General features: G+C 41.7%; 6 protein-coding genes across 12 annotated transcripts; 2 read left to right on the forward strand and 4 right to left on the reverse strand.

Annotated features, from left to right (window-relative positions):
- The first annotated feature begins 32,343 nt into the window (after positions 1-32,343).
- On the forward strand, positions 32,344-118,016 carry glra1 (glycine receptor, alpha 1). Of its 6 annotated transcripts, none has more exons than XM_069531536.1 (11): positions 32,344-33,819; positions 53,664-53,788; positions 54,092-54,103; positions 62,244-62,282; positions 79,897-79,964; positions 86,479-86,702; positions 89,391-89,473; positions 90,199-90,336; positions 96,949-97,163; positions 98,808-98,954; positions 112,720-118,016. In XM_069531536.1, exons 1-11 carry the CDS (start codon positions 33,749-33,751, stop codon positions 113,026-113,028), a joined length of 1,431 nt encoding a protein of 476 aa, XP_069387637.1. In that variant the 5' UTR covers positions 32,344-33,748; the 3' UTR covers positions 113,029-118,016. The 6 variants fall into 6 exon arrangements, with proteins under 6 accessions (XP_069387637.1, XP_069387638.1, XP_069387641.1 ...); XM_069531538.1 differs by having other exon boundaries at positions 32,350-33,819; positions 112,744-118,016; XM_069531537.1 differs by lacking the exon at positions 54,092-54,103 and having other exon boundaries at positions 32,345-33,819.
- Positions 118,017-121,960: 3,944 nt separating this feature from the next.
- On the reverse strand, positions 121,961-130,804 carry g3bp1 (GTPase activating protein (SH3 domain) binding protein 1). The gene is made up of 12 exons (XM_020083820.2): positions 130,665-130,804; positions 128,067-128,183; positions 127,834-127,915; positions 127,081-127,254; positions 126,872-126,962; positions 126,143-126,236; positions 125,334-125,580; positions 125,096-125,200; positions 124,225-124,342; positions 123,941-124,066; positions 123,406-123,515; positions 121,961-123,186 (listed from the first exon to the last, which is right to left on the reverse strand). Exons 2-12 carry the CDS (start codon positions 128,159-128,161, stop codon positions 122,938-122,940), a joined length of 1,491 nt encoding a protein of 496 aa, XP_019939379.2. The 5' UTR covers positions 128,162-128,183; positions 130,665-130,804; the 3' UTR covers positions 121,961-122,937.
- A 2,771-nt stretch (positions 130,805-133,575) lies between these two features.
- Positions 133,576-147,626, reverse strand: sparc (secreted protein, acidic, cysteine-rich (osteonectin)). Its single transcript, XM_020085097.2, has 11 exons — positions 147,511-147,626; positions 140,671-140,736; positions 140,248-140,286; positions 139,940-139,984; positions 138,006-138,093; positions 136,957-137,078; positions 136,636-136,756; positions 135,873-136,006; positions 135,112-135,260; positions 134,673-134,821; positions 133,576-134,306 (listed from the first exon to the last, which is right to left on the reverse strand). The coding sequence occupies exons 2-11, from the start codon at positions 140,725-140,727 to the stop codon at positions 134,278-134,280; spliced, it is 933 nt and encodes a 310-aa protein (XP_019940656.1). The 5' UTR covers positions 140,728-140,736; positions 147,511-147,626; the 3' UTR covers positions 133,576-134,277.
- A 9,930-nt stretch (positions 147,627-157,556) lies between these two features.
- atox1 (antioxidant 1 copper chaperone) lies at positions 157,557-160,898 on the reverse strand. 2 transcript variants are annotated; one of them, XM_020079858.2, is made up of 4 exons: positions 160,345-160,898; positions 159,637-159,712; positions 158,677-158,830; positions 157,557-158,459 (listed from the first exon to the last, which is right to left on the reverse strand). In XM_020079858.2, exons 1-3 carry the CDS (start codon positions 160,348-160,350, stop codon positions 158,706-158,708), a joined length of 207 nt encoding a protein of 68 aa, XP_019935417.1. In that variant the 5' UTR covers positions 160,351-160,898; the 3' UTR covers positions 157,557-158,459; positions 158,677-158,705. The 2 variants fall into 2 exon arrangements, with proteins under 2 accessions (XP_019935417.1, XP_069388157.1); XM_069532056.1 differs by lacking the exon at positions 160,345-160,898 and having other exon boundaries at positions 159,637-159,742.
- Positions 160,899-161,461: 563 nt separating this feature from the next.
- On the forward strand, positions 161,462-195,550 carry slc36a1 (solute carrier family 36 member 1). Its single transcript, XM_069532054.1, has 12 exons — positions 161,462-161,654; positions 165,281-165,419; positions 167,417-167,531; positions 167,626-167,716; positions 168,526-168,614; positions 170,284-170,373; positions 170,481-170,565; positions 171,828-172,055; positions 174,213-174,311; positions 174,410-174,576; positions 175,243-175,412; positions 193,015-195,550. Exons 2-12 carry the CDS (start codon positions 165,383-165,385, stop codon positions 193,287-193,289), a joined length of 1,446 nt encoding a protein of 481 aa, XP_069388155.1. The 5' UTR covers positions 161,462-161,654; positions 165,281-165,382; the 3' UTR covers positions 193,290-195,550.
- Positions 195,551-203,158: 7,608 nt separating this feature from the next.
- Positions 203,159-215,765, reverse strand: mtnr1al (melatonin receptor type 1A like). Its single transcript, XM_069532055.1, has 2 exons — positions 215,346-215,765; positions 203,159-204,075 (listed from the first exon to the last, which is right to left on the reverse strand). Exons 1-2 carry the CDS (start codon positions 215,632-215,634, stop codon positions 203,306-203,308), a joined length of 1,059 nt encoding a protein of 352 aa, XP_069388156.1. The 5' UTR covers positions 215,635-215,765; the 3' UTR covers positions 203,159-203,305.
- Positions 215,766-219,025: the final 3,260 nt, after the last annotated feature.

Consider the following 219,025-nt stretch of genomic DNA (forward strand, 5'->3'; position numbering starts at 1 on the left):
GCTTTGCAGCACAGTCTGTTTCACTGTCTGAGTGGGTAAACAGCAGAAAACAGAGACTTACACCCACAGATACGACAACATGAAAGCACTGACATGAACAAATGGAAACATGAAAGCTGCTCTGAGCTGATTATTGACAAATGACAGATTGAGCTGGACGACGTCGAGAACGTGTGAGTGAATGAGCTGAGGTATGACTGATTAAAACAAAGGGAAGCAGGATTGTTCTTAACTCTGGATAAACTGCTACATGAGTCAGTTAATGAACGAATGCAGGATAATGTGACTGTAGTTAAATAAACAGGTTGGAATGTATCCTGCAGTCGCTCTTTAATATGTTCGATTCGAGGAACGAATTAATTAACGAGCGAATAAATTAAAAGACTCAGAAGGGCAAAGTATGACTGAATGGATGTGTCATGATGTGATTAAAGTGATGTATGCATTAATTCAATAATGGATTAATGACAAATGATACAGAGAGCTGCTGCGACAGGTCGACAGCATGCAGGGCGCTGCCATCGAGATGTTTGAACTCACAGATATTTACTGAAAAATGAGAAATACCCTTTAAATTAACAATCATGGATTTCAATCCACTAAATACGTCCAACTTTTCTCATCAAGATCCAGGAATTATTTCATTTTCCTGACGAGATGCATCATTTTGTGGAGAGAAAGTTTTTGCAACGTGTCGTGAGATTGTCTTAGCATCGACCTGCTCTTGTTATTAATCCATAAATCCCTCATTTGCGTTCTTCAAACCACGTTGCAGATAAAGTTGAAACTCGTCCGACCTGACCGATGAGGGTAAAGGGAAGCCGGGTTCTGTGTATCCACTGTCGGAGCAGCCAGACGATGCTTTGTGGCATCGGGCAGGTCTGTTGGGACAGGTGATGTAAGATGGTCGAAATTTCTCCTGTTTAACCTCTCGTTAACTCTACGCAACCTGCCCGTCTGCTTATGTGGGGGCCCACGGCCTCATCTGTAGCCAGCCTGGGGCCTCTGCTCCCCTACATGTATGTATGTCAGCACTTTGCTGTATGTGTCCCCTTCAGGACGTGACCCGGATGAACACTTAATCCGTCATGGACCCATGAGGCTAAAGCATGCTAATGGAGAAGTAATGTTTGAGGTTGTTGGCAGAAATGGGGGCTGTGATTTTCCACTGCTGTAAGTGTAAATTATTCTGTTGTGTTTTAAAGGTAGATGTAGATTTAAACTCTAAAAATGTGGTGAAATATTAACCTGCATGTTCAAGCTTGAAACGGAGAAAGACAAACTGCGGAGAGAAAGTTGAGGCATAGACTCTTGAGGTAAATATGAAGAACTTACTTCCAACAATCTCCTTGGTTCATGTCTTAAATTTCTGTTTTACCACTTAGCATGATGAGTTTCAGCTCCTGGATCGCAAACATTAAAAGGGTCAACGCTCAATGAGAAGTCACAGTTAAATGAAACCGCTCCAGAGAAGACAGCTCAATGCCAACGATCTAAATAAAGATTTAAGATTCAAGGTTCAACACAGATATAATATTTTAACTTCTGAGGTTAAAGATGTAACTGGGGTGGTGATACACAAGGTCCGATGCTGCAGTATTTCATTTGAATGACAGTTAAGTGGTTGAAGGATAAGCTTCAGGATGTTATGATCTCAGGACGGAGATTGAGCTGCAATATTCAAGGTTAAAGCTTAAATTAGATTAAGAGGATTTTTAGCATTAAATTGAAACAACTGTGTACATTTATCAGTGTAACAAATGGAACAGTTTTAAAGTAATATAAAGACATTAATGGGTTTCACCATCGGCTGAAATGAGGACTGTTCTCTCTTTCAATAATACGCCATCAAAACAAATAGCTTTTAAACCAAATTATAGATAATTAAATATGAATTCACATTATGAAAAGAGCTGTTTGTCACTGATGCAGTTTGGATTTGGTGGATTATGATTACAACTAGATATACAACACACCTACTCACACACATTACTGACTATACCTCCATCATTGCTGCTCCCTACATCTCTTCTTATGTACAAGTACTTTAAACAAATACAAATACTTATCCACTCATGTTATAAAATGTATTTTCTCCCTTCCATGTTGTAAATACTGTCATTTTGTAGATGTGCTCTGCTGCATGTGACATCTATTACACTTCTGTCCGTCCTGAGAGGGGGATCCGTCACATGTGGTTTTTCACATGTTTGTTTCCATAGTTAGAAGTTTTGGTAGTTTTACTCTTGTTGAGGGTTCAGAACAGAGGATGTCTCACCTTGTTAAGATCTATGAGACAAACTGTGATTTCTGAACATGGGCTGTAAAAATAAAACCTGATTGAAGGACTGATTTGACCTTTTACTGTCAACTTACTGAAAAACAAGCCAACAAAATAAGTGGAGCTGTATATTGTCTGTGTGTGTTTGAAAGTGAAGAGGTGCTTTGATCAACCCACACATTGTTATAATTTAAACATGGTACTAACAAACCAACCGACTTCCAGTCACCCAACGTGAGCTTCTGATGCTTACAGACACACACTTACACACTCACAGCAGCATTTGTCATTCAGAGCATCTGCTGCAGCCGCTGATTGTTGATCAAGCCTGGAATGATGACAGAATCTATAATGACCTGCAGACATTTAGGGGACAAAAGAGCGTTTGAAAAATGAAGATTGGATTTTACTTACTTTGCCGATCGAGGGACCGGCAGACTGCAATACCGCTCCGCACTTTGTGATGTTTACTCATCCATCCATCCATTTTTATGAGACTTCTCATTTGTAAATAGTTCGAGGAGCAAATCAGGGAGGCTGGATTGAATTATGGCCTCATGCAGAAAACAAGAAACTCACAAACACACAACTCCCTCTCGTTTTAATTACTTATTGATGGGTGTTTGTGTGGATGTTTGAATGTGTGTCTTTGTATTACTGACTGAGTGAACCCTGCGTGCACGGAGCCGTGTGCACATTTATATGTATTTTTCATGCATTCATGTGTCCACGCCTGCATGAATATTTGTGTGTGTGCTCATTTACAATTCAGCCGCCGTCCATGCAGCCAAAGTAAGATTTGGATAAAAAAGAAGAAGAAGTAAGAAAGACCGTGAGAGTATGCTAATAGAAGGGTCTGTTTATGAGGGAAATATGTATTCAGCGAAAGCAGGAAAGACTATATGCATCCATAAATTACTTTGGGGGCTCTGCTGCCTCTCTCAGGGATGCTGATGTATCACACACAGAGAGAGAGAGAGAGAGAGAGAGAGAGAGAGGGAGAGAGAGAGAGAGAGATTTCAGGGTTTCTCCGGAGACGAAACCAGAGACAGTCAAACAGAAAGACAAGAAAAGATAAATGGAGAAAATGAGAAAACAGATGAGAAGAAACTACAAATCCAACTGAAAGCGATGGTTTGATGCCCTTGAACTTTCTTCTACTTCCTGTGGGTGGGTGATGTTTTTGTCGAACCAGGTGAACATTGATGAGTCCCTGGATTCTGTCAGAACTCAGTCTGACTGCATGGATCAATTAGCAATTAGAGACAAATAAACGGGAAGTGTCACACAACTTTAGACCACAGCTTCCTTCACCATCTGTCCCATCAGTATCTGTTACCTCGATGTGAGAAATGTCATCACGTCCTTCTCTGGGAATAAGAATGACGATACTTCAGTGATGAGTGCAGCCAAACCAATATCGATATTTGGGCACCAATGCTGTTACCGATATTAGGGAGTAAAACATTTCTGATACTGATGCTTAACATCTTTGAAATGTTAATTCTGTAAAAATAAAAGTTTTTATATCTGAAATCAGCAATAAACATAAACTTTAATGAAGATATGTCTGTGAAATGCTCCTATTGGCAGATTATTGGTTATATTAGTATATAGCACTTATTGTTTACAGTTTTTTGGAATCAGAACACAGGCATGTACATATTACCCAGCATTCCTCTTGATCAGCATCAGTTTCCAATTTGTGGATAGTGGGAGGAAGTGGAAATTTCGTCAGCCATCTTTATACACAGTCTATAGTATTTAGTACATGTTGTATACAGTTAGTACGTGGTATAGAATCCTAAGTGTTTATGTAACAGCAGTTCTTTCTCTTTAAGATTTGTCCCAGTTGCTCTAACGAAAGCTTGTTTTTCTTGTTCAGAATGTTTCCGAACTCGTTTTCTTTATATATCTGTCTCTCAGTATAAATAAAGTCCTGTCTTCAGCCGGCACTTATTAGATTGTCTATATTACAAAAGGCGTCATAATCTCTTGCCAACACCGGTTGCCTGCCTGTGCCCTGTAATCTATCCTGATTACATTCTAATAATCGTCTGACTGTGTAGCTGGTGATTGTTGGATTAGGTTGCTTGGTCTGACTCTGCATTTTATCGTGCTTCTAGTTTTGAACCTGTTTATTTGATCACCGGTCTTTGTTTCCTTGTTCCTGTTGCTGAAATGGCACACAAGCTCATTTGTTTGCTATTGTTTGTGTAACAGTGTTTGTGTAGTCAGTGTTGGTGTGTGTGAACAGGGATAAACTATGAGAGGAGCGGGGCCTGAATGTGTGTTTGTTGACCGGAGAACTCTCCATCTCTTTTACACTCCGGTTTGTCACCTTCACTCTGTCACATCTTCCAGTAAATTTCACTCTCGTCCTCTTTTCTTTACAGTCTCTTCCTTTTTTGATTTTACTTTATCGCTCACCCATTCCTTTGTTTGGCTCCCGTGAACCTATTCTTTTCTCCGGGTTGATATACTGTATATTTTCCTACTTTGGAGACAATAAAAACCAGACTGGTAGCCTTGACTGGTAAATGTATTTGTGTCTCAGGCTGGTGAAGCAGCGTTGGATATGTTTTATAGGTATGAGCAACAATGAGATATCAAATTAAATAAAGAGGAAACTTTTAAAGGGAAAATCGACTCAACACAACGCTGATCAAGCTTTTTTCTGGCATCTGGGTTAATTGTTTGCAAACTGGCTGTTTTGTTAATTGAGTTCATTGATTGGTTGGTTTGGTGTCACGTTGTCTTGTTTGCTTGTGGGTTGGTCAGTTTATCTGGCAGGTTGATTGGTTTGGTGCCCATTCAGCTGTTTGGTAGAAGGTTATCAGCTCTCTGGTTGGTTGAGTGCTTGATGACATTGATAGGTTTCTTGGCGTCCATGTTTGATTCTTGGTTATTGATCAGCTGACTGCTTGTTGCTATTATTTCCATTCGGCTGGAGTAGTGCTGACAAGACTATCCCAAAACATCTTCATTATCTGCAGCCACCCAGAGGTCTATCTAGAAAAAGGAAACACAACCATACTGTTGTTTAATTGCGTCTGTTTTTAATTTGAGTGTTTGTTTTAATCTGGGTCTTTTGGAGTTGAGAACATTTTTATCCCAGCACATTTTATTTGACTTTATTTAGTTTTATTTTCGTTGGTATTTTCATGTATGACGTGTTGATGTTTACTTGTTGTACATTTTACTTTGTGAAGCCCTTTGGTCAAATAAGTTCTCCACTCACTAACCGCGCTACAAACATGATTTTTCATCATCCTCTCGCGTGAAAGTTTTCAGTCTCGTAAAACCTCTGGGTCTGAAAACCCACAGAATTACATGGACTCTCAGTGAATTTCACCATTATCAGATTTCTTGTTCATTTTGTCTATCTGTCTTCCACTGTCTCTCGTGATCAACCCTTTATGTGCTGACTCTGTGCTGCCGAAAGCCTCAGGAAACAAATCTCGGGGAAACTGACAGCATTTTTTTCACTTGAGAACGAACCAGCCGCAGCGAAGCACAATACCAACCAATACAAGCGGTCTCCAGTCAAACAGACAAGAAGCAATATCGGTTTTGATTTGTCTGAACGTGGCCTTTGGCCTTGTTAGTCTGTATCAGAAACTCTGTGACAGGCTGGTGAAAGCGACGGACATTTTGTGGTATTGTAGCCGAGCACCAGGGACACTGTGACGGAGGACAGCGGACAGGGACGTTCTCTGAAGACACCGCTGATTCGTCCGGTGACATTGGGAATCAGAGAGAAGTTTAACTCGGAATTGTTCAACGACCCTCCGGCCACAACACTGTCTGTCACGATCTCAGGAAGCTAATGATGGATTTGTTCATTTGGAGATGAATCGGATGTCGGATCGATCTGCGGTCGCGTCACATCCACATCATGAAAGACATGTCAGAAGATCTGATTCAATTATTTTTGACTTTCTAACAAAACCCTCTGATGCATCTGTATCACTGCCAACAACACAATCTATGCACTGCTCCACCAACAACTACAACTGCACTATATGACAGACACAAGAAAAAATTATTTATGATTAGTTCAAATGTCCTTTGGCTCTGTCACTTTCTATCAGCAGCTTCATGACACACTTTATTTTCTCCTATTTCCTGCTGGTGCTTCCATTTTATGAAAGTTCAATCTGGCTTGTCCTTGGATTGGTTTAAAATTAAAACAAATATAAAGAACAAATATACAATATTATTACAAAATATACAAGTCTGTGCCAAAGACAAGACATAAGGTTGTTGTTGTTGTTGTGGAAATTACAGCTGTTGGTTTGGAGCGAAGCAGAAACAGTCTGTTGTTGGAGTTAAGTCACAAAGTCCAGGTAACTGATTTGATTTGTTTTTGGGAGCATTGGCAAATTTACAAAAGAGTATAAGAGCCACGTTGAAGAAAAAGAGTCCGACATATCCGACATAGTCTGTCAAAATATTATCACAATCAAAGTCGTAACACACTGATCTTCTAATTCTACCCCCATAAAATGACACTCAAATTGTATCTATATTATATATTTTATTTTATTATTTTATTTTATTTAACTTTATTCTCATAAAACTAAACATTTTTTATTTGTAATATTACGACTTTATGGTGACGGTATAACAAACGGTACACATGCCCATTGGGGCTACATCATAGAAAATGCATCTTTTGTCTCACAGTCACAAATACCACACTCTGTCGTTGTAAGAACTTGTTGACGAAACTTTACAATGCAAGAAAACTTGGTATTTGATATTCAACGTTTCTCTCCAGTGGCATTGTGCCATGCATTCTCCATGACCGGGATCTGAAGGAGGCAGACTGCAGCTGTAATGAAATAAAGTCTCTCCTCCATTATCTGTCCCCCTAAAGTGCACTTGTTTTGCACGAGGTTATTAAACTTACATTGTTTCCTCACTTAGTTCAAAAGGAAGAGAAGTAAAACTGCAGCTCCTGATAATCAGACGTCCTCTTGTTTCTGGCTGAACGCAGCTCCGCACATGAAAAGCTGCAGCTCTGTTACAACTAAGTTCATTTAAATGTTAATACAACATGTAAATATAGCTGAGGCCTGAATGCAGCTCCGCCTCCACGGTAAACATTGCTCATGTTTGAGTCTGGCGCTAACGTGGAGGGGAGAAATTACATGTCAGCCACTGTGTCAGGATGATTAATTTGCCTCTGCATCATGGCATAGTAATCCTCCTCCCAACGATGCGATCAATCACACGCGGCCCGGCGGGTCGCCATGGCGCACACGGCACAGCCCAGCCGAACGCCGAGGTGAGACGGGTTCCTGCCGTAATACAGTCACAACAAACAGCTTGATGGAGTCTGGCTGCTTGACGGGAACAGAGAGGAGAGAAACACAATGAGGGAGAAAAATCATGTTTGTGTTCAGGTGGCTTTTGATTTGTCGGGAAGTAAAGTTCATTTCTGAGGTGAGAATGTGCAAGAAGAGAAAATAAGAGACTTTTTTACAGGTATTTAGAAAGTGGATGAAAAGATGTTTAGATGATATTTCAGGAAGACACAGATAATACTGAATTATAATTTGTTTAAGCAACATTCACAAATTCCTCTCAATGTTATTTAAATTACAAAATGCCGACCTATGAAGACCTTGTGGTCCGAAAGCTCGTAAGTTGTTATTGAGTTAATTTAGTCAAACTGTTTGTTGTATTTATGTTAAGACTGTTTAGTCAAAGCTGAGTGTCTCATGCTAATGGAGACATTCACAGTGATAATATCCTAACGAGGTTCTGCAGTATTGGATTAAAATAAAAACTCTGACCCACGGCTGGTGCTGAGTGAAAAGTGAAAAGGATCCAAATAATTAACAATTGTTCATCACAAATTTGATTCCGTTGAGAAGTTGTTGAAATATTTTAGTAACACCAGTGTAGTGGACTAATGGATGTTTGAATAATTCATTGGCTTTACAGGTTAGTGCCACTACAGCCGGAGATGCTGCATATTTTCTTTTAACTACGTGTGTGCATCATGGCTACCTCACATATCCTACATCTGTTGGCTGAGTAGGTTAAGAACATCCTCACAAATTAACGCTTCGCTTCCTGAAGATGATATTTGCAAATGAACATTTGAGGCGATGAAGGGCCAGATACTCGGCACCAGTGATTTAAGGGCCTCACACACCTTCCACGATGATACTGCGATTACTTTGTCTGCCTTGATCTCAGAAGTAACCATTGGCTAGTGCAATACTCCAATAACATGTGTAGTTAGTAATTCGTTAGTTTTAGTTTATGTTACAGATGGTTTGATTCGTTTTACTGGAATTTCATCAGTGGACCTTGTTGGCACTCATGGATTTGTCATATTGAAAAATGAATTGGAGAAGTTGGGTTGGATTTCATTTTCCACTGAGCGATTCGGAAAAAAAAACAATTCTCAGAACTGTGAATATACAACAAAAACCAAAAGAGTAAATCTGACCTCAGTTCAGGAGTCCTGCCTCTGCAGACTCGCATCACATCCCAATGACCAGGACTACAGGGTGTAACACTGCTAACCAGATCAGTGTGTGTGTGTGTGTGTGTGCGTCTTGTAGTCTCTGATGTCACACAGACAGAGAAACACACAAACCAACATGTAACCAGCCCGAGGCAATGCTCCGCTTTATCGCTGATAAATTACATATTGATTGGAGTGTGGACGGGAGACTGGGGAATAGGCTGAGCTGGTGAATTGACTATTGAGTTTTCTCTGAGAAGCGATGATCGAATTCCTGCAGTTCTTCTCTACGCATGCATCCTCGCCTGGTGGCGTCTTTGGCGATGCAGCAGACTGTGTGTGTGATTAAATATCTGTGGATTCAGGGGAAAGGGATTTTGTAGTTTATTGCAACTTTAGTTGTGCTGAGATTCTGCCATCGTTTTCTTCAGATATAATAAAACTATAGGGTGTGTACAAACATTTTTCATATCTCTATGTTCTGGGTCACGCGTGCAGTCAACATGACAGAAACATCTGCGGCTACAAGTGTGTGTGAGAGCATTTGTGTGTTTATTCTCATACACAACATCTGGAGTTCATTTAAACATGTCTGCTTGAATCTTTATGTTTGGACTGTGTGCAGATATGTGGTGTGTGTGTGTGTGTGTGTGTGTGTGTAGCCTTACATGCTGTGTGTATTATAATGACACACCTCACCGAAGTGTATTTAAGACATCATGCTGCTCACCATGTTCGCAGGGATAATATGATTAAGAGCCACCTATGGCGCCCTGTGAGTGTTTGAGATTGTGTGTGTGTGTGTGTGTGTGTGTGTGTGTGTGTGTGTGTGTGTGTGTGTGTGTGTGTGTGTGTGAGATCTGGTCAGCAGCCAAAAGCACCATCTTAATATGTGCTTCCTTCTCGTCCCCCTGCAGGGCCGGAGCAGCATGGCGCCTGCGCCACGCTGAGCCTCGCCTTCCACCCGAGCCAAATAATCAGCAAACTATCGCCCTGTACAAGGTTACATTAACACTCTGAGGCATCCAGTCACATATTAGACTTCTCACACTCCAGCAGCCAAGACTTTAGCTCTCAAATACAAAGAGAGAGAGTCCCATCCTGTCTGCTGACGCAGTGTTTTGCTCTGTTTTTTTATGTTTACAGCACGAGTATAAATATACATGTACACACACACATATATATATAAATAATTAACATAAACTATTAAAAGTCAGATGCGTTGAATCCACGTAAAAGCCGCCATCCGTTAATGATTTCCTTTAATAAATCTGCTAGGATATAAAATACTGTGATGTTTAAAATGATATACAGCCACATAAAATATTAGAGACACTTAGTTCATTAAGTGCACTGATGAGAAAGATGCAGCTATGAGCCATTATTCTTAATAGATTTCTCTCATTAAACCTGTGATAATTAAACAGGAGGAGATTTGACAAAGTTTGGGCCGGAAACTGTGATCTTAGCAGTCAAGTGTTAGAGTGTGACGTAAACTGGATATGATTGTCAGTTGATGTTAGATGTCTGTGACTCAAGATCCTGAGAGGATGACGCTTTCACAAGGTTAAAGTCACAGACAAACATCACTTTGCTCTATTTATGTCCATGTGGTCAGAGCGGATGAAGTCGTTGTCTCGTTTAATATGAAAAACTGTGAGTCTGAACGACTTCATGTTGTTTTGTCTCTGCTGCAGGCGCCGCTTCTCAGATCGATGGTTTACAGTCGTTCCACTAACAGACCAACGGAGCAATTTGATGTTCAGTTGCTTCATGCTACAACTTTTAGTTTTAGTAAATAATGGGCTCGTTAATTTAAGATATTTAAAAATATTTTCAAAACCTTATTAAGAGAGAATTTAACGGTTTAACCTAAAACAGTCCTTCTCAGTCTGCAATAAACGGGGTCCTGTGCAACGAGCTCGACTAGAAGTGAAAAGAATAATGAGGAGAAAATGGAAATCAGGTGCTGATAATGCACCAGATTCCCTTAAAGCAATTAAAGAAATCAATGTGGTTGAAGTGTTTGCTCTGCAAAATGTATTTTTTTGGAAACTGAGATGATTTCTCCCTAAATTTGGTTTATTGGTTTCATTGCCCCAGCAGCTGTTTTTACAATCCTCCATTGACCTTTGTTTTGTAGTTTTATTTATCATAAAATAAATTAAACAATTTTGTGTCTAACAAATTCCGAATAAGGCAAATCTAAAGCAAGGGACGTTGATGATTAATTTATGTACACGACTCCTAAAACCTATAATTCTTCATCAGGCTGGATGTTTGTACAAAGTTTTGTGATCTCTGGAGGATGTTCGTGACCTCAATGATGTTTTAAAAGACGAAAGAAAAAAAGAAAGGGAACAATAAGGAGCGGGCATCATTCAGCACTCAGGCCCTAATAATGTGGTTCAGCCTGGTCAAGCAGCGTGAATGTGGATCTTCAATCTGAGGTCTCCTTCCCCCTGAGGCCTAAACAGCCACATTACAAATGATTTGTAATAGTTGGTATTTCTGAGATACCTCTACAGTATCTTTATCTCTGTCCACTGTATGAAATTGATGTCTCTCTCTGTATTAGAGTTTCACCCTCGGGGTAACTGATGACTCCTGATGACATAACACAAACCTCTGTGTCCTTCAGGTTCTTTTGTGTTGCTGCATTTTTTTTTTTCAGAATCACAAACATAAATTCATTTGTGTGTGTGTGTCTGTTACATGTGCATTAGTTTCTTTCACGACAGCAGGTGAGCGTGGCGTGAGAAGAGACGCAGAGAAACCGAATTGCTGCTGGAGTCTGGAGACAAATTACAGGGTTGCCATGGAAACAAATTATGTTTTCTTTATTAGCGTTTGAGCACCAAACGAGCGGCTCTCGGTTGGAGGTGATATAATTGCTAAGTAGATATTTCTGTTGTTACTGTCATTAGAACAACCAGTCTGGCACTGCAGCTGTTCCTCACCTCTCTCTCCCCCACCCTCACCTCTCTCTCCCCATCCTCAATAAGAAAATGATTGTTTTGCAGTTTAATAGCTAATCAAACCCTAAGACAAAGAAATGTTATTGAGGCTTCATATTTTACAGTTTAACCATAAACATTATAATAAATAAAATAAGCTACAAATAAAAACAAACCTGAATAAAGGAGGTAAACATACATTTAACATAAAATCTAATATTTCCTGTGCGTTGTTTATTCTGTAAAATAAAAGTTTTCATAATGCACATCAGCAATAATGTCCATCTGTGAAAGGCTCAGATCGGCAGATATTTTCCTCTAAACAATAAATTGTTCTGGCTCAGAAAACTGTGATTTGGTGCTATTCAAATAACATTATGTATAATTGATAGTGACACAGTCAAACACTGTGTGGCTGCCAGAAATACACAAATGTCCTCATGTCCACCACAGTTTGGTGGTTTCACTGGAGGCCAACAAAAAAAGGAAAATACAAAACAATTTCAATTTCAAGCTGTTTTCAATTTGTGTCGAAGAAAATATGAATATTTTGTATTTGCAGACACATTTGAACTGAATCTGTCACATGTTGAGTCTGATGCACTTCTTCAGTTGTTTAGCTTGAAATCGACTTTATTTAAATTGTGGTTGTAATTTGCATGAACGTTCAGAAACGAGTCAGACGGTGTAGAAAGGAGAACAGTTACTGTCGCTGGCAGTGTCGTACAGAAGCAGACCACGAGGAGAAATCTAATTTCTGAGCACAGAATTGCGTCTGTGAGGTCGTCTTTCAGCAGATACTTGGAGAGGGAACGATGAGATGCTGCAGTTCTGTCATTCTCAGGGATTTTCCACAAAACGGCCTCGTGTGCTATCATCTCTCTCCTTCCTCCCCCAGCCTTCCAATCTGCGCTTTATGTCCTTCACCAGGCGAATCCAGCGCCATAAAAGACGCCAGTAACAGCATTTTACGAGGCAGCAGATGTCACCGCGTTTGTGGGATGCGTCCTCATTTGGCAGCTATGACTCTGCATCGTCACTCCGTCTTCACTGGGAAACAAATGAGGAGGCAGATTTCACAGATCCAACACAGTGTGATGGCTCTGTTTTACAAAACTGCTGCTGACACGGAGGTACAATGATGTTCGGCTCCGTGACCACGACAAGTATGAGGATGAGAAAAACAAAGCAGATGATAGGAAGTATTAGCAAAGCAATTCTTAATAGTTTATTTAGGTAAAGAACCTCCAAAAGTATTTTATGCTATGAGAAGTGCTGTATAAACAAAGCAAATTATTATTAATTATAGTATGTTTTAGTAGACATATAGTTTGCATTAATACTTGGTGGATTTATTGCATAAAACCTGGTTATTACATCGGGTATAGTGACGCTATATCTTCTTTAATTGCAACAAATATACATCGCATTAAGTTAATTAGCTTTTTTATGTTAAAACTTTAATTAATTGAGTAAACTTGACATGTTTTCTGTGTAAACATTGGATTTTCTATAGGAAACAGGAAGGCTCAAGAACCTGCAGAACAGAAACTACAAACATGTCCGACCAAAGCTGTGAATATTCTATTTGGGTTATTTTCTCATTTTTATATTGTATCTTTACTTATTTATTACTTGTACTGATGTTCCTGCTTTCACCAGCCCCTTTTCGCTGCTGCTACATGGCAAACTGCCTTTAACTTTTAAACATGCTTTTCTGCGGCAGATCTTCTCAACATGCATATTTCACACTTCCACTATCGTCCTCTCCCGGGTTTTGCAGCGTGGGAACACGTGCCGTCCTTTACATCCCTCCCTGGGTTTAAGAAACCAACTGGATGTCATGGAACGTGGATGTAGACAGCTGCTTGTACCACGTATAATCTCCCAGCAGACAAGTCGCAGCTACAGCGAAGGCTAACGGGGCAGACACTTAGCCGAGCGGATCGCATTGTGATTCAGGGTAAATCTTTATTGATAAGGACAGAACCTGCTCAGGAGATTCAGGCCCTTTCCTCTAAATCTGTTGCTTTGACTTTGGAGGATTATTTTATCTTTTTCAGCAAATGTTACAAAGCATCCAGTGTAACCCACCACTCGTCTGTGCATGCAGGCCAACAGAGAAGTTGCCAGAGTTGTTTTTTTTCCTGAATCCTGTATTTGCTCGTCGTCTCCGTCGGTGTCTCCACCGCTGCCGGCCTCATTCAAATGAACTTGAGCGCTCTTTGCCTTTTCACGCAGGGGTGACACTGTCGGACTGAATGTCACCCAAGAAACAGCAGATATGTATAATGCATCAGGGGCAACACAGAGCGGTGGCATGAAACTCACATCAAAACACCTGCACTCATCGTTTCCTACAGGAGCCTGAACACCGGAGCTTTCATGCATATCATCAACACATCATGATACACCAGTGTCCCATTTCCTGCTGTGCACATGAGGCTCCATAAAAAGCTGGATTTAGTTGAAATTCCACCAGTGTAACACATGGGGTGTGTGCTGCAGGCAGAGAACTGTTACACTTCACAGTTTCTATTGCTCATTCATTTATCATATTTTCATGTTTTCTTTAATATATTTCAAGAGTTAGGATATGTGGCGTTCAGGTGAGTAATTAGAACGTGAAACTATGACGCTCCTCCTTCAAAGTTTTGTGCACTGTTTCACGCTGCTGTCATTTGTTTGATTTCACAAAGTTGCTTAAAACTGGTGCCGCAGATTAATCACATTAAGTTTATTAGGTTTTTTTTTTCAGTCACAATAAAGCTCAGAAAAGCAAATGGATGGAAGTCGTGAAACTACAATACATAAATCTTGAATATTAGGATTAATGTTTTTTTTGACTGCACAAGTGAGAAGTTAACGAAGAGAAGTTTTCATCTGGTTGTGTAACTGTGCTGGGAAATAGGAAATATTTCTGTGGAGAGAAAATCCGGATCTTAACATCATTTCCAGGAGACGGTGTTGAAGTTTGAAACCAGCAGGGACCGAAAACCTGCAAAGTAACGGCTCCGCAGCAGCGAAGTGTATTCATGTAAAACAACTGTTTAAAACGTGCTCACAGAAATGACAGCAAAACTTCTATAGTGTAAACCAACGAGCCGATAAGACCTTTCACACAGAGACATGTGCTCTGCTGGTCACTGACTTCTGATTTTCTTTTGGTGCATTGTTTTGAACAATCTTTCCTTGTGTGTGTTACTTCCTGTCTCTGTGCTGTGATTGTGTGATTTGCTCTAATGTGTTTCACCTGTGCTCACTTCTCCCTGCATCTCTCCTGAGGCTCTACTCTCTCTGCTCTCCTGGCTTCTTTGTTTTGTCACTTGAGTTTTAGTTTCTTGAATTTCCTGCCAAACAGCCTGTAAACCTGTTATTCATTTGGTTAAATATATTTCCTGCACTTCCTATTTTGTCGTATGTAAAATCTCGACATACGTGTAATCTGTTGTCTTATAATACATGAGAAGTACATTTGATTTTATCAGGCTGACGCGTTGCATGTTAGAAACTTTTTCTAGGGCTGTCTCTGCTCTGATTGGCTGAAGGGGCCAACGCTGCAGCGTTAAATGTTAATTCTCAGCGGAGTCACTTCAGATTCATCTCGACTGAGTTTTGACCTTGTGGTTTTTTTATCCGACGCAAAACTTTGACAACAAAGGATGAATTCAAACCAGTGAAATTTATTCTGCTGTTTGTTCTGTCGACATGAATCATTCTGGTGCAATCAGCTAAAGCCTTCAACACAAATTCAACAGTTAGATCTTTCCCCTGATGCACATCGCTCACATGAAGATGAGGCTCTTTGTTTCGAGGTCTCTCTCTCTCCCTCTCTCTCTCTCTCTGGACCGACGTGAAGTTATTACACTGTTGTGATGGAAATAAACAGGAAAAGAAGCTTCATACTCTATGTTTGTTGCTCAAGGGCACCTCAACAGCAACATCTATAATGAGAGTCCACAACATCCGTCATCTGTCATCAGCATCATCACATCGGAAAATCACGCAGCGTTTCTTTACCTTTAGAAATAACTTATCTGCGGCGGATGACAGAGAGAGCGCTCAGTGTTTCAGGTCGAAAGAAAATGTGTGTTTTTCTGTTATTTTTTCTCCTGCAAGAAACCACAGAGTGCATTTCTCTGTAAGCGTGCCTCATGTTTCTCTGAGCAACATATGGCTATTAGTCAAAACCTTCCTCTGCTTAAGCTGAGGAGACAGGCAGAATTACATAACAGGTTTACTCACTGTTTCCCCACGTGTGTGTTTTATTTCATTTTATATCCAAAAAAGCTGGTGACACACACACACACACAGGGCCTTGTTCGTATTTTAAAACGAGATGTATAAGATGCCGGGAAGCCGTGATGTGTCCCAACCTTCGGTCCTGACAGCTGTATTTAACAAGCCGAGTGGATTTAATAATTTGTGCTAACAAATGGCTCGGCCGTCCTGCGCTGGCAGCTCTCCTCTGAAGCACAGCTCAGGGTTTGACTGCAAGATAACAGCTGTTAGACACAGTGTACTCATCTAACTGGACATTAACACAGGACACCCTTCAGACCTCAGTGTGTGTGTCTGTGTGTGTGTGTGTGTCTGTGTGTGTCTGTGTGTGTGTGTGTGTGTGTGTGTCAGTGCTAAGTGGTGAAACTGCCAGACTTCAGGGTTTCACGTAATTACCTCAATAAAGCAGTGACACTGGATGATGACAGAAAAAAGAGCTGCGAAGACCGAACTGAAATGAGACGGTTTGGTCTCAGAGTTTATCACCAGCTAGTCCCCGCCCTTATTGATGTCACCTAGCAACAGAGCTGCAGTTGGTCACGACGAGACCGTTTTAACGCCCCTTGGTTTCTCAACGTGTGAACCGTTGGGTTGAGTTGAAGCCTGATACTAAAGCGTTGCGCGTCTCGTCGCTTGCTCGCACCATTACCTCTTTGAAGAGTGGTTTGTCACTGAAGTGCAATGAATCCTGGGACAGGTTTGCCCGAGAAGGATCCATCTGTTGGAGTCGTGATTTCTCAGGGAGGAAAGGCACCATTTGCAGGAGCTTTTGAAATGATGAAGTGTCTGAATTGAAACACTGAAGGTTCTGAATTTGCTGACAAACATGTAGATTTAGTGAGTGATGAGTTTTATCTGGAATCATCGAACCGATTCACTTAATGTGCTGTTTTATTGCAGGAGACCTTATAAGTCTTATCTAGGTGTAGCCTACCTAATAAACAGAAAACTGACCTTTGCTGACCTTTCAGTTTAGTCTGAACCTAAATATCAAGTGTGAAAGGTTCCTCAGACCAGAAGAGGTGATCTGGGTCGGGTTCAAACTGAACCATTTGTGAAAACACTTTTTTGGGATAGTCTGGACTTTTGGACCAAACTAGTTTGGAGTACTGTAGTACTGTGGAGTACTGTAGTATTGTGGAGTACTGCGCCTGAAGGTGCTGATGCTGGTAGTCAAGAAGCTAAACATGAGTTCAGTCAGGAAGACGATCTGTTCTCTTCCAACCAGATCATTCCCGGGAGCTCAACAAGCCAATCACATTGCTGCCAAACCTTAAATCTGTTCTCTCTCACTGTTAGCAGTTAGCAGTTAGCAGTTGGCTGTCAGTTCATTTGTATCGTATAATTTTCGTCTGGTATATTTCATCATAATAAATGTTCCTCCTGGTAGTAATACCATAATGACGTTACTGTGGCAACCAAACGAGCCGCTCCATAAATTTTCCTCCATTCAAACATTAATTCTCTCCGTCCAACTGACAACACGCTGACGTCAGACACACCCCCGGTCTACAGACCAGTCAGAGTCAAGCGCAGGTAGACGCAGCCCACGTATGACGACGAGGACGTACGTATGTCAGACAACATTCGTTAGTCATTAAATGACAATGTGAAACCAAAAGTAACCGATCATCAGGGTAACTGAATGTGTGTTAATGTGGATTAACTGTTCTCAGTACTCGTTGCTGTTCCGTGTCTGTGATGTTGTGTAGTGTGAGTTTGATTCACACGACAAAACAAAAACACAGACAGAACCTAAGCTGTCCTGTTAAAAGCTGTGGCTGATAAATTGGAGCTGGAACAAACTAAATGATTTGGGTTGCGTAGGGGTGAGAGCAGCTGCACAGAGCGGCCCGAGCTCCTGAATACAGATTCTAAACGATTCAGTAACAGTGAAGCTGCTCAGCAACAACGTGTTTAACCTGTGAGGTGCTGAGTTACTGCACGGTGTGTGTGTCTGTGTGTGTTTTGTGCGTTGACCTGTTTGCTTCAATAGTCATGAGCCGTCCTGTGTAACAGCAGCACTGAATTATAATTCAGAGGGGGTTTGTGTGCTTGTGTGTTTTATGTGTGTGTTTTGTGTGTGTATGCGCGGTACATGTGTTTTCTATTTGTGTACAAATGAGCAAATTGTGTGTTTATTTGTGTGTGAGTGAGCGTGTAACTGTTGCTGAGAGATACAGAATGAGGGATAGAGGATGCACATGTGCAGAGTGCATTTGCAAAAGTGTGTGTGTGTTTGTGACTGTGTGTGTGTGTGTGTGTATGTGTTTGTGTGTTTTGGCATCGCAGTGAAGGGGAATCCATCATCGTCAACCGTCTATTGATGTGAATGTCAGACTCAGTGAGGACCCATCACACTGAGACGCACCAAAAAACACTCACTGTAATTAGACACACACACAAACACACACACCCACACAGTGACATCATTCACGTCAGAGTGACTCAGTTCATCTTTTCAACCAAAAATAAACCAACAGCTGAGTCCAAAGACGCTTCCTGTTCGCTGTCGACAGCAGCAGTGAAGAAAAGCTTCAGCCACCGAACACATTTGTGTCGATCGGTTTCTAAGAAACATCAATGATGCTCATGCATTTTAAATAAACTGGATTATTTTAACCTAACTCTTGTTATTATGCAGAAGTTAATGACAGAATGTTTTGTAATTTCACATATATTCCTTGTTAATTATTTATTTTTTGTATTTACATATGAAACATCAACCAGGATTCAGGTCAGTATTCCATTATACTAACTAACTGTATTAGCAGAGCAAACAATCATCACTCGGTTCAGCTCCACAACACTTACAGCTGACAGTTGCACAGCAGTGATAATAAAAAGAATGAAATTAGCCGGGTTTAATTTTGCGATGTAGTGTAAAATCATCTTAGCTTAAGAAGTCCTCAGAAAGAATTGTGTTTTGAAGTGGATCCAGAATTTAATTTTCACTTTCTATCACATTTTGAGAAATGTGTTGGTGCTTGTAATGTGGTGCAGCTTAATTTATTAGATTAAAAACTGTGTTGTGCTTCCACTGTGGACCTGAAGGTAAAATGTGTAACTTTAAGCATTAAATTGTTAAAACATCTCGACCGATGTGATATATCTTGTTGCTAACTTACATTTTGCAAAATGTTTCCAGCATTTCTAGAGAAATCCATAATTTTAATCAAGGTAACGCTTTTAATTTGGTTGATGGCGTCGTTTCCCTTCAGTTTGTGTTCATCAGCCAGAAGCATCAAAATGTACTCGTTGTCCTGTTTAATCCACATTTTTACAATTCATGTACCAAATTGCTAATTTTCAAATATAAATGCATTTATAACAAGATGCCTGGTCGTAACTAATCACACAAGTCTCCCACATGTAAATACACAGTGTTTACACACCCATGCAAAAGCTGTAGGTGCAACTACATTAAAATGCTATGTGCGCACAGACAGACACACACAATCCTCAGCTGTTTGAAAATGTATTAATGTTTCACACGGCTGTGTCGAATGTGTGTGAATGTGTATTTATTATTTAATAGAATTCCAGCATCTCCATACATTAGAAAGTAAATTCACTCAGGCAGCTGCTTAAAAAACGCCTTCGGTCAAATTAATATTAACATCGCTACATGAAGAGAAACGCTGGAAAATACAAAATACCGTTTTGTATTAACAAGTTCCCTCTCTCCGGAGGAAAAGTGTCTGACAAATATTAACATATGAAAGGAAACATTCAAATATAGACTCAATGTCCTGTGAAGTAGAAAGATGAGGAAGAGGAGGATGAAGAGTCCTGATGACTCATGACGAGCACACAGAGGATTTGTTTTTTCTTGTTTTCATGTTTCCTGAATTTCCTTTTTTTTTTTTCTTCAGTATTTGAGAGTCAGATCTGCTGCATCCGGGTTTCAGTTGCCCATCTCGGCCTCTTCCTCTACGCCAGCTACATCTGTTCACTCTGCCCCAGGGGAATACAGCTGGGCAGGACAATACAGAGGAGACGGGAGAGAGAGCGAGAGTCAGCGAGTGAGCGAGAGACAAAGGGAGGACGAGGAGCTGAGGAGCAGGATGAGGAGAAAAGAATCATTTCTGCTTTCATAAACTCCACATGTCTTGCACACACAGTCCCAGAAGTCAGTGGCCTAATGTTGTAATTTAGCTGAATATACCACGGGGCCCGGACTGATCTGCCGTGCAGATGTTTGCTATGATAAACCCAGAGCGCTGCTGTTATTTTAACCACGAGAAAAACAGGTCTGACCCAGAAAACCAGAAGTAATTGGACAATTATAACCATGCAAAGCAGAATTACAAATGTCCGGTCACATCTGTGGTGCTGTGTAGCAGAGCGGGCAGAACAAAGCTTTAACTCTGACACAGTTAAGGGTCCACAATAGTTTAAAATACCAAAACAAAATGCTTAAAACATTTAGGTCAGGGTATTAATTAAAACAGGATGAGGGGAATACTTGTAGAACAGTTGTAACAGTCGACTTGATGATTTATTCTTTCATTACGGAAGAACAGCAATTAAAGCAAATTTCTAGTATCACCTGCTTCATTGTGACCAATGACTATAAATAAAAATGGACGTCTCTTCCTACTGCACAAAAATGAATCTGAGATGTGGGGAGGAGAGAGGTTGGGTGGGAACCTCAGAATTGCATCCCAGCTTTTGGAGGATAATTTACTGTCTGTTGGCTTCATCAGGCCATGACCTCCAGTGCAGCAGACTGGAGTGGTTTTAAGAGTCTGGAGCGAGGTTGGAACTGCTGCTCCTTCTGGGCATCTCATCAGGAGGTTTACTGGGCACGCCCACCGAGGAGGAGACCCTGGGGAAGACCCAGAACTCCCTGAAGGGACTTCGTATGGTGGTATGGCTGGGGAGAACGATGTCTGGAAATCCCTAATAGGATGACTGCCTCCACGATCCGGGGGAGACCCAGGGGTAGACCCAGAACCCCGGAGGGGTTAGTTATCCCATTCAACCAGGGAACGGCTTGCGATCACTCAGAAGAGCTAGAAAACGTTTCTGGGAAGAGGAATGTCTGGAACACCTCTGTAACCAGAAGACGATGGATGGATGGATAATTAAAACCAAACTTACCAGAAAAATGTGTTATTGGCCTGACATGAATGTCATAAGGCCTAAAAAAGATTTTTTTCTAAATCAAGTTTTTTATTATTATTATAATATTATGATAAAGATAAACATACCTTCCTGTCATATTACATACATATTACACACACACACACACACACACACACCTATCACCCATCAGCTGTGTCAAGCCTGAGGTCAGCAGCTGTGCATATTCCGATCGATATCTGTATCTCACCGGCTGCTTTGCGTCTGACCTCAGCAGTCGTCTGCTGGTTGAAGAAAAACTGAACTGACCTGAGATCAATCTGATCCTCTCATCTGTGGTGGAAAGCATTTCCTTGCTTGACACCTCGTTTCCAACAGGAAGCTTTATCGAACTAATGCTGTGCTGAGTAAAAAGAAAAGAAGAAAGTAAACTTCTGCCTCAAATATAAAATTCTTACTAGTGGGTCACAGGACACACTCTTCAAACTGTTGTCGCTCGGAGCATTCCCGTCACCTTCGGATGGCACAAGTTTCAACAGAGAATTCCATCATCACGTGCACACATCCAGGCTATGTCTTCACTTCTTCTTTAACACACGTAGAAATAACCTTTTTACGGGCCCAGACGTAGCTGCTGTTGATTGGGTGATGTCATGTTTCCCGACACCATCACATCTTTTGTCCAATGCTGCTGCAAATTTGGATTCGTCTCTTGGCTAAGAAATATGCATGAAAGAAAATAAGAAACCTGGAAGACGATGCCGGTCAGTTTCTCCTCCAGTGTGATTTATTTCTGCGGGGAAACAAGCAGAAGTTGGACCAGGTTGATTTGTTAGTAGACGTCAAACAACCAGACGAGTGGCAGCGTCACAGCCTCCTGCAGATTCCTGAAATCTCCATAAAGTTGACTAATAATAAAGTGCATTAGATGAGTAGACTGGTAAATTTACAGAAGTTTGCTTCGTTGTTGAGCTCAGACTCAAACTGTTCACTCCTGAATTTCAGAGCCTTTGTTTCCCCAATGACAAACAACCGATTCTGCAAACTTTACTGTTGATTTGTGAAGGGGACAGACAAACTGACAGAAACCATCCCTGAGAAAAAGTTATTACACGTGTATTCAGCCTTTTAAAGTTTGGTACATGGTCCATCCTCTAACATGGAGGAGGCTAGAGTAACAATAGCAAAACAAAAAAATATACAAAACACTCTTTGACGTTGGGGAGAGACTGTAGATTTTAATTTAGATTGGAATTGGGCCAAATTTGGTGTTTAGATGATCTGGACGTCAAAAGACTAGTTTGATCCTTCAACTATATATATAAATAAAACAAAGTTAGCTTGTTTTAATGTTGGTAGATGAAATCTTTTCTTTCTTCAGTTTTTCTTTTCTGTGCTTTACTTTCTGTTCATTCCACAACGAAGGAAGAGAAACACAATCACTGCCCTGATAATGCACAATATATTCAGTGTTGAGGTGCAGCAGCTGCATCAACAGGTGAAATCCACGGCTCAGCTATAAATCAAGTCTCCATGCTGCAGAAAGCTGAACCCAGTATCACACGATTCATAGGCCGAAATGAACCTTTATCAGAAAGTCACGAGCACAGACATTCATGCTATCATCCCAACATCCACCAGGCCTTATAGCGCAGGCAACAAGAATCCGCACACACTTATCACTATCGTTACGATGCGGCCGAAGCAGATGTTCCCGCGCTCCCTCTCCTCGCTGAACTTTTATCTCGTCTCTGTGCTGCGCGGATGCAGAGAGCAGCTCATTTTGGCTGGACTGGGGCTTCAGCGTCCACAGGATGTGATGTAACTCCTCGCTGTGCTATTTTGGATGAGCCTGAAGGAAGAAAACCTGGCCGGCCCGCTGAAAGAAACAGACAAGTAGAGGAGGACAAGAATGTCACTGGGGATGTGAAGTCATTAGACTTTTTTTCAGAACTGTGGTTTATATTTATTCGCCTTGATGCCACGAGAAAACGAACATTGTTTGCTCTTCTCTCGTGTCACCTTTCATCAACATCGCAGCCAAAGCAAACAACCCAAACAGAGCAATATGATTTTTTTTTAATCTACATCATGTGACTCATAACCTATATTCTGTTTTCTGTACATTTTCATTCGAAGCGCCCATTTGTTACTTTGACCCGCTTCGTGTTTGCAATCACTGGCAGGTTCGCACACAACCCTGGGGCGGAGAGTTAGTGTGTGGAGGGGAAGCCGCTCTCGTCGCTGAGGAGGTCAAAGTTCACTTCACATTGTTCTGTCATTTGTCATTATTTTTCATCCACAGAGTAAAATTACGTTCCTGAGGGTGATTCTCAAATAATTAAATATCAGCTTAAAAATGTCTGTCTTAAATAACTCAAGTGTTGAGGTTTTATATCACATGTCAATAAAGTTTGATCATAATAACATTATAAGCATCTGTAGAGATGAGAATAAAGAAGAGAAAAGATGAATGGAAAGTATATATTTATATCTGAGATACACGCGTCCTGTCCAAGATCAAATTGTGGATCTGTGACTTTATAGAATGTCAGGAATAAATGGATTAACACAGGATATATGAAAATTCTTCTCTCTACTGACTTTGGGTTTTGTGAAAGTTTCTTAGATAATATAAAGTTTGACAGTTTGGGCATTTTTTCACAATAAATGGTTATTTCGATGAATTTGTTTTCACTGTTTTAATTTCCACAAGGTTTGTCCGACCTTTTATCAGCGTTTTATGACATTGGGAATTAATTTCCTTTGTTTCCAGCACAGCTGTTTTAAAAAGAAAGAACATTAGTTCACCTCCTAAGACTTTAGATCTTGAGAAACAGCTTTATGCTGAAAAACATTTTTCTTTCAGTGCATGAAGGAAAAACAAAAAAAATTTCACCTGAAGAAAAGTGAAAACTATTTTAATAGTTTACTGACAGTTGGTGGAAAGATGTTGAATTGGCTGCCAGGTCCATCCATCATCCATCCATCCATCATCATCCACTTATCCAAGCTGAGGTAGCCAGCCAAGTATTCAAGGTATTCCAGACGTCCCTGTCCCCAGCAAGCTGTGGGTCGGCCCCACGGTGTCTTCCAGTTGGCCTTGCCCATTAAACCCACTGATTAGATGCGAGGGAGCATGGGTTCTACTCCAAGCTCCTCCTGGATGTCTGAGCTCCTTATCCTGTTTCTGAGGCTGAGCCCAGACACCTGACGGAGAAAACTCCCTTTGACACCTTTGATTAACTGTAAGACTTCATGTAGTTCACTAGGTGCCCGGATGTTTCACTCAAAATGGTGCAACAAGTGTGAACCTAAACGGTCGCCATCTTGGCCACGAAGCAGAAGAGGAGGACTCAACAACGTATTTAGAAACTAGTGAAAATGGCGACAGAGGAAAAAGGGACACGGCATCAGCATAACATCCTGACACACACACTGCCCTGTTGAAGTCTTTATACTGCACCAGTATACAGTGTACACATGTGTGTATAAGTATAGTGTGTAATAGAATAGCTCCTCTTCCTGCTTGTGGTATATGTGGACATGCAAGATAGCTCACTCCAGATAAAGAAAATAACTACTAATCCAATCTGTAGAGACACAGAACGACTCTTTGCAAAAGTCATCAACTGGTTTAATTCTGAAAACCAACACAGAACAACAACCCCACAAAGTATCCTGGTTATTTTAATTCCAAACCTCCAAAGAAAACATTATTTAATCAGACCGGATTTTGCAGCAAAGCTAAAAAGCCAAACATACATTATCACTGTTTCAAATAAGCACCAAAACATTTAAAGCCATAAAGGTCACAGTAAAAACTTCCAATCTCTTTTTAATTAACTCCTTATCAAGCTGTGCAATAACCTCACTCTGCAGTAAGCAAGAAAACAGCCACACAATTACAGAACCACGTCCAGGTCCGTCCCCCAGTCAGCCACCAAACTTCCAGTACATAATCCCACAAGGTTTGCTTTTATTATTTCTTTTCTTCTCCTTTACTCTCCAGCACTTGAGCACCTGAGGGAAATGTAACTGCATCCTCCTCCTGGCAATAATACAAGCACACCAGCCTCGTGCATTATTCATGCTGTCTAACATGGCGCATTGAATTTTTAAATTAGAGGTCATCTTGTGTTCTGGCTCAGGACGCCATGGGAATTACCTGCTCCACAAGACGCATGTGTGTGAACACTTCCATGCATAGTGTGTGTGTGCACAATCATGTCTGCACAACCAGTGTGCATCTGTACGTGTGTGTGAGTTTACTGTACATGCAGTATATTATTGTTTTATATGGAAGGATATTTATTTCCAAGTGTGTATTTGTGTGTTGAGTTGTGTGTTTGCTCTCTGTTTCCTCCCTTGTGGGATTACGGTTTACCTCCCTGTTCGCTGCATAAAGCCTTAATGATACTTGCACCTATGAGCATATGGCTCTGTGACATGACGGCTGTTAGAGGGCCGCCAGGTCGCTGCCTCGCCAATCTGGACAAACGCACGTTATGTTTTAATCATTAGTTAATCATGTGAAATAAATGACGATGGGAGAGATGGTTGTACCTTCTTCTGTCCTTGTGAACCGTTTCTTTAACTTCTTTTCGAAGCATTCTATCAAATACAGAAACACTAAGCTGATGTGCTTTTAAAGTCGTGGTCCTTTGTTTACTCTGCTTGACCCGGCCGTGTTTTGTATTTACACACATTCACACATAAGAAAAACAGTTATTATTTGGTTGTCTGGCAGATAATGGTGTTTGTCCACTCTGGGTTGGGGATGAGTCACTGAACCATTGTTCGTATAGAACTGCAAGGCAACTTTTCAATTTACCAGTCGATCGAGTCCGACCCTCACTTATCATGTCATGAGCTCTGGGTTGTGTCCAAAATATATTTTTCCAAATGGGAACACAATGTTTGTTTGAACTTGATTTGATGGAGATTACTTTGATATTTGCACTTTATCCCCATTTGTCACAACAGTGGCTGAAGCCAGAAAACCGACTTCAAAGATCTGATTGGACAAACTCTTGATATATAACAGAACAAAAAAAAAAAACAATCAAATAAATTGAAGTTTCATTAATAATAATGAAATTGTCTTCCCCTCATTTGCATTCTCACATGTCTGGATTCTGTCACCGTTCCTCCATCCCTCCCTTCCCTCCCATATTTGGCTCTCTCTCCTCCCTTCGACCTGACAGAGCAGCCGGAGTGTGAAGTGCGGCGTCAGGGCCTCCTGCTGCTCGTTGATCATGATTTTCCTGGTCGAGCTCTCAATAACTCAGCGGGTCCTCATGCACCATCAGAGCGCAATTAGGTCGACTGACAACTGCATTTTTCTCCTCAGGAACAAAGTGGAGCGACCCGTTGGTATTAATCTCAATGGAGAATGTGAGTGCACGGATGGATTCCTGCAGAGAAAGGTGCTGCCTGCATTTCTTTAACCTGAACTGAAGAAGAAGATCTGAGGGGTTGTTTTTTTTATTTCAGGGATGAAACATTTTGAAAGTGGGTCAGTGGCACTTAAAGGTTAGAAGTAAAGGTCACATAGTCTTTTTTTAAACGTCCAACATGTCAACGTTGAAGAAGGAAACATTCTGTGGTGCAGTTAACCCTCTAATGCTCAGAATGCTCTGTTTATCTTCAGGTTTAGTAAATCACATGTCGTTGCAGGTCAACTTAAGCTATTTAAAGTGTGTCGGTATTTCCACAGTTTTTTGGCACAATTGGCACCAAGGTTACCATCAGACCAGGAATGGATCATAACATGTCGGTGTGGATCTGGATCAGGGGCAGATCCAGGGCTTGTTTTGTTTTTTGGACGTTGATTTCTCAGAGAATAATTCATGGACCTTGATGAAGACATATTAATGGGACTAATATTTTTATATATTTATATATATAATATTTACAGCTGGCTCTATTGGGTGACATCCTAGTGTTTGATTGCTGTTCCTTAGTCAGCAGGATTACACAAAATATACGAGCCTGGTTCTATTGAATTCTGGCGGAAGGGTGAGGTGTGGGCCAAGTGTTAGAGGAACTCTTCTGGAGCAGATTTGATTAATCGGGTGGATCCAGGAAGTTTTTCCCCCTTTCTTTAACATTGTGAGATATGGTGTTAACCTTGGTGGAGTTGGGTGCTTTCCCAGTTCACATCTAGTGTAAATAGTAAAAGTACTGAGCACCGCTGGTAGTGTTGCTCTTAAAATGAAGTGTTGTCTCGATGCATTTTCATCTTGAGGCAGCAGAAAGTAATCTTAACTTTGACCAACAAAGTATTTCACTCTCATTTTAAGACTCATCTTAAAGATATTGACATGCACCTGACACACAACATGAGTACACGTCATGAGTCGCATGATCAGATCCGTCTCCTCTGCAGAAATCTGGCAAATCTGCAATTATAACAGAAACCTGCCTCCTGCACATTTGTTTTTTAAAAAGAAATGAGAGATGGCACTTTGATGGGATTATTCCATGTTACACACACAACACGTGCATCTGGTCCAGCACCTCGAGCTTTAGAGCGTTCAAATACAGTTTGGTGTGTTAACAACTTTTAATCCACTCACTGTCGATCTCTGTGAGGTCGTTATAAATTCTCCTTGTGTGTTTGTGCTTCAGGTATTTCTGTCGTCAATGTGACACAGAGGACCTCATTGTCCCGGCGTCCTGAGAGCCAGCCTCTGTTTCCAGTCGGCACCAGAGGACGCTTTGTTTTTGAACAACCTGCGATTCTGTGACTGTCGCTGTTGAACATGTTCTTCCTCAAAGACACACACACACACACACCCGTGTTCTCCTTTTCCTTTTCTCACATTTTTCTTTAAGACCATAATATCCACATCTATTAACAGATTTAGTTTCAATTTTCAAAGAGATTTCACTTGATGAGACATGATGAGCTGCACCTTTGTCTTTCATAACGACAGATTTGGAATTGAAAAGCGACTAAACCGTAAATAATCTGACTTCTGGGTCGCTGGTGCTACTACAGCTGAGTGGGTCGTGACAGAGAGGAGCACGGTGAGCGTGGAGATAAAACCAAACCAAGTTGGATCATTAGAGAAGAGACGGAGAGCAGAGGTGGTTTGTAGCTCATCACTAATTATCAGCTTCAGCTGCAGCTCAGCAGCTTCTGTTCACCACAGAGCAGGAAACCAACGACGAGCGGTTCAGCATCAAACTACAAAACACTGTCAACACTTATTTATCTCAACACATCAACAGGGAATCAAGTGTTGATCTAATCTCATTCTGCTGTGAACAGGGTGAGATGTGAAGTTTCACACTTTATTTTTCAACAAGAGAAGAACAACAGCTGTTGTTTCCACTGCACAAAGGTTTTATTTCATATCTTCCACTGATCTTTTTTCGAGCCTGATGCATTCACACAATTCACAGCACAAGGAGCCAAATATGACTCAGTTCTGTTCTTATTTACTGACACATGGTGTGTGTCAGTACTGAAGTCAGCACCAGAGGATTTGATTTTGTTTTGTACAGTTGACAGCTTTATTACAGGACGACGAACAACAGCTCAGCCGTGTAGAAAACAAACATCCCCCTTCTGAAACTACTCATTTGTAAAAAAAAAATGCAAAAAGTCTGTGTTCAAAAGTTTGTTCTCAATGACGACCTGTATCATCCTGATAACTCTACTTTTTAACCGTTATAAATGAGTCAGTATCTATTCTGATTAATGTTTAATAATAAAAACACTAATATTAATAATGATGCCATTTTATTTCACAGCCTCTTTCCAAACACCCAAAGGCACTTTACAATATTTGATGAATAAACAAATGAATAATTCAACTCAAGCGTTTTTCAGCATTAAACCAGTTTAAATCATTTTTGATCTCACCAGTTTGTAGATTCTTGTTTTTTCTTATAAAACACATTGTTAGACTTGTTTATATGTTTTATATTGAAACCCTCAGGGCTGCCTTTCTCAGGACCTGTGTGTACATGTAAACAAAACTATACAAAAAAGCAGCAGTGCCACATTTCATGCCACTGTCTGGTTTCTTTTTCCAGCACAATAACACCAAGGTAGAACTGACATGTAAAATCAAGCTATGTGAACATGAAACACACAAACAGATGTAGTTATAGATTTGATTTTATGTTGGAAGATGGATTTCTAGAGTGGAAAGTTCCAAAACAGTGCAAATAAAAGATATAAAATGTATAATACCTGCAGCTCGAGTGCTGCATCACAGCATCTTGTATTTGCACGGTGTGAGGTTCCTGCTGCTCGGTGACAGCTTTGGCAGATTCCTCAGAATTTAAATTAACCTGTCTCCATTTTTACTGAGTCTATCAACACCATAACAAAAACTAGCATTGAATTTCAAGCCAACTTTCGGGAGAGGTTGAAAACAACGCTCCACGTGAGTTTTGCCACGGGTTATTGGCTGAATGGTCCCTGTACGTTCAGGGAGTTTAATTTTTTATTTGAAACCAAAAATCAAATGAACGAAACGATATTTCATTCTTTCTTTTTGGCAGCAGAATGCAGGTATAGCTGCAGGTCATTCTGGATGTCTGACATTTAAACCGACCGCGAGGCAGCCAGCCGACCATCTCAAGGACAGCAGGACGTGGGAATAAAAAGATAAAGACGGGGAGGAGGAGATTTGGTGATGGAGAGGGAGAGAGAGAGAGGGTGGAGAGAGGTAGACTGAGAGTGCTCTGGTCCAATGTATCAGTCCGGCTAAATTAGGCAGATTGCTAAATGTGGTCCTGTGAGAATATGAAGGTATCTGCCTCTTAATGTGATTGCCAGTGGCAGGGTTGAGGTTGAAAGTGTGTGTGTGTGTGTGTGTGTGTGTGTGTGTGGTGAAACCTGGTGAGTATCAAGGAGAAAGCATGAGCTCAGGACACTCAGCAGCTTCACATTGTCGGGGACAGATGTACATCAGGTTAACAGCTACAAGCCCTGGACCTCATTTCTGGAGATGTCTCCTGTAGCAGGACACTGAAACAGGCTCAGGCTGGAGATGAAGTAAATTCTCACACTGATTTCCTGTAGACGAACAGCGAGAGACCTGTTTCCTGTTGTGTCGTCTTCTTACTGTAGATTGATCTTTTCTCCGTGTCTCATTTCAGACATCGTCCACTCGTCCTGTGACTGTGACTCTGCCACTGATTGTCTGCTCTGATATGAAACATGCTCAGGTTCAGACGTTTGCTGGAGTCTTCCTCAGAAGACTGTCGGAGTGGACACGACCTTTAGCAGTAGACTAATGTCACCGAGACGCTGTTTTCATTAGGACACTGGAGTCTATTTGTCTGTCCTGCAAACCTGCTGCTGGACGTCGTCATCTTCCAGATACAAACCCAGTCAATTGGATGATTCGTGATAAAAAGTACATGATAATACTACAGGAAATACACACACTGGATGTAAAAATACAATTGAATCCATGAACAAACAGATATAGTACAATTGTACGAGGGAAGGAAAACACTTTCACAGAGATCAACACAGTGTCAAGTTACTAACAATGACAGACGGAAGCTGTTGTGTGTTCACACTCTGAGGGACACAACCAACAAATCAATACAAGTCATCCACGCAGAGAAGTTAGAGCAAAGTTCCTCAGCAGTGAGTCAGTGTGGTTACTGAGGTCTGAGAAGTCTGATTATATCAAGTGACAACTTTTATCTGAAATGAAAACCTGATGAATAAATGAGAGTGGTTGCATCTGTGGACGAAGGAAAGAAAATCGTTTTGATTTTATGATGCAACGAAGCTCAAACCTGTAAGTCGTATTAAACCAGATTTTACTTTATTGCAATCAAACTCTGTTGTGTCTTAGCTGCCATTGATTCCCAGCAACAGTTTCAAACATCAATTTCAATCTAATTGGAGGTTTTCACACAGTCTGAGGGCTCAGACATAAAACGACTGTTGTTTTTCTCATTCACTTTGTACATTGAAATGTTTTCCTCCCTGGGTTTTAAAGTCTGCAGCTGTTTTTTTCTGTTGGAGCTGCTCCTCCTCTTGCCGTCCCACCTCCTCCATGTGCACCACCTCCTGCAGTGCTGGGTCAGCTGGGTGGGTCGACCCACTCCAAACAACAACTGAAGCCAATTACAGCCCGCTGCGACTATAAATAAACACCACAGCACTTTTCTCCACATTTACATAAAGAGCCATAATGGCGATGTAATGGTTTAAATATTCATCATGCTTCTTTTACGTTCCACTTTTCACTCCCCTCGTTCCACTGAATTATAAAAAGAAAACTGTCCCGATGGTAAGTCAGTGTATGTCGCTCCTCTGCTCGTGTTATTGTCACCAAGGAAGAAATTGAATTCCTCCACTATAACGGATATTTTTACAGAATTGAACATAAGAAAATATTTTAAATGACATTTCATAGTATGTATTTTTTAGATATACTAAGTATTAAGGTTTAACTTTAAGAAATTAATTAATATTAAGATCTGACAAATGCAAATTTGTATGATGAAACAAATGTTTATCACATTGAACATTTGTCCAAAATATTGTACTTTGACTTTTTAGTCCCATCTGCTAACATGGAGGGTTTATGACCTATATACCGCGGACAGCCACCAGGGGGTCAAGGAGACAGTTTGGCTTCACTTTGAGGAACTGTAATGTCGTCCATCTTTATACACAAACATTCTATGGTGTCAGTACGACACATCCACTGTTTGTGTTCAGTGTAATGTTGAAACGTCCACTTAAGGTTCATAGATAAACAGGATAAACTTCTGTTTTTAGTGGATACTAGATTCTCGGGTATTTTATGTCACAGACCATAACGATCAGTTAGGACATATTAATTAATTTTATACTCATGTACTCTGAGTACTGTGTGTTCCATTTTTTTTAATTAAACTTCAAGTTCAATTATGATTCTATCAGATCATGAATGAAATGAAAATATCAAATGATTTATTATCTGAAAACTGTCTGAAACAACTTATGACACTTTTCTTATGTTAAAATAATTTTAGCCACTAATCATTGGACTTTGACATGTTATCATTATCATCTGTTGTGATTTTCAAACTTGTTCTGAGATGAAAACTTTGAGTTTTCTGTGTGTTTGTTTATAATAAAACTCATAACTTCTCATCGCACTGACAGTGTTGAGGAATGTGTGCGTAAGGGGCAGAGCTCGTGTCCGGGTAGTGACACCTCCACCGACCAATCAGCGACGGCCCTCAGAGCTACACGGGCCAATGGCAGGCTCCTGTGGGCGTGTGCGTGCGCTGCGAGGTGCGTTTTTTGGAGTTTGCTAAATGACTGCAGCAAGAAAATACAGAGTGTGAGCGCACGGAGCCTGGATCTGCTGTCTGTGCCACCGTGTGTGAGTCCGCGTGTGTGTGTGTGTGTGTGAGCGCGCCGGACAGGGGCCATTGTCGCCGCTTCTCTTTGCCATGGAACAGGCTCTGCCTCGGTCATACGCGCAGCTCTGCTCCGTGTTGTAACACTCGCACCTCTGCTGGGGGGGTTTGATTTATTCCTTTCTTCGTAACGGACGCGGTGCCCGGATGGGAGCGGATGCGGAGCGCAGCAGCGGCCGCCGGAGCGTCTCCAACTTGAGCAGCACCAGACAATGGGAGTAGCTGAGCCTCGCTGCTGCAGCGCCAAGTGCAACTACTACTACTACTACTACTGCGCGCCCCTGGGAGACAAGTGCGAGAGGAAGCAGAAGGAGCAGCAGGAGGAGGTAAAGAAGAAGGAGAGGGAGCGGAAGGAGAGGAGAAAGACTTGTTCCACCTGCAGACATCTCTCTCTGAGCGCCGGGAGTCCCGCAGCAGCCGATACGCACGGATCCAGCGCGGCACCGGGATGCATGTGAGAGAGAAGCTGCGCATCTGAGAACAGATCACTCCTGCGTAGGTCCGCTCCGTGCGTGGAATTGGGGATTATAACACGTGCACAGTTGTGTGCCAGTGCTCCGGAGGCAGTGAGACGCAAAAACCAAAACTGTGCGTGATTCGTTTTCTCTGCGTTTAAGGATTATGTCTGATTTCCCCCCGTCACCGCTGTGGATGGCACAGACTGGACTTCACAGTAATTGGGTGTAATTGAGTGTCTTCTTCACCTCCCCCCCCCCCTCCCCCCCCCCCCAACCCCTCCTGGTCCTCCTCCACCTCCCCCGTCTGTGTGTGTGTCCCCCCCCCCCCCCCAACCCCCGGTGAGACAGAACCAGGACGCGCGTCCTCCCCGCGGCCCCGCCGGTGTCTCCGCCTGCCGCTGTCCGAGGTCCTGAGCTCCATCCCGGCTGGATTTTGTGGATTTTGTTTCTGGCTCCGGAGGTTCGGACACACGCGTGATTCCATGGCCGCTGAGGCCATGAGCTCCCCGCGGCTCAGGACCGGCCACTCCGGGATCTGAAACACACACACACACACACATAGGAAGCGGAACATTTGCGGATCACCTTGGAGGTCCTAAACCATAACCACAAACCCCCCTCCCCTCTCCTCCTCTTCCTCCCCCTCTTCCACCACTAAAGGGATTTCTCTCTCTTTCTTTCTCTCTTTCTTCTTCTCTGGAGAGGAATCATCCCCCTCTCAAGAGTGTGACCCCCTCCCCACCTCCCCCCCCCCCTCCCCCCCCCTCCCACCTTGTCACCCCCCTCTCCAAACAAAATGAGACTGGCAAAAATGTGCCGACTAAACGTGCTGGGGATCTATTTGTGGGAAACGATAGTGTTTTTCAGGTAAGCATCGCAGAGGCATGACATGGACCTCATGAGTGGAGGAGAAAAACTGTTGTGCATGACATTTGGAATTTGCATTTTTATTGCTTTTGCAGCCGTTTGAGAAAAATTACAGCTGTTTTCCTGATGATGAAGTGGGGGGGTGGAGGAGGGGTGGAGGTGAAATCCTGTCAAAGTTGATGTGGGCTGAGTGTCTTATTGCTCACGTGCACGTCTGCCTGCACGGGCTAGTGAGTTGGATTGAGTGGCATTGAATCCAGTGTGTGTGTGTGTGTGTGTGTGTGTGTGTGTGTGTGTGTGTGTGTTTGTTTGTTGGAGCAAACAGCGACTACTAGTGGTCAGGCTGCGGTCATGGCCTCCTTGTGCTGACTGGCAACAGGCGAGTGAAGAGAAAAGTTGATTTGCAGGTTGTGGCCTTTAGATCGAGCTTAGTTATGATGACTTCTTATTTATTATAAATGCACTCTGACACTGAAGCTTGTGTCATATCCGTCAGTTTGCACAGAGTCGATGGGTGATTTATTTTTGTATCCCAAATCAATAGAAATGTGAACAATTTCAATCATCTGAATTTTTCTTGACTGAAAAAGTAAAGTTATTTGCTTCCCTCGATCAATAAGACAATCAGCTGTTGTGAGAATCCAGGCTGTAATTTCTTCTTTCATTACAAAGATCCATTAATCCATTAACAGCAATTCCTGCTGCTGCTGCAGCTGCTGCACTGATCGAACGTTGAGCTAAATCCAAAGAGAACAAAAAGAACAGATGAGTCGAACATTTTCTTACTTTCAGAACCAACCTTAGTTTTTACTCTTGACAGATATTTTTGTATTCTTAATGTTCAAGAGTTGATTTTATTCTCCAGGGCCCTGCTGCTGAAAAGGTTTAATCTTGATCAGAATAATGTGGATTTTAGAAATCCTATGTCTTGCTTTCCAGAATTTGGTGATTTTGACTTTTGTGCTGGGTTTTCATCACCCTGATCCAGATACAAACCTTTCAAGATTACCACATCTGGATTACACTTGCTCTAAAATGGAAGAACATAATGCAATGTGGATTATTGGCTTTGTAAAGAACACACAGAATAACCAACACGGGGTTATTTCGAAGAGTTTTTGATTAATCTGAGGTTTTTTTCCAACCTTATTTTGCAGCAAACACACCTGAGCATGTGCACGTCCACTAACTGCAAAACAAGATGTGAAATGTGTCACATCAACATCACACTTGAAGTTTCATTACATTATATTTCTAGAATCCACAACTCTGCTGGGACGAGTATCACAATCCTGAAAAGGTATCAAACAACATCCAGGTTTGATCCCGATCACACACAAGCCTGGTTTCTAAGATGTAATCTCATCTCTAAACCTTTTTATTGTTTAAAGAAGCCATTTTTAAGATTTGAACCAATCCGATCAGATTACTTCTGAACAACTGGGCCCAGTTTCTTTCTCTGCTGGAAGCAACATTCATTCCTCACTGCTGCCTCCTAAGTTGCCTTTTCATTCTCTTAAATATCCTGCGTGCAAACCACATAGCAACCAAATGCTCGTGTTGATGTTGCCTCAGTGAGCAGGAAATAAGTTAATGTGTGTGTGTTTGTAACTGGACGCTGAAGGAGGAGGATCCCAAATAATGTGTTTTGTTGTTGTCAGCTTGTGTTTGGTTGTTGTTGGTTTAAACTGATGTGAATTTCATGTAAACAAAGAGCAGTGAGTCGAATGGTTTTAGACAGTTGAACAACACGTTACAGTTAAAACACTCACATCAAAATGAGATTAAACAAAGATGATTAGTCGAGAAACAGGAGGTGGTTTTGACATTTGTGCATCATTAGACGACTGTGTTTGTAAAGATGGATGACACGCAGCAGAGGGACAAGTTGATTCTGGACGTTTCTGGCTTCAGGACACTGAAACGACTGATGTTTCCTTAACGAGGTGAAATACAGTTAACAAACGGGAGAAAAGTGTCACCGACCTTCACGGGCTTTGAATTAGTCTCCTGGGATCATACATATTAGCAAGAGATGTTAGAAGGTTCAGCCAACAAGTGATTTACTCTTTCACATGATAAGTCAACACTTTAACTCACTTCTATATTTACACTGTGACTGATTCACAGAAGTTTGACCTTTATTGAAGAAACATTTCCTTAAAACACTGACTCAAAGCACAGAAACAAGAAAAACTCTGCATCATTTTAACCCATTATCACCAGAATCTGCACCAAAACTCTGTCTTCGATTTTTAAAATGATAAAAGATTATTTCCTGAAAAATGGATGAAAACAATCTGTCCCTTTTACTGGACCAGAGTGTACTGGCCTCCTCTCTGGGCCTCATCCCTCCACCACCTTTGGTGTAAATCAGTTCTCTACTTTTCAGCGTTATCCTGCTGACAAATAAACAAACATCACCATCTTGTTGAAGGTAAATATCAATTGTATCCGCTTATTTTTCTATGGGAACAAACTGCAAACTGGGACTTTATCCCCTGCTCCCACTGTTTTTCTCAATTGACACTGAATGCATATCGTATGCAAATGACTCACAACATAATTTGAGAATGTGTTTGGATCCTGCGTCACATTTCAGACCTGCAGGCAGCTTTCAGCTTTATTTAATCACACTTGGATGTTATTTCCCCGCTCGGCCTCTGTTTCATTATGTGAAAGAACAGAAGCGTTTTTTTTTTAACCTGCTGCAGTGATTCGTTCACTTCCATTAAACATGGCGTCCGTTTACAGTTGGGATGGGCGCTGGTTGTTGGGGTTTTTTTCAGGGTGGGTGGCTGCAGGAGTTTTACATTCAGCACACACTGTTTAGTTAATGAACCAGATTGGGGATATTGCCGGCTCAGCTCCTCTGGCCTGGACGCTGCAGTTCCCTCCTTAATTGATATCTCTTTCCCCCCCGTCCCGACCCGGACCCCCCACATCTCATTCCACATTCAGCCTTATTACTAAACATTGATTAGCCTGTCAATGGCCAGGGCCAGACCTGATGAATACACATTTAATGCTCCCACATATCTCTCTCCACCCTCTCGCTGTGTCTCCACGCTGCTATTATTCACCGAGAGGCAGGAGAGGAGAGGAGAGAATCCAGATTGAGATCTGCAGGAAACGTTCATCACCTTTATATGTGTGAATATGTTTTAAAGACCACGCAGGGTGTTGGGATCATTTCCTGTGTTGCAAGTGAATCTCCTTTTAAAATCCTTTAGTGAATGGCTGCAGAGGGAAGTCACATGGATGCAGCTGTGCTCAGTGTGGATAAGCTACTGCAGCTAGCAGGCTAACAAGCTGATTAGGCAAAAAGTAAATCAGTTATATGATTGATGATACAATCAGCTCCCGCTGGTGTGTAGTCAACTCGGGTGACGTCGGTGTATATAAAAATACTTCACTATTTCTCAGACCATATCTGAATAAGAGCAGACTGGAGGTGAACACGACGACATGCTCCTCAGGCCTCGTGCATTTCTATCGACCGCTCAGACAGCAATGATTAATCAAAGCGGTCAGCGTTGCATTTAGAGAATGCCAACGCACAAACCATGACCATCGGCGAATACCAATCAGTCAGTCAGAATGATTGACAGGCCTTTGAACAGCCATCGACAGCTCTGCCTCAGTGCGTTTCGACCACGCAGGAGGTTTCGTTGTTGTTGGAACAGCAGAATTTCTGAGGTGAGAAGCTTTTGGGAACGCTGCAGTTTCATATACGCGTGTGTGGATATCACTAGACGTGCCTGTGTGTGTGTTTGCACTGAATGTGTGAGAGCTTTATGCTGAATCTGGAGCATGTGTACAGTTTAACGCAAATTCCTCTCTGGGGAAATTTAAATTCACTGATTTGGACACAATTACGGACAGGATTTATGTCACCGTTGTTCAGGAGGGTGAAAAAATAGACGCTTTACTGCTTTGTCTCTGTGAGAGAGAAAATCAGGCGCTGGAGGTGATTTGCAGCGAGGCTCCGTGTGGTTTTAAGACTCGGGTTTGTCGCAGTGCAACCGCAACAAATAAAGTATCCACAGGTTTTTCAGGAGCTCGGCTTCTCCAGAGAGACAATCGCTCCTTTCCTCTTTTTAACAGGTGCTCTGCTCATTTCACATCCACCGAACTGTGATAACTCGGATTGATCGCCTCTCTCGTTTCCGGGTGCTTGAACAGATCGTTACGATGCATATAAGCATGCGACGGCCCACGGTTATGCAAAGTATTCATCTTCATGCCAAACGAAATGTGCAGACAGTGACCTTTTCCTCTATGGATTTCTATATTCAATAAAGCACTTAAGTCTCTCAAGTGGAAAAAGCGAGCGGTCCATACAAACATGTCATCTAAACAATTCACCTCTTTGCTGACTTACGCTCGCTGCTCTCACAGATCTTTATGCCCAACACCGTCAAGTAGCTGTTCACGGGGAAAATATATGCAGAATATAAAGGGACAATATAATCTATAATTTATATTTCCAGCACGAACAGTCGGTTTGTGCCTGAAGCTTCTCACCTATATCTGCTCCTGGAAGTTAACCTTGAGCTGGCCTTGAACAAGAAGCTGCGCACGTTCAGGACACACACACACACACACACACACACACACACACACCTCCATCGCATCACAGTGTAAATTCAACCCGACTCCACCTGTGTATGAATTAAACCGATGTTGAAATGCTAAGATTTAAAGAAGGTCTCGTCAACTTTTTCTTAAATTAGCTTAAGTGGAAAAGGCCTGGATGTCAGGAGCTGTTGAGTCGTGATGACAGGGAAGACTCGGAGTTATTATTAGTCATTGTTGAATAAAAGTTCTTCTCCTGAACTGACAGGACAGAAATACAGACTGACTTTAAAAGACTGAAGGTCCCGGCGGTTTGTTCATTAAACGAAAGGTTAGCCTCCTCGTAACGGTGAGATGAAATGCTGTGACACCGTGACTTACTGGAATGTCACATCACCTTGACTGATATTTCATTCAGTGTAACATTTCCAGTTGTGGCATTCATTAGCTGCGCCCATTTTGTGACTCAGCGTTGGCTGTCATGTGTATTTACAGTCATGTTGCAGCTTCGCTCTGTTTCCTACAAGCTGATTGGAAGCTGGAACTAAGAACACAGGAAGAGGAAGGAGCTTCTGTTGTCTGGTTGTTCGTGTGAAGGTCAAAACTTGCAAATAACGCATAGTTTTTCCTCTGCTGTTGTTGCTCACTGGGGAAATTGAATTCCTGCTGCTCATATTGAAGTTACTGTAAAACTGGAGACTCAGAAGTGAAGGAGTTTTATATGAAGCTTCTGCAGGGAATGGAACTTGGCTTCAAGTTTGTCATATTTGAAAGACAAATGTTCAGGTTCCATTTTATTTTATTCGTCTGTATTTTTAATTGAATAATTAGCAATTTGTTAACGAATAGGTCGATGTGGTGGTGCAGTGTTTCGAGTCCGAGTCCGGACGGGGTCTTCCTGTGCAGAGTTTGCATGTTCTGCCTGTATCTGCTTCTTCATGTAGAGAAGACATGTACTTTGATTTGAGACTTTACAATACTACGAAGCTACAATACTAGAAATAATATTACTTATACCTCAAATCTTTGACATGTCACAGTAATTATTCTGTCAGATTTAATTCAGCGTTTATTAATGTTATTAAACACACACTTGACTGCATCATATAAATATGACAAAAGCTGTGTCACGACAGTCAGCGGCCTCAATAGACCAGAATGCATTGCAGCACATCTAGCATTTAAACATGTGATTTCAGTTTCACGGGTGAACAAATAGAATTATCTGATTGTTGCCACTAATTCAGATTGTAATGATCCTGAGAGACGATGCGGTCGTTTGTTTTTCTTGCTGCTCTGAACATGAACAGTCAGAGGTCACAGGTCAGAGACCAGGGTCAGAGACCAGGGTCAGAATCTCTGCAGCGGTCTGGGATTTATTGTCTTGCTCAAGGACACTACAGAAATGTGGTGAGCGCAGCACACGCCCCTGCCAGCCGCTCCTCTCAGAAATCATCCGCTGTCAGTTACCATACTCTCCTGCTTCAGCCAAATTAAAGCGACTGCGTTGTTATTTATGAAGCTGCCCTCGGGCTGTTTCATTTGTTCTGCAGGTGCACGGACGATATTTATCACTCACATATCCCATCATAACAAATCACAACACATCTACATTTCTTTTCCTGTCGTCAATTTCTCAGGTCGTCAAATGAAAAACAACCGAGTGCTCTGGTGGAGTTCGCTACCATCCCCAACACTAATTAACTTCTGGGCAGGTTCATTTCCAAAACTTGATGTATGATAATACATTATTGATTAGCAGACAGAGACAGATTTGCACCATAAATATCAGAGTGTATTATCAATGGCCCCTCGGCTCCGTAACTCTGCTACAGTGAAGGTGAGTTCCTGGAAATGTTGGAGCTACGGTGCATTTCTGTAATGAAAGTGGAGTCGGACAGAAACACAAGACCGATGTGTACATTCTGTTTGTCTGATGTTTCACAGAAGCTGTTTACAATGAGCAGGTTTCATATCGACAACCTCTGCTGAGTGCTCGGCTGTGTTTGTTCCCAGTTACTGAACGTGATCACAGCGGAATATGTTAAGCTTGTTTTTCGACATCTCTTTTTTTTCCTGTTCTTTCCGTGAGATACGATAAAGGGGCTGATAAAAATACACATCAGTAAAAGTAATACATAGGTTAAACATCAGTATTACCAGATATGCACAAAGCAAACCACACAGTCAGGTAGTATTTGCCTGGAAAACTGCACAGCAATGAGAGGAACAGCTCCTTTCTTGTCGCGGTCATTCTGGCCGTGAATGGTGAGGTTTTACTGGAGCTGATCCTTTGGAGCCTGTGTGAATCTTTGTCCGGAGCAGTCCAGGCGAGGAAGCAGATTTTTAACAAGGATCTGAATTTGCAGCAGGTTGAAAATGTAACAGGAGAAGAAAACACGACTCACTGCAGCAGCAGCCACGCTCACAGGCGGAGTTTACCAGATAATCTGCACCGTCGATCTGACTGACGGTCATCTCTTCTCTGAACGGACAGAAATTCGTGACTTTGACTTTTTGCCCTCTGAATGTTGAAATGTGACTGTTTTGGCTGTTGGTTCTGGAGCAGTGGAGTGTGTGATGCGGCTCAGCCATCCGAGTATCAGGCCTTCATTTGTGGTGATGAGTGTTTGCTCTGTGAGCGGAGGCAGCCTATCAGTTAGTGCCAGAGAGGCGAGCGGCCCTTTGCTTTGCTGAGTGTTACTAAATGCCAGGATGAGATCAATTAGGGATTCAGGTCTTCAGAGGCTTTAGTAACATAATGAGCAACACTTAAGGCTAATGATTGGTGCCTCGCATTTGCCCACACCTCTCCCCCGCTCTTCTTTCACCACACCGTGTGCACATTAGAAACAGGCACAGGACGACTCAGCTGTTTTTTTTCCTCCTCTTATTTGCTGCGTCAGCGTTGGCCACAGGTCTCGTCGGCAGCCACGGCCAACATTGATCTGAAATAATTAAAGCAAATCCGAACTTTGATCATGAAAACCCAGAGAACAGGACGCGCAGGGGGAAGGTTATCAACCACAGCAGATGGAAAGGCCTCGGAAGGCTCTCGACAATGTTGTTACATCCATTGATTGTGAAACGCTTTCAATCCACAGTGGATCTATTCCAGTCAATTGAAGTGTGTGTTCACTGGTGGAATAGTAATGAAAGTATCATGGATGACACCTGAGTTTCAGAGCACGTTCGACACTTAAAAATAAGAGAGCGCTTGTGTTGCAGGTTCATGTTGTGCATCAGATAAATCTCCTTTTAAATCATTTCAATCTTTTATATAATAAAAAAACTCTGTAGTGGCAACACATCGCCTGCAGGCTCTGTAATCCCCCAAGCAGCCGATGCTACATTTTTATATTGTTAGAATCAGGACACCATTTACACCACATGATGTTGAAAGATTGGTTTCACTTCAAAAGTTAAAGCATTTCTATTATTATTATTATTACAATGCATTTTCTGACTTGTCATCATTGTGACTTCTTCGTTATTTCCCCTCATCACGAGTTATCACATGAAGGGAAAACGTTTCTGATCAATTCGAGCGTGAGATTGTCTCTTTAGCTCTTTCCACAGAGATGTTGACCCTGACCTTTGACCTCTGACCTGTGACTAATCAGCTCCAAAAGGAAAAATACCCTCTGAAATAGTTTTCCCACCAGGTTTGGAAATCAATCCTCAATTCAACACAGGAACGAAAACAGTATCGTACTTCTGACTACTCCGACAGACAGAGGAAACAGAAACCAGACTAGGTTCAGTTATAAAAACATTATAAATCTTTATCACAATCTGTTTTAAACTAAACAGTTTGTTGGTTTGATTCTTTTGAGACTCACACCTCATTCCACTCAGTGTACTTTGTCATTTGAGTTCATGTATTTTGTTAAATATTGTGGTTCATCGTTCCAGTGCCACTCAGAGAAATCAGGGAATCATCAGTCATGTCGGAAACTCTTCTGTTTTAAGGTGCAGTGTTTTGTCGACCGTCCGTCCGACCCTGACCTCTGCATTAAGTGGACGTGGTCACTCTCACAACGTCACTTACTGTCACGCTCCTGTCAAGGACACTCGAGGGCTTCGTCACTTGTCTGATCTGATGTTGTTTGCTGAAACAACGAATGCTGGGATGTCGTTCTTCTTCAGACGACAGTCTTCGTGACGGCAGTTGGAGAATTTCCTCTGGCTCGAGGAGTTTGTCAAGTCTCGAGAGCAAAAACACTGAAAGTGTAAAGGGAGAAGAAAGTTTCATTGTAAGACGTCATGTTTGTTGCTTTTAGTTTATTTTTATTTTGGAGCAGAAATACAAAAACCTAAATTTAAATGCTCTTTTTGCGTAGAATCATCTCGTCACTCTTTCTTTTCTACACATATAATTAAACCTTGTTTTAGTTTCTGGCATCGACAGCAGGATATTAATATTTAAAGCATCTATTTTAACCTTTCCTCACTACATACGTTTCCATCCTGTCAAACACAGAACTCTGGCTTCATTCCATTTAGCTGTAACAGAGCCAGGACTCAGCGTTGGGCTCCCAGCTCCACGTCCTGGATTCTTAATGGTTCTGAGCCCTCGTCACTGTTATTAGCTCCACCTGAGCTTTTCCTGACACTGAAGTTTTGTCAGCTCATTGCTGCCGGAGTGACGAAGCTGTCACACTGTACCTGCACATGTCCGAGCGCCACACTCAGCATTATGAGGAAAATATCGGAGGAGACGTTTCCTGGTGAGCCACAGCTGGAGACATCGTAAGAAATCTAGTGAAATATCAAATAAAAGTGCAGATTATTTGAATGTATCTGCTGCTTCATGCTTCCCTGACCTGCGTTCCCACAGACGTTGGTATTTACTGCAGCAGCTTTTCTTTCTTTCTTTCTCCTGCAGCAGAGTGAGGTGTGATATTCTGTTGACTTCTCATTCATGGAAACAGATCAGCACATTTACAGTGATGTGAGAGCAGGAGGACGTTTTAAGAGTCTGATCTGTCAGCCAAACATTTATGTAAATGGGGGAGAGAGACCAGTCAGACATTCGAGTCTGTGATCCCGTAAAAATCACATTACTCAAATGCATCTTTCTTCCTTTTGGCTGCTTCTTAAAACGTGTTGGTTTTATCAATGATTTTCCTCTTAAGAGACATGAAAACTAAATGTGGCTGCAGACAACACAATTTAAAGCCAGTCAGTTTATATTATGTTTGTTTTCTGTGGTTTAAATGGATAATTGTACAATTATTATATTAATAATGCAATCAATTTAAATACCTCTGCCATGGACATTATGTCTTCAGTCCTGTTTGTGTGTTAGCAGGATTGTGCAAAAACTACTGACCCGGTTTTCTTGAAGCGTGGTGAAAGGTGGTGGTTGGTTTTAAGAAAGTTTAAGTAAAGAATGCAGAGAGCACTAATATCTGTGAACAGGTGAGTCTGAACGTTGATTATAACTTATAATATAGAAATGGATATTAAATCAGAAACTGTAAAAGAGGCGGAGATGGAGGGGGATGAGAAGGTGATGGTTAAATCCCATTTAGAAAACAAAATCTAAAACCCAAAACACATGAAATTGAAAATTCCTCATACACAACATAACGTACAAAATTTCGGACAGCGCTCAGAGTTCTCCAGTGGGTGTGCGACTTAGTTTCTGAAATGTCACAGTGTCGGTTTGATTCAGTCCAAAGGTTCGTCCCGTGCTACACGTCCAGGGGGAAATGATCTTTGTGTGGAGGACACACTGGTGTAATCCCAGGCTGTGACTAACCTGATTGCACTGTCATCAGCCAGGCAGTGTGTTTGTTCAATGCTAATTTGAAAACCATTTCACACGGGTCTTATGCTTTATTGTATCATCTTGGCAGCGAGAGCTGTGTTCAAACCAGTTTTTTTTTTCCTTTTTTCTGCGAGAGCTTGATCCTATCACACTCGCACTGTAAAGAGGATTTAGCTCGGATTCGTCACGTCGCGGTGGGAATTATTGGCGCCGAGATAATCTCTGATCCACCTAATTTGCTGTCGCAGAGAAAAGAATTGGATGAAGTGTGAGCGACCTCAAAAAAAAAAATCTGATGTCTTCTTATCGATCGGCATCGACTCAGAAAGTGTGAGTGCTGCAGTTTTGGGAGACGCCATCAGAAGTCCATTATCTGATCACTGATGGTTGATGTTGTCCACAGCGACTCCCCTGTGACACCTGAGGTTGTAATCTGTGATAAACTATCGAGAGCTGCAGATCATTATCATCAGCTCGTCCTCATCAGTCACCGCGTGACCTCGGGAGCTTTTCAACAAAGAGCAGTTAGTTAGTGTGATACGTTCAATATCACGCGATTATCACCACACGATAATCGCCTCAGGAAATATGTACCCGATTTGATCTTACAATAAACTTAGATCATTTTCACAGTCGATACAATAACGAGTTTAGTTTTTAATTTGGTTCAAATGGTTTGTTAGAGCTGCTTCATACCAGGATGAATCAGACGGAGCAGTAGGCGTCCTTTCTGTGTCGTCGAGTGTTTGTGATAAACACACAAACACACGCACACACACATACACACACACACACACACACACACACACACACACACACACACACACACACACACACACACACTGAGGCTCTGCTCTCACTTTCCACTCCATTTCCTAAACAACAGAAAATGAGTGTTTTCAATTTTCAAAGTGAGAAATTGGCCTCAAACCGTGACACTTACGTAATCCTCAATAAACTAAAAGACAGAGACATAAAGTTGAAGTGTTTGATCGAGGCCCGTTTCTTTTTGAGCCTCTCCACCTCGGAGCGGTCATGTCAGGACGGAGCTCAGGATCCGCAGGACGCTCCAAAGGAGGTCATGTTTCCGTTAGGGTTTGTTTGTCTTTGAATTTCTAAAAAGACCTCCTGAGATTCGTTCAAAAGAATGACTTGTGGAGGGATGAAGAGTGACCCAAGGTTAAGAAAGAACCCATAACATTCTGAAGGGGAAGTAGGTTCAGGAAATTATTTTCATTTTTGAAAAAATCTATGCAAAGGTGATATTGATCATGTCCACCCACTGTGACGTCATCCGTTGGTTTGTGAGCATCAGCCGTTACTGACGTTATAAATCAAGTGAGAAGTCATTTTACAGAGGATACATGCAACATGGTCGTAAAGTGGCCTTGCAGCCTCGCAGGATAAGTTCTCTAATCACATCAAAGTTCTACTTAAACCTTTAGAGAACGTGTTGTAGTGAAAGTTTTAGTTCTGCTGCTTTTTTCTGCTCAGCCACAGTGAGTTGTGTAATTTACGGCTTGATAAACTTTCGATGATGGAACCATTTGTTCTTTTACAATCCTCAAAATTCATCACAGAGAACTATATTTCCCTGTATATAGCTTAAAGATGATGTTTTGGAATTAAATCATTTGGCACTGATGAAAAGACTCATGGGTCCCACAACACATATTTCCTGTCTGTTCCAAATTGTTGCTAGTGTCTGAAGTTTGAGCTCAGATTTTGACTGATGGTCATTTAAAGTGGAGCCTTCCGGCCAAACTGGGCTCTGAAACCATTCATTTGGCTCAAAACATGATGAAGGAGCTTTTAGAAGTTTCTACATCTGTTATAAGTCTCCTACATTTCTGGAAAATATTGTAATAAATAGATTTTAAAATGCAAAGCTTGTGTTATGAATCATACAGAGATACACTCACTTAAAAAACGAGGGAACGAGTCAAAAGGCGTCTAATTTTGTTTTGAACTGAACATTAATGTGTTATTTATATTTCCTGGCTGTTAGTGTAGTAACAGTACATTTTGGGCACTCAAAATGAAAACTAGAATAACACTCAGACTCAATATCTCTGCCAAGGCTCAACAGTCCTCTGATGAACATTTAAATTCAATAGATCCAGATTTATATTTGCATCTGCACCAAATTACACACACTCATAAATATCAGTCCTGCATCCGCCCCCTGTTTTGTATCCGCAACAAATTTGAACGAGTTCTAACCTGATCCATTTCACATCTGTCCACCAAATTTCGTGGTAATCTGTTCAGTAGTTTTAGCGTGATATTGCTCATAAACAGACAGACAATATGTTACAAATATATTTTATATTGTTGAAGATATTTAGTTTTCTCCAGTTGTGTTTGAGGCTTTGAAAACCACCTCTCAGAATGTGAGGGGGGGTGAATGTGTGAGACTGTGGGGGTGGGTGGTTGATCTCAGTTTTTTATTTTAGTCAAGTGACAACACAAAGTGCAGCGTTGGCCTGCAGACTCACGACCTTCTGTCACCACGACAAGGGCGACCTGGGGGGAGTCTGCTGATGAAAGATGGGAGTCTGAAACAAAAATAGATTCTGCATTCATCAAAAAATCTCAATATATCTTCATGTTATCGTTATTATTATTAGAAGTGTGATTGTTTTAATGATTGAGCTCATCTATATATGTTGTATGTAAAATCACCTCTGAGCCGCAATCACCGACTGAACCGTTCATCAGCCGTCTTTGGATTTTTGTGAATCTTGAGTGCATCTCATTTAAAACGACACAATTTGAAATGGAAAACTCGGAGAGGACATAAATCACAAACTGGATTTTTTCATGTCTGCTCTCTTGGCTCAACATTTGTGTTCCAAGGTGACACCTCAGACACCTCTGGCTTGAATCTGATTTAACTGTGACACGTGTCAGCTCTGTGCGCTGGCATTTAAAGGAATTACAGGGTCTGCAACTGAAAGGTCAAAATTTCAGACGTTAAAAGGTCACAAATGTTCCAAAACCTTGATGCGTCTCGGTCCTGATCGGCCTGAAGCTCTATCGACATGTTCCATTTGCTCCAAATTTAGAATAAAAACATTTGAGTGGACTGAATCAGACTGAATCATGGGGCAGAAAACTGAGTCAGACTGTTTCCCTCAAACTGTCTGCTGCCTCGCTCTGACTCTTACAGATTTAGAACTGGATTCACCAGACCTGACCCCTGTTCTGTCAGGACCGCACCAATATTACATGTTCTTTTTAAATCATGCAGGGAATATTTCATACTATAAAATACACTCAGCTTGTGAACAGGAGCGTTTCAAGGGACTCTGTGGGCTCCTTACATCGAACTGACCCCCTGAAGAGACATGATACAGATCGTTCCCATCGTTACCTATGAAACAACCAATCAATGAGCACATGCCTCTGCCGAGGCTAACGCCCTATCTCACCCTGTTGAAGAAAGTAAAAGAGAGATTCCTGAATCTGCCGGTTCACCTGCATCCACTCAGGAATTGTCCACGTTCCTCCTTTGGTCCTGTCCTTTCACAAAATGTCATGGAAATCAGTTGAGTTGTTTTTGCACGATCCTGCTGAATAACAAACAAACCCCGATGAAAAACTCGTTGACGTAGGTGATTGCGAAGCTTTGGGCAGAAAGTTAGTGACATGGGGTCTTTGCAGGCGGGTTTTGACTTTAACTTAATTAGTCGTTCTCAGCTTGGGGCCAGACTGGCATACTCGGTTGTTATGCCCCTGCTGGTTAAACGCTGACGGTAATTCAGAAAATAACAACTTTAACTGTAGCATAAATCAAAAGCCGTTTGCAATTCGATGTTCACTTAAACTTTTCAGTCCGATTATCAACATCATCAGTCATTATGGTTCTAATGGAATCAGCTGGGATGTGATTTACGATCATCGCAACATGTCAGCATCACTGTCATCTTTTAACAGCACAGACACACAAACACAGAGCAGAACCTCTTTGTTGTGATTCATGTTAATTCAAATACATTATCAGGATATTGTGGTTTTTCATTTAAAGACGCTTTAAAGAAACAGAGTAACTGTAGCTTTTGGAAATTTAAAGAAATTGACATTTTTTCTGTTTTAATCAGTGCTTTTGTTTCAGATCATCAGAAACACTGACGTATTATTTCTCTTTAAATTCATAAGCAGTAAACATTTGGTGCCTTTTGCACAGTTAAGGAGCAACATCATCTTTCATTTGAAGTCGTGTTTGCAGCCACCTGGTCAACACGAGTCCAGTCTCTTTTAGTTCGGATGAATTTTTAACTCTGCTCCTCAGCTGCTCTCTGGCCGTGGCTGTCTGCTGTTTGCTGCTGAACTGGCAGTGGACTGTGGCTTTTTAGAGATTTTCCTCTGAACACATGCTGCCTGCAAACAGCAGCACGAGCTGTTAGAGTGAACTGGGACAGAGCAGACGAAGGCAGACAGAAAAACAATGAAAGCGCAATAAACCTGAGGGGAGCTGAGGATATTCTCTTAAGTATCGTTCCAGATCGACATAATCGAAGCGTTTAGAAATTGTGATGCAGCTCTCAATATTCTCACTTAAAAGTTTCTGCTGGTTATGGTAGATCGACAGTCTCACTGCCTCGCATCCCATGTTGCTAATGATTTAGCAAACTGCAATGCAAATGTGTTTTTAGCTCTGTTTTGGTCTCCACCAGCCCCTGAGATAAAAAGCGCTAACTTTGCCTGTCGGCTGTTTGGTGCTGGGTGGTGTCGAGGACAGTGGGTTTGTTTGATGAAGAAAAGTGAAACGTAAACAGGATTGATTTGGTCCATGATTGATTATTAATATTTAAGGTATAAAGTCTAAATTTCATGCTTTTGAACCTGCTGCATCAGTTTAGGTTAAAGTTTCCTTAAACATCATCTTTATCATTCACGAGATGTTTCACTATTCGACAGCTTTTATTTATGTCATTTATCAAATGTTAACTCACTGTCAGCAGCATCATCAATATCCTCAGTGATGAATATTATCGTCTCATTAACGGTGTGAAGATTTATGATCGTTTAAAACATCGTCAGCGCTGCCATCGTCACTACAGATGAGAGTGTTTGTGTGTGTGTGTGTGTGTGCTGAGCAAATCACGTGACTCTGCAGGCGGCTCGGCCGGTGACCCGACAGGAACTGTGACCTGAGCAGCTGGTAGCAGCGTGGACGGAGACAGCAGCCAAACTTAATTTGCTGCTCTCCTTCACCTCCCTCTTCCTCATGTGCACCCCCCCATCACACACACACACACACAGACACACACAAGCAGACACACACTCATCTCAGAGATGCAGAGTCATCCTCCTTCACCCTCGTCTTTGTGCCTTACCCTGCATGATTTGTTTTACAATGTTTTTCCATGATGAGGGTGAGTCAGTTGAGAGGTCTGTTTGTGTGTTTGTGTGTATATGCGTGTTTTATTTTGTCTGTTTGTGTGTATGTGGGAGGTTTTTGCAGCAGGAAGAACAGCACATTTCTACACAAGTTTGTGTGTGTTTGTGTTTATTTCCTTCAGCGTTGTGTTTGTGTACATGAATACATCCTGAGGCAAACACTAACAAGGGATTTGTCCCTTTTTATTTTGCTTTCCGAGCACGCCCCCCTCCCATAATTCCCATCTCCACCCGGCGGACTGTGATTCTGATCAGCAGTTTCGTGATAAAGCGTCAGTGCTGGCTGCATTACGTGTTTATGAATTGCTAATGGCACTATTTATCACAGCGCGCGTCACTATTTAGCATATTGAAAGTCACATTTAACGGTTCTGCATTTAGAAGGTGAAAATTTAAGCGCAATTGACTGTATCGTCTGTCATTGGGGTTTATGAGAGATTAATGCAGAGGCGGCGCTCTCCTCCCCCGCACTCATCAGGAGTTTCAGGTAATGACTCAACCGTCACTGTTCTCACTTTTACTAGTTCAGACTCTGTTCAGACCTGGTATTGAGTGAACGACAGGAAGTATTTGTGTCCACGTGTGAAATAATCTCTCAGGATGGATGTTGTTACCTCTGAATGGGCCCTGAGGCCACACACCCATGTTCGGAAAATGTCTTAGCCTCAAACTCTTTGTCAGGAAAGGTCAGATACTAGTTTTGTCTGATCCATGGACCTCCTGAACTTTAAAGAAAATCCAAAAACCAAAGCAAACAGAAAAGAAACATCAGATCATGTTGTTAAAGTCTAACCTGGACTCAACTTACTCAGAAAATCATGTTTTCTTCTTTCAATCATTGATGTAACGATCTGGCTGCAGCGTCGCTGGACCTCTGAGTGCTGCAAAGTGAAAATGTTGCAGCAACAAAATGAATAATTCCTCATGTACACAGACTCTAACTTCCCCTCACAGAAAGTGAGGCTCAGTCAGGAGCAAAATAGAAAAACATCCCCATTAGGCTGTGAATAATTTTCTTGTTCTTCTTTTCTCTAATTACAGGCCAGGATCAAATGTCTCTAGAAACATCTTCTAATATTTGAGATGGATCAAAGATTTAATTTCGTCACTTCAAATTTGGAAATTAAGTGTATCCTAGAGGTCGAATAAATTAATCGAAGTGTGAATCAATGAATTTGAGGATGAAAATTTACTTAAAGTCGCTTTCAAATAGTTAAATTTCACAGTAGATACGAGGGGAAGTATCTTTTCCCAGCAGCTGTCATCTCATAATTGCAGTTCTGGTCGCTGTAATTAATTCTGAGACTAAAAGTGTAAAAGGGCTTCAGAGGTCTCACTGTGTCATGTTGGTTAACAAAGCTCATTGTGAAGCTGTAGTCAAATGAAAGGGGTCAGTGCAGCAGCGTATTTTTAGCCCAGATCACACTGCTGTCCACGCTCTTCCTCTGGGCGCCGCGGGAAACGATGCAATCAAATACAAACTGCACTACAAGTGGCCGCTAATGCAGTTCTACTGTAAGGCCACGGGTCACTTCAGTCCTCGTTCAGAACGAAGTCCCTGTCAGTTCCCATCCCATCAAACTCCAGCAGCAAATTCATTTCAAATCCCAGGACGTGTCTCTTTAAATTCATTATACAGCCTCTAAGGCAAGAACTGAAAGTGACATGAATAACTGATAATCAGCTGTTTCACCTGAATAAAAGATTGATTTTAGTCTTTTTCATAAAATAAAAATCAGCTCAGATTGCGTGTTTTTACAAATGTAGGACGTCTTTGAAGGTTTGTAGAAATGTTTGGAAAGTCGGGATGTTAATACATAAGTGCATAAGACGGCTTTTTGAAGAAAGTGAGGCTTTGTTTGGAAAATCAAGTCCTGTAGAAAAGAAAAGTTGGGAATACTCTAGATCTATTTTAGACATTTTTGTTTTTTAATGTGAATTTCTTGAAAGTCAAGACGCTTTTAAAAACAAGGACAATTTCGGTGAGAGTCAGGACAATTGTAACTTCCTCTCTTTATTAAATCGTAGGAACACAAGTCAAATAAACCCTGGTGCAAATTGAGCTAATATCGATATTTACTGTAAACACGATTGTAGTATCCCGGTTGTCTATGGAGCGATTAAGGGTCTTTTCATTGTAATGTATGTTGTAAACTCTTTTTCTTTTTTTATGTCCTCTCAATGCAAACATGTCCAGTAATTGGAAAACACACCGATTTACATCCTGCTGCACTATGTAATGAACACCAGCAGTCTTCACTTCATTAATTCCCTGCAACACAATTCAAATGAACCCTGTTGCGTATGAAGCTAACGTTGATATTTACTGTACACAAGTCAAATATCATTTTACAGCTGTAGTAGCTCGGTTGCCTTGACGATTGTTGTGGCTTTCATGGAGCCAATTAGTGTTTTATTCGTTCGCATGTTTTTTTCCAGATATAGCTGTTTGCTTATTTTATCCATTAGCCGTGTGCGTGTCTGTGTGTGTGTTTGTGTGTGTTAGCTAAAGGCCGTTCTGGGGCTTTGACATTATGCAGAGAGGATGTAATGAGCATGATGGGCTTAATAAGGTAAAGAAGTCAACTGTGCAAATACCACGGCCATATTGTAAAATCAATGTGGCACTCAGCAGGACACGGTGCTGGTTAAGTGAATTAGAGCATTACTTTAAATAACTACCTTAGCAAAAGAAGTGTGTAATAACCATTAATGCATTAATCTCCAGTCAGCACAGACTGTAAAAGTTCACTTTTAATTATTCCGTTTTTAATCAAATTAGATCAAACTAAATGGAATTACCAGTAAATGAGGATAAATTAATCTTACTTGAAGCCCTGATGCGGACGCGTCCTGGCTTTTGCCCAGTGCATGCTGGGATAACCTCCAGGGGAAAAAAACAATGGATGAATTAATACCATTCATGTTTTGATATATGATTTATGTCCATTTGAATTGGGATGTAGGGGGTAATTAAACATTCAGGGATCAGTTTTAAGTGCAAGGCAATGGCAGGAGAAAGGTATTGTGATTGGTCCCTGGAGCAGAGATGTTCCGATAGCAATGCCTTCATCGGAAATACCTCAGATACTGCAAGTATGCAAATCTACGTACAGATCCCGATACTGTGTCTTCAGAGTTAAACTGCAGTATTCTTTAGACGGAAATCACATCTTCTTTCACACTCCAAAACAGCAGTTTAGCTGTACTACCACTGGCAAGTACTGTTTTTAGAGAGGCACAGAAGAAGTGATTTCCGGTAGTGAAGCTAGAATGTCAGCAATTTGGACGTATTTCACACCCGAAGGCCCCAAAAAAAACCAGACGTTCACCATGCAAGATTTACAAAGGGCGGCACTGGTGCTGCCAGTTACAACACAAGCAATCCCATAACACATTAGAAGAAGCATTACACGAAGGAGCAAGATGAGTTCACCGAGGTGAAAGAACCAAGTGCAGCAGCAGAATTCGACAAAGACAAAGCCCCAAAGAAAACCAGCAAACTTGTCGAGTTCATTGTTGTTTATTTCCAGATTTATTTATCAGTGTTCTTTTAGTCGTGACTCTCAAACTAGATTAAAGAAGTTGTTATATAGTTATTATACTTGGGATCGGCTGATATCCAAACTCCAAGTATGGAATCGGTATCTGAATGAAAAATGGTTTCAGAACATCTCTACTCTGGATTAAGTGCAATCACTTCACTGGTTGGATTTTTTTTTTAATCACAGTTAGATCAGCTTCAGGTTTCCAGGGACTCCATAACTTCCAGTGCACATTATGGTAATTTTAGTAAGTGCTGTTGTTGCCAGGAGGGAATCTTCTCTTTTCTTTAAAGTGCTTCTGTTTTTCATTATTGGCCTATTATCAGCTGTGACCTTTGACTCTGGCCTCCTTTCCCTCTCGGGCGCTTGTTCGTTTGATGTGAAACTCAACAACTTTTACAAACAATTCTGATGTATGATGATGAAAGTATAATAATGTGTAAAATCCTCTTTCTAATCCAGCTTCACAGACCTCACCTCTCACTCTTGAACCTTTCTCTCACCATTTTTTTTTTATTTTTTATGTTTCTTTCTTGCAGCTTGGCAGCGTCGAAAGAAGCTGCTGCGAGAAAAGCCGCGTCTCCGATGCCGCCCTCCGAGTTCCTGGACAAACTCATGGGCAAAGTGTCGGGTTACGACGCCAGAATCCGACCAAATTTTAAAGGTAGGAGTTGCCACCAAGACTCAGTCGGATAAAACAGGAATGTAGCCAAACGTTGTCCTGAAAAGACCCGGTAACATGTTGTCTCTGCATTTCATTACCTTCTCTAAATGACTTTTTCAAGGGCTTAGCCAAGATTTTCACCTGTAAAGGTTTGTATTCATTTGTTTTGCGAAGAAGAGACGACGAAAATCGAGTATATTTCCATATTGTTGATATTGCTAAAATTCTGTTGCTGTATGTTTAACCTCACAAATGACTTTGGTTGTTCTCAATTTGTCAATCTTCTTTATTTGCCCTTTGCAGTGTGGAACAAAGGTAATTCTGCCCTTTGCTCAACAAGCTGAAATTAGTCTACTCCAGGTGTTAGACCCTGATACCCCGTTTTCTTTACATAACCCCATCCCTGCACCTTTAGCCCCTTTAAAAATATTGAAGCTGTCTTTAGCAATCTTGGTGCTAGTTGGCTACATTCCTTGGTATCCACACTGTATCCTGAGTGCTTGTTTTGGTGGTCAAGGTAATGTGCCTCTCTCCCACAAGCGTGCTGCTAAATATGATTCCTGATGATGCTGATGATGATGTTGGTTATGATGATAATTTAATATTTAGCGACCTCTCCCTGAATGGACGCCCCCATAAAGACACATGTCATAGGTTTCTGTATTCAACTCTTTAAGAACACTGGGTACTAACAAGTTTAACATTGGAGAACCGGGGCAACCCTCCTTTTTCATTAACGTGTATGAATAACACAGGAAGAAAAAAAATAAAGCATCTTTCCAAAGAGGCAGAAATATCAGCACAGTCACAAATATTTCATTTGAGCCTTGTTGCATGTTAAATTCTGCCGTAACTTAGATGTCAGTAATTTCTGTTGCTGTATAATTACTTCATCGGGTCATTTGTGTATTCTGAGTGTACAAAATATTGATAACCTTGCAGTAATAATAGATTTTTTATTAGCAAGAGCAGCATTGACACACATTTCCTTATTAGTTTTAGTAAAAAGAGGTTTGCAAGTTTATCCAAGTTGCTCTGGATATTAACATTGGTTTTAAACAGTAGGAAGAGGAACAGTACATGTATGATCCCTCTAGGTTTTATTAAAATCAGAACAGTGGTATCTGAGTTCTAATCTAGTGTAAACGATTTAGTTTTAAGGTAGAATTAAAAATTGTAATTGGCTATTACACAATATCATATTTTAGAATTGTGACATTGGTTTGGCTAATTAGATTTTTTAGTGATTGCACTTTTCTCGTGCTCGCTCACATTTTACACTGCTGGTCTGATTTTGGCAAAACCAATGAGGGTCAGAGGTCACAGTGGCCGGACAACCTGTGAACCTCCACCATTGGAAACTGATAAAACCTGGAGGGATAATGTGATTTCATCTTATTACTGATTGGCCCCAGTGGTGCCCCAGTGGGATGTGATGCCCGCATCTCCCCTTCATCTCTAAAGCAGATTTAACAGGTGAAGTTAAAAGGTGTCTTAATATTTTGTACACTGAACACACAGGTAAACAGAAGTGCAGCAGTGAAGCTTATATGTCATGCAGCTTTTCTTTTTTTGTCATTGAGGCCATAATGGTATAAGCCATTATATGGTGATCTTTGTAAGTGGGGTATCTGGGGGGGGGCGGAAGTGTGTTTTATTAAACCTGCCGCAGCTACAAAACCGCTGAAACCGCTCGTTCTTCCTCATGTGGGCAAAATACTTGTTCGGGTGTTTTGTGAGGCATCATCGTTTGCGAGACCATTTTTGAGACCATTTCCATTTTGTTTAAAAAATGCGATCGTTCCTCGGTTCTGGTTGGCAACAAATCTGATTTACTGAGTCGAGTGCTGCATCGACCTTTTCAAATCAGGATTAAAACAGGCTGATGTGACAGTTATTTGAATTTATAACTTTCTGCTTTTTTCTCTTCTCCTAATGTGATGTGGTAAGACAAAGTTGCAGATGAACCTCCTCTCTGGCAGAGAATAAAAACAATCCTCCTGATGACTTCGCTACGTTTTCATGAATTCCCTCAAACACAGACAATTTTACTTTAATGAATAAAAATATGAATATGTTTCAGAGAGGGTCAGTCTGTGATGTAGCTTCATATTCAGGACGATAGTCATTTTTTTATGTAATCAGCCAAGCTAATTGTGTCAGGGCCCTTTGTTAGCAGTGGACAGTGGAGAAGCGTGGGCTCTCCGAGTCGCTCATTCACACAGTTTTTCTCTTTGGTACCAGCTGACGACACCACAGCATTAATCACGTCCATCAAATAAACAGCTTCACAGCTCAAGGAACCAAACACTGAACTTGCAGAGTATGAGCCAGAGCAAAGCAAAGTGAGGGATTACACAGTTCTCCAGTATTACTTAGTCGACCAGTATAATTGTACTGGGTAATACTACTACTACTGATAATTATATTAAGAAGAAGAAGAAGAATGAGACATGTGATTGAGTTTAGGTTTTAATTTAATATTAAGTAAGAAGATGATCCTTAAAATCAATTTAACAATTGTTGTGTTTAATACGTAATCAATCAATTAATTGATCCAAAAAAAAACTTAAGTATCATACTCCTGGGAATTCTCATTTGAGAAGCTGTGGAAGATTAATTAAAAATGATTATTGTCATTAACGATGATAATGAGTGTTGGGTTATTGAACATGACTCGTGAGCTTTAGCGCTTAATCACATGAAACATACTAGACTTTGCTTTATAATCTTATGCAATGATTTGCTGACTTGCAAGATACGTACAACTCAATGACCTACCCACAGCTCACACTGTACCTACAGTGAGATGCATTGAAGCATCACTTAGCCATGTTCACGTGGCATGACATGTCTGAGCAGCGTTGCTCAGAACTGCGCTTCGGAATCAGTATTGAGCGCCCCATCTTAACTCTGGTCTATACATTTCCTCATAGTGATTCTAAGCTTCTGGTACGATGCTTCAACATTTCCCACCTGGCAACGCTGAAGCTGACGCTCTAGTAAGATTTGAGCTGTTGAAGAGCAGCGACATCTTGCTGAATTTAAGTCACATAAAAAGTTTTGACCTGCTAAGTCAAGCTTTCTTTCCTGTTAAAAGAAGATACATGAAAAGATGAAGGCTTCTTGCAAGTAAGCTCTCAGTGATTTAGTTCATTGACAAGTTTGTCAGTAAACCTGTACAATGTGTCTGTGACCCCCCCCCCCCCCCCCCCCCCACCAACTGCTGTCAGTATGAGTTATAACATTACAGAAAAGAACTGGAGGATCAAGTTGAAAATCATGGTAGAACATTCAAAGTGAATTCTAGAACTTCCATTGCAATGTTTCGACTCTCAGGAAGTTTAGGACACAGGATTGTTTGCCTGGATGTGGAATGCTATAGCTACTATAGCTACTTTTAGATTGTTCTTCACTTCCACCTCCATAGTTTACTCCTCATCAAATTAGCACCGCTCCTGCTAATTCCTCCATTCAGCAGCAGCAGCAGCAGTGGATGGAGGGCAGGGAGGGAAAAGAGCAGAGGGAAGAGATGAGATTTGCCCGAAGCTACGAATGTGCTAGCATGAAAAGAAAATTACACTGATCATGACCGGGGGTCCGCTGTGTGGGCAAAAAGCTTCCAATTGATTTAGCAGGTTCCTCCATCAGAGGGAGAGGAGAGCAAACACTCCTGACACATTTAGGACAAGCCATTTATAATCCATGAGTTCATCCGTTCTCTCATTCTCTCATCCTGCTCTCTCATCCTTTTATTAGTAGTTTGTCCCTCATGGTTTCTTAACTTCCTTCACTCTTTTCTTTCCTCCTTCCTACATTGACCCATTCATACTTTCATAATTTTCATAATTCCTTTCCTGTCCCCTATTCTCTACTACCTTTTTCCATTATCTCTGTCTATTTGTTAATCCGTCCTTCATTCTCTTTCTTTCCACCTGCTTTCTTACTTTCCCTCACAGTCCCTCAGTTTTAATTAGACACATAATATTTACCCTGCCACTATTCCTTCAAGGGTTTTTTTGCCATCCAACTAATGTCCATATTCCTCTTGCACATCAAATAGACCCTGTACACACCTGGTATTAACGTCTGGTTTTTGTGATCCGTTCACAAGCAGACAGAATGTGGACACATGTGGCCCAGACCACGCTGGCCACTAGTAATCGTTTTCGCTCAGGACAGATGTTAATACCAAGTGTATATGGGGTCTCCGCCTCGTCTTCCTCATCCCTCCCCGGCCTTGTTTACCCATTCCACTGATTCGTGAAACAAATTGGACTCCTTTGACCTGGATGAGCAGGCGGGCGGCTCACAGAGCAGAACTGACACTGTACAGTTACTCGGCAATGAGAGATGTGGTAGAACAGCAGCACCGGGCCTTTCTGATCTACTAGCTCTGGTAATGACTGGTCACATGGAGATAAATAAGTGTGTATGGGAGAGAGAGAGAGAGGAAGGTGTGTGTGTATGTGTGTGTGAGTGTGCACACTTGATGAATGGCACAGACTACAGCTGCGACTCCCCTCTCTCTCGCCGCCATAACCTTGTCCTTCATCATCACTCAAGCTGAGCGGCACCGAGGACGATGGTTGCAAGTTCAGCTTCTGGTTTTAAGCTCATCCAGAACGAGCCGCTCGCTACTCGGCTATCTAACGTCGTCACTTCTTTACTGCCCTCCCTCCTTCCATCTCCATTTCCCCCTGCGAGACAGGAATAGGTGATAAGACCCTAAATGCATCTGCAACCTCAAATTTTCAGCCGTCTCAACAGCCACAGACGTTGCAGCATCTCGGGTTTACGTCCTTTTTTTTCGCGCTGCTCCCACAGTTGGTTTGGCAAAGCTGGCTCCCTCCTCTTTGCTCTTAAATCCCAGTGATGATCAGTGTAAAAGAAAACCTCAAACACACTCCGTGTTGAAGATCCACAACTACGTCACTTTGCCTCTCGGGCAGACATGAGTGAATATACAACGTACAGCAGTACGTTTAAATGTTTGGTTTCCTCCTCTTTCTCTTTTCCCCACAGCTGGAGTACTTGTTACTACAGAAAGCAACACCTTTTTACACCACACTCTTCCACACCCTCCCTGTTGCTCTCTGCACCTCCCTTTTCTCCTTGCCGGGGTTAAATGTGACGAGGTGGGACTGTAGTTATTAGCTGTCAGAGCTTGATGTTCATTTGGTGTTATCAGCACTTATCTAATGGCTACTTAATGGGATTAATGGGCATATGGTAATGAGCGTGGGATGGAGGAATGGCTGCGGGGTAAAAAAAAAATGGTAGAGGGGGAGTTAAAGGGAGGGAGGGAAGGTAGCATTGCAAGCAGTTAACCAACTTGCAGCGATTTGCTTATGACAGGAGATTGGAAAGAACTGCAGATGGCAAAAGTGCAATCCAGGGTTTCACACTGCTCAGAATGTACTCCACGAGCTTAGCGCCAGTATTTTGATGCTAACGCAGTTCCCAGTGGGCTTGAGTATTGCTCAGTTATTTTTAACATTTGCAGTAGACACGAATAAGCAAACTGTAAAATCTACCCCCTCCGTTCTCTTAATACTTTTCACAAGGATGCAAACACACAAATCTACCGGAGGGAGGGGACATCCTTGCTCGGAGGAAGGTCTTCTAGCTTTTTATGTATTCTAGGTAATGGCCCCATACACTCCAAGCCAGGAAATTTGGATGGGGACTATATTGCACGGAGCGAGGAATTTTAATGTCGTCTCAGAGGTGACTCTCCCCTGAGTTATGACAAAAATATTGATCATGCTTCAACGTCTAGCAAGAGGAGGTAGAGCGGCAAGGGCAGCGAAGAGAGGAATATTGAATCGGGTAATGGTAAAAGGCAGCCAATTGTGCGAGGGCACTCAAGACGAACTGAGAGAGAGACTGATACGAGGGTGGGGGAGTGGAACGGACAAACGAAATGAAACAAGGATGCTTGCTCTGAATTCTGCAGCCAAAAGTAGCAGATGAAGTCTGAAAGTGAAACCATCAAGCTGCAATTGGAGCACTGTCAAATGAGCCGTGTTGTCAAAATGAGTGAACTCCATATCTCTTCAGTCCCCCAGTTTGCTATAAATACCTCACATCGTTATTGTTTCTCCTCAGTCTGAGGATGGCACAAACGTGGAATCCCTTTAGCTCAAGGCGATGTAAAGCTAATGTGGGATCTGTAAGAAGAGTTGACGGTTTCATTACTCCGTCTTCCTCCCTCTGCAGCCCACTGGTCCGTGGCTAATAAGTTTATAAGGAAGGGATTACGGCTTTATAAAAGGCCATTCAGTCCTCCCCTGGAAACCCATCACACCTCTAATTACCAGCTTGGAAAGAAAAGTTAAAGCCAATCGCACGGGTGTAAAAGGCCTGATGGAGAGAAGTGTTTACTGCTGTGACACAATCACGGAGGCGGTAAGCTGCTGTTTTCAGCGTCGACGTATCTAATAATCGACTGATGCACGCAGCCTGTGAGAACTCCAGAGAAAAAAAGACAGTGAGGGAAAATCCCTGCACTCATTTAACAAAGAACCACTTTGTTTTCCAACACAAAATCAGGGTTTTTGTTGTTGTTGTTGTTGTACACCTCTTTCTACAAATCCAAGAGAATTGATTCTGCACAGCGCTAGTAATTAGCCGGCATTATGAGATCCCTGTTGCCAGAGAAGCGCAGCCCAAAAACAAAAGCTACTGTGGGTTTAATGCCAGGATCAGGTGCTCAGATGTTCGACAGACTGCCTGGCCGCGGGGCTAAGCCAAGGCTTAGCCCTGACACAGAGAGATTGCCATGTGCAGAGGAGGGAGGAAAAATTGCCTTTCATGGATTCAGGCAGATTATAGAGTTTAAGTCACCTGTCTACAACAGTTCATGGTCACAACGAATACTTTCCATCTATCTTAGGAGCCATTTCCCTTTTTTTTCATGCTGACAATGACAGATTACAATATCGCTCCCAGACTTCTACCCGGCATGGTCGCCATCCCTCACGATGGCAGTTGTCAAGTACAGCAAAGAAGGCTGGGCCCTGTTTTACTCCGTTCAATGCGGTTCGGAGGCAAAATAGGACATCCATCAACAAATCTGAGCCATGAAAGTAAAAAACTTCTGTATATGTAGTTGAAAGAGAATGAAGCTGTTAATTTCTGATGAAACTCAAAGGCTGCCCTCGTGACATTTCTAACTTTTCTTGAGAAAAGACATACATGTGCTGTCAGAGCCACAGATGTGATCATTACTGAGAAAGCCATTAAAGGCTTGAAGGTCAGATTGAGCTGTACAATGTTTGACCTTTACATAAGGGTATTTGTAGGAAAAACCAATGTAGTCAGTGAATTTTTCATGTCAGTGTATTTTTCGCAACCATGAAGTTTGAAAGGTGAAGAGTTCTGGGTCTTGTAGTTTATCTACTGCTCAAAGAACATTGAACCCTTAGTCTTTGCTTCTTTTACTTCCTGAATGGATCCATCAAACCACAGATTTCCAGACTTTATAGAACAGGCCGTAACTTTCCTGGAGTGAACGAGGAAAAGGCGTTGTCTTCCAGCCTTGAATTCCAATTCCGTGACAGAAATATAAATCAGGCAGGCTCAAAGTTTCTGTGGTATGACTGGAATTATGTGGGCCATTAGGAGGAAGTTGAAGATCTACATATTTTTGGGGGTGTGGGAGTTGAACCCTTTGTCATTCCGATGGGCTCCATTTCAGCCAAATGACTCGAAATGAATGGTGCCCATTTGAAGTAAGGAGCAGAGCTTCATTTCAGATTTGGAGATCATTCATCCATTCATGTGGGGTAACCACAAATAGTTGCGAGGGACAAAGGATCCATTTTGAGGACGTCATTAGTCTGGTTCATTTCATCCGAGAGCCAGTCGAGTCTTTGTGGAATATGCATCTCACTCATCAACCTGTTGCCCAAAAAGAAATAAATAAAAAGTGCAATTTCCTTGAAAGGCCAAATGAGGCTACAAATCAAAAGGAAGCCAGTTTGACATGTAGTCTTTGCATTCTCCCTGCCCTCCTCCTCTTCCTCCTTTTCTCTCTGGCCTCTTGCATCTCCTGTAGTGCATTTTGCTAGTCGTACTTCAGCTCCTGTTGACAGAACTGCATTGCAACCCTCTTCCTTCTCCTCTCCATCTTAGTGCATTGCCTCTGCAGTATGGCTGTAGATTGTTCCTCTACAGACTCATGCATCCCTCCCTCCTGCTATTGCCTTCAGAGTATGTTGCCCCCTCCCCCAACCCTCCTCCCTGCCCTTCCCAAGTCGACCCCACTGCCACACACTCTCCCACGCTGAGCGTTGGCAGCAGTGCGACACCTTAGATAATCCAGCCTTGCTGTCTTGTTCGCTCCTTGGTAGACAAAGCTGTTGTTTTCCTTAACGAGGACAAACAACGTTTAGTTGGTAACGTGTTGTTAGAATTATGCTGTGTTTAATTCTGATCTTTTTTTTATTAGACCCCAAAGGCTCCAAAAATGAAGCTACTCACAAGAAAGGTACTTTCCTTTTCTTTTTCCCTTTTTTCTTTTTTTTTTATTCTTCTCTTCTTCCCTGACCATGGTTTTCTGTTTGTCAATCACACATGCAACAATAAGGCGTTTTCCATGAACGTCAGGAAAATGTCTATTTGGTTTATATATACTTACATATACATATACATATATGTATATTTATGTATATATATATTTAAAGATATAGAGATGATAATGTATTTGTAGTTGTTTAACTGTGATGAAACCTCTCAGGACTTCTGGTGAATTAAGCAATTAAATATCTGTCAATATTTCAGGTAATTTTACTTAACTCGTTGTGTTGACACGTTTTTTCCTTAAAAAGAATTCCATTAGTGGCAAAAGAAGAAATGCTCAGTTTATTCTTCAGAAACAGCAGATTTTCCTGCAGGTTCAGCTGTGCCTGTTTCTGTAAATCTGTCTGACTAAACAAGGTCTTCTCTGAGGATGTGATGGTTTTTCTCTCCTTTATGAAGACAAATGAGACACAGCTTTTTCTTTCATCTCCAAAATCGGTCTGCTGGTCAGAAATATTCCTTGTGCCTTTAGTTATAAACATGAGGTTTTTGACACTGGGGAACTTTCGCACAACGATCGTAGCAAAATCAACGGACAAACGACTTCAATGCCAAATTGAACAAAACCTCTACTTGCTGCCAGATTTTGAGTCATTGGTTATTTTAACTATTTAAAAAGATTGAATTTTGATATACTGAAGTATAACAAATAGTATTAATATCAGCCTGATTACTGGCCAGCCTTAGTGTTAATGTTATATAAGCTGTAATAGGATAGCATGTAGTAAAAAATGTAGTATATTGCTGACTGCTGAGGGATCAACATTACTGCACATCCACACCACAAGATAAATGTTTTACCCAGTCTTGCCTTTTAGTCCTAGTATTGTTCTGCAGAGAGAAAGATAAAGTTAAAATACTATCTTGCAGTAGAATACAGTAGAATAGAGACCAATAAAATATCTTACAGTAAAATGCAGTAGAATACAGTGCAGTATACTATCTTGCAGTAGAATGCCGTAGAATAGAACTCAGTTCTCAGTTTGCAGTAGAATATGTGTCATTAGAGAAATACCTTTGTAAACGCTTCCGTCTATTTGTTCTCTGTTGATCCGTGTTGAAGAATCTCTCTCAGCCCATTTGGCTCGTTAGCTTAACATGCTAACGCTCGTAGCACAGCAGGCCCTTTACACAGTGGCTCCTGTCAGTCGTGACTAATGTGTGCGTGGCCCTAATTTGCATGCACAAAGTGGAGGCCGAGGCAGAAACCCCCACACAGCCCACACACACACACATGCAGACACACATGCACACACACACACACACACACACTTACACATATCCGGTATGCACAGATACACACAATGGTCGCTCCTGCAATTAGTGCTGGAGGAGTTTCCAGACAATTACAGTCAGCGATGGAGCAAACAGCAGAGGTGATGCACTGGGCAATTGTTTGGGGGCAACACTGCCAGTTACAGTCAATGCAGGTTACATTCTATATTATATTATTTCATATTTCCTGGAAACTGAATATTCCTCAGTGATAATGGCGCCAACACAGAGGAGATATCGGAGATTCCATCACTTAAGACGTTGACTCTGCCTCAAGATGATTAAAACACAATAAGATAGTGGTGCAGATGTGGTATCTTTGTGTCTGATTACTCCGGGTGACGGATGCTATTGAGTGAGACTGTTGGTTTGCAGACTAAAGACCCCAATTACCTCCTGAGCTCATACTCTGCTGGCCAATATTGTCAGCTTCACGGGAGACAACGTTTCGTATTAGCAGGCAGCCGCCCGTCTGCCTCGGGGCTGCTGCGATGCATAACTTACCCACCGGCTCAGGAGGAGAGGGAAGAGAGAAAAAAAAACCTGCCGAGCTAATAAGAAACCATTTTTCATTTTAATGTTCAAATATCAAGAGGAGAATTATAGCTTAAGAAGTTCAGAGATGTGTGAGAGAGGCCAGTGATGTCAAACTTCATCTCATAATATAATGACTGGAGGCATTATCAGGAAATGGCACAAATACAAATGTGTGTAATTACCACAATGTCATTTTCATAGTGATTTGTTTTGGTTTGCTGGTTATAATTAAACTACCCAGAGAATTTAAAGTGATTCAAGTGATTATCTGTTGGAAACTCAACAACTTGCAGAATGAAACTATAAAGTCAAAGAAGTCAGGGTGAGGATAAAAATGTTAATTTGGGGATATGTAGAGAAATAAAAGTATATATTTATTCTAATAATATTCAGTCTGCTTAACTATTAATGGTAATTTTACAAATCAATGAAAAGGAAATATTTTATTCCGTGCAATAAAAAATTTGACTTTTGATTTGTTGAGTTAGCCTGAAAAGTTTCAGTCTCGCTACTTGATGCAAAGACTTACATTAGAGCTACTTAAACATTTTCTCATGACACTGTTCCAAAAACTATCATGCAAATCAACCTTTGTGTGTCCTGATCATTTGGTTGAAATAAAGATGTTTTTATTCCAAAGAGAACTTTTGCAATTTGCAACGTCAACGTCCATTCAGTCAGATTTTGTCAGTCAAGTCAAATTATTCACCGAATACTAAAAACTATAAACAATGTTCAAGGCAAAACAATAAAAGAATGGATGAAGGAAATGAGATTTAAAAAAGACAGAAAGATTAAAGATTAAAACTGTAGGATTTTAATTTAGATTTTAATATATATATCCAGAGACTAGGGGCAGCAGGAAGAAAGACCAGTCCCCTTTAGCTTTTAGACAAGAACAGGGGACAGAAGGGGGACAGGAGTCCTAAAGAGGTTGAAGGGACCTTGGTCCAAATCAGTGAGACCATTGAGAACTGGTTCCTACAAGATTTGTCGTCTTCCCAGTGTCCTCACTTGTCTTTCCACTGTCAGTCCACTGATGAAATGATGAACTCCACCAACGTGGTCATCACTAAGGACGTCACCTGCTGGAGATTATCATCGATCAAGTGCTTTACTTCCTTTCAATCCTTTGACTTGATCTCCTTCAGCCTCCTCAGAGGGAACCTCCAACCTTTTTACTGACATTCACACTCTTTATCACCAGAAATCATTTATTTTCCTACACAGTAATGTGCAGGGCTCATCGTTTCACTCTGGATCGGCTTTGGACAAATTTGGTGAAGATGTCTCAGAGTTTAGAAGAGAGAGGAGGAGACATGAGAGAAAAGATTATGAGGTTAATGTGGAGGGAAGAGAGGAAAGATGTAATAGGCTACAGAAGAGGAGAAGAGGGGGATGGGAGACGAGGAAAGCGACGGGAAGGATTTGGCAAATCTGAGGGAAGTAGATATACCAACGAAAATGGTAATGAAGAAAATTAGATTGCGTGTTCAGAAAGGAACAAAGAAAAGAAGACCAATAAAATAAGAGGAAACTAACTAAATTAAAGGACAGGAAAGGAGATGACAGGACGTCAGAGTAAAGATAAGCGATAGAAGACAAAGTGAAAGGACAAGAACATCAAGGAAAAGACAGAAAGAAAAGAAGGAATAAAAAAGAAGGCAAGGACACGACAAGGAGGACAAATGAAAGAGGAAACAATCAAGAAAAAAACCAAGACAGCATGTGAACAGATCAATGTAGAAACTAGAGGCCGAGTGCACGCATGCCAGAGAAAGAAAGCCGTCATCGAGGGAGACGTGGGAGGAAGGGGGGAGAGAGGAGAGAAAAGAAGGGGACACAGAGAAAGAAGAAGGAGGTGGAGGAGGATTGTGGGGGTGAGAGAGGTTTCTCTTCCAGCGTGTTCAGCAGAATCCAGTCGGCAGGTCAGAGCCTGAATCCCGAAGCCTCGGTCGCCGCCGCCATCGTCGTGTTCTCCCTGATTAGAGCCTTTGCTCCTCCTGTTGTGGAACGTTCAGCACATATTACAGACAACTCACCTTCTCACACTCGTGCTTTATGCAGATTAATGTTAGGCCAAGGGATATTTGTACGGATCCCGGGTTCTCCTCTCCCCTCGGCGTCGTGCACCAGGCCTGAGGATTCAATCTGTCTCTGTAGATTTATGCTCATCTGAATGCCCGGCTCCACGGAGGACGGCTTTGTAATATGATTGCATAGTGCTTTAGAGAGGTGACACTTTAATGTGAGGACTGCAGGTTGGAGCATATTGCGGTTATGTTACTTTTTTTTTTTTTATTGAGAATTGCAGCTATGTAGATTTATGCTTATCCAAGTGGCCTGTCTCATGGTGAACACCTTTATAATGTGATTGCACAGGGCTGCAGAAAGCTAACGCTGCAGAATGATTACTGCAGGCTGGAGCACATAGTGTGGTTTTACTGAATGTAAAGCAGAATATCCCCCCACATAGATTAATTCCCATCCAAGTGGCCTATTTTGCAGAGTATAATATGGCGGCGTGATGCTTTAGAGAGGAAACACTCGTGTGTGTTTGCAGGGCTTTCCTTGATTCCCACAAATCCTCAAAGCTACATGACAAAACGATTCAGTTCGCCCCGGAAATGTGTGGCTTTCCCATCTCTCACTCTCCACGGAAACAGTCGAGCAACATTTAGAAACCTAAAACCACGTGGTTGAGATAAAAATAGATGTTTTTTGTGCACGAGTGGAAATATAATCTGAGCCCCAGTTTATTTAAAGCAAGGGTTGGTAATCCTGGAAAAGCGACATCAGACTGCACTTGTGTCAGATATAGTTCTACTTTCTGCCTCCTGTCAGCTGGTTGTCAAGATCACTGCATGTTTTACTTCAGCTGGATTAGTTTGTCGTGAGTTTTCTGAAAAATGTATTTAATTTCTGAAACAGTAAACTAACTTCTGAATTATCTGGAACGTGGAAAAACACTGTGATATAGGTTGAACCTGTTTTATCAGTAAGGTTGCAAGAAGGAGTGCATGTTTTATCTCTCGTGTGTTGAGGGATAAATTGAGGGGGCGGAGTGTGTGTGTGTGTGTGTGTGTGTGTGTGTGCTCATCACTAATCTCACATGACGATCTACCTTCCTCTCAAGATGATTAAAAGCATCGAGCTAACAGCGGAGCATCACGACACAACCTTAAATCACACGCTGATTTATTGAGTAGATGACTTCCACGCACACTCTTACACACACACACACACACACACACACACACACATACAGTACATACTCAAGGTAAACAGCCTATCTACACAATAAGGCAAACAAACAATGCAAATTACAAGCAGCAAAGATAAAGCAGTAAAACACACACTCATGGTCACATGCACAGGAATACAAATATCGTGCAAAAACCACATTGCTCACTGCTTTATTCATTTATTCTTACATAGTTTTAATCACACACACAATCGCACAGTGTGCAGCATCACTTCCTCTCAGTAATCCAGTGGAATAAAGCTCCTGTCATCTCGTCTCTGTCGCCGTGGACCTGCTATTGATTTCTGTTGCTCTGCAGTCAGGCAGCTGCCAGCCTGTCGTGTCCACCCATCATTCAGAACCTGACCTGGAAGAGCCCTGGTTCTCCAAAGACTTCGTTTAATGCTCCTTATTAGACAAAAGTACATTTTATGTTTAGTGGAAAGTAGTTGATTTAACACCTTAATGTTTTAGTAGCGTTATTATTCTCTTTATGATGGAAGAAAAGGTTTGAAATGTCAGGTTTTAGCATCAGTCCCTGAGAATGAGAGGTCGTTTCTTTATGCGACTTTCAGACCGACTGCAGAGCTGCATTTAAATATGTGACCAGAGGGATGTGGCTAGAAAATAAATAAACATGATGCAGCTTTCAGCGACTGTATAAAGATGAAGGATTCATCTCCACCTCCTCCCGCTATTCAGAAATCAAACCAAATATCCAGGATAGGAACCTTCTTACACCGATGATGTATTTGAGAGTCTGTGCAGCAGCGATTGGAGGAGTGAGTCAGTCTCAGCTGTCAATCACAACGTGATCACTCAGCCCATTTTTATGAAATACTGAAAGTAAATAATAATTCATTTATACAAAATATACAAAACACCAACAGTAGAGCTCATCAAATACAACAAGCAAATTAAAACAGGGTCATTTTAAATCAAAGACTGACGATAAGATAATACATCATTTAAAAGTAAAAGCCATTCAGTGAAAGTCTGTTTTGAGAGATGATTTAAAAACAGTTTTAGTTTCAAGGTGGTGTGGCTTGGGCCCGGCCAAATCATCTACGTACATGAGTGCATGAACAACAGCTGAATATTTATCACTTTGATAGACATCAGGACATTTCTCTGCATAAACTCAACCACTGATGGATAGAAAGATAGAAATGTAGAATGATAATAAGAGAGACAGAAGGAAACAAATGTTTTCACTGCAAACACACAGTCACAATCACAACATGCAGAGGAACGGAAATATGCTCCGAGGCACGGATGGCAATTTTAAGTAAATATGCAAAGACAAACACACACTCACACACACACACAGAGACACACAGACACACACACAGCCTCAGGTGCTTTCCTGACCAGGCTGCTATGCATCCATCCGTCTCTCCATCCTCTCCTCTGCTCTCCTGCCTCCCACTTTGAATACATTTCATCTCATAATGAAACTCACACACCCTGTGGCTGAAAGACAGAATACGAATGAGAATGAAAAATGAGGCAGGAAGAGAAAGAGAAAAAGAAACGGATTCATGGAGTGTGGGGGAGATGGAGGAAGAGCAGGTGGAGTAAAACATGTCATAATGCTATTTTCCTCCCTCGCTGGGGAGGAAAATTAAGTTTTTCCCTAAAGTTCACTCGGCGGAAGAGGCGATGATGGATGGTGAAATATGTCGGCAGGAGAAACCGCCATTCCTCATCGCGCCACTCCAATTAAAATGTGACAGGAAGTGGGGTTTTTTTCCCTCGCCACTGATCAACCGCGCTGTTTACTCCCTCGTTTAAAGCTAAAAGGGTTCGGTGTTGGGTAGGAGAAGCCAGGTAGACTCCTTCACATGTGGGAGAGTAATGAGGGCTGTCTGTGTAAATGAAGAGCGATGGAGCACGGGAACGGAGAGCTCTGGCATCTGCATGGGAATGAAAGAAATAAACAGGACGAAGATGCAGGTTCTTTATTTCAGGTGCTGGTGTCGCTTTAGAGGAAGTAGACCTAAGGAAGAGAAGAGAGGGGGAAAAACAAGGCTTGTTTCAATAGAGCTTCATTGTTGTCAGGAGACGGACGTCACTTTATGGTTCAGTTTCTTTCCTCCTGGAGTTTCTCAGCCTTTGTGTTTAACTCCTCTGTTGTCATGTCTGGATGTAATGGAGAAAAGAAGCAGAAACAGCAGGAGGGAGGTGAAGTTATCCTCCTGTTGTTATATAGACTCATGCAGTGTACATATCAAACAAGCCTGTTCTCCTGTGTCGATGCTCCGGAGCCACCTCAGAATTATTACTTGTCATAGAAATAACATCACTTCTTATTGTTTGTGTGCTGGACGTTGTGTGCAGAGTGTTTTTATAAACAGTCCACGGTGCGGAGTGAGGTTAGAAAATGTAACGTTCATCCTACCTGGTTTATCTGCAGTGTTTTGTTTTTAGCTATCAGTGTTTTTCATGAAAAGAAACTGAATTTGCTTCATCACTGTTAAATTTGTGGCTTCTATATAAGTTATAATGATTTAGACCCAAATTCCTAACATTTCAAAATAAAGGCTTGATATAAAGCAGCGCAGCAACAAAACTAATGTTTTTGCTTTTACTTTGAATACAAAGAGGAAGTGATTCAATGAACGCCATGATGGAGATCAGAATCCACGATACGACTACAGATGTAAACTAGCATTATCCCCAGAATCTGGCATGTTGACATGTAGCATTTTTTTTCTACAGATGTTCATTAACATGCTCTGTCCCTCTCAAGTTAATTATAAATACATTTAAAATGCTGGTCGGTCGGTTTTGGTTCACAAATCACTGCTGTAGGTTATTCAAGGATGTAGAAGTAGACGTGCTCAGCTCAGTCCACTGTCCCCAGTGACTGCAAGGCGCTGTTTGACTGTTTATTCAAAATTAATTAATATTGAACGTGTTGTGCTTCCAGATTGCACCAGAATCAACACTGAGCTTCCCTGGACACCAAAGAAGTGTGAAGGCGATAAGATGAATGGTTCTGTCATTATACGTTCCGTACAGAATTCTGGAATTAGTAGATGGATATAATTAGAATTTAAAAGTTGGGGTGTCTGTTTACTTTTGGCCGTGGACAGAAAAGCTCCATTAGTGAACCATTGGCGGTGAAATATGAAATGTGGGTATTTAATGTTCTATAGTCCAGAATCAGTTTTATGACCAAAGTAGCTTTTCTTTCTCTCTGAGTTGAGTTGAGTTGAGTTTAAAGCTCCTGGCGTTTGATAAAATGTTCATTATTTCACTGTTTCACCAGCGAGTCGGGAGATTTATGATCCTCTAATGTTCCCACTTTTATTTTTTTTTTTAAACTCTCGCCAGCATCACTCTCTCGCTGATGTTTATTCATGGAGGATAAGAACAAAATCATCACCTCCTCTGCTGTCGTGTGCGGCCTTAATGGATAAAAAAACAGAACACAATCTGCTTCTCTCTCTCTTTCAAACTCTCCCTCACACAGTCGCAGAACCATGTCCCTCAACTTCCATGAGGATGTGCAAGGGAAATATATTAGCTCAATAAAAAGTAAAACCGCCTTCCTCAGACCGCTCGGCCTACAGACGACGCCCTATAAATATTTAATGTCTCACAGCCATTGTGGTGTTTTTTTGCTGACGGAAGCTCAGTTTCAAAACAGGCGATGCTGCGTAATTCGGACTAGTCTTCGTGTAATTTGTGTTCTGCGACTTTTCTTCCCAGCGGTGGATGAATTCAGCTTCTCTGTCGTGTCACTGGCTCTGAAGCAAACTGAGGGTTAAGTAAAGCCTCGGAGATCAGGGCTCTGACGTTCCTCCTGATTCCTGTTTTACAGCCCTGCTGAGGCCTGATAATGAGAAGCATCCACACTTCACCACCTGTACCTCTTTCCTTCTCGTAAAAGCAGTGGGCTTGATTCGTGCAGCACCATTAGTTTCACTTGGTTGTGCCGGTACGCCACAGTGGTGTGATGCCGGTAATGAGGATGCCAGTAGGGACGGCTGATGACTTGACCAGTTAATTTGTCGCTGTTAATGTGGTGCTGATGGTGGGGGGGTTTCAGGTTGGTTAAGATGAGTCCCCGCAGGCCGACGTGTCGCCTACGATCGTTGGAAAAATAGTTCAGATTTGTCGTTTCAGTCTCCTACTCACACAATGAGGGTGTAGCATCATTAGCTCAGCATCAGTACAGACACAGCCTAAGGAACAAGGCTCAAGAAGAAGTTGGTTCAGTTGTTTTAAACCAAAGTAAACTAAAAGTTTTTCTCAGATTCATTTGTTTGTTTGATTTCATGTTGCAGGTTCTGTCATCTCCTCTCCTTTTGACCTCAGGGCTTTATTTTAATATTTCATTTGAAAAATCTCTTTTGATCAGACTTCAACATTTGGAAGAATTAATTAACATGTCGTTAAACCTTGTGACCGTAATAGTTTGTCTTGTGTTTGAGGTGGAAATCGTTTTGCTGAATTGTTTTAGGTTTTTACTTATTGCCCCAAAACAATGAAGTGGCAAAACACAATTTCGACGAGATAATCTCTTCTGGGCTGATGCTGTTTTCAGTGATGATACAAAGTGCTATTGCATTTTCAGACCTAATACCTGTTCCTACACGTTATGAAGTGAAGTAAAAGAAGTTTATTCTTTTCCGAAAGGTGAAATTGTGGAACACACAGTTCATTCCTGCAGATTCTTAATGAATAAATCCAGACTGCTCTCGCCTATGGATTTAAAACCCTGCTCCCACCAACAACATCTGGCAGTTTGACTTCCTGAGCTCATCAAAACTTAAATCTGTTCCTCAGACACGCACTTCATCCTGAGCGTGAGGTGAACTGAGTGCTTTCAGTGAGTCACGTGAGTTTTGTGTGCGAGGACGACGAGCCATTGTTGTCTGAGTCACTGGTGGCAGATGGAGACGGAGCCTCCTCCAGTTGTTGATGACAGCGGCTGCAGCGAGTCCAGGATTGATGCTGATAAGACCTTTTGTGCCATGTTTGCAAACCAATGTCTGCTCTGCTTTTGTTATTGTGCATTGAAGTGACGTGATAAATAAAATATGTGTTGGTGGAAGTGTGACTCCAACGTGAGGGCAGGAATAGAGATGGAGACTTCGATTGTGCCACAGATTCAGTTCCTGAACGACTTAATAAGTTGTTTTCCTCCATGAGAAATCATTTAAGAACGATGCCTCCTGTCGTCTTTTAGCCGCGGCGTCAGGGAGCAATGATTTCTCCTAGGAATAATTTTATGTTTTGGTAAATCTCTTCAGGCTTCATCAGTGTTCACCAGGATTTTTCTGCAATCAAACATTAATTCAAAAATTGCTTTAATCACAAAAAATAGCTTCCTATCACAATCGGCCGTTGATGTTGGATTGTAGTTTCTCTCCTACACTGGCAGCAGTGATGCTCCCTGCAGTTTCCATGCACCTGCTATATCATCACAACATATGGCATTTAGTGGACGACAACCTGCTGTTTGTTGGACGCTTGAATCCAAAATACATCCAATGAGTGGAGTTATGTGAAATAAAAACCTCTCGGGTGGGAATCAAAAGCTTCAGCAGCGATAGAACCAAAAAATATGACACGATGCCATATTTTCAAGTCCGTTTAAATTTAATTTGGTTTTGGAGACGAAACAGAGACCACACCGAGACGTTCCCACAGGCTGATGTTTGAAATCCACAGCTCAATTTAAAAATCACAACATGGACGAGATGTTGTGTCGACACTACAAAAAAGCAGCAAGGGAGTTAAAAACCCCTCGGAACTATTCATCATTAAAAAGGCAATTAGAGGAATAACTTCCCTGGCAGGTTTAGAAGTGTGTCGTCTTCATACCGGCTGTATTTAGACCTGTCGACTCCCTGGATACCAACCAAACACTTCTCTCTCTGTCAGTTCTGCTGCGAGGTGAAAAATGACCAGCGAAAAAATGTAAAATCTACAGAGGAACCAACATGGTGAATCACTTTGAATGAAGAAATGGAATAATTTCAGATTCTTTCAGAACATATTTCATTTCTAAAGCAATTTGTCCTCATGTTGCTGTGAAATCTCCAGCAGATGCTTCATCTCAGGCTCATTTATTATGTTTGCAAAAGCTTTGTCCAGTTTGTTAAGCACAAATAAAACTTGTTGTGCATGTGAATCAAGGAATATAGACACATTAGTGTTGCCTAAAAAATGTCTTATTTTGAATTTTAGTGCAGCTCTGTGTTGCATGTTTTAGACCTTTTTAGACGTAAACACACATAAGTAATTATAGAAGATATATAAGACAGTAAAAATATGCAGAACAGCTGCTATTTTGATTCACTGATTTTTTGCAGATGAATTGCAGGAATTACAAATTTGGCAATATCCGAACGCTTGAAACCTCCAGAAGCTGATGAAGACAAAATGAATCCATGCAGAAGCCTCTGATACATTTACAGACAAATAATTGTAAACCTCTTGCTGTGTGTGTCACATGGACCCGGGGCTCAGGGACGGAGGTTTGTTCAGTCACAGGCTGCAGTGGCTGCAGTTAGCAGAAGTGCTGAGCGGCCGAGTCGAGCTGTTTGTTTCATCCTGCTTTATTGCTGTTGTCACTTGTTCTTAATGAAAGTGGAGTTCAGCTGAAGAAGGAGGAGGTTATTTGTGCCGATGCGCCTCAGCAGGACTAGAGCAGTGTGTGTGTGTGTGTGTATGTGTGTGTCGTAGTATGTTGATAATTTATAATTATCAATACGCTTCAACGTGAATTGACTTCATCATCATCATCCCAATATCCAGAAATGAAGCCAAAACATTCTGGATACAAACAATGTCATAAGAAACCATATCTGGGGAAAAAAAATGAATTTGACGTGTACTTTGACTTTGTGCCATGTCCCATCTGCCAACATGGAGGAGGCAGGGTTGATGACTTATTCTGCAGCCCGCCACCAGGGGGAAATCAAGAGGATTGGGCTTCACTTTTGGACGGCCGTCATGTCGTCCATCTTTATTTACACTTTGTCCATTAAAGGAACATTGAGGACGACTTCTGATCCCATTTTCCAAACCAGCTGTGGAGGGACATATGTAGCTTCGTCTTCAACCCACGTACGACAGAGTGATTGGGTCTCTGAGTGGACACTGGATATTTTAATACCAGGAGTAAACTGAGAGTTGAACAGTTAAACCAGTGGATCAGTGTTGTACGGTGGCCCACAGGGACAAACTCTGAGTCCAGTTCTGTTCAAGTCCATTTTACTCGTTAAACTTCAAATCGCAAAAGTTTTTACACAGTGAGGTCGAGGAATTTCACTCGTTACTGCACATTAGTCAGAAAGTGAAGTAGATACAGAGAACATGCACCTGTAGACGTACAACCGCGCCGCTCCTAAAAGAAATCAAGTCATTATTTTAAATGTATTATCAAATGTAAACAGTATGAGACACAATCAGTGCTGCTTAAACCTCCTTAATTATAAAACAAATTAATATTAAAAGGATTTAATCAATTTTATTCAAGAGGCGAGGTCGTACATTGTGTCCTTACAAGTAGAAGTATATGAGTGTGTGTGTGTGTGTGTGTGACACACACACACTGATGCAAACTTACAGCTACAGTAACCTGTGAGTCACTCTGCCAGCCTGTCCTCCATGATGGTTAATGAGCTGTCTCTGCATTCTCCTCTCTGTCGTCTTCTGCTGCTGCTGCACCTCCGTCTTCTGTTTTTATTGGAAAGCTATAAAGTAAAACTGTCCTCTCTCTCCTTCTCTCCTTCCCTGGTTGGTTATTAAACCCATTGCTGTAGCAGGGACGAGGGAGAGAAGCATGAGGAGGAGGAGGAGGAGGAGGTTTTCTGTTCGGTATCAGCTTCTCCTCCTCCTCCTCCTCAGTTTTTATTTTGCGCCTCGCGCCTCGAAGGACGTCAAGAAAAGACAAATTATGATATCCCTCCACTCGCCTCGCTCCTGCCAAGCAGCGACTTTGAAGCAGGGATTGTGAACAAAGCCAGGATGCAGAGGAAACGTGTCAGAGCACTTGAGTTAAACCTGAAAAGCCATTCAGAAGGAAAACACAGTGATAATGTAATACCCGCTGGTTCGTGGATAAACCCTCTGATGCACTCAAACATTTAAGAGCTTGTGCTCACTGGGTTTGTTGAGCCTCTATGCATCAGACACAGAGTCCAGGAGAGATGATTATTTACCAAAAGGCCTTTAGAGTCTGTTTATCCGAGAGTGCATTTAAATAAACAGACGAGAAGGTCGGTGGACCGATCCCCAGCTCCTCCAGTCTGCATGTTGAAGTCTCCTTTGGTCAGATACCGAACCCTGACCGAGAGCAAATCAGACTCATGATTTTTTGTGTGATTACAGGCAATGCCCACTTGAAACCAAACCTGGATTTGGTGTCGCACCTTCTCTCGATGCTCGATTTATCAGTTTCTGAAAAGCATAAGAAAACTTGTGGAGGCTGTGGCTCAGGAGGCTGAGTGGGTCACCCCCTCCACTATTTGTCAGCAGTCCAATCCTCAGCTCCTCCAATCTGCATGTCGATGTGTCCTTGGGCAAGACATTGACGCCTAAATTGCTGAGCCTGTGTGAATGATTGAGAAGGCCTATATATATTTATACATTTATAAATATAAAAATGTAGAAGCTGTATGAATGTGTGTGTGAATTGGTGAATTTGATTTGTAGCATCAAGGGCTGTGAGTGCTCAGATTAGAAAAGTGCTACACAAGTGAAATTACTTTACACTTCACACCATCTAGTTATTGAGTATAGTTTCCTGCTCTTTCCTCTGGTCTGTTCAGAACCCAGCAAGTGATAATCGATCCTTTTCTGTACATGAATCATTAATTACATGATTACATTACACTCTCATGCTCAGATAAAACTAAAAAACACAAACTATCTCACAATAAATCCTTGTTTTTGAAAGGTTATAATGTCCAGAGTCTGTTTTACATACACCAAGGAGGTTATGTTTTCAAACCTGGCTGGTTGGTTGGTTGGTTGGTTGGTTGGTTGGTTGGATGGTTGGTTGTTTGGTTGGTTGGATGGCGACTATTAATATGTTGGGATTCAGTGAGGAATCAACAGTTTATGTAGTTTTATGAATAGATTTAAGGGACTGTTGGACCTGTATGCACTAATAGAACTAAGAGTGTATGATAATTTGTTAATTTCCCCCATATGCCCCCTTTTGCTGCCTGTGCACATTACTACATTATTTTCTGTCTTAGGGAAAGTACTGGGACTTTAGCTAATGCAGGACTTTAAGGGACTCTCTTGTCTAATCAGCTCATTTGCGTTTCTCTGCAATTTTCTTCTCAGTGTCTTTGACCAGATTTGTCTTAATTGGTGTCTTCTTGCAGCAGGGGAACCAAATAAGTTTGGTTCGGTTGTTTTTGCTGGAAATCTGTGGAAACTAAAAATATGGAAGCTTCACAAACAGCACCCTGAATATAAATGGAAATGTGTTGATAGGTAGAAGAGAGAGATGTCGTTCATTATGCTTGGAAACCCACACAGAAGAAATTAAGTGATTCACCGTGTTTGTAGATTCATGCATTGAATTAGGCAGCAGAAGATCAGTGTTGTCACATTCAACGAGCTTTTAGACGCTGAAGCAAACAGGAAGCTTCTATAGTTCAAACATATTTCTCTCCACTCTGAAGTGATTCTACCTGCAATACTGCAAGTTTCACACTCTCACTCTTCTCCATCAGCAGCAGTTTGCAGCAATTTTCTCTGGAACAAACTCATTTCGTCCGCAGCCACACTTTCATTTGCTGCACTGGAAACAAACCTGGTTGATTTAATATCTAAAACTTTTATAGTGTCTTTATTGCTTCCTCCCCCTCTCATCACGCAGGCCTGTGAGTAATCGATTGTTTGTTCTAATTAGACTCTGTACATGTAAGTCACGTAGCCGAAGAGGGCCTGCAGCTAACTTTAATGATTTTTACCGTGCATCTCCAACCCTATGATTCTTCTCTATGGCTTAACCACAGTTGCATGCTTGTGTGTGTGTGTGTGTGTGTGTGTGTGTGTGTGTGTGTGTGTGAGAGAGAATGACTCTCAGATGATATTCCTCCCCTGTGGCCTCCAGCTCTCCTCAGACTGTGACAGGGAGAGTAATTGGCCATCAAAATAATCCAGACCCCTTCCTTCATTTGCAGTAGCCGCCAGCTAGTGGAATTATACATTAAGTTTAGCCAGGGACGTTTAAAACAAAGTCTGCATTTGTGTGTGTGTGTGTGTGTGTTTGCATGAGCCACAGTTTAAACTTAAGTCACATCCATATGTTTCAGAATAACAATCAAACCTTTTGTTTTATTGGACGTTTATATTTCGTAACCAAGCAAAGTAATACAAACATTTGTCCTGCTGATCAGGAATGGATTATGTACAATGGGATTAACAGAAATGGAGATTGAATTTGTGCACAATGATCTAATTATTCCCCAGACAATAGACTCATAATGATGCTTTGTCCACAGATTTTATTAATTTCTATGCATGAAAAGTGCAGAGCTGCGTTTTCGGACACAGTCTGGGTGCAGAGGAGCTATTATGGTGAAGTATTAGTTGGTAACAGCGTAATGCCTCTTTAATGATGAATGGAAAAGTACTGAATATACATCATTAGAGAGTATAATCAGGATTTTGTGTATTTTTATCGACTGAGGATTAACAGCAGTTCATTAAGCCGACATTAGTTTTTATCTCCTAAACGATGCAAAGCCCTTCAGGATTCTTAAAGCTGCGTTTCCACCTCGGCATCTTTAATGTTCGAAACAAAGAGCGGAGGATCTCTGCCTCCTGAGGAAAAAAAACACAACGCTCAGACACGCTGAGAGAGTTTCTGAGCAAGGTCAGAGGAAAAAGTCAGAGCGAGATGGTAGGAAAAGACGTTAACAGCTGCAAGGACTTCGAGTTTTAAGCTTCAGTTTAAAAAATGATGTTCAAAACTGTGACTGCTTCACGAAACTTGATTTTTTTCCTTCTTTTCAGCAAAATGGAAATAAAATGGAAATAGCAAAAACCAATCTTTCAACAGGAAAAACAAAACAAATCATAAAAAAGCAACAAAAATAAAAGCTTTTGTCATAATCTCTAAATGGATGCATTCATTGAGCTGATGTAATGAAGTTGTGCACTTCATTGGGCGGATCCACTCTGGGTCAAACCACTCGACTTCTTGGAAAAGGAGATTCAGAGACGTTGATTCAGTTCTGAAGTCCAATGTCATGTCCACCGCCTGTAAGAGGAGAGCGCGCCTGTGGGTTTGGCCGTCCTCCGCGCTCTTCACTGTAACGCCACTCCTGCCGCCAAGTAATCGCATTTGTGTTTGTACAACCTGGTAATACAGCAAATCAATGGAGCCTCCGCAAAAGCCCTGAACGCTATTTACTTTCACCTTCACTGGTTCATCTGAAAACAACCTTGAATGCAGCGTCCCACCTCTGAGAGGAGAAAGGAGGGGTGGCGGTGCTTTTGTCGTGATGGATTTCTCTGAAATGACACTCGGAGTTTGACCGACGGCTCTTTTTTTGAGTCTGGAAAGACGATGTGAAATAGATTTTTCCTCATTTCTAGTTTTCTCAGGTTGTAATGAGATGTTTACACATTTTCCTTCTCAGCGACTCTGTAACAAACTTCCTGCCGCTGTCGAGTCGTTGGACACTGATGAAGCGTTTAAGCGCCGAACACAGACTCATTCATTCGGCCGCCGTTAGAACCCAGACTCTCTGTTTCACTTTGTTTAACTTCCTGTTGTCTTCAGTTTCCTCTGTCGCTTTCATACACAGAAACAAAGTGAATACACTGCATCCATCCTACACAAGGAAATTCACACACGATCACACTCACAGAACAACACAGATTAGAAAACAGAGTCCGACATCCATCACATAATGTTTCATAAGAGACGTATTTGTTGATGGAATGAAATCTTTATTATTTCAACCATAACTCTCCTGCTTCCTGTTGACCTTTGAGAAGAAGACTGAACAATTATCAAATAACACATTTTATCCTTTTGTCACATTTTTTTCAGAACCCTCAGTTGTAGAATGTTTTTCCAAATAAAATCTCTTTCTTGAAACCTGCATCTCGAAGCTTGAGGAAAGAATCTCAGGCCTTTCAGCCAGAATTGCTGATTTGCACGGACTCAAATATTTATTTTGCTCATCAACGAACAAAAAACCAAGGCAACCGAAGCTTTGTTTGTGGGTCTAAGAAGGTGAAAGTCTTTGTCGTGTGCCACAAAATTAGTTTGGACGAAACTAAGGCATCTGTTCAAACCATTTCTTGGATCAAGTGATCGTACGCCTGTCGACATTAGCACAACTCGACCTTTGCGGGAAAATACAATCTCTCTTACTTCCACTTCTCTAAACTTTTACCTCTTCTCTCATTCTGGCTGTTTGGCTGAAATCTAACTTCTCTGTGTGTTTCCCTCTCTTCTCTTTCTCTGCAGGTCCGCCCGTTAACGTAACCTGCAACATTTTTATCAACAGTTTTGGGTCCATCGCTGAAACAACAATGGTAAGCTCAATTATTCTCAATATGACTCTGTAATGCAACCTGATGTGCAGTGTTTGTCGTTATTTATGCATCACTTGTGTGTATGTGTGCGGATGTGGATGATTGGGCGGCTAATAGAAACTGTCACATCTCGTTGCAGCTCCATTTCAGCCCGAGTCATTTTTTTCCCCTGAAAAATGCGATTAATTGAAACAACGCTGATATTCGGCGCATCCAAAGTTTCATTTTTATTTCCTTTCAAACATTAAAAGCCGTCTGCCCTCCGAGTGTTTAGAAATGTCTCCGCCTCATTGAGCCCGTCTCCCATTTCCAGCACTTCATTTGAAAAGAGCGCATCACCATTTGCATAACAACGCATCGGCGGCGACACTGTCGTGAATTTCTGCTCATTCATTACACAGAAAATCCATTAGCGTTAATATAACTGAACCATTAACCTTCAGAGAGCAACAAGGCCCAAAGCAGATATGGCAGCACTGAACCGCAGTGTGTGTGTGTGTGTGTGTGTGTGTGTGTGTCGACAGCATGAGCGACTTCCATGAACGTGGTTAAAAACAAAAAACCCATGAATTGTTTAAAGTCTGGACCCACAGGTCATGTCTGAAAGCAGCTTTAGATTTGTCTCCTGATTTCCTTTTAAATCTGCTGTTTATACAAATAATTGCAAAATAAAAGTAGAGAGGAGTTTATAGCTGCAGCTCCAGAAGGAGGTGACCCTCCCCCCTTGTTTCTCCTCCCTTGAGGTTTCTCCTTTTTTATCCTACTGGATCTTTTCCTTATAAAAATCGATGATGGTCGAAGACGCTGCTGGGTGATGTGAGATGTCAATCATCTGCCTCCGTGGACCTGATATTCCTCTGTAAATAAATGTGATCGAGTGTAGCCCTGCTCACAGAGTGAAGTGAAGTGGTAACGTCTGCGCGCTCACACACTGAGGACCACAGTCAGTGCTGCTCTTATCTCTCAGACACAAAATAAAGTCAGGGACTAATTGGATTTATCAGGTTTTATCAAAGCAGAAAATCAATTTTTAAAGTGGGAGAAGCAGAGCGAGAGGCCGACGACTCCTCCTGGATGCAGTGGTGGTGTTCATTGCAGTGTGTAGCTCTTACTTTAAGCTTGGACTACACACACACACACACACACACACACACTCTGCTGCTGCTGGGGCTGGAGCACAGTGATAGATGGAGCTGGTAGAATGGCGCAGTGCTTGTTCAAGTCCCGGCGGTACACGGCTTTATTCCTGTTTCAGCGCTCGCTTGCTCGCTCTCTGTTTCTTTCCCTCTCTCTCTGTCTCTCTCACAGATGCACACACACACACACACACACACACTCGGATAGATGTGCAACCCCTTCTGTATCTTGCTTTCCCTCCCTCATCTTTCTGAGGACACACAAACCAACCCTGCTCACTTTATGTCTCTTTACCTCTGTGAAACACACACACACACACACACACACACAAGCGTATCTCTCCGCTCATTGATTCCCTCTCTCGCCGTCCATATGAAAAGCTGAAGAGGCTTTACACAGTGTTACTTAAAGTATTACTGTCCGCCTCATCCCTCTCTCTTGTTCTCTCACCTCCTGCTGTGAGCTCAGTTCTGTGCTTTTGTCGATATCAGTGGATGTTCAGGTAAAACTCGCGGGGTGAAGGAATTAGGTTTTTCCTGCAGACGGAGGACGTGTTTAGCAGAAGTATTTATTGTGGACACCGGACTTGAGACCAGGCTGAACAGAGAGTTGACAAGTTAACAGCAAATCTGAGCTGCAAACAGGAGTATAAATTCTATATAATCTATAATTCTATATAAGAAGTATATAGGACGTATATAATCTTTCCTTGTCACAGTGGTCACCATTAGTCTTCAAGTGGAGCTACTGTAATGGACAATAAATCTAAACCTTGTCTCGTCTTCTCTTTCTGTCAGCGTGTCCTCTCTCAGAGTTACTTTCCTCCAGTTGTTATCTATCTGACTTCCAAACTCAACCTTGGATCCTAAAAACTCTGCATTAAAGAAAAGGGGACTCCCCGAAAAAAGTTAGCGAAACAGCCTCTCTGTGACAACCTAATGGCGGCAGGTGAAAAATAATTTATTTTTTAATTTAAGTACTCAACCAAACAGGTAATCATTCACATGTTAAATTGTTTCAACCTAAATCTTAAATAACAAAAGAAAGATAAAGAATATTTTTGCCAAGTGTCTCCTGGAAGTTCCTCCATTTTGCTATTTTCTGCCCCGTTACCTTCAGGAATCGAGATTCAACACTTTACTTCGATTTCAACATAATCCTAAAACCAACGTTAACATAAATAAAACTAAAGTTTTGAGAATTTAATGACACCAGCACCTGTAGGTGTAGATAATGTTCTGAATGAATGAAAAGCCCCATGAACGTTTGTTAAATTGCTGTTTTGCTAATAAGTTGTTTTTAACTACTCATAGACGTCTCACATGTAGATATAATACATCATGTGTTACTTTAATGTAAATCAGACCTTTATATAAATGGTAATTTTACAGGTTTGTGTCCGTGGACTCGACAGCAGGTCACACGTGTTAACTCTGTGACGTGTTTTCCTCCACGTCTTCCATCTGTGGTTTTGTGAATGTTGCAGCATCGCATCAGTAGAACGGTCGAACCGAAGTTTGCTGCTGCAAATTGAACGGACGTCCCACAGTTCAGCTGCTGCTCATGTGGTTTATTCTGAGGTGAAAAACTCACCTTCCTCTCTGTCTGAGAGGAGCAGATGTTGCTGCCATAATGTGTGGGCCTCCGTAACCTCCTCCTCCTCCTCCTCCTACCTGAGCCGCATCCAGCAGCAGCAGGATGTCACGGCAGCGTGGAATGAGAATATGGCGGCTGCTGCTGCGTGTGTCGACGTTGCAGTTGTTGTCGTCGCTGTTAGAGGAGGAAGAGGGAGGAGAGGAAGAGGAGGAGGGCTGCAGTCTTTCATGCTTGGTTTACTGCCTGAGTTTAATACATGCTGAAATCAGTGTGCTATTGTGTAAGTACAGCGTTTCCTCTGCTAATGGTTTCATAGCAGCGAGGCAGCAGTGGATGGCAATTTCTGGGTAGCACTTAGCAGTCCAATGGCCTTATGTCAGGATATTAAACCTCGAGCATGAACCTGCAGTCGTCCTGGGAGACCTGCACATATGCCGACGTCCTGCTGCTGCTTTCCTCCACCCACAGGAGGAGGGAGCACTCAGGCTTTTATTAAAAAAAATCTGAATCAGTTATCTATTCTCCTCAATTCTACATTATTTCCTGGAATCGCTCGTTTTCTCCCTCACATTACTTCTCCCTCATTTGAGTCCGAGAGTGCAGCCACGTCACGTCCGTTCCCCGCTGCTGATTAATGCACTTAATGTTCGTCCATCTGCAGCCTGGAGGAGCCGAGGCTTTATGGACCGAACCACGTCTGCAATCTGACCAGTTTGTCCGGTGAAACAATTCAGTGTTCAGACGATAAATGATTTAATGGGATGTGAAAATAAAACGCAAACAGCCAAAAGTACAAACACGTGAACGGATACAAGTGAATTTCAATAAAACTAAACTAAATGGATAAAGAAAAAACAGTACTTTAAATAAAAAGTCAATCTAAGCTTCACCTACATTAGCTGTTGAACGCTAATACATGTATAATATTTTATAATGTAATAAAAGATCTGATTACAACTGAATCATCACAAGCGCAACTTTAAACCTATATTTTGATTTGTGATGTTCAACATTTGTCTCTAAATACTAAACGTACTTTACAAAAAAGAAACGTATAGTTTGAGCAAATTCAATTAAATTCTGAGTGGATAAATCAAAATAATAATTTTAATGAATACATTAAGGGAAAGATTTACAAATTAAATAAGACACTGAAATCAAGAAAATCAGTGTCTGAAAATAAACAAAGAAAAATTGATATAATAGCTGCCCCCTCTCTTTGTGTTCCTCGCTCTCTCCCTCCATCGACACACTCTCCTCATCTCTGCACCATTTCGGCTTGTTTATCATTTGGAGCAGGAGAGAGAAGGCGAGTCATTCACGAAAGGTCGAGCTCATTTGTTTCATTTGAGATATTCGGTCTAATAAACATTGATAAACGGCGAAGGGCTCTCGCCGACACTGATTGCCATGTGACTGTATTTCTCACGTGGAAAATTTTCAAATGCCACCTGCTGGTGCTGCTGTCGTGGCCGCGCCGCGTCCCTGCGACTCATTTCTGGTAGACCCTCCGGGGCTTAATGACGGCTGCGGCCTGGACCAAGTGTCCGAGCTCTATTTTCTGAGAATAATTGACAATTAGGGGGATGGAGGGCCGAGTTAAATGCCACCCTGTGCTGAACGAGGAGGCTCTTTACAATGGAACTCTGAGCTGATGGACGTCGTGTATGGACAGAGATGAGGGAGGAAAAGAGACAGAAGGAAAAGTAAAATCATAATTATGTGTGAGGAGAATTTTTAGATTATATAAAAAAGAGATGTGTGAACTATATCTGTGTGTGCCTGTGTCAAATCGACGTTTCCTGTTAATTATCCAGACTGTGGCGATGCCATTTTGTAATTTGTCGTGCCATAGTTTCATAACGAACCAAAAATAATTCTTTACACATTCCTCAAATTAACATGAGATCTCTCTCTGGGTGTTTATCTGTGTGCAGACTGAGCTGTGACACTATCGTCCATGAAGTTGTTACCGTGCTCGCAGACAGTCAGATCTCATGGTAACTAACAAAACAAAAACATAACCTCCTTGATGAGGTCATGAGTTACACATGATTCCTGGAATATTTACATTTTCTAAAGTAAAGATATATTGTGAAACTCCAGTTGGGCCTCACAGAGATAGAAGAGGAGATAGAACACACACACACACGCACACACACAGTCCGACTTGTAGGAGACGTATTGATTCTCAGTTAAACTGTGGAGGCTGAAGGTCTGAAATCCTCCTGGTGGAGGTTTGTTTCTGCTGGATTCTGGATTTAACCTCCTCCAGCTGAACGAAACCTTTTGAAACCAGCATCAGAATCTGTGAATCTCTGATTCACTCCGATGAAGCAAAGATCAGCTGAGTCAAAAGTCAAACATCATGTTCAGTGAATCACATGATGGAATCTTCCCTCAGGATTTCTGCCTCCTCATTCAATCATTTAAGATAATGGACCTCATTAAACTTTCATGCTGGACGTTTGGTGGAATTCATTTGTTATTTTCTAAATTTCTTTAGAAAACACTAATTTGTTTGATTTGAGGGGATGAAACAAAATAGATCTGTGTTTCTGGCTCATTTGAAAGCTGCTTTAACAGAAGCATCATTAACGCTCTATCCTTGAGAGAACTGCGAGTTTTGAAAACTATACATCCACGTCAGAGGCTTTGTCTTCGAAACATTCCATCTTCTGTTAATCTCTCCCTGACACTTGTATCTCTCCATCTCCTCGTGTAAGACTAAAGAGGAAGCAGCCGCTCGGTGACCTTCAGCTGCCGCCCGGCTCTGTACCAGGACGTCGCTCCTCACATCCGTCTGCACGTCTATATATAGAACATCTTTTTTAGTCTTGTTAAAATAACTGTATATCGGAAATAAACCTTTAGAAAAAGCCTCCAAGACTCAGGAGAACAATAAAGGACAGAAAGATTAAAATAAAAGAACAGCGGCGTCGTCTGTGGCGTTTGAGGCTGAGGAGGATCTGAAACTGGCTCACAGGCAGAAACAGATCTCAGATGTAGCTTCGAGCCACAACTGGCCGTGATCAGTAAAGTCTCTACATTCACACAAAGCAGAAAACGACATATGGATGAAGACCCATAACCACCTGCTCACCCGACCGTGAAAATCCTGCCCATCATCCATCTCTACATCTGCTGGTGTCTGTCGATCCGTTCCTCCGCCCTGAGTTATAGCGTCTTGAGTCAGCAGTGCAGTGACCCTCGACGAGTCTTTTTTTTTTTTTTCTTCCTCTCATCTCTTTTCTTGCTTTAAAGGAAGCTTCTTCCTGCACATATATTTTACATCCCTCGTTTTTTCCCTGGATTTGTGCTTTACATCGTTTTCTGTTTTTGTTTTGATTAAATCTCTCTGGTGGATCTGTTTCCCTCTCGTCTGTCTCGTCTGCATCAGAGAGATTCTGGACCTCTGGAGCAGCTGTGGTCGTGGGGGGGGAGGGGGGGGGCAGTGGTTGATGAACATGAGACCTGTCATGTCGTCCATCTTTATTTACAATCAACGGCCACAACATTTTAAGGACTGTCTAATTTCTGATATAAAGCAAACTGCGTTTTAAGTCACATTAGTTGCACTAACTAACTATTTTAGCCGTCCTCGCATTATTGATAAATATGACGCCTGGTCAATATCATCAGTGGACACTTAACTTAATATACTATTGATTAATAAACTACATGTAATAATGACAGGTCAACCTCCACTGAACTTCGGTTTAGTTGTTGTTCTCTCTCCCCTCTAACAACATGTTTTCCTCCCTCCCTGTTTTTTTCTCAGGACTACAGAGTGAACATCTTCCTGAGGCAGCAGTGGAACGACCCCCGGCTGGCGTACAGCGAGTACCCCGACGACTCGCTGGACCTCGACCCCTCCATGTTGGACTCCATCTGGAAACCTGATTTGTTCTTTGCCAACGAGAAGGGGGCCAACTTCCACGAGGTCACCACCGACAACAAGCTGCTGCGCATCTCGAAAAACGGCAACGTGCTCTACAGCATACGGTGAGTGGAGGTTTGATTCCGCTATTTTGCGGTTTCACGTGACATCGCGACGCCCTAACATTTGCTTAATGCGCGGCTAGGCTAGTCACGCCCACTGAACAAAGCAGGTTTCAGACAGAGGCTGAAAAGAGGAGCTGCAGCAATGGACAGTCTGAGGAAAGTGATGTGTTTTCAACTGATAACACAGATTATAATGATCAACCTGAATGTGAGCATAATATGTCTCCTTTATAAAAACACATTACAGAAATAGATGAACAGATGAAGGAGGGATGTTTGGAACAACCTTCATCCTCTGCTGCAGAGGTTTTTATTTCCTCCTCGGCTCCACTTCCTCCCTCTGTTTCTCTTTGTATCTAAAAAACATCCCCTTCAAGGCTCTCAGAGTTATGGCCACCTTCAGCCGACAAACCTTTTAGCCCGCCGCTGCCTCCTCGCTGTTATTGCCTCTGCTCAGGGGCGAATGAGAAGCCGCCGCCGCAGCAGCAGCGGCAGCAGCAGCAGCAGCCGGGGTAATCTACTCAGCCTCTTAGTATTCCAGCAGCGAGTCTGATCCGTTATCAACCTCAGTGTTCACCTTCATGTCCAGCAGGAGGAGGAGTGAGATTGGCCCTTAACAAATATCATCAGGATGAAGGGATGAATGCTGCACTTTGATTTTTTTAACCTGACAACATCAGAAGGAGCCTTTATTTGCTCCCATGTGGGTTTGATCATCATGTATTTATGAAAGAAACACAGAATTTAAGATTTCTATAAAACAAATAAAATATCTGGCACCTTTATCGAAACGTCTTTAGTGAATTTAACCAAACTTATTGGAAACATGAGCAAAAAGGTTATTTGACGAGTTCTTTGAGTTTCTTAGTTGACTTATACAGCAGCCAGCCACCAGGGGGCGATCAAGATGTTTTAGCTTAACATTTCAGAGCTGTCTTGTCGTCCATCTTTATTTACAATCAACGGTCTCCTATCCTGCAACAGATATGTAGGATTTTTATTGTAACCCCGTCACAGCACCTGCAGGGTTTGAGGTTCAACTCCCTCTGGGGAACAAAGCAAGGCATTAACTTTAGCAGCATATGGCGAGTACAGTCCCGATGCAGCCAAACGAAACCCCGGCGCTGAATCTTACTCTGTGAGAAAGTGGGACATCTGCAAAGACGACACCATGTGTGTAATACACATTCAGCATTCTGTCAGGGATTTGTTACGATGTGCCGACGCAGCAAAGTTTATTTGGTACATGAGGCCGACCGGACGAGCGTGTTGTAACAGCGTGTGTCGTGTTGGAGCAGGTTGGAGCAGGACGGAGCGTGTGCAGTGAAATCACCTGCTGACAGCTTCGACTCCGCACGAACCAAACGGGAGTTTGCTTCGTATCAGTGAAATTAGTTTGTGACTTTAATTACTCTTAAATAACAGTTTGTGATTTAGAGATTTTCAGTTGTGGTGATTTATGGTGTTGGAACTTTGTCGGAGAATTAACTTTAACAAACTCCCTGATTACCACAATTTATCAGTAAGGAATGAAACCAAACGTGATGCTAATTGGTATTAAAGGACATATTTAAGATGCACAGTCCTGAATATAATGTGATATTAATTGTTTAGTTTAGAGTATGGTAGAATCCAGGCGTATATGAAAACCACACCCAAATATAACAAGAAGATAAAATACATTACATAAAAATCTGAAATACAGGTTATATATTGGTGTATAAGAGAAAAATGGACATTTAACAGAGAAAAGATTAATTTCCTTTATCTTCAGTATGAATACCAGAAACTTTGAAGAAACCTGAGGTTCAAGGTTTATTATCATTGACCATAAGGCAAATTCAAGCACATGTGATTCAATGGAAAGCTCAAGAAAAGCCAATAAATGGACTTTAATGGAGATAAGAGATCAGTGTTTTTCCATTTAATTCCTGTTTTTATACCGAATTTAAAATATTGTTGATGACTGTGTAATTATAAGATAGAAAAGCTAACTTCTGTCAGATGGTGACAGCATAAAAAACAACAAATCTCTTTTTAATTTCTGACAGAACAGTAGATAAAAGCTTGATTCATATTGTAATAAATCATGGATTGATGTATATTTCCAGCAGTGTCCCTGATTTGAAATAATCTGCCCCAACTAGTTTTGTAAATCAAAATTATCTAATGTGCGGCGTGGAGCAGTAATAATTTCTGTTATGTTTTAATTGCTGAATATCTCATTTCAAAAATGAAAGTCTTTCATTTCGACAATGCATCATATCAGTTGCAAAAATGGTTTTCCCATTAATTTCTGGGGAGAAGAATGTCGACGGAGATACATTCCCTCTGTGTGACAGCGGAAATTCATTCTGGTGCCTGAGACTCAGAAATCGAATCTGTCACTACGACGCCGCAGCGACTTCTCCTCAAACGTTTTCATTTTCAGAGTTTCACTGATCAGCTTCGCGTGAGATGGATTCATTCTCCCTGAGCCACAGGTTGTCGTCCAGCAGAGACGACGACGCTGTGAAACTGTGACTCCAACGTCGACGTGTTTTCTGTAGGTTTCCCAAACACGATCGTCAGTGTCGGGGATGTTGCTCAGATTATTTAATCGATTACGTACGTAGGAAACTTCTTTGAGTTTCAGGTTTGAAATGTTCAGCCAGTGCAATATTTTGAAGTGTGTGTGTGTTTCTGCAGAATAACACTGATCTTGGCCTGTCCCATGGATTTGAAGAACTTCCCTATGGACGTCCAGACGTGCATCATGCAGCTGGAGAGCTGTGAGTAAACACACACACACACACACACACACACACACAGAGGCTGTGTGGAAGCATCCGTCACTGAGCAGCTGGCAGTGTGAGAGATATGATATAGATTTCTCGTGGCCTTTTCATTCTCTGCTCAGACGTGAGAGGAATCAGAGCAGCTGATTTTCAAACAGTTCTGTTCTTTCACTGTCGGGTCACTGAGCACCAAACAAAGACAGAACCGTACATGGCTCACTGGTGTTGCACTCATACTTGATTATAAAGCTTCAAAAGGAAGCGGCCGGGTACTGGATGGACGGACGACGTCGCTGTCACCGTCCGACTCGGAGACGGTTTTAACCTGGCGCCCATTTCCTCATGTGAACAGCTCAGGCAGGAAATTTAAATTCTGTCGTCACATGTTCATGTCTGAGTCGTTCAGAGCAGCACAGAGGTTCGAACACGAACGTCTGTGTGTGTACAGCAAAGAAAAATAAGTATTTTTTTATGTATTGGATAAAATTTCATGGATTTGAATTTGCATCGTTGTTTTGGGTGATCAGACAGATCTGGTAAACAAACCAAGACGTATTAAGCACAAGTACTGATGAGCCAAACCACCTACAGAGGTGATCGTGAAGGAATGCCCCGGTTTTCCACCGGCACTTAAACGCAGCTCGATCATCCTCCTGTTCAGAGGAGAAAAGAACAGACTGAAAACTGTCCAACTTCCTGTTTCCTGCTCTCTCCTACAGTCGGCTACACCATGAACGACCTCATATTCGAGTGGGATGAGAAGGGAGCCGTGCAGGTGGCCGACGGGCTGACGCTACCTCAGTTCATACTCAAAGAGGAGAAGGACCTGCGCTACTGCACCAAGCACTACAACACAGGTGAGAGGTTCAACACTGATCACATGGTTTTATTCTTTATTCGTTCATTCTTATTTTTGACAAATGTTGCAGATACAGATGTGATAGTGATATTAGAGAGCAGTTGGTTTGTTATAACCCAGCAACATAATGGTTTAACCCAGTTTAACAGTTTCACCCAGTAGCCATGGATACGACCCTCGGAGCTTCACGTGTTTGTTCCACAGCTGATTAGTTTTGGGTTCACCGCAGTACTCCACAGTACTACAGTACTACAGTACTCCAAACTAGTTCAAATGCACCAAATGAACGTCTGCAGTCCTGCAGCTGCTTCCTCTTCTTCTATTGTTTAATGCTGTCTCTGTTTCCTGTGATTGGTCCAAAAGTCCAAAAAAAGAGTTTTCGCTCTGGAAACCAACAGAACCATGGCTCAGTTTGATCCAGACCCAGAACACCTCCTCTGGTCTGAGGAACCTTCACACCTGTTTTTTTCATCTATCCATCAGGCCTCGTTTTTATTTTACCTCCGATTCTCCAGATTTAGTTAAAGAGAGGGAAATGGAGCGAAGGATGTGACTCTGTCTAATGAAGGGAGCATTTTATCTAAATTCAGACTAGGTGATCACGTCCTCTTTGAAATGAAGAGAAGTATGTTTTCCTGGAGACGCTGCTGAAATCCTGTGTGAGTCAGAGACGGGATTTCGTTTTCATTTGAACGTGTGTACAATTTGGAAATAACAGGGATACGACACTGAGATGAAAATACATATTCCTCCAAATGTTGTTTTATTTTCCTTCCAGTGTCATGAAACTTTCAGTGCGACTCAGTGACGAGGAAAAACATGGTGTTCAGAGAAGTTATAAATAACTGCCTTTTTTTAACTTTAACTTTATATTTATTTAACGTTTGTTTTCAGGGGAGATACGGAATCAGCATAAAGAAATGAAGGATCTGAGGTAATAGAGGGGAAGAGAAAAAACATTGGTCAAAGATAAAGTGGACAAGAAGGAAAAGGTGAGAAAGAAAAGGAAAGAAAAGAAAAGAGCAGTTAAACAGAGAAAACTGCAGAGGAGAAGAGGTGAGAAAAGCAGAAGGGAATAGAAGAAAAGATGGGGGGGATTAAGAGAAAGTACTAGAAAGTAAAAACAGAGGGGAAGTATAAGCTGCCTCATGTGAATAAATCTGAGCAGCAGCAGAAATAAGCGAGCAGCAGAAAAAGAGACGAGCGAGGAGAATGTATCCGAGGACGGGGGCGGCCGCCACGCTCTGTTTCTCCCTCCAGGTCGTCCAAGTGTGTCTGGAACCATCTGTGCGGGTTCACCTCGCCAGTCCACAATTCTCGCTCCAGAGAAAACACACAATATATATATATATATATATATATATATATATATATATATATATATATATATACAATAAATACACAGTCTGGGTATAGGGGGCTGTCTGAAAGTATAGAGCTGGAGATGTTTAGGAGAAACAGTTTAAGTTTGAGAAGTAGAATCTTTGGTGTGAAGTTAAAGTGACGTGAAACGTTTTTGTTAAATGTAATTTTTTTTACATCACATGCTTCAACTAAAATGCATTTTCACAAAATAGTTTAATTCTCAAGACCTCAGATTTGCTTTACTTCACCCGTGACTCGGCTGTTTGTCCACTTTTGTACTTTTTTTGGTTCGTCCTCAGATTCGGTCCAATCCAAACAAAACCACAGTTTCTCAGTTTGACTTTGATTCACTACAGAAAGTCATGATCAGATGCATTGTGGGTATTTGTTGTCTTTATTTTGTCTGGTGAAGCTCAGACAGTTGGTATTCTAAACAACACAAACAAAAGTGAAGCACAACAAACTCTGTAGGACATTATCAAGCTGCTGGTCATCGTGTGTGTGCGTGCATGCGTGCGTGCGTGTGTGCCTGTGTGTGTGTGTGTGTGTGCGTGTTTGTGTGTGTGTGTGTGCGTGTGTGTGTGCTTGTGCAGCTGGCTGATTAGTTCAGATTCAGAGCCATCACTCACACTGAGGTCGTCGTCTCCTGTCGCCACTGAGGAGATGAACGATCCACCTCCAGACAAGAAGCTTTGACACGACTCTGCACCCACCCACACACACACACACACACACACACACACACACACACACACAGTTTAAATGCACACATAATCCATACCATCATGCAAACACACATCTGCACGCAAAATGAAGAGATAATCCTCAGCTTTGTTATAAATGCATTTAAAATGTTTCCATAGAGTCAATCTTACACCATGTTTCATGCCTTTTATGGTGTTTCCTGTTTGAAAACAAAATGAAACAGGAATCTACAGGAAAACAATTTAATCCACGATAAACTGACCCAGTGAATTTTATTACATGATTTTATTTGAATGAAATCAGAGAATTTGCGAAAGTGTAATATTGACTCAGGCAGATTCTGCATTATTTGCTGAATTCTGAGGTTTATTTGTTTTGTTGAATTATTACACAGTTGAAGATCACACAGGGTAAAATAAATAAATGAGTAACGGCACAAACATAAACGACTGTTACATGGGCTCCATGTTCTGCTGCTGCGTCAGCTAACGTCCCGTTAAACCAAGAAGCTGCACGAGGCGGAAAGTCTCTGTAGAGATTCTGCGTCTTTTCTGTCAAATCTGACTTTAACAAGTTCAAACCTCTTTCCTGTGAATTCTTCAAGGACAATTTTCTCTCCTCTCTCTCCTCCCCTCTTTCCATATTTCTGTTTCTCCCCCCTTTCTCGTCTCATCTCTGGCCCATTACTCTCCAGCCACGCTGCTCCTCTGTGACTGTGCACGTACATTCCCCTGCGATGGTGTGCTTTGTGTGTGTGTGTGTGTGCCTGTGTGTGTGTGTGTGTGTGTGTGTGTGTGTGTGTGTGTGTGTGTGTGTGTGTGTGTGTGTGTTGGCGTGCACACGCCCCGCTGCCTCCCAATCAAACTTTAAAAGGGAATTAAGGTGTCGTTTTCCCTCAGATTTATTAGCTGCAGTCTATTGTGACTCTAGAGAGAGAGAGAGAGTAATTCTCTTTATCTCGTCTTCTCTCTCTTCCACTCTTACTGTTTTATTTCTTTCCATCCCTCCATCCACCGGCACACACACACACACACACACACACACACACAGAAAAAGTCATGTTTGAAATACTAATCACTGTTTCTTCTGCATTGCGGGGCACTTTTGTTTTCTGGCTGATATGTTTGTAGTGTGTTTGGGTGCAGGAGGTGTTTACCCACACACACTAATGCATGTACCTGCACCTGCACCCAAACCTTAACTAACACTGACATCAATCCCTTAACTTTAATTTAACTCTTAGTCTCACTCTAACCCTACACCATTATCATGGGCTACACGCAGCTCGACTATATGCTAACAATTCTACCAGCTGGTGCTGTGCTGCAACATCTAGTAACGGTGAATATTCTACATATAACCTTTAATTATTTTTAAGTGTCGATACATGCACATAAAAACATGCATACTGGAGCAAAGTGTGTGTACATACATCAGAGTATGGAGCGCGCACACACACACACACACACACACACACACACACACACAGTGAGATAGGGGCCCGGCTGAATAATTTCAATCTTCTTATCAGATGGAAAATATGGACAGCACTTAAAAGCTCTGAAGTGTATCACAGCTATAAATCAAGTGCAACCTCATCGACTCTCCTCCTCCTTCTCTTCCTTTCTCCCTCTCTTCATCCTCCTCGAGCCGCTGTCATTTTCTCCTTCTCTCTCTCTCTCTCTCTCTCTCCCTCTCCCCCCGTCCTCTCACATCTTCCTCCCCTCTTCATTCCTCTCGCTGCAACATCACATTTCCTCTCCCCCTCTCTCCTCCTCTTTTCTTTCAGTCTTTCAGGGTTAACTCTAATTGATGAGGCTGCCTCTCTATTGATCCTCTTTGATTAAATGGATTGTCGGCCATCTCGCTCTCTGGCTCCTCTGTGGTTTATTATGAGACCCAGCGCGCTCATTACATTACAGCAGGAGAAAGAGGGACATTTGTTACTGTACTGAGATGTAAATAAACCCACTGCAGCTTGACTTAATTTAATTATCTCTGGTGCAGACTTTCTTTTCATTTTTTACATAGCATCTGTATTTTCTCTTAAAAAATGTACAAACTAAATTAGTATTTGTTGCTTTAAGCAGTGAAATGCATCAAAAACCTACAACCACAGAAACTGTTTTCACATGGTTTGATTGGCACAAATAAAAAAAACATAAAGTCGTGGAGTGCTGAGCACCACTCGTGCTGTTCTTCTTCTTCTTTTGCATATTAGCGTCTCGTAGTAAAACAGGAGCAGAGAGATTAACAGAAGGAGGTGAAGCTCAATCCCTCCTTATCTCTCGACTCCCCCTTTTTTACGACAACACGCTGCGAGCGTAAACACCCACTGTGAGTCTCCCTTCACAGCTTCACAAGGACGAACGCAGCTGCTGGCAGACTGCAGCCCGACACTGAACACAGCGTGTGCAGTTTAACTGCTGAATGCAACAAAGGTCACGTTAGGGTGCCATGAAAAACTAAAGATGACAGCAGGAGGGATCAAATTATTCACGCGTTTGTCTCGGGAAATAGGCTGATATCGTTTTTTAAGAAACACAGAAACAGCAAACTGACAAAAAAAATACTGATATCACAGGTGTTTGGAGGCTCTGGCGAACGACTCCTCCCTCCGCATGTCTGTAAAACTGTCAAAGCTTCTTGTAGGAGTCTGGAAATCTCATCCTTGACGTCCTGCCTGCGAGGAACCAACAGAACAGAGAGACTAGTTGCTGTTGTGTCGTCACTCCTCCTACAGGGGGCGACAAGCTGTGAACCACCATTCAGACGCTCTGTCGACTGTGGGTGTAAACTTGTCATTGGCGGCGAGTCTCACGTGACAACACACCTACACGCTGGAAATGTTTTTTATGGTGCGATCACGCAGTCGATGGGATCCACCATCACAGTCACGATGTGCCGTCAAAACAGGTTAAGACACTTATAGAGAAATGGAGCAACTGTGGCTCAGGAGGTAGAGCGGGTCGTCCACAAACTAGGAGGTTGTGGATCACTCCGTCTCCCACTATATGAATGTGTGTGTGAACAGGTGAATGGTTAAAGACTGGAAAAGATTTATTGAAATGAGGGTGAGTAAATCAGAATCAGCATAAATCCAAATCCACCTCCTGCGTCTGTTTTCAAATATTCCACATCTCCAGGTTCTTTAACTTTTCAGCAGACCTCGGCATTTACGTCCGTCAGATTTCCTGTGTTACACTCTGGCTCAGTGTTCACGCTGAAGAAAGACGACATTTAGCCTCTGAGTTTGTCTTCAGTCCCTCTCTCCCCACCCTGGCTCATCCTCCTTTCCACCGCCTCTCCATCAGCTCCTCCTCTCTGATCCCCCTCTCTCTCTCTCTCTCTCTTCCTCCTTCTTTTTCTCTCTCGGCCTTCCCCACCAGTTTTTCCCGGGGACTGTGTCAGTGTTTAGAGAATGTGGCCTTTCACAGGACGATATCAGGGAACTCACGAACACTAATGGAGCTGCACCGCCTCGGGGGAAACTGATGAAAGAGCATTTTTGCCTTTGAGTGAAGTTTAAACATCGACACCAGCATTATTATTTCTTTTGTGTTCCTCGTGTACTGCAAATTTTTATTTTTTTTATTTTTTATATTTGCAAACGAGAGATCCGTGTTGAGAAGAGGACACCCACCGAGACAGAGAAGTGTCTCCATGAATATAAATCTGACGCGAGTCGTCCCATTACAATGATAAAAGTTTTTTGGGAGGATGCATGTTTAAAGTCTATAAAAATTCAATGCACATCAGAACAGATCTAACCTGGAATATCACTCATTTCTCCACTAAGGCCTCATAGTCGCTTAAATCCAGCCTCAAATCCATCGTGTCAGTTTGGACGTTGTTCTAAAACTGTAAGATTCATATTAAACCGTTGATTCTCTTGTGAATTCACATTTTCTCAGCTACACATTCGTGGTTACAGGTTTGTGGCTTCGTTTGATACAGTTAAATAAATCCTACTTTCCCATGAAGCCACATTTGAATCTGCTAGATCAGAATTCTTATTTGGATCCGCAATTCTCTGGTTTCCTCTTCCAGGTAACATTGATGTTTGTTCGTTTGTTATATCGAACTGTCCAAGGCGTACGACACATCTCACCCAGGATCAACTGGGATTAACCTGGTGCAGCCTTGAAATGAGAAGTGCAGCAGCTCAAATATTTAAAATAGAAGGAGAATCCTCCAGCAAATGTTCAGTGCAATAGATACTCACATATCTTACAATACGGACAGAAGAAATCTGAATTAGTTTCAGCTCTTGAAAGGATAAAGGAATCTAACCTCAGTCCGTTCATCTGGTTCATTTCTTAACAGAGATCAATGTGACTCTGATGGTTTTTTTAGAGGTTAAATTGACAGAGTGACATTAAAATAATGATCCTTCTTTTTTCTTTGTTTCTTTTCTTCGTCCTGGACTCAATAACTTCAATCAAATCACTCAACTCTTTTCTCTTCCTCTCTCCTCCTTCCCAAACTCCTCTCCCTGTCATCCAGCTCTCAGTAACAATCCTCTTTCTTCCTCCTGCAGGAAAATTCACCTGCATCGAGGCTCGTTTCCACCTGGAGCGTCAGATGGGCTACTACCTGATCCAGATGTACATCCCCTCGCTGCTCATCGTCATCCTGTCCTGGGTTTCCTTCTGGATCAACATGGACGCCGCGCCCGCCCGGGTGGGTCTGGGCATCACCACCGTGCTGACCATGACCACGCAGAGCTCCGGCTCCAGAGCCTCCCTGCCCAAGGTGAGCTTTGTCGATAAAGTTTCTCCAGGAACATTTCCTGAATCCCAGAAGAGGAGAGGATACGAGGGAAATGATGAATAAATAGACAAATCTTTTCCTGTGAGATATTTTCAGATTCAGGAGAAACACATGATGTGTGTTTGCGTGAGGTGGAAGGATTGTATAATTATATCCAGGGAGTATGTAATCCCCCAACACACACACACACACACACACTCATCACTCACTCGTGTTTGTTGACATTAGGTGCTTCATGCGCTCTGAAAATTAAACAAGTGAACCGTGATTCCTCTGCAGTTCAGCTGTCACAATAATGATCACAGCTGAGCTTAGGTAGACACAGACGGAGAGGTAGAGGAGACGTGAGGAGAGGACGAAGGAAACACGGATATAGGAGAGATGAAGGGGGGGAGGGAGAGTAGGCAGGAAAGAAGGGGTGAGGAAGGAGGAGAGTCAGTTGTTATGTTGTTCTGTTTTTTGATATTTCACAGTGACCTTGTGCTGATTTTAGTTAAGTTACATGTTAAGAAGTTCAAGATGACACAATGAAGCAGCACAAACAAAATTCAGAAGTAAATATTTTGTGAACCTCCTTGTGCACCTCAAAATCAGATGTCTCCAAACTATTTTTCTCTTAAAGTGTAATTTGAACTCGGCTGAAGTTTCTCACCCTGGAAATTCAAAAGACGCAGAGCAGGGAGGACACACGCTTCTGCTAAATGTCTTATGAAGTAGTTGTAGTAGTGGAGTTTGCTGATAGTATGTATATATATATATATATATATATATATATATATATATATATATATATATATTTATATGATGATAAATGTAGGAACGCTTGTATTCCTTTTCTTCTGCCTTTTATTCTCTCTCTCTGCCTGGATGACCATCAAACCATGTGTGTGTGTGTGTGTGTGTGTGTGTGTGTGTGTGTGTGTGTGTGTGTGTGTGTGTGTGTGTGTGTGTAACGTGATCTAAAGTCATAGTTTAATTGGATTTTAAACGTCTGATTGTTGGGTTTATTCTCTGTGAAACAGATCAGGGAATCTCCCTCTCTGGCTGCTCGCTGTAATTGCTTAGAGGAGACGAGGAGGAGACTCGCACTGACAGACTGAATTCACTTGAATAATGGTGCTTGGTGCGCTGATAGCAATCAGACAATGATCTTCATTTAGCCCTGATTATCTGCACAGGACTCACCTTGTCCACTTCACACCAAACTCCTGATGACGTTAAACTGATCTTTTGCAGCTGATCATGTGTCCTTTAGTCCTGCTGGTTCATTGGATGTAAATTTATTATTACAACATGGACCACTGTGAAACTTCATCTCACCTCGGAGCCTGGTGAGAGTCTGTAGGTTTTCACTCTACAACATAGACTGAACATACAAATAGACGTTGAGTCCTGGTGCCAATGCAGAAGAGCCTGTAACCTGACCAGCAGGGGGCGACTCCACCGGTTGTTTCTATAAAGAGTATATTTGTCCCACACTGGACGAACCTTCTCATTCTGCACTTTTTATGTCGCAAAGGTAAAAATAAATCGGGTCTCAAATCGGACAATGTTCGGGGAGAAATTTGTGATGTAACCACGAAACCTTTAACTCAACAAACGTTCCTCTGTGTTCCCTGCCCGCAGGTGTCGTATGTAAAAGCCATCGATATCTGGATGGCCGTGTGTCTGCTCTTCGTGTTCTCGGCCCTGCTGGAGTACGCCGCTGTCAACTTCATCGCTCGCCAACACAAAGAGCTGCTGCGCTTCAGACGGAGGCGACGACACATGAAGGTGAATACATGTCTCACACGTGTGGGACGCCGTCGCACATTTTTCATTCGCGTTTCATTTTGCTTTTCCATCAATTTTGTCTTTTGTGCAAAGAGATAAGTTACATTTTTGGAGTTGTATTCAAAAGCGAGTTATTACACATGAGTCACACTTCAGTTTTTGTACTTTTTTAAGAATAACACTCAACTTCAAGTGAATTTAGATGCTAAAAATCAAATAATATGACAATTGTGAGTCCATAATCCTCCATATCTGCCCTTCACATTCTGTCCTTTACAAATAAAAATGTAAAGGACATAAGAGGAAAGTAAGTTGTTGTTTTGAAAAGGAATATTTAAGGAGAGAGGATCTTTGAGACGAAGACGTAACATGAGAAGCTCTGTTTTCCAGTGGTCGAACACAAACAGCTCACGAATTGTTCCCTCAGATTTGTCCAAACCTTTGTTTTTGTCTCTAATTCCCCGAACAGAAGAGAAACAAACAGGTTGGAACCACAAATGTGTTGTTTTTTAAAGGATGATCGCTGCGGTTAAAACCCACAGAATCCCTGCTCTGCTCCGTCTGCTTCCTGAAAAATTCACTCCGTGTTTGATCTTAGCTTTTGCGCGATGCTCGTCACCCGGCAGAAACAGGGGGGCATCAATGTTTCATGGGCGGAGTGTTGAGCATGATTAAAGGCTGAGCCGCGGAGCAAACAGAGACCAGGCTCATAACTGATTCACGATGCAGAGGAGAGAGAAAAAAACAAATAACCACAGGAAACTTTTCCCTCTGACCTGAAACTTTTGTTTGTGAAAATGCATCATTTAAGAGAAACAGGGCAGTGTTTTTTTATGTGTTTCTGAGGGATGTGTAGTTCTGACTCTGCATCTCTGTGAGAACGTGTTTGTCTGCGTCCTGATGGGATCCTGCTTTTTAGTTCTGAATGAATTAACAGGCGAAGCAGCGGAGCCGCAGAGGAGGAGGCTGTGGTGGAGGGTGACTGGGGTTAGATCAAGGCAACAAAAGTGTGGAGGAATTATGGCTTTGGTGGTTTTCAGGCATTTGGTGTGAGAAAGATTATTTTGTGGTTAAATACAGAAAAGGTTGACTGCGATCTAAAAAACAGAATATGGTCTCATCCCATAATCAGACGAGGGGTTTGCAGTCCGGAGCGTTCATCGACTCTTAATGCAGCAGAGAATCCGTCTTGATGTTGAACAGAGTTCTGACATCACTGTGAAATCAAAACAAATATATATCTGCTTCAAAACCACTTTCAATTTTTTCATCAGCTGTCTCCAACTGTCTAAGAAGATCACTTACAATTAAATTAAGATTAAGTGGAGACTTGAAAAATGTGTCACTTTACGTCGTTTCTTAGAACCGCTCCGGATATATTTAGTAAAAACTGTCAGTGTCGATTTTTTCTCCCTGTTGAGACGTATGAGGGTTGTTTTTTCTTCTGCTTTCTTTAGTTGTCTCTTTCTTTGAAGCATTTAATCAATCAATGCAATCTGTCCGACCGAATCCATCAGTCCGGGGCTGCAGTAACTGAACGAGGAGTGAAGTCTGCGTCAGGCCTGTGGGGAACAAGTGCTGGTTGATTGTGAAACTGGTGGTTTGTGTTTATGTGGGTGGAGGGCAAACAAAAAAATAATGCAAACACCCACAAGAAACACTTGAAGAGCAGTAAGCAGTCTGCACAGGGTGTGTGTGTGTGTGTGTCAGAGAGAGAGGGGGATTGTATCTATACATGATGAACATGCATGACTGCACCCACGAGTGCTGTCGTGCGTTGTGGTGTTGTAGGGCATGTGTTCGTGCCTGCCATGACTAGGGCTGCTTGATTGGGTTTGACACGTTTCAGTGTGTGTGAGCATGTCCGTGTGTTGCAGTTTTTATGAGGACCCCTGTGTCCTCGCAAGGCTGGTGAGAAAACCAAGGTGCAGCGAAGTGAGGACGTTTTCTCAGTTTAATATTCGATTTTAAAGTTCAGGTTGGAATTAGAGCTAAAGGTCGTATTTATTTACAGTCAATATTATAATAATAATTATTAGAGTTTGCTATTGTCATTTAGATGTGAATTCAGACATTATTTTCAGTGACTGACTCGTGTTTTACAATTTCCCATAACCCCCGGAGTTGATATATTAAACAACTTGGACTTTGAGGTGAGATTGTTTTCCTCACCTGCTGTTTCAGGGGGAACAGTTAATATGATAATAAACTTTATTTCATGAACTGTGCAGATTTTAAGCAAACGTGAAACATGAAATCCTTGTGGAAAAGTAGAGAAATTCAAGTATTCACAACATCCTGACGACTGGGTGATCGAAAGCTGCAGCTACAAAACTGATTTTTGCATTTATATTGGTTTTTCCAAAAGTCAAAAAAAAAAAAAATCAAAGATAGATTTTTCATTTACAATTGAGACACGAGTATTAAATATTTTATTTCTTCAAATGCAGCTTTAAGCAGCATCATTAAACTCCTTCAAACAAACTAATCACCAGTGTGTGAGTGTAATCTCTGTGCACTTCAGTCTCAGTCAATAAAAGCAAAGTGAGGGAGAGAAGCGACAGAGTTGAGGCAGAAAATATATATATATATTAAAAAAAAACTATAAACCCTAAATCCTATTGTTGTAATCCCCAATCCCCTGAGCTGTGATGCTGGGTGAAGAGGTAGATTAGTGGTCCGGCTGCCGCTGCACTTTCAGGTGAATCAGACTCAAACCCAGACCACCTCGCTCGCTCGCTCGCTCCCTTTCTGTATTTCAATCTGTGTCTCTTGACCCTCTCTCACCCCAGGAGCAGGGAGAGAGAGGGAGTGAGGACCGTGGGCTCAGGACTGACCCACATCTGGCACACTGAACCGTTTGCGTGCACACAGTTTATTTCTGCTCGTATGATGAAAGCAGGAGGTGAATTTGGGCCGTCGCTGTGTTGTGTAATCGTTGTTGTGTTGTTAATGAGGAAGCTCGTCCGTTCAGGTGAGGTCACCACGCTCACTTTAAAGAAAACAGCGTCTTTGTTCGAATAAAAAAAAAAAAAACAGGTGGATTCAGGTTCTTTTACGTCATCGGATTTGTTTCCCGGCTGCAGTGTTGCTTATGATCAGACGGTTCGGCGTTATATTACGTTTACCACAGAGCGACCACGTGTGCCGGTCAGTGAGAGCCATCCTTGCAATGGTTTGCTGGATGTGTTTCAACTTTAAAAAGTGCTCATTGCTACACTACACTTCTTACTTCCTGTTCGTGTCTGATGCTCGAGGTGAATTCAGGTAAATGTGGAGTCTACTTCTCTCACTGCACCATCTGTACTTCAGGGAGTTTCTTTCCATAACATGAAGTGTAAAGTGAACACACACTTAACCAGTTAGTTCTGCCCATTCACACACCGACATGAAAAATAAATGTACTTATGGAAGTGTGGAGCAGATTTAATAAAAGCATCAGCCAAATGACGGAGATGTTACTGGAGGTGGAAGCTGCAGCTCATTGGGTTCGATGAACATTTTATGGAAAGAGACCGATGAATGAGATGAGATGGATTAATACAGTGATCAAACAGAAAACATAGGAAACAATTCACTAAGTAATAAATTATATATACTGTCAAAGCAGCGCATTAGAATAAAGTAGCATTAAATGCAGTACATGTACCTCAATGTTTACTTAAGTACTGCACTTAAATGTATTTATTTTCACCACTGATGCAGAAACTACCTTATCTTACAACATGCAGCTCGATAGTTGTTCACGTTAAGCAGCTTTCCTGTTTTCAAGTCCGAACCTCTGAGAAAATAAAAGGACTTCTGAGGACACAGAAAACACTGAGTGGAATTTGAGGTATTTGCATGTGAAATAGGATTTTGCCGAGAGGCTTGTATGATGTGGTCCAAATGAAGGAATCACTCAGAGTGTAGAACACTTCAGTCTGAAGTTCAGCTCCTCAGGTCTTTTGACTTTATTTAAAGCAACATAATAAAAAAACTGGAGAATAAAAATCATTATGAAGAGTAGGAGTGCACCCCCCCCCCTCTCCCATAAGATCATCAGCATTAATCCGAGCAGTGAAATAAATCCAGCGACTAACACACAGTGAGGGAGAGAGAGAGAGAGAGACAGTCCTTGGGCCTCACTCGTCCTTAATTAACCTCTCGGGCCAGTCGCTCTAATGTGACTCTAATGTGATCCACGGTCCTCCATTACGGCTCCGAGAGGACGATCAGTCAGGTCTCTGCTCGCTGCAGAGAGACCGTCCCTGCTGGCCTCCGATAAACCAGGGGACCAGAATCCTCTGCTCGGCCGCTGGAACCTGATGAAATGATACCACCTGCATTTAAGTGGGTTTTAGGTGAGGGTAGTTTTATGATGGACCTTGACCACAAGTCACTGTGTTGTCAATCCACCTACAACAACTTTATGGGTGGAAATAATAATTGCTCCAAACCGTAGATTATAAATAAAGACGGACTTAACAGATATGACGCTAAAAATATCCTGGATACGACTACTGCCATCTTGTGCATTTAGAGCCGGAGTGTGAACAACAAGCAATCGGGGTAATGGAGACGAGCGCTTGACCTCTAAACTTGTTTTCACATGAATTAACTAATTACAACCAAATGTATCAGAAACGTGAAACTTGAACCAACATCAGTGTGATAAGAACTTTCTAAAGTCAAACTAGAACATTTTTCATCATTTTCTCTGTTTTGCCAGAGAATTATTCATGGATATTGATTCTAAAATATTAGGTATGTTTAGAGATGTAGTCTGGACTGTGTGTGAAATTGTCTGCAGCTCGATTGAACGGTAGAGAATTGTTGGGCCTCTAATTTTATCCATATGCATTTGCCAACTTTCAACTTTATCTGTCCCCAAAGAGCGATTTGTGTTTTCAGCCAAAAAAAAGACTATGAACATATTGTACAATAAAGAAAGTGGGAGGAGAAGAACACGAGTCGAAGGTGTAGTTCAACATCGTTAACAACTAAAGTTTCAAGACAATTTGCGGTAAAGTAAAACCACATAAATTATGGCATAAACAAGACGGACAAAATAAAAGAATAAATCAAATCAAAAGTCAGGCAGATATAAAGTAAATCTTCAATAAGACGGTGTTTTGAACCTCGGCACAAAGGCTGCGACCTCCAGGCAGAATGACTGATCCAGGTGATCGTTGGTCGAGCGGCTACAGTATGAGAACAAAACGCAGATTTCACCCTCCGTTGAATTTTCAGCTCGACTCATCTTCTTCGCTCGCTGTGCAAACTTTGAGAGCAACATCCTGCTGTCGGCGTCGGGGAGAACATTCACACTGAGTGACACAAATGTTACACTGCAGCAATTCACTGTTCATCAACAATGACTTAACAGCGAAACTGACAATCTCACACACAGGCAGCCTGACTGTATACACTCTGATAATAGGCCACAGTCACAATAGCGAGGCTCAAACACCATGTGTAACATAATAACTGTCATGGTTCTGTCCAAATTGATTTTCTCATTCAGTCGGGATCCACGTCTCGGAAGTTGCTGCGAGGTTAATACCAGACTCTGTGGTTCTTTGTTGCTGTGTTGAATGTGTGAAAATTGTGTCAGGGACGTGTTTGATTCCAGCTCTAATGCCCTGAATTCCCTCTCTCTGTCGCTACAAACACAAACACTGACACCCTTCAAGGAGATTATGTTAATTCTTATTATGGAGCGATCACCACGAGAAAAAGTTTCCTGCGACGAGGAAGGGAAACACAAGCGGGACAAACCAAACAATGTGTGGCGGCACGAGCAAGGACACTCTGTGTTTTATGGGAATTAGCAGCATGGTTAGCACACGTAATTTTGTTAGGATGTATTGGATTAGCACAATATTTCCCCAGAGGGATTTGTTTACTGTGATTATGGCGACCACGCTCACAGTGATGAAAAGCCACGAGGTGCAGCTGAGTACAGTGGGAAGTCTCTATAATCTGACTGGAGAATGTCCTGGAGCGTTTTATGGCTTTGTTCGCAGAAGCGTTTGTGTTGTTCGTTTAAAGAGCAAGTGCACGTAAAGTAAATAATGTGGTTCTGTGGTTTCTGGAAGCAACAGTCGAGCGTTTCCGGGTAATTGTCCACGAAGTGTCTGATCAATCAGATTGTGAGGGTGGACGGCACCATCTCCCCTCTGACACGAACGCTGTGCTTCAGCTCGTCTTTCAGCGTCAGACATGGAGCCGTCGGTGCAGCAGGAGGCAGCAGCAGCAGCTGGAGTCCCAGTTGTGCTGATTTCTGTGGTTTCTGCCCTTATTGATTCGTTAGTGACACTGATAGTCCAGAGAGAGAGAGAGAACGAGTGAGTGCAATCGGACTGAGGCTACCTGCCTCGGAAGTCTGTCTAATTAGGAAGACGGAGCGAGACGGCATCCGGCACATGGATACCGCAGCCCGGAGAGAGAAGGCAGAGTGGCACCCCCCCCTGCTGGGCGGCTGAGGAGACTGCAAGAGGATGAGATCAATAGCGCCACTCATCCTTGAAGGATCGGCCCGCCTGGCAGCAGCTCACTTGTTTAACGCAGACATGCTCTGAACAGACAGACGAGGCTGAGGGAGAAAGAGGCCCTTTAGGAATCAAAGGGACGTCAAACAGCTCTGCCTTGCACCTCCATTTCAATCAGGGCCGGCTCCGGCGCCATTTACAGCAGCGAATGCAAATCAGCCACTGAACATCAAGACATGCTTTCATTTAAATAAATTAATTGCGAGGAATTATCCCGTCTGGAGTGTAACCGCTGCATCACAAGGAAAAAGAACTACACTATAAATACCAGATACCGTCCAGTATCATAGTGAAAAAAGAGAGAAAGTACGTGAATCCATGTTTCATTTAGCCTCAGGGCAGAAAGCTGCTAACGACTGTTCTCTTCCACTCGGCGTTCACCTCGACAACACGAGGAGAGAAAGCCGAGCGGCCTCCAGAAGCTTCCCCCTGCAGCTGCCTCTGTTTTTGTCTCCCTCAGTGATCTGGGAGAAGAGACGTACATTTAGAGCGTGTCCCCGTCCTCCCCTCGCTGCAGACGCCGTCCTGCTGTTCCACTATGACAGCGCCTTATGAGGGAAACCCACTTTGTGATTGATCAGCTATAATCAGCTTGTTAGTCGTGATTAGGCGTTTTCAGCAGGGGGTGGGGGGTGGGGGGGCTTGACATGCTGTTTTCCTCTTAACGTCTTGATCTCACAGGAAATGTCCAGATCATATTCAAATATTCAAACAGAGTTCATATCTGAAAACAATTTAAGATACATTACCTCATTACAACCACGTTGTTTTATTGCTATTCAGAATTTCATGGCTGGGGAGTGAAGTTCTTTGAGCTCTTGCTGCTTTTTAAAAGCCACAGAGTCGGTGAACACATTCATTTTCAATAGGTTTGTCATGTTTTCACAAGACCATCGATGATACTGTGAAATCAAGCTGATTTTACCAATAGACACATGAAGGTAAAGCCGATTTACAAGCACGCAGTAATAAATATTTCCTTTTAGTTTGTTTCGTGATATCCCTGAGATCCAAAGGCAGAATTTAACCCCACATTCATCCGAAGTCAGCAGGAGACTGACTTCAGCTGACATCAGATTAAATGCTTGAAGCTGAAGGTGTCCTGACTGCTCATAAATGTTACTCAGATCAAACTCTGAAGCAGAGAGAGAGAGAGAGAGAGAGAGAGCAGAGAGAGAAAAGAACAATGCAGCAGATCATGTGGATAATCATTCCAGGTCAGCAGCGTGATGAGCGAGAGACATTAACACACCATGCTTTAATGTAAGCAGGGACTCCAGTGGAGACAAGTGGAGGAGAGAGAGAGAAAAACGGGGATGGATGTGTGGATCACTGGAGGAAGACAAGTTTAAAGAATTTGACTTTCAGGGGGTTTGAAATCAAACTGTTAACGAAACACACAACTCAGTCACAGCAGCCGATGTAGTGGAAGGAAATAGAGACAGGTCATTGGTAACCGTAGTATCAGTGAAGTACGACATGCTCCAAGAGTTTGTAGATCACCTCCTCAGTCGTCCCCGGGATTCTTGGACACGAGTAGGTTTTCCTGCAGCTCTCACCTTTGTCTCACAGATAAAATCAGATGCAGAGTCTAATCTGAGGTGGTCACTCCAGATGGATTCTGGATGCATCCTCAGGTGTGAAGTACAGACCACCTCAGTCCAATCCAGAGGTTTAACATCTGCACACTGTAATATAAGCAGTGCCATTAGAAACATTAGTCTGTCTTTGAATGTCTTAATAAACAGATGCCCAGACTTTTAAACCCACATCCTCTTAGACATTCCTCTCAGCTCCACAGAATCCACTCACCACTGACAGATTGATACTGAAACGTCCTAAAAAGACTCAAATGGCCTGAGTCGCAGAGGGAGACAGGAAGGGGGAGGGCGGAGGAGGACGGTCTAAGATGAATCCAGAAAATGGATCAGCAAAGGCAAATGTATAATATATTTCCTCTCCCTGTGCTGGGCCGCAATTGCTTCTGGGGGGAAATCATAAAGCGGGACGCAAGCCGAGGAATTCCTCCTCTGGCCTGTTCCAGGGTAGACGGATGCCGCCGTTAGTTGGGGCTGACACGTCTCCCAATCGTGTCCTATGTAAATGCGGGTCCCTAAACACGAGTATGAAAGGGTAATATTTGCAGAGGAGATGGCGGAGGATAGCGCCTGACGCACTTTGCTTGCTGCTTCCTGCTAATCTGCTCGATTAATCACATCAACAGAGGCAAAGATATAAATGCTTCAGTCGAGAGAGGGAAGCGTGATGGATGAGCGAGCTGAGAGGTCCTCGTGCTCCTCTCCTCCCTCTCTTCTCTCCCCTCCCTCCATCGCTCTGGCTCCTTTCTGCAGATGATTTTTTTTTCCTCAACTTCTCTCTTATCCTGGCTTCTTGTCTTCCCTGTTTTTTTCATCCTCTGACTCTCACCTCTCTTTCATCCGTTTCTAATATCATCCGTTCTTCTCTTTTCTTTCTCCTCCATCACTCGAGGTACTTAAGCTGGAGGGCAACAGGCATAGAAACGGATTGAAATCACCCACGATGCAGTGCTCTTACTGTAGAGAACACAACGAAAATGTACCAGTTTGAATGTGTCTTGACGATGTGCAGTTTGTCGCAGGCACAGGAGGAGAAACCAGCACAGATACAGAGATCATGCAGACATCAAACTCTCTGGATCTTCATCATGTACATTTCTAAAAATGCTTAGAGCTGCTTAATTAATATTTATCATCTTTATAAATCAAGTAGATCTCATTCATTGCTGACCGTGGCTCGTTTTAACGACTGTTCTCTGCAAACTGGACATAAATGGACAAGTTGTAAAATTCTCAACAAACCACAATGACTCTCAGTAGAGTTCATTCCTCCATCAAGAGCCAACAGCTCCTTAAATTCTGCACCAAATCTGTCATGTTTGTTTGGACATAGTTCTGAAACTAGATAGATTAAGGTAAGACAATCTTTTATTCATCCCACAGTGGGGACATTTGCTGGGGAAAAAAGTCTGGGTTCAGTCAGTGTCAACGTGTTGTGTTGACTCAACACTTTGAAATCCACTGACTCCACATTAATCAAGTTGGCGTTTAAAAATCAAACCCTCCTTGGTGGAGGTCATTAAAGCCAACTGTTAAATATACATACATCAATATAAAACATAACATTTTCAGCAGTGTAGTCTCCTGCAACTACAGCAGCTACACCGGTAGAGCTGCTGAGTCCAATGAGGATTAGAGTTTGTGTCAGTGACATGTCTCCTGTTCTGCGTCTCCATGTTGGAAGATTCTGCAGAACGTTTGTTCAGAGTTTGCTGCTGTGAGACTTGAGCAGTAAAGTGATGTCACTGTTATGGTGCCGTGTCACCGTCGTCATGTGTGATGTTGCGTCTCATCGGCTAAAGCTTCCGTTCCATTCACATCCGTGATGTGATTTTTTAAAAAGCTGTGCAAGTTAATCGCTGTAGAAATTGAGATCCATGTGGTTTTCCTCGTGCCGAAGGAGGGAGGAGGAGGAGAAAGAGGAGGAGGAGGTAAAAAATGAAGGGGAGAAAGGAATGACAGGGAGGGAAAGATGGCAGGTGAGCTCTCAACTTAAAAAAAGCAAGACAATAAAGTACCTCTCTAGTCCAACCCGAAGGGCAAAGTTTCCTCCATCCATCCCTCCATCCATCCCTCCATCCATCCATCCCTCCCTCCCTCCCTCCCTCCCTCCATCCATCCCTCCCTCCCTCCCTCCATCCATCCCTCCATTCATCCATCCATTCTTCCAAAGGTTTCACAACCTCACTCCTTGCTGTGCTAATGGATGATTTTTCTAATCAGGTATGAATGTGACAAATGTCTCAGGGTGTTGGTTTGTCAAGGGGTCTTCCTCCCTGAGATCCGTCTACAGGCTGCAAACCTTTCCTCCTCCTCCCTCATCATCTCTTCCTCCTCCTCCTCCCTCGTCCTCCTCATTGCGGCTCCTCCTCACGTCCCTCCACTCTCCACATTAATCACATGGCAGAGAGAATAAAGCAGAGCATCTGTAATAGTTAAGCAGCGTCGCTCAAGGACAGGCAGAGGTCGTCAGCTAGCATCGCGGCTAATGTGTACATACCCGCTTTCTGTGTGTGCGTGTGTGTGTGTGTGTGTGTACATGTATTAACAGTAATAAATGGGTTGGTGTGGCTGCAAGGACAGAACGGGGACATGTGGTGCTAAAAATGGACCACTACCTGGTGGTCTAACACATGCACGCATGCACACACACACACACACACACACACACACACACACACACACACACACTTATAGTTTGCTTTCTCAGTGATTCTCTCACATGTGTGAACACACGTCCCCCCCCACATAAACTAACACACTGCAGTAGGAACAATGCCAGAAGTGTCAAGATGATGGACCAACTTATAACCCTCTCATATACGAGCTGCTGTGTCCCACAATGCACTGCAGCGAGTCTATGAACCACCGTTGTAAAGTTGTCTGGAAAATCTCACCAAGCTCTGCTTCCAAACATCTGGAGGTCATTATTCAGTCGTGGCCACAGCGGACCATCGTTCACATGGCAACAACACTTCAACATCAAAATCATTGAATTAATCCTTAAAAAATTTATTTTAATAATCAAGTTGTTGTTAATGAAGAAACCTTTCAAGAGTAAAGTTCATTTTAGAGGCTTGATATGTTGATGGAACCTTAAGTTAAAGAATCATTCTGAATCAACATCTGGACTCAATTTCATAACGATCTACATCCAATGCTTTTCACTCTGGATCAAAGTTTTCCTGCCATGATTAGATCCATGCTGCTACTGAACCAACTCAATGTTTTACCAGTGTCAGAAGATGACAAATGTGGAGAACTGCACTACCATCGTGAAATGAGACGGTCTTCCTATTGCGTCACCAGCTTATCCTGCTACAGCTGTTGCCAAGCAACAAGGCTTTGCGTTTGTATGTGTTGGTAATCTCTAGATACCTCACGATTCGGTTCAGATAATTTTTTATAGTTTAAACAATTAGTTGGTATAGGTTTATATTATTTCTCTGGCAGAGAGTGAATGAAACTGACTGGTATAAATACACAGATGAACTAATGAGGGAATGGGGAGCAGGTGAGTGTGTGTGTGTGTGTGGGAATGAGGTTATTCCTTGTCCTATTCCGTGTTTTTATTTTATTTTTTTCTTCATACCTACAGCATCTTATTCTATTGTATTTTTATTGAATCCAAATACCGAACTGCTATGACGACCTAATTTCCCTTTGGGGATGAATAAAGTGATCTATCTATCTATCATTAGCCACTTGTGAGGGTGACTGGATCTGAAATGACAGAGAGAGATGATAAGAAATAAGGCATTGTTAAATAGTTGTGACACAGTCTAAGGAGTTCTTTTGGGTTCTGAGGACGCATCCTATCTTGAGTCCACAGTTTTTCTCAGCAAGAGACAAATCCTGCATGACGTCGTTTCCTTCTTGGAAAGATCATCAATGGTTTTATACCAGGAGTCCATCAGCACCTATTCTTCTGTCACAATGGAATACGTCATGTTTAAAAACTTTATCTATAACAGAAGATACACACAGACATTACAGTACTCTGTGCAGTCACAGTAAAGTTTTCTGTCCAAAACAAAATGTTTTCAGTTCAAACAGAGGAAACATTTAACCATCTCACTGACAATCACAGCAAAACAGATTCATTTGAAAATGAAAATAAGACAAACAGAACTGACATGTTGAAATCATATAAAAATATGAGGTACACAGACAGAGGTACACACATGCTCTTATCGATTGTCTTATACATTAACATACATGCATTCACACACAACTCCTGTTGCCGTTGTCCCATCTGAGGCATTTTTATCCACTTTCCCGTCATTCTACTGGTGGTAATTGGTGATTATTGGTTACCGATTGATTTACTTTGCCTCTCTGCTGCTGCTGGAATCGGTCGCTGGTCTAACTGCAGAGTGTTGAGCCTCCTTGTTTTATTGGCTGGTTGATTTGTGTTTGCTGCAGAGGTTGTGCATGGTGATTAAGTTCTCCTGACGCCAACTGTTCCTCCTGCTTCAGCCTGCATTCACAACAAAATGCTTCCTTTTTCTTACCCAGAATGCACTGGAAGAGATGTGCTGCTGACAGGCTGCCACATGTTCTCCCACAGGAAACACAAGTCACACTCGTCTATTAACAAGAATTTGAGTCCAGACAAACATGGCAGATAATCATTCGAGGGATTTTTCTCTGCTAATTTTTATTTTCATGGCTGTTGTTTTAAATCTGAAGGGAACAGAAGCACCTGATATTTAATTTCCACTAACTCACACACACAGACACACACAGACACACACTCTCCTCAGTGTTTGCTTTGGAGTCTCTGAATCAGATAAGGAAGTCATTGTGTCTCCTGTAATGAAAAGCCAGGGTGACGGGGCAGATAGGATTTTCAATATCTCACCGTGCTCTGGTGAAAACAATGTAACCTTGAGGTGCAGCTCGTGTCAATCAATTCAATCCATTGGACCAACCCCTCACTGCCCTTGACGGGTCAGATAAATTTGCTCGTTTTTGTGTTCAGCTCATATCGATGACTTTTGCAGACGGGAGATACGGCTCGGCCTCGGTGTAGTGTGATCGATGATAAACTCATAATGATGATGATTATGCTCCTGTGTGGAGTTTGCATGTTCTCATGTCTGCAATGGTGCAAATAACGACTCTGAAGAATCAGTGACTCTAAACTGGTGATTTCCATCTGTCCACAACTTTTACTCCCCTTCTGTAGATCCAGTGACATAAAGTCCATAAGCTGCCGCTCATTCAATCAGTCAATCAAACACAACGGACCATTGGAAAACTGTATTTTTTCTGTCACACTTTAATATGGCACCATCAGCTGGTGATGTTCATGTCTAATAATTCAAACTTATCACTGATGAGAAAGGAAACCAAACCATGAACTTAAAATAAAGATGGACGACGTGTCTCCGTGATACCGAGACAGAAAAACAGATTCAGCCTAAAAGTTTTTAAGTTACGTCACGCTATGAGTTACCTCATTTTTCATTTCAGTTTATGTCACTGTCTGTCTGTGATGTTTGTTTATTTCATGGCTACACACACACACACACACACACACACACACAAACACACACACACTCACACACACACACACACACATACACACACACTCCTCCAACAGTAACGTCTTTCTCTGGTTCCTAACAGCCTGAGTCTTGGCCTGTGTTGCAGGAGGATGAGACGGGCGAGGGGCGCTTCAGCTTCCCCGGTTACGGCATGGGCCCCGCCTGCCTGCAGGCCAAGGACGGCATGGCCATCAAGGGCAACAACAACAACGCCCCGGCCTCGGCCGCGCCCGAGAAGAGCATTGAGGAGATGAAGAAGCTGTTCATCAGCCGGGCCAAACGCATCGACACGGTTTCCCGTGTGGCCTTCCCGCTCGTCTTCCTCATTTTTAACATTTTCTACTGGATCATTTACAAGATCATCCGCAGCGAGGACATCCACAAGCAGTAGTCAAGAGGCAGAGGAGGAGGAGGAGGAGGAGGAGAAGGGGGAAAATGGCGAAAAGGGGAAGAAACAAAAGGAGAGGATACAGAGAGAGAGACGACTTGAATAGGAGACATCACGGCCCCTTTTTTCACACCAGCCATGCCAACCTTTCCTCATCCTCTTCCTTCCTTCTCTTCCTCGTTCGATCAAGGATACGATGCTTTTTGTGGCGATCACCCCATTCAGCCCCTCCTGACCCCGACGACACATTAGTTGAGATGCTGTTCTTTTCCCCCTTTATTCTCTTTCTCCTGCCCTGAGTCCCACCCCTGCTCCCGTCTCTTTACACCTCCTGAATAATCCGGACCAGTGCAATAGCAATGCAGTAAAATGCATGATATATGAATGTGGCAATATATTAATGAAAAGATGAAAAACAGACTTTTGCGGGCACACCCAGCGAACTGTGGGCGAGTGGACGGACTGGAACAAAAGGAGACGATGAGAGTGTCTTGTAGAGGGTCTTGTGTTTGATTATAGTTTGATTTTACGTGTGAAGACAGATATATATAATTCTATATGAAAACGGGATGTGGGGGCGGGGTGGGGGACGTGTGAGAGGCAAACAGCAGTGTAATATACTCATATATTTATCATAAATGGAATAAAAGAAAGGAACCATAGGAACGTGGGCATCTGGAAAAGAGGGATTTTTCACCCCCCCAAAAAAGGAACAAAGGCAGATCGGTGCTTCCATTAATTAAAGTGATGCAAGGATGACACATTCTATATCTAGATTTGCTTCAAATGTGTATTGCAAGCGCTCGTCAATGCTTTTTCTCCTCCAGCCGCCGCCGCCACAGAACCTTGACCTGCAGAGACACTCTGGGTTTGCTACTGCCGCTGTCAATCACACGACTGGACAGAAAATAACATGAGATTTAAAAAAGAAAAAGAAAAACACTGGAAGTGGTGAATAATCTGAGACAGAATATCGTGTTTGTCTGTGGCGTTCCTCTTCCCGTATGTAATTTATTTCCTGATGCATTTGTTGTTCTTTTGGCTTGTTTCTTAATTCTTGTGCCAATGAAACATGTCACGTGTGGCTGTGCAGCTCCAAAACGTTTCGCGGGAGGAAGCGGCGCCGCTGGGACGTCAGTTGCTGCATCGATTGACGTCACCTCACATGCTTCTTCTTGTTTTTTTAATTCCGAGAGACATATCACTTTTTGTTTTTCATCACCTGGAGAGATGGAACATATCAATCCTGGACGGAGAACAACGCAGATCCTCGTTTTCTTTCCTTGTCGTGTTCATCGGGACTGAAACATTAGACATGTTTACATCCTATTAGTGCTTCCTTGCTTTGGCCCCGCCTTAACATGACACCCCGCCCCCTCCTCACATGCCCACCCGAGGGGATATATGTAGTTAAACTGTACAGATTATTACACCTGTTATACCTTAATTAAATGTATTTCCACCTCATTCACATGCATCAACTGTAGCTGCAGACGTCGTGACTTGTGAAAAGCTAAGTTATCGTCCATTCCATGTGAAACGAGTTTAATTCTGTCACAGCTGTGTTGGGCGGGATTTGATCATTCAGCAGGTCGGTTGGTTCGATGATTTGTGCGATTATTATCTATTTACTATCTTACTTTGCAGCAGGCTTCTCTATGCAATGCAGTTTATTTCCTTCCGTTTAGCACGACCATCTCAACAGCACCACCTATCTGTGGCTCATCGTACTGCTAAACAAAGTCTCTCATGCTTATTGACAAATATGGAACAAACAGAGAAGATAAAATTAGGTTTTTATTTTACTTTCATTTTTCCCATTCGAAAAGAAATTAGCAAGAGCTAAACCTCTGAACCCGGTAGAACTAGGAAAGAAAACATCTTTTTGTGTATATGAATGGTTGTTTCAGGATTTTACGTCTTTTGTTGAATTTACTCAAAAAAAAACAAAAATACAAAGTGCTTTTATACTTTTACAGAAAGGTTTTAAACGTGAGAGTTGCAATAGTGAAATTTGCAAATTTGTAGCAAAGCGAAATTGTGTGTTCTCATTGCTTTGTTTGTCTTTTGAATTCCCGCCCTTAATTGGTTTATTTATTATGTTCAGTGTGAGTGTTTCAGAGACGTATCGTATTTTCCACCTTTTACTGCAGACACAACGTTTTTTGGGAAATACACCGTTTTGCTTTCTGTGTACGAGTCAGGTGAGAAGAAAGATAACATCATGTGCATTCAATGGGAACTATGATTAGCCTAGCTTAGCATGACTGGTTTTACATTTTGGTTCATGTAGTAATTACACAATCCAGGAGGACCATGCTACCTGTTCCCCCTGCTTCTAGTGTCTATGCTAAGCTAGGCTAGCAATTTACATTTCCATACTTAACATATCATCTAACTCTGACAGAAAGTGAATTATGGTATTTTCCAAAATGTTTCACTCTAAAACAGCTGTAAAACTTCAGCTATATAATGTTGCATTGTGGGGAGTCTCTCCTGGACGTATTTAACTTTGCAATAATGGTTCATTTGGTATTTTAATTAACCCCTGAGTCTAGATCAGCTGTTGGTTGCAATGAAAAATATTGTTTCATTGATAATTTCTACTTGTGAAAATGTTTGAGCCTCAGTCCAACTTGGTTTTAAAGCAAAACCAAAGATTTTTTTGTTTGTTTTTCGTGTTTGACAAAGTTGTGAGTCCTGTTTGCTGCTGTCGGGGGGCAAAAGATTTTAAAGTACGTAATGTTATATTCACTTTGTGAGTTCAAGAACTGACTGGGTTAGATCACCATCAGATATACAGCTGTTATTATAATGTACACAAAATATTTTCATATGTAACATTTCCCACAATGTATACTCGTAAAACATATTTGTTGGCTTATTTATCTTCAATAGAAGCTTATTTATTTATTTATTTATTAATCTTGTGGGGAAGTTTTGTTTGATTCCATTTCATTTTCATGAATTTGTTTATCTGAGTGTGTCAGACTGATCCGAAGGGCTATGTCACGCGCATTCTTCTGTTCACATCCCAACGTCTTTTAACTTTAAAGTGGAAGTGCCATAAAAATGCTATTCGCCCCAGAAACTATGCATTTCATTCAGTAAGAAAACAGCGATAAAACCTTTCAGGCGAGATCACCGAGGATGAACCAAGGACTCTCGCACAGCTGCTATTTCGGACATTAACTTTAACTTTGTGCTCTCAGCTCAGCAGACTCATGACGACGAGCGTTAGCTTTAGCAGCAACTACAAAGCTCCAATAAAAACACTTTAGTTTTCCCAAAGAGCAGCTCGGAGCAAATGCTAAAATTAGCTTGTTGGGAAAGTTGACTTTTACCTGCGTCAAAGCATTTTGGTGAAATATCAGAAATGGTATTTAGTCGAAAAGCTAGCTTTGCAAATACGCTCTGTAGCTCCTCCCTTTGTAATCTTCTCATTTAATCACCACAGATAAAGTTCCCACTAAAAAAATGTTCCCCTAAAAGCAACTCACAGGTATTAAACCTCGCAACTCTGAATTTTTGACCCCGAGTCGAATTTGACTCTGAAAGTCTGATGAACATCATCACACCCAACTTTGAAATCTAAGATGCAGCTCTGTATATCAACAGACTATAGTTTTTACTCTTTATTAGCACTTCTGTCATTAAATGTGTCCAGTCACGATCTTTGGACGTGTTACTACAATGTTATTAATCGTAAAATACTGCTTGTTATGTAATGCGTTATTATGAACAGTTGTAGCTAACAAAGACTGGCTGGCTAACGTAAACATTGTTCCCATGCAAGGTTCAGGATAAAGCAAAGGATAAAGAAATGTATCTTCTATTTAATTTTCCTTGTGACGAACAAACACCACAAGCTAAACTGTATTTCCCTCTGTGCCATAAACACGAAAGATTCTGTCCATCAGCCTCTTTGCCAACAGCCGCCGTCCACGGTCTCGGTTCATACATTTCTTTTTTGTGCCATATGTGGGTTGAATATGCAACTAAAAGACGAGGACCTACGAACATATCATGCGTTCACCCCGCCACCGTTTTACATGAAGTATTTTTCACGTATTCATACGCTTTCCTCAGGTGTGCGTGTTGTGTGTGTCATAGTCATGTTAGAGCTTCGTCATAGGCCTCACATCATTCTATTAATCAGTGTTATACTGTACGGGGTCGGGGGAGGGAGGGGTCCATGCTGGGTTTATTGCGTTACGCTGCGATGTGATGCAAACGGACTGAACAACGAGCGACGTGTTTTTGGACGTTTATAAATCCTTAGGTTCTGAACTGGATTTTAAAGTAGCATGGTTTGATTTGTTGATGATTAATGATTCTATGGGTTTATGGGGTTTTGTTTGTTTCTCTTGTATCTTATTGTATGTATCGTACAATCCGATGCGCTGAGAGAGAAGATACAGCGACTCGTGAACTGCTGTGAACTAAAAGAAACATTATTATTATTATTATTAGGATTATTATATTTATTTATTTTCTTTGCACAAGTTGGAATGGCCTTAATTTTGCTTTACTTGCTTCTATTGTGTATTGGCACAAAGTGCACCCGTTTGATTTGCAGAGATTGCGATGCTCATTATGATGCTTATAATCTGAGAGTGCACATCAAAGCAGGAAGAAAAAAAAAATTAAAAAGTTCAGCAAATTCTTTTTATTTTTCATTAATCTGAAAAACAATATTTTGCATGAATATAAATACAATGGCAGATATTTTGGCTTGTACAAAAAAAGTGAAGCAATTTGAAGAGAAAAAAAGAATGTACCGTTTCTGCTGTATCTGTATATATCTAAATATTTATTGAAATATGTCATACTACTAATTCTATTAACGATTAAAGGTTTTCTGAACAAAAATCTCTTTACCTGTTTTTGAACATTGTCAAGGTTGTTGGAGTTGGATCTTTTGGTTTGTGTTACTCTACTCAAGGATCTGTGTAATCATTAAAGAAAAAGTATTAAAAATTGCAAATAAATCCTCGCTGCAGGGTGTTTTTTATTTTCTCACGTCCCTGTGACGGACACGCTTCAGTCTGCCGGTTGTTCGTTGTTCATCACTGGATAAAAAGGAAGAAAGATTCTCCATATTCACAGTCACTAAAACATCAAACTCACTTATATCAAAGTCGAATCATGTTTGATTTAATATGGCTGCGTAAACAAACGGCTTCTTGTCCAGTAGTTTGATCATTGCTCTAAACTCTTTATCAATATTCACACTAATAATCCGATTTTAGCCGCTTGATGTTCTTTTCTCTATTTCTAATCTATTATTTAACATTTTCTCTTTTCCAGCAAATGAAAAATACAAAAAGTCTTTTTTTTTATAATTGACTACACATCATTTAAATTTGCTTTAATAGTGAAACTTGCTTGTGAATCTCTTTGAGCTGCAGATTCATTTAAAAGCAGCTCACACTGCAGCTGTGGGTAATTGACCTGACAAGAATCACCTGTGTGCAGCTCTTTAAAACCCGTCAGGAAGTTTCTCTTCTGATTTCGGAACCACACTCACGTCTGCACAGAACTGTTCATCGTGCTCTAGAATGTTGTGTATTTGTTGGTTTGCCAAGTTTGATACTTTTTGCTGTCGGTCACACACTGACACAAACGTCGTACTCTGGAAAATGTTTTCAGGCTTTCAGGGTCAAACTGTAAATGAAAAGCGCTGAAGAAAAGTCCTCTCGAGGCTGCAGGAGTGTGTTAGTGACATGTATTCACCATATCTGAAGGTTCAGCTGCTTTGTGACTGAATTCCAGACTTAATACTGAAAGTTAGGGACTGAATGTGAAAAATGCAAATGTCAGTTGCGTTTCTAAATGTCTGAGTGAGTTCATGTGAGAAAAACAGAGAAAACAGCAGGTTAATGTCTGAAAAATTCACTGTGAGCGAGTGGACGTGTTGATGAGGTTTCTAACACGTGACGGACGTGAAACTGGAAGAATGCAAATATCTCAGGACGAACATGTCAACTTGGAAAGACGAGGAGATTCCAGAGCTTTTACTGATGAGGGCCGGCAATGAAATTCCCTTTGGGCATTCCTGATATATTGAGTTCAAAACAACGAAAGGGCTTATTGACCTTTCACCTTTGACCAGGAGAATGAAATTAGTTCATCTTCATGTCAAAGTGATGCACAACATTTGATGACATTATCTCAAGCTCATCTTAAGATATCACGTTCAAGACAAACATAGACATACTTTGTACCTTTTGACCTTTGGCTACCAAAAACTAATTAGTTCATTCTTGAGTACAAATGAATGTTTGTGAGGAAATTCCATCAAACCATTCTTGAGATATTCTCAACTGAAGGGAAATAATGAGGAGGGTCTTGGGGGATTTAATGTTTACACACACGGTGTTGGAGGTTGGGATGATACATGTGTGTTCATGGTTAACGGGGGTTTTTACATGAATAGTATATGAGCGTCCTCACAGATGCATGAAGACACAGTTACGTGTGTGTGTTGGCCGTGTGCTCGGGGTCTCGCTGCCAGCTGGACCAGAACATGCTGGAAGCCATGTTGCTCCTGAATATTAATGTGTCCACTCACAGCAGGAGGGCTGCACTCACTGAATACTGATAACGCACACACGCACCGTTTGTAGGAATAAGCCGGACATGTGTTAACACAGGCGGAAAAAAGAAGGTCACAAGTTTAAATCCTGCAACTGAGACTCCAGTCAGGACCACATGTCCTTGAGCAAAACGCTGACCTGACCTTCCTGCCTGCCGATGGTTTCCAAGACCTTTTTAAAAGCCTGAACTTAAGTCTCGTAATATTATGTTTTTACTTTCACAGCCGCCAGGAAATCTTTCAGTAGAGATCCTAGAAACGTGCTGGAATAATTGTATTATCGGATTCAGTGAGGAAACACACACACATTCTCCCGTGAACTGTGTTTAACCCATAAAAACCTGCAGCACCCCCCAGGCTGCGTCCTCACGCAGTTCATCCTGAGTTCAAGTGAAATCAGTGGCGGAGACTCCAAGGTGAACAAGAAGCTGAATTTTGTTGCACACACACTTGAATTCACTTGAGTCACTCGCCCTGTTTCACTTAATGAACAACCTGGTTTCCAGAAAAGTTTCAGGCTGAAAATCTATTTAAAATCATAGAGACGTTTTTTAACGTCTCATACATTTTCCAGGCCACCTCTCTCAAAGTTTCTTTTTCACACACAGTCTGTGACCCGGCTGATTGCGTATTCACTCTCTGTCTCAGACGCTCTTAGACTCGACCTTCAGGACAGTTTAAGTTGAAGAAAATTCAGGGGCTCCGACATGAGCTCAAATTGAGATTCAGCTCACAGGAATGATTCATTTTAGGCTGTATGTGAGAGCTCTGTCTCCTTTTTACTTTCATCACAGCTCAAAGTAGAGACAGTGACATGAGGAGGGACCTCAGACCAGAATCATAAATCGTTAAATTTAATCAATTTAACAAAATCCTGTAATTTAACAGTTTGTCACACAGACGTCACAAAAACCAAACACTGCCATTGAAACACATTTTGTTGTTGTTAATAATAATCACGGACGACATCTTTAAGAAAAATGAATTGCTCTTCAACATCTATCAGCTTCAACATGACTTGGGGTTAACACAAGGTACGAATGAGCTTTGGGCCAAATGTCCATTTAATAGATAAAAAGGTTTCCACAGTCCGCAGACATGCAGCATGGATGAATGGATGAATGGTTGTTGGTCTGTAGGTCGGCTCTGTGATGAACTGGTGATTTGTCCAGGGTGAATCTCACCTCCTGCTAATGTCCCCTAGAATCAGCTCCAGGCAAAATGGATGGAGCGGTTTCAGAGGATGGACGGATGTACAAATTAACAGCAAATAAAAATACTTCTACTTTATTTCAATCATGTGTGCAACATAAAATGTAAATTTGTTTTTCTGCCTAAATGTCTTTGCAGCATATGCATTTGTGTTTTCTGCTCTCAGGAAGTTGGATTTAGCAGCTTTGAGAGGAGTGAATGTGCTCCTGAGAGAAATGATACAACTTCATCCTGTGAAGTCTGGCAGCTTCTGCAGAAACACCATCACATTAAAGCTGGAAATTCATTCATCTCGTTTCTCGTTTCCCCAGAGAGACAGATCTGTATTCTGTCTCTCCTCCACTGAGAGGTCAGAGGCCAGTTAAAAGAGAGGTTGGTGGAGTGAAATATAAGAGATCCACTGCATGAGGTCAAAACCAGGTTCATGTTGTAGTGCACGTCCAGATCTACCTTTATAAATATCTGATCTGTTGAACTAACGAGTTGAGTCATTACCACGGGCTGTAAATTAAGATGGACGACACGTCTCCACTTCCAACGATACAGGAACGAAGCCAAAATATCTCGGATATGAATCTAATCTTGTGCATTTAAAGCCTGAGCCTGTGTGGTGACGAGTGGGGGGATGTTGTGAGGTTCTGCCAACACGCAGACTCCACCACCTCCAAACTCATCAAACATTAACACTTGAACAAACATCAGTGTGACTGAACAACTACTTGAAGCTGTGGTTCAGAGGTCATCCACAGACCAGGTCACTGGTTTGAACTCTGGAGCCCTGCAGAGTGTGTATGTGTAACTCCACCGTGTAGAGGCGCTGTATGAATGTGAAAAATGTTCTGAGGGGCCAATAAAACTGGTTATGTTCTATATTAGAAAGTAAAAGTACATTAACAGAAAACATCTTCAAGTTTATTGAACGTGTATTTTGATATTTTGTCCATATTTCATCTGCTGACCTGGAGGAAGTGGAGTTTATGACGCTGTAATTAAAACGCCTCAGCTGCACTTCGTCCATCTTTATTTAGTCTTTGGTCTAATCCAGCTTCGTCACAGTAAAACACACTTAAGAGTGAAAGTATGATCAAACACAGAAAAAGCTTCAGAATCAAAACGGAGAACGAGTTTAAAACAGTAAATCACTTTTAATTTAGTTCTCTCATCGGCAGGTGAGCTCATTTTTAAACATGATGACAAATGAAGTGCATCGGTAGAAGAAGCTTAACAGGATTTGATACATGATTTGATACATGCTCCATTCAGACGCATCCATGAATCCACGTATTACAAGCCAACATTATTACTCAAATAAAACCACGACAGTTCAGCTCTTGACCTGATAGAATAAAAAGATAAGACAGATCCATCGCTAGATACAACGGTGGCAGCAATACACAGGATTGCCCAAGCAGTAAAGTACACGTTCCTTTAAGAAACAGGGAGAGAGAACGCGAAAAAAAACCAAACATCTGGGTTTTTTAATCCCCAATTCAAGTAGTATTTACCCTTTTTTTTCTCATGTGTTTTGCATGTTTTTGATTTGTTTCGTAATAAATTCAAGTTCAGCATGAAAAAAACAAAAAACATGACAAGTCCGGATAATACATGTGGTGATGTAGGAGAGACTGGGTGAGCGGATGAGTGACGTTCTGGATTCCTCGGAGGGCAAGGGCAACGAAAAGCAGCAGGTGAGAAAGAAGAGTCAGGTGAGGAGGAGGAAGAGGAGGCAGCCGTGTGACCGGCGGCTGAGGTCAGCAGGAGGCAGCGTGACTCGACAGTGAAAGCTCTCAACCAGACCTGTGTCAGTTAGCTACAGAAATCCCTTCGAAACGATCGTTTACTGTCGCGTTTAGGAGGAAGATTGAGCGGGAAACAAGTCGAATGAGGGCGATGAATGTGACTCGACCCAAACTCCGACTTAAAATGAACAAATACTACCAATTTCTTCTCCTAGCTCCAAAGCAACGAAGGGTTTTTGTTTAATTTGGGTTTTGTCCAATTCATTCCTGCTGGGGAAAAAAAAAAATAATAATAATAATCAGTGACCACTCAAGTTAATGAATCCAAACAGTAATCTAACTCAGGTTTGGAGCCCGGGCGTCTCACTGACGCTGGGCAGAGTAGCGCCCATCGCTGGGCCCAGCGCCCCGTCCAGAGCCGAAGCTCGGTTTCTGTGCCATGCCTCCTCGGGTGGGGGGGCCTCGGGGGCCTCCTCCACCTCCTATCCGCTCTCTGGGGCCACCAGGACCTCCAGGACCGCGGGGCCTCACGTCCCGCCTGTCGCCCTCCCTGGCTGACCGGGTCTTCTTCTCCTCCACGTTCAGACGGACGTCGCCTCTGAACTTGATGGGCTGGAGAGACGAGAAATAAAATTGATTAAACTTGTCTTATTAAATTATTAAATCAAAATTGGATCCATCTGTTAAAAGTGAAAACAAATCAGTCCCTCTCAGTTTCAACTGAGCAAACTCAACATGTAAGTGCCATGAAATACCACCAGAGGGGCGTAGTGAACAATAATCAGAGAGTGGGGACTAAAACACAAAATGGTCTCAGACAAGTCTTCTTACCCTGTTGCTGAGGATCTTCTGCACGGGCTCAGAGTCATCAAACACCACGAAGCCAAAGTTCGGCAACTTTCCTCCGCTGTTGATCCTCAGCTCCAGGACTGTACCGTATTCTGTGGAAGAGATGGACACAAGCATTTTAGTTCTTCACCCTGGATAAAAACGCAGCCAGATTCAGTTTCAAATATTTCACTTATTCAGGAGTAACGTGAGGAGCCAAGGTCTTTTGAGCTTGTCAGAGTTTTTCTTATCTTATTTTGAACTTTACTCACCCGTGTATATTTTTCATAAAGCAACGAGTCTGTACACAGTTTTAATGTGTGCAGTTTAAAGTGTGTAAAACAGATTTATGGCCACGTTCGTTTCAGTAAAATGAGCCACCTGCTATTAATCTGTCAAACAACTTCCTTATTTAACAATAACACAAACATTAAAGAGATGAACACTTGTAATATACTATAATAAAGGTTACTGTGGTCCCTGTACCAGGTTTTTTCTTTTTTGAGTTGCAGTCCAAGTACTTTTAAATCTGACTTACGTTCAAAGAACTCCTTGAGTTCGCTCTTGTCCACATCATGAGGGACGTTGCCCACAAACAGCTGATGGGCGTCCGGGTACCTGACCACCCTGCGACCCTCCGTCTCGCCCTGCTCACCTTCTCGCACTGAAACAAAAATGAATGAGTCAATACGAGAACACAGGATCACTACACACTTGATGTATTTACTGTGCCTGTTACAGTGTGAGTATACACATGTGCCCTCAGTGCTGTGTGTGTGTGTGTGTGTGTGTGTGTGTGTGTGTGTGTGTGTGTGTGTGTACCTGGTCTGGGTCCTCTGTGCACCGGTGGAGGACCTCCAGGCCTCTGTTCCCTCGGTCTCTGGTCTCTCTGTGGTCTCTGTGTTGCTGTCTGGGTCTCTGACTTCACCTCTGCACGGGGCTGAAACAGTCAAATCACTTTTGTAAGAAGAGAAAGAAGGAAAAGCATTTCTGCCCTGCTGAGATTTACCAGATGACGACTTTGGACCAATGAAGAAAGAACATCAGGTTTCATCTTCAGCAAATACAATTTCCAAAGACAAGTCTCAAACTGAGTTCAAAATCAACACATGCTCTACTTCCACCTTTACTCAGCGCAACAAAGGAGATAAATGTGTGGAAGTGAGACGTCACTGACTGACATGGCTGCTTTGAACGGTCAAGTTTCCTTCAAGTAATTCTGATTGTTTATCTGTCAGAGCATGAATTAGTATTTTTAGAGTGGAACACTGCATGTGACCCAATAACATAATCCAAGGGGGTTTTATGGCCATAAATAAAATGAAATAGACGCTGGGATCAGTAATCAGCATGTGTGTGAACATGGACTACCACAGAAAACCTAATGAGGACTTTCCTCTGCATGGATCAATGTCCCTGAAGGAAAAGTGTGAAATGTTTCCAATGAGAAATGTTTTTCTCTCAAAGACTGAAAAATATTAACCAATAAAGTGGTTTATATATTAAAAGGCTGAAATACAATGACACTTAACATGGTATAGTAAGATGTGATCATGTGTAATGATTCTTTGATACAGAGTTTTCCTACACTGTTGCCTTAGTTTCATTTAGTAAAATGCTGACACATGTCGAGCATCACTGACCTTTAAGGCCGGTCATGAAACCAGGTTTTTAGAGAGGAGGGTGAACATACCGGTGCTGCTGGAGTAGCTTTGACAACATGTGGGGGCATTCCTGTGACTGGGACGGCCCCACTGAGTGGGAGGTTCTTACTGGTGACGGACGCCCACGAGAAAGACTGCAGAAAAGATAGAAATAAGGACACACGAGAAAATTAGGGCTGATTTAGGATGAATATCAAACACTGACATTACACAGGTTTCCCTTTTTTAACATAATACATGTGAGGTGTCATTGGGATTCAGACCTACCCTGTTTTCTTCTGGGGCGGCTGGGGCGGGTTCGGCGGGCACAGAGGCTGGTTCTGTAGTCAGTGGGGCGGCAGCAGGGCTACTGTCTGTCTGGTCTTCAGTCTTGGGTGCGTCTGTCTGCGTCTCCAGCAACGTCTCTGACTTCAGCTCCACAACTGCAGCCTCTGCCTCCTTTTCCACCTCTGGCTCCGGCTCTGGACTCGCTGCCGCCACTTCATCCTCGTCACCAGGAGCCGCCGGCTCTGAACTACAAGGGACAAACACAAGAGTTATACAGTGAAGGAGGCAAATGTACAGTTACAACCCTGGCTTGTCTGCTGCTTAAATAAACCAGAGCAATAAAAGATGTGTCTAAAGATCTGTTGCATAAATTAAGGTCAGATAAAAACTTTGTGTCCAAATTCATTCATATTTTTTGCAGCTTTAAGTGCTGTGCAATAAAAACTGTCACACAAGTTCAAAAGTAGCACATTTCCTTTTACGTTAAAGTAAAAATGTTCCCTCAGCGAACACTTAAAGCCTCATCTGAATAACTGAAAGTGATTTGCAGAATGCTCCTTCGGGTGAAATAATATCAGGTTTTTAAAATCACTTAATACAACAAACGGCCTTGGAACAAACCCAGAAAGTCTTCTAGCAGCACTATTTTTCACACTTCAGGGGAGAATAAAGATGTTTTTAGCTAAAGGTCACCTGGGAGGAGACGTGTGACCATGAATAGAAAATGTGGGCGTTTTTTGCAAAGTGGACTGTGTGAAGAAAAGTGAAAACCCCAGAAAGCTCTGGGAGTGAGAGGCCCTGGTTCGTACCAGGCTGTCTGGTCGTAGAAGGGAGCCGACTCCTCTGCAGCGACGTCAGGGGACGGGACCCTCTCCTCGATCTCCTCCACCTCATCCTCAGACTCTGATGAAACACAAACACGTTTAGGACAGCGGACAACACGTCAACCTTTTTACAGCTCATAAATACCCACTGTATTGTCCATTTAAGTCCCATGAAACATGGACCAAAATTAACTCACTGACATTTTCCAGACATTCTACTAGGGGGCTGGCTACTGACTCAGACATTCGTGTTCTCACAAACAGCCCTCTAGAAGATTTCAGGAAAATCCCCAAGCTTCATTTCTGAAAACAGCTTATAAGATATGAACTGAAAAGAATTGTGGCCATTACTTTTTCTAGAATAGTGGAATATTTGTCTCTTGTGTTTAATCCTGGGACTTCAATTTCTTGTGTTCTATCTGTGTCTTTGTGCGACTTCAACCGAATATTCACAAATCAAACATTGTCATGGTCTTTGAGTCCCTGAGCAGCTTCCACAGAGCGGTTAGAAGAGAAAAGATCAAAGTGCTGATATGAGCTCAACAAAGAATGAATGAGAAACTTTCCTCTGTAACATCATTCATCTTTGGAAAAATAATACAGAGATCAGACAAACCGTATCTACAGGGGAGATGGAAAGGAAGCCACAGGAAATAAATTCAGCCAAGTGAAGGATGAACAGTTTCATTCACATCAGGAAGAATGTTATCTCACCTTCTGGGGGCTCAGAATCAGAGTCGCCAAACACCTCGTCTTGGTAACGAAACACGTCATTGTGGACGTAGAATTTGTTTGGAACGGTGCCCTGAATGAAAAAAAGTATTTTAGACTTTACGGCGTGTCATACTTTTTCTGCCAAAAAAACACAAGAGCATCAAATCTGATCTAGGAAATGTTTGGTTTTGCGGAAGAACACGACGAACCTCGGGCGCCAGCACAAAGGTCTGCATGAACTTCCTCATGGGCTGCATGTTGTTGGACAGCTCGCCCATCACCTGCACCACCACGCCTTCGTTCAGGGTGGCGTGGGCGTCCACGTGCCTGATCTTTGTATGACAATCCCGGAAACTCAGAGCCATGACCCTTTTATGGATCTCCTGTAAAAGATTAATATTTAAAAAATCAAGTTTTTCATGCTTACACACTTCCTGGAATAGTTTACTGTTGACTATTTAGGTCAAAAGAGCAGATCTGGGATCCCACCACTGTCTTAAATTGATGTAATTATATTATAAAGTGTATTTTGCCAATTAAGTTAATCTTGTATTGTGTGTACAACACAATGTCTCCCTGTATGTCCCCATTTTACTGCAAGCAAACAGACAGAGCTGTGGCATGTTGCTTTCCTTTTCTTTGTGTGGTCGACACGGCCGAGGCTGTATCACATAAATGTTTGCATGCAGTCATGTCCTGCTGTGGTTAAAATCAGATAATTTAATATATTCAGGTGCTGAATGCGAACTGCAGAGACTGAATGAGGTTTTAAGAAAACTACTCCGGCAAAGCAAATAAAAGGCAGATGATCTGAAATTTCCTTTATGGACCAAACTAGTTTTATTTCAGCCCAGTTGTTTTGTCCCCTTTGCTCTGTGTCTGTACGTGGGAGTGAAGTGCGGCGCTTCTCTATGGAAACAACATTTATAAAAGCTGTTATCTGCTGGATGAAGCCCACTTACAGATTGTCCATAAACAGCCTCGGCTGGTTTGCCGTTGCCGTCCAAGCCGCCGTGCACGTAGGAGGAGTTCTTTCCATAAAACCTGAGCAGAGAGACGAAAGGTTAATTTGAGTTACAGACACATGGGAACAGACGTGTGCTCACAGTTGCACATTAATGTAATGCAAAATTTAAATCACAGCAGCAGAGTCACAGTTTCATCACATGACAGTTAAACAGCTGGTGGTTGTTACCTGTGCAGGTAGTCGGGGGCCTGGTTCAGGAGTGTGTAATACTGTCGGACAAACTCTCGCCCGACCAGCTGGGCACTTGGCTTCTCCATCACCATTTCTTTGGTCAACTGGAAATGTCTGAAACAGACAACAAGAGGATGTACAATGATTAGAAAATGAATCAACCAAACCTTTTAAAACCCATTTATTGTCAGTTATTAATTAAACACAAACAAAACACACTTTCTGGTTTCGCCAATAAAATACATTTTCTATCGGTGTAAAACAGATTACTGGCTGCTATGACAACAGCTGTGGTAACCATAGAGATGGACAACAATCTGTGTCTGTGTTATTACATACAATACAAAAAAACTTTGTCCGTTGATATGAAAAATGCTTCATTTAATAGAAATGATGCATTTCTTAGAATTTACAATCATGTGACAATGAATCATCACCTGTCATTAGTCGTCAGATTCAGTTCCACTTGTAGTTTGATTTGTCAAAAACAACTTTATGAAAAAAAATATATCGAGTTTTCATGCAGCTACTGAAATATGCAAGAGATCTAATTCAGTCCCTGGTTTAAGTGTCTCAAGGGGATCCTCAAACAGAAACTATTGAATTCTGGGTGGAGCTGTACATTCTGTGCATGTTACCAACCCTCCTGAGCTGCTGAACTAATATTCAGAGAAGCTGCTTTGTCAGATTTCCATTTAACACTTAACTGCAATGGTGGGAAAACATCTGGCTGATGAATAATGGGATGTCCAAGCCACAGAATACCTAATGCTTTGAAATGGGTGCCGAGCCGAGATAACAAACGAGGACGACTTGTTAACAACCCTGCTTCAACAGAGCCACACAACATCTCACCTACATTTTATACAGTAGGTGTGATCCTGTGGTTTACGTTGGCATTATGTGCAAGACGTCACCTACATTAAAATGCAGCACAGTAGCTAAAACCTGTCAGACCTAATGAATCACCCATTTAACAGGTTTCAAGTCTGTGCGAGGTTACTTACATTCTGTGCCGACATGATTTGAAATCTACGTATGTCGGGAAGGTGGGAAAAACAATGTGTCTGTGTTAAAAGGGGAATATCTGATATTCAATAGCTTTGTAACGATCCCACAGAACAGTGTAAGTGGTACAGTCTCAAAATGAAGCACAGTGGCCATATTGGAAGTCTTCCACCATATGCAGTTTTCTGTATAGAAATTGGTTTACTTATTACTAGGTTACACTTTTTCCTCACCGAGGTTGAGGGTTAAGGGCGGAGGAAGTTGCACCTTGTGCAGGTTGTTAAGTGCTTTGAGGAAAACTGATTTGTGAATATTAGCTTTTCAAGAGCTATGCAGAGCTGTGAAAGTGGTACAGTCTCAAAATGAAGCACAGTGGCCATGTTGGAAGTCTTGTACCATAGTTTTTGTACCACAGGGCTGTGTCACACACAGGACACAAATTGTTTGAGACAACACACAGATTAGAACTGTCAGCAATGGTGTTGAGTTCAGGTTTTTAGTTTCAAGGCAGCTGAAACATGCACAACACCGGTGTGGTCGATCAGCAACAACCAGTTTGAGGGACTGTCTGCCACACCTGCAGATTTATGTTCACACACAATCAGAGACCGACACACAACCGGCAAGCATGGAGTGAGTGGCTCTGAGGTGCATTAACACAACGAGCCCAGCGTGTGCTGGGTCACACCATGTTTCCAGGAGGAGGGAGCTCAGTCTTTGAATGAGTCCAGGTTTATTTGGAGAATAATCGCTTATAAGGCCATGCTATCCCGCAGCAGCCATATCAGAGAGCAGCTAGTGTGGAGGTGCACACATGGCACCCGGACAAAGGACACGGTGTGCCCGCAGTGGCGGTGCCATCCACCGGCCTTCGCACGCTCGTCACCCGGTCACGGCGGCCCCGCAGGTCGGTGTGACTTCAGGGGAGACATTCCTGATTTAACCTGGGTTCATGGCCCCATGTGTGGTTCACCGGGGAGCTGGAAACCACAACAGCTGGCCGAGCTCAGGGCCCTCACAGCGGGGCAGACCCGGTTACAGGAGCAGCCCCAGCACGTGTCCCGGCCGGCCACACTTCTACCCGACCCCGGTGAGCTAATTAGCCTGTTAGCTAAGTTGGGACGAAGATAAAAACCGCACAGTAGACACGGACGTTCGTCCAAGAGGCGAAATAAGGAGGACAAGAGGAGAACAGGGCGGAGAAGGGAGACATGGAGGGAGGTGAAGAGAGGGAGTCACGACTGAATGAGCCACAAGTCGGCTACACATGAGCGGTGGCTATTTCCTGGAAGTCCATAGTGTAACAAGGCGGCAATGGCGGCGGTGACATCAACATTAATTCACAGGGACACACGCGACATCTCCCGCTGTTGTTAAAATCACATCTGCACTAAATGTTTGAAGTTTAAAATCAATTAAAAGCGTCTAAAAACCGCGATGTGGCTGAAGGTGGCTAGCATCGCCACTCCAGGATATAGACGGGGCCCGTTGAGAGCGACCCACTTACTCAAACGGAAGCCATCGCAGAAACGGAATAAAACGTTTCCGTTGCGGCGCGGCGGCGGTTAAAGTGTGAGATGAACTTACCGATGAGTCGATGATCAAAAAATAAAAAGTGTTGGATTTTGAAACGCGTGATTTTTTTTTTAACGATCAGCTCGGGAGCGTCTCCACAACGTGCTGCTCAGTTACCGGTTTCAGCCCCGCAAACGCACCGCGCCCGCCCGCCCACTTACCGCGTTCACAGCCAATCAGGTCCGAGCCCCGCGACCCCTCCGCCAATCACGTGAGGGTCCCGATTACACAGCCAATCCCGATGACCCGTGTCTCGACCTGGAGTTCTGAGGAGAACCAATCACATCAAAGCAATGATGGAAGTGTGTTTGTTTCACTCCCTGGCTTCTGCCGGTTGATTTTTGACGAGCAGCGGGCGGTGCACCGGAACCGCTTCCCCGCGTGGGGGCGACAAAAGCGTGTTGAGTGTCTGAAGTGATTTAACTAAACTTATAATGAGTCGTTTAGTTTGGTTTAGTTGAGTTGAGTTAGTTTGATTTGTTTTGGTCTAGTTGTGTTAAGTTTTGTTTTAGTTTAGTTTAGTTTAAAAAAACAATGAACGATAAAAAGAGAAACTTAAATTCACCTTTCGTATAAATACCATCATGTAGATAAAGATGTCCGTCCCTTTTTTTGATTTCCTTCCTTTCACAGACCAAAACAAATCAATTATCTGTGAATCAGTAGCTTTCATCATAACACGTGTCGCTGGTGTGACTTCACCTTTGACCTGCAGACAAACAGATCCAAACCCACCCTTCACTAATCATCTTGAGTTTTCAAACACATCTCATTCATGTAGGTGGATGAAGTTTGTTCAGGAGCAGTTGAAAGCTCAGGGACAACTGAGCAAAGTAAGTCAGGACACTGTCAAAGGCCCAGATTAACTCAGCTCTTGTGAAATAGATCCAATAATCCCAGATTGGCTGTGTGAGGTATTTACACCAGTGATTAGACGAGAGGAGAGATTCTGTGTTAAAATCTTGTTCTGATGACCTGAGTTGTTTTTTAATTGTTATTTAATTATTATATTGGGATGAGTTGTTATAAAGTTTCATCAGTTTACTTTTTACTTCTACTTTTTCTGCATCTCAAATCTGTGAAAACATTGATTGTTTTCATTATCAATACATCTTATATTCTTGTGTTTATTAATAGATTTTGTAAAACCAAATCAGTGAAATATTCCCCGAGGCCAAAGTTGAAATGTTTTGGACCAAAATCTGAGTCTGAGGACAAATAAACTAAGGTTCATATTTGACCCAGTTCTTTGTGGTTTAGCTTCAGAGAAAACGAGTCGGTGCCCAGAACTTTATTTAAACACAGTCTCACACGCTCCCTCCTTCGTCTCAGTGTCAGACTGAAGGAAACAGGAACGGTTTTTTTTCTCCTGCTGTGGCTGAGAGGAGGGACTCTGGGCTTTGTGCACCAGGCTCGGCTGTTGTTCCACATTCTCGACACTGGAGTCTGGATGAACGGGTGGAGATGGTAACAGGGTGCTCTGACTCTACGGTCTCCCCAGGGAACCACGAGCAGCTCCGTGCACAGTCGCACCCTGGACTCACAGAAGAACAGACATGGCAGCAACTTCAACCCACAGGCTGCAGATACGCTTCAACACAAATGATTCAATCATAAATGTCAGTTTTATTGTTTGAAGTGTTGAGTGTGCAACATTTATCTAAACCTTTGTCTTTTAGAACATCTTCTTTCGAATTGTTCTGTGTTTGTTTGACTGAGTTTTCAGTCTCTCTGACTCAATTCAAACATATTTGTGCATTTTGCTGTATTTCATATATTCTAAGCAGCCTTTACTTTGCACTGTACATTCAAAATGTGTAAAAAGTCAGTTTCCACATTAAATAACATGATCATAGTGTATTTTATCTAGTTCACACCCATTTTAGACTTTTTTTAATGAAGTTGTAGGTTTGTAGTAGTAGTACACACACAGCTGCTTTTTCAAGAGTTGTATAAGTGTACATGTACATTATGTTCACGACCTGGACGACTGAGGATCTTCATGTACACACAGCTGTTCTCACTCAGCGCCTCAGTACACCACGTTCTCCGAAGCAACTTTTCACCTCTGTCTGACTACGATAGTCGTGTGTAGTGTGCTGTAAATAAAGATGATGAGTCTCCACTTGAAATGAAGCCAAACTATCTCGGGCACTGGTGACACCATCTTGTGCAGGTGACATCACAGTCTGTGCAGTGATCGTGGGGTTGCATCCATCATTCTCAGCTGTCAATCATGATGTCTCACTCTGTTTTTATATCACCAAATAACCTTAAATGACAGAAACCATCTTGTAGGAAAATTAATTAGATGTTTACTTGGATTTTTTTGTTTGGGTTTAAGACCTATACTGCTGCCAGCCACTAGGGGGTAATTCAGGTGTTTTGGCTTCACTTTTAGGGAGCTGTCATGTCGTCCATCTTTATAAACCATCTGTGATATTAACACTGAAACACTTAGTGCGAGTAAATGTCTATATCACAGCAGGAAAATGAGACGTTAAACCACTAGCAGTGACCTAACTGAGAACATTTTATTTTACAGCTTCTCAAAAGGATGAACTGCTGCCTACACAAGAAAGCTTAAAACTAATAAAACTTTTTCAAAATTAGAACATTTAGCTGAAAAGCTGACAAACAACAAGAAAGTGTTTTTATTTTTAGGTTTTAATTTAGGTTTTAACAACTTCTGAACTATAAGTGACTCTTGAGGATGAGACTTGTGGGAAATGTTTTATCAAGAGAAAGTTTTTCTTAATAATAATCCCCCAAAAAATCTGTCACTACATTGAAATTCATTAAAATCCTCCTCTTGAACAAACGACCTTCATATGAGTCATGATCTGATTTGATCCCTCGTCACTTCATCTCAAGCAGAGGAGAAAGAAACGCAGATATTAATGCATGCAGAGATTTCAGGATCTTTCTTTTCATAGTCTTTTATTCATGGAAGGTGTTTTGGTCGTGCTCTCAGTGTCAGTAGAAACATGTTATTATTAGCGAGAAAACACTCAACCTGCGAGATTTTCCCCTCAGTGAAACGTCCAAAACAACATATCGTCTTTATTGCTTCAAAATATCAGTACACGCGTGTCCTCGTCCGGGACACGGAATCTGTATGGAAAATAAAAACGAACAAGCAGTAGTCAAAAGATCAAAAACCAAAATACACAAAATAACGAGTCCACCACCAACAGAGTGCAAAAACTATAAAGTTGTTTTGTAGAAAGCAAGCAGAGGGAGCATTTATTTAGAAACTTTATTTTGGACTTTACAGTTTTTGTCTCCTCAATAAAAAACGTTTCAAATTGTTCTCCGTTTAAAGCCCTGAACAGATCATAGCGTCTAAAATAATATCGTCAACAACATACATTTACATCAGAGGTCTTTAGTTTACTTTACTGGGAGTTTTGTTCAACAAACAGGAGAATTCAAAGTTAGTACAGACTGTGCACGTTTCTCTTTTGTAACCTTTTTAGTGGTATAGGTAGGAAAAGTCATTATTTAAACAAAACAAAATAAAAAATAATTTGCAATTAGCACCGTTACTGTGATTTTTAACTTAGGGATCAGCACCTTGTCCCGTTAGTAGCGACTAGGAGTTGTCAGACTGCTGCTGAGGAGCTTAGATGACGAGGTCTTTGTCCACATCCTCTGCAAACACAAAGATTCACAACATCCGTCAGTCAAGCATCTGAACAGAGCGTCAGTGAGAGTGTGAAAGTGTCAAAAATATACAATAGATGAGTAGAAGAAAGTCGGGCTGGGCAATAAAACAATAAAAGAATTATCACAATATACCTGTCATCAATAGCAATGTAACAATAGTCCAATTTATATCGATATGTTTCTCAAACATTGTGTAAACACAGTAGTTAAAAACATATAAATGATAATTTAACATCACATCTCAAGCTTAAAGTGAAGACGTTTACTTCTGTTACTGTCATAAACACATTTACAGGTAAACTTTCTTAGTGGTTTCATGTTTATTGTTGAGTTTGCACGGTCAACACTCACGCTCCTTGACGCCAAAGCAGGCGGCCCACTCCTCCAGGGCGATGTATTTGTCGCTGTCGGCGTCGCACTCCTCAAAGAAGCGGGTGGTGCAATGCTCCATGGGAATGAGGGGGGCACGCAGGGGGGACAGCTCTGTGTGGGTCAGGTATCTGCAGGGAGACGCAAAAAGACACACAACGACACAAACACGTCACGATACTGTCAGGAAACTGAAAATTAATGAATTTTTACAAATCCTCTCTTTGAAAATTCACACTTTAACTCTCAGTGAGTCAAAGGCTGCAGATATTGTAGTTTAACAGGATTGAACATGACTCTGTCACAGTGAAGCCTGAGTTCGGCTCCATCGTTTCATGAAAGCTGCAGAAATGTGTTTTTCAGGGTTCAGTGCATCTAAGGCCTTTCCCCCTTTATTTAGTTTTCTCCTCTGCGTTCGTACCCGTCGACGGGGTGCTGGTCGAGCTGTCCGAACTGCCAGTGCACGGGGAAGATGTACATGTTGTAGTTCTTCTCGAAGTCGTGGGCGAGCAGGTCCAGAGAGTGTTCGCCGGCCTGCAGCCGCTTCTCGTTCTCGTAGATTTTCTTCACCTGAAACATTTCATCAAAAACACTCAGATACATTGAATGAGCTCGTCAGATTTTCATCACAGCTCAAAGATCAACCCTTTGACCTTTGCAGTAGAAATGTTCCTCCAGTGTCTGCATTGGTATTTGTACTTCCTGTTTCTTTGAGATTCTTTTAATGCTAAAGGTCAAGTCAATAAGTCAGTAAACCATAATAAGTTGTGTAAGCACTGAAATTGTGTTTTCAATTAAATAACATATTGATCCTGTTAGAACCTGATGTTTTCCAGATGTTCCTCTTAATGATCAACAGAAGCTAAATCTGCTCTGACGGCTGTGAGTCGTCATCGTATAAACAGAAGTTAAGTGTATAAACATTTCCTCGGAGTGAAAGAGTTTAATCCTCAAACTGTTTGGATTATTCTTTATCTTCAGGTGTTTTTTTTTTAAACATTGTGTTCCTGCAGCACTTTATAATGTAAAGGACAAATAGAAGTAATTGTTTCATATGTAATAACCCTGTTTTCATGTGTTGAGCCACTGGCTCCTGTGATAGTGGTCACATTAACGCTCAATGACATGATCAACAATTAACTGAACTGTCTGTTCACACCAAACGTCTCTGTAGCGTCTCACCCTGAGCTTCTGCTTCTCGGTCAGCAGGTTGTTGTCCTGGTCGCGCTCATACAGAGTCACCAGAACGTTCTTCAGCCAGTCCCTCATGCGCAGGGGGAACTCGTTCAGCTCGCTGTCCATGCAGGGCTCGATGTCTGCAGGACACAGCATCACAGCGTCAGCAAGAAATTTGTTTTGATAATTTAGTGCAAATGCAGAATGAAAAGTGAATGAATGAAGCATCAAGTCAAAACCTGCAGAGGGAATTTAATGAAGCTCATTATTGTTGCACCCAAGTTACTGAGCTGGAATAAGGAAAGTGATGCTGGGAAAACTGTCCTTCAGGAAATATACTTCAATAAAACTATTGGAAATGTTAAAAGTTTACTGTTTTGCTTGTGAGATTATTTACCTTGATGTAATTAACTTTAATTAACCGATAAGTTTTATACTTTTCATCTCCACTTAATGATCTGACACCATCTTAAACTTAAACAGTTCCACAGTCACAACCTGCGTCCTGTGATATTTTATAGAACCTTGATCTCCATCTGAACCCTGTGGCCCCGACTCCTCTCCTCACACTGAGTGTCAGTTTGAACAGTGGAACAAAAGTGGAAGAAATGCAGCCTGCATGTCAGGACGCATCCTGTGAGCCGCCCATCAACCACAGCAACGCAGAGAGTCGACACGTTGAGAACAGCGAGAGAACACTAAACTGTTCTCGACCTTTGAGTCTGAGTCTCTTTGGGCTCAAAGCTGCAGGTTTTTCCTGAGAGCTCACATTTGCAGGGTCCGATGTAGTCCAGGTGCAGCTTGTGGCCCTTCTTGGTTCCCTCCAGGGTGCACTTGGTGGCGAAGAAGTGGCAGGAGGTGTCGTAGGTCTTGTTGTCGGTGCCGCAAACCTGAAAAAGAGGTAGGGAAATAAGGTCCTCGTCCTTTTTCCATCATCGATTTGATCGTGATTTATTTACTGTTTACAAGTTTCCAGTGGCTACTTCATGATAAAAGCTAGATTAAGTTTTGCCAGTTAACAGCTTTTAATGTGAAGCTGCAGCAACTTTGCATTGAGATTTAACAAAAGGTTGAATTCTTTTTTACTCACGTGCTCGAACTCTCCCTCGGCAGCGGGGCAGGCGGTGGGGTCCTGGCACACACACATGGGGGTGTTGTCCTCATCGACCTCACACACTTTTCCCTTCTTGCAGTGGTGGTTCAGGCAGGGATCTGTAGAAACACTGGCAGAGTTACAGTCTGCTTCTACAGATTCACGACTCAGTGTAGTTTCACAATAATATGCGATGACCTTTGACCTTTGACCTCCCAAATCTAATCAGTTGATCTTTGAGTCCTTTAAGTGAATGTTTTTTCCCTAATTTGAAAAAAATCCCTCAAAGCTTTCCTCAGATTTCATGAACTAATTCCATCGACTGACAGCTGTAGTCACTTTAAAACAATTATATCATGGGTATCATTTTTCTGCTTCTTCTATTTCTTCCTTCTGTCATCCTTCCTTCCATTTAGCATTTTCAATTTTGGGCATTTCATCATTTCATTCGCTCCACTTTGCACATTTTGTTTCCTGATGTGCTGACATGCAGGATACATCATTAAGTAAACACATGAACATTTTACCGCTGTTTTTTTTTTTACCTTTACTTTAATTACATTGGCTTCTAATAAATAATGTTTTTCTTGTAATACGAAGATTTTTTCAGCAGAGTGAAGAAGTTGATGTCACTCAGAACAAAATGTCTCTGTGGCTGGTTTCCTCCTGCAGCTGGTACAGTTTGTACAGTTTGTACATTTTGTACGGTTGGACTAATTTCCTGTTGGTCGAGCCTCTTAAAGCCGAACATGTAATTACAGACGTCTCCTCGCAAGAATCAGCCACTCTGTTATTATTGCTCTTTGAATTTGTCCGTCTGGGACTTCGTGAAAGTCGACAGAGCTTCACAACCCAAATACCAGAGGACAGAGGAGCGAAGTCAGTTTAATTAAACGTTGTCACAAAGTGTATGAAGGGAGGTTGATGTGTGCAGCAACACATTTCATCTCTGGAGAAACAGCACATTTAATTAATAATACAAATATGACAATTATAAATCAGGGTTAGTGATGAAAACTTCAGAACTTGTGCGTTTGTGAACTTACTCTCAAAAACTTCTTCCTCAATGATCTCGATGGCCTCGTCAAACTCTCCGACCTCGACCTGCACTGGGTTGATTCCCACCTCAGGCTCCTGTGGAAAACCAGAGGTCAGAGGTCAGACTGTGAGCAGATCACACTGCATTTACACTTTCTGCAGATCTGAGTCTATTTCTGCTCGATGTCCACTCAAACCAAACCGCTTAAATATCCCTTCAGGCTTTTTCCTGAAGAGAAAAAACAAATCTCAACGTCACCACTAAAGAAGGTTCCTCCCTGAATAACAAGCAGCTGGATCCACATGTGGTGAAGCCATGAAAGACGTAATGGCTTCCTGGCGGTTTGAGTGAGCGGCTAAAATTAACAGCTGTGGGATCTCTGGTCCCACTGGACCTCTGGAGCAGGAAACGATAAAAACATTCACATGGAGACTGAATCCAATAGTTTGCCACGAGGATGTTTCTGTAGTTTGTTTATGATGAGGAGCGCCGTCCCCCGTGAAAAAGAATATTTATGTATTGTTATGTTTCTATATAAGGCAAAGATTTGGTGGAAAGATTTCGACGATAGCCTCAGAGGCAAAACATTTTAATCTGGAGGCTAAGACCGCAAAACGAGGCTGAAGATCAAACAAAGTAATAAAGTACAATTTACTTCGGCCGACAGGGGTCTCTTAATCATAACAATAACAAAAGCCCAATTTTGATGACATCATGAAGCAGCGTGGAATCATGGGAGTTGCTGTCTTCACCACCACTGCCAATGAAAATCTATCTGACGAGACTCCAGAGTAAATCGTGTTCACGGATTACGTATTAACGTTTTATTGACGTTACGCAGGAAAAGATAATCATGACCCGTTACGAGCGATCAATACAAACAGTGATCCTACGTCAAAGGAAAAACGCTGGATATTACCCATGATCCCCGGGTACCTGAGCCAGAACAGCTGCTGCTGTAACAAATCCACCAACCTCTGTTGAGAACTCTTATCTCATATTTTTCAAAGTTTCCTGCTGAATGTTGGAGATAAACTCTGGTTTTTAATAAGTTCTCTGACTTTTTAACTGATGTAAAGTTCAGCTTCACTCTTCAACTTGCTGGAGCTGATTCTGACAGTTCCACTCTTCTCGTGGGAGATCGTACCAAAGAGGGAAAGAGTTGGAAACCACGGCTTAACGTCCTCGAGCATTTCCAGAAGTGTCTGTTTTTGCAGAATCCGATTCTGAAATAACTTTGACCAAGTAGAAGTTTTCTGTTTGGTTTCAGTGGCGCTCAGCTGTGGGCGTTCACATGAGAAATCTCCACCACTGTCAAATGGACAGAAACCACTGGACTCTCAAACCCCAGAGCTCCATCACGGATCAGATCATTTGTGGGAGCAGCTGTGTGGCTCAGGAAACACGACGCAGCCAAATCAAACTCAGATGAGACCAGAAGTATGTGGCTCGAGTTTCTTGAGACAATCAGAGCAAATCTGATTTAAACTGTGCTGAAGATCGGACAGTTTGAAACAAGTACGTCCATTTTATTTGAACGAGCACCGGAAAATTCATCTAAAGTTGATAAATATCCATCTGATGCTTTTGTTTCTTTACTGATTAGAATTAAGTCTGTGATTTAATTGTTAGTGCTAGAAATTATGAATCCAACTATGAAAGTAATGAACTGGAATTCTCCTCGTAACCATTTAAAAATCATTGTTTAATGTTCAATATTACAACTTAATCCTCGTAATATTAAGACTTTCTTCTCAAAATCTCATATTTTTTCTCTTATTTCTTCAAAAACAATATTTTTTATTCAATATGTCCGTTACACTCACACATAAAGTGCTCAGGAACAAATTAAATTATCTTAAAACTTTTCCATGTTTGTTTTTTATTGTATTGTACTTTTCAGGGTTTTTGATGAGGAGAGGATGAAGATGTTAGACTGACCTCAACAACTGGCTCCTCAGTCACCAGCACAGCCTCCTCCTCCTCCTACACACACACACACACACACACACACATGTTAAACAGGCTTGCACATGAACACACTTGAATAAAGGTCAAAGCAGATGATCTCTCGCATGCACCTGCTCAACATCACACTGAGAAACACACACACACAGTCACAGTTTGCACTCAGGGGAACAAGTGGACTAGAAAAACAAGCTTGTTGAATTTAATTTGTTGTTCTTTGGTTTTAGAAGCTTTTTAAAGACTTTTCATGAAAAACAGGAGCTCTCAACATCTGGACTCACCTCATAAACTGGCTCCTCGGTCATTGGCTCCTCCTCAGTCTAACACACACACACACACACACACACACGTTAAACTCACATTAAGTACATGAACACATAACACATTGTTGAGAGACACATACAAACCCACACAGAAGCTCTGAATCTACACACACAAGCAACTGCACTTAGGAAATTAAACATTTTACCCCCACAGACTCACAATATGAACACACTCTCACACACACAGGAAATTCACATGGATAGGAAAACACAATTGTCATGCACGCACACACACAAAAGCATGCATGGTAACCCACACCGTCACACGTGAACTGATGATCACACGGCAGCGGAGAAAGGAGGACACGGACTCAGGAAATCACACAAAGAGAGGAACAAGCTCATAAAGACACACACACACACACACACAGTATGACTCACAGGAGCAGCCATGGCATGGCCAGCCAGGCACAGGAGGAAGACAATCCACACCCTCATCTTCAAAGTCTGTGGACACAAAGAGTGTTCTTGATTATTATTTTTCAGGAATATTAACATGTGAAGTGTTGCAGCTTAACACGTCCTTTAGAACACAATGTGGAGAATTAAGTGTTACTGACCCTGTTGACTTTGCTAACAGCTGTTGTGCAGTTACACATTTTACAACAGTACAACCGTTTACATGCGGAGGAGACGTTATTCACTCGATCTGTGACAATTCTGCCACTGGCACGCACATGCCCCGTGTACGTGATGTGTGTTTTCAGGCATGTTCAAATGGAAAGATATTAAAACTGATACAGAGCCAAAACACTTGTGTCGACAGAGATTTTTTAGTTTAAAAAAAAAAAGTTTGTTAATCACTTGGTTTAACCTTTAGCGCCACCATGAGGATTAACATGTTGCGGATGTGTTGTCGTGTCGTGAAACTTGGAAATGATCGTCTCTTTTATTCAAAAATTCCTGCAAACTGTTTCACCTCTGAGTTCCTTATCTTTCTGTCTCCATCTGAGCGTCTGAGCGCTCGATCTCAAACTCTCTTCTTTAATCTCGTCTCATCTGAAGCACCACATGAGGGCCTTTGTGGTGAAGGACGTTGCTTGGTCCTCCTCCCTCCCTTTTATATTCATTATCTCCCTCTCTATCTCCATGATGTCAGCTGTTACCCAGACATCCACGAACCATCTCGACATCAAAGATCACATGGTGCACGGTTCTACAGGCGAGCTTGAGTGTCTGTGGAGGCTTCACCTGTTGTCTATAGATCATTGTTTGCATCTGTTGTGACTGGAACTGAAAAAGAGCAGGAATTCAACTTGATACAAGCGTCTGTATGTTGTGTTTTTGTTGAGAAATTCTCCTCGCAGGCCTGACACAGTGTGTACGAGGTCCTGGACACAACAGGAGATCAGCGGGGGATAGTCTGCTTTAAAAAACAGAGCTGTGCATACTTTGAATTCCGGCCCCTCGGATTAGAGGCCAGCAGGTTCAAATCCACAATAAACGAGCAAAATGAAACGATCCGATCTTGTCAAGCGACATTAAACATGAAACATTCCTGTCAACATGAGCAGCAGCAAATTAGACGCGGAGGAACCGGAGAAGAATTCCTTGTCTCTTGAAAACTTCACCTCGAGGCAAACTTTACTTGACATTTCAAAGGTGGAGAGACATTTAACTCGGGTGGTTGCCTGGCGTCTGAGAAAAGAAAATGCAGAAAGGCCTCTTGACACGAAGCGTCTGAAAAGGACGACGTGTTTGGACACATGAAGTGAAAAGGGTGAAGTTTGCATGAGATGTTTGTCAAACCCTCCAGCAAGAAAAGAGCATTTCTGTCAATCTGTGCAACAGAAATGTGTTTACTGTTCGACTCTAAGAAGGTTTTCTCTGAGCGGATTAACAGAGTTTGAACTTTGGCACATTTTTCTTGCAGGCGATGAAGCGTCCTCTCTTCGGAGCATGTTGGTACAAGATCCTACATTAAAATAACAAACTGATGTGATGGTCATAGTATCTTTTTTTTTTAATTATCAGATATATGGTGTGTTTAACATTTGCAACAGATTAGATAAAACTTCTCAAGCACAAAACAAGATCAGTTTTATTTTTGTTACAAACAGTCGGTTGATTATACAGAAATAATAAAGCTGACACGTGTTATTTTGTTTGCTTGTGATTCAAGAAGGATTGAGCTTGTTAACGTGAGTTCATGAAATTTTTCTTCATGTCAAAACTATAAGATCAAAGCACAGCAGAGAAAATCTTGTTCGTAAATCTATAAAATCTTGTTTGAATTGAGCAGAGACTTTTATTTTGAAGGCTCCAGGTTCTGGCATTATATTTTCTACTTTGCATTTAAATTTCTTCTGATATTTGTTGTATTGCTTTGTCACTGCTGTGTTTACTTCCAAAGTTTCTGCTGTGTATATGATGCTAAGTTACTTTAAACAGTGTAAAGTGAACAAATGATATTTTTACATTTTGGAGATAAAGATGTCAAAAATTGTCTTGTTTGCACAAAGCAGACGTTTTATCAACCGTCTCAATCTTTGTTTTCAGACATGAACTCCAGAAAAGTCCAGAAAACTGGTCTGGACATGTTACAGAGTTTGGAAGCAGGAAAAGTTCCAGTAAATGTCCAAAGCAACTGATTCAGATATTTGTTCTCGCAAACAACTCAAACAGGACATTTCAGGATCATGTCCACACTTGAGAGCAGCTAAAGATGCATCATATCTCAGATCTGCACGGCTGCTCCTGTAGATTCTGGAATAAAAACTGGATGGAAGAAGCAGAGATGTTCCTTGACTGCTGATTCTGAGGCGCTTCTATGCAAGAAATGTTCAATCTGGAGAAGAACTCAACAGCCACAAGAATGTCTTTGCATTGTTCTGTTCTTCCTGTCAAAGGGAACGAAAGCTCCTTCAGTGCTTGACGCAGAATGAAGGCAGCGCCTCCACAATGGCGACCACTGTTTACGAACGTCCGAGAAGTCATCAGAGGACTTGGACGTGGAAAAATACAGACGTCTCCAAATAATCCAGCGCACAAGGAAACGTCTCTGTACCTTCTGAAAAAGCTGAGGAGGGGGAGGTTCTGCTGACGGGAAACTTCGTAAAAAGAACCTCTGACACGTCTGAGTTGGGCGTCTGACCGAGGGTGAGATATTAAACCCCGGTGTCCTCTCCAGGAAGCGCCGGGTCAGTATTTGATTTGGAGGGACGCTGTGTTCTCATCGCTTGTCCACTGTTACATATTCCTGCTCGGTCATAGAGGCTCAGACTGACGTAACAGCTGGAGAAGGTGTTTTATTTGGAAAGCTGCTCTCATAATCAAACAGCAGCGGCTAAAAGGGAAACTTCAGGCTCATAAAGGGGCCTTTTTCCCCTCAGATGTATTTCATTTGGGAGGTTAGTAAGGTAAGCAAGTGTAAACTCACTACGGCGGAAAACAACCTGGACTGGAACTTTCTGCGCAGACAGACGCCGCCCTCACTTTCTCTCAAATGTCCGTCTCTTTCTGTCTCGCTCTGCATCTGTGTCTTTTTCCAGCCGGGGAACAGATTTAGAGGAATTCTTTCTTCTTCTCCTCGGTGACATAACAGGCGGGTTTGGAAGCCTGGAAAAACAACCTGCAGCCATCTGTCTGCCAGCAAACAGGGCGGACAAACAACACTGCAGAGGAGGCAAATACTCAGAGAAGCTCCTGAGAACGAACAGTGATTTCCTCTGTGAGTTCTGAGCTCCGGTGGAAGACAATCAGTCGATGGATTTATCGATTTTGATTATCACAACGCTAAAAGATTTTCCGGTTGCAGTTTGAAGCATTTCTTTATCGTCCTTTGACAATTAAACTAATGACCATAAAAATTATCAAACATATGACATAATATAAGACATAACTCGTTGGTTGAAGCCCCAAAGGAAAGGCTCAGATGTGTGGGACAAAGGTACAGCTGTAAAAAAAATGGTGTCTTCTGATTTGTCAAAGCAAGACCACCATGCAAACTCAATTCAATCAGAATCGACCGGACAATGGTTTTGTTTCTCTCTGATCTGCAAAGAACCAGACAAAAGGAAAATGATTTCGTTGTGGGATAACTGCTGAGTTTGATTTGAGAGGCTCTAACAAAGAAGAGGAACTAAACCCAGCTGCAGTATCATCATCACTACCATCTGACATCAGACGCTTCAACAAAGAGAAACATTTCCGGTCGTCCCATGTGAGACCTTCATGTGATATATGTGTATCTGTTCATTCAGAAGTGAGCCCAGGAATAAAGTTATTAAATCTGAAATGGCCTCTGATAAGAAAAACATTCCTCAACCCTGATTTAATCAAATAAAAACTTTGAGAAAAGGTGGAAAATCTAATCCTCCCTCTTTTTCAGCTTATTGTACATTTTTAACACTGAACACAACAAATTATTTTTTTAATATTGAATCAGTTCCACTTAAATACTGAATTTTATCATGTTCTAAAAGAAAAGGTAAGGAGGTTCCGTTTTCATTGGTGTTTGTTTGTTTGCTTGTTTGTTCGCAGTATGATGCAAAGGTGGGTGGGTCATGACCCGAGGGAGGACCTGTTACATTTTGTCTCCAAAATCTAAACTCACTGCTCTTTTCAACTTGTTTTCAAGAGTTTCGGGACATTAGTAAATCCCTGTGGTGAATTAATCAGTGGTTTTCAAAGTAAATACGTCAAATAACACCAGTTTTATTCTTTAAATCTACTAAAGACCCTGAACACCTGAACACCAACCCCCGATTCAGTCGCAGCCGCCTCCTTCTCCTCCACTGGCAACAAGACACCTGACAAATCCTGTTTCCCTCCAGAGAGGAGACCCCGCGACAAAGAGTGTTTTTCAGAGACCACCAGTCTCCCCTGTCAGTCAGAGACCCCCGAGAAACAAAGAGCACAAACAAGAGGAGCAGGGAGGAGGAGAATATCCAGGATCAATGGAACCTGAGTCACGTGAAACTCTCAAAGTTCTGGACTTGAGGTCTGAGGCCAGATTGTATTATAAGTATTATTGTCTCTTCAAAATAAAAGCACGAGTCAGGTCAGATGCTGCAGAAAATGATGATTTATCTTTTTCTGGCTTTGATTTGTCCTTTGTGTTTATCTTTAGTTTTATTACGCTGGCACCAAAAGCTCTCGAACCTCTTGATGTCTCTATACCTTCCTTCTTCTTACTTCCTGTCTTTCTCTTTCTCCCGCTGCAGACTCTAATCTGTAGGTGTGTCTGTTCCACGTCAAAACCCAGAGAGCAACGTGATCCTTCCTTCCTCTCGGTGGATTAAAGCTTTTTCTAGACTTTGCCAAGCTGGCCTGATATTTCCCAGCATCCTCAGCTCTGAGACCACAAGCCCCCTCCCCTCCTCCTCCTCCCTTATTATTCCTCCACCTCCCTTTTGGTTCAGAGCTGCCACCTCAACAATCAAACTTCCAGACGCTGTGACTCTTCAACTCGCTCACACTGATGCAAACACAAACTGCTTCTGACAGATGAGAAGAAAATCTCAGGAAAAGACAAGAGAAGTTTTCAAATAATCTGTAATATCTAAAAAAATTTGAATAAATGAAGTGGTGCAGGGTTATAATCATGGTTCATTAAGTTACAGATCCTTCCAGACATGTTTTTATGATGAATTAGACTTTAAAATGATTTTCCATTTCTAAAATTGATCAGAATCTGTGAGAAAATGCAAATATTTGAAATGTCTAAAGGTCAGAAGAGTCAGAACAGTTTGCACTGATGAGTCAGACTTCTGTGGGCGTGACATTTCTCCTCACATCTGGGTGGAGGATCTGTTCCTTTTGCAGCAGTAACACGTGAAAGCAGCCTTCTCGTGCACATGCTTCAAATTTAGCACTTTATGTGCTTTTACTCCTTTTTTAAGCAATTGCTGATTTTCATTTTTGGATAGAAATGACTTGAAGCCATTTAACCCCCACCCCCTCTCATATGCAATAACTACTCTTGTCCTCTCCACAACCGTGGGCTTCAATCGTCTGGTTTAACGACCTCCAATCGTCTGGTTTGAGTCTTTCCAGCAGATGTTGGACTATCAGAGCGACCGATGACGTGATGTTGGACGATAAGGCCTGACCCATTCGAGACGTCGAGACCGAACCATAACAACACAGAAGCTCTGCAAGAATTTCAGCCTGTTTCTCTTTGCAGACAATTCACAGAGGGGCTTTGAACAGCTGGTAACTGATCACCATGGCAACCCGCATTCCGTTACACGGGAGTAATCAGAGAGTGGGAGTCTCGGGAGAGAATGAAGGGAGGGAGGGAGGGAGAGAGAGATATTTTTGGGGAGAAACGCTCTCATTAATCTATCAGGCTTTGTTGGATTCCACCTCTTTCCTCTCGTCTTTCTTTCTTTCTTCAGTGTTCTGTTACTTCACTCTCAGTTTCCTCCACATGCAGGAGTTCATTTACAAAAGTGTGAATTTCAACCAACAAAGAGGCATCAAACTAAATTGTGCCATTATTCCATAAAGCACATAATCCAACATTAAGAACAACAGTTTAGATGTATAATCACTGTTAGTGTCGACGCCTCCCTCCTCCTCCAACCCTTAATAACTAGTTCTCCCCCCCAACCACCACCCCTCACCCCTCACCCCTCACCCTCCTCCGTCTCCCCCTGTTGCCGATGTGGCACACAATACCTCCACAGAGAATGAGTCCTCACAACCAGAGCCTGTTTACCTGCAGGCAGTGTTTTTCCTCGCAGCTGTTTCAGTAATAACAGAGCGGATCGTTCAGATCCGAGGCCTCAGGAGCTGCGTTTGAAAACCAGGGGTCGATGTTGAGGGTTTAAAAGGAAAGTTTAGAGACGGAGGTAAAATGGAGAAATTGCCTCAGAGTCAGCTGCCTGTGGATAATCTGCTGCAGGTAATCAAGCGTATGAAGATTAAAACCAAAACTTGTGAATTAACTCTCAGGAGAAAAGATTTGGTTCACGAAAACTTTTGAGCAGAAAGATTTTGTTTGATTTAAATTCATTTTTAAGGAAAATAATTCTGCGTCTAAAAAGTTTCTCCTCAAACATGAAGCAGGATTATCACGAAACCAGATTCTGCTCTTGCCAACTCTTCATTGTTCTCTCCACATCCTCTGCAAAACTAAATATCACAGTGAAACAAAGTTAAGATCAAATCTCTTGTTGCAGAGCTTTTATTTGTGCGAGTCAAAAAACGACCCAGAGTCCTGTGATGAAGGATAAACCAGAGTCGGGAGATTCAGATCAGAGTGAGACCTCTTACCTTGTCTTTGCAGAGCAGGGAAACCAGGAGAGAAGTCGGCTGAGTGCTGGACGATCTGACTCCCAAACCACTTCACACAGAAGACTTTTCCAGTGGGACGCCTCCCTCCCTCCCCCCTCCTGTCAGCCAAACCTCCCATTACACTCCCCCCCCCCTCTCTCTCTTCCTGTAGGCAGGGCTTCATGTTAACTCTCTGCTCCCACTGACTCACCGTCTGGACGCTGCAGGATTTCCCAGTAGTTAGATTGTGGAGCTGAAGATCAGAACATTTCTGAGGCCCTGACGAACGATAGCAACTGATGCACATGATGATGTTCATGCTACACTGGGTGTTAGTGTTTGCAGAAGAGTATGGATGCTGAGCCCTTCGGGCCGGGTTCAGGCAAAAAATTATGCTGCACGTGCCTGTAATCATGAAAACACCAGCCTTGGGTCAGATTGGTCTACGTTAGTTTTCTCTCGGCTCGGACAGGATATTGCGTGAGTGGCTGGTTTATAAATGTGTCTCTAGGCTCCACTCCTCGTCTGAATGTTCCCCACAATCTCCTGCTGCTGCTTCAGATGTGAAACACAAACTCCAGAAAACGTCACTGTCACTATCAAGTCAATAAAAGGTGAGGCAGGATCGTGACAAACGTCAACAACGAGTAGCTCGTGGCTGAGAGGTTTCATTTGGAACATGTGTCTGATGTTCACTGTTTTGACCCCACGTCACTCCGTCTGTTACTCGTCTATATTTCCACCCTGCACGCCTCCTCAGAGGTCAGAGGTCACGGAGCCGCAGGGATCCAGTGTCATGTTTGATTGGTTTGTTCAGAGGAGCTGGTTTGAGTTTCTCTCAAACTTCTGATCTCAACTGAATGAAGCTCAGACTGAATCTGTAGCGAGTGGGTCTCACCGGATGTTCTCTAGTTTGTGTTGTGGCTGAATAAACTTTGAATAACTTGATAGTGAGTGTTGATCCTCTGGGGACGTTGCAGATCTGTGACTCCTGTGAGTCTGAGACATCAAGTTCTCTTGAGCCTGTGGAACATTTACCTCATCACGGCCCAGAGTCTTGACTCACTCTTCAAAACACCTGCCGACAGACAGAAGCAGCCGAGCTCTGGATCCGTTTCTCAACGACTTCCACGGTCTGGAACCGGTGAGGGAGGAGAGGGAAGATTAGTCCTGTCTGTTCCCACAGTGCTGATGTGAACAACAGCTGGATGAGAGGAAGGAGGGAGGGGGACGATGCAACGTGGCGTTTTTCCATTCTGCTTGGAGGCCACAGTCCAGTCGATGAAGGACAGAAAGAGAGGAGGAGGAGGAGGACAAAAAGGGGGTGGGAAAGGGGGAGGAGGAGGTGTGATTAAACCGTGAGACTCTCTCTCCCTTTTCTCCTCCTACATCATTTATCTTCACCTTCACCCAGCCTCCCTCTTTCATTCTGTCTGTAGTTAATTTCTCCCTTTTTCCTCACCCTTCTCCCCTCCACTTTCTCACCCACCCTCTCTCTCTTTCTGTAAACGTGGCAGTGTTTGTTTTAACACGTCCAACACAGATGATGAGGTGAAGAGCTGCAATTAGGATTTTTTCAAACTGCTGCTGAATTATCTGCAGCTCTGAGAGACATCAAGACACAACCTCCCTCAGTGACTCCACAACCTCACAGACCTCACAGAGTTCATGTTTAGTGGAGTTAAATATTATGACAAAAAAATATATATACTGTTGAGTCTGACTCAGCTTTCATCATTCTTTTGTGATGTTGAGATGAAATTTGAGGGAAGATTGAAATTTTTAAAAAGAGTCATTTTTCAGTATCTACACTTATACATGTTTCTCTATTAAATTCAATTAAAGTCATTTAATCTTTATTATCCCAGAGGAGCAGTTTGTTGTGCAGCCATAAATCAGTGCATGGCAAAACAGACAATCAATAAGTACTGTGTGAATAAATACAATATATAAATCATTTATTAAATCACTGTGTTTCGACCGAGTGAATCTGCAGCTGCAACAGATTTATGTTGAATGTGTTTTTGTGATCTGGTAAAGTTATGTCTGATTGTCAAACGTACAGTGGAGCTGTAAATATATAATTTAACATTGTCTGGTCACAGCTGTATTCACATAAACATCTGCTTTTAATTTGTATTTTAATTTGTATGTGATGTATCCAATTCAAAATATATTAATGCATTTTTATCTGATTCAGTGGAAATTCATAATAAAACTGAGCTAAACAAACTTCACACACACACACCTGCGATGTGGATACATCATTAAAACTTTATGTTTTTAAATCTTGAACAGTTTTAATTTCTGTTCTCGTTCACCTTCAGTGACTACAGTGAACTTCAGCCCTCACAGTGTTTGTCTCACCCTGTAAATCAGCGAGCGGCTGGAGGAGTTAGACGAAGGCAGTGAGGACTTTAAACCCAATAACAAACATCAAAGATATTTCTTTAACCACTATTTCGTCTTCAAAGTCACCAAGCTCTTAAAATGATCCCTGCTGTACAGGGAGCCTTTTCTCTGTGATGGATGTTTTGCCTTGAGCTCGTCTCCCCCTCCTCCTCCTCTTCATCCTCCTCTTCATCCTCCTGCTGCTCGACAGCAGAAGTCGAGGATACGAATCCGCACCAGGCATCAATTATGGCTCCTGCACAGCGCCTCTCGTTGGTCGTCCATACAAAACAATAATTAAATCAATTAAACACAAAAAACTTGAAAATGAAGCTAAATAAAGTTGAACATCGTAAGATCTATAAAAAGTTATTTAACTTTAAGAGAAGTATAGTTTCTGTATGTTTATTCAATTGCCTGAGTTCCTGACATACCGCCGTGACCTTCAAGAATCACATAACCAACTATAGACTGTAAATCAAGATGGACGACATGACAGCCAAAGTGCCAACAAGCTAATGAGGCTAACAAAAAGGTTTGTTGATTTTGTGACTCTGATTTAAACACATGAGAAAAATACGATATATAAATATGTTAACATTTAAGAGAATGAATTACTTTAATGTGGAGACACTAAGATGTATTTATACAGTTCTGAGAATCCGTTGTAAAATGAAGCAGCTCTTAAATCTCACCGAGCCGTTTCCCTCTTGACTCAGTTTAACGCACCGATCGTGACAGAGCGAGCTGTTGGTGTATTTGAGAAAAGTCTGTGATTCACTCGTTCCTCAAAGAACGTCAGAATGAGACACAGAGACAAAACCCTGATGGAGGGTTAGAGGCTGTAATTACACCGATACGAGCTCAGGGCCTGACCGCTGCCGTCACAGGCCAGGATTCAAGGGATTTGTAGAGAACACGCTGTCGCCCACGAGTCACAGGAGAAGAAAATTTAATTAAAAAACGAGGAAATGTGAAGACGCTCAAAATCTGAGGTAATGAAACATGAAGACATTATATTTGAAAATCATCTCACAGGTGGAGACAAATAAAAGTGTGTAGACTTAGTTTTTTATCTTGTGTCTGTAAGGAGCAGGAATCCCGTGGGACCAAATTTGTTATTCGTAACTAAAAACACTTCGTCTCCGTGTTTGTTTTTACTCTGAAGTCTAGATTCACCACACAGTCACGTATAATTACGTTTAAAATATGTCTGTGGTCTTTAACTGTTTTAAAAATCAGTAAAGATTTGAAGATCTTCTCGTGTGCAGCAGGTATGAAAAGACAAAGCAAAGTTTTGGTGGAGGAGCATTTTCCACAATCTTGAAACCCAAAGATTACTTTGATTAATCTTCTTTATAAAACGTAATAATAATCACAGCTTTGTGGAACATGTCAGTTTGATAGAAGAATGCTCTAAAGTTTTAATAGAGAAAATATAAATTATTTTTATCATGAGGAAACCTGGACTCAGCAGCTGCAAACTGTTTGGTGACGTGTAAACCAGAAGCTGCAGCTCGGACACAGTGTTCTGGCATTAGACACACACACACACACACACACACACACACACACACACACACACACACACACACAGAGGCTTGGACTCAAGGCGGTGCCATAATAAGTTAAAGTGATGTCAGCACATGAAACACAAAACTCATTTGTTATGCTGTAGTGTGGCAGGATTTATTTTAATATCCTGAAAGGTAGAAGAAGGTATCCTCACCTGAAACTGAGATGTTCACTGACAGTGGCCAAATAAGAGAATTAGCACAACAGGATTAGAAATAATTAAAAGTTGAGCACCTGCTAGAAAACAGGACTCAGATGAACACAGATATTTCCTGAATGAGCCTCTTGTCAGCATCATTAGCCGTGAGGGGGCAGTTGAGTAAACATTTATCTTGAAGAGAACTTGCCGAGCAGATTTTTAATGTGAAATATGTCACATGTGGTGTTCGTGCACCAGAGGAAAGGAAAAATAATATTGCAGCATTTTCATAGAGATTATTATGTTTTATTAAAGTCTTTTATTTGAGCTCTGTGGTGAAACTGTTTTAACTTCTTGAACCTGGTGATTCATATCACAATATTTCTGGATGAGTTAGGAATTAAATTGATTTTATTTTAAAATGCATTTATATTATTGTACATTGAATCTCTGTGATCATCCTATTTCAAACTTTAGCACAGTTATAACGTTCGTCTCTATCGGGAAAAATCATCTGTCTTTAAGTTAAAGCATCCTGAGTCTGACTTTGTTTAAACGACTTTCAGAAACCTCTGCACCAGATTAAAAAGATCTGCTCATCAGGAGTTTGTCATCTCTGATTTGTCATCTCTGATTTGAAAACACCCTCTCAGAACCTCAGCAGATGTAAAAAGTTTTGTTTTCACTCGTGTCGCTCACAGGTTCGTACATGTTCTGAATAACTTGATCTGTTCCAGCAGGAGAACACAGTCGCTCGACACTCCTGTTCCCCTCAGCACTGCTGCCACATGTTGGAATATGTGAGTCCAGTGTACAGAGAACAGAAATGCATTTTAATATCTATTTATCTTATCAACCAGTGTCTCTTTGTCTCGTGTGTCTTTCCATCTTTGTATGAATCTATGTATCTATCTATCTAAAAAACACAGTAGATTTATACATGTTTATATTCACACACATGATTCTCAGGGTCTGTTTCTGTGTATTTACATTTGTCTGTACATTGCATGGATTTCTTTGCAGGTGGTGAATAAGCGTCTCCCCCTGTTGATCGCTCGAGGTCCATGATAAACCATAACACATTCCAATCTGATCCGTGTTCTCACACTCTCAGCCTGTGTGAGAACACGGATCAGACAACATCTGCTATCTCGTCCACATTTGTTCACTTTTTCAGATTTGGAAGCTGAATCAAATCTGGAATCCTTTCAAGCCAAAACAACACAGTCCAGCTGGCAGCAACAAACACCTTGTGGGTCTGTTGCTGGTTTTCTTGGACATGTCTCGACGATGTCCGAGTCACATGTTACTGCAGAGGAAGAATGTGCAGTGGAATCAAGTCTCTGTGTTTGAACTTATTCTGCATTAATGAGAGATTGTTAAAATCCAGGAGTTGTTAAAAAACAGATATTAACAATATTATTCAGTTCTTTAAATGGTTCTTTCTTATCTGCTCTGCACTAGTTTTGATTTGATTTATTTTTGTCGCAGTGATCTACATAAATACTGTGATGCTTTTTTAATTCTGTTTCCCATAGACTTCAAATAAAGATGGATGAAAGGATAATTCCCAAAATGAAGCCATGGTGTCTCGATCGCCCCCTGGTGGCTGGCTACAGTAAATGTCATAATTCTGCACGGTGAATGATGGGCCAAACTAAATGTATCAGAGCACACAGGTGGTTCAGGAAGTTCTCACTGACGTTGGTTCAAGTGTTCATGTTTCTGATGAAACGTCATGATTGACAGGTCTCTGCTGCACAGACTCTGACTCCAGATGTGCAGAATGTATTCAGGATATTTTGGCTTCATTTCTAGTCGGTGGGAGGAAGTGAAGATGTGTCGTCTGTCTTTATTTAAAATCTATAAAAACACAGGCGTCCTCTGCACACGAGAACCTCGTGAAGGGGCATGTCTGTCGGTGTGACATCACTGTGGCTGTGTGACATCATCCGGACTCTCTTCAGATGCATAATCTCTCCATTTACTCTCATCTGCTGATAAATGTCCTCAGCCGACCAGTTCCATGTTATGTGTGTGTGAGTGTGTGTGTGTGTGTGTGTGTGTGTGTGTGTGTGTGTGTACTGAGGGTTAGGGGGATGTGGGGTGGAGTCATGGCTGTCACATTCTGTCCAGTCGGCCAAAACAAACACACCTGTCACCAGGAGGCCACAGCCAAACGGAGAAAAGTGCAGTTTGACTGACGAGAGCAAACAGTCGGCCGACCCTGCGGCTTCACGTCTCTCTGGGAGTCTCCGCCGTGTATTTCCTCTCTGGTTGCAGGAACTTTATCGTCCTGTTCTGGGTCGAAAATCATGTTGAACTGAGCCCATAAGTCTCATCATGGGAAACGTGAGGTGAACTCATGAACCTGCACTTTCCTGTTCTGGAGGAAAAGAAATCAGATTAAAGGTTTTAGATGATTTAATTTGCACATGCAGTTTTATACTGTGAAATATCTTGAACTTATTAGGTGGTAGAAGTCAAGCAATATGTTGCCACGAAGTTGGAATAATCAGTTTCTTAAATAAGATTTTCCTCCACTGGAACTTTTAACAACCTGTGAGCTGGTTTGAAAAACAATGTACAACAAAACAGCTTTGATTCTCCTTTTCATGCCAAAAAGAAAGAGGAGGCAAAAAAAAAACATATTTTTCTGCCATGTCTGTTTGTCTCTAACTTCAACTCTGCATCGTTCAAACTCATTCCGACATTTTGGTTGTAAGATAGTTAAAAATACTGATGTATTTTATGTCTCAGAGGTCGTGAGTGTAATTAAATGGGATAAAGAACAGCAACGTTTTTATTTTGGGTACATTATTTTTGGACTTGTGCACAAACACAGGAGAGTCCAGGAACAGGACAAAATAATATATACGACCAAACAAGCTCCCAGAGTATGGAGGTGTCAGAAACAAAAACCTTTTTTAATTTAACCATGAACCTTTACAGCATCTAAGTTGAAATAAATTGATAATAGTTTAAAATATTGGAATTATTTCATGTGAATTTAAGTGGAATTTCCCCTGCTGTGTTTTTGAATCGATGGAAAGTTCAGGCCTGTTGTGAGGACATGAGCTGTATAATGTGGGGCAATTACAACATGGCAACCTGCTGCTCAACATTAAAGCAAACACGTTGTATTTGCCTCAGTTTATCACATTAATCAAATCAGCGGCAGCTCCACAGAAGCTGGTGTTTGTCAGCGGAAACGTATTCACACGCATATCAATCCAGACCTGGTCACAACGTCCACGTTAGTAGTCAAGGGAAAGATGAACGAGAGCCAAACTGTTCCAGCTCCAGACGAGTGCAGCTTCTTCTTCTAGGAATTAACGAAGCATCAGACGCAGCGAGGACGGACAGTGTTTGTGTATTTGTGTGTGTGGGGGGGTAATATGAAGAACCCAGTGACTGTGCTGACGACCCTGTTATCTGTGGAGTTTGTGTTGTACACAATGAGCCTCTGTTCGCCTCAGTGGCTGGTTGAGACGGCGGAGGGGGCCACCGAGGGACTGTTCTCCCTCTGCAGCTCCTATGAAGGTTTCTCCAGCTGCACCACGTTTCCAGCCTGGCTGGGTAAGCTCCATGCGACGCCATCATTTGTTTACAAAATGTATTTGTTGCAGATGATTCTTTTTATTTGACCATAAAGCTGCTTTCGAACAAACACTTCTGGAGTTTTACTGGTTCCTATATCTACGAGAGACATCATGCGTGCAGACCTGAGATACAGTTCATCGTTAGCTGCTCTCAGACCTGCACTGACGTCCTGACATTCTCCTGAGATTTCCAGGAGGGAGAACAAAATGTAAAAGAGCTCATGGACACAACCTGCCACATGCACCCATTGGATGGTACATTAAAATCATCATCATTTACTAAATAGACATCAGGCTTGAAACTAGTCATTGTGACATAAACTTCTTAAATGTGTTTGCTGACTGAGGCTTAAAGTCACTTTAACAACCACAGGAGTCGCCCTCTGCTGGTCATTACACAGAAAGCAGGTTTCAGGTCCCTTTGCATTGGCCTCACTATCTGGAACCAGAGTCTATGTCCATGTTTATGCTTTTGTTCTTCGACGCATCGTGACCCCGTCAAACACCAGTTGTAAATATACTTGTATCGTCAGCTCCGACATTTTGAACCCTCTTGTTGCAGGAAGCTACAGTTTGTCCTGGATGTTTTTGTCTGTGTCCAGTCTGCTGTCTCTCACCGCTCTGCTCGCTGTCCGACCCGCTCTGAGCAGAGGGAGGAAGGCCATCGCCGCTCTGCTCCTCAACATCATCTCCAGTAAAACACAACACTGACTAAAGCTGCACAATCTGAAAGCATTCACACGCACAAAGGTCACTGAACACGTCCTTTAGTCAGAGACGCCGTCCTGTGAGTTATTCAACCTTCAGCAACAGAGTCCCACAAACACCTTCACTTGTTCCTGCAGATTCATTTCACGTTCACCTGCTTTAATCTGCAAACAAATATCCGTTCAGGGGATTTAGATGTTTTTAGTCCAGCAAACAATCAAATATCTGCAACAGAAATATTGTTCAATGATACTTCAAATCTTTATCATCACATGATATTCAGGTGTTGAAATCTTTTCTTGGTGCTTCTCTCTGAGAGGCTGACATCTGATATTTTACTGCTAATTTCTTCAGTACGTCATTTTGATTTAAATTATTCTTTTACAAAAAAGGAATAGTTAAAAAACACTCTTGAAGATAACATTTAAATACCTTTTCTTCATTAAAATTAGGTTTAAATGTTGAACTTTGCCTCTAGACAGTTGAGAGATTTAAACCAAAGCCTGTAAATAAACACGGGTGATGTGTCTCCACTTCCTCCCACCATCCAGAACAGAAGCTGAAATATGTCATCTTGTGCATTTGGAGTCAGAGTTTTTAACTTTTTAGTTTGGTCCATGTTCCATCTGCTGACATGGAGGAGGCAGGGTTTATGACCTTTACAGCAGCCAGCCAGCAGGGGGCCCAGAAGATGCTTTGGCTTCACTTTCGGGAGCTGTCATGTCGTCCATCTTAATTTACAGTTGTTTAAACTCTGGAGTAAAAAAGTCACTGATAAAACAATCAATCACCTAGTTAGTGTTTTAACTTGCGGTTGCTTTGCTGCACAGACGTTACAAATGCAACATGTTTACAGTTTTATACAATATGAAAGTAAAACTCTTGTTATTAAATCTACGTCCTCTTCTGTCGTAGTCACGCTCTGTGCCGGCGCTCTCATCTCCTTCCTGGTGTCCATCGAGCAGCAGGATCCTGAGCTGCTGCAGCACCTGGGCTGGACCTTCTACATCTGCTGCGCCACCATCTTCTACGCCTCGCTGGTGACGGTGCTTCTGGGGGTCGTCCACGGCGACAGAGGCCGCGTTGATCCGGCGGTGAGAGGAGGGCCGGTGGACATGACTGTGATGGCGGCCTGATGAATCCAGACAAACTTCACAGAATACTTCTATAGATGTATTTATGATGTACATTTCCTCAGGGTTGTCAGGAAACTGTAATTTAACTTTTTCAACTCATCTTCATGCCGTCCCTCTGTGGTCTGTTTTCTGCTGCTGTACTTTGAACGTGTGTTAAAATAAACTCAAGGCTGCACGTCTGAACCACGTGCTGCACTTTACAACCTGCAGTCAGATAACACTACCGCAAGAAATATTCACCACTGGATAAAAGAGACTGCGGCTGAAAGGAGTCAGGTGCATTTACAAAACCTCAGAAAAGTGGGGACAGCTTGATGACATAGCGCCACCTGGTGGTTGAAGTATTGTTTCATTTATTATGCAACCTGAATAACCAACAGGACAGTGGTAAAAACTGATTCATCAGTGAAACAAGAGTAACAGCAAATGTTTTATTCATCTGTAGAGATGTTTGTTGTGCTGCAGGGAAATGAATTGGTTTTGGCATCAGCCTGATTTTTATGCACAGAGTTGTTTATTATCAGCAAGAATGGACTTTCTGTAAGATCGTAAATAGAAATCTCTTCATCTCTGATCTGTCAAGACAAAAGGAGTAAAACAGTAAACTGACAAACTGAGGCAGAACAGATTTGATTTTAATTCCCAGACGATGAAAAACCCCAGAAGACGGAGATTGTTTTCCTAAAGTAACAAGAGTGAATTTCATGCATTAGTGTGTGTAAGCAAATCTCCAAAACCTTGGCAGATATTCCCCATTAAAGTCTACATTTATTAGTGTTAAATCCAAAACAAACTCAATAATACATTTAGACAAATATTAGTATCAGTAGTTTGCAGAATGTTTCATAATCCAGGGAATGTACTTCATATGGTTCAAAGGACGTTTGACAGAATCTGTTTTTAGATCAGGACAGTTACAAACATCATGTACATGATCATGTAACATGAAGGTAGCAACCAAATGCTTCACATATCGGTTTTCGTGTTCTTTTCATTTGACAACTGAAATTAACAATTATTCAAGAACATATATGGATTCCTCTGTTATTTTATAGATAAAAGAGCGACATGTAAAAAATTACCTTCAGTTCTATAAAATTGGGTAATACAGAGGTGTAATACGTGTAAGATGGTAATTCTGACCAGGACGCCATGTTGGAGGACAAACAACATGAAACACAAACATATGGGAGGACGTCAAACACAATACTGCAAATAACAAGTACTGACATCATCGTTTGTGTGTTTGTTGTTGTTGTCGTCTTGTAAACCACAACACTGAAAGATGATGTGCGTCCAGGGGGACTCTTGTGTGTATGAGCTGCGGTGGGGGGGGGGGGGTCCAGACTCTTCCATCCAGTTTGGAAATGTTTGCTTTGAATTAGCAGCAATGATTTCCTAAAGACAACAAACACATGATTAAATCATAGGATAGAATAATATGTAAAGTTAAATGAAGTGAACTTTTATTGTTTTCTCACAAACATTTTCCTGAAACCTTTAGGTCTGAAATCAGCTGTCATTCAAGGAGCCATAAAAATAAAACTTTGGGAAAGTAAATATAAATCTATGAGTTTGTTTGGCAGTGAAAATAAAAACTTAAACATCCTATCACCTGTTCTACATGAGCAGATGTAGACTCCTTCATTTCGTGCCGTTGTACTTGACCTCCTTCCCACATTTCTTCAGAGTCTCCATGAGAGACTCCACGTCTCTGTCGGACTCGATCCAAACCAGTTTCTTAGGCAGGTCGATCTCAAACTTCACATCTGTGAGCAGAGAAGACAAAGAGGCCCTTTGTTTAGTTCCATGAGGCGACAGCAGCACCATGGAAACCCTGCAGTGTCTCACATGTCACATGTACAGCACTCAACTGTACAGAGGAAAAGATTCACTGTCACACTTTGATCCTGAGGTGAATCTTTGTGGACTGATGAGCTCCGGCAGCGTGAGAGCATCCGAAGCAAGATGTTTAACCAAGGTGTGTTTTATCAAAACAACTTTCTCATTGTCACGCCACAGACTGTTGGACCGGTGCGAGCTGGAAAAACCCAAGTGTCACTCAGGCACCTGATGTTTTAAAATAAGAATTTATCATTGCTTCAGGTGACATAAGGATGACTCGACGTTCAGAGCCAAGAAGTCACGAGGTGCATTTAAAAACCTTTAACTGCACTTTCACTTTGAGTTCTCTGTGACAGCTCAGAGGGAGACGCAGCGAGTCATGACCCATATAAACATTTATTTTTATTTAGCAATGTCAACATTGAGATGATCAAGAAACTAAATCTAAAACTTAGTTTTACGTGCTGGCAAATGATATATATATATATATAATTCTATTTCTGATGTTTTTTCATCTACCACATATTGACAACTTTATATTTATCAGCATTTGACTAGAAACAAGAGAAACAATGTTGTGCAGTTCAGGTCTAAGAGTAATGCAGTGGTTTGCACTGTCAGGGCCTTTGTGTGCGGAGTTTCCATGTTCTCTCCAGATTATTTAGATCAGTGAGTTTAAAGAAGAAGCAAACGAAGAAGAAGAAAAGGAGAAGACACATCTTGGTCTCACCTTCCAGTTTGTTGAGGATTCTGGTGACGGCTCCAGAACATCCTTCACACGTCATCGCCACCTCGAACTCGTGCTTCTGTTGGAGACACATTCAATCGTTCACTGACATCCCACGGTGTGTTTATAATTTATCACGTGTGTCATTACATTCATGGAACCAACAACCCAGATACATAGATGATCAATGAGTGGGGATCACATTCTGAGATCAGATTAGATCAGGAACAATCCAACAATGACACAACTAACGATCTATTCAAGATTATTCTGCCAGTATAATTGTTTAAAAGATAAAACTTTGGCTTGACTTAAGGTAAAATCTTCAAATGTCTAGATTTGTTTGGCCCGAAGTCGAAAAACTTTATATTCAGTTTACATCTACATTAATATAGTACTGAAGGTATTGATCATATAACTATGAACCACCGTAACAATAATATGACGTTTATACACAAACGACTCATCTCTAAAACAGTTCCCACGTCAAACATGAGTAATCTCACGAGTATGACGTAATGAGATTTACAATGAACGTACTTAACGAAGAATCGAGAATGATCCTGATAATCGATGGAAGTGATCGGTGACTCATGAAACATCCAGCAGGACTGTTAGCATACAGGCTACTTAGCATCCCGGACGGGACACGCTGTTTTAATTCAAGCTAAACTTCCCAACAGTGACAATAGAGCTGGTTCGGAAACTCACCGTCATGTTTGAAGTGATGTCTCGCGGCCTCCTGTTGGATCAGATGTGAACTTTGACCTCGGACAGATTCTCAGTTTCTGCAAAACCTGCGAAAACCTGAACAAGAGATCACTTCCTGGATAGCATCAAGCTAACTGTCACGAGCGGCAGCGTTTCCGGTACAGAGGTTTAAAAAGATAAAAGAAATCAAAACTCTGTGTAAAGGTGAAGAAATGGTTGTAGCGCGATGGAGTCAAGTATAAACGCTTCATTCAATTATATGAGAAGGATTCAACGAGTAGAACTGTCATCCGTGAGAAAATGTATGAATGCAATTTAGGAAAAACTCCACTTCCGCTTATATTCTGAAGGTATTTTCGCAAACTTGATGTGAACCACCGGTGAGTTCCCGGATGTTTCCTTTTTTTTTTTTGCAGCCGAATTTAAAAAGAAGTTTTTATTTGTTTTCACTTTATTTATTTGAACTGATCCCACCACAGGAAGTGAGTTTCACTAGAAGAAGAACAACCCGCACAGACAGCCCGTGCAGCGCCGCTGCCGCCTCACCGGGCTGCAGCGGTGCTCAAAACAAGCGCCTCCATTCTGCTGCATGGTTTTCAAAATAAAGGTACGGTGGCCGAGAGAGCGCAACACACTGCCAATTAAGAAAACAAATGCTAATAGATAAAAATATATTTATTCAAACATTTAAATGAATGTGAAAAAATGTAAATAACTAAAACTATAATCATTCAAGACTTTATTTGGCATGTGCACAACAATTACATGCACGAGCCACACGAGCAAATAAGATATAATATGGAATATAAACACTAGAGTAAAACATTTGAAATAAAACAGATAAAATAAAATAGAGTAATAAAATACAATATAATAAAATATACCCCTGAGTGGAATGAATGAATGAGAAGTAATACTGATTAGCGTTAGTTAATAACATTATAAACACATTCTATTGCATTAACATAAACCTAACGTTATTATTATTATTATAAACTTGTAGTAAATGTAAAAGTTTTGGCTTAAATCTAACGTAAAGTACTAAATACACCAAAATGTGAACGGTGTCTCCAAGGCAACAGCACGTAAATACGCTGCGCTGCGTCCTCCGCGGGTCACGTGACGCCGAGGAGCCGAACAGCCGAGGAGCCCCAGTGTCACCTCCTCCTCCTCCGCCTCCGCCTCCTCCTTCTCCTCAGCCGCCGCCGCTAAGCTGAGCTCAATCAGCGGACATGTTTATCAAAATTACTGGCTTGCGGTGACAGCCTCCGGTGAATCCAGCCCGGGAGAGAAGACGAGGCCGCCGAGAGGTAGGTGCTCACCCGCGTAGCTGCGCGGAACCCCGGGCACAAACATAGCATTGGGAGGCTAACGTTAGCTGGCGGAGGGTTTACGGCACCTCGGCTAAAACAAGCTAGGCTAGCTCCATTGAATAAACAGGTTACAGGTTGTTCGCAGTGAGGAGCCGATGTGTCCTCACGTCCACGCGGAGAAGCTAATCCCGTCCTCCCGTCTGTTCTCGGAATCGAAGAACAGCGGCCCGATTTAAAAGACCCGTTTGTCTGCTTTCCAAGCACAGCGCAATTAATCATAAGCCCGGTTGATGGGGCAGTTTCCCGGCCTGATCCCTTCAGTCTGCCCCGTCACCTCCGAGACACGTCCCCCGGACTGAACAAGGTCCAGTGCGGGATCATCAGGTCTGTGTGTGGGTTCGTGTCTTTATACAAATTAAATACTTTAAAGAACTGCAGTAGCGCCGAGGAGATTACTACACTCTTGTCTGATTCCTGGTAATTATTTACTTGTCATTTAACATAGATAAGAAAACCAACACGACATGAATTCCTAACCACGTAAACTTGCAACACAAATAACAGTGATGATAATCATGTATGATGAGATTGAGACATGTTTATTTTGTAGAAAACCTTATTTTTCCTCAGTTTTGTATGTGAGAATTCACATAACTTCCTTTATGGTCGTTATATATCATATATACAGTATACATGTTGTATTTAGCTCTTTACCATGGAGGTTATGGTGTCATAGCAATTACAATGACAAGTCATGTCATTGTAAACAGAGGCGGCTACACATCACAAACTGGCCTCATTATAATAGTTTAATTAATTGTATTCATTTGACCAGATTTAGAACCATTTTTCACATTTCCTCTAGAGCTTCACTGTGAATCACCTGCGAAGTGTCTCTTATTTACTTACTAATAATAATAATCATGTTATTCAAACATTAACTGCTTAATAGCTTTAGGTTCAGTTTTAAATCGCTGGTGAAATCAATTCCACGCCCGGCTATGTGAATTACCACGTTGCTTAGTGTCGTTCTCTCATGTCACAGCACAATCTGATAAGAGCTGAGCGGTTTATAATTCAGACACTTTGGCCTGATCTCAGTTGCACTGTAGAAGTCAGCCTAGTTGTCTTCTCACTGATCTTATCCTAAGAAGGAACTGTCAGGAGGAGTCGAGTTTCACTTTACTTTGACTGCAGTGTTTCTTAAATATAAGGTCTCACTGTGTAAAGTAATAGAATCATTAGTTCGCTGTGCCAACATGAAACAGAAACAGGATACATACTCGACGGAGAGATTCTGACGCAGCTCTCCGTGATAGTTTTGTTTTGATTTGTGCATTGTTTTGCAGAAGCTTTATTCGATCCAAGGTTGAAGTTTTATTGTGAAAATAGTTTTGACAAGTTGTTCGGATCTAGTTTCACTGTGTAAAGTTAAAGAATCAATAGTTGACTGTGCATATGTGAGATAGATACAGGAAAAATACTCAATTGATTCTACAGCAGCTTTAAAGGCCTTTGTTTGTTTGCACGGAGCCTTATTTGGGTAAAAGTCTGAGTTCTTTCTGAACTCTATATACATTGACAGTCTGTGTCATGAAGATTAAGGAAGTGTGCTCTCCAAACGTGAAGTAATGGATGCTGGGAAATAGGAACAATTTTTTGGATCCTAAAAATTTCTGTATAGTTGGAACTTTTGGAACTGTGTTAAAGACACGTTGAATTTACTGCATGTGGTCGGGTTATCTATATTTTACTTTTAGTTCCAGCAATAAACGTCTTTCTGTTCTTTTATGTAAACGAAAAAACAGGAAGACCAGCATTGATTTTTGCTCTTTATTCAACGGACATTGCCAGTACAGTGGACAACATGACGGACTAACACGTCAGTATACCAGTACAGTACAGTCTGAATAATAATGTTAAACCAAAAAAAAGACAAAACAAAGGCAAGAAAAAGTACATAAAAGAAAATATTAAAAACACCTGTTAAAACCAGTTAATATCAGGCATTAAGGTTTGCATTAAAGTGATGGTTTAAAAACAGGTTAGGTGTTGGCTTTTATGCTCAAAGAAATAAGTCATGTGAATAGATTATAGCTGCATATTAATCTTCTGTTCATAGTCAAACTTATTTCACCTTCTGCAGTAAAGTTTGCCTCGTGATCTCAGAATGACCATAAGTTTTCATTTTGACAGGCTCATCTGTGTCAGTGAAGTAAAACATTTCTTATTCAGGTGTTAATACATAAGGCTCATTTAACACTGGACCGAGGAATTTCTAATGACTGAAGACTTAAAGATTTAAACATTATTACTGTACTTTGAGCTTCACTCTGCAGAATCATAAATAACCGTAGTTCAACGTGCAACTTACATAAGTGGACCAATACTGAAAAAGGACGTTTTGCAGTCAAGTAGTTGAACTTTTGGAAATGGTTATAAAACCTTTCTATTTAGAATAACCTTATCAGATGCAAATAGTTCAGAACACTTTCACATGTCTTGATGGAATCGATTTGTAGGAATAGATAGCATTGAGTAATGTGGTGTCTGAAATGCCATGTGTTGTGTTCTCTTTGAAGGAAGTTGATCTATGGGTCTGAAGCCCAAAGGCCCTGAGGATTCGGAAGACGATAAATTTAGGCTTTCAGAGGAAAACTGAACGTATACGTTGGGGCATTAGATCACGGCTCTAACGGTCACTCTACATTTGAGCTGGCACCTTTCCCTCCCTGTTACCAGGCAGATGAGGAGGGCTGGAGGAAAGCCAGGTGTGTTTTTCTTTAGGTTTACGACGACAACTCTCATATATAAACAGGGAGTTGAATCTGTTAGGCAGAAGAGATTCACATTGGCCCTGGATCTCTCTCCAAGCAGACTGCAGCGCTTGTATTGATGCTGAAGTTTTTGTCATAAACCTTTGATACAATCAAGACGGTGTCAGCGGAGATTCCTTCATCACCTTCACATCATCGCTACCCCAATATACAACAAGACTTGGCGTCACGAACAGGAAGGGATTTGATACAACAGTAACTTTGTGTCCATTTTGCAGAAGTTCACCTGTGAGTGATCATATACTTGTTTCCCTGCCGACACGGTGACTATCGGGTTGAACAGTTTTAAATTTCCCTTTTTCAGAGATTTGAACAAAATATATGCACTTGACCAATTTGTCATATTGATTTTGTGATAGTGTCAGAGGCTCATTTCTCCAATTCATTTAATCTGTGATAGTAATCGCTTCAGTATCATTGGATGTATCAGGTCACTATGAGAAATGTTACAAGGTGAGAAAAACATTTATTTTACCACAACAACTGATCGTTTTTACAAATCTTTTTAATTTGTTGTGTTTAGTATAAACAATATTAAAGCTTACTTGCATTGAATATGTTGTATAAGCCAGACGTTACAGCCTGGTAGTGGCTTTTAGCACATTTTTCACACTGATTAAAAAATTGCACTTTAAGTTACTGGTGTTAATCCAAGTTGATGAAATGAAAGGGACATGTTAATTTAAGCTCTCAGTCCATTGCCGTGTCTTCCTTTCATTGTGAACACGATCATGTTTTTCTGCTGCTGAATCTTCCTCTTAGTTACTCTGTGTCTTCTGTTGTCAGGAGCTGTCGATGCTGGACTCTCTGATCCATCAGCATTAGGATCTGCGAGGCTGGGATAGAGAGACGACCGCTCAGTCGTCCATTAAAACCAACTGACCCGAAATGATGGCCTCCAGTGATGTAGACATCCGAGGAGAAGGTATTCAAACCAGTTACACATTTTTTACAAATGTAACATTGCATTTTGTTATTGGTTCACAATCTTAGAAACTGAAAAGTTCTTTGTGGTGAAGATAGTGTTGACATAACGTAGGTCTGTGGACACGCTGCGATTATATGTAATCCCAGCTGGCAGGTAGACGCTGAATCACCAAAGCAGCTTTCATTTCATTTACAAAATCCCTCTGATGGAGTGTCTGGTGTCTTGTTTGACAGGAGTTCTCACCAGCAAATTAAATACTCACTACATTGTCCAGTGTTTTTCTACCACTAATTTAGTCTTTACAGGAACATGTAAAATCTATTTTTATGGCATGCAGTTGATTTTCCGTTCTTGTTCATGCAGAATTTTGTGAGCATGTTTTTTCTTTCTTCAAACACATTTTCTCTGTGGTTTTTTTATCTTGTGTATTATGGAAAAAGCTGAATGGACATTTTGACCCTTATTGCTCTTTTAAACGTCAAAGTCCAACTGTCACATTTAATTATGTTTCTGCAAAAACACAGGGCACACAGTGATTTACAGTGCAGCTGTGTCTTTGTAGCAGACTGAAAAACATGCAGTGCAATTTCATTTTGACTTTATCTCTTAAAAAACATTTTTTTTATGTTTATAGTCAGCGAGCATCATGGCCATTGACAGTTCAGTGGGTTTGGATTATGGAGCAGTGGGTTTTAAAGATTTTCAAAGTTTCCCTTCAGCTTTAGTTTTCACACTGTGAGGAGACATTATTTTTCATCACTCCTACTCTAACAGCTCCTTTGTGCTTGTAAAAGGTTATAAGAGTAACCTCCAGTCAGAGACTTCGCAACAAACAGCCAAAAAAAACCACTGGTCATGTGTTCTTACAGTCAGCTGCTTTTACATTAGAGCTCTGTTGGAATGTCACCACCAAATGAAGTTGCTGCAAATTGAAGTCATGAGATGAGATTGTTTTTTTGCTGTGAGCCTGGTGCACATCAGATAAATAACCGAGTGCAGCTCTCTTCTTCAAGTTTCTGTGAGAAGAGGCCGATTATAGATATACCTGTAAAATTATTTGTTATTGAATCCATCACATGACTTGTTTGTCAAAGATGATGGTTTCGCCCCAGTCTGTTGGTTTGTTTATGCAAAAACTACTGAACAGATTTCCATGAAACTCTGTGGAAGGATGGGACATGGGCCGAGAAAGAAATGATTAAATGGTGTAATTCATGGATATCGCTGAAAAAATCTGACATCTTAAGGAGACGAGTGTGTGAAATGGTGCAGATCTGGATACAAACTTAAATTTCAATGGAAGTGGCAGAGAAATGCGTTTTACTGAGTGCCATTTTAATTATCAATTACACCGTCAGGAAAAAAGCTCTAAAATCCCATCTGAAACAAAAAAAAAGAGCTAGATCCATCAAGTGTGACTTCAGAATGACTAATATGACTAATTAATGACTAATATAGGATCTGTTGGATGTGTAAAAAATAAATATTTGGCAATATTTCAATTCCGCGTTTTCTAAATGACTATAAAAATAAATGAAGGCATTAGTGGAATGTGGAGCAGAAAATTCCAGTAGTGAATATGGAGGGTGAGGGAGGGGAGAGAGGGGAGGGAGCAGGAGGCGGTCAAAGTAAACAAACCTGCCCTGTAGCTACATGGAGGAGCAGCAGTGTGTGTTTAGTGGACCAGAAGAGTGAGTACAGCTGCATCTAACCAAGAGACATTTGCATTTATGTGCTGTGTGTAGTTAGGTTTCACTGCTGAATTTCTAAATTGCATCATGTGCGTTATTTCTGTCTTTTTCACAGTGTAAACATAAAGAGAGCAAAACATCACACTGCAAACTTAAGCTACAATTCAAAGTAGTAAACAGTTCAGTCTGTAGTTATCACAACAAGCCTTTTAAATGCACATATTTCATGATCATTTGTCGCCTTTGTGTCTCTGTATTGTGTGTAATCTGTGGCATTTCTTTCTTTTCTTCTCTTTGTCATAGGGTCTTTGTTTTCTGACCAGAATCCATCAGAAATGGACGCTCTGTGTCCCTCACCTCCTGGACCAACAAGACCCCAACGTAATTATGAGAGGATTGGAGGGCGGACAGGAACTTCGTAAGTGTAACAACAGCATCAGACACTGAAAAGGTCATAAAATGTGGTCCATCTGGTTGTAATGTGAGTGTTAATGTGTGTGTGTTTCCTCCAGGTTTTGTCAGACTCTTATTCACCTGCTGAAGGGGAACATTGGGACAGGGCTGCTGGGTCTGCCTCTGGCTGTGAAGAATGCAGGTCTGGTGGTAAGTTCACAAAGTTTATCATCTTATCACAGCCGGTCACACGGCAGGTCTGGACATCACTCCTGTCAGATATTTATGACCTAATTCAGACTTGGTCCAGCTTGTAGACTCTGTACAGTGATCAGTTTGTCAGCTGTAGTGTTTGAGGGAAGGAGGTAGGAAGTAACTCCTGAGTAACAGAAATGTCAGATCAGTCAGATTAGTTTTACTCTTAGTTATGACGGTTAGTTTTTACCTTCCTCATTTTATTTTCACTGTCATCTCTCATGCACCAGGAACATTAGTTCAGAGAGCTGACTGGTCTTCACAGAATCATGTGAGGAGCTGTGGTTATAGTATCAAATGCTTTACATGTTGCACCGAAGTAAAACAGATGCAGAATATTATCCCAGTGTCCTGACATAAAATGAAAAAAGCCCTTTGCATTGAAGCTTCTACTGTCTGCGTTGTTCTGCAACAAAGGCTGATACATTTTCATGCAAAGTCAAATGGACAATAAAACTAATTATCTAATAATGCAACTAAAGTCCAACATTCCAGCATCTCCAGTCACATGTCATCTTTGCAATAATCTGAATGAATTCCATTGTAATTAAAGAATTTGAGGCGCAGATAAAATATTGAATATGGGCCCAGTTAACAATTGTGTTGTTAATTAATCAATTAATTATATGGTTTTTGAAACTCTTTAAATGTTGAAAAACAACCAATTCAATATTCAAAAATATTTTATTATTATGAATTTAAATATTTGAACCAATCAATAATAAAGAAATCTTTTCCTTCTCTTCCTGTCACCCTCTGTCCAGCTCGGACCAATCAGTCTCCTGTTCATGGGGATTATCGCAGTCCACTGTATGAGGCTGTTGGTCACATGTTCTCACCACCTGAGTGCAAAGTAAGTAAAACAAACTTTATTTTACTGTTTAACCATAATCATCATTATAAATAACAATAAATAAAAAGAAAAGACAATTACAACCAAATAGAACAGAAACGTGATTTAAGACAAGAAAAAAATGTAGAATATAAACAGAAATTTCCTGCATTGTTTATTCTGTAAAATAAATGTTTTCATGTCAGCAAACATGAACACGGTCTCATTTTTATCAGCCAGCCAATAAATCGGGCTGGCTCCACTACACATACAGCCTTGAGTGGGGTAATAAGTTGTATATTTCTATTCAGAACAGCAGTACTATCATATTATACACCAGTATATTATTTAGAAATCCAATTCCGGAACCATTTTATAGGGCAGACAATACCAAACTGTGTTTGCGTTGTAAAACCACACTATGTGTTTACTTTGCTCCCCCTGCGCCTTGTTTGTTGTCGCTGGCTGACAGATTACACTCTATTCTAGTGTCTCCACCCTTTTCTACTGTGTACTCAGCAGCATATGGACAAAGCTGAGGCTGTCGTCATCTCCACAAACACAACGTAGTGCAGCTGTGATCTGTTATCATCAAGTAAATGTTTTAAAACCATTAGATTATGTAACAGAACAAATGAGACCATAAATGCAAAATATGATGCGTTATCTTTTTTACAGCTAACACCCTGAGCGTGTGTGTTGACACTGAGCTCGTCCTGGGTTCTCTGTTAACGCAGAAATATACAGTAGCTCTGCCCTCCCAAAATAAAGAGGTTTATTCAGACAGAGACCAGACGACCAGAAATTCAACTTCAACTTCAAACCCTGAGAAATGTAGAGGAGGAACAGTCGTGGGGAAGTTCCTCTCTTTCATTTACTGCAGAGTCAGAATCATCACTTCCTCTTGTTCCCTTTTTCTTATGCAGGAGCAGCAGGTTTCATTTATTCAAGCACTGAAACTGCAAATTTACAATTATCAAACCTACATCTGTTATTCTAATCAGCTGTAATGAACTATTTTATACTTTCCTGATCTTCACTGCATAAAGTTTTCCTACAACCACGGCAGCTTTAAACTGTGTGAAAAAGTGTGAACATGAATAAGTATGTAGATAAAGTAGAAAACATACGTCTGATGTCCAAACAGTGATGCAGGATGAAGACCTTTGCTGCAATTTTTTTTCATGCAATTAAATTGCATGATATGCATCCAGTTAACGCAACTTTCACATCCCCAATGGAATTTTTTTGATGAGTGATATTGCAACTTTTATTTGTTCGTACCCAGGAAGACTTTTCCAAGGTTTCGTTTCAGACATTTACACGTCCAACAAATCAGAACGTGTGTTGTAGACAATGTCACATTCAGATGCACACACAGCTGGGACTGTTTACGAACAAATGGAACAATCAAGAGAAATCTTTTATCAAGACTGGTTCCCGTTGTTGCAGCAGTTTGTCAAACTTTCTGATGAGCATCCTCTAATATGCACAGAAGTTTTTGTTGTTGTTGTTGTTGTTTTTGTTAAGCTCCCCCGAACCATTCAGTGAGCTCACCATGTCCGGAATTCTCTTCAGAATGATTCGCAATTTCATGCTATTTATTTTTTGTTGATGTGTAAAGGCCTTAAGATCTGTGTTGAGAGAGTCTCAGCTGCAGTAACACGATGGGAATCTGTTTCTCGTTCAGGGTGAACAGGCCATCTCTCACCTATGGCGAGGCGGTGCAGTATGGGATGGAAAACGTGTCGTGGCTCAGGAGACATTCCCAGTGGGGAAAGTAAGACAAACGCTTTCCAGTCTTTCATAACCAGACCTTGACTTTAATTCATATTATTCCGCGCACAGCTGTTTCACAGCATCGTTTCGTCTCTTTGTCTTTTTCAGACGAACCGTGAACTTGTTCCTCATCATCACGCAGCTCGGCTTCTGCTGCGTCTACTTCGTCTTCCTCAGCGACAACGTCAAACAGGTCATGATCACACACAAATGTCATCGGCCACCTTCGGGGACTTTGCATAGGCTTACATTAATTTCCTAGAGCTTACTCCAAACCACCAATGTGCCTAACCTTCATCACTGACCCAAACGTTCTGAATTTTCTTTCCCAAAGGTAGCCAATGACAGAAACACACACACACACACACACACTAGTGCTTGAAAGTACTCTGATGTGATTGGTCTGCTTAAGTTGTTAACATAACACAGTAAAATCAAGCCACTCAATCAAAGTGTCTGTTTACTTTATTGTACAGAAGCTCTGTTAGTCTGGTCACATAAAGGTTATTTTAGTTCATACAGCCAGAGTTATGCAAGAGTTTTGACCATATATGTACATACGCTCGCTGACGAGGTGAGCAGCTTTCAGTGGACGTTCAAAGTTTACACACATACCACAGGAGATATGAATAAATACTGTAGGTCAGTAGCGATGGAGGGATAATGGTGATTTCATAATAGTAGAGGGAAAAGATTTAAATGCACCAGCTTCATCAGAACACTTAAAATGATCCCAAACAGGAATGTTTGCTTCATCTATGATTACTGTAACTTTTGATCCTCACCTTTTTACCACCATCCAGCCCCTTGTTATGGTTGAAGATATGGAAAGTTACACAGGTTGAACAACAGTGAACTTTTTTTAATTTGCAGTTTACATTTTGCTTGTTTACATGATGTTTCATTAAAAATGAATAAAAACTATGGTCCCTAAATTCAAGTGTCCTTAGGTCTCTTGAAAGGTGCAATATATAATTCTATACATTTAAGTTATTATTTTTATATTATTAAAATAGTTGTCGATGGATAGATTTGTGCTACACTTTCTTACCACTAGATGGTGATGTCCGTCTGCCATGTGTGCCACCAAACAATTTAATTCTGAGAACTCAAAAACTCCCAATCTCTCCTGTTTATGTAGATTAATGAATAATACAATTGGAAAATACAAGAAAAAAAAATCCCACTGCATTGACACTGTTTTTTTCCCATAATCCAGCATGATACAAATTGTGTACGAGGATTCGTTAAAGGATTTTTGAAATGGTTTAAAGAAGTGATTTAAAAGATGTCACTGATTCTGCAGCCTCAGGATCAAAACTAGATCAAACTGATGAAGCTGATTAGAAACTATTGAAACTTAATATTCATTTATAAAACAAAATGATGAATCACTTTTCTTCCCCCTCTTATGTTAAATAACTTCTGTGTTCTCTCCTCTTCTGTCTTCACCAGGTGGTGGAAGCAGCCAACGCCACAACCTTCAACTGCTACATGAACTACACCAATCAGACGCAGGTCCTGGTGCCGAGCTTCGACTCTCGCCTCTACATGCTCTGCTTCCTGCCCGCCTTCGTCCTGCTGGTCTTCACCCCTAACCTGAAATTCCTGGCTCCTTTATCCCTGGTGGCCAACCTGGTTATGACGGCCAGCTTGGTACTCATCTACTTCTACTCCATCACGGTAAGCTGTGTGTGTCTGTGTCACTCTGATATTCAATCTGTAATGACCTTTTTGATTTTATAATATACAGTCTAGAAGTGCGTCAGACCTGAAGTAGTTTCCCTCATGATCCAGCAGAGGACGCTCATCATCATCAGCTTGACCTATTGTTCGCCCTCTTGATCTGTCAGTGCAGTAAGCCTTTGCCTTAACGTTGTTTTGATACGGAACTGGAGCGAGCAAGCGAAACCATCCTTAGCGGACAATCACGACACCAAAACACCTGAGAAGCGCTGTGTGGAAATGTTTTGTGCTCTTCATTGTAAACAGGGAAGTAAAAAAACCGGAGATGCAGTCAGACGTCAAATTCATCCAAACTTTTTTTTTTTGTTTTTTGTTTTCAAATATCAAACTGTTGATGTAGAAAATTTGTTTTACTTCCGTTCATTTAGTTTTATTTTCACCTACAATTAAGCATTTATTTGAATTGCATTCAGCCTCACACAGAGTAGTGGTGATAATTCTCCGCTGCTCTGCTGCCACAGTGATGTTGTAGCAGCATGTGCACATGTCATCATACGCTTTAGAAAAACAAAATGAAGTGAGAAAGTCAGATTTCTACAGCAAGATCTGATGACCAAGAGTGTGCACTGCATTTTTTGCACATTTGTATTTGTGCAGTTTATACAGTTTTGGTATTGTTTCTATTTATAGAAGCTTTCACTTACTGGTGCGATTGTAACTCCGCAGTTTCCCTCGGGCAATCTTTCAATTTTTTTCTGATTCTATTTCTGGTCTTACAGCCACCGATCTCAAACTGCTGTGTGTTGTGCTCTGTCTCTTTGTTTCTAGTTTGTTGATTGGTTTCTAGGCGTGATGTTGATAACAGGACAACTGGTAGTGACAGAGTCTCCAGCCTGTTTTCCAGCAGTGGAGTATTTCATCACGCAGCTTCTGCCCTCTGCAGATACATAGAAGTCGCGTTCCCTGAGAAATGGCCTTGCCTTGAAAAAAAAAATGTAATTTCTTGCATCAGAAACCTTACAAAGATCCTGCTCTCAGAGATCTATGTGGCCCATAAGGTGTTTCTGTGACTGATGAATCACCTGAGACGGGGATTTTGAGAAAACTAGAGCATAAAGGCGAGAACTGTCTTGAAAACAGTCTGGAGTCACTTTCTATTCATATCTCACCATATTGTCCGTGTGCATTTCACCTCAGCTTGCATAATAGTGTTAATAAGGCTCTGGCTCATTTTAAGGCCAATATAAAATATAGATGTATATCATAGAAAGTGAAATCACAGAGAGGTTCCCCTCCATCGTGCTGACTCGTACTCTTTTTCCCATCTGAATAAATTAATCCAGAGTCATTCTTTAACTGTCCTCGGCCCTGTCCCAATTCCTCTCCCTTGGCTCTACCCATAGATATGAAGTGCCCTTCGCTGTAAGTGTCCTGTTCCAAACGGATCCACAGGGAAGAGGGCTAGAAAATCTTCCTTAGGAATCGGCACACCACTCACTACATCATCAGCAGCCGACCAACATTATTACAGTGACTGACAATAACATGTTATTCTGCTTATTCCTCAACTACTTATGAAAGATTCTAATCATGTTAAATTATCCTTTTGGCAGCTAATGTAATAAACAACCGATGAGTCTAACAGGACCAGGGAGAGAAGTTCTCTTGGCACAATGGTGTTGTTACTTAACGTGATTACTTTCTGTCCATAGAGTGAATGTCTTGTCTGCAGGAGTGATATGATTATATCTGAAACGAGTGTCTGTCACCCAGCAGTAACAAACCAGACAGTCAGAGGGGATCGTCCAACAAAGCCTCAGATTATAACATCACTTCTATTCAATTTTATTTGTATTACACCAGATAACAACATACATTATTTAAAGTAGAGCTCAATCAGTTTTAAACAATGCAGACAAGATGCAAATTTATGTTTGCATTCATTTAAGTTCTATATATTTTGTTTAATTTGTTTTTCTTTTTATTTATATATATTTATAATGAAGTTTATGGTTAAACTGGGAAAAAATATGGTTAAAATCAATCAATACAGGCTGTTTTATTTGTACAGCTTTTTCCATACAAACAATGTAACACAAAATACTATATAAGCAGAAATAAAAATATTAAATATCTATGTTTTCCTTTCCCCAGAACATCACAGATCCCACCAACCTACCAAAAGTGGGCAGAGCTAAGGACTACCCTCTCTTCTTCGGGACGGCCATCTTTGCCTTTGAAGGGATTGGAGTGGTATGTGACCTTCGTGTGCTGTCGTTCTTTTGTTTTGACAGGTCGTTTATGATGCACTCTGTTAAAGAGTCTGTGTCTTTGTCTCTGTGGGTCGGCAGGTTCTTCCCCTGGAGAACAAGATGCAGAGGCCTCAGAGTTTCACTGTGGTTCTGTATTTAGGGATGGGCATCGTCACCTTCCTCTACATCAGCCTCGGCACCATCGGATATTTGTGCTTTGGAGAGCACATAGTAGGGAGCATCACTCTCAACCTGCCAAACTGCTGGTAAGAAACACCAGCGTTCCCCACATTACCTCAGTGCTCTTCTTTGGCTTGTGCCAAAATTCATGGAAATTGGTTCAGTAGTTTCTGTTTAATTGCACTGAAAGACAGAAAAGCAATTGAACACAGATGAGGACATCCCTGGCATAGGTAATAATCATCTAACGTCTTTGACTAATTTGTTTTGTGTGTCATCTGGTTCGTCTGGGTCTTGATTAACACTATTCATCTTCATCCCTCTGATGAAAACACTCAGTCATGATGCAAACTCATCTCATCCCTTCTGTAGGATAATTTAAGGGGGAATAAAGTTAGTAAAACCAAATACTCTTGTTGGATTTGCTTCCTCATTACTTGGCACTATCGTCACAGCTGCAGGAGACCCAGGTCTTTAGAAATGCCTCATGCGACTGGACTGATGTCGCTAATTAGTGGAGCAGACTGGCTGTTTAATGAGGTTGAAAACTGAAACACTGCAATTACCAGTATCTGTAAGTGAGCAGCAGACAGTCAGTGCTTACTATGTGTTTTATAAGGATATTGGATTAATGGATCTTGAGCATGAAGTTTGAGGCCTTGTGCTGATCCATCTGTGGCTTTTATGATTAGCTGCATTTCGATGCACTGAACAAATTCAAACTTCCTTTCTCATAATATTATCATTTCCAGGACTTACCAGGCTGTGAAGCTTCTCTACTGCTTCGGCATTTTCATCACCTTCGCGTTGCAGTTCTACGTTCCAGCAGAGATCCTCATACCGCCAGCGGTGGCCCGTGTCTCAGAGAGATGGGAGACGGCTGTCGACCTGCTACTTCGCACCGTCTTGGTCATCTTCACATGTAAGTAGCGCTGGGTTCTATCAGAATATGAGATTATAGTCAAAGCCCTAACAAGCAGCATTCTCTAGTCTTCTTCTGCAGACCAGCTGACTTATTTCTCTCATTTATTCATTGTACGATATGTTCTAATGTGCAGCGCCTTCATTTCAATCCTGAGCAGGATCAAGAAAACACATGTCTGTTCCGTGCATCTTTCTGGCTGCTGTGAAGCTTTTGAACTTCAGTCTGTGGTGCGCCCAGTTTCTTTTATTGGATTTTTTATTAGGTGCATTTTTACAAAAGAAATAGAGCGGGGACAATCAGCATGCCAGCTGCCACTTTAAAGGCATTTTATTTAATAAATGATGTTTTTTCACATAATGACGAGCAACTCATTTGAAATCTGCCTCATCTTTTCACAGCTCTCTCGTCTTATAAAAATCACACAGAGGTAAAAAAGAAAAATACAATAAAGTAATTGCAGCCAAGGCAATGCACATCCCAGTCATTGAAGTTTGTGTTCAAGAAGAGCTTGAAACTTGAAATTGAGATAATACAGTAAATGCTCATATGTTTGTTTTGCAAACTAGCAAGAGAAAAAAGTGTAAGAGGTCTCTTATCCCACAGCAACAATAGTGTCAGCTGATTTCCTCAGTCAGTTAAATGGAGGGTGGTGGGAGCCGGACCCTAAGGAATTTCTGTGCTACTACTACGAGCCCTCTGCGACCAATTATTTCCAGGTACTGTACTGTGGAGCAGCAGGAGCTTAACTTGGAATTAAAAGTCCCCTCTGCGATTTTCTGTTAGCGCTTCCATCGTGTGTAAGAATGGTGAAGTTTAGGAGATTGTGTCCGATAACGGATTAAAAAGCACTGGCTCCTTTTGACAATAAACTCCAGTTTCTGTCTCTGAAGTACTCAGTCCTCACCTTTTCATCTATTTCTCTTTTTGTACCAAAAAACAATTAGGGATTAGTATTATTATTATTCACAAGGTCTATCAATTTATTTGTTGCACGGTGCTTGTTCATCCTGTTATTTATTGTATTTTTGTCGGGTGTGTGCATGTTATCTTTATGGTTGGGAGGAGGCTTGGTTTAGCACTTCTTCAGGTATGTGTTTCTGTTGGCTCACAGTTGATTGCCTTTTTAAATCCACCATTTTGTCTGGTGCCAGTTTTTTTAAACCAGAAGTAAAAATGTTTGGAGGAGCGTGGGGGAAGAGCCTAACTGAGAGCACGCCCACCTACACGGTAAAATGTTTACTGACGTTATAAGTTAAGTGACAAGTCATTTTTTCATATACTTAGAGAGACTCTGACTGACTGGAGTTGCCCTCTGCCGCACATTTGAGACAATAAAGGCCCTTCCACTTTGGCTTCACTATCTGGACCCAGAGTCTACATCATTTTCTCTGTTGTTGTCTCGTGCCTCCCCAGTCAGACTGTTGTAATTCTGTGTGGAGGTCCTGAGGCACATCAAGGTCAGTAGGGGGCAGACTTCTACTCATTTAAAGATCATTATGTTCTTAACAAAGCTGCCAGAGTTGAGAGGGGTTGAGTTTCAGCAAATGCATTGAAAGTCAGGCTAGACTGCGTTCAATGGTCTCAATGAACGACTACCAACCTCTATATGTAGCTTTGGGCTCGAGTCACAAAAAACAATGCCTGTCAGGTTCAGGTCAGACTCTGTTCGTTTTCTCGAACAGTGGGGACAACCTAAATATATGGTGTGATACATCTACTGAAAGAGGTCGGGACAGTCCCTGTAGACTGGCAGATGCAGTAACCATTTTTAAAACCAAAGGGTGTGCTACATTATGTGTAACCGTGAGGATACTGACGTGGTTTGCTTATCGAGTCTTCTTAGTCTCAATGGCCTGAGAGAAGCTTAGTCTACGTGGGCTGCAAGCCATCCACTCCTCATGAATGGAGTGAGAGATGCACTGTATTTAAATTCTTGGCAAAAGTTCAAGCACAATTGTTTGGTTGGCAATGGACTCTGACAAGTTCAGTCTTTTTGACCAATTATTTACGGCAGAAACTCTAAATGCAGCTCAGGAGTAGAATGAGTTCAGTTTGGTGACCTCAGGATCGCGCCTCTGCTTTTTGCTGATGATGTAGTTCTCTTGGCTTCATCAGACCATGAGCTTAAGCAGACACTCGAACAGTTTGCAAACTAAGCCTTTTTCAGACATGGAACACGTAACATTGCTGGCTTCGTCTATCTGTTGCACTGATTCTTGTCATTCAGACAAAACAGCGGTGAGTTATAAATAGCTACAGACTGTTTGGTTCTCTCTTGGGCTGGATCACTGATTGATTTTGGAATTTATTTAGCAATTAACACTTAAATGAACGACCATTTTGAGCATGAGGAAATTACAACACTGCAGACTGAACACACAAAAATGTATTTTCTTCATCATGCAATGTGATCAGGGTCTGAATACTGCCGTTTTATAAAACCCAACAGTTCAAAATCATTGAGTGACACAGGAATTTTATGGACGATACTTTCACACCAGCCTTCTCTGACTGTAAAATGTTTAATTGTAATCCAATTGCATTTAATTCAGTACTGCATTGATGGTGGTATCTGTTAGCTTTCAGAAGAAGAGCAGAAAGTCAGACAAAAGAAATGCTGAGTACAGACACAGTGCTCCCTCTATTTCAGTATTCGTATGTTAAGTTGAGCAGAAATTATTTTCCATCTACAGATTAATGCTTGATCCTGTTAAATCGGGATGGTTGGACTCTCCCATAGGCACAAAACAAGAAGCTGTAACATCTAGACGAAGGAGAACTGCCACTCATTTGTATTTAAAAGAGTCAGTTGAGATGGTCGTTTTATGGTGAAGGAGATTACAGGACAAAGAGCACCAGAAGGACTTTGCTCCCACCTGGTCTGGCATCACCTCAAAATCCCCCAGAATCACAGAGGAAGATGTTGGTTTACCACAAAAAGCAAACCTGGAAAAGTGGATAATTAATGGATGGATACAAAACAAGCTGCCACTAAATAGTTTAATCCAGTCAGCACTCAAAAACCAATTTGAGAGGAGCTCCATTGATTACATTCTGTAGGGAAATGTGTTTGATGGTACTAATTGAATTTTGGATGGATGATACAAACCAGTGCGTCATTGTTTAATGAGCAATGGCTCATTTGTTCTTGGTGCTGTTTAAAGAAAAAAAGGCTAAGTAAGGTTTGGTTAAAGGCAAAGAACTGGAGAAGTAAGTGTGTTTGCCGCAGGCAAAGTGAATTCGATGACCAATCCACAGGTAATGAGTAGGATGGAAGCTCACCTCCACATTTCATTGCGTTTACATAGAATATCTGTGTAGACTCGAGTCTCAGATCAAAATGCATTTAGCTAAAGATTACAGAAATATAAATATATTAGGGGTCGTTTCATCTAGACAGGAGCCATTAAACATTTCAAATGGTGAAATAGTAGAGTATTTGTTGGAAACAGGACATTTATATTTGTTCAACGTATTTCTTTAGGGAATGTGGGAGCATTTTGTATTTACATCTCAGGAAAGTGTGATACCTTTTAGCTGTATTTCATGATTTTCACCCCTGTCTGTTTCTTAATTCCCGAATCAGAATCAGAAGCATTACACAGAAACAGCAGATTTCCAAGAAAGAACCCATTTTATTTTGAATTGGATCCAGAATAAGGTGAGATTTGTGCAGCTTGATTTACTGTCAGGGGACTGAGGTATGCGCTCTACTGACTCATTTAAGTGTTGACATGACACAGGTTTTAATAGTCTGAGTAATTAAGTGTGTGCACTAAATAAAACAGAACCTGTATTGATATTATTAGCTCTATTATGGCTGTTGTATTGGTCATGTGTTGCCTCATGGGTTTAGTTGGATGTGTCACCCGTGCAGCTGACAGTATACAGTAAGTATCACAATACTGGATGGGTATTATGCGTCCTGCACACTTGTTGTAATGTTAAGTGCTTTGCATAAAAGCCTCCTTTAAATGATCGAAGTTAAGACCACAAGATGTGAAGGGTTCAAAATTAAGCAGATAAATGTGACACGCTCGAGGGGAGTAGGATACAGATGCTGCTCTAAAGAGTGCTTAAAGTCTTATAGCATGTTCGCTTTATTGGACAGGATTGTTTATGAGAGGAAGTAACAGGGGAGTTACAGTACATGAGGGAACTGCATCAGTGAACAAGATGTAGTGTAGATGCAGGTTTATCTTATGCAGCTTATTTAACTGCTCTGCACAGATACTCAGTTTGTGGATGTACAGTTATTCTTTACGTAAATTGTGATAAACAGTAAAAAAAAAAAGCAAATGTGAATATTTATCCTTGTCAAGAAATGCGGAGCTTCAGTTCATTGCTATTCTGTCCTTGCTGCCCTTCACATGCAATAAAACTTCAAGTCATGGCCAAGTTATTGAGTTACAGAGCCACAGCTCTTGTTAGCCTCAGGATCTTCATTTCCTTTATTAGCTGTGATTCTCCTATGGAGAATATATGCAGATGACATTCGCTACGCGGCACAGGTTTCTTCACATGCATATTGATAAGCTAATAAAAGGGAATACATGCTTACATGTGCCACTCCACGTCTGTGGGTCATTTGCATGGCAGCCTCTAGTCTCATCAATGCTGGGCAGCGTGTGTGTCATTAGTGTGGAGATGGTGCAGCAACAAAAAAAGACTGGCTTCCAATCAGGTGCCAGCGATGCATGCTTGAATGAAGGAACCGAGGGACAGGGGGCTTGGATCATGTTGCTCCTGAATGCACATTTATGTGTAGGAGATTGCTTTTGCATCAAAATACAAGATGAGATTGAAGTACTGCATCATCGTCAGGGTATGCGTGGAATAAACCTTGAAGAGAATGCCTCTGAGAGATGTCGTCTTTGAATAGAGTGCAGATGTTGGTTCGCGACTGTCTGGAGGGAAAAGCTTTTGTCTTTGTTAAACTGCTGCTGTATGTCAGCTACGGGAATTTGCTTCTCTCGGTAGTAGTGTAGTGCAAAGTTATCTGAGTGTACAGTGAAAGACAGCCTGGCAACATACAAAGAAACAAAATCCTTGACAGACTAACACTACGCAGGGGCATAACTTTTTCAATCTTTCTCTGAGCGTGGCCAAAAAAAGGAAAAATTCATATTAAACTTAAGATCACATAGAGACTAAAACTCAGTGATATCCAGAGAGACCTGTGTCGGTGTTTAGAAGTGGAGCTGTAAAGTTTGTCTGAAGAATATTTAATCCTAGAAGTTTCTACGATCCCAAAAGAGGTAGAGAAGTTGAAGTGAATAAGTAGGTAAGATTTCAGTCTGGATCCTAAGTGTGAGGAGGAGTTGTTCTATTTTGCCATTTTGTATTGTTGGTTAGCTGACAAATCATCTGAGATGTGAGAGTGTCCTTCAGGTGATGGTGGAAAAGGAACTGCAGCATTGACTGATGTCCCAAATGGCAGAACTGTGAAATGAACTTCGCTGTTCCCCAGTTTTCCCAATTGCTACAACAACAAATTCCTGGTCTTTCCCTCGTCATGACTTTCAGTTCGAGCTTTGACAGTCGGATAAGAGTTAAAAGAGAGGACAGCCTTGAGCCAACTCCTCCTCTCTCTGCTGTGCTGTGACTTATACTCCTGCTCGAAAGGTCAGTTTGTTTCAATGCAGAGAGATTTCTTTTGAAGTGAACTCTTTATTCTAATTCGCTGGAGATAGACTGAGGGTTGGAGGTTACAGCTGCTTCTGTTGGATCAGAGACCCTCAAAGTGGCAGTGGTAGGGATGCTACACAGCTTTGTCTTGTATTTTGCAGTTGTACTTGCCATGATACTGTTATGTTGACATTTAATTGCAGTTTGATCAGCTGATGAATTTTAAATCTAATCTTGTTGTGTTAAGATAAATGGAGCAATGTTTGCCAGCGAGTTCAGGCAGTCTACTCGAACTGCACTGCTCTACTCATGAGATCTGCCTCACCCATCACACACATCCTCCCAATTGTGCGGTGTATTTAAACTGCAATGGTTCAAGATGTTAGTTATGTAATTAATTCAAGGGGAAGTGAAGACTGCAATGTTGCAAACAAAGTCTACTGCCATCAGATTCTCCATCCAACCTCAGCGTAGACTGTATCTGCTTTTCAGAGCAGAAGTAAGTATTAATACACAAGTTGCATTCACCTTGCTGAGCAATAAACAGTGGGACAAATATAGAGTTTTGCTCCTGCCTGTACAGAAGCTTTAATGGCCACACTGGTCATTTCACCTCTTCTTTGAAAGTGCTTCCATTGTCTGAGTCACTTTGCCACAGGCTGGAGCTGAGCAGCTAGCGTGTGTTGTTAAGCCGTTGATGGGAACATGAGAGGACGTGAGGATGTCGCGTGAGCCTCTTCTTCATGGGTTTTTTTTTTTTTTTTTTTCTTCATCCTGGAGCACTGTGGTACAAAGGTGGCACGCCACTGGGAAAGCATGCTGCAGTGTTGTTGGACTGGAGTGCCGTCTTATTTTTTACCCTTTGAGAAAATCGATGCGTGCACACGTTCACCTTTATGTCTTGTGACCTTTGCTTTCTGTTCCTCTCTCAGCTCATCTGAGTTCCACTGTGTCAGTGAGAAGTAGTGAATGAAGACCAGATCATTGTGTATCAGTGTGTTTAAGAAAAACACTATTAAATCATATTTTGTAAAATTTCTTCTGTTACTTCCAAGTTATGAGACCATCTGTTTTAAGTCAGTAAAACTAAATAAATGATGTTTCCTTCAAGAATACCCAAACATCCAAACATTCCCCCCCATGTATTTGATCTGCTAACATGCAGGAGGTGGGGTTTATGAGAAATAAATTAAACGTCATCGCCTGGTTGTGCAGGTTTTTAACTGGGCTCATCTTTAAATGACAACCTCTGTCCACAAACATCGGGACCAGCAGCTCTTATTGTGTCAGCCGAGCTAAAAGCAGCGCTGCCCGTGTAGCCGGGCCTTGAGAAGACAGGTCAGCCTGAGGATTTCTGTCTTTAGCATGGACCTCCTGCTGGGCGGTGAAGGTCAACCTCACCCTCCAACTCCATCCTCCTTGCACTAACACTCCCCCTCGGTTTTTTTTTCTCCTTAGCCTTTTCTCCCTCATTTGTTTTCTGTCACTCTGTTGTCATTCTGGGCATCTAGGTCAGGGATGCTCAACATGTTCTGGCCTCATTTTTAGGGCCAAATAGGTGGAATGACACCAAGAGGTTAAGGAAGCCGCAACCATTACTTTTGAGCATGGTGTGTTCTTGTATTTTATTTTTCTGTTCAGCCTCAGTTGCCCGTTACCTTTCATCGCATTTGTCCCGTAAAAAAATAGTTAATAGTGAGGCTGTCATGAACACAGGAGCCTCCAGGGGCCACAGCACACAATGAAATGTTAGATTCTCTCCTAATGACATAGCCGGCTAGAAAGGTCTGTTTATGACATTTTGTTCCTGTCCAGTGCATCACAAAGACAGAATTGCAGCTCATCATGCCGTGTGTAGTTTTGTGTTGTGGTCCAGAATAAGCTTTTCTCTTCTCTAAACCCTTTGTTGCCTGAGCGTATGAGATTCTCCACTCTTAAGCATTTGACTGTGTGCGTCCTTACTTTCATTCACTTGTTTATCACGTGTGGGAGCCTTTCCTCCTTTCCAGAGCCAGAGTCAACATCCATATTTATACACTCTAGTCTATCATCAATTTACAAATCAGTGCTTATTCAATGGAATTTGCTGAGTGACAGGAGAATCTTATCACTTTCTCCGATTTTGTCTTTCTTCTAAATCTCAGTTTCCGCCACTGCCCGCTCATGCATTTGTGACCAGTTTGTCCTCAGAACCTGAAATTTTTTCCATCTTATCCAGGAAACATGATTGCTCACTCCGTGGGCCGATTTCCATTTTGCTCAAGATTTTCAGTATTTATTTCGAAATCATAGTTTCAGAAGGTATTTGTATGGATTTATTCATGAAATGGGTCTTAAACAAGCAGCAAACATACTTATGTATTACCGTATACTTCCACCCTTCCAGCCGCACAATTAAGAGCAATCATCTTCCACAATGTCTGCTTTTCTTCAGAAGGTAAACAGTCATCTGCATTTGTTGTATATGCACCCTGAAGGCCAGGCTGTATGTTCACACAACATACTTCACTCTCTGCACTGCTGCTTATTATCCTGCTCACATATTAAAATCCAGGCGGCTGTTCAAGGCTAAATTTAAGTTATTTAAGATCAACACTGAGAGATGTGTTTTCATCTGCCTCAGTACTTTAGTCTTCACAGTTGTTTAAAATGCTTTAATGTAGTGTGTCCTTGTTTTTACTTGACATTAGAGGTGAGCTTTTGTTCCACATGCTGCATTTGTGACTCACGATGAGAGCAACAGTAAAATAACATTATACAGAGCGATGCTTTGAATGGTTCGGTTACACTTTGGATCAATTAGTGCTCCGGGGCATGAGACCATTGACTTGCTCTGCAGCTTTATCATGCACTTGAAGTTAAAATCAGCGCATCTCTTCAGAGAAGCACCACAGATGTTATTTTTATGTTTTGATCAATTCGACTGAGCAGTAGAGAACGATGGTGAGCACCTCCTGCTATTTTACTAAATCCATCATTCTCTCTGTTCTTATTTTCTCTCTTTGAAGTTACTAAATTGACATCGACACCCGCAGATTGTTTGCTTTGGTCAGGGGAGAGTAATGCCTGACACATGACGCACTAACCCAGAAAGTACCTCGAAACACATAGTGAAAAAGATTTAATAGTAAAAATGTGACTGTGAATGAAACGGAGGATTTGAAAAGAATGACTGATGTCCTGCTTTTACAAGTTAGATCTATTTTGAGTAATAGGGTGACAGCCTGAACTCTTCAGCAGCAGTAGTTGATATCGAACAGCTCACTGTTGCTGTTTCGTTTTCTACCCTGAAACATTTAGAACTGATCTGCTGATCTAATAGACATTTTAGGTTTAATTGCTGAGGAAGAACAGCATCGCTCAGCTCAGCTAGAAAAACCTCCTCCTGGTTTCCTGCAAACGCTGTTTGTGAAGCAGCAGTAAATTGTGCTGCTGAGAGGGAAATTATGACAAACAAAGATGTTTGCGGTCTTGTTGAGTGTGCGCTTTTAATGAATAAATCCATATCAATCTCTTCTGAAACTATGATTTTGAAATATATAACTTGAGCAAAATGGAAAGCTTGCCACGGAGCAAGCAATCCTGTTTCCTGGATAAGATGGAAAAGTTCAGGTTATGAGGGTAAAACTGGGAAAACACCGACTAGCAGGCAGTGGTGGCCCAGAGGTGGTGACAGGAGTGAAGTGAAATTTTCAGAAAGTGGATTCAGGAATCTGATATGAGCCTGTTAATTAAATATTTATTTTCTGAATTTAAGCTCTATATATTCAGTTGTAGTTATTTTAAACAATAGTTACTTATGATAAAGTTCATGGATAAACTGTTAAATATTAAGCTTAAATTGCATTTAAATTGCCATTAGGGTTTAATATCTACATTTTAGAAATCATTGACAATTTGTAAATATTGGCTGATGTTGGTGTTGGATATTTTCTACTCTTTTGTATCAACATCGGCTGCATACAGCATCACTGTCCTGGGTTCAGTCCTGGACCAAACCAGTGGTTTGGAAAATAAACGTGAAATGAGATTTAAAAAAAACAATCTATCTTAAAATGATCTATAAAATTGTAAAAATAATAATTTGTTGTTGTCCAGTGGAGAGGTTTCACTTTGGGAGGGTTGCATGAACTCAAGATCTTGGCTGCAGTGTTTGAACCAGTTGTTTCAAACAGACACACAGCAACAGTGCCTGTTTTATTGTTCCAGTACTTGTACTGTAACACTGATCACACACATACAGTAAATTATAAATCCTCCACTTGGTGTGTCATATGAACGTATATGCTTTGTGTTATCTGCGCCTTGTATGTAACTCTGTGATGTTGCTGCCTTAAAAACAGATTTTACATCTCATTGTGTCGTTCATGGTTAAGTTAAGGTCAAATGAAAATCAAATCCTAATCATCTTGGGCCAAATTGAGTACAGCCCCTTTAGCAGACTGTCACCTGCCCCTGATTAAATGAATCTTCACACACGCTGGCAGGGACGAGCTTCTGCTACCTCGTATTTTTTGTAATTTTAAACAACCATGAACCAGGATTAATTGAAGTGGTAACTTTGATGAGTGTACATCCTGTTTCTGCTCAGGGAAAGGTTTTGATTGCTCCCACAATGTATCCCAGGGGCTGAAATAATCAATTTGGCTTCCTAAGAAACTCAAGTCATTCACAAAGGCTCTAGAAGGAATAGTTTAGTGAGGACAGCCACCCCTCCAACAAAAGTTTGTAATTGCATAGCAAAGAAATGTGTGTACTTTTTTCCCTAGCCCCCCTTCCTCAGGCGTACATAGTGTTTCTCAAGTGAAAATACTTCTTATTTTTTTGTTGGAGCCATGGTGACTCATACTGGCTGGAGGTCTATACAAAAGATTGGTCTGAAACGTAAGATACGTTCCACACACTTTCCTCTGGAGCAGAAAACTGCAAAGAAAGTTTGTTTAGTAAGTTAGTCTTCTTCCTGTTTCATATGAGCATTGGGCAGGAGCTGTCGATCTTAGCTTTGTTATTATTTAATTAATACATGAAACTAGCAAACTATGTTATGAACAAAGTCAAAATCTCAAAAATAAAATCACCTACTCTGGTCCATTAAATCCTGTGAGCTACCAAAGCGTTACATCCTTGTAGTGTTGTTCTAATAACAGACTGTGTTTTGTATTCTCTTGTATGACCAGCAGGGGGTGACTCCACAGTTCGTCAGTAAACATCTTCCAAAGGAGTTTATGTCTCAATCTCTAGTTTCAAGTCTTCTTCAACATAGCATCAGGCTCATTTTCTAATTTATCCCATTTAGAGTCAAATAAACCATGTGGTAACTTCTGGATTTAAAAACCATGATGGCGCTGAACAAAATGCCAAACTCAAGGTTTCAGAACAGCAATGCACAAACAGGTGACATCACGATAGGTAGATACTTTGAGTAAACATAGATGTTCTCACAATTGCCAGATCTTTTAATTTTGCACCAATCAGAACAATGTGTCCACCTCTTGCAGGCTTGTGTGGTTCCTCCTTCTTGCTCCTAACACTGATCTGACTGTGTTTATGTGCTAAAAGAGAGAATGTCCTCGTTAGAAGAACTGATCCTGAAGAACCAGTAAAGCCGGTCACGTGCTAATGTTAGTTTTTTAGTTTTTGAATCCTTTAATCTTGAAATCTAGAAATGTGGACTTTTATTACGATGCACAGTATGGCTCATTACTTTTAATAAAACAGATACATATCAACAACTATATCTGTTGTGGTCATAAACAAATGCAGCTGTAACCCATAAACAGATAATGAATGACAGTAACATAAACTTGTATATCAATAAACACCTAGAACATCCTTATATCTGCTAACAACTACATCACAGTATGTATCAAACAATTTATTTAACCTTTTTATGCTTTTTGTAAATGTTAATACTGGTAAATGACCCTTTAAATATATGAATACACAAATAAAAGTCTTAAATGAAGTCATCGTTCCGGATGGGACATTTACCTCTCAGGACATTTTAGTATATGGTCTGTAGCAGACATGGACCTTGAGCAGGGCAAACCCAATAGATGTTTCCCAGGGGGCGCTGAGGGAGAGATGCGAGGCATCGTGCCTTTTGTCTATGACCTTTATAGTTGCAGCCTCATCCTTCATGTCGTATCTGTGACAAAAAAAAGTGCCAAGTGCATCTGAAACATGTCTATTTAAAGGTGTAAGTGATGAATGTAGAGCAGAGACTGGTCAGGAGAGGAGTTTTTCCACCTTTCTTCTGTGCTCATCAGGGCGAGGAGAAAACCTGATTGCTGAATCAACTATGAAATGGTTGGAGAAAGGGAGGTGAGCCGGAGGTTATGTTGATGGAGATATGGTGCAATAAGAACAAATGGAAGGAGAGGAATGATTTAGACAAAGTGGCAGAGGAGGCGTGTCTGATGCCAAGTTAATAATCGTTAAGAATCATTGCTGTTTAGTTTAATTATATACTTTGCTGGCAATGATTAAAGCGTCTCAGAGAAAATACAAATCAGCATATTTAAGAGGGTATTACTTCTTCCTCTTGCGAGTATCATAGCCTATAGATCCATCATTGGAGCGGACTGATGTCTCATGTTTAAAAAAACACAGGCTCTTGTTGACTCAACCTAAACCTCGCCACCTGGTTTCTGATCTGTAAGACAAGAGATGCTGTGTATTCTACTAATAACTTTGTAAGAGACACGCAGCAACACAGACACGCCGACAGCAATAAACAAGGCGGGATAATCACCTCTGCGGAAAGTTATCTGAGAGCAAAGTCATTCTGCTCTCTGCAGAAAAAGAAAGAAGGAAGTGATGGTGTCTGCATTCATTCAGAGGATGATGATGATGATTAATGCTGCTTATGAAGTCTGCTGAGTTGCATTAAGGGTTTAATTACAGTTATTGCCATATTCCATAAAGGCTACAGAAAGATATTAGATTAAGACATACAGTCAATTAAAGGCAGTATAAATATACATTTTTTTAAATGATGATGATACATAAATAGTTTTAAAGACTTCAATAAAACCAGATAAGTAGAATAAACTAAAACACAATAAGACACATTAAGCTATAACTTAGCTGATAGGATTTACAGTGCAGCTACAGTGAAGTGCAAGCTATATATGGAGGCCGACATAATTGATGGCCTGTGGCGAGTAGATGTTAATGCACGGTGAGTTGATTGACTTGTCGCTAGTCCGGTGCCAGAATGTTCATGCACTCTCTAAGAACAGAGTGGTCAGAGCAAAGTATATCACTGATGTGATACGTCGAAGGTCAGTTACAGTTTAGAACTAAGGTAAAACTGCTCATCACAGTGTTAATTCCCAGTTTATACCTAGTTTTCAGCAGACTGTTTCAGTGAAGATGTTTCATAGTCTAAACGAGCACTGTGACTTCCATCTGGCATCAGATAATGATTTTGTAGGTGATTGTCTTTAACTAAGTGTGTGTAAAGAAGGCTGATGGCGTCGTGATGTATATAAAATAATATATTTTTTTACTGGCTGCTGTTTTTACATCTGTAGTATTTGAGTGCTATTTTTCTGGAATGTAATGTCAGTGAAGTCGTGGTTTCAAGCTGAGAAGATCCACTCCTCGCTAATTATCATTAGCAGACCTTGACTGTTCACTTGTTGTTGGCCCTCAGTGGAAGCGGCCGGGGAGTGAGCTCCCCTCCATGTTTAATGAGCTCCAGTCCACTGAGCAGCAAGACAGCACAGCTCTGAGCGCATGAAAGTCTGGAGGCAGCTGGGTCCTGTGGCTCCTTCCTGTGTGGTATTTGCTGGTGGCAAGGTGAAGACACGACAGTATACCCACTCTACCAATGTCTGATCCCACCAAAGAGCATCCTCTACTTTGTGGCTCTGGAGGAACTCCTCCTGGCTGTGAAGCTGGTCCTGCCAGTGGATTGGAAAGTTGTGGGCTTGGTTCAGAAACTGACAGTCTAAAGGCAATCAGACCCCCGCTCCCCTCCTTCTCTCCGCCTTTCTTCTTCCAGCTGCTTATCACCTCCACCAAGGAGCTTATGTTCTCACCTGTGTCTGTTTGTTGGTTTATTTTTAAGCACAGATTTGCAAAGACTTCTAACCTGGTGGTGTGCATCGGCCTCGGAAGAACCCATTGTACTTTGATGTGGATTCAGAATTTTTTTAATACTTTTCAAGTATTAAGTAAATGTTTTAGGGAATACTACATATATCTTGATAGACATTGCTTTATAAATAAATCATTAAGATTGTCAGACCACCTCCTTTTTGTTTTATATTTCTTTTATCAGAACTAGACACTCTTGATGGGTGTAAAGAAAGAAGTGTAGTGGAGTTAAACAGCAACAGCATGTTCAGTACAAAAGTTTGGGATTTTAATGAACGCGTTTCTGCACTCAGACACACAAGACCTAAGATTAAAGCAAGTTTAACATGTCTGACAAGGGTCATGTTGCTGTGGATCTTGGTCACACGGACTCGTCTCACACTCTGACCTCTAATCTTTAAAAAGACGTCCAAAGGTCAATGAAGAAATCTTATGGCTTGTAAATTTCCTGATCAATTTTAACTGGGTTTTATTCTCAACTCATCACCTCACAGATTTGTATCACTCCTTCTGTCACGAATCAACAAACCTGCTTCATTGATTGTTGCCTGCAGGAGTTTTTTTTTTTTACATAATTGATCCAAGTCTCGGTAAGTTAGAGAACAGATTTCAGTTCTTAGTCAATAATTTTAATCATACGTTCATTTGGAAGCCGTCCTGCTCCTGAATCAATCATCGAGGGTGATTAAGTTTTGTTATGAGCCTTGATCTTGTGTTGCTTGTTTTACGCTGTGTTCTCTGAATTTTGACCAATGTCAAACCTCCATCCATCGTCCATTATCCTCCTCTTATCCGAGATCAGATCATGAAGGCAGCTAGTTTACTGTTGACAACACACTGACCCAACTGTCTTCCCGTCACTTCCTCAAGCTACATTAACTTGTTCACTTGGAGGCAGCAACTTACCCCAACCCGGAGCAATCTAGTTTCCCGGCAGAGAACCAATGTCCAACTGTAATCTGTTTCAGATTAAAAACGAAATTAATGATCTGAACGATGTTATTCACATCAAAGCTACCAGGCTGTATAGAGTGTTGGTTCTGTGTGTGCCTTTTCTTTTCTAAGAATATTTATCCCATAAATTTAAATTTATTTTAATCTACTGTTAGTTTTTTGACCTATTAATATTCATCCATTTTACTTCGTGTTAATCTGCAGTTGGGAAATTATTAAAATAAACCAATTGTTGATGATGGCATGCAATTTAAATGAGTTTCTTTTCACGGCGCTCCTCCCCTCACAAACACTTTAAATTCTGCAGATGCGATGTCCGACCTTTACAGTGCACCATTCATTCACTTTCTAATACTCTAAACATAACTAAACATCATAAAACCATTATCGACATCATCATCCAATTTTCTCCTCTCCGACATCTCCGTCATTCTCTGAAGGAGTATCTGACTGCGTCAAGCAATTTCTGGCATACCAATCAGGTGGAGTAGAGAAGCTGCACTAGAAGGAGGAAAATACTTTCTCTTCATGTTCTTGTGTTTTTTTTATTTCCTTTGTTTCTGTACGATCAGAGATAGCGCGGCCATATTAGGTTGCTCGACGCGTTCCCTCCTCAGCCCTTTGAAGCTGCCTGATGATACACATTCTGCTTCTCTCTCGGGGGACAGCAGCCTGGCTTTTAGCTAAAGCCTTGTGGTTTATTTGGTATGAAAGCCCCAACACCCCCATCACCTTCCCCCTTCTCGGCCTTGCCTGCCTTGTTTGATGGCTCTGCAAGCTTCAGATGCAGTTTGAAGAGCACCCTTCAATAGCATGGGTCTTTTCCCAGAAGTGACAGGTTTACTCCCCAGGAGTGTGGTGGCGAGGGGCTCTCTCTCGCCTTACTTGTTACATGAAAGCTCGACCTTGCCGTCGCCCCGTAGGTTAATTTGTCCAAGTTTGTGAACGTGCAGCGGCAAGCAATTGATTATGTTTCAGAGACTCTTTCATCAGTTGCTGGTGAAGAGCGTCCGACACACAGAGAGAACAGGAGCGCCCCACCTGTCCTCTCCTCTCCGCTCGCTGTGGGAGAAGATGGTAACGGACAGATTTAGAGATGATGAGCACGTGTTTGTGTGTGAACGTAACAATCCCTCGATCGCACTCCTCACTTGACAAGGCATCATCGGAGTGTGTCGCTTGTTTTGTCCAGTCATGGCTGCCTGGCACAGTTTATGCCCGTCTCCACGACGACAGGTGAAGGTGACTCGGGTCCCTGGCGACAGTAGCATCATGGTCGCTGATCCCAACAAAAACAATCCCCTCAATCACAGCTGTATTTTCTCAAAGCCAAACTCTCTGCTCTCTTCATCACTATTTCGCCTCCCCCCTCTCTTCTCCCAGGCCTTATCCATCTCTTCTACGACTCTCACTTCACCTCACCTTTTTCCCAAATTACACCTCACCTCATTCCTCATCCAACCTGTTTTTCGTACTCTCTCATCTTCATTGCCCTGTTTTCTATCACAGCTCTGAATTTTCTACCACTCCTGTGCTGTAGAGGAGATAAAAACCGAGGGATTGTCTCCTCTGTCTCTTCTACAGGGCACTCAGTTCGTCATGTGGCTCTTCTATTACACGCCATCATTCTCATGTAACAGGGAACACAGAGAACTGGGAGGATATGATTGAAATCCTAGATCACAAACATGAGAAGAAACCAGCCAGCGATAAAGAGGCCAAAGGTCACTGTGATGAGGAGTTGGCGAACAAAGTCTGAATTTTGATGTCTCCCTGCCAGTGGCCAGAAGCATTGTGTTTTCACTTTGTCCACCCGTCCCTACTTACGTATGTTGGTTGGTTCGTCCGCTAACGCTCGTATTTCAACAATGCCTTCAGGAAATATATTAACACTTGATACAAACCTTCAGTTGGACTCTAGGATGAATTAACTACATTTAGTTAATCAAAGGTGAAGGCCTCTTGAATGTTTCATGTCCAGTCTGCCGATTTGGACTCAAACTCTCAACTGATTAGATTTTATTTTGGTCACTGTGACCTCATGTTATTTACAATGCACATGAAGTCTGTGAGGTTTCTTGTGATTGAGAGAATTCTTCTTTCCCATTAAATAAAAGACAAGTGACGAGTTTCACAGACTGAAACTGGAGCCTCAGATTTACTTCAACATTTGCCTTCAGCATAAGAATTTTTATGAATTAGTAAAACCACTGGATTGCTTTTTATATCTGTGTCATCTTCAAGGATGAGACCGTTAGCTGTTCACATCTTCAGATATTCTCTTTGAATTGAGGTACTATCAGAGTCACTGAGGTATTTTTTGTAGCCTCACTGAGCTAGCAAGTGCTTCCAGTCAATTGTTAAAGAAATATCAGCCAGAATCCAGTCTCAAAGTTTGTGTGTGTCTATTGGTATTCCTCTATAAAGTATGTACAGAACAGATCAGAGACAGCGGACTGACCCAGCGTGAAGGACAAGGGGACAGTTATGCAGTGGGGAGACGGCCTGTGATCACTCAGTATGTAAATGTAGCCGTGATCAATAGGTACAGACGCTGTGATGCAATTACGGCGAGGTCAAGCGGAAGAGCAGGGGATTCACATTTAGAATCAACTCAGAAAAAGGCACGGAGGGGTTTCCAGACCCGATTAACTTATGACAAGTTCAGATTAAATAACTTTCAAAGTTGTTAGATTAATGTGCAGTTCACACGAACCAGGAAGTGCCTGACTAAGTTAAGATCTGCGTTGTCGAAGTGCGATTGGAGCCAATAAAACACAGGCTTGGCTCCAATCTGGGGCTTTTGTTGGCAAAATCGATCAGGGAAAATCGAGCTCATCTCCCAACATCCACTTTTCAGCTCCAGACCTTACTGCCTCTCATGTCGTCCCTCTGTGTCTCCCCCCCCCAGGTGCCCTCGCCGTCCTGATACCGGAGTTGGACCTCGTCATCTCGTTGGTCGGCTCGGTCAGCAGCAGTTTCCTGGCGCTGATCTTCCCCCCTCTCCTCCAGATCGTAACTTTTCACTCTGAAGGCCTGTCGCCGCTGGTGACCGCCAAGAACGCGGTCATCAGTATGGTGGGTTTGATCGGCTTCCTCACGGGCACTTACATCGCCATTGAGCAAATCATCACCCGGAACGGACTCAAACACGAGGAGACGTTCTCCTCCTACATGGTGCAGTGATGAAGTGAAGTGACTCTCGGCCGGTGGAGCTGAACCACCCAGGACACTTTAGGGCACATTTTAAGGTTTTGTTTGTTCTTCTTTGATTTGCTGCTGTCGGACACAGCAGCGTTTTTAGGATTAATCTATGTTGAAGCAGTTTGACGGTGTGTGTGATGCTCGATGTCGTGTTTCATTCTAGTACTATCACTACCGTACTACAGTGTCCTGTAACTACTCACATCTCAACAATTACAGCCTCTTAGTGCAATTTAATGATTACAAAATTACGGTTAAGGCTAAATAATTCCTTTGTGTACAGAATCAAAGGTTTTCGAGGTATAGTCTGAATATATATATATATATGTGTTTTTAAATATTTCAGTCAGAAAATCTAACTACCTCACAAACTGGTTTCCATTTGGTCTTTTAAAACGTTTCAAAAACACCTTCAGCCCAAACGACGTCTCTCTTAGATCTTTTCTAGTTGAACATTATTTAGAACAAAGTTTTTAAAAACAATCTTCATGTTGTGTTGCACTTTAACTCATGCCTTACTCTGTGAACCACAAACTCTACTCGGAGGGTAGTTTAATACACAAAGTACACCATCTGTAAATCATCAACTTAAAAATCGGAACAAAATTACAACCAAGTATATATAAGTCCACTTAAATGGAAAAAACACAAGGACAATGAGTCCTTGTGTCACAAGAATAAAGTTGTGATATCGCAAGAATAAAATCATAATATTACAAGAATAATGTTGTGATTTTAAGTTGAAAGAAAAAAATTTAAATTTGTATCTATTTTTATCTATTATCTATTCAGTGGAGGAGGAAACGTTTGTCAGTGGTCGACTGAGGTTGTTGTTTGTTCGGTGTCATATTCAAAGAGCTGTCAAGAGTTTTTCAAGAAACTATGAGGTCCAATATTTTGGATCCAGAGGAGTGAACCCCCAGTGAAAATATAACTTTGAACACATTTTCAGGATCGGTCATGTCGTCCCTGTTTGTTTTCAGTCTCTGGTGCAGAGGTTTCAGGATGATGTGGTTTAATTTAAAAAAGGGAACACTCATTTTTTTTTAAATGTTATTTTTTGAATTTGTTTTAGTCTTTTATCCGTGTGATGAACTTTAACAGACGTAACATCTGCATCAAGTGATGACTGCTTTAAAAAAAAAAAAAAAGAAAGATTCGTATTCATGCTGCCACAAAATCTTAAGATTAAACTACTGATTCACGTAAAGTCAAAAGGAAGATAAAAACCATTTGACTGAAAATCTAAAAGAATATTTGTATTTTATTTTTCGTCTTCGTTTTAAAAGCCAGGATTTCACAAGAAACCTGATCCTCGATTTTCTAAACCAAACTTTAATATATTTCAGATTGAACAAAAACAGTTCATCGGTGTTTATGTGGGACCTCTTCTTTGTAACAAGTCACTTTTTTTTTTTGTGTCTTTAAAACTTTTATTTTTATGATACGATTCTTTTTTTTTTTTAAATGTGTTTTGAAATGTATTTACAAAGATTAATTCTGTATTTTTAAATAGTTTTTTATTCACACAGCATGCGTTTTTAGGGCTTACAACTAAGTTTTATTTCAGTTTAATCACAGACTCTGCATGTAATATAATGTACCATGTATGTAAAATAAAACCCAACTTAACGCCGAGCAGTAGGAACGAGATTCATACGTGTGCTTCAGTAGAGCGACGCAGGCAAACGTGCAACCGTCACTTTGTTGTTTGTCTTCAGTGTTTCTGTCGGGGAGAAATATTCGGAGAGTTCTGACTCTCGTGTGTAAAGATTTGTAACAGCTGATGGTTTGTGTCACAGCTGATTTTTGTGAATAAACACGTGTAAAAATGGAATCTTTCATGATGATGTGCAGTTCCCCAGAGAAGACGGATCTTATTAACCGGTTCAGTATTTTTAAATCAAACTGTTCAGTCCATCAACAAGTAGTTTTTAATTTCAACACGCTTTATTTTTGAATTTGTCGCTCAGAGTCAAATAACAGTCAAAGCACCATCATGTTCTTCTCTGTCTTTTTCAGGAAGCTGCCTAAAAACATTTCTTTCAGTCGCATCTTCACTTGTCACATTTTCTAATATTAACTCTGTTGCATTAACTGTTGCCGTGTTGGTTCTAAACCTGCCTGTTTGTACTGGGTTTGCTCAGTCTGTGGTGAAGCTGGTTGCAGGTTTCTTTCTGAAACTGTAAAAGAGACCTGCAGGAACTGAGCCACGTCAAATAAAGACTAAACTGTGTTATTAACATTGAGCTTATCAAATCGAATTAAATTCTATGCACCACTTCTCGGAACCTTTAAAAATACGAACCCCACATGTGAAGCTGATGAGATGAACGCATCTCGAGATATGAAACCCACCGACCGAGAGATTTCTGGAATTAGTGGATGTTATCAAAGCAGCTGATCTGCTCTTCTCTTCCTTTTTCTTCAGTCGCAGCTGAACTGATTTGACCAAACTCAACTACGTAACAACACGTTCTTCAGTTAACCATTATAATTCTAGGACGTTGCACTTGAGGACTTCGTCGTTAAGACTCAAGTTTTCGCCTCTTCGAGTGGAGAGAAGAGGCCACTTAAATTCAATCAAGCTGCCCCAATGAGTTCCCGAGATATACCTGATTATTCTAAATCAAGATCCATGAATTATTCTCTGGGAAACTGGTGTAAATGTCAAAAAACACCAATTTTGCAACAGTGATGGAAAACGTGATGGTTCTGTTTCATCCTTCCAGTTTTTAAAACGATAACTTTCACAGCTGCGTCACAGATGTTTAAACACGGACTAACACATTAGGACACAGTTAATGACTGAAGCCAAAGCATCTCTATCGCCCCCTGGTGTCTGGCTATGGGTCATAAACCCTGCCTACTCCATGTTAACAGATGGGACATGGACCGAACTAAAAAAAGAAAGTAGACGTTAAATACATGTTTCTCAAAGATGGTTTCTGTCATTTGAGGTTGTTCTGATCACACTGAGTTTATGTTTCTAATACGTTTGGATATTTTGGCTTCATTTCTGAATGTGGGGAGGTGTCTATCTTTATTTACCATCAAGTTTGTACAAACTAAAATGTAGTGTGAGTAATAACGTCTCATCAGATGTTTCTGTCAGTGTTTCAGCCTCTTTGTGTCAGCGTCTGCAGAATGTAAATCAGCCAAATAAAAGACCTTGGAGCTCCGAGGGCCGAGCAGCTTTTGTGGCCATCTCAGCTTTGTTCGTGTTCTTCTTCTCCGCATCTCTGAAGCGCAAACGTTTCCCAACGTTCCCCCACACAAGCGAGTAATCTCACTCACGGGCTAGTAGATACAAATGAGACGGAGGCCGATTGCATGGGGACTGGGAGAAGTCCCGCTGGGGTTCATTTTCCTCCGAAAGCTGCACAATCGGTTGGAGAAGGAATCTCATTAACCCGTGTGGGAGCAGGGGAGTCTTGCCGATGTACAGCGCCATGCATTTTAGATGGGCTGGTCATTATAGATCGCGCGCAGCTTTACGTTGGCGGAGGTGTCTGAGTGTTGGGAATGAATATGGAGTCGTTGCATTGGTCTGAGTCACTCGCTGGATTCTTGCTGCACAGCCTCAACATTAACGCTCGATCTCTCCACTGCACCTCCTTCTACTTTCCTGCTGAAATGACTTCTCCTCCTCTCATGTTAGTCTGCAGAGAGCAGAGGACACACTGTGATGATGACGACACACATTCACACTCACTCTCTCATCACGGTGACTGAGGCCCTGTCCTCACTGTTGCAGATACTTTAGCGTTGACTGAGGTTAAAGGGCGAACAGGTGGAGTTTGAAGTTTTTTTGTCCAGAGAGAGTCATCCATTCATTCACACGCATATTCTTACATGTGCCGCATTTTCTTACATTATTTATTTATTCGCTGCCGGCGCAGCTCCACCTTTCACCGAGAACAGGGACGATAAGGAGACGCCTCCCTGTGGACTCTCAGCTTAAAGGATTCTCCGCTCGTATTCCTCGTCTTTGGGAAACTGTTTCCCATTTCACAAAGCGAGCGGAGGATAATGTGTATTTTCTGTTTAAGCGGATGATTGCATGTTGCCCCCCGAGCTTCATTCAATGGTTAGATTTCAGGGGTCAAAGGTCAAACTGACCTCCTAAGTCTGGAGAAGAAATGCATGTAGACCGAATCCCACAGGAGCAGTGTTTTCCTCTCGGTTCCCTCTCCTCCCTCTCAACTCTTCCCTCTCCTCCACAGTTTCCTGCTTCTTTTAATCTCTGCCTCACGTTTCGTCTCACCCGCCTGCTGCAGCGGCCGATCTGTGCAGCATCACTTCAAACACCTGCGAGGATTTACACCGTGCTGCGGTGTGATTCTGCTCGGTGCTGGAGACGAGAACCAGGAGTGTTTGATGTGTTTACTGAAGCTGCATCCTCTCCCTGTCTTCGTGTCGTTTTTACAGAAAAATATTTCCTGCACATTGTCTCAGTCGGTTGTATCTGAATTCCTCTGTTCGTCTCAGAGAGTCCTTTCAGTGACAAAACATATAATTTTTTTTATTGCTTAATAACTTTAATGATCAAAGTACAAAGTTTGAGCATTTGATTAAGAAAAATGGAATTCTTCATGATGAGAATGCCTTAGTTAATATAATGATTCTATATATACAGTAGATAAATATATACATAATGTATATACATCCATTTTAATGGATGGGACATGGACTAACTATATTTTTCCCCAAAAATGTTAGTTCATATGACTAATGTAATGTTCATGTTTCTGATACATTTGCTTTTAATTAGTCATTCGAGCAGGATCTCAAAACTCTTTCTTCAGAATCCTCCCTGCAGAGGTTTATAACGTTCCGCTTCACACAAATGTTTTGATTCAACAGTTGAACTATTTGGACGTTCTAGTTTGCAGGGGTTGAACCTTTTGCAGTTTCTGTTCATCAGCCTGCCCCCATTGAAATAAATGAGGTGGGAAAAACTTTCTAATTAAACTATTTAGCATCTAATTTGCCATAAAATCCCAACTTTGTTCCCCGACTGTTGATGTTGTAAAACTCGTTGTGGACTTAAATGACTTGAGTGTTTATCAACTGAGAGTAGAAAGCCTGTACGCTGTGTTTCTGCCCTTTTGTCAGCAAATACATTAAATATTGAAAATGTTTTTCCCGCTGTGGTTTCCCGTTCTTACAGTGAAACACGTTGGAACAGTCGACCTCTGTGCGGAATAAAGCGACAGACGCCGGCTCACAGTGAACGTTCCTTTATTAAGACATGTTACCAGGGCTCGGTTGGTTTCTTTTGTCTCATCAACAATACAAACAGGAAACATTCTCCACGGTGATGTGCAAAAAAGCGTATGAAAAATAAATCAAATAACACAGGTACATTCTCATGGCCTTCGGAAACTGCATTTTTATATCTTCTTATTTTAAATAACTGTTCCCAACACACCGACAACAACAAGCTCAGGTAATTGCATTGATTTTTTTTAGCGCTAAAAGAAAAAGAAAAAATGTCATTGGATTTTCACGACTACAGGTAAAAAGCAGGTTCTGTGTTTTTCACACCCTCAGTGGGGCCAATTATCTTTCCCACTGTTCTAACCAGGCTGTTTCTAACCAGCCGGGGTCCTATAAATGTAAATTCACGTCTGTCTGCACTGGGACTGAGGTTTATTCTCTCAGCTCATTGTTTTATTTAATATCTACTTCTTTAGCTTCCATATGGAAGGAAACAGAAATTGATAATTGAATTTTTTTACAATATATTTTCCATCAATTAGAGAATCAATGTGTGGATTTGATCATTTGCAAGTAAAGAGAAAACGTCTGCTTCCGGGTCACAACTGGAAAAATTTTGGAAATGTTGTTTTAAGGACGTCAAGGTTACGTACGACTGTTGCTTGAACATAATTTGACTCATTATATTTGAATTTGTGGTGAATCAGCTTCACGCTAAAACAAAGGTAAAGTTAGCTAAATTTTATCAAATCTGGACTCACTGCTTGAGCTTCAATTAACATAAGTTGAAAAATATGTTTTTTAAGTGCAGTACAAGACATCACTGATAATATTATAATTAGATGATGTGATGTTTGAACCATCTCATTGAAACACAAACGCAGATGCAGACAAATCAAAGCGTTTTGGAACATTTTAAAAGTAAGACGACAAAGTTGTTTTTTTTTCTGAATTTTGAATTTCTCATTTTTCTAATTCACATAAATAATAAATAAATAAATAAATAATTAATTAAAAAGGAAAAATACAGAAATATTATCAGGAATAGTTTGTATATTAAAAAAAACTAAATTTAGAGAAAAAAAGTTCAACAAATTAGGAAATTCTTTTTTTCTAATTCCTGATCCAAGTCACGAGTCTGTTAGCTTAGCTTAGCATAAACACTGAGGAAACAGCCTGGTTTCTATGTAATTTGACCTGCGTTAAAGCTACTGATGAATAAAATTATATTTTGCTTTCATATACTTTTCCTGGGGTTTTTTTGCGACCGGCAGTATTTTGGCACAAACATGAAACAAAGACACGTACACAAGAGCTGTGTCCCAATTCAGGGGTCACATCCTTCGGAGGAATCGGTCTACACAGGTCACGTCTTCGTCTACACCTTCCTGCACAGAGGAAGCTGAACTGAAACCGGACGGTCTGGTCTACGGAGGATTTCCCATTTGTGTCACCAGCTTGTTATTTATAGCTAATACACTTTGTCACCAACGGCCAATGGATTCTGGGATAGGTTGGCCCCAGACCAATCCATGGGAATGGAAGGACAGATTTGAAGGAGCCTCCGAAATAAGACAGACGAGTTGCATCACTGTGATGAAAACTTCACATGCAGCCTCCGAAGCTTGCAGCCGCTGAACTGGGTCACAGCTTCACTCGCCCTGTTGCCATTTTAAATGTCCTTGTTAGACGCAGTTTTAAGACCCAGCTAGGACCTTTATTCTGGAGAGGAACAGGTCTGAGAACAGACGACGCTCAGTGAGGTCATCAGCAGCTTCTTCATTCATATGAAACATTCATCTTCCAGGAGAGTGAAACACAGTGATGTGGTCAGAACATTTTTCAAAACAATCATCTCTTCATTACTCACTTTCACATCTTTTCTTTTTTTTTGACATTCTCGTGTTTAATATTCAAAGTGTGTAGTAACTGTACTCAGGATGGGGGGGGGGGGGGGGGGGGGGGGGGGGGGGTAATGAACAGTTGTAATGTGTGAGTATTGCTTCTGAATGGCAGAGACACTGTGTTATTGACTTTTGTCTGTGTTCATTTGAGAGTCTTACACAGAAACACGTTCAGAGAGGAAACACCTTCATGGTGGATTATCGCTGCAGGGAGGAGGGGGAGGGGGAGGGGGAGGGGGAGGGGGAGGAGGAGGAGGAGGAGGAGGCCTCCCTCCTCTGTTGATCCTGCTCCAGGTATGTAACCCATGATGTGGACCGTCCCGGTGAAATAAATGAGTCGATGCTTCAGCAGCAGCAAAATGAAAACCCACCACAGATGCAGCTTCACTCCAGAGGTTTGTTTTTTTTTTTTTCATAAAATGTCCTAAATGGATTCAGGTCTTTCAAAGAGTCAGTACAGAAACGTTTGAGTTCACGAGGAAGACACAGAGACCATGACTGTGATGTGAATAACTGCATGTGAGTGATTGTTTAAATGACAGAGAATCAATGTGTCAACGATGTCGTTACGGTCCCAGGAAGAGGAGAAACACAGTCTAAGGACATGAATAAAACATGAGTAACACATTTTCTATTAGACGGTGAAAGACATTTTAATATCACATCAGTTAATTAAAACCACGGACGTATGAAAGAGAAATTACGTGAAATTTTAACTGCAGCTGTAAAGACGTCTCCTATGACAGCTCACCAAAAATTAAGCCAAATTCTTCTGATCGCCCCCTGGTGGCTGACGGCAGTATGGGTCATAAACCCTGCCTCCTTCATGTTAGTGGATGGGACATACACGTTAAATAGATGTTACTCAAAGATGGTCTCTGTCATTGTTAGTTCTTACCACACCAATGTTAAAGTGTTTACGTTTCTAATAAGTTTGGTTTTAATGAGTTATTTGATGATATAGAACCCAAAAATCGCGTTCGCACCAATATGCATTAATTAGGTTATTAATTAATACATTTAAAATGACAAAGGTATTTATTATATATTAATAATGTCATAAACTCCCGTTGTTATAAATAAATATAAATAATGTATTGATCCACAATATTGTATTTAGTCTTTAGAGTACAGTGCTTGTTTCTCGTCCTGTTATTATAAAATGTGCAGCGTACTCGATGGCAGAGAAGAAACCTGAGATCTTTTAAACTGACATGTATTGTGCATTGTGATGGATATTAACGACGCTCCGAGGACACACTGTGTATCTGTGTGATATTAAAATGTCATCGGTCTGTGACGGGGACATCACGGTCTAACAGACTCGGATTTCTTCTTCAGCCACCTGACTCTCAAAGCTCACAGCCGAGGTCCAGTGTGAGCGAGGGACACAGAACGATCTTGATGATCGTGAGGTCACAAGGTCGTATGCTGAATATTCATTTGATTACCAACGCACAGCATTTTTATTTTGCTGGAGCTTCAGCATCAAGAGCATGGCTTTGTTACTAGATATGAAGATGACCTGGAGAATCAACGTCACAAACATGATCAGAACGTATCCACTTTTAAAGCAACCCATGACTGCTGTGTCTCAGATCCCTGTTCTGTGTGTGGAGCTCATTTATTATATCTTTAAAGAGTCATTTAACGCCCAGCCAACCTCCAGATCTATAACTTCTCACCTGACTGCTTGTAATTTCTTTCTCTAACCCAGTTTAGATGAAACTGTGCCTGCTTTGGTTATAGGGCCGTCGAGACGTTACGTTTAATCTAAACTGAGAGGAAAGAGATGCCACCCAGATGCGCTGATGGACACGTGAAGCCCAGGATTTCAGGCATTGATGGAACTTTGTGTAGGTTTGAAAATGATGCATTCAGGTCAATGTCAAGTCAAAAAACTACGGTGGCCCTGAGAGGTCAACTCACTGCAGATTCCACATGCAAATAGACAAAATACTGGCAAATTGCTGCAGTTTTCACCTCCGACGATATAATGTTTGAACCATGAGCACGTTCATCTGGTAACATTCGAGTTAGTGTTGAGTACTGTAGTACTGTGGAGTACTGTAATACTGTGGAGTACTGTAGTACTGTGGAGTACTGTAGTACTGTGGAGTACTGTGGAGTACTGTGCGTGAAGGTGCTGACGCTGCTAGAAATACCCTTGTTACCATGGCAATGAAATAATGATTTGAGCCGGTTCATCCATTTCCTCATTTCAAATGGTAACAACCTCCGAACACCCACGTCTACAAACCAGTCAGTCAAGTATAGGTGGACACAGCCCACGTAGGTGATGACGACAGGATGTACATATGTCAGAGAAAATGATTTAGACCCTAAATTACAATGTGAAACCAAAAGTAACGAGAACCTCGGTTCAGACCACGGTCCAGACTTCAGGTGTGAAAACACCCTGAAAGACCAAATCACAGTTTTTCTGTCTTGAAGTTTCAGTTTCGGAGTTCGTGCATCAAAATGAATCAGTGGGAAGAAGTTGATTGGATGATCCAACATTTATAATCCAACGCTGATAAAAACATGACTAACAACTTTTATTTGAATTTTAACACTAACTCGTGACTTTGTTGGAGTTGTGATAAAACAAGTTACTAAGTTACTTCCTGATCTCTTTCCTCTCTCAGTTTCCCTGAAGTCGTTTATCTCACTTCTCACCGCCTCCCCTCCTCCAGCTGTTCAGGTCCTTCTGTTTTCTCTTTCTTCTCTCTCACTTTATTTGTCTTATTACCTTTTCATTACAACTGTTTTCCTCCTCGTCAAGCTAGAGTCCTTTCATTTCGATCGAGGTCTTTCAGCCTTTTCTGGTTGTAAAAGTTAAAAACAAGCGGCCCCTCGTTGCCTCTCGTCTCAGCAGTGCAGTTTGAAGACGATCAGGACGATCCTCTTGTACTCCTTCCTGAAGTTGTGGTTCAGGGCGCCGTAGACGACGGCATTGAGGCAGCTGTTGAAGTACGCCATGAAGTAGCTGGCCGTGAACAGCCACTCCGGTATGGCCTGGCCCAACCTGGAGTCCAGCGCCACCGCCAGGCCGATCAGGTTCAGCGGCGCCCAGCAGACCGCGAAGAGCACGAACACCACGAACATGGTCAGAAAGTTGCGGAGGTCGTGCGGCTTGATTTTTGGTCGAGAGTCAGGCTTGACTCTCCGCCTCACCTGGATGACGAGGATCCAGATTCGCAGGTAGCAGTAGGTGACGATGCCGATTGGAAGGATGAAGTGCACCACGACCACTGTGATGGTGTACAACGAGCTGACCGACTGGGCAAAGGTGCAGGAGTACACTCGAGGGTCGTACTGGAGGGACTCCACAAACCAGTTTGGCACGATGGCGAGGATGGTGAGCGCCCAGACGAGCACCACGTAGCACATGGTGTTACTGTTGGAGAAGAGCTTGTCGTACTTGAGGCTGTGGCAGATGTAGCAGTAGCGGTTGATGGCGATGCCGGTGATGTTGAAGATGGAGCCGATGACGCTGAGGCCCATGAGGAAGCCGCTGATCTGACAGTGGAAGTAGCCGGCGATCCAGCCGTCGTGGAAGATGGCGGTCAGGACCAGAGGGTAGGGATAAATGGCAACCACCAGGTCAGCGAGGGCCAGGCTCACCACGAAGGCGTTTCCTGTGGAGCATGAAGAGGAAGAGGTGAGGTGTGTAACAATGATTCTGCTTCATCTTGGAAATAAAACTGTGTTTGAGACGACTTTGGGTAGAAATCAGAGTAAGAGCAGTGTGTGATGTTTTCTGACAGCGAGAGGGAGACATGGAAGAAGCTGAGAACACAAATGTTAAAAGCAGCACAACAACAAAAGAAGTGAGTTTATTCAACAACATAAAAATCTGCAAAACACAGACAGAACGAAAACAAAACAGAGACACAGACTGAACACAAACAGGAAGCAGGTGAAGAGGAGCAGAAAACGAAATAGTCTGCGAGTAAAAAAATAGACATAAAACCAAACTCTCCTCCTACGACTTGACTTTAACATCATCTGGATCATTAAACCTCATCAATAACACCTTTTATGCCTCCAGCATCGTTACAGGCTAATGCAAACAACTGTCCAACCCACACACACACACACACACACACACACACAAGAGAGTTTCTATCTCATATTTATTTACTCTTCAGTATTAAACTATCAGGCGTTTTTCTTTTGTCAGCATTATTGGTTCTTTGTGTGATCGTCTTTTCTTCTCGTCCCTGCTGATATCATCTGTTTCCACTCACATGAACTAAACAAATGCTTTTATGTTGAAGTAAAAGGCAGCAAACATAAATTTACATTTGCATTAATCCAGAAATCACACAGGTCAATATTTGTTTTGCATTTAGATTAAAATCATTTGTTGTTTCTGCTGCTGTCATGACAACAGGTGTGTTGTTTATTTACTGCAAACACAACACTCATGTAGCCTCATTTTCTTCATAAATTCCCTTTTTTAATTTAGTTTTTCGAATCATGTGACAAAGCCAGAGCTCCCTGCAGATACTGGAAACCATTAGAGATGAATGTAATTCTTTATCTCACTCATCTTAATCGTTTCCCTGCCACCACAACATCCTCCCTCAGAAATAACCACACAGAACAGGCATCGTCTGACCTTCACCTTGCTGAGGCTTCAGCAGTCCTCACAAACGAAACCTGAACATTCACTCGACTGTTGTCAGGCTGAAATGCTCCAGTGATGGAGAGGTGTGTCTCTGCAGCTGCTGTAATTGGTAAGTTTAGCTGCAAGCTTTTTATCGGCCCACGTGCCTCCTCACGCCCGGCGCGCTCGTTTAACAACATCTCGTTCTACCTGCTAAACTCTGCGGCACCATTCAGCCTTTATCACCCCCTGACTCCATCTTCATTATGAAGGAGCCTCGTCGTTAATATTCTGGAAGACGAGTCTTTGTCTCCAGTACATCACAGAAGCTAGTTAGGGAGGAGCTGTGGCTCGGAGCACAGAGACAGGGGACTTGTTAACCGCCAGTCAATATGTATTAGTCCGTGCTTCTGTCTTTATTACTGCGTTTGCCCTTTGCAACTTCTCCCAACAATATGGCCCCTCCTGTGTCAGCCGGAGCTATGTGTTAATGAGCCAGGAAGAGAAATGGTGCCAGTGGTTAGAAGTTCAATAAAAGATTCAGATAAAAGTATCAGCTGCTGTCGTGGCCTCAGGACATATTTAGTGAAAATGCTTCACAATCTTCAAGGAAAGAGGAAATGACAGTACATGGATGAAACAGTAGAAGAGAAAGTAATATTGCAAAAGATTTTTCTTCTTTAAGAAGATTCTCATATTTTAACCAGGTTCATGTTGTCCAGCTTTATTTACACACGTTCATCGAACACACCCACAACGAGGGGCAGAGTGATTTCATTCATCAGCTCCACACCTGGCGTTGGCTGGAGAATCAGTCCAGAATAATGGGTGGAGCTCCACCATCATCACAGTCAGACATCAAGAGTCCTCACTCCGGTCGCTAATGATGAATTAAACCCAACCTGCCATGCAAATGAGCCTGTTCATTAACACAAATGATGAATTAACGAGCAGAGATTTCCATCAGAGTCGTGTGATCTTTTCAAAGACGTCAGTTTTTACACATTGAGATGCAAATTAATGCAGCGTATCTACAATCTAATCAGGTGATCTGTTGGAGGAGGAGCAGCTGCTTGACCCTCATGAACCTCCTGCAACCTGATGTTCTTCAGCTGCTTCACACACACACGCACACGCACGCCTGCAGAGCTTCTCATCCCCGACAGTCTGATTCCAAATGAGACTCTCATCTCCGTCCCCTCACTCCTGTTTTATTTGTCTGTTCGAACAACGTGTTCGACTCTGTGTGACTCTGACGGCAGCTCTTCAGGTTGAGGGCTGATTTTAGTTTGAACTTGTCATGGTCGTGATTTTACCACCTGACCATATGATACTTTCAGGCCAACGAAAGAAACAGAAAACCAGATAGCACTGCCTCCACCAAGGAGTTCATGTCTATAGCCGCCGGCAGCTAGGTCACGTTGATGTCTCACAACAATCGCAGCCAGACGAAGTCCCTCCCAAACACAGCTGATCTGTGATCTGTGTCATGGGTCAGAGGGAATGTCAGTCTACATGTACTTTCCCCTCCACGCTCCACACAACCCCTGTTTTTATGCAGCCTCCTCTCAAACCTACAGGAGGTGTGTTTTTGAGGCTGCAGTGCAATGAACTGGACATTTTGCATTTCACTCCCACGATGAAAAACAAAGAGAGCTAAGACATTTAAAAAAAAAGTTAATTTCTGAGTCAGGATCTCAGGGTGTGAGGTTTGTTTTCCTCCAGCAGCAGCAGACGTGTCCTCTCTGACAGAAACACAGAGAATTAGAGCGAATGATAAAGTGTCCGAGCAGTTAGACAAAATAAATCACGGAGCTGTGGCAGCTCTTCTGGATCCTCGGGCCCAGATGTGCTGCAGCAGCACGAGGTCAGGCAGGTGCTCGTGATCAGGTCAGGGTCATCAGACATGATGTCAGAGACCAACACCGCTCCAGCTAATGTTCACTGGGCTGTTGAGCTTCCTGTCTCCTGTTCTAACATCTCACCTCTGTTCGCTGCGGATCAGGAAGTTTTACTGATTTTCATAAAGTTATCCTTGGATAAAAGTAATGCTGCAACCTGCAAATATCGAAATTTTTTATTTCATCACTGTTTCTTTCAACAATACTTAAACATAAAGCACAATGTTATTTTTTTATTATTTAAATTAAATATATTTTATGGAAAACATTCTCAGACAGAACAGGACAGAAATATCTGTGGTCTGGACCTGCACACTGAACCTGAACTGTAATGTTTTATTTCTGTTTTACAAACTCTACAAGAGAATTCAATCCTGCCATTAAAGACCCAGTAGGGCCTTGAACTATTTATTTGAAACAAGACAATAGTCCAAAAGTCCAGAGTCCAAGCTAACACATCAACAAGGTGCAGAGCTTTGAGTCGTTTGGAAGCGACAAACATTTCAGCAGAAGTCAGAACCTGTCCCAGAAGCAGCCACAGTCCTTGCCACGGGAGCTCAGGTACCTGACGCACACTTTCACTTTCTTATTAAAACACTGCAGCCAGAAAGTTTTCACTCTATTCAGAGTTCAGGACAAAATCCTGCTCCCAGACAAACACTATTGAAGTCAGACTTACTCACTGTGCACAAGCTGACTGCAAAACTCTGACCCTGTGGTCAAAATGCACCACAGACGCTCTTCCAACAAACTTCCATCTTTCTCTCTTTGCCTCTCATCATGTCATTACATTTATATTCATGTTGCAGTCGGGCACTGATGTGATGTAACGTCTTGCCCCTTGAGTTGTAGATGAAGTTGGTGGAGGGTTTTCTGTTTTGAATGTTAAAAAATAATCTTCTTTTGAATATTAGTCATGTGCATTACAGTGAAGGCTTGTGCAAACTTTGAATAACATGAAAAATATTTGTATTTTAAGGGCAAAACGTGACTGAGATTCACCAAAATCCCTCCGGTTCTGTCATGCTCTGCAGAGCTGCAGATTCTGAATATAACAGGTCAAAGTTTCATTCAAATTGCAGCATTTGAGCAGAGGGCTGCTTCGTGCACAGTATTCATGAAGTAGATTATTCGCTCCTCCTCGTGAACTCTGTGGCATCATGTTGTGCAGCAACAGCGTCGTCCCTCTGTGACACATAAATGTCCTTTAAAAGACATTGAAAATTACTTTCTAAATGGCCCACGCCATTTTCAAAAGATGTATTTTCTGTTTCCACAAATATTCCTTTTCGCATACTGGCCAGCTGTGACCCTGTTCAGGTGCCGCAGCCACCCGCTGCCGGAGCTGTGAAGGTTTAATGATGGGTGGCCATTACATCACATTACATTACTCCACGTGTGACCTTAAAACCAGTAGTTAACAAGCAGGATCCTTTCAGCGCAAGAGAAAAATGTGAAATGATCTCAACCGTCTTCCACTGAGACAACAACAGAGTTAAAATGCCTCAACAAACTCCATCTATTCAGTAGTATAGTCGACCCATTTCTCGATGGTTTAACAGCGAAATAAGATAAACACGCTAAAGACAAAATTACAAAACTCTTCCATGTTTTCTGGTGATTTGATTTCTGTACCTCAAAAGAGATCGAAACATTTACTATGTTTTCAGCATCAGAGGGGGAAGGTGGTTGGTTTGAAATGTGTCCTCTAAATGTTTCCAGCTCCATGAAGCCGTAGAGGAAAGAAGGAGCGACAACAGCAGCTTAAGATGAAGTTACAGTGAGAAAAACCATCAAACAGCCATAAGCTCAAATAAAACAGCAGCAACATGCATCGGAAAAAACTAAATTTAAAGTACTCATATTGGATTACACTTATAGATGCATCTATGTACACACAAATACAAATTATCCCTAAATTCAATTACATTGAAAAATAAACATTTCAAATAAATTTAAAAAATAAAATGTTTTCTATCTTTTGAATAAATCAAATAACTTGAGAGGGATTTCCTCAAAAAAAAACTATGAGTATACTATAACTTAACCTATAAAACTTCAAGTTCAATATTTTATATTTTACTTTGTGTTAAGTTTGATTGTATTTTTATCAATACTTGTACAAAACATCTGTCAGAAGCAGATGTTATCAAATCAGCAGCACATTTAGCCATTTATTAGAGAAGTGTAGTGAGGGTGAGTTTGTTCTGAAAGAGACAGAAACACTGATACTTAAAGGTTAATTTGATTCTTAGGATTTGTAAACGTCCTGTTTTATTTTGAAATGTCTGCCTGTTACTTCCTGGTGTTTTCCCTCCATTTTCGGCTGCACAGGTGAATCAGGCCTTGTGTGTTTAAAGTGTTTTTCACTTCCCTCTGTTCTGGTTCGTGGTTTCCTGATTCTCAGCTCTGGATTAACATCGACTCACGGTAAGATTTTTCTCTTTTGTTGTTTTATTAGAACCATTGAAACTGTTGCAGCAGCTGTTACGACTCTGAACAACTTTATTCTCTCAAGCTAACAAGTCAGTTTAGTTGTGTTTGGCTTCAGGTTGGTTTCAGTGTATTTTCCTGTTTGTACTACTTTCACCTCGGACGTTAGATTCCTGGCTCTCCTCGGTGGAGTTGTTGGTTTGAACTGTGACTTCAGCCTCGAGTAAGACTTGTCTTCAGAATCTGTTTTTAGTTCTTTCTCTCGGGTCGTTTGCAAATGTTGACAACTTAAGACCCTCAGATAACTAGACTAAGAGTTTACAGTCATGTTATTAAAAAGTAATTCTTCAGTTCTTCGTAAGATAAACTACAGTCATGAACAAATTGGATTATTTTCATTTGATGTTGGCACTTGATCATCAAAATCAGTCCAGAGTTCAACTACCTGTGAACCAGTTTGTAGAAATCCATTGAATAGTTAGGATATTTTACCCAAAGTGTTCGACTGACCAACCAAACATTGCTTCCTGTTCTCCTTCCTGTCCGTGTTGCTGAGTTTTCTACGTCATGATTCTCTATTTCTGTTTCATATTTTTTCAACCACGTTCAGATGTTTCTGTCGTCTGAGCTAACGACCGATGAACAGATGTCTTTAATCCTAGATATTCTATATAGTTTGATAATCTGATCAAACTGTGGCAAACTGGGTGAAAGTCGCTGCGACCTTCTGCGGAGAGTTCACTCATTTACATAATGAGTTTAATCAGTTGGGAGCTTCGGGCTTGTTGAGATTCATCGGAGTTCCTCAGTCAGCTCAGCTGCGTCCTGAGATGTTGCGAAGAAACTGAAGGTCAGAGAAGAATCATGGGCTTATTTTACTTGTAAATCCCCTCAGCGGGTGGTATTTCAGAGCACCCTCCATCTTCTTCTGGTTTCCAGCTGTCAGACCAGTTGGTTCGGGATTTAGCAAAAAAAAAAACCCGGAGAACAGCCATCTGCCACCTTGATTCATTCCAATCCCTAAAACCAACCAGACTCCATCTGTGGGGACTGTTGTCATTTGTCACGTAGAAATGTTTGAGTTAAAGATGATGTATCGTCCAAGAGGAACAGTGAAGTTTAGAGCTATGGGGCGATGAATGGCTCCATGTCTGACTTTTATCATGTATGCACGTCAAGCTCCGTGCTCTTCCACTGTTTGTCAAGTTTGTGGCAGTAATGTGCCCAAACATCTGATTTAATTTTAATGTCCATCCATCTACTTAAAGGGTCTCTAGGCGGCTGAAGCCAGGGGGGGGGGGGGGGGGGGGTTCTTGCTCGCTCGTTGTGGGAACTGTTGTGTTTCTCGTCATTATCTGAAGGTCTCAACCTTGCATGTAAAGTGCCTTGAGATAATGTGTGTTGTGATGTCACACAATACGAAAGAAATGTAAATCCCAGCCGATGGGGAGAGAGGCAGAGTTCATTCTACACAAGTGTATAACACACAAAGACAATTTCTCTCCAATTAACCACACTGTGTCTGTGGGAGGAAGGGAAAGTTGTTGATAATCAGCTGTGGAGCCGGAGAGTGGCGGGAAAGGAGAAAAACGGGCATTTGTCAAATATTAAAAAAATTATACATGGTTAGAATAACCTAAGAAATGTTCTATATTTAGAAATCACTTCAATGTGTTTTCATCGAGCAAAATATGGTGGAAAAACATGTCTTTTTAAATTTATAACACAATGTCAGTACTTCTCATTTATTCTGGTTTATTGACTTACTGCAGAGTTAAAGGGTTACACAGATGAAAACAGACGGAAGCGTAAAGACGATCGAAGCAGTAGATCACAAATCTATTGACATGAAGATACGCAGCTGTTCAGATGAATGTTTTCATACAGCGAGTGAAGACAGAACATATCCACAGTTTTGTGTTTCCAGGGGTTTTCACTGCAGGAGCACTGTGCAGATTCTAAATGAATAATCTGTCTGTTTTTGAGCAGATCCACTCACACTGACATGATGAACTGTGACAGGACCTTTCTGTCGATCAGGAAATGTGTTCCTGATGGGGCAGATGGAGAGAGAGAGGTGATGGATGGATGTGTGGGGGGGGGAAACAGTGCACAGGAAGGCAGGATAATTCAGCAGCAGGAGAAGAGAAGAGGTAGATGGAATTAGGGGGATCCGAGGGGAGGAAATGGGGAGAGATGAGAAACCTGACAGGGCCGAGGAGGAGGAAAGAGATGAGTAATTAAGGGGCGGGGTGAGCGATTAAAAAGGAGAGCAGAGAAAAGGTGAGGAGAAGGAGTCTGAGGGAATGAATCAAGTGGAAAGGACAAGAGAGGCAGGAGATGAATTGAGACAAGAGTCGGGAAGATGGGGTAACTGTAAAAAAGGGAAGGAGGCGGGTAAGAGAGGGAGATAAGAGAGAAGATGGAGGAAGATCAGATGAATGAGGAGGTGGAGAGAAGAATAATGAGAAAAGGGGAACGATTCATCCTGTTTTCCACCTCTAATCGTTCAGGGATTCCTGGAAAAGATGGAAAAGCAAGAAATAAATGACTTGTCTGTGTGTTGACTGAAAACTGTCAAGAGCTGAGGGGGGAACAGAGCCTGGCTGTTTATGTGTTGATTCATTGTGATGCTAATTTGTCACCATTAAAAGTCCGGGCCTCTGGAGCTGTGACCTTGTGACTGGAAGCTGCAGATTTTACAGAATTTGTCACCGCTTATATTCATATTAACCTACAAACTCCATCAAACCAGTTTTCTTTCCTCTAGTGTGTTACAGTCTTTTTTAAAGTAGAAGTTCTGCAAAGTTAAAAAGTCTGAAGATCCCAAAACACCTCGTCAGTAGTAACCGATACCAAAAACACCAGGGCTGCGTTCAGCCGCAACTAAACATAGAAAATGTTATTTAAACGTGTTGCTGTGACCATTTTAGTGACATGAACGCTTTGTAATTACCTTTAATTCTTAACAGGTTCTGGGAAACAATTATTAACAGAAGAAGCAGGAAAGAAACAAGACACACAGTCATCTTGTTCCCAATTATTCTCTGACATCTCGAGTCTTTAGGATGAAACTTCCCTTATTATTTCCATTATTGATTCTTCTTCTGATTATTTCTCCAATTAATCGTTTTGTCTGTAAAATGTCAGGAACTGGTGGATTGCTTTATAATTGTGTGGTAATGACATTACGATTTCCCCACAGCCCGAGGCGACGGCCTCATAGGTTTTATGTCCTTTTTTACGTAAATGTGATTATAATAGTTGCTGATATATTTTCTGTCGAGTGATTAATTGTTGCAGCCTTCTTCCTCTTTTTCATTATGTCCTTCAATCCTTCAACGATCGTAAGAAGCATTAGGAACAAGAAACAGCAGAGTGCAACAATTTGTTTCTCCCCTCTGTAAAAAACTTCTCTGTTGATCTGCATTTAGTTAAAATATAGAACAGGCTCATGGAAAAGCTGCAGACGCAGAAACATGAGTAACTTTATCATTAACTTAAGTTTTCCTGACAATTCCAGATGTTTGACTGCACTCGGCGCTTCATTTGGTTGCCATGGTGACATCATGATGGAATTACTGCAAGCATCAGCACCTTCACACTAGTTCACACTCTATATATTTGAGACCAGAGGTTAATATTCTCATATCCCACTAACAATAACAATAATAATTTCTAATATGATATTGATCTAATGTAATTTTAGAGTCCTGTGACTTCAACACATTCAGCATCTACACAGGATCAGAGCAGAGACGACACCTCCTGATGGACTACAGCTGCATGTGGGTTAAAAATGTAATAATAAATATGATATCATATAATAACACTTTATTTCTATAGTTGTTATCTAAACAAGGTTACAAAGTAGTTGACTGACTGCAGGGGAATAAAAAAAAAGGCATTTAAAGTCTTTCCTATAAAAACAGTAAAGTGCTGTCATCTCCACAGATCAGGGTTCGGTTAACTGGTGACTCTAAATTGACCTTGATAGCTTCGACATGTCCAGGGTGAAGACAGCCTCTTGACTAATGTCAGCTGGGATGGGTTCCAGACCCCTTGGATAAGCGGTAACGATAATAGATGGATGGATGTCCGTGGTGTCATCTGTCAGTTAGAATTCATGCATTATCACACTCTCACCTCTCAGACGTGAGCAGAGCAGCGCACTGCTCCATCGTGTCCACAACCTCGGCTGCAGAAGCGTGAAATGATAAGAAAACTTTGCAGCGTCATCAAATCATTTAAACATTTAAACCCTAAAACCAAACACCTAACACCTGTCGTATTAAAGTTTGCCGACATGCCGACACATTCGCAGCTTTCCGTTTAAGTTCGCAGCATTTGGTGACGAGCGTTTAATCCCCTGCTCAGAATCTTCTCAGTGCATCAACCTCCTGTTGATCTGAGTCCATCAACACAGACCTGAGTTCAGTTCTTTCACTGGACGACAGCAGATCGCTCAGGTTTTTCAAAGAGGAGACATAACCTTCGTCTTTCATACTCTCGTGGCTGTTTTGGGGGTTTGAACTTGCAACCTCTTGACCTTTCTCAGACAAGAAGAGCTTCTCAAACATGAACTGTCTTTTTATGTGAAGGAATGAAGGATTGAGGGGGGGGGGGGGGGGGGGGGTGCGGTGAATTGATTTTCTGCCAGGACTGTTCATTTTGAAGCTTCACAGGAAGTTAGGCTCCAGTGCTCCATTAAACCACCCATCAATATTTATTTATTATTGTACAAGTGCAAAGAAAGCGGACGTCCTCACTTTGAGTTTTGAATGTGATCGTTACTATGAAGGCTGACTCTGTGGGAGCGTGCCTCTGAGTGAGATATAACAATTAGGAGCCTGGATTGATTTCCACTCTGTGTGTTTGAGGCTTCCTAAGTGCCCAGGTTATTTATGCTCAGCGGCGCTCTTCAGGGCTTGTGGTCCACATCTGAGGCTGAGAATCAGATTTGCGCATCGATTACAGTGAACGTCCGACTGCGGCTTCACTGCTTTTAGTTTCCAAAAGTCCTTGACCGAGAGCCAACGTGGCAAATCTCCCAGTCTGCAGCTGCAGCGCTGCTCCAAACGTCTGGAGCGTAACTGTCACTGGTGTCAGACACTAACGCTGACAGATTTCCTGTCAGAGCTGCACTCTTACACAACACAACACGTCAAACACGCGCCAGCGTGAGTCCAGTCGCCTGCGGCGGCAGCAGCAGCAGCTGAACGTCTAAGTGTCCTTGATTCACACATTAAGCAGCAATCTGGTGAAGTCACTCAGTGTGACGGTGGGAGACAAATGCAAAGATGGAGAAAGTTACAGAAGCAACATTTCCAACCATGTTTGTTTTTTGAATCATCTCAACCTGAACAGAAACTTTAGTTATATCAAATTGTTGATCCTCAGGGAACAAGTGCAGCAGACACCGACTCACATTAGTTTCAGGTTTTAAATGATCTGTTTTTATGCAGAACTTGATTCACACAACCTCACACAGTGCATCTATGTTCAGCACTTTCTCCATCACACATCACTTACAAAGCAGGAATCAAACCACCGACCCTCCGTTTAGTGCGCTCTACCCTCTGTACAACAGTAATGCAGTTTGTGTGTTCCAATAATAATCATTTCTATTTCACATTAGAGTTTATAGTGAGATTTTCATTTTATTTAATTTTCTTTCTTGAGCTATTCCAGCAGGTGAAATTGAGTTTATGAGATAAATGCATATGCATTAAGAAATACCTTTTCTTCTTACACTTTGTTTTGAGTTGAAACTATTGGAATATTATATGTTGAATTTATAAAAACACGCAAAGAGTAAAAAACAAAACAAAATTAAAAGTGAAAAATGTTAATGTAATAATGGGCTTAAAAAATGTAACATGGACACTGCAGCATAAAGAAAATTCATTTTAACCTTTAACCAGAACAATGCAAATACAAAGTGACCAACATCAGCCTCTACCTGCTTTCCTGAGCTTCTTGTTCCTGAACACGGACACGATGACCAGCAGGTTCCCGATAACATCCACCACGATGGTCGTGATGAGGACGCCGGCCAGCAGGGTCACCGCCCAGGGGAAGGAGTGGTGCTGCTGACCCGGAGCCCCTTCCTCCCCCACCGGCGTGGAGTTGTGCGGCCCCATGGTCCCTCCCACCATGGTGGGCTCATGGTCCTCCAGGGACATCAGTTGCGGGAGGTGCCTCGGGTCGACGAGTCGCATCGGGTCGCGGAGGGTCGGTCCATACAACATTACGCACGGGGGTCAGACTATGCGCACCGGGGAGCTGTGCGTAATGGCACCGGAGCTACTCGTCCTTTAAGCGCTGAAGTTTCCGCACAGGACATCTCGTTTCTGTCTGTCTCTTGTATTTGTCCTGTTGTCTACACGTGTAGCTTCACTGTCACCGGACACAAGAAGAGGGAATCTGGACTTTTACGCTCAAGGCATCTTCATCGCGCAGCGAAAAGACGCACGGACACGCGTTTAAACACGAGCACGTGCCACGAGGTTTCCGGTCTGTTCCCATTCAGAAGAAACGACGCGCTGTTCTCTCTCGGGCCACGCGCTTCGTTCTGTGGAGTGAAGTTCCCGCGCTGCAGCTTTTCATTCACAAATCCCGATTCATGATTCCCGCTCCATTCACACCCGGAGCCGGTGCCGCGCTCATTCAGGAGCAAACTTCCACTTCGTCTGTGCGTCTTTGGAGGAGGCTCACGCGCCTTATAGGAGCCGACAGAGGCTCCCTCCCTCTCTCTCTCTCTCCATCTCACACTCACTCTCTCTCCATCCCTCCCTCTCTCTTTCTCTCTCTCTCTCCATCTCTCTCTCATCCCTCCCTCCCCCTCTCTCTTTCTCCATCTCTCTCCTCCCTCTGTCTCTCTCTCTCTCTCTCTTGCTGTTGTCTATCCCCTCTGGTGATTCGCTCTCCTCCACATTCTCTCCTCTGTCCTTTCCTTTCTCCCTTCCACTCTCTTCTTCTTCTCCTCTGTCCCCATTTCTTTCCCTTCATCGTTTCATCCCTCCAAGTTTTCCCACTCGTGCGTAACACGGCTCCACCACAGATTCATCTCCCTCCGTCAGCTTCTCGTCGTCTCCTCCAGCTTCATCATATTCCTCTGACACGTGAGGAGGAACTTTTGGATCACGCACGTTGAACCTTTACGCACCAGCCCGTTCATTCCCTCCATTCAGCTTCATTTAATTCACTGCAGGACTGTAGTGTTTTTAATGATATATCGGGTTTCAAACATTAGAAATATACAAAGGGACTTTGACTGTTGAGTGATTCATTTCCCAGCTGTGACGTTGGAACAGATATTCCTCAGTTGGAAAACATCCAGCGAGTTAACGGCAATTATTTAAAAAATACACTTCGATGTTATTGGCTCTTGGCTATTTGTCCAGGTCTTTGTCTCATAAAATAGAAAAAGACGCAAACTTGCAATTCAGAGACATTTCCAATTAATCCCGTGGCTGTAATTCACCTGGAGGGCAGAGTCAGTGTGAGTGGAGCCAAAGAGCTCAAATAATTAGTATTTCACTCCGGCCCCAAGACAGAAAGCTCAAATTTTATTTTACTGTTGGCAAATATGATCACATACAAAGGTCCCGTCTTTTTCTTTCTTTATCTTTTATCACGCTTGCGTTCTGTTTATATGAGTGAGGTCACAAATACTTGGAGCGAGATGTTTCACGTAGTCAGAAACATCACAAATGTAATTTTAATTGAACTATATGTATTGTTTCTACCCCTTAGACCCCCGTAGACCTCCATTCACTCCAGACTAGCTCATGAGCGCCCCCTAGAAGTTCTCCCTAGATTAGAAAATCTCTGGTTTCTTCTGTTTCTCACTTCGCTGTATCGACGGACGACATGACAGAAGTGAAGCAAAATCATTTAAATCGCCCCCTGGTGGCTGGCTGCAGTATAAGTCTAAACCCCGTCTCCTCCGTGGTAGCAGATAGGAAAAACGCGTCAAATTGTATTTTCTCAATCTGATCACACTGATTTTCAAGTGGGTTTTTTTTGGGGGGGGCATAATGATCGACAGCTGTGACTGACTCGTGATTGGTTGAGCCCGTGTTTTGGCTGGATCTCGTCACCGTGACTACAGCCCCCGACCGCCACTTCGCAAACTGAGGCTACACGTGAAGTCCTTGGCTCAAGATGGCAGCCTCTGTATCCGAGATTTTGTTGCTTCATTTTCTGAACAGTGGACGGAAGTGGAGACACGTCGACCATCTTTATTTAAAGTTCATGGATTCAGTGTGTGTTTCTCAGATTAACTGTGAACGTTTCATATCATCGCTTTCATCGTTCTTCTTGTTTTTATCCCAAACAAACCTGCTGCACAACCCCCAGAGCAAAAGTACATAACTCCATCCACATGAGGAAAAGTCTTCCTGACAAATATTGCACGATTTGCCCCCCCCCCCCCCAAAAAAAAGAGTTGCATCACCCACTTTCTGCCAGAACTGAACCTTGCAGCACAGAAACTACAAATAACATCAGATTGAAACCATTCAACACAGGAGTGTGAGTCTGCTGGAGTGAACGAGGTGATGGATCTAGATCATCAGTCCAAAAACACAAAGAGGAGGTGGAGGAAGAGGAGGGAGGAAGGTGGGGGCTGGGAATTTACAGTAAAAAAAAAAAAAAAAACAGAATCATCATTTCCACATCAAACACTGCGTTCACCAAGTCTTTGGATTTTCATCCAAACAGCAAATACTCGCTCCTCTCCCTCATCGGACATTCACTTTGTTGGTTTCTGCTGTGAATAATGTGACTCAGTGTGCGTCGGCTCCCACATACACACTTTACTCACATTACGTATGCAAATTCACCTTGTGGGCTCCCCGGGGACGTTTGACCAAACACTGTGAAGCAGGTTTTATGATGTGAGCGCTGATGCATCGAGAATACATAAAGATACATACACACACTCTCATGCACAATTTAATTATTTACTATAATCATCCTGAATATGTTTATTCTCTACATGCGTGATGTTCACACTCTGCAAGTTCATGAGGTTTATTTCAAAGAGCAGAACTTAGATTCACCTGAAATCAGAACGTTATCTTTCTCCTTTTACTTTTTACAAACGAAATGTTGAAGCAACATGTTCTAGGAGTTGTTGGCGTGTGACTCTTACCGTAAAGCTTGTCGCTAATGTTCCTACACAGGAGTAAATCGTGCAACACAGGCGTTAGACACCAATCTCCTAATTATGAGTTTGTGCTCCATCAAAATGGTTTTGAAGCTGAAATTTTAAGGTAAAAACTAAAACAATAACTTTATTTATGAAGCACTTTTCAAAATCTAAGTTACAAAGTGCTTCACAGGTCATAAAATCATGAGCACAGCAAAAATGAAGGAATCGCAAATATTAAAAGAGAATATTCATTTAAAAGAAATAAAAAATACTTAATAATTAAAAACTACATCGTGTTACTTTATATACAGTTTGTTTGTTGATGCCTCATACTGACTTGATGCAATCATTTCTTAATCTAATGAGCCTTTCAAAGATACATATTCATGTCGTTAAAAGTTCATCAATAAATATCAATATTTCTGTTTGTGGTTAAAGAGAAGGGGTTTCTGTGTCGGTGCTGGAGCGTGTTCAGATCCACC

Source organism: Paralichthys olivaceus, chromosome 9 (genome assembly GCF_024713975.1).
Source record: "Paralichthys olivaceus isolate ysfri-2021 chromosome 9, ASM2471397v2, whole genome shotgun sequence".
In the NCBI taxonomy this organism is placed as follows: Eukaryota; Metazoa; Chordata; class Actinopteri; order Pleuronectiformes; family Paralichthyidae; genus Paralichthys; species Paralichthys olivaceus.

What these genes read in the sequence shown, in the direction of transcription:
- glra1 (XM_069531536.1), top strand. Translation starts at nt 33,749, where the DNA reads ATGAGACTGGCAAAAATGTGCCGACTAAACGTGCTGGGGATCTATTTG. An exon ending in GAAACGATAGTGTTTTTCAG is followed by an intron (nt 33,820 to 53,663) that starts GTAAGCATCGCA and finishes TCTTTCTTGCAG; the next exon opens with CTTGGCAGCGTCGAAAGAAG. An exon ending in GGAGGCGACGACACATGAAG is followed by an intron (nt 98,955 to 112,719) that starts GTGAATACATGT and finishes GGTTCCTAACAG; the next exon opens with CCTGAGTCTTGGCCTGTGTT.
- g3bp1 (XM_020083820.2), bottom strand. Translation starts at nt 128,161, where the DNA reads ATGGTGATGGAGAAGCCAAGTGCCCAGCTGGTCGGGCGAGAGTTTGTC. An exon ending in GCCCCCGACTACCTGCACAG is followed by an intron (nt 127,916 to 128,066) that starts GTAACAACCACC and finishes CTCTCTGCTCAG; the next exon opens with GTTTTATGGAAAGAACTCCT. An exon ending in AAGCTACTCCAGCAGCACCG is followed by an intron (nt 124,343 to 125,095) that starts GTATGTTCACCC and finishes TGACTGTTTCAG; the next exon opens with CCCCGTGCAGAGGTGAAGTC.
- sparc (XM_020085097.2), bottom strand. Translation starts at nt 140,727, where the DNA reads ATGAGGGTGTGGATTGTCTTCCTCCTGTGCCTGGCTGGCCATGCCATG. An exon ending in GCCATGCCATGGCTGCTCCT is followed by an intron (nt 140,287 to 140,670) that starts GTGAGTCATACT and finishes TGTGTGTGTTAG; the next exon opens with ACTGAGGAGGAGCCAATGAC. An exon ending in CTACATCGGACCCTGCAAAT is followed by an intron (nt 136,007 to 136,635) that starts GTGAGCTCTCAG and finishes TGTGTCCTGCAG; the next exon opens with ACATCGAGCCCTGCATGGAC.
- atox1 (XM_069532056.1), bottom strand. Translation starts at nt 159,727, where the DNA reads ATGTGTCTCCAACAGAAGCACGAGTTCGAGGTGGCGATGACGTGTGAA. An exon ending in AATCCTCAACAAACTGGAAG is followed by an intron (nt 158,831 to 159,636) that starts GTGAGACCAAGA and finishes CTCTGCTCACAG; the next exon opens with ATGTGAAGTTTGAGATCGAC.
- slc36a1 (XM_069532054.1), top strand. Translation starts at nt 165,383, where the DNA reads ATGATGGCCTCCAGTGATGTAGACATCCGAGGAGAAG. An exon ending in TGAAGAATGCAGGTCTGGTG is followed by an intron (nt 167,717 to 168,525) that starts GTAAGTTCACAA and finishes CCCTCTGTCCAG; the next exon opens with CTCGGACCAATCAGTCTCCT. An exon ending in TCTACTTCTACTCCATCACG is followed by an intron (nt 172,056 to 174,212) that starts GTAAGCTGTGTG and finishes TCCTTTCCCCAG; the next exon opens with AACATCACAGATCCCACCAA.
- mtnr1al (XM_069532055.1), bottom strand. Translation starts at nt 215,634, where the DNA reads ATGTTGTATGGACCGACCCTCCGCGACCCGATGCGACTCGTCGACCCG. An exon ending in CAAGAAGCTCAGGAAAGCAG is followed by an intron (nt 204,076 to 215,345) that starts GTAGAGGCTGAT and finishes CATGCTCCACAG; the next exon opens with GAAACGCCTTCGTGGTGAGC.